The 240,255-nt window shown below is 47.0% G+C and overlaps 6 protein-coding genes and 2 long non-coding RNA genes across 19 annotated transcripts; 4 read left to right on the top strand and 4 right to left on the bottom strand.

Annotated features, from left to right (window-relative positions):
• The first annotated feature begins 9,282 nt into the window (after window positions 1-9,282).
• PRKAR1A (protein kinase cAMP-dependent type I regulatory subunit alpha) lies at window positions 9,283-26,005 on the top strand. 4 transcript variants are annotated; one of them, XM_075111380.1, is made up of 12 exons: window positions 9,283-9,400; window positions 10,501-10,564; window positions 11,472-11,650; window positions 17,009-17,182; window positions 17,815-17,906; window positions 18,120-18,181; window positions 18,725-18,771; window positions 19,393-19,551; window positions 20,207-20,267; window positions 20,550-20,671; window positions 21,058-21,139; window positions 23,521-26,005. In XM_075111380.1, exons 3-12 carry the CDS (start codon window positions 11,474-11,476, stop codon window positions 23,691-23,693), a joined length of 1,149 nt encoding a protein of 382 aa, XP_074967481.1. In that variant the 5' UTR covers window positions 9,283-9,400; window positions 10,501-10,564; window positions 11,472-11,473; the 3' UTR covers window positions 23,694-26,005. The 4 variants fall into 4 exon arrangements, with proteins under 4 accessions (XP_074967481.1, XP_074967482.1, XP_074967483.1 ...); XM_075111381.1 differs by having other exon boundaries at window positions 9,310-9,442; XM_075111382.1 differs by lacking the exon at window positions 9,283-9,400 and adding an exon at window positions 9,524-9,833.
• Window positions 26,006-26,850: 845 nt separating this feature from the next.
• LOC142065359 (uncharacterized) lies at window positions 26,851-32,342 on the top strand. Its single transcript, XR_012663390.1, has 3 exons — window positions 26,851-27,010; window positions 30,850-30,961; window positions 32,155-32,342. It is a non-coding gene; the product is annotated as an uncharacterized LOC142065359 (long non-coding RNA).
• Window positions 28,534-44,382, bottom strand: FAM20A (FAM20A golgi associated secretory pathway pseudokinase). Of its 3 annotated transcripts, XM_075111379.1 has the most exons (12): window positions 39,792-40,053; window positions 39,375-39,712; window positions 37,901-38,085; window positions 37,428-37,478; window positions 36,914-36,992; window positions 35,622-35,714; window positions 33,958-34,073; window positions 33,363-33,543; window positions 32,929-33,038; window positions 32,478-32,559; window positions 32,336-32,395; window positions 28,534-29,212 (listed from the first exon to the last, which is right to left on the bottom strand). In XM_075111379.1, the coding sequence occupies exons 2-12, from the start codon at window positions 39,485-39,487 to the stop codon at window positions 28,948-28,950; spliced, it is 1,335 nt and encodes a 444-aa protein (XP_074967480.1). In that variant the 5' UTR covers window positions 39,488-39,712; window positions 39,792-40,053; the 3' UTR covers window positions 28,534-28,947. The 3 variants fall into 3 exon arrangements, with proteins under 3 accessions (XP_074967480.1, XP_074967478.1, XP_074967479.1); XM_075111377.1 differs by lacking the exons at window positions 39,375-39,712; window positions 39,792-40,053 and adding an exon at window positions 43,899-44,382; XM_075111378.1 differs by lacking the exons at window positions 28,534-29,212; window positions 39,375-39,712; window positions 39,792-40,053 and adding exons at window positions 31,501-32,063; window positions 43,899-44,382.
• Window positions 44,190-78,288, top strand: LOC142065358 (uncharacterized). Of its 3 annotated transcripts, none has more exons than XR_012663388.1 (3): window positions 44,190-44,674; window positions 70,435-74,111; window positions 74,208-78,288. It is a non-coding gene; the product is annotated as an uncharacterized LOC142065358 (long non-coding RNA). The 3 variants fall into 3 exon arrangements; XR_012663389.1 differs by having other exon boundaries at window positions 70,435-74,326; window positions 75,778-78,288; XR_012663387.1 differs by having other exon boundaries at window positions 70,435-78,288.
• An 11,137-nt stretch (window positions 78,289-89,425) lies between these two features.
• LOC142065244 (ATP-binding cassette sub-family A member 10-like) lies at window positions 89,426-113,510 on the bottom strand. Of its 3 annotated transcripts, XM_075111209.1 has the most exons (40): window positions 113,432-113,510; window positions 113,299-113,348; window positions 111,001-111,110; window positions 110,401-110,611; window positions 109,831-109,989; window positions 109,487-109,587; window positions 108,444-108,670; window positions 107,980-108,118; window positions 107,422-107,607; window positions 106,118-106,265; window positions 105,439-105,607; window positions 104,819-104,877; window positions 104,294-104,404; window positions 104,026-104,201; window positions 103,520-103,639; window positions 103,020-103,158; window positions 102,795-102,885; window positions 102,333-102,472; window positions 101,598-101,717; window positions 101,231-101,426; window positions 100,314-100,480; window positions 99,449-99,576; window positions 98,940-99,077; window positions 98,293-98,406; window positions 97,831-98,001; window positions 97,359-97,469; window positions 96,584-96,712; window positions 95,707-95,775; window positions 95,164-95,255; window positions 94,606-94,726; window positions 94,151-94,265; window positions 93,618-93,709; window positions 93,067-93,245; window positions 92,396-92,471; window positions 92,024-92,118; window positions 91,454-91,573; window positions 91,101-91,241; window positions 90,745-90,824; window positions 90,609-90,664; window positions 89,426-90,019 (listed from the first exon to the last, which is right to left on the bottom strand). In XM_075111209.1, the coding sequence occupies exons 3-40, from the start codon at window positions 111,100-111,102 to the stop codon at window positions 89,921-89,923; spliced, it is 4,887 nt and encodes a 1,628-aa protein (XP_074967310.1). In that variant the 5' UTR covers window positions 111,103-111,110; window positions 113,299-113,348; window positions 113,432-113,510; the 3' UTR covers window positions 89,426-89,920. The 3 variants fall into 3 exon arrangements, with proteins under 3 accessions (XP_074967310.1, XP_074967309.1, XP_074967308.1); XM_075111208.1 differs by having other exon boundaries at window positions 113,299-113,432; XM_075111207.1 differs by lacking the exons at window positions 113,299-113,348; window positions 113,432-113,510 and having other exon boundaries at window positions 111,001-111,245.
• Window positions 113,511-115,742: 2,232 nt separating this feature from the next.
• LOC142065225 (ATP-binding cassette sub-family A member 9-like) lies at window positions 115,743-141,959 on the bottom strand. Its single transcript, XM_075111175.1, has 39 exons — window positions 141,503-141,959; window positions 138,520-138,632; window positions 137,779-137,989; window positions 137,398-137,556; window positions 136,747-136,847; window positions 136,144-136,370; window positions 135,338-135,476; window positions 134,628-134,813; window positions 133,921-134,053; window positions 133,099-133,270; window positions 132,277-132,335; window positions 131,200-131,310; window positions 130,544-130,719; window positions 130,097-130,216; window positions 129,609-129,747; window positions 128,974-129,064; window positions 128,251-128,390; window positions 127,670-127,789; window positions 126,962-127,121; window positions 126,496-126,662; window positions 125,949-126,076; window positions 125,378-125,515; window positions 124,707-124,820; window positions 124,110-124,280; window positions 123,836-123,949; window positions 123,556-123,666; window positions 122,536-122,604; window positions 121,891-121,982; window positions 120,759-120,879; window positions 120,297-120,414; window positions 119,919-120,010; window positions 118,996-119,174; window positions 118,441-118,516; window positions 117,689-117,783; window positions 116,960-117,079; window positions 116,538-116,678; window positions 116,282-116,361; window positions 116,134-116,189; window positions 115,743-116,012 (listed from the first exon to the last, which is right to left on the bottom strand). The coding sequence occupies exons 1-39, from the start codon at window positions 141,615-141,617 to the stop codon at window positions 115,923-115,925; spliced, it is 4,944 nt and encodes a 1,647-aa protein (XP_074967276.1). The 5' UTR covers window positions 141,618-141,959; the 3' UTR covers window positions 115,743-115,922.
• Window positions 141,960-143,782: 1,823 nt separating this feature from the next.
• ABCA5 (ATP binding cassette subfamily A member 5) lies at window positions 143,783-177,711 on the bottom strand. 3 transcript variants are annotated; one of them, XM_075111173.1, is made up of 41 exons: window positions 177,596-177,708; window positions 174,581-174,686; window positions 174,457-174,504; window positions 173,815-173,928; window positions 172,881-173,085; window positions 171,626-171,784; window positions 171,319-171,416; window positions 170,419-170,648; window positions 168,782-168,923; window positions 167,850-168,038; window positions 167,347-167,494; window positions 166,399-166,567; window positions 164,747-164,805; window positions 164,081-164,191; window positions 163,672-163,847; window positions 163,112-163,231; window positions 162,181-162,319; window positions 161,921-162,011; window positions 161,576-161,715; window positions 159,946-160,065; window positions 158,736-158,937; window positions 158,327-158,496; window positions 157,427-157,560; window positions 156,343-156,480; window positions 155,593-155,706; window positions 155,063-155,233; window positions 154,005-154,118; window positions 153,617-153,754; window positions 153,043-153,117; window positions 152,400-152,491; window positions 151,737-151,863; window positions 151,524-151,641; window positions 151,327-151,418; window positions 150,995-151,170; window positions 150,350-150,425; window positions 150,172-150,266; window positions 149,658-149,777; window positions 149,301-149,450; window positions 148,274-148,353; window positions 147,985-148,040; window positions 143,783-147,220 (listed from the first exon to the last, which is right to left on the bottom strand). In XM_075111173.1, exons 4-41 carry the CDS (start codon window positions 173,917-173,919, stop codon window positions 147,113-147,115), a joined length of 4,947 nt encoding a protein of 1,648 aa, XP_074967274.1. In that variant the 5' UTR covers window positions 173,920-173,928; window positions 174,457-174,504; window positions 174,581-174,686; window positions 177,596-177,708; the 3' UTR covers window positions 143,783-147,112. The 3 variants fall into 3 exon arrangements, with proteins under 3 accessions (XP_074967274.1, XP_074967273.1, XP_074967275.1); XM_075111172.1 differs by lacking the exon at window positions 174,457-174,504 and having other exon boundaries at window positions 177,596-177,711; XM_075111174.1 differs by lacking the exon at window positions 174,457-174,504 and having other exon boundaries at window positions 151,737-151,860; window positions 177,596-177,711.
• A 13,871-nt stretch (window positions 177,712-191,582) lies between these two features.
• Window positions 191,583-235,263, top strand: MAP2K6 (mitogen-activated protein kinase kinase 6). Its single transcript, XM_075111176.1, has 12 exons — window positions 191,583-192,185; window positions 217,430-217,496; window positions 218,437-218,485; window positions 220,983-221,096; window positions 222,685-222,804; window positions 223,588-223,704; window positions 224,172-224,223; window positions 226,295-226,422; window positions 227,143-227,220; window positions 228,004-228,143; window positions 231,071-231,116; window positions 234,592-235,263. The coding sequence occupies exons 1-12, from the start codon at window positions 192,170-192,172 to the stop codon at window positions 234,667-234,669; spliced, it is 1,005 nt and encodes a 334-aa protein (XP_074967277.1). The 5' UTR covers window positions 191,583-192,169; the 3' UTR covers window positions 234,670-235,263.
• Window positions 235,264-240,255: the final 4,992 nt, after the last annotated feature.

The raw sequence follows: 240,255 nt of genomic DNA, 5'->3' as shown, positions 1-240,255 counted from the left end.
TGTCAGATGAAAAATGGGGTTGTGGAGGACAGAAAAGTTTAAAAACAAAACATAAAACCCCTGACAAACAGAAACAGGGAGTCAGTGCCTTGTATTTCAAAAAAACAGTTTCTGAGCAACTGCTATAGCTGGGTGTCTGCTGCTTGGGTAATCACCATGGCTTTTAAAATGAAGCCTTGATAAAGCAGAGCCACAGAAGCATCTGAGACTTGGGCAACACAGTTGTTTTTATATCTTGGCTGATTCAACCATGTTGGTCAATATTCCTTTCAGCTAGCTGCCTACAATAGCTATTTAATTAACAGAGGTGGGAGAAACAAACAGTTCTTGCCCTCTGCTACAGTGTGAAAACCCTCTGCGGCCTTTGGAGCAGGTGTTGCTGTTGAGTACAGCTGTGCCACAGTGACGGCCGTGGCTGTAAGACCAAGGCCAGCATCAGGGCAAGCTGCTCCTCTGGCTGGAAGAGCTTCTGTGTGTTGGCAAAGGCCAGTCTCACAAGAGAGCCCTTAGAGAGCTCAGGATCTGTCCGCTGGCAGATTGGGGCACTTGGGCTTTGGGCATGAAATGGAATCTGAGGTGCTCTGTGTAGAAATTTCTGGTGCTCTATAGGTCTTTCTGGTAAAGAAATGAGGTGCCCCTGATGTCTAAAAGAAATAGCTAAACTCTGGTTTTCAGGAGCACAGCTTTTGGAAGGAGGTAGTAGTTAGGGCTGAATTCCTTCTTGGGATCTGGGTATATGTCACACCTGGGGAAAATGGTCTGGCAGAGACAGCAGAGAGTCACGCCAGACACCAGAAGGATAGTTCTTGCTCTGATGTGTGCATTTGCTGGGAAGAATATATCAGGAGTTGGCTTCCCTTTCCTGACAATCCTGTGACTGCAGTAACTCTACTTTGTGTGCAGTAACTATTGACAGTAACAACCTCAACTCAGTCATTAACTCTAAAACCAGTCCAGAGTGTGGCCATCTGATTGTGAATATTTTTCAATGCAAACAACTTTGTACAACAGCTGTTGGTTTGTATTCTCCACCCCAGATGTATTTATTCAAGCCTTAAAGAGGAAATGGAGGTGAAGAAGCTGGGAAACCAGCTGCTGTGCCTAGAAGGGCCTCTCCCAGCCATGGAATCCTGTGTGTTGCCATTCAACATGAGAAAGGTTAGGTACCTTCTGATAGCTTTTAGGCTTTTTCCTAGTCCAGTGTTTAAATTCCAGCCAAGCTCTTCCCTCTCAGATAAAAGCCTGCTCCTACCGATATGTCTGGTATTTGAATGAAACCTGCTCAAGGAAAAATAAGGTCTTGGCAGGGGATAAATCTCCTAAATATCCTTCACTGGTACTCATGATAACCAGCAGCCTGTTGAGGGTCTAGAGCCTCGCAGGAGAAAAACAGGCAGGAGGGAACAGGCAAAATGTGAATTTTTAATACGGAAAGCAAGCATTTCTCATAGCAAGGAAACCATCTTTTGCATGTGAAAGGAGTGGGAATAGGTGGCACATACACGTTTGCTTTGCTCTTATCTATTACCTTTAACAAGTGGTATCATGATTATTGAGGTGGAGGAGGAAGAAGGGGCTACAGCCCAACTTTTAAGGGCTTTAGTAGCATGAACTGTCAAGCACTACACTGCCAGTCCTGGCTGCTCTAGGATCTCCAAACAATAAATGCTGCCATCTGGTGCCCCGAGTCCAGCTGCACACATTGTTGATGCTGGTTCAGCGTCAGTACGCAGCAAACTTCCTACACGGTACTTGTTCAATGGAGAGAACAGTCTTTGCTTACTCGTTAGATTATCCAGTGGATTACCTGCACCTCCACTAGCTTTCAGTACTCTTGTAGGAAAACCCACTGACTTCAGAGAGAGTCAAGTAGTCCTGCTAATAGAATGCTATAGAAAGGAATATGGAATTTATACCTTGCATCCTCCTCTTCCTTTGATGAGTTACTTCTTGTTTATGTCAGGACAGATCAGGTTTTTTTTTCTCTTATACAGTGTAAAAGTGAGAAGAACACAGAGAGCTGGACTGTATGTGTCAGAAGCCAATCTGAGTTTGGAAGAACCCTGATCACAAGATCTAGACTCCAGAGAAGTCATCGGCTCAAAGCCTTTTTTTTGGGGTATCATGATTCCTGTCTCAAATATAAATGTGGGAAAGAAAAAACAACGGACAGAACATATTTGTGACAGTCATCAGCAGACTGAGTTGTCCTGCTAAATTGATGGGTCAGATACTAACCTAACGTGGGGAGCGGAAGGGGCACACCGTGGAAGTGTGCATGCCACGTGCATACAACAAGTTTCATTGCACTCTTTAGGTACAGAAATCAGCAAAGATGCATCGAGACCTTGAGAGCCATCTGCTGGCACTTACATCAGCCAGGGTGATGGAAGGACAAGAGCGGTCATGCCTGACTCCACAGACAGTCTAAATGAAACCAAAATTTTGAGAGCTTTTCTTCTAGTAGTTTGTCCTTTTTCAGTTTTAGATGCTGACCCTGAGCCAGATCTTGCCGTTCAACAAGCTGTTGTTTGTGAGCAGCCCTTTCAGGAGTGCTTGCAAAGGTCAGGGAAGAGCTTGCAATCTAATGCCACGTTTCCTTGTAAATTGGATTAATGCTCCTTATCTTGTCCTTGCTGTGGCAAATATCCCATTTCCTTAACTAGGATTAGGACATCACACTTACCCTGGTAATGGATTATCTCGCTGGAGGCTTTAATGGATCGGTTTGACACACTGCTCACGGGAGTGGTGCAGGCTCAGGGTCGCTCATCTTCATGTCTCTTGGGGGTACGCACTGGACTCTTCAAACTCTTGGAGTCTCTTCAGCTGAGAACCATAAGACCTGTACCACAGAGAGCAAAGGGGTTAAAACTGGAAGGTGGAAGGGAGAAACTATTGCCACCCCTTTAACTCTTGGGTACCGCACTATGTGTAATTCCTCTGTAGTTATCTAAAAACCAAAGAATGCTCTGACATGAGAGATCAGAACAGGTAATATTGCAAGAGAAGACTGGGAGCACACAGAGGTCCTGACAGACAGGGGAATGTTGGGTTTCTGCACAGCCTGGCGTGACCAGACCAGAGGAGCAGCTCTGCTTAGTGAGGCTGTGGAGGGGTAACGCTGGGAGACACAGGCTCACTGCCCAAGCTCCTAGCATGTAAGTCTGTCTCATGACCTGGGTGACTTTCTCCTTTCACGCTAGAGGAGACAAGGAGGGGCTTTGAGGAGAAATGGCACAAAACATTGGTATAATAAATACATTCATAGCAGAAACAACTTGGTTCTTGTTGAAACAGAGAGTGCAGGGGGGCATTTACATTGTCCATGGGATTGTGGTGTACGTGGAGCCAAGGTAACCGTAGCCATTGGTAGCCATAGCCTCCAAGTTCATGTGGATGCAGCTTCATGACTTCTTTTGCCAACCATATTGAATCATTTCTCTTGTGACGGGCTTAAACCTTATTCAAGTAATTCAACTACTGGTTCCCGTTACTGGAGCATGCAAATACCTCATGAGCTTGGCTTCATCCTCAGCCCAGAAAGCGCTTTTATCCTCATCCCACTGAGGAAAGCGGAGATGGAGTGAGGCTGAGAGACTTCCACAGGAGAGGCTGCAAATCAGTAGCAGAGCAGGGAACTCGACCTGCATCTCTTAATCTTGCTGCTTCAGTTTTAAGGGTTACAGCTGGAGAATGAAAAAGGCTATATCGTATTCCTGCGGCACACAGCACATGCCAAGCAAGCCTTAGCTGACATTTCAAAGACCTATTGTTTTTAAAGTGGGTTCCTTCCATCTGGGAAAATGTTCTATTATCTTGGGGGGAGGGAGGCAGAAACTTGCATCAGAAATCGTTTGATTCTGTAGCCAGTTTGTTAGATGTCGGTCCAGGCATTGTTCGGATGTCAGTCCAGACCAAGAATAGTGGATCTGACCGACTGCATGATGTGTTTACTTTGCCACCTGCTTTCAGAGACGAGCATATAAGCAAATGGCTGTTTTGAAAGCTTTTATGTATGCATTTAGCTTGCAACAGAACTGTGTCAGAGATGATGCTCCGAGAGGGAGGTCTCCCCGGACTGCTTCTATGTTAAAAGCACTGGAACTGAGGAATTTTTCATTGCGGGTATTTACATTTTATTACAAAAGAAACACTGGTAGTATTTCACATGTGTTCCCGGAAAAGAAGTCAACAGTAGCTGCACACTAGCTCTTTGCTCTTTAATTTGGTTTGCGTCAGAGGGATCTTAAAAGTCAAGAATCACATTTGCAGATGCTTGGCCAGTTCATGAACTGCTGAAGCAGCCCAGAGGTTGTATAAAGTTAACGATGCAAAGCAAAGGCGGTTCGCATCGGAATCGCAGGAGGCAAAGACGTGCTGCTCTCCCATCTCCTTCCCTCTCTCTGGAGGACTGAGCCTCAAAGGGTCTTTTCTGCAGTGCTTTGGATGCTATTTTCTATCTCCCAGCTCTTGTGAGGCAGCTTAGTACCCTGACCTGGATCTGCCTCCCACTGTGCTAATCCCTGTCCTCATTCAGAGTTGAGGAGAGAGTCCCTGAAGTCCTTCAGACTTGTGCATAGACCCCTAAGCAAGGTGTATCCAATAAATATTTTCAGGAAGGTGCTTAGAAACTTCTTGCCCCGCTGCTGAGGTGCAGGCTAATTGCTGATCTAGACACAACTCCTTAGGTCAGAAGAAAGGGAGAATATTGAGTTCAAGTTAAGCACGGTTGGCTAGCAGGCAGTTATCTGTGTTAGAATTTAATCAGGGTATCATGGCTTTTTCAAAGTGTCATTGAGCCGGTCCTTAAGCAAACACAGGGGAGCTATGTGACATACCTCAGATAATGATGGCACCCACTGGCTGCACAGCCTCCCTCACGCTGCTGAGTTGTTTAGCATTTACTCAGGAGGTAAAGTGTTCCCACTTGCCCCTTGGGTGTTGGAAACCTTCCAGCTGGGAACCACACTGAGTGTGTGAAGGGCTGGGTTGCAGCAGGCATGTCTTGCAGATGTAAATGGATTCCCCGACTGGCCTATCTTTAAGATCTGGGCACTTCAGGGCATTTTTTTCTTGGCTCTTGGTTACTGTTTTGAGTCTTACCAGTCATTTTCTTCTTCAAAGTAACATATGGAAATGATTTGAGATCTGCTGCTCAAAGCAAACTTGTTCTGCACTGGGGACCATTTCACACAACTGCCTGCCCAGTTGACGTGCAGCAAAGCCAAAGCCAGCTTCCACACACCATCTTTCAGGGTCAGAGTGTTTTTTAGCCCATGGCTCAGGTCACAATGGGGTTCTGTGCTGCTAAAGCTTCTCCATTCCCCTTTCCCCCCACCCCAAGAGCGTGCACTGATCTTGGATCCTGCTTGTGCACTAAAGGTGATAGATTTGCATGACTTAACAAGTAAAACTGTGTGTGTGACAAACACTGGCTGTTTCAATGCAACACTTGTTTGGCTCATTTGCTTTCAATCCCACTAACTTGTCTGAAACACTCAGAGGCAGAATGTGATACTGTTGGGGTGGCATCTTCAGTAGAAAACCATGCTGTTACAACTCCTGTGCAGCATAGCAGATACTCACAGGCCCTGTTAATTTCACTGCTGCTAAAGTAGCTATTAGGAAGCTTTTTTTTTTGTTCTTTGCACACAGCAGGGGTAGACTTCTTGTATGCTCTTATTTCTCGTCTTGGCTCATATAACTTTCTCTTCCCCAAGCTCCCCAATCACTGCCCCACTGTTATTCCTGGCAGACTGTGATTGCTTATGGAGGTATTTTTTCTGGCCTAGTGATCTATGATTTCTTTTTTATTTATTTATTTTCCTTTCAGATGGATCCAGTGACTCCTCGGCCACTTCAGCTTCAAGCTGCTCTTCACACCCCTTTAACACTGCTCCTCGTGTCCTTTCCCCATGTCATCATTTCTGTACCATACACAGCCTTCTTACCTGGCTACCCTGTCCTGGATCTCCTTCCCCGCAGCTAACCCCCTGTGCCAGTGAGCTCTCATTTACTTCCTCGGTGAATGCCGTAATTCTTTATGCTTGCAGGATAACACTGAGTCAGTCAGAATCTCTGTGGGGTTTATATGATTGCATGGTGGTAAGCGGAATAGAAAGCCTTGACTTCTTTCCTTCCCAGTGACCATTCTTAGCTTCTATTACTGTTGATCGCCATGTTGATAAATAGCACTATAAAAATTAGAGTAATAAATTTAGTCTTTGTAAGAACTTCTGGGAAGCTTTATTAAAAAACAAACAAATTATCTTCCCACTTGGGATATTTCAGATGCTTTTTACAGACAAATTTACTGGTCTTTTATGAGACCAGGAATATGTATCCTACATGACTTAATGCAGAATGGAGATGAGCCAAATACCTAATAAGGATGAGGTGGCATTATCACTCAGTTGATGAAGGAATTGCGATGATCTTGAAGAGGGCTGCTGTTTTTAGTCATGAAACTAATGCTTTTGAGTCCTCCTTTTGAGGCTGAAACAGAAGTGGCTAAATACAGAAACCTAACAGTGGAGTACTTTACAAAAAGGAGTCGACATACTGGTCCAGGTTCTCCAAGGAAGTTAGGTAGTGAATTCCTCTTAACTTACAGGGACCTACATATCTTTGGACATTTTCTTCCAGAATCTGCCTAGAAATATCATACCTCAGGCAGCATTTCTGGGTTTAAAAACAAGAGCAATGAGGCTGCTAAAACTCAGGAAGTCCTATCTGCAGCTTTCTGCAAGTCCATGCTGTGACACATGATGATTCATTGCCCCTGCCTGGGGAGTCATCTCTTCTCGTCCACACTCAAGGCTCTGCCAGTATTTACCAGCGTAGGTAACTTAAGGTCCCACCACTAAGGACATGGGATGGTTACCATCACTGAAATCACTACCATGCTAACCCTTGGCCCTTGCCACTGGGGTTTGAACCAGGACTGACTTCTAGATTTGCCTAAAAAACTAATAGAATTGTGCTTTAGGACAGCCTCAGCTACAGGATAGGAGATGAAACTGAATTAGAAAAATGATTCTATGGAGTTCTTATTAAATGTAAGTAAAAGCAGCTAGTCCAGCTCTGTGAAAGTATAGTCCCCACCTTACCCCTCTTCATGGTGACTGGTGGGCTGGGTCATGCTTTGTCTCTTATGCTTGCGTTGGTATATTCTGCTGGCAGCCCGGCAGCTCCCCTCTCCTCTTCAGCAGCCACAGCCTCAGGCAGCAGATTGCTTCATGAGAAACTCTAGTGCATAAAATTGTTTGAAAAGAAAGTTGTGGGAATAGTGCTGACGGTAATGCAAGTTATTTACTCAGGAATGTTTATTATTTAATTAGGCAGTTAAGATCAGGGTTTGACTGTAATTCAGACCAGACCAAATGTAACAGGGCTTTGTTTGGTTTTAATTTCTCTTATGTCTTTAACAGTGTAGGAATTAACACATGAATATGTACGAACATATGATTATGAGAAGCATTTAACCATCAAAGATAAGTCAGCACTACTCGAAGCGAAGGAGCTGTACACAGTTAACAAGAGGGACCTCAGGCTGGCATCCCAAGGCTCCTTTTGAAGGCCCGTTCCCTTCCCTCTCTTCTGCTCCTGCCTTGCCATCTGAGCTCTCTGGCTCCAGAGCTCAGGAGAGGATTGCATCAAGATCACACTGCGCAACAATATACTTGTTTTCTTAATAAAGAGAATGTTGCAGAACAGGTTTTACGTATGGGTCTGGTCTTTGTTCCAGATGGGATCTATCCCAAAACAGCACCCGGACTTGTCCAAACAAGGAGGAGTGAGATGTGACAATAGCAGAGAGCTTGCAAAAAGAGAAGATAAAAAGCAAACAAACAAAAAAAGTATGTAGGGGGGAACGTACAAAACTTCTTTTCAAGTGTTCAGAAACTTCTGGTAGTCTTCAGTTACAAAAAGAAATATTCTGTTACCAGGTGAGCAGGTAGATTTGATATTTACTAATACTGTACTGAAGTACTGACAATACTTTACAAATATTAATGATTCCTTACAAGTCAGCTTTTGGCTTAATGTCTGAAAATCGTGGACCCTGGCTCCTAATTAACCCGTAACAGACAGAAGCTATCAAACATCTAAGGAATGTGAACTCAGGGGCCAGCTTTGGTCTGTCGTAAATGTAGACCTAAGCTGTTATCCTGTATTTCTTTAATATGAGAACTAGTAAAGAAGAAACACCATGCCATGTAGTTCCTGATGGCGTGTCATGTCATTGCAAAAGCGCCAATAGTTTCTAATCTCAAAACATACATTAATCTCTAGTTACTGGAATAATTTTGATTGTATGTTACATGATTCTCCGAAATGAGTTAAGCACCGGTGAATTTTGGTTTAAACGCTCTTGTAGCAGTCATAACGTTGAGCTGCCAAACAGAGTTATCTGCTCAGCTATGGGGAGACCAGCAGCCGCAGGATTCGGGGTTCATTTTCCCCAAGTCCTTAATGGGGTCTGTGTCTCCCTGCCAGCACAGCTGAGATCATTGGTGACTTCTTACAGGCTTCAATTATGCAAAGTGAAGGGATTCAAAGGGTTCAGCTCAGTTATGAAGACACATGAACTAATTCTTCATGCAGAGTCTAAATCGATTATAGTGAAATCTTAGCCAAACTTTAATTGAGGAGAGACTTTTTTAGATGGGCGACATTATCGCTCTCTACAATTACCTGAAAGGAGGTTGTAGTGAGGTGGGGGTTGGTCTCTTCTCCCAAGCTACTAGCAATAGGATGAGAGGAAATGGCCTCAAGCTGTGTCAGAGGTTTAGACTGGGTATTAGGACAATGCCTTCACTGACAGAGCAGTCGGGCGCTGGCACAGGCTGCCCAGAGAGGTGGGGGAGTCACCGTCCCTGGGGGGGTTCAAAAAAGGTGTAGTCCTGGCACTTCGGGGCACGGTTTAGGAGGCCTGGGGGGGTTGGGGTTGGACTGGATGATCTTAGAGGTCTTTTCCAGGGTCTGTTCTATTCTGTTCCATTCTATACTCATGTTCGCCCCGCGGCAGCCTCTGATCCCTCCGCCCGGCAGCGCCAAGGCCGAAGCTCGCCACCACCCGTAGCTGCATCGCTATTTACCGCCCGGCAGGGCAGGCCGGAGCGCCTTCCCCCGTGCTGCCGCCCAGCCGTAGTTCGGTCCGGGCAGGGCCCCGCTACCGCAGCAGGCGGATCCCTCCTCGCGCAGCCGCGGCGCTGCCCCTTTAAGGTTACCGCGACGACGGCTCCGGGTGAGAGCGAGGCGCATTGACGTCACAGCGGGCGGTGATTGGCCGGGCCGGTCGGTTTCCGGTGGGAGCCGCTTGCTGTCGCCGAGGCCGCGGCCGGGCCGGGAGGGGCGGGGGGCGGTGAGGGCCCGGCGGAGCCGCCCGCGGCAGGTGAGCGGCAGGGCCCGGCCCGGCCCGGCCCGGCGCGGCGGGGTAGGGTAGCCCCAGGGGCGCGGCGGGAGGCGAGGCTGGGCGGGAAGGGCCGGGCAGGGCGCGGAGAGGGAGGCCTGCGGCCTTGGGGGCGGGGGCCGGCCCCGCTGAGGGGAGCGGCCCGGAGCCCTCGAGCCCGCCGGGATCTCCTTTGCTGCCGCGGCCGGAGGCCCCGCGTCCGAGCAGGGAGAGAGGCTGCTCTGCCCAGGGCCCCCGCGGGCTCGTCGGGCCGCGCCGGGCGTCTCCTGCCGGCGCTGGGGATGGAGGCGTTCGGGCGCTGAAGCAGCCCCCGGCGCAGCGTGGGGGCTTTGGGGTAGCCCCCCACCCAGGAACGCCGTGTCGTTGCTTTGGCCGTGGTAGGGAGCGGGGAGCCGGGAGCAGCCCCGGCGCTGCGGTGAGGGGCGGACTCGGCCCGGCGGGGCAGCCCCGGCACGGGCAGGTTGGGCCCGGGCGGTCCGAGTGCGGCTGTACGATGGGGGGCTCTGGAGAACCTGAGGTTTGCTGTATGCGGAAAAACTACCTTATAAACTGCCCAAGTTTTCATTATTTCATTGGTATTTTCCGCACTGTGCTCATGAGCAGCCGTACCCCTGTCTGTCAGCAGCGTGATGCTTTTTCCACAGATTGCAATCAGTCTGTCACGGAGCCACCGAGGTTCTCTGGGGCTGTTAATTAGTACTGACCTTCGCTGTGCGAGTTGTCAAAACAAAAGAAGTAACTGGAGAACTTTAAGGCACTTTTGCAGTCCACGCGAAGTCTGTACTTGGTGTTTATGCAGCACATAATACATCTGTCTGCGTATACTTATGCAGGGATTAACTGTGACAAGAATGAAACCTGTTTGAAGTGTTAGCAATTTCGTATTAACTCTAGTCCTCCTGTAATCTCCAGCAGCATAATTCAAGGGGCACAGTGTTATATTGCCTGTGTGGTCTGTGTTTCTCAATCTGCTGCCTCAGTTGGATAAACTGCATAATATGACTGCACCACTTGGCTTTTCAGTGACTTGTCATTTCTCAAAAATATTTTGTCTGAATCCCATGTTTTTCCCTTTTCAAAAGCTGATCCTGGGATCAACATATCCTGCTGCATATTCATAAGCTGTTGCCACCGTCCCCGTACCAGGTAACTTTCCTTATATTTAATGAAAAGTGCCCTGAGAAATTATTTCTTTAACTGTCTCAGTGTTAATTGCTTTGTGACAAAAATGACATGAAATGCTTATATCTGTAAGTAAAAGTATATTTTAAAATGGTTCTATAACCTGAAGGGGTGTGGAACCTGCTTAAGGATGTTTTTGAAAGTGTTACAGCTGACGCTATAAAGTCTCTTGAAAACCTGGTGTTGTAACAGATGTTTTTAAAGATGCACTCTGGATTACTTACAGTTGAAGAAAATCCCATTTTTTGGGATTGCAGTGTATCCACGGAGATAGTTATGAAGTATGGACCAGATTAAACTGGACAGTAGGTTTTTTTTAGGCGAAACAGCTCTGCTTCCATGATTTCCATTAGTGGACTCAGCATTGGCATTTGGTGAACTGGCTTTGGCTCCAGTCTTAACAAGTTTCCCTTCCTAATACTTTTCATACTTGCCTCTCAGATTTCCCAGCTTCCACCCACCCATCTCCTGATCATCATCCGTGTGACCCCATACAGACCATACAGCTCTGTTTATGAAGCGAGCTTCCAGTCCTACAAAATACTGGGTTTAATCAGCAGAAAGTTCAGATGGAAGCTTCCCTGACTGAGTGCTCACAGGGCTTGAGTTGTTGAAGCTTTTCCAGCTTGATCAAATGCTTTTACTTCTGCACCTGTGGCTATAGGACACACAGATATTTTTATTTCTTTCCAGGTGCTAAATAAGTTCATAGCTTTTTCATTCACGGTTTAGCTTAGTTACTAGTCTTACAGGTAAAGGTAGTTTTGTGCTGTCCTATCAGTAAGATGATAATGCAGCATAATGTGCCTGATTACATTGGACAGCAGCGTCTTTGTTTGCAGTAGTTATTTAACCTTCTCTTTTTCTTCAGCAATGGCAGCTTCTAGCAGCAGCAGCAGCGAGGAGGAGCGTAGTCTTCGGGAATGCGAACTTTACGTCCAAAAACACAACATCCAGCAACTTCTGAAGGATTGCATTGTACAATTATGCACAGTGAGACCTGAAAGACCTATGGGATTCCTCAGAGAATACTTTGAAAGATTGGAGAAGGTAAAAATACATAGCAGGAGGGAAGGAGAGTGGAACAACCTAAATTTACATGATCTCTTTGTGATTTAGAGGCTGAGCTTCAGATTTGACCAGTGTTCACATTGGCCGTGTGAAGTTGGAACTGACGCTTTTGGAAAACAAACCCTATTTTCCAGTAGTTTATGCCAGTTGATCACGGTGTAAAAGCACCTCTGTCTTAAAAAAACACGTAGGGCAGAACATAAGCTGACAAGGAGACTTACCCAGCTGGGATGCAGATGTAATCCCCATGTAATGCTTACTCATAGAAGCTAATAGGTAGCATACATGGTCGTGTCTGTAGCTGATGATAACCGTGGGGTTTGACCTTGGTTAGACACTGGCAATAGGCATTTGGTTTCTTATGTTGAGACAAATGGGTTACAGTAATTTGGGTACAGCACAGAAGTAGGTCAGTGGTAGTTACCCAGGCCTAGCAGAAGTCAAACGAGCATTTACGTTCCAAATATCTAGGAGAGCAAGCCTGCTTCTGCTGTTTCTTGGGAGTTCAGTGTTGGTGTTTTGCTTTGTTGTTCCTCTTGTGTTTGTCCTCAAGGTCTCTTTGGTGTTTTTGTTGTTGGAAGAATTCGGGGATCTTGGGAACGAAAAACACTTTGTCTTCTCAGTGGTCATATGTGAAACAGTGATTTCCTATTCTTTTGAACTGTTCATTTTATATATTGATATCTAAGCAGATAGGAAGAGAAGCTGATATGAAAATGTGAGGTTTTAAAGCCTAATGCAGAGGAAAGATTAGATACAACGGCTCTATTCAGAATACATCGTTAGAAAATAACGTAGCTGTGACCTTCTACAGCAGTCATTTGCAGGTGCTGCTTTCTGTGCTTGTATATATGGGAGGTATGTCTTTTTTTATTTTAGCTAGTTACTAATTGCTGGTGTAAAGAAGAAATTAACACTAGAGATCATAAGTGTGCAGAGTGGAAATTATCTTTTAATGGAGTGTTCAAGGTAGATACTAGAAAATGACTGAATGCTGCCAGCTAACCCCCTATACTCACTGTGTATTTGAGGAACACTTTGCTTATTAAATGAACAAGAGCTCTATATGTCTTTTTTTTGTGTGCGTGGTTGCATCTTGAGTGCATTCTCTTTCAGAGGGAATACTAGCAGCAAGCCACGTAGTCATCAGTTTTTTAAAAATCCACAGTCGCTCCCTGTTACCATACCTCCTTCCCACCTTGGATTCTTATGTTTCAAAGTACTGATAGATAGATAATTTTAAAAATATCACCCCAAGTGTTGATATACAAAACTCTACAAAGTAAACTGTGTCGCTGCACTTAGACTAAGTTGTAAACCAGTCCGTATATAGGGATATAAAATAGGAATATTTGGATGCTTTTGTGTAGTGGACTTAAGGTCAACATGCAGTATTTAAGATTAAAGGAAACTTAATTTGCTTTAGCAAGAGAACAAGTCTAGCTCTGAACTTAATTGCATGTATTCTGGAGTTGAGTAACTCTAGATTTTATTTTGGTGCAAATAGGCTGGCTGTGTACTCTGCCAGCCTATAAGGAAGTTGAAAATAGAACTGCATAGGTAATATTTTTTCCCCTTAAATTTCTCTTGAAATTTTGGTCAGGATCTTCTATGGATTGTGTTGGTGCGGGTTATACGTGCTCACTGGTGCAGCTATAGCTAAAAGTGAAACTGTAGCATTTTTCTTCTTGCCTCCTTGAATGTAAAAATTGCTACAGCTTTCTGTAAGTAATTTCACCATTCAGTCTAATGGATTGGTCTTAGTTTAACCAGGTAATGTGGCACCTTGGTAGCTATCGAGTAACAGAGCAGTGAACATCCTGTGCTATGTTAGAAAACTCCTGACATCTCTGTCTGGAAAGCACAGATGCTAAGTACTATTATTAACCAGCTCTAACCTGGTAGTTAGCTGTGGTAGAGCAAAAGTGTTTGAAGCAGAATCTGCTTCACCTTCCAAAAGCAATGTCTGTTACATCTTTAATAAAGCAGAGCAACTTCTCAATACACTTTCTAAATCTGTTCATTTGTTAGACTGGATGAAATTGAGGTTGAGATACGGTATTTTTTTTTTTTAAGGCTGAATTTTGAAGGAATACCATTTAAAGTTGAAGCGAGGTTACTATTTTCTCTCTCACTATCCTGACAAGTCATCTCTTCCACCGCATGCATGCGCCAAGCTGATTCACTGTCATGTTATTAAAATACATTGAAGAAGTTTAAACACGCTTTTGAATTTATGTTGAGAAACATTAAAATTACTGCATCTGAGATGGTTGTAGCTGCTATAAAAATGTAGATGTCCCCTTCTGAGTTATGAAAGCTGTTATATGAATCTAATTACTACACATTGATTGTATAAATGTTTTTATTTTATCTGTTTGTGGTGTACTGAGGCCTCTGTTCTCTTTGCTGTGCAAACATGTCTGCTAACACCGATGCATACTGAGAACTAATAGCTATCCGGTGCTGTGCTTGGCTTTGTAATGTTGTTTGAGCTATGGAAATTTAATGTAGAGATCATTATTACAGCCTGCCAGATGAACCTTGGATATTGGACATGGCTGTCCACTGGAAAAAGTGCATGTTTGAAATACTGTGTGTAATAGTTATGTGCATATTAGGCTTTATAGAAAGCTGGAATTATGAAGTGTGAGACGTCTAGTTACTGTGTCTGTTCCCCACCGCCTGCCCTGCTTCCAAAGTACCTGAATATTTTCCTATTTCCTAAGTGTTTCTTTTGCAAAATGTGGTAGTTAAGAAGGATGTACTCTGCAGTTGTGAAATATGGCAGAGCTTTTAACACTGCTTTTTTAGCTTCAGAGTGTTTTTTTCTTAAATATATGGAGAGCTGATGTAAATTAAATACAAACCAACCAGAAGAAGTTGAGACTGTTCCTGGTGTGATGGCATTCACCAGATGCTGGACTATATAGTGTAAAACATAATTCTAAAATTGTGAAGGTCGTCTTCAGTAGCTGGTAGTCTTAAAATTCGAGTATGTGAAGTCTCATCTTTTCAGTGTTTCTCACTTGTAATAATTTAAATGGAATCAATAACTATTTCTTCCTTGTCAGGAAAAATAATATTTACAATTAGTGGTCACTGGTGAAAACTCTTTGAACTGCTCCATCAGCTGGAAGACCAGAATCAACACTTGGATGTATTAAATAGGCTAACCTTAGTAATAAACCTTCTTAAATCCCAGGTGTTGGTTATGCTGATCAGTACAGAGTAAAATTAATGCCTTTGTCCGTATGTGTTTAATTTGAAGAGCTTCTAAACCTGAACAAATAGATTTTCTCACTCATAAATGCTGGCTAGATTCTAAGGTAACAGAGAATAACAACTGCCACACTTTCTTCAGGGCCTAGTGTAATTTTTCTCTGATCTGGTGGTATAATATATGTGATTTAGTATCAGAAATTATATAGCATGTATTTTAAAAAGATGAATACATGAAAAGCTACTGCTATGAAAAGAGTGAGATTTTTAGCGTGTCACTTACTCCATGATGCAGTGTCGTCTTGTGATGTGTGATGTGAATATGTAGAGATTTGTCTTATTTGGGGGTAATCTTCCTTGAGATGAGCGTGTATATAGACTGTTTAGAGTAGCCAGTATATTTTAAGTTGATCTTACCTGTCTGTAACTGGTTTCTGTGCCCACCCCCTACCATATCGTACTCCTTTTTAATATAGTGATGTTAAATCTCAGATCAGACAGAAGTTACCAGTTGTACTTTTTCTGTTAGTGCAGTTTCCTTGTTCCCTGAGTGGACCATTACCTTGGGGAGCCTCTTGTTGAACAGTGGTTTAATACTGAGCTCCCTTGCTAAAACCTGCTGGAGTGCTTCTACCTCTGGAAGTTACAGGATCTCAATATTTTGTATTTTATGTGATACTGGAAAAAACACAGCAGCTGGTGCTCACTTATTTAAAAAGTGTCAAGTTTGCGTTTTTTAATGGGCGAAGTATTCTGTATATGAACGAACAGTATGTTTCTGTGCTTGGTGGTGTTGCCCACTTTGTAGAGAGGCAGTTTAAACTGAACACTAACTACTGCTCAAGCTATTTTTAACAACATCTCAGTTGAGACTTGTTTCTCTAAAACCACAAGATAGAAACAAGGTTTTAAATATGTTTTGCCCCCATCATTTTGAAATGTAGCACTATTTTATCAATGAGCAATAGGCAGGAAGTGAAATGTAATTCGACGGATCAGTGTTTGTTCTTTGGCTATCTGAGAGGTGTAAAATGTAAACTCACTGTAATGGTTATCTGATGTCTCTTTCCTCAAAGTGCTGCTGTTATACATAGCCTGTGTGCACCTCCGGAGTGGAGCGTGGCAGCCAAGCAGCAAGCTGCCCAGCTGGGCAGGGGACGGCTTGATCAAGGACACTGGGACAAACCTGGCTTTTAAAAGTGCCAGGAACTCGCAGAAACAGATGACTCCTTGTTCTTTTAAGGCATGTCACAGAACCCTGTTTCCTTAACACTGGGAGGAAGTCATTTGAGCTGTTATGATGCAAACGCTTTGGCTCCAAGGTTGGCTTTTTTGTTTTGTTTTTAATCTGATTTTAGTTGTTTAAAAGGAGAATCTACTGGTACATAGAAGAATCAAATCTCTGTGCGTCAGTTAGACTTCATTTTATTGTAAGTAGTCTTCTACAATATCACTACAATACAGTACAACAGGTAACTGAGGGAAATAAGAAAATGTGTAACGTTGTGCAAAATTGACAAAGCTGTGGCTTGCGTAAAAATCCTACTCTTTGGCCTCTAGCATCCTTCCTCCAGCTCTTTTGTAAGCAGCGTTCATATTTCTTTCTCCTAAAATAACTGTTGGTTATTGAGTATCAAGTTGGTCCATGACTTGACCTTGTTTCAAAAGCGTCTCATGTAACATGGATTTCTGAGGAATCGCTCTTCTGTCTTTCAAATCAAAAAAGGTTTAACACCTCACTGCTGAGGGAGAGAACTGCTGGGTTTACAGCTGGGAAAATGTCTTTAGCATTTGCAGAATTTCTTTATCGCCTGTTGAATACACTAGCGGAAAGTAGAATCAACTTGTTTATATTTCTTGATTTATTAAACTATTAATGTAACTTATTAAAATAAACACCATTGTGATACGAATGTTATGAATGGAAGGCATATCTACCATCTATTTAGAAAGGCCTTTGATCTCGGTTGCTCTAGTCTCCTGTTTGCCTTAATGTGGGAGTGACAGTACACAGGAAGCTCCCGTGCACTGGCAGACTAAACTGGAATATAATATCTAATGGCTTTCTTGCTTTACTGGATTATGTGACATAAACGCGTCTTCCTTCCTGTTTAGGAGGAAACAAAACAGTTGTTGAATCAACAGAAGTCTGGTTCACGCTCAGACTCACGGGAGGATGAAATCTCTCCTCCTCCTCCTATGAACCCTGTGGTTAAGGGTCGAAGAAGGCGTGGGGCCATCAGTGCGGAAGTCTATACAGAAGAGGATGCTGCATCTTATGTTAGAAAGGTGCTCTAACTTTTAAATGTTGCTAAAAATTGCATTTACAATCCAAGAGTTTATCTAAGACTACCTTCTATCCAGTGTATTTAATAACACAGCTCCTGTAGCCTAAGTCTTGTTGTAACTGTAAAAAGCAGACCTGTGTGTAGAGGTGTTTAATTGGAGGTTAGAATAAACTGTCATGCAATTAAATGATTTATGCATAGCATAGACCTGTTCCCTTTAAAGTAATATATATTTACATGTACATATATTTATATATTATATATATAAGAAAGTGCTTCCAGTTATTTGACAGCTGCAACAACATTACGTTTAGCCTAATGGCAGAGCAGACTTGCTGCTATTCATAGGAAAACACAGGTGGAGCAGATACTTGTACTCTTGCAAAAAAAACCCTTACAGACTGCATGGAATGATGCTTTTACAGTTGCATAAAATATTACAAGATTTATTTACCTTCTGCATAAACTGGCTGTGAACATGGACTGTTTTTGGTTTCAGATCTATAGTGCTTGAAAGAAACTAGGAAAACGCAGCCAGTGTTTTACAGCAATTGAGTAATTTATTTACCCAGGGCAATGCAGACATTTTTATTTCAAAAAATTAATCAGTTACTTTTTCTGATTATATCCTAGGTTATTCCAAAAGATTATAAGACTATGGCTGCTTTGGCAAAAGCTATTGAGAAGAATGTGCTGTTTGCCCATCTTGATGATAATGAAAGAAGGTAGGAATACATCTTTGCAGTCTTAAAGTGCAGACTTCAGAGGAGCTAAATGTGTTGTAAGGTACAAAGCTGCACAGCCTCTTTACAACAGTCGGTGTGACCGTACGGAGGCTATAGGAAGAGTGTTGACGGGCTGGAGGTGCAGATGTATGAATACATGCATGCACAGCACCTGTCCAGGCACTTGTCTAATTTTGGTATCCTTTTCTTCAGTGACATCTTTGATGCGATGTTCCCCGTCACTTACATTGCAGGAGAGACTGTCATACAGCAAGGTAAGTGACAATGTTTACACTGATGAATAAGTTGGAGATGGTGAGCAGACTCTGGCCTAGTGCTCTTGTTCGTGTTTGGGTTCTTGTTTTTTTGTTTTTTTTTTTTTTAAACATAAAAACATTGTCTGGGTGCCGTGACCCTTTCTTGTTATGTTACCTGGAGCACAGCTCATACTAAAGTGAGGAGTGGAGCAATCGTAGGAAGATGTGATTTCACTGCGTGTTACCTGTTGGAAAGGTTGTCGTTTGACGGCTCTGTACAACACGTTATGTCAGCTTATGGTGCTGGTGTGTCTTTCCAGTAATCCTGGAAATTCTGCTGGTCTCCTGCACACCAGTAGATGTCCTCCCTCACAGGACTGAGAGGAGTGTGAAATCAGCAAAATGTGAAATTTCCCCCTGTAAGCTGTGCAAAATTTGTCTCTGCCAACCTTATTAGATTCTAAACATCAAAGTTGGCAGAGATCCCAGTTCTGTGAACCATGAAGGCTTGCATAGCTTTACTCTTTTTAGTGTGTGTTCAAATTTTTTTTTCTTCTTTAGGTGATGAAGGCGATAACTTCTATGTGGTTGATCAAGGAGAAATGGATGTAAGCATTATTGGTAGTTAATTAATGACATGTTTGCCTCTAGCAGAGGAAGAGTCTGATATTTGTAGGTGTCTTCTATAGGCCCTTCCCTTAGCAGTTTTTCTCTTAGTGAATTCTTACTTGTAGAAGCTTTTTTGCTTTGGAGCCTCTTTACTCCTCAGCGGCTGAGTCTGGCTGCACAGACCCTGGGTTGTGCTGAGTTTCAAAATGAAGGATTTGGATACCAACACAATACTAATGCTTTACAAGTGCAGGGTGGGGACAGGCCTTAAGAATGACCAGGCTTTTTATTTTCCAGTCCAACTAACCAGTAGCTTTCTCTGACAGAGACTTTGCTGAGATTCTGTTTCCTGTCAAAGGGTCTCAGGAGTCTATGTGCACAGTCACTGTGCATGTGATGTAGATGAGAGTCCCTTTGTTGATGAAAGTGAAAACTGTAGCTTGGACTGGGGTTGGATGTAAAGTGTTGATAAAACCCTGGAATGGTCAACTCTGATTCTACAGACGTCAGAATTTTCCTTTACCATAAAGGAAATATGGGGTGGCAGGCGCTTCATGTTGCCTCTGACCAGCTCACTAGGCACCGTGGGCCTTGGCTCATCACCATGTACTGCCTTTCAGGTTTATGTGAACAACGAGTGGGCAACCAGCGTTGGTGAGGGTGGAAGCTTTGGAGAACTTGCCCTTATATATGGAACTCCCCGTGCTGCAACTGTCAAAGCGAAGACAAACGTGAAGTTGTGGGGCATTGACAGAGATAGCTATAGAAGGATCCTGATGGCAAGTATTTTTCTAGCTGATGTGTGGCTTGTGCCATTGATTCAAGTAGCTGTGTGCCTAACCTGGGATTATGCTTTTGGTTTTATTACTCGCTCAGCTTACACTGGTCATTTCACCTTTTATCTGTGCCTTCTATTTCCTTTGCTGGAGTTATTTTATTCAAAATCCTGCTGTCTCTTGTAAACAGAAAGCTGATCGCTCAGCATACGTTTATCAGGCATGGACCCATGGGGAGTCTTGCATTAGTGAACAAAACGGTGCCAATGCAATATTAAACTGGACTAAAAATGTAATACCTATGGGTTAGCTTGTCAGATGTTTTGATTCTGCACTCTATTTAGCGTGCTATTTGTAAGTAGTATGTATGAACAACAGTTGTAACTAACTTGAGCATATTTGTAAATTTTGGTAAGGTTATAAAGTAAGAATGCATTTAAGAAATATTAAGGCTGCAATAAATGCTAAGTACTTTGTGAAGGTTGCTGAACTCTGAAATATTGAAATAATAAAATTTGAAAACACTTAATATTGTAGGTTTGGGGTCTCTGAGACAGGATGCAGTATGTTTGGTTAAATATATTTTTGTCTTAGTTAATGTAAAACATGAAGTAGAAAGAAAACTTACTTTGGGTTTTTGTTTTGGGGTTTTTTGTAGGGGAGTACTTTGAGAAAGAGAAAGATGTACGAGGAATTCCTTAGTAAAGTATCTATATTGGGTAAGTGAGAAGATTTTTATTCTGAAGTGGAATAAATTGCCTTATTGTAATAAAGTTGTTACCCAGCATTATTATGATTACAAGCTATTGTGACAGTCTCTTAAAACTGGCTGCAAAGCCTGTACTCCTTTTCTGCATCACTCCAAAATAATTCTAATTCAAGCCTGTCTATCTGATGTAGAAATGTAGCCAGAAATAGGTTGACCTCTGTATAGGGACAGAGCAAAAAGTATAAGTTGTGCCTTGAAAAGATAATCTGTTAATGAACTGTTAACTCTGTAGAATCGCTGGACAAGTGGGAGCGTCTCACGGTAGCTGATGCATTGGAACCCGTACAGTTTGAGGATGGGCAAAAGATCGTGGTCCAGGGAGAGCCAGGAGATGAGTTCTTCATTATCTTGGAGGTAAGTAAGGTCAAAATTAAAAGCTCAGGCTCAGAACTTTTTTTTTTTTAACATGGCTTATTCTGCCCCTAGATAGACACTGGGAGAAAAATGAACAGTAAGAATATACTTGTAGAGAATTGCTAAAGAAATATTATATTGCTGGACATGCAGAAGCTTATATTTAGTTTTGTGCTGTGGATACGTAAATACATTTCATGCTTAGAGAGGAGGGGGGACCAGCTGTTTTTATAGAGCAGTCTGGTGAACTATTCAAGGACTGTGAAGTGGTTTTTAAAGACTGAGATGTAACGATTGTTTCTGCCAAGCAGCTGATTCCTTGTGGAATTCAATGTTTCAAGTGATGCTGGAAATTCCAATTGTTCAATTGCTGTGATTTATTAAAGGGCACAGCTGCAGTGTTACAGCGTCGATCAGAAAATGAAGAATTTGTTGAAGTGGGCAGACTGGCACCTTCTGATTATTTTGGTGAGTTACATAGTGACAGCTATGAGGACACTGTCACCCTTTTAGCTGTGCTGTGTTTGATGACTGTGGGTGATAGTGATGGGATGGATTTACTTAATTACTGTTTTGGCTAACTCTTGTGGTCTCACCAATGTCAGGTGAGTATTAGAGACACTTGGCATTCAGGTGTGCATGTATGTCACAGAAGCGTGATGGTTCTAGAGTACTTCAGAAGGGGCTTGGGGGTGATTTGGTCAGACCTCTCTACTCTGAGCAGAACTAACTTTGAAATTGCATCATGTGTCTCAGGGCTGTGTCCAGTCAAGTCACTTCTGTCTCCAGGAATGGAGATCCCACAACCTCTCTAGGCAATTTCTTTCACTGTTTAACCAGCCTTGTTGTGAAGAGTAACTCTTTATGCCTGACAAGGTTTTCCTGTTCTGCGACTTGTTGCTTTCTCTCTGCCTTTCACTGTGCAGAGAGCAGTCTAGTCTTGCCTGTAGAATCGCTCATTATGTAGCTGAAGACAGCAATAAGATTCCTCCTTTAGCTGCCTTTTCTCCAGGTCATATTAACCCAGCTCTTCCAGCAGCTCTTTGTACGTCCTGCGCTGCAGTCCCCTAACCACCTGGGTGGTGCTGCTGGACCTGCTCTGCTTTGTCAGCATCTTGTACTGGGGACCCCAAAACTGTGTGGTACTCTGGACGTAGCCTCCCAAGCGCAGATCAGGGTCTGTTCTCCATTTGTTGAAGGTGTTCTTTCTCAGCTAAAAGTTACGTGGTATATAAGTTGCTTTGGCTTGAAAAAGCTTATGTGTGCTGGCAAATAAAAAGATCCTAGTATAAATACTTCCTTGTGAAGACTCTGAAATAATCTTCACATGGAACCAATGACTTGTCTAGTGCATGTTGATTTATTTTGGATCACAGATAAGGACTGGATACGTATGCTCACAGAGTGTTCTTGGAGTATAATGTAACAGTATATAACAAGATATTCCCAGCAGCCTTATTTTGGGTTCAGAAGAAAAGTGGCTTGCACTTCTGAAACAAAGCAAGCCACCTGTTCAGAGCCTACTATTTAATGTTTAAATATTAAATATTTAATTCTCTCAAAAATATTTAATTCTCTCAAAAAAGAAAAAAAATCCCACACCTAACTCTCTTCTCATGTTTAACGTAGGTACTCTCTTCTTGTTATTCTTTCTGAGCAGTCCTCTTGCCTTCTGCTTGTCTGCTCAGTTTTTCAGCTTTGTAGGTAACGTAATCGACAAATACTGTGTTGCAAGGCCTGAAGTGGGGTGTACTCAAAAGTGCACTCACAGTGCTGGATCTGACCAAAGGTCTGCTTAGCTCAGTATCTAGTACTAGATTTTTGTTCTATGTATGTTGTTTCAGTCTCTTCTAATACTTCTCGTGATGTGTACTCTTGAGTTTCCCACTCTTAAACTAAATGTTATCCCTACCAGCGTGTTCAGGTGCTGCAGACCCATCCCCCAGGGGTTTAACTCTCCCTTAGAACCTACTTGTTCTTTTGCAAGCCTGTGTTTTGGAGGCTAGCGAGTCCAAGAGTTTTAATTGGGCACAGAGGAAAAGTTTTTCTCACTTCCTTTGAACACCCCTTCTGATAATGCAGGCAAATTTATTCTCCGAGGAGCACTGAGTTCTTTCCTTGGTCCTGAACGTGTTGATAACCAGCCCAACTGCTTAAAAACAAACCCAAAAGCTGATGCTGTGGTTTGTTTCATGCTTGTTGCTAGGAATGTTAGGGGTAGCTGTTATCACCAGTGGAAACAGGCTTGTTGAAAACTTCATTTCCAAATGCGTTGTTCAGCAGTTGTAACAGGTGTTTGAAACAAAGCTTTTGGCATCTTTGTGTGTAACTTATGAAATGGGAACCCAATGGGACTTCAAGGCAGTCGCCTTCCACAGCCACATGGCAAAGCCAGATGCTTGATTCTGGCTCGCTATGGGTCAAAGGCTTTTGCCTTGTGCGTTAATGTTTTTACTTCAATATCATGGTCTTGTTGTCCTGAGTTTCCTTGAAACACCAGAATTGAACAGTAGCTACCTTATATATTTAAAAAATAACTACTTGTTGGCTGGGAAAATTATGTGGTTAATTGAAATATGACCTTTTGTCAAATAGAACCAATGTTGAAAATTCTTCAGGCCCTCTTCAGAGAGACTTGAATGTGGACAGTCTTTTTAATAAAAAAAAAAAAAAAACTAGTTTTTTTAAACTGCCTTCACAGTTGTTTCTAAAGTAACTACATAGATACTTGTTCTGATCAACGTTAATCTGTCCAATTCCTGCAGCAGTTTGAAATACAACAGGGTAATTTCTTTTGACTCTTTTGCACATTGATTCTTAATGCTGTTCGCACTTTCCTGTTGCCCTAGGTGAAATAGCTCTGTTGATGAACCGTCCCCGTGCTGCCACAGTTGTTGCTCGTGGCCTGTTGAAATGTGTAAAGCTGGATCGACCCCGATTCGAACGTGTCCTGGGTCCGTGCTCGGATATTCTCAAGCGAAACATCCAGCAGTACAACAGTTTTGTATCGCTGTCTGTCTGAAACCTTCCTCCCTATCCAAAACATGCTTCATGAATGCAGACTGCTTTATTACCCTTGTGCAGAGCCACATTGCCACTGGCATTTGCAGCTTCCTGTCTGTTTAAAAAAAAAAAAAGAAAAAAGAAAAAAAATGCTTATCATGGCACTATTTTTAATTTAGAGCATATTAGTTCTGTGCTCTCTGTCCCATTAAATTAATAGAAAAAGTTCTATGGAGACGTTTGCTGTTACGGCTTCTCTCTGTGCAGGTGTCCAACTCAGGCAAACGCAGCCTTGCTTCAGCGAGGGAGAGATCTCCTGGCGCCGTGCCCATTGCCATAGAGTGAGGAGGTGACAGTAGAGGGTGGGGAGGGGTGGGGGGATTTTTTAAAAGGTATTTCTCAAATTGCTGGACAGATTTTAAGGCTGTGGTCATAATCTGCTGTATTTCTTTTCAAATGAGAGCTGCCCTTGTAATTGAGGTTCTTAGGGCTTGGGGTTTTCTTTTTTTTTTTTAATTTTCTGGGTACTGTAATCCTGGGTTCAATTTTGAGGCATCAGCTGCTAGGAAAGCCACAGTTGGAATTTAACAGTATAATTGTTCCTGTGTCTGCTGGTTTAAGATTGCTTAGTTATGTTTTTGTCAAGTGTAAATCAAAGCTTACAAGGTTAATAGTTCTGGTGAACTACTGCAGATGTTACTTAATTTGCTGACTTGCGCAACTGATTCTTTTTTTCTTGTTCTTTCTTCAGTGATAGATATGCCACCTAAAACTCTTCCTGTTCAAAGTGGCAAGAACCAAATGTTACATTAAATGCCTAACTTTGGTCTCTAGTACATAGATAGGTGTAAGGATGGTGCAGCTGTCCAGCTGTTACTAATGTTCAAGTACTTGGATTGGTGTAGGAAGTGGAAGCAAACATTTTATTTTCCCTGTGACTCTTGCTTGCTTTGTATTCCTCAGTTGACTTTTTAAAAAGGGATCATCAGTTCAGGTGACCCTTTGTTACCAGGGAAAATAAATGTTGGGTATTTCTGGCCAGCATCAGTTGCAGGTGGCAAGATTGCTGGTCTGCAGAGATGCCATTATTCTTGGTAGAGAACTTGAGGCAGGAAAAAGTGAATGTTTTAACTTTCCTCGGTTATTTTAAGCTTTTAAATCAGTCAATTCATAATTTTTAAAATGCTTAATTACAAATCTAGTTTAAATACAAAAGGTGCATTCTCTTTCCTTGCTTATGGAATTCACATGACACGTATTTCATACTCTTTTTTCCAAGCTCGATATGTTGCGGAGTCTTAAATGTATTTCAGTATTTACCAGCTTTGTGTTCCATTATTCTCTGTGCACCAATACTTCCCAGAAGTTTTTACTGAATTCCACGGTTCAATAATGGTAGGCGATTTTTAAGGTTTCCTTTAAACTGTAATTTATATAAAGTAGTGTAGGTTTGTATTTGGGAGTGACAGCAAGCAGTTTTGCATTTGTTGTGCAACTACTTCTAACGATGGAGCCCTCATTTTATTTCCTTTCGGAGGTGATATGGATTCAAATTCCACACTTTTCTTCCAGGCATGTAGATAATCAGAAAGAGTCTGCTAATTGAAGCAAAATAATACTGAGGGCATCAAGCCTTTACAAAGCATTTCGGGGTATTTCCAAACCTGAAATCCCAGTAAGGTGATTTAAATGCTTGTGGTTTGAGTTCTCTATTCAGAAGATGGGTAGAGGATTTCTGCCAGAGCCCTTAAGGAGTAAGCAAATGCTACCTTTTTTTTTTTTTTTGTAAAACTATTTTCTTATGTTTTGACTTTATCCAGGTTTTTTCTTCATATGTGTTCTTTGTGTTACTTTAAAGCACCAAAAACTGTGTAAACTAGTTAGAGCTCCACAAAAAATGCACATTTTTTTTATATAAGGCTTTCTAATCCAGTTTCACTACTGCATCTTTTTAGCTTGCTGTTTACTCCCTTTTGTAGTTTTACCTACAAGATTTTAAGATTAATCAGCTAAGTCGTCTGAGTTAAATATTAATCACAGTTACAGCTTTACCTTTGTGTGCAATTTAAATATGTTTGAAACAACAATTGGCATAGTTTTGCCTTTGCTAACATTCAGGGCTTTAGAAGTAATTTTTTGCTAGTCCACCTTTAGCGAATTTATGACGTCTATTGCCCTAGAAAGCTATAGTCAACCAGAGGACCATTTTTGTATTGTTACCTGACTATATAAGTCTGATTTACTGTATGTGCTAATATATTATATTATATTCCTTTTGTTATAGATTGTCCTAATGGCAGGTAAAGCAATAAAATGATTTAAATTCTTAAATGCAATTAGTGTCTTTTTTCCCCCCCCGCCCCATCCCTATATTGTGTTTTCCTTTGGCCTGAGAGGATACATTATTGATGAGGTGGTAGAAAGTAAGCAGCTTAATGGATTAGCTTTGTGTTAACTCTGGAGGCTTGAGTTCAAGTCCTGTCTTACAGCACAACTGAACCTTCCCCTGAAGCCTGCGGGAGAGCTGGTTCTCCACGACCAACTGTGCCTGTGACCCAGGAGCTCCTCTGGAGTTCAGGCATTGGGTGCATGTGGCAGCCTTTGAAATGAGAAGGTACCCGTGTCTTGCTTGAGTGTTTCTGAGCAGCTCGCACTGCTTCGATCTCTTAAGGCTGTTAATTCCAGCCACTGCTATCGGAGAACATAAGCTTCTGTACATTGCCTGCTCATACCCTTAATGATTAAGTTTTGAACATGCGATGATTAATCGTGAGTGAGTTCTGGTGGACAGACAGCGAGAAATAGAGGGGGATTTTCACACTGTGACGAAGTAGGAAAAAATGTGAAGAGTGATGACCTGAAGTGACGCATACTGGATGTGTTTTGTGCCCAGCTCTGAGAAAGCTGTCACCCAACTTTGAAGATACATTAAAAAGCTACCATGTAAAGGAGAACATAAATAAGAAAGTAACGTTGCTGTCCCTGTTAGTGTACCAGCTATTTAGATATCTGCGGGTTGTTTCCTTTACCCTGCCCTCCCTTTCTGCCGTCCCCTTTGACAAAAACAAACAAACAAAAAAAGGCTGAAAACTATTACCTAAAACGAAACTTTAAAATTTCCACTTCTAACCATATAAATTTACTTTTAATCTTATCTTCTGTTGCCATGTTCTTCCTGTTTAAGCAGCCAACAGTAACCACTCTGTGACACCGACCAAATAAATTTTGGGCTTGTCATGTGTGGCAAGCGCACAACAAGTCACCGGTAGAGGGAGATACAACTTTGGGAATACAGCGCCTTGTACTGAAATAACTGCCGCACTGTGCCTGCCGAGAGTGAGTTAAAGCCTTTTATTTTCATCTATTTGTCCACAAGAGTAAAAAGGTCTGTAAGCCCACCAAGGTTGAGAATCTTGTTTGTTTGACTGAGACTGTTTAAAACCTTGATTTTGTGAAAGCTGGAAATGGAAGGATATGGCTGAACCACAAGAGGGGACTAAAGGGACGTGGTGTGGGTTGGTCGGTTGGGTTCACCTGGGGGATTTTGCTAACCTTTGTGGCTTCAGAATATTGGAGGAATCTCTTTGCTAAGTAGAAACACTCCAAACTTCCCCTTACAAATAAAGAGAATAGGCACCTGCAGGGACATACTCAGATTACCACTACGGTGTCTTCTGTAGTTTTACTGTGTGGAGACAGGTGTGTTGTAGAATTATTGTGGAGTTGAAGTAAATGTCAGCACCGTCCCCTGTGAAAAATGATAGCTGTGGCCAAACAAGCTTTGTTCCTTCCTTGCATGATCCAGGCATCACTGGGTTCCCTTCAGGTTGGGCAAAATGCTAGCCCATGAGAAAATGAGGCAGCGGTAGGTGCAGCAGCTTGCTGAGAACCTGGTAACAACTGCTGCCTGGTGACGCTTGTACTATGGTTTTAGGATTCTCCTCTGAAAGGCCTGCAGTGCTGTAGACGTGTTTTGTTTAACCTAAAGGTTAGTTTAGAGTGAGCTTGTAGTGGATTGGTTGCAGTGGGGTCTTGTTTGTTTTGTGGGTTTGTTTTTTTTCCCCCCCCTTAAGGATGATAAATTATCAACAAAGTTCTCAGCTACTTTCCCTAGGCTGCCAGAACGCTCGGTGCAATCGTTCTTGAACAGTTAAAGGAAAAAGCTATTAAAGAGAGCTTCAGTAATCAAACCATTGTTAGCCTTGTCCTTGAGAGGGAAGGGGAAAACTACAAATTGAAAGATCTCCAAAAACTCCCTCCCCACTCTGTGTGTTTTTTTTTGGTCTCCAGTTCCTACTGCATCTCCTCCAAACGCAGAGATGGGGCAGGGGGGAGTGGCGGGGGGGTGGTGCATACCACTTCTGTTTTCCAGGGTGATTTAAAAGCTATGAGAAGTGAGGTGACCTGAGGTAGATCCACCCACTTTGGCAAAATGTTTTCACCAGAAGTGGGTGACTTTTTGAATTGTAAATACAGTCCTACGCCTCCAAGCAGGTTTGGGTGTTTGTTTTTTTTTTTTTTTTTTTTTTTTAAATCTTTGGTCAGGGTCAAAGGCAACAAATACCTGCCTTTCTCTTCTAACCCAGACTGGCCCTTCCACCCATGAGGCAGGTGAAAGCAGAAGTGGTTTTACTGTCCTGTGAGGCAGTGGGCTTTTGAGATCGAAGTGGAGTTGGGTTGATTGCTTTAGAAGAGACCAAGAGGCAACGGACAGGCTCGATGGTGAACACTGCAGGTGCTCTCCAGTCTGACCATGCTGAACCAATGTGCTGTCTTGTCTCAGTGGCAGGTACTGCCCTTGTGAAGTAGGATTGCTCCTTTCTCAAATACACCGTCTTGATTACAGAACAGAGACTTAATAAGAGGAAAATTCTCCTGGCATCTCTTTATTCAAGCCTCATCCTTGGATCTAGTTTGTGTCCTTCACTAGCAATGCCGAGATGCTGTGCTGGCTGAGCAAACCAAGGGCCATGTGCTCCCCGCCCTCCCAAGGGCATGACCAGCTACAGAACCGGAGATCACTGCTTTCCCACCAGAGAGCTGGCGTTCAGGGTGTAAAGGTCTGCTGCAGTCAGACCACAACCTACCAACACACGGGCCAAGCACAGCAGCTTTGGTTGAGTACCCAGCAGAGAAGCCCAGTGTGATTCCTGAAGACGATTTGAAGAGCTTCCCCTTTCAGTCTCTACAAGTGTTTGTAGATGGAAATTACCAGCTACTAAAACACTTGCCTTGCAGGGGTTTTCCCCACCTCTGAGCATGTTAAGGATAGTTTAAGTGGTCAGCTTCACTCTGTCAGACGCAGGAGCCTCGGGCTGCATGGTGTCATTGGCCACCACCTTGGCTTCTCCGTAGGTGTCTATGCATTTCCTCACAGCTTTCAGGATAAGCTGTAACCGTCTGTCTAAGGCCAAGAGATGGGGTTCGGTGAGGACAGGTGCCAGGCGGTCCTGCAGGAGGGATTCCCTCATCACGTCACTGAGCCGGTATTCGGGCTCGGCCAGGAGCTGCAGTCGTAGTAATGTTGTCCTCTTTATTCTGGAAAAAAAGAAATCAGACATCTTAAATGCAAACTTCCTGCTGCGTCCTAGCAAGAACCAGCTGTCTGAGCCCCTTGGTGGTGGGGGAAGGAGGCAGGGCAGAGATGGGTGAAGAAACTTGGCAAAGCACTTTGGAACAAAAGCTTTCTCTTTCTGAAGGAAATGATGATTTTTGCAGAAACCTCTGCTTCTTCCTGTGTTTCCAGACTGAAGAGTGTTTGTACGGCAGAATTCTGTCATCAGAGAGAAAAACGTGATAGAAGTTCTCAGCAATGAGCATTTTTTCTCTGGGTCAGAGATGACCCAGTTCCCCAGCTTACTGCAGGGTGGTGCCATGTTCCCAAGGATGATATTTGTGGGGTGGGGGCAGAGGGAGGTAAAATGAAGGGGCATGAATGAGGAAAAAAAGAAATCTGTCAAAACTCTAAGCAAAAAGAGGGAATATTTCCTGGAACTGATTTAATTGTGACTTTTCACCTGAAGAGGTACTGAGATTTGAATATTATTTCCCTTTGACAGAAAGCAGGATGAAAAAGTATAATTTTGGAACACTTCTGGGAACAAAACTAAGCATTCTGAAATAATTTGTTTAATCCTCAGCAAAAGTGTTTTGATTTCAGCCTCTCTAACACTGAAATTAATGAGTGGTTTTAATTATTGTCGTTTACATTTTGGAAACAAAGCAGTCCATGTTCGTGGAGCCGTTGCTGTTTAGCTGAGCCAGAATTTTCGGCTGGAAAAAGGTCTAGTGAGAAACGCTTTAACCAGCTCCAGAATTTGCCTTTGTATGCCTGCTATTTACCCAGGGCATCGATCGGGAACAGTGATATGGCTCTCCGCAACTCTAATAGGATACACGCTGCTCAGATGCCAGGGGAAAGGCTTGTTGCTGCTGCTGTGCCTGACTGAGCAGGGGCTGAATTGCACCAGGTGCTCGTAGTGCTCTGGAGCAGCCGAGCGAGGCTGTGTGTCTTTGGTCAGCGATGCCTGTTGCATTGCACAAGGGAGGGAGAAAAGTGCTGTGACCGGCGGCCTCCTGCACAGTGCTGGCACGGGGGCCGGTGACTTAAACTGCTGCTCGTGTCCTGGCTGCCCTCTGCCAGGCTTGCATTAATATCCCTGGGAAAAAAAATATCAGTTGATCAAGTGCTGAGGCTGGCAACGAGGCTTTAAATCACTGCTGGAGCACGGCTGTGAAGTGCTGCTGCTGCCGCCAGAGAAAGCCTAATCCAGAGCAGAAGTGAGCTGCAGCAAACGCGCGTGTGCACTCTCTCCTTCTAGGCAAGGGGTGACTCTGAGGAGCTGCTGTGGGTAAACACCAGCTGTGTTTGCTCTGGTCCGAACAGCGATGGGGCTTGAAGGTGGAGAACGGGATAGTCTGACCCTGTGGGGAATGGCTTATTTAATGCTGTAACAGCATAGGAAACAGGCAGAATATGGAAAGGAGTGTGAGATGAAAATCCTGCCACTGGCCTTACTGCTCTCCCACAGGGCGGCTGCAAGCCCGCTGTTGTACTGAATTGTTAAAGATTTGACCTAGAGCCTGCTAGGGGTTTCATCAGCCAAGAAACTACATGAGCCGGGTTAACTGGGGGCTGTTTTCAGGCTTATCTGTGCCTTGCTTGACTCTTTCAGGAAAAGGACCATCTCTGTATTTGTGCCACTAACTGTACTCAGAGCAATGCTGGGAGAGGAGAGCAGCAGACTTCAACATGTGGGACAAGGACTGGTGTGGGAGCTGTGAAAGGTAGCTAAAAATACCAGAAGACATATCTGCTGGAAGCCAGACTTAGAGAACTCAGCTGGGAAGGAGATGAATGTGTTTAACAGGGAAGGAACAGCCTGTTATTCAGCATCCCCGTGGTTTGAGTGGTCCCTCCTGCCTGGAGGGGCCGGAGGACTTGTTCCTGCTTAGGTGTGCGCGGCTCAGCTTCATGCGGGAACAAGGAGGTGACTTGGTGGGCTGAGTCCAGCTTGTTGGTCAGGGCAGGCTGACACCCGTGGCTTCTATACTTCCTCAAAGAAACCTTTTTATTTCCTTTTTGAGTGTTTTTGGATGCTCCTCCACTCTGAATGGACTGGCTGTTGTGGGAAATGAAGTTTTGTGTGTCTCCCACAGGCAGCAGGGGTTGCTTTCATGCTGTTCTTGGCCTAGCTGGCTTATTACAAGGTGCAACTTGCAGGTGGACTTACCACTGTGTTTTACAAGGAGAACTAAATTAAGAAGAGCTGCTGGGAGGTGGATCCGGACGAACAGGAAGGATCTGATCTGTGGATCTTACTGTATACAGGTCATATTAAGAGGCAGAGTTAATTTAATTTGCACAAAATAGGAGTTTGTGAGAAGGATTCACCGTGAGCCTGCAATTATAAATGAAAAGACTCACTGGGTGCAAATAACAGTTCTTAAAATTAGATCCAGCAATACAAGTGTGGGGGGAGAGAGTGTAGTTAGCACCCCGAGGCTGAGGTGGAGCAGGTACAGCGAGGAAATAGGTTAGGCACCTCCTAAAGAGAAACCACAGGGAAGAGTAGCTTTTTCCTGTCTCTCAAATTTAACTGATTTAGCTGATGATTTATGTGAATTAATAAAGGTAAGATTCAAACAGTAAAATTCCTAAGTTTCTGCTTAATGCTATGGGAAGAAGCCTGATTAAAGTTCTACCAGGCTTTTGGATGGAGATTTCTGAGCTTCGTGTCAGTCGAATGGGGCTGATAGCACCTCATGTCGATGGGCTGGGAAATGCCGGGAGACGCTCTGGAAGGGTTTGATCCCATGGACAGTGTCTCCTGGTCTATCGGCAAAACTTTTACACTTGCAAGGCCTTTTAGCTTCAGTGGGAAAGTATCTAGGAAGGATAGCTGTATGACGCCGCAGCAGGCTGCAGCACAACAGAGCTTATTACTCTGACTGATATAAAAGCTTAATCCCTGTTTCAGGGACAACTCGTGATTCCTGTGCTCCGGTGTCTGGCCTGCCCCCTTGGCTGGGATTAGCAGGAGGTCTTCCCTGCGCTGCTGGATGGAGCCGGGCCTGGGTGACTTCCAGCAGCAAGCACTGCCAGTCCGTTACGGCGGGAACACCAACGTGTCTGGGAAGGAAGATGAAGCTGGCACTTACATGCAGCACTGGGAGAGCGGGGCCAGGATGGAGGTTTCATCGTGGGAATGCCGCCCGAACCTGGGGGGGTAAGGAGAGAGTGCAGAGCTTTAGTGCCTGCCCACCCCCTTCCCTACATCCCCATGTCCTCCCACAGCCTCACCCTCTGGCGTTGTCCAGGTGTAAGAGGAAGCCGTCGTCCCCAAACTTGGTGAACATTTCATAGTGGTGACGGTCCATGTTCCCTGGTGAAGGGCAGACAGAAGAACAGCATTTCCCTTGCATGTGACCAAGTAATTTTCTGAACTATCCTACATTTTATTTCAGATCTGCCTGAAATATTTGTTGCCTTGCTGGAAGTGTCTAAGATGCTCAGAGCTGCTGCTTTCATCTTGCTGGACCCCCAGGGAGTGGGCTGGGGTGGGCCTGGGGCTCCCCTCACCCACACATCAGGAGGGGTTGTGCTGGCTGGCTATGGGGAGGCAGCAGTCTCCCAAAACTGTCCCTGGAGCAGAAGGGATGGCTTTGAGAAAGACCGTGGTGTGGGAGGGTGGACAGGCTGATGCTGAAGGTGCTCAGGGAAGGAGAGAATGTTATTTCCCCCTTCGTCATACCTGTTAGGAAGTCAAATATGGCCATGTCAACGATGTTAAGCAGCCGGTTGCCATTGCTGTAGGGGTAGATCTCCCTCACCGTGTTGCAGTAGAGCGGATTCACTTCCCACCTGCAGGAGATGGAGGAGGAGGGGAAGATGCATCAAGTGGTTGCTGCCATGTCCCAACAGCACCCCAAAACTGGCCTCCCATACAGAGATGGAGGAGAACTTAAATCTCCCTCCTTGTGCATGCAGGAGACTGGAAGTCAAACCCAGTAAATGCCCAGGCATTGAGAGTTCTTAGACTACTTATGGGCAGTCTCTGAACCTTAGCCTTCCTCTGCCTGGATGTACAAATTCTATACGTATGTCTGTGTCTATACCCTGCTCATTCTCCTTCCCGCGCGCTCCCTGCAGTGCAGATATGGGAAGCAGCATCATTTACCCACTTACTCCTCTTTTCCATCAAACGAGTAGGACCGGATCCATGGGTTTGGGATGGAGAGTCGTGGTGCCAGGTTGAGGGATGGCAGGAAGGCAGAGAGGGACCCTTCCAGGAGGTGAGGGTTCCCACACACGGCGTACTCAGTCTTGCACATGTATGGGCACTTGGCAAAGAAGCACACGTTGTTGGCTGGGAGAAGAGAGAGGAGAACTGGGGAAAGGAGCTACGATCTGCAGGAGGCTTTAAGGCAGCCTGGACTGGCCTCTTCCCCGCGTGTGATGGTGACTGCATATACTGTGGTGTATGTAGCCACATTATGGATGTGAAACTGCCATTTGGCAGGCCTGATGGAGGACACCTGGATTTTGGTTGATGGACAGACCTGGTCCCATGCTAGGGGAAAGGCTGGGGAAAACTAGGCAGGAGAGTAGATCTGGCAGATGATTCCAGCTGGAGGCTGAGGGACACCTCTGCTGTACCCTCGCCTTTGCGCATCTGTTTCACCCAAGAACCCAAGCCTGTTCTGCATGCAGACCCTGCCCTTCCACCCACCATGGACCAACGTGTCTAATCCCAGCTCGCGGCAGCCAAGCGCTCGCCTACCTGGTGAGACAAAAAAGACGCTCTGCAGGATCTCGTTCTTGGTGACCTCCAGGATGTCCTTGGTGACATTGATCAACCTCCCAACCGTGGGTGGCACCCTCCGGAAATCCAGGATCCTGCACAAAAGGGACAGCAGCTCAGAGCCTGTGGTGCAAGGAGGCGTTACTGCACGGGACGGCAATGTGGGATGGCCGAAGCTGCCCTTGTCCCTTCCCTTGGTTAACCAGGGGGCTTATGATGACTGCACCCACATGGATTTTTCTTCTCCCAGCTTCTTTCTAGCAAACAGCCAGGATCATTTTACCCTCTGGAACAAAATGCGGCTGAGTTTGGATTTCGATATTTTAATAGCTGCTACCTGGAACAGTCTGGACATTTTCTAGGATTCATGTATTCTTTCCTAACCGGTTTCTCCCATCGCCTTATGTGCAAGCTGGGGCCTTCAGGAACAGCCCTTCAGGCCCTTCTATGATGTGGAGTTTGACATGGAGCAAAGATGTGTTGAACCTGGTATGCCGCAGCTGAGACAGTGGGAGGTGAGGAGGGGTCACCCCACTCAGAGTCACTTATGCCTACCTGATTCATCCCAAATATTCTTAAAAAAATCAGGGCCTGGGGCAGACAGGCATTCGTGTCAGTGAATGGAAAGCTGCTGTTGACTGCTGAGTCAGTAACATGGGGTGAACCGGCTAATGCTCTGCTTTGTTCCTTGGGTAATACCCTCTGCTTTTGAGAATTAGGCACAAAACAGGATTTAGCCTGTTACTTATTGAGCAATGTTTAAAGAAAAAAATATAATTTGCTTTCATCTAGCATCTCTCAGCTCTAAAAACCACAAAGCACTTCAGAAAAGCAGTCCAGCCTCATTTTTCTGGCGGTGGAGCTGGGATACAGAGAGGCAAGCTAATGCTAGCTGAGTCAGGCAGAGTCACTGCGGTGAAGTAGGGGCAGAGCTGGAAAGGGAATTCAGCTCTCTTCATTCCCTCACTCAGAGTTTGAGCTACAAGACTTACACTCTAGCCCTGCTTATCATATAAGTTGGGCTTGGGAACAGGAGACCCCTATCTGAGATTGCCATCAGGGATCACTTCCCCTTGATGTTTGATACTCAGCCCATTAAGGGGAAGAAGGCTGCTGCCCTCCTCGTCTAATAAGGGTATTTTTGATTTTATTAAATACAGAGCCTGCTGGGAAGGGGTGCCAGGTTAATTTCTCATTAGCTGAGGGCTTGAAACTGCATTGCTGTAGTTTATCTCAATCCAAAACATGCCTTGATTGCTGATTGAGCGTGTGACTTCCGCACCGGGAGGGGATCCAGGCTGTGCCCAGAGCTCATCTTTGCACTTCAATGCATGGGAGGGACCAGGTGCATGTGGCCATGTGACAAATAGCTGACCCATTTGCAACCTGGACTTCATCTGCCAGCCTGTTCTTGTGCAGGGGCTGAGGCAAAGCTGAATCCCAGACTTCAGATGAGAGCTAGAGCCGCCCCAACCCCAAATAATGCAGCAACTACCAAAAGGGTGCTACAAAGCAATTGCTTATCGAAGGCCAAGCAGCTCTGCAGGACTCGCGAGGCACGGCTTTTCTCATGCCAAGATCTCTGTGGGCAGAGGACTGGGCGCTGGCAGCTGGAGGAGGCAGGTGCTGTGGCAGGCCCCTACCTGTCCAGGTGGAAGGCGGCGATCTCCGCGTTGTGCCGCTGGAAGTCAATGAAGTAGAAAAAGTCCTCGGGAGTCTCTTCCTCGCGTTTCTGCCTGGGAGAGATCAAGGGGGTTAATGTAACCAGGCACAGCAGGGCAGGCAGGCACCGGTGTGGGCAGCTGGAGGCAGCCTGGACACGGAGTGGTGGCACAAGGACAGTGCAGCCCGGGGTAGCTGTTGCGTGGCCGCACTAGTGCCACCGCCACCAGCAGTGCCTAGTGCCCAGGCCAGGACCCAAAATGCCCAGTGCTGAGCTGTGCCACCGTGCCAGGGAGCAGCACTTGCACGCTGTGCCCGTGCCGGCTGGGTAAGGCAGGCAGAAACGCTGACTCTGGGCTTTAAAACCTTTTGTGCCAGAGTTTAGACCCACTTGCTTAGGGCAGTGTTTTGAGTGGGTATAACATTGGCAGATGCTAGAGGCCATGCTGCACTTGCCACGTCCCCATGGGAGGCAGAGAAGAGCTCAGGTTTGATGCTGTCATATCCCTGAGATGGGACCATCAGCTTATTTAATTTCATGTCCTGGTTGTCATGCAGTGCCCCAATATGTGTAGCATAAGAATTTGCACACCCAACCTCCCAGGTCATTGTGCATTGCAGGAAAGCCCACAGGCATTGCTGAGCCCTTGGATGCTTTCCTTCCCCTCCCAGAACCGCCAGACACTGGGCAGAGGTGGATGGAAACCAACGGGAGAGGAGCTGGCTGCTTTCTGGATGAGCAAACCATCACAGTCAGTGTGCTGCCAGCTGCCCTGCCTGTGCACGGAAAGTAAAGTGAGGGGGAATAAATGTGGAGGGTCCCAAGGGGTTCGAAATAAGTGCAGATGCAATTTAAAACTGTTTGAGGTGACTGGAACTGGAACTGGTGGCTATTTCTTGGAAATGCTCCAGGGAATCCAAGGAGAAACAAGGTAAAGCACAAAGTCAGCTGGGGAAGAGGGAGAAATGGGCAGTCCCTATGAGTGCCCCAAGTTCCTTCGCTGCCTGGCATCTATGAACCGAGAAATTTCTAACGTCAATAAGCAGTGTGGGAACACCGGCGTTCGTCTGTGTGCGACTCTGGGACTACGCAAGCAGCCAATGATAATTAGACCTTTTCAGCTGTCAAGGTAGCTGAGCACAGGAGAGGGAAGATGCAGCTGCGGTGTGCCTGTCCTTGCCAGGGATGCTCACACTCTTGCTGCGGGGCTCCTTGGTTCATGGCTACGCGAGGCAGCGGGGGGCTCGGTGGGGGCTCTGCCGGGTGCCTTACCTCATGGGCTTGAACATGGCTTTCCCAAAATCCTGGAACCTGAGGACCAGCTTCAGGTGCACGCCGCTGGGCTTCACGACTTGGGGAGGAAACAGGATGTTAGCTGCCTGGAAAGCCTCACCCACCGGCGCACGGCTACACACTGCGGCGTGATTTGGCTTTCCACCCCTGTGAGCGCAGCCCATTGCTCCTTCCCTCTGTTTCTGCAGTTATTTTTCCTCTCTCTCCCTCTCCCCTGTGCCACAGAGGAGATTTCCCTGCAGCACTTCTCCCAATATCCATTTGTTACATCCTCCTGGGGACTTTTTCCTTTCCCCAGTAGAAACTAGTGGCGTCCTGGCACCCACATCCCAGCCTCTGCTGGGGTGGTGGTGTTTAATTGGAGGGAGAAGGGCCTGGCATTGCCTGGCTTTACATTTCCCTTGCTGAGGTTAGGATGGAGGAGCTGGGGACTGGGCTCAGCTGACGGGATGGCATGCAGGGGGAGAGCAGGGTCCCGGAGCGTTGCACTCACTCTGACTGCAGTCGCAGGCCCCCAGCAGTGCTTTCTCATCCTGGCTGTAGTCTGCAAGGGCAGGAGGAGTGGTGAGACCCCGCTGGGCTCAGTCTCTTGTTGCTGACCCCCCTACTGGCACAGGGCATGCAGGGAGGGACTGCCTGGCCGTGCTGCCCCAGCCTGGCAGCCCCGGTACCGTCTGTGCACAGCGAGGGCTGCAGCAGAAGCAGCCTGTTGGGATTAAACTGCCATGCAACAGGTCCCCAGCATGGCTGGCATCAAAAAATGCTGCATCAAGGGCTACAGCCAAATCCTTCATCCCAATTCAAGGTAAGGGCATGGCAACTGCACAGCACAAAACCTGCTGGGAAGCCGGCACAGGGCTTTGGGCTTCTTCCAGCGGGCAACAGCCCCTGCCTTGTTTGCAAAAGTGACCCCCCAGCCCCGTGCAGCTGCCAACGGCGCCGTTCCCGCAGCAGGACAGTGCTTACCTGCACTGATAGTGGTGAAGTCTTGCATGTCCCGGAGGAGCCTGTTGATGGTGGGGCTGGAGCGTGGGTAGAGCCCGTCCCGGCTGATGCCCAGGTGGAACTGGAGCCAGCTGGCCTCCGGCTGGAGCAGCAGCGGTGCCGCTGGGGAGGTTAGGTTCAGCTCCTCCCTGTAAAGCTTGTGTCTCCTGGAAGAAAATGGTCATGGGGTGATGAGGATGAGGCCTGGGATGGAAACCCTTACTGCTCTGAGCCCAGAGGCTGCTGGGGAGCGGGGAGGGTGCTGGGGAGCAGAGCTGGGGGCACGGCATGGATAAGCACTCTGGGTGCTACCTGAGGGGAAACTGAGGCAGAGAGCAATGACCGAGATGGTCAAAGGTCTCACAAACTGTGCCGTCTCCTTCCCTCTCCAAAGCCCTGGGAAAGCAGCACCAAGCAGGAACACGAGGCACTCTGTTGTCTTCTCCTCGCCCCATCAGGACCAGGAGAGGTCTTAGGGCATGGCTAGAGCTAAACCACATCTCCAGCAACACAAGAACGGGCCTGTGTGATGGATGAAGTGTTTCCTGGAGGGACTGCAGGCTCCAGGCCAGTTTTGGGGAGGGGATGTGATGTGATAGTGGATAACTTGGGTCTTAACTGCTCAGCGAGGTGTCTGGAGAGCCCAGGAGAACAACAGGGTCTTGTCCGAGTATGCCTCCTCAGAGGACTGTCTTTACAGTCATTACATTCCTGCCAGTATTTTTTCCTGAAGCTGGAGGTCCCAGGCAGGGGAAATAAAAAAATCACCAAGCTGGAGCCACAAATTGCCTTTGTTACCAGATTTACAGCCCTCTGTCCGGCGAGAGGGGATGCGGTGAGGCTGGCCAGCAGCATCCTGCCCATCATCTTTTAAAGTCAAGGTTGAACTCGGCTCTTTCTTGGCAGATGGAGCCAAAGGGGCCTCCTGCGTTCAATAATAACCCCAAACCACCTCCCCACTTGATCAGCATTTTCCTTGACCTTGAGACCTCCACGGCTGGGACCCACGCTTTGCTAAACTGCAACCAAAAGGTCACTCATTCCACTCAGCAGAGGACAGAGTGTTAGTTTCTCATTAACACCAGCAGAGCCATGTAGAGTAGCTGGTCCTGATAAAGGGAAAACGAAGTTCAGTTTGCACTGAAAGAGCCAAGATACCTCCGTGAAAGAAAACAGGAGCTGTGGGCTGATAACGAGTGGGGCATTAACCAAGGCTGGGATGGAGCGGCTGGCAAGAGGGAGGTGCCACGTGCCTCACCAGACCCAATCCAGACCCTTAGCAAAACATGCTCGAGGTAACACAAAAGATGAAAAGAGACTCTTCCCTGCCCACCTTTCATTCTTCCTAATGTTTCCAAATTTTTACATTTTACCCAGTGCAAACAAAACTAAAAGCAGGGAGGAGAGGGAGGCTTTTCAAGCACGGTGGGAGAGGGGAGCACATGCGGGCACCCACAGGCACGGCAGGGTGTCCTCTGGGACGGCAGCGTGGCTCCGCCGGGGTCTGCCGCGCTGCGTGGCTTGCAGCGGTGGCTGCAGCAAGCAGGTGCTGACCATGCACAGAGTCATTCACTGGCCAAGGAGCTGGTGCTGGTGGCTGGAAAGAGCTCATGGGCATTGCTGGTTTTTTTTTGCTTCCCTGCTCAGACCAGCAGGAAAACATTGGGGTTTCAGTAGATTTTTTTTTTCCATCATCCTTCTCTCTCCAGGCAGGCTAACAGTGTGGTTAGTCCGGTCTAACCATGAGCAAGGGATGAACCCTCCTGGTGGTGAGGGACATGTTTCAGCAGTGCCCTGGGAGAAATATAGGAAATGGAGAGACGTGGCATATCTGCAGGTCAGAGCAGCCCGTTCCCCCTCCCAGTTTGTTTACTTTCAGTTGGATCGGGTCAGCTGCAGCACGAAGTCCACGTGCACGTGGTCAGGAATAAGGGTGTTGGAGCGTTTATCCATCGATCTCGTTTAGGAGGAAGCTCAAGTGATTTGCAGCCCAGCACCCGAGGGGAGGAGGGTGTGTTGCTGGCAGGGTCTCACCTGGCCCCACGCCGGCCTCTCTGCAGGACAGGGCTTTTTGGGGATGTCTGTTTGCTCAGTCCATCTGCAAAGGAGGCAGAAGGTCCCCCCGAGTGGGGAGGAGGCGGACACGGGGGGAGCGTGCTAAGACTTGTCAGTGGGTTTGGCTGGCACGCTGCACATGAGGACATGGCCCCGGGATGCTGTCAGCTCCAGTGGACGTGCCTCGACCTTCCAGCGTGCTGCCGTGCACCAGATCTCACACGGGCAAGTCTTTAAGGCACAACCTTAATGCCCCACTGCAGCCAGGGACAATAAGGACCCCAGTGTAATTCAGAAGAATGACTCAGGATTTTTCCCTAGGGAAGCTGCCCAAATATTTTACCATATTTGCTCTCCTGCCTCCCATACACACAGACTGTTCCTCCCCCGGGGTAGCAGTGAGCAATAGATTACTGATGGGGAAAAAAATGCAGCAGTTATGCAAAAGGAGGCAGTTCCCAGCCGGCTGCTGCTTCCCAGCCCAGTGCCCGCACGGTCCCTGCCCCGCGTGAGCGGCTGCAGGGCCAGCAAGCCCCTTTCCAGCCCTTAAACCCAAAATACAGCTCCCTCTGCCTCCCCGTTTTCTTCAGCGTTCCTGAAATATTTCCCTGTAAGAACAGAGCTCTGCAAAAGACATAATGATGTAAAAACCGGGTTCGTTTCTAACTTGCTATAAATAGCCCTGAGGTTGCCCTAGCTCTCCGCTCAGCCAGCTCGCTGCTGGGCTGCGAGAGGCATGGCATGGGTGATGCTGGGCACAAGCCACTGGCTCTGCTCGCCCCCTGTCTCCCCCAGGACAGAGCTGGTTATAGAATTTGGGATTTGAAGCTGCTGCTTCAAGGATAAAAATAAGCTCTGGAGTTTTTAAGGATTTTTTTTTTTGTTTTGAAGAGGTGTGGATGGTTTTTTTTTGCTGTTTCCTTCCTGTATCCCCATCAGTCTCTCCAGCTGGTTCTGCATCCTGCAATCAAACTCATGGTCCTAATTGAAGTGCTGGGGAAAATCATGGTGATGGGCAGCAGCCAGCACAGAGCAAGCACTGTGGAGGTAGGACACGAGCTGCTGTGCTCCCCTGGCAGTGGGTATCCAAAACGGGCTGGATTCTGGGGCCACTCCATGAGCTGGCAGAGTCCCAGCCCAGCTGATGTCCATCTGGCCGCAGAAATGAAGACAGGCACGCTGTGCTGTAGGTACGGGGTTAAGCTACAGCTTGTTCCACTCAAGGGGAGCACCCTGCCACTCTGAAAGCTGCTTTGCCAACAGCCAGACCTACACGTGATGCAGAAACACGCCGTCACCCAGTCAAGGCAAGGAGAGGATGGCCACAGACACTCAGCTCTGACCCTCTTTTCCCTGGTAGTGGATGTGGTCACACCTCGGTGAGAGCTGGCATGGGCCCTGCTCCCACAGCACTATCTTCAGTCCTCAACAATGGCAGCAGCTTCGCTAAACCTATGGGTTAGGAGAGAAAGCCATGGCTTCCCGAGTCCTGCACAGGACACTGCCCTTCGCTCTCGGCAAACCTACGGATGGCTTTTCCACTAACCACCCTGGAGAGGACGTGGGCTCTGTAGCACTTCTGGTGAGGCAGAAATTCCTCCATGACCGCAGCAAATTAACGGTCTTATGAAACACATCAACCCTGGCAAGTGCCGCCTTATTACATATTCAATTTGCAGCGGCAACAGCAGGAGAGGTTGTGTGTCACCTCGGCCTGTGCACGCTCTCTGAAGGCTCTACCTGCTTATGAGTGTCATATATTTTGTTTCAAAGTGACTGAGGAATAATCAATACTCTGCCTCCCTTCTCCTTCCCGGAGGTGCAAAGCGAAGTCGATCAAGGGCAAACGGCATCACAGCTTTCCTCCCGGCCACATCGTAACCAAACCTCAGTGCAGAAGGCAATGTGCAGCCACGGCTTTGCTGTAAATAGCACATCTAAACAAAGCAATAAATAAAGTCGGGGAATGCAGACTTCTTACCGAACAGCCAGGGCTGTCCCATGGGCGAAACTGATGCGGACATAATGCCAGCGCCGCGGCAAGTGCTCGGCACTGGGCGCTCAGGGCTTCTGGTGGTGCTCAAGAAGCCATCAAGTGCCATGCTACGAGTGGCTTTGGTTCAAATCCCCCAACCCCACCGGGCTTTTGTGTGGGGAACGCCCATCTTGCTGCCCAAATCCTGATGCCTTCAGGAGGCATTGCTCAGCTCTGAGAAGATGCACCCAAGGGGGATCCACGGCACTTCAGCACAGCCTGGCCGTGACGCCTGTCACCAGGGATGCCCAAACCCGCGGCCCATGGACTTCAAATGATGCGAAGAAGGATTTGACCTGCTCCAGACTGACTTGTGCAAGGGATGAGCCTCGCGGGGGTGACCCTGGCTGAGCACATGGGGCAGCTCCAGGCCCCGGGCACTGCTCAGGCCACAGAAGTCTTTCTTCATCCCTTCCACTATCACTTCCCATCGCCTCCTCCTGCAAATCGCGCCTGAAACCACGACTGGGTGAGTCCAATAGAAGAGAAATACACATCGAAGTGGAGGAAGTTTGGGCTTGGAAATCATGCCCGTGCTGTTCAGCAGACAGCACCTGTGTGGCAGGAGGAGCAGGGGCTGGGTCTGACACTGGAAACCAAACCTGGGCAGCAGGGAAATGCTGGGAAAGGGAGCGCCGAGGTGGTCCCATGAAGGGTCTGACAAGGCAATGCTGTGAGCTCAGCACGCTGGGAGCCTCCACGTGGAGGCACCACGGCGACCTGCTCCGGCACCACATCACCGTGGCCATCCCTGTTGGATCCCAGTTTGCACACGAGGGAAGGAGCTGGGTTGCAGGGAGGAGCAGACGCCGGGGAGCGCTGGCTGTTTCCAGCTTGGATGCAACCCTCCTGGAAGAGGGGTTAGTGGGGGGTTCAGCAGCCCTGGTGTAGGGAGCCTCGGCAGTCGGGTCATGCACAGGCGGCCGATGCTCAGAGCTGGCGCTGAGGGTCACCGTGCCCTCCAAGGCACTGGCCATGGGGGTTAGTGACAGTCCCACCCCAGGAGCAGGAGGTGGGGGAGTTTTCCTGCAACCATTGCTGGGGCTGCTGGGGCTGGGAGAGACAGCAAGAAGAGGGCTCTGAGCTGGGAGTCCCTTTCTCTCCAAAAGTAAAAGCCTCTGCACTTTTTCTTGCAGAGAATTCAGCAGTGGGAACAGGACAGGGGCTGAACGGGGAGCCAGCACCCCAACACCGCTATCGTGGATCAGAGGACACCCATGTAATTGCTTGGAGGCAGACAGCAAGACGTGCAGGGCTCTGACCTGGGGGACTGTGGCTGCTGGAGACCAGGGGTTCCAGTTGTCACCCACCCTGAGGACTGGTGGATGCAGGGGCTGGCTCCCCTTCTGCCCTCGAGTCGAAAAGGCAATGCAGAGCAAAGGAAGATGCTTACCCGTGGGAGGACCTGGCTCGCAAGGTCTCACCCTGTGTCCCTGCAGCCACCCTTTCCCTCCCCGGGGATCTTACAGCAGACAGGAGGCACCCCAAGAAGCCCCCTCCCAGCAGAGCCCCCTCTACCCCCGGGCCCGGCCCTGCCTGTCCAAGGGGTGCTGGTTGTTGGGGAGGGGGAGGACGGTGGGGCAGAGAGCCAGGAAGCGGGGCACAAGCCGGGCCGGGGGGGCACGCCGGGAGGTACCCCGGGGGTGTGTGCCCAGGCAAGGGGGTACTTAAGCAGGGGTGCCAGGAAGAGCTGCCCGGAAAGGGGGTGCCTGCGGGGTACCTGTGCAGGGGGTACCCGAGAGGGGTGCCCGCGCAGGCGGTGCCCGGGGACGGGATGCCCAGGAGATGGACGCCCGTGGAGGGGGCGGCCGGGGGGCGGCCGGGGAGGGGTCCCCGCGCAGGGGGTGCCCGGTGCGGGCGCGGCGGGGGTGCCGCGGCGGCGGGACGCACCTGTTCCAGCGAGCCGCCTTCCGCCGGTAGTAGCGCAGGGCTTCGCGGGGGCCCAGCAGCGGCTCGGCGGGGCCCCGCGGGGCGGCGGGGCGGTACAGCGGGTGGGCGAAGAGGCGCCGCAGCGCGGAGGGGCCGCGGGCGCGGGGCGGCGGGGCGGCGGGCGCGGGGGGGCGGCGGCGGCGGCAGGGGCAGCCCGGGGCACCGGCCGCCAGCTCCCGCCGCGCCCGCGGCCAGAGGTGGAAGTAGAGGTCGGCCGCCAGCAGCGCCCCGAGCAGCAGCAGGACGGCCGGGCGGTCCCGGCGCGGCCCCGGCATGGCCGGTGCGGGGAGGCGAGAACGGCGGGCAGGGGCAGCGCCGGGAGCCGCCGCCGCCTCCCGGGGCAGGGCGCACGGGGGAGCTCGAGCGGCGGAGCCGGGGGGGTGCGGGCAACCTCGGGGCGGGGACCGGGCAGGGCGGGGGATCGGCGATGGGGGACGGGGTGAAGGGAGCGCGGGGGGTCCCGGCGGGGGCGAGGGGTCCGGCTCCGGGCGGAGGCTGTCCCGGAGGCGGCGTGGGGACCGAGCCGAGCCGCCCCGGGCTCTGCCGCCCGTCCCCCCCGCCCGCAGCTGCCGGGGCGCCCGGAGCAGCCCGGCCCCCCTCCGCCCTGCCCCGGGCAGGCTGCAGCTGCCCCCGCCTGCCCTCGCCCCTCGGCTCCCTCAGCGGGGCTTTGCCCCCTCCCCCGAAGGCGGCCAAAACCTTTGGCAGGCGCTGGAAGCTGGCGAGTGTCGCTGCTGCAGGTGACTCGGGGCGGTGTTTGAGTCGGGGTATGGGGATGAGGTGCCTGAACACCTCCGGCTGCCTGTGGGCAGAGCCCGGGGAGGGGGCTCTGGCTCCGGAGCTGGGCTTGCAGCCGCTCTGCGGTGTTCTTCGGCACATGGTTCAGACTCTGCTTTTATTTTCTTAATTCCTGAAAAAAAAAAAAAAATAGTGGAGGAAACTCCTCCCTGCAGTTTGCTCGGAGAGGCTTGGCAGTGGGGATGTGCTTGGGCTGGGACCCTGGAGCTCACCGAGGGGGGAAGGAGCGAGCCGCTGCGAGCGGCGTGAGGAGCCCAGCAAGGCACAGGTTGAGGAGCGCCAGGCCAAGGGAGGGAAACGGAGGAGAAACGGGCTGTAAACAAAGGGAGCGTGACTAGACTAGCCTGGCTCCGGCACTCCTGAAGGGAGAACAAAAAATAAACTGCAGGGAGAGGGAAAAGTCAATTATGTTTTCAGCTGGCTGGAGCGGAGTTCAGTTTTGCATGCAGCACGGCGAAGGCAGGCTCCGGGAAGTGTGCTGGGATCGGGGTTTTGGGGCTGTGCAAGCAGGCCATCAGTGGAGCTGTTTGGGGAGCATCTGTCCCGGAGCCCGGGATGCTCTCTTTGCAGAGGAGGGACAAGGAGACGGTCCCCTGGGCTGGCCTGGCTTGTGGCTGGAGGGACCTGGAGCACCTATGTCCCCTTGGTCTCTTGGTCTTTGAAAGACAGGGGCTAGATCATACTCTCATTTAGAAATGCAAATTCAAAATTGCTCCATCTTTTGATATTTGATGAGATTGGGTTTCAGGTTTGGGGGTCTTGCTCTAAGCTTTTTTCCTATAATACCTAGTTTTGAGTATTTTCCACAGTATGTCAGAAAAATCATAAGCACAAACTGGTGCTTCTACGGCCGGCCAGGGCTGGCGGGAGCAAATGATGTGCACCCCAGGCTGCTCTGCTTCTGCTTGGGGACACTGGCTGTGCCCGCACTTCTGTGCCCTTTAGGGACAAAATTGGTATAATGATTACACTCGGATTCCTTTGTGCTCAAACCAAGACATGAGGTATCAAGAGGGAAAATTTTAGGGTCCTGCCTGTCCTGGAAAGGCCTGGGGGGCTCTGGGTGGGCAGGGGCTCTACTCAGAGGTGCTGGGTTAGGGTCTGCAGGACAGGAATGGCTCCCACCAGCCTTATAGCTGATCCTCCTGATACCGAAGGAGAGAAGAAGCTTTCAGGACAAAACACTGGATGTAAAGAGGGGAAAAACGATCACCAGCTCTCTGGCCATGTTGCTTAGGAGAGAGCAAAGGGGTGTTGTGCTGCAGCGGCATGGTCTACATGGGGGTGCCCCGCTCTTCATCCCTTCCACAGGCCAGTCAGCTTGGCAGCTTCTCCAAACCAGTGGCATCGTAAGCCCAATAACAAGCAATGGTGTGAGACTAACAACAGGATTCTTTTATTTATTTATTTATTTCATTTTAAAAAAGATGAGATTAACCAGCTGAAGTTAACAAACTCTGGAATTCAACAAACCTGAATGAATCACCAGGAACAAACACTGCTTTGTGGCTGTCAGCTCACTGAAGGGCACTCACTGACTCACTTTAAGCTTAAAGAGCAACTTTTGACAAACACGCCATCACAAAACTGGCTAATACTTGCTTTGCTCTTAATCCTCCCTGAGCTGTTCCCCATTGCTAATCTCTCCCAGAAACCATTATTAATTCTTTTCTGGTCTGCAACGCTAATTCTGAACAAATGCATCAGGAACAAAGCATCATCTGGGCCTGTGTCTTTGTGTTATTTGCTTGCTCCACAGGAAGATCGTTTCATTTTTGAAATGAGGCTAATTAAAAAGAAACACAAAATAATAAATCAATCCCATTAATCTGTAATAAATTGAAGCACTATGGTCCTTCCCAAAGCATTCCCTAGCTCCTAACACGCTGGAATGCAAAATCACTCTTCTCATTAGTATTTAAAACACCTCAGTGGTGCCCCTGTAATGCCAGCGCTACCTGGGCTTTGCCGGAACAGCCACCAGCCCGGCACCGCTGCCCTGCTCAGCCACGGCTTGGAGCCCCGTGGGAGCAGGGGGATCCTGCTGGAGCTCGTCTCCATCCCACGCACATCCCTCAGCATCTCACCATGTTCTGGTTGTTCGGTTCTTTGCTTTTGCAGCCGCTGCGGTCCCTGGGCTGGGAGGTAAGCCCCACTTCCCACCCTGAGCCTCAGCAGGGCTCATCCAGGCAGACCGGAACGGGTAGACGTGTTCCTAAAATTAACCTGCAAAAACTGATTTGATAGGAGACTGACAGCTAAAGCGGAATCAAATTATCATTTGGAATTACCATGAGATAATTGGCCTCATTTACTATTTTAAGATAAAAAAAAAAAGGCGCTCTCTTCTAGACAACTGCAATGGAGAAACATTCAGGCGTAGATGATGTCCCAAAACATATCATTAAAGTTTTAAATAAATGTATGATGACATCTCGTGTTAAAAAATACATCCTTTGTATTTCAGGTAGGAACCAGTCAGGTAATTTTCAGTTTTTAATAAAATTTAAATGAATTTTTTAATAAACACAAGATATTCCTCTTGTTTTTCCAGATGCGCAACTTAAAATATTTGGAGATGTATGTAATTTGAATTCTTTCACACATTATTGATTTAATAATCATCTTCCTTAGACAAGCCTCTTACTTGCCAAAAGGAAAATGCCTCTGTCTGCTGCTTTTTGTCTGTTTTACTGTACTTGAAGTGCTACCGAACTGACCCAGTCCCACCCTGCGGATTATAATGTTCATAAAAGGGAGAAAGAGATGAGAACTATCCCTTTCTCGCTGTCTCATTAATTACGAGGATTAAATGCCAAGGCAGCTACACAACATTACAGAGAAAATAAAAATATGAATTGGGGGAGCCAAGTTCTGCATTTGCTGATTTACTATCAAGATGTGTCTGAGCACATCGCGGCACAGGAATGCCAGAAGCACATCCCGCGGCTCTGGTCCCGTTCTGGGTCCAGCTGGTCCAGGCGGGGCTCAGACCACCAGGTCCAGCTTCTCCCTCTTTTGCACCAGAGCTCCTCCCTGCTGGGGGTGACCCTGGCTTGGGGGAACTGGGATGGGATGGGGGACAGAGAACTATGGTGCGGTGGGGAAAGGGGCTTGGTCCACCCATGGAGCTGCTGAAAAAGGGTGATTCTAGTTTGTATCGCTGGTGAGGAGGGGGAAAAACCCACAAGGAGCCAGGGAGCCTGGGGATGTGTTAGCGCAGGGCTGGAAATACAGGCAAAGCCACAGCTTGGAGCCTCCCAGGGAAAAACCAAGCTGACCTGCGGCTCTTCTGGAACACAAGTTCATGTCTGAGGTCGTTGCTGTTTCCCTGACCCCGTGACGCAAATCTCTTTGGCTGCCTCTGCGGCCGGGGCTTGCGGGGCTGTCCCCGTGTGTCCGGATGCTCTCTCCTGTCCTCCGTGGGACTTCAGCTGTGAGTCCCAGCTGGAGCCCAGCAGGAGCCTGCCCAGAGCTGGCCGCCTCTGCCGCCTTCCTCTCACATGCCCTTTCCACCCTTAACATGATTCAGGAGACAGAGCCGCTGGCTTGGGCTCCCACCCGGCGTCAGATGTTCAGCGGCTGCATCCGACCCGGATGTTTGGCAAGGGAGGGTCCCAGATAGAGCACAGATGTGCTGGCCACTGCGCTCAGGGCTCAGGGAGGTGTCTGAGACCCTCGTGGGCTTTCATCCCCCCTTTCCCCTTTGCTCTCGGGGCCGAGTGCCTGCTCCCAGCCCAGCTGCCAGACCCCAACGCCCCTGGCTGGCAGCACACGGTGTGAGTTCCCTCCCTGCCTTTGGAGCAGCAGGTCCCCCCTTTGCCAGCTGCAAGGCAAGGGCTGCAGGCAGGGGTGGGTCACTGCCAGCCCCTGGGGTGGGGGGAGGAGCCATGGGCTGGGGGAGGAGCCATGGGCTGGGAGCCCCACCCAACAGGCGTGGCCAGGAAGGACCAGTCAGGGAGCAGGGCTGCCTATAAAAGTGCTGCCTGTGAGCGGCTGGGGAGGGCAGAGGGAGTTGTGGTCCCTGTCCCTAAAGTGCATCTCCCAGCTCGCCATTGCTCTGGGCTGTCTTGCACTCTGCCTCAGCTTGTAATGAAAAATGAAATGTTTGGGCTAAGCGCTTAAATTAAGAACACATTTTTGTTAGTTAACAATACAGAGAAAAGCCCTGGAGACACTGACAGGGCAATTAGTGCCTCTCCACTTGCATTGGAGATGAATCTTTTGAGAGAGGAAGCCTCTCACTTCAGGGGATTTTTTGGTACAAAAATGCAATTACAGGGTGTAGAAGGAAGCGTTGAGAAACACGCAAAGTGGGAATGAGGTCTGAAGCCTCCTTTGCTGCAGGACAGGAAAGGCAGAAGGTGAGAGGTGCCCCAGGCACAGCACCCCCTGACGCTTCCCTGTCCAACCTGCCAGGCCCTGGCAGCAGCTCCCATCAGCTCGTGGTTTCTTTTTTAACCTCCCATCTACCTCTCCTGGCTGCTCTCCAAGGGCTCATCCCCTTGGCCTTGGCAAACTCTCAGCCGCTCTGGGCTCGGGAGGCCGGGCGGTTCCTATCCTACTTGGCAATTAGCTTTTGTGCTGCTAAGCACAAACAAGATGAAACTGCCTGCGTGGTCCAAGAGAGCGGCTGTCGTGTGTTGGGGCCATTTCTGGGCTGTCTCCTGCAGCGCAGCTTTGCTTTTTCCCTCTCACTTCTCTCCCCCTAAATGTCCCTGAAGCTGGTGTATGTATTTAGAGCAAAGCCTTGGGTAGCTGTGGCGGGTTCCTATGGTCGAGCCCAACACCAGACCAGCCTGTCCCAGGATGGTGAGCAAGCCGTGAAACCCTTGACCTGTGCTTGGGGTCTGAGAAGGCTCTGGCTGAGCTCCCTGTGCTCTCCTCTGAACTCTGACCAATGGACATCAAACCTTGGAGCCTAAAAAATGGTCTGTAATGAGCAGAGCTCAATGAGAAAGGTGGTAGTGACCTGCCTGCAACCCAGCACGTGGGCAGGGCTGCCTGTTCTTGCCGCTGCCTGTATATCCCCTGCAGAGTGGGTGACACGAGCTGTTTGCCTTGGACATGCCAGGGTGGACTGGAAAACAGCATTGACCTCTTAAGCAACACTGGGTTTTTGGCTGTCCAGCCAGTAGCTCAGCTTGCGTTGAGTTTGTGAGATCTGATTTCCCAGATAGTAAAAACAAACCAGCCGGACTCGCTGCCTGGCGTCGCCTTTGCCAAGGAGGAAAGGAGCAGCGCGTTTGTGTTGCTAAAGGTTAAATAACAGCACATCACATTTCTTGTCTGCAAATGGTGCTGGGCTGTGTGTGCACATTCTTTAATCAGTATTTAGTTTGTTGAATTACTTTTATTGGTAGTTAACTGTGTGATGGTCTCAGTGGAACATCTGGTCTGTGATTTGAAAATCATGAATATTCTTCAACCCTTGCTGAGTGCAATTATTTTTGGATACAAGTGGAGGGTTTAGAGCTATTAAGAAGATAAAATGCAGATTGTTTACATAGGTTTTTTTAATTTTAATGGCTTTCAAAGAAAGGAACTTTTATTATTTTTTTCTATTGTTAGCAGACAGTGCAGTGGAAACCAAGCAGAAGGGCTGGGAAGAGGCACAGATGTTCCCAGCCGTTGGCTGGGCCAGGCACCCAAACCCAGGGCGCAGGGTTTCAGCCTCCCTCTGAAGCTGCTGTAACATTTTGCAAATCTTGCAATAGCTCATCTGCCCACCAGTTTCTTAGTAAAACCACTGAGGGTTGGTGTGGGACTCCCTGTATAATGATTTAAGAGCGTGTCAGTGGATGAGACAAGGATTGTTTACAAAACAGAAAATGAAAGGCTTTGTGCTGTCTTCCATTGATGGGAAAATCACAGATGGATGCAAACCTCCGACTCCCAGCCCAGTACCAGTTCATCCAGACCACAAAAGAAAATAGCCAATCTCTGGTTTTTGGGCATAGTAGGCTGTAATAGCAACTGGGACACCTTTATCTTCAGGAGTATATTTTCTCAAAAAAAGAGAAAAGCATTAATTTATCAGTAGATAATAAGTTATCTCATGAGTTAAATGTAGTTTGTACATTATGCCCCCCATGGAGGAGGCTGGCTGACTCCTCTTCTTCTGCAAGAACAGTGCTTTAAATTATTTAGAGGAAACTATACAATCTTGGCTGCTGTTTGCTATTACGATTGCGCATCTTGTCCCAGCAAAAACCACAGGCAGACAAGCTGTAAAATTGTGGCTTTATTTTTTTTTTTAGTAGGAAGATAAAGTGAAACTGTTAAACCAGGTAAGGACAGTTGTGTTTTGTTTATCCTGGGGACATATTGTTACAGGTGAGACCACAGATTTGAGAAAGACCTTGGGTGGCATTGGAAGAGCCAAGGGATCAGTCATGAGATGAAGGAGAGACTTTGGCTTTGTGTATTTTTGGGTGAAAAGGGCACTGCAGAGGGAGATGGGGGAAAAGGGTGGAGGAGATGGCGGCTCCCCGACCCTTCCCTAAAAGTTTAAGAAGAAAAAGGGTAAAAACCTAAAAACCAGCCACAGCCTCAGGGTTGTATGGGCACTTTGCTTGTGGCTGGTTCATTGGTGGGGGCATCTCTGCCAAGGCAGTGGTTGTGTCAGAGCAGTGTGGGAGTAAGGGACGGGGATCCCGGAGCCCTGGGCTTCCAGAACGCTTCCAGACCTCATTCATGGCTGTATGCAGAGGCAGGCTGGGGAGCAGAGCTGGGTCCCCCAAACTTCAGTCTGAAGGCAACCATGCACTCATTTGGCTTGGGGCTTAGTAACAAGTGTCAAAAAGAAAGCATATGCCTATTATTATTATTAGTATTAGTATTAGTATTAGTATTAGTATTAGTATTAGTATTATTAAATCACCAGCACCCCTGTATACCTTAGTTTTTTGGAAATGCCCTCGTGTTTTAAAACTGCAAGGGAAAGAAAAGGAAAGGGACTGAACTTCTCATCACAAACTGTTTTTCAGTATTGTTTGTTTTACTGATGGGAGGAAGAAAAGCACTTTCAAACCAATTTTAATCTGCAATTAAAATTGATAGTTAATAAGCTGCAATAAATTGGGATGGTCAAAAACAAACTGCAGCAGCAATGTGTTGATTCTCACTAGGTAAGGCTGCTGTAGGTGTGTTTATAAGCACAATGCCAGCTGGTAGGGAAGATCCATCCTCTTCCCAGGCAGCCTTTGTGGCAACGTATCCCTGTTCAGGTTTTCCTGGGCCTTTTTAAAAAAAATTTTTCATGTTTGCATTTTGTTTTTCCCCCTCCAGACTGTATTAATCTCTGCCACTCACTGGGGTCATCTTAACCTTGGCTTGGCGGCTGGCTGCCGGGAACGGGCTGTTTGGCAATAACTCTTCAGGGGGACCTCTCTTTGTGGACATAGTATTCAGTAATAAAAGTAACGATTTTGGAACAGAGCACTTGTGTAGGGAGTTACGCCACAAGAATTTGTTAAATAGCTTATTCTGTGATAAATGCAGCATAAATGAAAAATAAAAATCAGAACAAATGGAGGAGCTGGGAAGGACCTCAAGAGGACAACTGCTCCATTTCTAACGCTGCCAGAATGGAAGTGTCTGCTGGATCTGGCCGATCGACCTCCAGATTGATTGCCTGCCGGCTCCTCCGGCTTTCTTGCCATCAGAACAGCTTGAACTGTTTGGGCTTTAACTGCTTGTCAGCTTTGCTTCCTGTTTTCTCACTTCGTTGGAAGTCAACAGTAATGTTGAGGTTTATTTTCTTTTTTTTTTAGCCAGTAGCATGTAGAATAAGGAGAATCAGTGAATCTCTCGCACTAACAGAAAACTAGCACGCTGCCAAAGAGCCACTGAGCCTGCGTGTGTTCACCCAGGAGGAGGCTGTGTCTGTCTTCAGCACAGTTGTATGTTCAGATCAAATTAAGATGCAATTATGGCATGGGGACTTCTTGTAGGTTCAAATATCTCTGTATAAAATGTTTCTAGTATTTTAAACATGGGTTCTGGAGCCAGAACAATGATCTTTGACTTCATCTGCCCTCTAGTACTGCTTTTGGGGTCAGTCCCAGCTGGTTCATCCCTGCACTGGAGGGATGCAGAAAACTCACTGTCTTGTTGGAGAACCAGCAATATGATATTTTTTTTGAAGCAAGAAAATAATCAGGATAGTTTTAATGAGGCTCAGAAGGAGGAGCCTCTTATCAGCAGAAAATCCAGCTGTTATTCAGCTCAGTGCTTCCTTGACTTCCTTATTAACTCTTAGTTACCACCAACGGGTGAGCACCAGGGCAGGGAATACCGTGTAGAGCAGAAAGCAAGTTGCTGTCTGAAGGGAAAAGGTTGATCTGGTGAACAGGCTGAATACAGAAGTACCTGGACTGCTTACAGCTGCGCTGATTTTTCAGGCACATAGTAAAATTAGCAGGTTTTCCTGGAAGCCCCTGAGAAACGCACTTGAACAAAGCTGCTGCCCGAAGGGGGCTGAATGCACAGAAAAGGAGCAGGATGGGTGTCGGGGCAGCTCAGGAAGAGGAGACATGGGGATAAGCTGGTAACCTCAGCCAGGTGAGCAGGGGTGAGCTGCCATCTCTGCACCTGGCCTGGAGGTTCTGGTGGTTAATCCTTGGTTCCTACGTGGCATATTTTGCTGGGATTTAGGGCAATATTAATCACTTGCAGCTAAGACTATTTCTGCTTCCGTTTCTGCACTGCGTCCCAGCAGCGTGAAGGTTTGGGTGCTGCAACGGAAGCCTGGATAACCAGGATGCAAGCAGGGTCTCTGGACAGGGCCTGAGAAGGTCCCTTTTGCCCTCTCCTAGGACCTCCAAGAGTGGAACATATCTTTGACCTTGTTTCTCTCCATAGTTACAAATCTCTGCGGTCCATGGGATAAGGACGCAGACAGATTCTCCCAAGCAGAGTGCGCTCAGTGGAGAGCGCCTTGGAGACAGGTGATGCCAATTTTAGTACAAGTTCCTGCAACAGAAATAGATCTTCCTGAGCGCACACTTAAATCTTAGTAAATGATATCTCAGGTTAAACTATTTATTAAAGTGCCACAGGGATGTTTCAGGCTAGCTATGTACATCATCACAGGAGATAGGCTGAAAATTACAGTAATTTGGAAGGAACACAGCTTTGAGTCTTAGGGCCGTGGTGCAAGTCAATGCACAATGAATTATTCCACTTACTTCATGTTCACACATGGATTCAGCTGGGGCCAAAGTATTTCTACAGCATCGCATTTCTTCAGTGAGCTACAGGGCATAACACAAGAGCTCTTTCCGGGGGCTTGTGCTCGTTCTGGGGTTTTTCATTTCTGCCTTTGTTGCTCATCCGGAGGTAAATGACTATGAAACGGACTTGTTCATCTGCTGTGTGCAACAACCACAGAGAGGGAGCGTTTCTTCCTGCCCTTGGTAGTTAGTCTTCTGTGATGGTGGGAAACAAAAGGCTGTGGAGCCCTTGTTATTTGTGTCCTGGCTGGTGGAACTGCACAGCCATGCTGATGTGTAGGGATGTCTAATCTTCATATAAAAATTGGTCAGGGAAACTGTTTAACTGGCAGTGAGAGAAGCCCCAGCTGTTCCTGCAAACTGCTTGATTTGTCTCTTTGCTTGCTGATGCTCCAGATGTTCCTCTGGGTCTCTCTGTCACCCCAGGGCAATCTCTGAAGTCCAGAGGGTGACGGGTGGAGCATCGCTGCCGGGAGAGGGACAGTTAGGGCTCAGAGGGGTGAGAGACCTCCCCTCTACATGGGTGCTGGTCTCACAACAAGGTCACCTCCCTGTGCTCTCTCCTGTGCTCCAAATTTGCTCAAGGAAGTGGGATCCTTTGGCTCATCTTTCCCTTACACTGTCTCTCTGCTCCCATAAGAGGTGTTTTAGGTCACCTATGAAAATTGCCTTCAAATTTTGATCCTTTCTCAGTGGAGCCAGCTGGAGTTTAGCATGGTTCCTGTAACACATAGTGGGGTGGAGGTCAGTGAAACCTCATCAGCTCAATGCACGGTTCTCCTGGCCTGAGTGTGACAGCATTTCCTATTGCATCTCTTATTGCACTCCTCCAGCGTGCAGTGCTGAGGTCCTGAGCTCAGCTGATTTTGTCTCTCAGCACCAACAGCTACAGCTCTGGAGGAAGACTTAGCAAAAGATAAAGAAGCCTGCCACACTCAGAAAGATTTTTCTCGTCTCCCCAGTCTTGCATTTAATTTAAAGCAAGTAATTATTAATGCCAGGGACTCTTCAGTCTATGAACAAATGAGATACTGGGAAAGAAGGAGCTATGAGATCACTGAATGACCATTTTGTCCATCTCTGCTGCTAATATGAACACAGAGGCATATGGAAGCACTAAGAGTTTTAAAGAAAGATTTGAACCGTATGTAATTTAATAAACATCATTATAAGCAACAGAATCCTGTGGATTTAGCAGTGGAAAAGCGTGGATTTGGCCTTATCCTTTCTGTTTTGCAGTGGAGCATTCAATCATTGTGCTTAAGTCACATGCTGGGGATGCCATCCTGCGTGGGACGTTTTAGCACAGTCAGGAGGTTTCTGTTGATGTGGCTTTCTTCAGTGGGAATTGCAGTTGAAGGAGGCTTGTGTTTGTGCAACAGCTTTGGCTTTGCTGGTCTTGATCTCTGAGGACATGGAAAAGTTTGTTTTTGGGTATGTTCAGAGGTTGAGCTGTACCTGCCTCATGGGAATTGCAGCTTGGGGCCTCCTGCTGTACAGGTGTGAGTTGATCACATTGGCGTGGGCGAGTTGTGGCTCCTGGGCTGGTGTCATCCTCAGCATCACCTGTGCCCAGGGTTGGTGTCCATCTGGTCTCTCCATGGACCTGCCAGCACTGCCATCTCAGTCCAGTGAAGGTACCAGCTGGCTGTAAGAATTTTGAAGAGCTGACATTGACTGCAGAGCTAACCTAGCTTGTTTCATCAAAAATAAATTGTAGAGGACACCAGCTAATGTGCAAAGATGTGTTGAATAGCTGGAAGTAATAACCTTTTCTAGCAGAGCTGGGAGGTACAAGACGTGTTCATTCTCTTCCTCCACCCTGGCACTGTGTTGCATTGGTTGGACAGGGCCTCTCATGGTTTCCAAATCAAAATATTCAATACTTTTCCACTGTACAAAACATGAACATTTAGTCCATGCACCCAAAGTAACATCAAAATAGCAATTTTCCCCCTTGGCCATGGTGTGGGTGCCCTGTTGGCTCTGACTCTTGCACTCTGAAAGCTTTTAAAAACATCTGTGAACCAAATGGCTCAAAGAACAGCAAGAGAAAAGACTCAGTTTTAGTTGTGGTTAAAGGCTATTTTCCTTTTCCAAATTACCCACCTTTCTTCCCAGCCCTCAGTTTGTAGCGGGCCTGATGGGTGGTTTTGAGGACATGCAGCAGGTAGCTTGGCGAGGAAAGCCTGTGCGTGTCTTTGCTCTATTTGTTGCATGGGGCCTCCACAGGAAAAAATATTAAGGGTCTGTTGATAGAAAAAGGTTGAAAATTACTGAATATTTACATAGCTCTCAATTACTGTCCATCTTCCCCACCATTTTATTTCAACGCAAAGAGCAAATAACTGTGTGCAGTGATTGCAGCTGTTGCTGAATTACGTAGTTATTCATGACATGCAGATTACAGGGCAGTAATTATAGCTGAGGTTGCCGTCATTTTACCAGATTCCTAAGTACCAAGACCTCATAAGTGCTGGGGTTTTTCGCTCATATGGCAATGTTTAGCTTTAGCTGGAGACACAGTTAAGTAGGGAACTTTCAAAATGCATCTTAAGTGCCAGGGAACCACAAGTGCAAAATCTCCTTGAAAATAAGGTGACAACTCAATCTTTCTTTATCTGGACTGAGCTCCTCCCATTATGTTCTGGGTGTTATTCTGAGAGCTGGCACAGGCTCCACGGGGCATTAGCAATGTGATAATAGCACTGGGTTTGGCCACATCCACTTTGTTGGTTAGGAGTCCTTTGGTATTCCGGTGATGGTGGAGAGGAAGGGCTGAAGATAGTTGGAGAGGATGCTGGGGAATTAATTTTTGCTCACCACAGGGTCTCACATCAGCAGGTGATCTTTTCTTTTTAAAGACAGAAAAGCTACAGTGTAGAAAGACACATTAAAAAGATAACTCTATATACTTATCCAAGGGGAATTTGGGCCTGAGGCTTGGCACGGCTGGCCAGGGGACGGCTCCTCGGGCAGCAGGGAAGGGAGCTGGCTGGTTGGGAGGCTTAGCTGTAAAGACTCCGCGGCACAAACCATTTCCTCGCTGGGCACGTGGGAGGTCGTGGGTAAGCCGGGTGTAAGGCTGGCTCCTGCACCTCGTGGGGGACAGCAGCCCACAGTGAGCACGTGGGCCACTCCTTGGAGAGGTGGTCATCATGCGTTTCTCTGCCAGCATCGGTTTAGCACCTGAGCGCGTGTGGGTGTGTATGGATTCTGCCTGAGGGAGCGCTGCTGGCGTGGATTTCTAATTATAGCTAATTGCAGGGTTGATACTCTCTGGATTTGGTCTGATACAAGTCAAATGATTTCCTGTTGTTCAGCACTTTACAGACACGTACCCAGAGGCACTGAGATGGATGTGTTTTCTGAAGGCATCCAGCTGGGCAAACACACGCTCGTCCCTTTCCTTCCTGTGCACGGAGCTCAGTGGAGCAAAACACCCCACTGCAGCTTCGCTCTGTGGTTTGGGCAATGTTAACGTTGTATTTAATTAAATAGTGTAGAGGTCCCTAGACCAGGTGAAAAGGTCTGATTTTGTTAAGCTTCAGGCTCCTGGGAGAGCAGGGTGGCGTGGCCACGCTGAGCCCTGGGTTTCTGCGGTTGGACCTTTTCGGTCCCCAAAAGCACAGCACCTTTCTCTGCACAGCCTTGCAGCTGGTGCTGACAGCACTTTGCACAAACACTTAGGAAAGCTCTGTCACTTTGTGAAAAATGGGAGTCAGAATATCTTAACCGTGATCCCTGTAATGGGACTTTGTGCATTAATTCCTGAAATATTTACACAATGCTTTTAAAGTCAAATACTGGGTATGTTCTAAATTTTATCTTAAGTCATTACATTCATACTTTAAAGCCCATTTTTAGTGTCCCATAATGGGAACATTAAAAGTGTATTTCATGTAGTTGATACAGTTGTAAGGCTGTGCTGTCAAAGATCCCAAGCGACAGAAGGGGAACTTGTTAGCCCAGGTAGTGCGACCACAAAGAGAAGGGCAGAGCTCAAACACAGAACGGATCAGATTTAAACAAAGGTTTAAGACGAAAAGCAGCAGCTTCTTGAAAGGAATAAGGTGAGTTTGATTCCAAATGTATTTTTTTTTTTAACTTTGGCTCTTGCACAAACCAGGATCCAGGATGACAGTTTCAGAGCCTTTAAGGTGTTTCAAACAAGCGGTATTATTCTCTAGGAAAAAAGGTCCCCCTCTCTCCCAGGCACCCTCTGCAAATTGCATCCACAGTCGTGAAAACATGGAACTGATGCCAAGCATTTTAATCTCACCAAAAGTAAACAATAAGCATAAATTTACATAAAAACTGACTTAAAATTATTACAATGTTAACATTGTAAGTGGCACACTAAGTATATTGTGACTTTGGGTCTGCTCAATGTTTTTTCAATGGCTGCTGCTTTTGCAACAGAGGCTGATCATGCTTCTTTTCAGATGTTTGTAGTAAATTACATGGAGAAAAAGCTCTGCTTTAGGAAAAACTCAAAGGAAAATGGAATGAAAAGGAAGAGCGGGTTCTCCAGGCACTGCTGTGTCTGGAGGGCTTCTGGAAGTCTTCCTGGCAGGATGCTTTTCAGCTGGGTTGGAGGGTTGGGAGCCTGGGAGGGTGCTCTCCATGATCACCGGGGCCTCCTGGGGTGAGCACATGGTCCCAGATGGGTGGCATCTGCTGGCATTGATGGTCCCCAATTTTTGCTCACTGACTTTTCTTGATTCTGTTCTCTTCCTCAGCTCATTTTCTACATGCGAGAAAGCTCTGGGAAGGAAAATGGGAGTAAAATTTGTTTGTGAGGGCAGGGACTGAATTAAAGAGCAGCCTTTGTGGGAGGAGGGCCCTGGCAGTGAGAATGGCTGAAGCTAGGCTGGCCGTGCCTGGGGGCCAAGGCTGGTGTGTCACTCATTGCAAATAGCTCTAAATTATCAAACCTCCAGCCCTGTTCAGTTATTGGATGAAACATTTCGGCTTGTGGTGGAGAGCAAGTCATATGAGATGTTTTAATGGCTGCTTCTGATCTTTAAACCAATAAGTCCCTGAATTGCTATCCAAACAGAGAAAAACATCCTTGTAGCTACACTGGCATTTACTGCATAGAGATGTACTGAAGTATAGCTAAGCGCAGAGTCTGCTTTATCAGACCTTTGGAGATTACTTTTATCTTCTTCCCTCTATTAAATATAGCTCAGCTCTGCTGCCTTGCACATGGGTAAAATTTGCTGGCTACTACTTCTAGGAATCATCCATTAAGTATTTTTAAAATGCTTTCAGCCATGTTTGCACCTGTGTTTGCACTAGATGGGATTGCTGTCGTGTAATCCCCAGTGCTCCCTGTGCACGGTGATTATTTTTTGGCTCATTTAAGTAGGAAGGAACCTTCACTGCTTCACCACTTTGCATGTCTTAACAAACCTGAACACACAGCGGATTCTCTTATCTCGAGCTGTGGGGTTTTGCCCTTGGCTGGAAGCATGGAGTGGACAAGGTCAGAGAGAGCATGATGGTCTCACCTGATGATTTCTCTGGCTGGAGATGCTGTTTGATGGCTGTGCAGGGTTGCTTTGCCCAGTTCCCTCTGAAGAACTGTGGCGGGGTGATGCTGATGGGGTTGGGAGATCAACATGGCATAGCTGGATTTCGGCAGAGAAAGGGCAGGGTCAGGGGAGCACAGCTCAGCATCCCACTGGAGCAAGGATGCTCTGCTCATCTCCTCCCGAGAACCCCCAAAGCAAGGAGGAATCACACCTTTCAAGTGCTAAATAGCATATGACTCAAGTGAAAAAAAAATCACACCTCTTTATTACATGGATTTATCTCGCTGTGTCGGGGCCTGACAACTACCACCAGATGCTCATCTTCTCAGTTGCTTTATTGGATTCTGGGACATCCTCGTAATTGCCATAAGTGGGAGATGATTCCCCAGCATCTGGCATGTGTTAATACTGATTCAGAGCACTTATCAATCCACTTAAGGAAAGAGTGTACATGCTCGGTGTGCAGTCAGAGGCAGCCTGGCAAATTCTAAAGGATCATCATTTGATCCTATTTTGTCCTTCAATTGCTGCTGAATGACTGAATCCTTGCCACCGGACCCTGCTGCAGTTTGAACAGTCAAAGGTGGGGAGGCATTGCCCAGACGTCATCCCCGTTTCTGGCGGTGGGTAGGAAAATGCTGCTCCATTTCCCCTAGCCTTGCCCCAGGGTTGTATTTCAGGAGCTGCTGAAATGCTGTCTAAGCACAAGTTGCCCCTCAGCTCTTGAAAAGTACGCTTAGCAGTTAAGGCTCAAAACAAATATTCCAAAAAATTAAAACTACTGCTGTTTTAATTTTTGGTTTAGGTTAAAACATCTCTGCTCTCTTTGAGTCTGGCTGCAGATACCGATGAGCACAGCTGCTTGGACACTTTTCAGCTGGGTGTCTTTTAATGGAGGAGGGACCACTGCTTGGAGGTCTACAGAGGCAGTGAAATCTCAGGGAGGTGGGTTTTCCCAGTCAGCTCAGAGCGAGGAAAAGGGAGGAGTAAAACTAGCTAAAAGCAGATATTTCAAGAATGGCTCCAAAGGTGCTGTTTGCATTCCAGGTAGGAATAAAAACATGGGTTTTTAAAATTTTTGCTCCCTACATCCTTCCTCTGAGGAGCCTGGCAGCATTTGGTCAAATGAGAGTTCATGCTGGCATGGCTGCAGCAATGCTGGCAACCTCCCATTTTCCAGGCAGAGCTTTGGAGGTCGGGGTTTTCATGGGACGCAATGGTGCAAAACGGTCTGTTTGAACAAGGGGATTAAATATTTCCCCACATCGCTCCTGGTTGAGGAATGCTGCTGGGTTTTGAGCAGTACATGAGGGCAGGGAAAAGGCATTCTTCAGGCTTGCAGGGCTCCAGCGCTGTCTAGACTTCATAATGCAACGGTGCACATTGCCCTGCCTTGAACTCCTGCCACGGCATCTCTCAGTGCGTCCTATAAATGGAAGCTGAGATGCCTTGGCCCTGCCAAAGCCTCAGTCATTCTAATGAGACCCTAGTTCCTGTCAAATTTGGCAATTTGTCCCACTAAACCGGTGAACTTACAGCAGGTGGTAGCAAAGCTCATTTCCTAAAACCACATCCCGCTGGAAACAAAAAACCCACACCTGACTTCCCATGGTGGGGTGACCACATCTCCCTCCAGGCTAGCGGAGATGCCTGGGCATGGGGATGGATGCTCCTGCGCAGGGCGCCTGTAGACCACTGCTCTGCAGAGGTGATCCTTGGACCGGCACACCGCTCTCGAGTCAAACCGCTATCAAGTCTTCTTAGCAAAGTGACACCCGCTGCTCGAGCCCATCCTGTTTAACATGGCACTGTCTAGGTGAGGTTGCAGCCACCAAAACCAGTCTGTTCTTTAGATCTTTCTGTTGTATCAAGATATGTTGGCAGAGCGTGGCTGTGCAGGGTTGGTATGGGTTGCGTCTGGCATTAAGATGCATTTCCTCCTCCACCCTCCTTTCTTCTCTTTCTGGGCTCAAGTTTCTCGAAGTTAAGCATACGCTTGTCTTTCTGTATTTCCCACTGAGGCTGAAGCAGGGCTTGGGCACCTCTGTTTTTCTAAACCCAGTCCAAGTAACGAGCATCTGCCAGGAGGCAGAGGTTTTCCCTAAGCCCGTGGCTTGAATAACTTGTTTGCAGCCTTGCTCCTCTCCCAGGCAGACGCTGCCCATGAGGAGTGGGAGGACATCTCTAAGCGCTGGATGCTGTCTCCTGCGAAGCCCACGGCAGCATACGGCCATCAGCACGCAGCATCCTCGCTGGCCTGAGCAGCCCGGGCTGACAGGAGCGCAGCACAGGCCAGGCTCGCTGCCTTCGCTCTAGCATCAAGTCAAAGCCTCCTCATTTCACTGTCTCTGGAGTCTTTGTAGGACCTTTCCCATGGCATGCGGAATGGGGAAATATCCTCCCTGCTTTTATCATGAGAGGAGGCAATGACAGTGCTGAACGAAGCTGGGGTGTGGGGTTGAGGCAGAAAATGAATGAGCTTCTTCCAAATGCAGCACCCTCGGTGCCAATGCCTTCCACCCTGACTTGCGGACACCAAGGCACAGCGCTCCACTAAACTCGCCTGACAGGCTCTCTTACTGCAAGCCCAGAGAAGCGTCCCTGCTCCTATTAGCAGGAAATTAAGATCTTAGTAGTATTTTAAAAGAGACTGAAATTTCCCGGAGTACTTTGTGGTTCGCGTGCTGGCAGTTTGGGTGCCTGGAAAGACACTCCTTGGAGAGCAGGGGTTTCCAGAGGTTAAGTCTCAAGCAATGCAGATCTCTGCTTCTTGGTGTGAAAATGGAGGCAGCTCAGATCTTTTGTCATTTTGGCGCATGCTCCTGTACTCCATCGGAAGACAGTACATTCCTGTGCAAAACTGTTGGCTGTAACTGAACAGGCAGAACTGAAATGAGTGAAATTCTGCCTAGATCCCAGTATTAGGTTCATCTCCAATGTGAATTAGAGTTTTGGATTAACAAGCTTTTCAGACCCTGCTGAAGCTTCTGGTTTGCGGTATTTTTGCTTCTTGGACTGACATGTCATAAGTGGGTTTTGCTCCAGGGATTGACATGTCAGGACCCATAAAGAAATCTTGTTGCCCAAAGGAATGAGCTGGTCTAGCCTCTTATGGTGTTAGGTCTGTCTACCCCAGGAAGGATGGAGGAGATGCCTAGACAGAACAGAAGGATGGTCAGTTAGGGCTTTGCATCTCAGATGAGCAGTCACTTCTTAATTTACATGCAGGGAAATGGGCACAGAGAGCTTCTGTGCTAAACTCTGTAACAAATGCTGAGAAAACCTGCAAAGTCCTACTCCCATTTCCTGCTCTAAATCCTGCACAACAGACCCTGATATCCAGGACTGGGAGCCAAACGCTCTCAAGTCAATGGAAAGATTCCCCTTGACTTTAATGGTCTTTGCACGAGTGCCTAATTCCTTCCTGTTCACAGGCTCTCTTGGACTTGGTTATGGAAACAACTGCAGATATAAAGTGCTGCAGTGAACTGTAAACCCTTCAAAGCAGTGTGATGGCAGATTTTGCTGTCCTTGCAGACAGTTGGAGTGGGTTTTGTTTGACAAAAAGCCTGATATATGTTCTTCCAGCCAGCACCGTGGCTACAGTGTGAATGAGTGTTTTAACAAATATGTTCATGCAGACAGGGTTTGTGGTCAGCCTGCTGGGTTTGGAGCCAAGCTCTTCCCAGCAGGACGGGAAAAGCAGGGAGCCTGTGTCCATGCTAGGCGAAGCTAAACCTCCGCAGTATTGACAGGCAACATCTCTGACAGCTGTGGTCTTGGGTCTTGCAGCTTCTAGGGACTGGTTCAATTCCCTGCCTGCAAAGACCATGTCACTGGCAGAGACTAGATGTTGCCCAATTTTGTCAGCTCTTTGTGAAATGCAAGGTTTTTACCCCAGACTGTACTACTGCTGGCCACTGTCCCACCTTGGGCAGGGCTGGTGTGTAAAGCTGCTGAGAGGACACGAGACCCCAGCTCGGTGATGCACTTGCTTAACTGTAAAGGTGTTATGAAGGTCCAGTCCCATTGCTGCCCTGAGCACTCTCCTGCCTGGACCAGGCATCACACTTGTGCCATCAGCCCACCCCACGCGGTGAATGAAGCTGAAGGCACTATCTCTGCCACCTTTGTGGCTCACTCCACAAGTCTCTCTGTTTGGCAAAACACTTAAAGAGGTGCTTAACTCTAAGGACATAGTTTCACTGACTTCCACAGGGATTAGACAGCGTTTGGCTGGGGAGGGATCTTGGTGCATGTGGCCGTGCACAGGATTTCCTCCCTGACACCTGGGACTATCGATAGCGCCTTGAAGCATGAGATCTACCTGCTCTGATCTAATCATACAAGGAGCAATAACAGCAAACAGGTTATTTAGCCTTTACAAAGCCCACAGACACCACATCTGACTCTGTTAGAGGTATGGTGACTTTCACAGGGATCTGAGTGTTTAAGAGCAGAAACTGTTTTCCGATGTGGAAGGTTGCTCAGCCGGCTCTCGGGGGAGAGGAGGCTGCTGCCGATTGCTGTTTCTTTCTCTACGCCCTAGAAACTTCCTGGATCTAGTTAAGGGTTTAGGTTGTTTTACTTTGCTGTTCAGACTCCGATGGGTTTTGCCATTTCGTTTTCCCATGCACCCAAAGGCAACTGGGTGCCTGCACCCCCCACCTACCCAGCCCTCACTTGTATGCAGAGTGAGTACGAATGTGCCTCTTGATCACAGCGTGGCCTTAATGGCTTGGACACAAATCTGCACTCCTGGAGCCACGTTCTGCATGAGGAACCAAGCCCTCACTTTTGCAGCTGTGCATTCCTGAGATGAAAAGGGCAGCTCAGGCCCAGGCTCTTTCATAGCAGAAAGTCAGAGCTGGGCAATCTATGGAAAAGTCTGGCAGCTGCAGGAGCTGTCTGGCTGCTGGAAAAGTCTGTAGCTAGCTCCTCTGGGGTCCTTTCCTGATGCCCTGTTTTGCAGAGCGGTCCCCCTCAGATTTCTAATATTTTGAATGCTTGCCCATCGGTCTCACTAGAAATGTGGCTGTATGAAGATTCCCAGTTCAGAGATGTAGGAATCGGAAAGTGCTGACCTGGCTCTTCTGGATTATTTGCTTTTTCAAGTCACTGACTGCAGCCTAGACTGATCATTCTGTTGCAGAGGAAAATAGGCAGCAGACTGGGACATGGATGAAGTAATGAGTTAATCTCTCTGCAATTTAGCCAGGTACATATTTTTCCCCTGGAGCTTAATTAAAATGCATACATCTTTCCTCACATTTTTATGATGCTCAATGGCAAATAACGGTCACTCTCTAATTACACCAACATTAACTTGTTTTCATGGCTGAAAAGGACAGACCCAAGGGCAGCATTGTTCCCCTGCATTTGGTTACTCTGGGATCTGCTATCTCCAGCAAGCAGCTAGAAACCCAGGTTTTACAATCTGGGCCAGCACTCCCTTGGGCTGGACTGTGCTGGTGAGAGGAGGATAGACTTGCCCAGTGGAAAATACATGCATTAGTCTGGGCTGGCACATAAATCCTTACCCGGCTGATGCTCTTCCTGTTCTGTTTTGCTGGCATTGGCGCTGACCCCATGGACCTCGTCCTCGCGGGGGTTTGGAGCTCCCCTGGCTGGAGGAGCAGCCCATCGGCCATGGCTTGCTGCCTGCTCGGAGCCCTCCTTGGCCTGGATGACTCCTGGTGTCCCCAGGGCTCGCTGAGGAAAGAGGAAAATAAAAGTGCAAGCAAGTTTGGTTGAATAATGGGTTAAGTTTCTTCACCCAGCCACAAAACTAGTCATATTTAGCAAGAGCAAAATTAAACAGGGGCCCTCCTGGTGCAACAGAATAGTCTCTCTTACAAAGGAAACCACCAGCTCCGTTGTGGGAGGGATGTAAAGTTGTCAATGGAAACAAGCACACCGTGATCCTACGGCCTTCCACTCCACTGTGATTTAGGTTACTCCAGACTATGATCAGCACAACCAGACCAGTCCTCATCCCAGTCCAGTTGGCCACGGGCATCAGTAGTTGCTGGTGAGCCTGGCTGGCTGACGTGCCTCGTAGCAGGCTTCACGGAGGGTTGATGCAGTCCCAGAAACGTCTTTGTGCTCCTTTGTGATGTCCAGCTTGGTTGCATCCTGCAGGGTTATTGCTTGTGAAGTGGCTGGTTTTACAGTGATGTTTTTAAAATTCAGCTCTTCTTAATATGGAATTCATTTTTACTAGTATGAATTTTGCAGTGTTGTGTTCTGCTTGAAATTACTGCTGCTCTAACGGGCTAAAGCTCAGGACATTTTGTTCCATCTTCTCGTCTAAACCCGACCAGTTCCACAAAATCAAAATCTAACCTGAAATAGTCACATTTCTCAAATTGCACTGCATACGTGGGAAATGAACATATTTAGACGCGTTGTCAGGACAGTTGCGCTATGAGAGATCGTGCAAGTCCAACATGACTCCACCGGTGGGTGGTTTGGGTCTCAGCCAAGTCAAGGAGGTTGGAAGGAAACATGCGGCTTCACTTGGGTGCTTTGTGGCTTGACCATCTGCAAAGAGAACGAACAGACACCATCGCTTGCATCCACCCTCTCCAATTTAGTGCATGCTTGGGAAAAGGCAGCGGTAGGTGCTGTGTGTATAATGAATGGCATCTGACTGACAAATGGTGCATCTCTAGGGCTTTCCTTTGCAGACTCAGAAAGTTGTGGCTGGAGTGATGGGAACAACAGAGGAGGTGACTGCAAGACGAGTGGGTTCATTGAGCTTAGCTCGGCTGCCTATTCTGGGATTGAGTTAATCAGCTGTAATATGTGAGGTCTGCAAGGCATGGTGATGAACGGGAACATACGGAGGGGGAGGGCTGTAGAGTTAAAAGAGCATTGGTGATAGCACAAAAGTCCTTCTGGCAATGGGATTTATGAGGCTGTGATAGTGTATTTCACATTAAGTGGCAGATGCCTCATCATACGTGACATTTAATGCAGGATGAGAGTGGTTTCACTGTAGGAAACCGTTCTCTATCTGCAACGGAGGCACTGGGCAGGCCGGACCAAGCTGACGGCTCTGGGTTTGTGACTGCCGCAGCTTGCGTCACGCTCGCAGTCGGAAAGGAAATTGTTATAATCAGATTTTTATTAGGTGCCTAATTGACTCATCATCCCTGCCCCCCCCCCATGCACACACATTTGCTCTGCCCCGAAATATGAGCTAAACAAGGCTGGCGAGAAATGTTTTCTGAATATATCTGGGGGGAGAGAGAGGGCTGAGGAGGGTGAGGAGTGAATTCATGCCGTTTTTTAAAACAGAAGATTGTAAAAGACAAAAAAAAAAAAAAGAACAAAAAACAAAACAAAACAAAAAACCCCATGCAAAAAATAACAACAACAAAAAGAAGTTGTGGTTTCTTAAGCCAGTGTGCATTCCTGGAAGTTGATGACGCCCTGGATTACTGTTGTTTTTTTAGCCTCTTTCAATTTTTTTTTAGGATAGTTTGTCTGTAGTGTGGGTAGAGAACTGGGGAATATGCAGAGGGAAAAAAAAGCTAAAAATAGGCAGGAACAGGCTGACTGCATATGCTTTTTTTTTTTTTCTTCTTAAATAAAAAAAGCTTGAAGTTGTTAAAGGTTTGGGTACGTGGGGGTGCAGCACAGGCACGGCAAAGGAAGTTGATCCGGAAGATCGCATCTAATACAGGATCTTCTGTGCTTCCTCGCCTATGGGAGAGCTGTGTCTCAGTTTGTAAAATAGGCACTCCGAACTTCTGATTTACGTCACTTGGAAGCTGCCTTGCTCTGCAGAGAGAAGGGGCGCAGCCAAGCGGTCCCAGGCCAACACGCTGGGAGGGTGATGGTATGGTGGTCTTGCAGGTCTTGTATCAGTGCCACCAGGAAATTTGTTTCTTTTTGCTGTCCAGCTTTGGTGTCACATCTCATTTTGGCACTTTGGCTGAGAAAACAGTAATCATCTTCAGGAACTATTTCTCTTTTCTCTGTGTTACTCATGCTTACACTGAGCTCAGCCCCACCGGTCTCCACGGGATGCTGCTGGTTTACGGGAAGTCCAAAAAATAGAGAGTTAGCTGAGCTGGTCCCTGAATGGGACAGAGGGAAGGCGGGGACTCAGAGGGCCAAGGTCTCCCCCGATTTACGTGAGCGCGTAGTAACCAGAGCGTGTTCTGATTTCCTGATGGTTGCTCTGGATTTTTTTTGCTTGCACTAGAAGAGGGGTCTGGTCTGTAGTTTGAACATCTAGAGAGAAAAAAATCTAGAGGAAATCTAGAGCATCTAGAGGAAAAAAACCCAGTTGTTGCATCAGTGTCTCTAGGAGAAATAACTTTGCCCACTCTGCAAGGGTGTGTGATGGTTTCCTGGGGAGGATGGCTGTGTGCTGGCAGGGGCTTTGGCTCAGGCACCCGGCGGCTGTGCCCTGCCCAGAGGTGGCAGCTATAAGAAGTGTGGGTGATGTCGCTGCCAGGTGAAAAACACCCTTTAAATTTTCACTCCAAGCCCTTCTCCACCCTGAAGCTCTGTAGACATGCCAAGATCACAGGTTTTGGGGTTGGTTTGTTTGGTTTTTTTTTTCCTGTTGCCAACGCAGAGACTGACGTTCCCAGTAAGTGTATCCAACAGGTCTGTTCTTTGGTTGTTGCTCCTTTCCAATACAATAAGGCCTTACTGGAAATTTTCAGATTAGCTCTCTCTCTTTTCTTCTCAGCTGGAAGCTTCCTTCTAAAACATTAATGTCCACATTATTTTTTTTCCCCCAGCAGGTTAATTAGTACTTGATTAATTACCTAGAAAGCTAATGGATATTTATCCAGATCATGAAGGAAATGAATGCCTTCTATAAATACGTGCAGCAGCGCTCGCTTGTGCTCACTGACAACCCATCTTTATTTATGCTCCTTCTTCTTCAGGAAACAAACGCTACTCTGCTCTAGAGGAGTTAATCCTAACCTTTTCCCAGGGTGGGTGTTGCATTAGCCTGGCTCAAAGTTTTCCTGCTTGAGCTTTACTTTGTAAACATGGTGCCTTTTTCCAAAGGAAAATAGCAGCATTTGTGGAGACAGACCCAGACAGCACGGTGTAATTGCTCTAGCCTGAGCCAGCAAAGGCCATTTGAGATCTTGTGTGATTTCATGGGCTAGGAGGTCTCTGGCACTCTCTGAAACGTTTAGTTTTGGCTATCGGAAAAAATATTGAGGAGCCCTTTCTGAGTTCCCATCTGCTTCATATAAATGGTGTTTGTTGTCTTTGTCTCCAGCTATTGTCACTGGTGACCTTAATTAGGAGCGTATTAAAAAACATGTCCTGTTTGTCACTCACACGTACAGAATTAAGAAGTAATGATTTACTTTTACTGTTAACTTGTGTGTTCCTCCTGGGTGCTGCCCTGCATCCATGAGAGTGTCTGGCTGCTTGCTGGAGAGGAAAGTCCTTTTTGTCCATGTAGACTTCAAGGGCAGAAATAACGGGATGGGTGCCGGGAAGGTGGACAAGGAGACCGAGGGGCACAGAGGTGGCATGAGGGTTGCTGGAGGCCAACCAAAGCATGACCTATTGTAATGTGGTGGCTTGGTCTTTCCCACAACTCTGCCCTTTGCTCGCTACTGCCTGTGGCTGGCTCTACACCAGGTCTCATGTCCTGGATCTCTGTTAGGGGCCTAATGCTGCCGTCATGTCTCCAGAGGGGGTGGTGGCTGCCAAGAGCTCTATGTGCTCGTCCAGACCAAGGCTGAAAAATATTGCTGATGTCATTTCTAGGCTCCTGACTTCACTGCAGTAACACCCGCTGGACAGCTTGCCTTGGGGTCTGCAGGGTGGACTTTTTGTCACTTCAGCAATAGCACTTGTTTTCAGGCAAGAACCAAATGAGCTCACTCCCCCTGTGTTGCTCAGTCTCTTGGTTTTCATCAGAAGTGATGCAAATTGTGAGGCTGCCTCCAGGAAGCACCAGCCTCTGGAGTTACATGGTTGTGTAAAAATCTCAGCTTTTGTTCATTTTCCTATCCCTCATGAAAATGCGAGGCGAAAGCTTCAAGCACAAAGGAGCCACTAGATGTTTTTTATGATTGTTTTAAAAAACTATGCTGCTTAAGATGAACTTTTTTTTTCCCCCAGACACGTTGGCTCATGAATTTTTAATTCTTGAGCTTGGCAACACTGGTTGAATTAGAAACAGAAGAACTGAGCTTAATGAGCGTAAGATTAATGCAGATGAGCTTGGCTGAAACTGCGATCCAGCTGAGGAGAGAGGACTGTCTCACTTCACCTACCAGCTTCCTCCTCGGTGGGCTGTTATGTTGCAAGCATTACCATAGCAGAGCATGTTCTCATCACTGGTCGTTACCTGGGGGAGAGATGCTTATTAAACAGCACGGTTCATACAGCATATTTTACACATTAACCCTTGGCAGCTGCCCTGGACCCTCAACAGTCCTGCAAGGTGGACTGTGGCTCCCGAGCATGCAAGCAGGGAAGGAGAGAGCGGATGGATGTGCACTGGTGGAGGAGAAACCTGCCTTGACTCCGTGTCACTGTCTGCGGCATGGGAAGGAGCCACGGCTGTTGCGTGGAGCCACCACGGCTCCAGGCAAGGTCCTGGTCTACACTTATTGCCTATCCCTTGGTGGAGGGCCGATGTTTTATTTGTTTGATAAAGTGCATATAAATAGCAGTTGCCAATACGAGAGAGCTGCTGCCCCAGAACATCCCTGCACTGGGCAGAGCTCTCCTGCTGCCCCGAGTAACCTGTTAGCTCACTGACTTGCTTTCCTATACACCTGAAATTACATATTTGTATAGTGAGTGATTTTATTACCTGAGAAATAAGGAAAGATGGGGGAGGCTGAGCTGAACTAATTTTATATGATTCTGAGGGCAATTGGCAGTTTTATATCTCTGGTTTATTTTTTTATATGTTTTAATCAGGTAGTGCTTTCAGAGATTGCATCGCTGCAGGTTTCGCCTGCTTGGGCTGTTAAGCAAATGTAGCAGTTCGTGAGTGGAGTGTGACGAGCCATAAATAATGAGCCGTCTCCCAGGAAAGCATCAGGGGACAGCAGAGGAGGAGACTGGCCTGGCAGCTGGTGAGCTCGCCCGGCGAATCGTGTCCAGCTTTACAGGGGCCTCCTCCCTGACCACGGGTGAGCCACAGCATCGTGCTCTGCTTCAGCATCCCACCCTCAGAGTGGAAGGAAGAGCCATGCAAGATGTATTAGCAGGCCCCAGCTCAAGGGCTTCTCGGTGTCTGCATGACCCTTTGCATCCTATGGGGATTAAAGATCAGACAGGCTGCTCCGCAGAATAGTGGGACTGCAGAGGGAGGTGGAGAGGATGTTATTACGAGTCTGTTTTGCAGCCGCAGATTTGCAGATCTCAGGAGTCTAGCAGGGAAATCTGTGAGGGCAAAAGGGTGCATGGGGCAAAAGTGCTGTACCCCAAAATTAGAAGACCCTGAAAGACAGCATCCAAAATAACAGCACAGTCACTGTGCTCTTCCCAGGTGCTGGAGGTCCAAGGAGGCCTCTGTGCCGGGGCTTGGAAACACACAGGCATGGGTCTGCCTGCAGTGGGAGGCATCTCTCTGAATGCTTATCCAGAACTTTTAAAGGATTTTTTGAGCTTCAAACCCTGTATATTATAAAACAAAATTCCTCACGTTGTTAGCATCACTCTCAACCAGCAGCAATCATTAGATCCTGAGCTTGTTGCCAGCAGCAGCGCCGGTGATTTACCTTGTTTGCTGCAAGGCTAAAGGACGAGCCAGTTTCCCCCTTTGCTGAGCTTCCCACATTGCCTCTTTGCTCACGAGGAAGTAAAATCCCTACAAAAATCGGGCTGCCACCACATCAGGAGACTGCCAACATCCACCTCCACGTGCGGCTGCCTTGGAATGCATTTTAAAACCTACCCTGAACCTATTTCTCCTCCTCTGCATTTTTCCCAACACATTTTTCTCCCCCGCCTGAGCTCCTGCCACCGGCTTGCAGGGACAGCCACCCTCTGCTACTGGCTTGGTGGCCGATGGCATGTCCCGTGCCAGAGCAACCTGTCCTCATCCCGCTGATGTGCTTTGTTCGCCGTGCTCAGTTTTGCTTTCCGGCTAAACCCATCAGCTGCTATTTTTAATATCAAGGGATAGACCCGCCTCTTTGCTCCGTCTCGCACGTGTTGCAAGCGGCACAAGGTATTAAGTTGAGCACGTCTGTGTTTAGCACCTGCCAGGCGGGTCCCGGCGAGGAATGCATCAGCTCTTCTGTGTCACCAGCCCCGACATTTCTGCTTCCTCCACATGCCTTCTTTGGCTGAAATGACAGTGCCAAATTCTCCCTACGTGACAGAAGGCTGGGGTTTTGTTTTTTGCTTGCACTGAAAAGCAGCTCCTGGAGTGGAGTTAATTCATCCCGGTGCCAGAAAAGGGGAGGAGGTGAAGGGAATGTTGCTGCATCCCAGCATCTGCCCTGGTTTGGTGCAGGCACGAGGAGCAGCGAGCTGTGGCTTGGGAGACACCCCCCCCCAGGGGTGCTGCTGGGAAAAGTGGGCACCCCTGAAATCTGCAGCACAATTTTTCCCACTTCAGCACAGCAATTCCTTTCATTTTTTCCTGGGCTCAACTTAAAGTTTGTGCTTTGGGTTTTTTTTAAACTTTTGTAGGGATTTTATTGCTGTGACAGATATACCAGGGTGGAATCGCTGGGATAAACACATCCCAAAATAAAGGATTTGCACACCCTGTTTTTAAAGCTGGCCTTGCAAAATGTTCAAAAGCTTTTCTATTTAGCTAGCATTTCAGTGTCCATAAATGGCTTAAACTTTTCCCAGCTATTGTTAGTGGCAGTATCTGTAACTCAGTGGCTGTAATATAGCACATGCAAATGAGGAAGAATAAATAAATACGTAAAGTAAAACAGAATGGCTCAGCTTTCACAGTGTTATGCTGGGAAAAGCTGCTGACTACAAGGCCCAGGAGCTCCTGTACTTATTTCAGGGCAAACAGGTTGCAAACAAGCCAGGAAAACTTGTACTCTAGGACTTTGTCCTCCTGGGACATATCCTGAAATGGATGGGGTGCTGGCCTGGGATGTGAGACTGGGTGAGTTTTGTGTCTTCCCAGCTTCAGTGACGTGCTCTGAACGCCTGGGCCAGGACCACGGTCCCAGTGCTGCGCTGGAGCCAGCGTTCCTGCGGGTCTCCAGGTCAGGATGTTCATGTCATCGTGCTGATGGCAGGATCAGAGCAGCTTTAACAGCCGTACCACGCTCACGGGGCTCCTCGGGGGCACTTCACCGCAGCATCCCTGCTCAGAGCTCACAAGAATTGCTCTGTCTTTTGAGGGGCTCCAGCTGGAGCCGTGCTGGCAAAGAGCAATTTATCCATGTTTTGTCCTGATGTTTCCTAAACAAACAGATAACACACATGCATTTTAAAATGTTTTTATTAGACTCTTTGAGTCGATTTCTAGAGAACCAACCTCAGACTAAATCCACATAGAGCCACAGCCTGGACCAAGACTCAGTTTGCCCCTGGAGGGAGGCATCCTTGTGTCAGCCAGTCTTGAGGTGGTGCAGGCTAGATCATAATGCTGGGTCAGCTCACAAACCTTCATGGTCTCGCTCCTGCAGCGATCAGCCTGTGCTGGGACCCGTCAAGGACCACGCATGTTATCCTTCCCATGCACGTGGCCGATGGAGAGGAGGTTGGCACCCAACTCAATGTCCCACACAGTGATGGTGGAGCTATCAGATCCTGTCCCCACCTACCAGGAAAAAGCAACTTACTGTGAAATGTTCTGCTTTGCAGAGCTTTGCCTTTGGTTAATGAAGAGTGGCCAGAGAAGGGGACTGGCGCCGTGCCATCAGGTATCGGGGAATTGCATCTTCTTTGGCTGGATGATGGGTTCCTTCTGCTTTTGTGAGAGAGGAGGCCTGGGGCAACATGGGCCACATCAGCCACAGCCTGTGGGCTTCTGCATGGGGAGAGTGCTACTTGCTGTCAGGCTGGGGAGGCGAGACATGCTCTGACCACACACTGAGCTGTGGTTGGCATGGCACCCATCCTGCTGCAACCAGGAGGAAGCCCCAGAAGCTAAATGCTAATTTATGCTGCATATGGTCCCTATTAGACCCTGCACTGAGCAGCCAGTAATACAGAGGTCACGTGTGGGTTGTGCTGGGTTTTACTGAGTGTGAAAGTGGGGAATAGTCCAAATATACCCATAAAAGATCAGGGTCGGGTGCTTCATTAGTGCAGTGAGTTAGCATTTGCAAGGGGAGGCAGGTGTTGGGCTGGTAACGAGCTCTCCTTTGGCGCAGGCAGAGTGTTGAACGGGTGTGAAAACTGGAGGCTGAAGGCAGCAGATGCTAGAGAAGAGGAGGATGTTTGCAGCTGGGGGTACCAGTGTGCCTGAGGCAGTGCATGCTGCAAGGGACCGGTGGCAGAAGGGTGCTGCCAGGCTCCGCGCTGGGTGGTGGGTCCCAGCCCACCAAGGGTGGGCAGCAAGCTGGAGGCTATGGATAGCTGCAGGGACAGGAGAGGATGGCAAAACCCTCCTAACCTCATCGAAGAGCTTGAAGTGGACATTGAAGGACCCTAGCAGCAGTTCCCAGGTAATACCTTGCGCAAGACTGACTTAATGCCAGCCAGGGTGGTGGTGGGTTTCAGTGACTGTTTTTCAGCCTCGCTCAAGCTCTTCTCCCTCCCAGATCCCAAATGATGATACTGTGCTGAGGCCAAACATGACATGGCAGGAGCCAAACCATGACATGAACTCAGGGACCTGCAAAGGTGGAGAGTTAAAAGGCACTTGGGACTTGTTTACCAGGTGGGTTTAAGGGATGTTGCTTTAGCCTCACCCTCTCTGTTTACTGCAGGGTGCAAGTGACCTCAAAGTTGGTCCATTCGTTTCTTGTGGCTTCTGATGTCAGTCTGGCAGCAGAAAGACTGGAGCATTGGACTTGTGGCTGTGTTTTTTTCCAATGGATTTAGGGAGGGAGTGACTAATGTCATTGTAAACAAGTGGGGCTGGGTGTGCTGCACTGCTCAGCATCCCACTGCTAGCAGCTTTCATGGTGGGACGGGCTGGTGGCAGCCAGTGGCCTGTCTTGTTTTGGGAACAGATTAAAAGAATGACATGAGGAACAATCTGGGCATTGTTGGTGGGTTTTACTGCATTGCCATCTCCTTATGCTGCAAAAATAATGGAATAGGGATGTGTACCCAGCTCCTTCCTTAGCAACCCCTGAGCCCTGGGACAACCACATCACTGTCCCCTTCTCAGATCCCAGAGGATGCTGCAAACACCTCGCTGCAAGGACTTGTTCCCTGCAAGGTGCAGCACAGAGGAGTTAAAATGCCTCATTACAGAGGAAAATGTGGTTCTGCTTTAGCCTGGCTGCATGTGGAAGAGTCCTCCCTGGCTCTTGCAGAAGGGCTCCTCTCTCCTGGAGTTAGTCATGCAAAAAAGATTTCAGGAGGGTCTGCTGGAGTCTCTCCCACCATGTGCTTTTGCACCAGAGTAATAGTCATTACTGGCTGCCGTTGCAGATTTTTCCATTATTAGGGATGATATGCAGATGCGTTCAGGCCTCCTCCACCTGTGTGCAGATGCCAACTGGCCCTGCCTTTCGGTGGGCGTACGGAGCAGCCCGTGTGCCGGGGGCAGCACAGGAGCAACAAGTCCCTAGGAATCTGTCACAGCTAGCTCGCCAGCTTTCTATGGGAGAAAACATATCTCTGGTGCCTGAAAAAGCCCCCTTGTGACTTTTATGACTTCAGCAGATTTCATCTGAGGAAAGCTTTTTTTTTGAAGGAAGAAATACAGAAAGGCACTGCAGATCTTCTATGTGCAATCTTTTAGACCTGGTTTCTAAAAAAGCAGCAAGCGCTGAGGCGAGCACTGGGCAGCATCAGAGAGAGCAGCCTAGAGATGGATTTTGCTCATTCTTCTTTAACAGGGGTCAAATCCATGTGTGGCGTGTAGACAATTAGCAGGGCTCGAATTCTGCGTTTCTGTTGAAATTGGATGGTTGTCTTGGGAGAAATCCTTCTGGCACTGCTGGTGGGAGTGATGGGGTGGCTGACATGGTGGGTGGAGGGGTTGTAGAGAGCACAGCACTGCGAGGCTACGTGAGTCACTGCTTCTTCATACCTGCTGCTATTGGCAAGCTTTAACATCCCGATGCATGCTGCGAATGAGACTGAGAGGAGGCAGGGAGGCTGTCACATGAGCATGAGGGGAAAATCCCCCTTCTCCAATGTTTGTCCTGGCTGCAGACATGGGAACTTCAGCACAAGAACCTACAGGCAAGTCTCCAAAAAAGCATCCCAGACTTGTGGCACCTGAGGAGGTGAGAAAGACATGGAGAATCTGTGATTTGTTCCTGCTGCCCGTAGCTGGAGGTGGCTGCAGGGACCAGCCCTGTGGTTGTGGGAATATTGAAGTCTGAGCTTTGTGGCTTCATCAGATCCAGACTTGGAACATTCACGCTAATAGCTACATAAGGAGAAGAGAAGAGCAAGCTGATATCTTGATACCTTCATGAAGCTAGCTGGACACCCAGCACCGGCAGACTAAATACGGCCCTGCCTTCCCCCTGCAGTAGGCAACCCGAGCTGCTCATTGCCATTGTCCTACCCAAGAGCATGAGCCTAGGGAGGCAGGAAGCCCCAGCCAGCCGAGCTTCTGCCTGGAGAAGTTTGCTTTGGAGCATTGTTTATTTATTTCTTTTTACACCCGCTTTGAGCAGAATTAAGGGCAGTATTGGGAAGAGCCCTGTAACGCTGCCTGCACAGTCTTAAAATGCTTTGTGCTCACTGCAGTTCTGATCCTTACAGCACCTTTGGGAAGACAGACAACATTCAAATGCCCATTTTACAGCATGCTGCACTCAGCACTGCTGAAAAATAAATCCTTAGTAGTGTTGGCTCTGGAGACAAAATATGAATATATGTGAGTTGCACGTGTCCAATCTCATTGCAGTGAGCTCAAGAAGGTGCAATTATTCTTATTTTTATGCTCATATGTGATTTAGATGACTAATGGCTGAGAATTTCTCCCTTCTCCTAATTGTCTACAAAAGGAGTGATTTCAAAGCACAATAATTGTGGCCACTGCCAAAGGGAATAGGAGATAGGAGCAACGTGTATTACCTCCAAATGGCCCCACATGTGTTCCTTGTCCGTAGCAACAGACACGGTTTGTACTGGAATAATGCATCAACTAGATATTTAATCTTTCACCCAAGGATCTAAAATTGCTCTCTAATGAACCATTAGCTGAAGGAGCTCCACACAGCCCTGATTAGACAGGCAAGAAGACATGGAAGTCGTGAAACAGCCCAGCTTTGTAGTACTGGGAGGCAAGAGAGCCGTACTGTGATTGTGCTCCGTGGGGAAACTACAGCTGAAGGAGCTGAGAAGGGACAAGCAGGTCAAGCCTGCTGTTCTGAAGATGTTTTGGACACATTACAGCGATGCTACAGCTCCTGCTCTGAGCTCGGTGCTATCAGTAGCCAAACAAGGTAGTTCAAAGGCTGCTGGGTGGCTTTCTGTGTGGCTCTGCAGAGAAATGGTCTCTGAAGGGAGGGTTGCAATGCCATGCAGGGACCCAGCAGCTGTGCCAGGACTTCCAGCCCAACAGAATATCAATTGCTAACAAGACCTTTCTGCTGATATCTGGGGTGGCCCAGGAAATGGGGCTGCGAGTAGAAATGTTTGGGAGCCACCACTTTCAAGTTTGCAGGGACCAAGGACATCTTACACCCCATCTGGGTGTGGGCCACCTCCAGGTCTGCAGGAGCAGCAGCATCACGGTGGGGAGCATCCATCACAGAGTGAAGCGGTACCATCTGCAGCTTTTGGAGACGTCATTCCCAAATACCAGCTTCCCTTCTGTGTTCGCAGCTCCTGCCACTGAGCCAAGAGACCCCAGAGATAACCAGTGCTGCGGGGCAGCACCCAGCAGCAGCTGGATATGATGTCTTGGGCTTCACCCATGTCTACCCCAAAAACGCTTGGACAGGAAGAGCAGTGCTTGGCCAGGCTGTCACGTAGCAGCTCCAGGGGTGCATGACCCAATCCCCCTCCAGTGACTGGGAGGTTCAGGGGTCTGCAATCATCAAAGCACTTCACACCCCAAAAAACACAGGCAAAGCCTCCTCAGCCATGTTGTCCGCTGGTGTTCTCAGCCTGGCCGGGGCTGGTGCCGCGCTGCTGACCTGCCCGGGCGGAGGGGTTGAGGGAAGTAATTTTTTTTTTTTTTGGCTTTTTCACATTCTCAGCTTGTGACTCAGTTATCAACCATTGTTACCTTCCCATATCTGGCAGATCAGGAGAGGACCACTGCATTAGTTCGGTGTTGCCAAGTAGAGCTTAAATATTGTGATTAAAAAATTCCAGTCTCGCATAGTCTACTCAGACATGCAGGAAGAAACCTTTGCAATTAGATTCTCTGTGCGCCAGCAGGAGGGCAGAAGTTCCTCCTTTTTTTCCCCTTTTTTTCCATTACTATATTCTTCTGTGAGTTAAGAGCAGCAGGGGAAAAAGCGCCTGTTTGATTTTCTTCATTATGCTAAGCCTGGTTTTACTTTCTGATTGCCAAAGCATGATAAATGGAACAGAGATTACCTAGAGATTTTCAAAGATTTGCTTTCAAATTTTAGTTTTCCTGAGCCTCTTTAAGCTTGCAGGTTTTATCTACACTTTGTTCTTACAGTAGAGCAGCATTGCCATATATTAATAGCCATACATTTTCATTTGAAATTAAAACCAGATAGATGCTTCTCATGCTTTGCTTTCAAATCCTATTTTAAAAATTATTGATCATGTGTGTGTTGTTTTTCTTTTCCTCTGACCCTGCTGTGTCTGTAAAGGACAGTCACTAACGAAATCCTTTCAGTCCTCCATCTCTGTGCATTACTGACTGCAGCTTGTAGATGTAGGGACAGAGTTTAGAAGGTATAATGTAGAGATGAAAGAAAAATGTGGTTTCCAACAGACAAGAAAAATAAGATATAAAAGCAGGACCTCTACAATTAAGAGGTACAGAGCGGCTTACACATGATAAGACAGCCCACGGTGTGCCTAGGTACATCTTTCAGGAGATGAATGCTATTGAAAGACCTTGTCTTCAATGATTTAAGGAGTAATGGCCAAAAATAATCTTGAGGCTGAGAACCCGCAGGCACAGTCTGTGTGCTGCTCTCTAGGAGAGGTTTGGAGGACGGTGACAGGGGCCAGATATAAGGACAACATGGGGGACACACACAAAAGCCACCCTAACATACCTGATGGTGCTTCTTCTGTTGGAACCAAGAGAACTGACCCACCTTCTGGGTTTTCTGGGTGTGCAGCTTCTTCTTTCTGTGCCCATCCATGAGCCCACAGAGGTCTTGGGGCAGCTTGAGGATGTGATGAAAAGGTCTCCTAGTGCCACCTACCTGGTGTGGGGAACAGCTTCCTTATGTGTGTCAGGATGGTGTGACAGTGCAGGAGCTGGCTGTGTCCTCCAAGTTCCTGGGGAAGGTTCCAAGGCAAGTTTCTCTGCTGATGCCCTGCCTTGTTATAGGAATGGGAAACGGGTGCGCAGAGTGGGATGTAGTCAGCCATCCTTAGGGTCCACTGCACCAACCCCAGCCGTGCTGGGAGCACTGCGACACACTGCAAAGGTGAAGCCCTTCATGCTCGGACCAGCCCAGACCTGTCTGGGAGGCTCAAGGTGATCCTAGTGACATTCTCCTCCAGGCGTGACCCCAGGAGCTTTGCTTGAACTCGAAAGCAGCTCGTTTGGAAGGGTTTTCTGTAGTACCTCCAGACCCACTCAACAAGCTCTAATAATAACTAACTGCCTTTCTATTTATAAATGAAGACAGCAGCGAGGAACTTGGCTCACGTGGCTGGGGCCACCGCAGGCCCAGCGCTCCCACACCGCACCACCCTCTCACCCTCTGCCATCGAGCGGTTCGCCTCCGCTGTCCTGCCGGAGCCCCAGCAGCCCTGCCATCGTGCATGGGAAGGGCCATTTCCCAGGGCTCCTGCCTTTGGATAGGAACACTTTGGTTTTTTTTTTTCCTTGTTGACAAGGAAATATTTTATTTTTAAAAATGGGGATTGTTTTTGTAGCAGCTCCTACCCCACTTTGTAAAACAAACATTTCCCAAGTGGTTGGTGTCTCAGATGTTATTGTTACTGGAATGTCAGTGCAAATATCAGAAAATGTATTTCTTACTGGAGCCTGGGGATTTTGTGCTGCCCATCTCCCAGCGGCCAGATGTGACGCAGACGACTGATGGATCCTTTCGGCTGAGCCAGCTGGATATGGCCTGTGTTGGGGCTGAGCTGGAAACACATTTGGGTTTAGATTAACATGCTGTAGCCCAAGGCTAGCTCTCGCCCAGCCTGCATGCAGGAGGGGAGCATCACCTCCACTTTGGCTGGGTCAGCTCAAGCTGAGGCTCGAGTCAGGCTGAAGCTGCCTTTGCTGGCTCTAGTCTCACGGGGACTGGACATCTGCAGCCAGCTCTGCTTCTACCCACAGTTTGCCTCTGATCCCCTTCAAAACAGCATCAAACCCTGTACCTGCACTTCTGGGAGAGGCTGGAGAGAGTTTTTCCACTAATCCATCCTCTCACTATCTCTGCTACATGCAGGATGCCAGATTTGATGAAAACACTCTGATCTTTTCTGACAAATCCTCTGTTCCTAAGTAGATAATAACCAGAAAATCTTCCTAAATAAATCCTGGTTTAGGATCTGTGCCCACACTTGTTATTCCTTTCATACCAATTAACTGCTCCTTCTTGCCCTGAATCAGAGGCATCTTCAGCCCCTTGAAGGAGAAAGGGGGCACAGATTTGTGGCTGCTGAGGTCAACATGGGACGGGGTGGAGTTTTATGACTGTAAAAAACCAAGAGTCTGATTTAGCAGCATTAATGCCCAAGTGACCAGAAACACCATCTTCAGCTGAGCAGAGATTAAAGGTTGCAGATAGGTATAATCCCAAACTGCAGTGGAAAGTGCTGGGGTACCTTTTCATCATATCAGAACCGCAACAATGCTGGCACATGGATCTGGCCTGGAGGAGAGAAGAGGAATGTATTAGAATAATACCCATTTACTTCTCCTGTCTCCTCCTTCAGTAACAAGTTGAAATACCGGATACTGAGACATCCCTCTTGGCAGAGTCCAAAACCTCCATCCCCCCTCAAATTCGGACCAGGTCCGGTGCTGCTAGCGAGCTCTGTGCACGTACTGAACAAACAAAACTTCCTCGGGGAGGTTCACCGCAGACAGGTTGAAGAAGTGACCATCCCTGCTGGTGGTGGCTGCTGCATTCCTGCGGACACCAGCCGCGTCCGCAGCATCTGTGGTCCAGCTTTTTGACCTCCTTCCATCTGCAAATCCTCGGCGTGCATCCAAAGCCACTGGATGTCGAGAGAGCAAAACAAGGCTCTTGCTCATAAGAGAGGCAGCGGTGCCACCTTCAGCACAGAGCGGCCGGGCCTGGGGGCGGCTGAGCCCCTCTCCCAGGGGTAGGGGGCTCTCCCGGACAGGCAGGATTCACCTGGGAGCAGGGGCTTTCCCTCAGATGGATGCCTCGCACAGAAAATTGGAAATATTCTGATGAATGATTCTGCTGTTGTTCTAAGTTTTCCCTAAGAAAGGAGAAACTCTGAGCAGCCTTTTTTTGACTAATACAGCATTACCTGATGCGTTGTCCCCAGATTCATCCCAATCCTTTACAATCCTCTTCACCTCCCATGTTTCTGCCTCTGGAGTCTGTGGTCCCACGCGGTGAGCGCTCCTCCCTTGCTGATGGCCCTGGACGAAGGTATCACCAGCTCCTGGCTGGGAATTAAGGTCTAAGTTGGGCTTGTGCCAGAGTCTTAAATCTCTTCCAGTCTGTGCATGAAGCAGTTCTTCATTGCCCTCATTTCTCATTAACACTGTCTCTCTAATACAGCAATACATGGTGGGAGCCATATTCCCGTTTGAGTGAAAAAGCAATCCTGAAACAGGCAGGCTGGGATGTTGTGACTGCCTGGAGCAGAGTGCTGGGCCAGGGGCGTCCCCTGGCAGGTCACTGGAACAATCTTGAATGTTATTTGCCTTTACGTAGTCCTTTCTCAGGCTGATCCCAGAACGTATTTTGCTCACACAAGGGCTTTGGCTCCAGGACTTTGGCTCACCGCCACCCCGCACACCCCTGTACTCACCTCCTTTTGCGCACAGCAGCACAGGGGGCTCAGTCCCAGCGACACCCTCCCACCCGACCCTACCTCAGCCTGCAAAGTGCCAGCGAAGGGTGACCTCAGTGCCAGAGCTAGACTCACCACGCCCAGGCACAGAGGGCGAGGGATGCCGTGGGGCACCATGCAGCCTGACGGAGAGGGACCGGGGGCACAGCTGCCCCTAGTCCCCCTTGGCTGGTCCGGCACCCTAAGAGATGGGAGCGGGATAACTGGGTGGCAAAAAACTCCTGCAGATGGAAAGCTGCCGCTGCCTGGTTGGGGGGAGGCAGGGGTGTCCCGGCGGTGTGCCGGGGGGGTGTGTTGAGGAGGGAGTCCCCGCCGTGCACCGCGGCGGTGTCACCAGGAGGTGGCACAGCACGAATGGAGATCTGCTCCCGGGGAGCGGCCCCCGGGGCAGGCGGGCTGCGCCCCGCCGAGCTGCCGCCCCCCCAGAAAAGGGGAGCGAAGTGATTCATTAGGGCAGTTCCAGGAAAGGGAAGAAACGTCTCGCATCTTCTTTCTCGGAAACCCATTGTGCAAAATCCTTTCACATGGAAAAAAAAAATTAAAAAAAGCACAAAAAACACATTTGATTTGGAGAGAAGGGAAAAAATGAGCGCACTTCCCCCCCCTTTGAAAATACACAGCTGTCAGGACATCCACTGTCTTGAGTCCCCATGGCCTTTCTGCATGAGCAGAGGCTCCGCTGACTCCTGTTCCTCTGTCTGGTGCCCTCGTTCACTGCCCTGATATCCCATCTGTCAGTACATTCCTTAAGAAAACATCATTTATGGCTTTTATCATATTAATAGTCAGCAGCTTGCAGAGTTTTTTTCTTTGAAAAGCAGACCCAGCAGCAGTGCAACATCTGCAGGTCTCCGTGGCTGAGCACGGGAAAGCTCGTGGCCCCTGAGCCTCCCACCTGCAGGTCTTGATCTGCTGATCCCCAGATGGGATCAAATGCGTTTTCACCACAGGGCGCATTTAGCCCACCTTCACTTGGTGGGAGCACTCTTTAGGCACCTGTGTCTGAGACGATACAGCTGGAAATGGCAAAACAGTTTTTTTTTTTTAAACATTGGCAATTTTCCCATTCTAGCAAAGGCAGAACAGAGTATGTAGAATCAAGAGATGAGACATTATAGATGAGAGGAAAGACTTGCTTTCAATGGCCCACTGACCTACAGTGCTTCTCCTAGGAACATTGCACTTCACAAAAATTATGTCACTTGAACGGGTGATTTTGAAAAACATTGCTATAGTTGGTAAACAATATGCTATACCACTTAGCCCATGCCCAGTTTATAACAAAACCAGGTGATTTCTTCCCAGAAAACTGTTCGTACTCTCCAAATTTTCCATTTTCCCTTCCTGAGTTTACCTGTCAAGAGTTAACTGAAACAGTCAACAGTGGCTTAATGGGGTCCCAAGAGCACAGGACCAAGTAGCTCCTTTGGCCCCTGTTGGGGTCCTTTGAGCATAGGATCACAAGGACAAGGCGAGTGGCCGCTGCCGCTTCCCCAACTGCTCCCTGGCTCAGGGGTCTCCAAGCCTGAGGGAAGCTTTAGCAGCTCCCCATGGGTGACTTTTTCTTGCATGAATTTGTCCAGGTGCTTTTTAAAGCCAGCTCAACCTTTAGCTTTCACAGCATCCTCATGGATGCAGCTAACTTCACGTCATGCAGCCCAGAAGGCCAGCTGTATCCTGGGCTGCGTCCCCAGCGTGGGCAGCAGGGCGAGGGAGGGGACTTTGCCCCTCTGCTCTGGGGAGACCCCCCCGCAGCGCTGCGTCCAGCTCTGGAGCCCTCAGCACAGGACGGACACGGGCCTGTTGGAGCGGGTCCAGAGGAGGCCACAAAAATTACCCAAGGGCTGGAGCACCTCTCCTAGGAGGACAGGCCGGGAGAGTTGGGGTTGTTCAGGCTGGAGAAGAGAAGGCTGCAGGAGACCTTATTGCAGCCTTTCAGTGCATAAAGGGGGACTGTAGGAAGGATGGGGGTGACCTCTTCAGCAAGGCCTGCTGTGACAGGACAAGGGGTGATGGTTTTAAACTAAAGGAGGGGAGATTTAGACTGGATATAAGGAAAAAATTTTTTACAACAAGGGTGGTGAAACACTGGCCCAGGTTGCCCAGAGAGGTGGGAGATGCCCCGTCCCTGGAAACATTCCAGGTCAGGTTGGACGGGGCTCTGAGCAACCTGATCTAGTGGAAGATGTCCCTGCTCACTGCAGGGGGGTTGGGCTAGATGGCCTCTAAAGGTCCCTCCAACCCAAACCATTCTATGGTTGTTTGCACTCCGATCTCAGGCTGGAAGAGGCAGTGCAGGACACCCCATGGAGGGCATATGAGGGGCACATGGAGCTGCTGCTCTCTGTCGCTCCCACTCAGAGTCCCCCCATCTGTTTTCCCCTGTAACTGCTACAGCCAGACTTCCAGGAAAGACTCAGGACAGTAGATAGATGTTCTGCAAATGCCAGAAATCAGATGCAGAAGATGTTGTGCAATCATCTGCTCACTGGAGCCCATTTATCGCTTTTCAGTCCCTTGTGAGACGCAATTACAAATCCTCATGTGAAATGCGGTATAGCCCTGCTACATAATGTTTGCAGGAGTCTCCCACCCTATCCTGAGAGGGGAAAAAACATAGCGGTTTCAAGGCCAGATATTTTTCAAATTAAAGAAAAGAAAATCTTGCTTCTTTTTGCTGTTTTTTTTTAATTCCTCCTTAGCATCCTGAAAACCCTTTGGAGGGTTTGCATTTAGAACATGAAATGAATTCCTCACAGTCAGGCCAAAGAAATACAAGGTGTGTGGGTGGAGGAAGCTGTGGCCCAGGCCAGCAGCCAGTGCCAGCAAGTAGATGTCCTCAGCTGCCTAAGGTGAGGCTCAGCACTGCCTCAAATCCTCCTCACATCCTATGGCACTTGCTCTAAAGTCAGATAATAAATGTTTGCTGGGACTGGGAACATAGGAAATATTTCCAGTGCAGCCCAGTGCAGACCTTGCCTTTTAGTCCACCTGTGGACACAGTACTTAGATAGCTGAAGAAACCTAAAAAAGACCATTTAGAACTCAATCCTGACAGTACTACCTCCCTTCATGGCAGGGAATTGCTGCTATCAGTTACCTCCTTGGAGACCTGCTGAGCCTGGTGCGTGGTTGCTGGAGGCTGGAATGCCACCGGGGTCTGGGACAGGTGATGGTGGGCAAGAATAGCTTCCTTCACATTCCTGGATGGGAAGGAAGAAGTCTTAGGTCATCCTGGCAGGTTTCGCCCTTGGAGGAGCTGATGGCTGGGCTGGGTTCTTGGCTCTCAGGGCTGTGGGACGAGGAGCGAGAAGACCGTTGCAAAGAGGAAAGTTGCTCAAAGTCTGGATGAGGCTGGTGTGGCCACTTGAAAGAGAGCTGATTATTTTTAGGCATTATAGGGTTGATGGTAGTGACAATTCTTCCAGCAAACCCATGATATTTTACTGCCACAGTGACACAGAAGGATGCCCCGAATCCATGGGAAGGATTTGCCTGTGGCATTTGGGCTCCCACTGATATCTATCAACCATCTCTGACCTAACCAAGCCCTCTCCCAGGGCATTAATTACTGGGCTAGATGACTTCTGATATTTTCAAATAGCCAAAATCCATTCAGAAAAGCATAAGACCCTTCAGGAGGGATGTATTTTGTCCCCATGACAGTGGCATGCATCATGACCACAGACACACAGGTGTGTTTCTAGCTTAACCACTGCACAGCCCATGTCCTTCCTTACCTGTCTATAAAACACCATCTGATGCCCATGCCAGGATGAAGATGCCCAGGGACAAACTGGATACCTCCATTTTGCCTAGAACATAAGTTCGTGAACTTCTGTTATCATTCAGGCATGATCTAATCATGCCTTACACAATCATCTCCCTTGCTGTCCCCCAATTCCACTCTTTTAAAAAATGTTTCCTGCTTTTTCCAGCTGGACAGGCTATCCTTCTGCCTGCTTTGAAGTAAATATTTTGTTGGGTTTGGCTGCTGTCACAGCCACACATAGTCTTCTGCCTGATATTTTATCCATCTGCTGCTAAAGAACTAGAGAATATTTTGAGCTGAGAGCCTCAAAAGGATTTTGAGGTGTTGAGTAGAATTAAAGAGTACCAATGCAAGAGAAAAATCTTCTCATCTTTCATGTACATAGTAATTGAAGCTGAAACGCCTTAAAAATTAAATACTCTGAGAGATGCTTGTTACGACATCCTGCTGCTCACGTGCTGCAAACCGGAGAGCATACGCCGGTTCACATTAGCTGAGGACCTGATACACCCTGTTCACCCCCTCCACGGTTCACATGCCAAGATGTAATCCAACACTGATTTCCTCTTCTGTCTCAAATGAATGGAAAAAGAGATTTGGACTCCTACGCCATTGAGGTTGCCAACATCTGCCTTGCCTCATTTCTTCTGCTTGAAGAACATCTGGCTCTGCTCTGGGACAGCTGCCCGTGGCCAGCTGTGTTGCACAGGAATAAGCTGTGCTTGCTGTGATAAAGCCTCTTGTGGGTTTGCCCGGCTGGAGACCCTCGCTGCCCTCAGGGCATGGGACACCACGTGTTCATGCTGTGTTGCCTTCCAGAGCAGACACAAATAACTTCCTGTTTCATGCTGGTCCTGGTCTCCTGTTTTTTCCCCCGCCCAGGTTGTTCTGAAGAAAGGATGTTTTTTGTTCAGGTGAGCTACGAGATCTGTAGGTGCCACCCATGGCTGTGGCACTGCTGCTGTGAAAAGAGGGATGCAGGAGGGGCTGCAAGGAGCTGCACAGGGCTGGGCTACGCTGCCTTTATGCCACAGGGTGTCTGCAGGCAGGACACCATCTTGTTGGCCCATGCAGGCAGCCTTGCTCTGGGCTTCTGCAGGATACCGGTCCTTTGCTTAACATTGCTCGGCTGTACCCTCCTCCTACGCCACAGAAGTTTGTCTCGGCTATTTTGAGCTTGCATCACTGCTTTTTGTGAAGTTCCTTGAAATTCTTAGAAATATCACTTTTTGTTGCTTACTTTCACTTAAGGGAAGTTGCTTAACTAGCATTTGAACTAGACAACGTTCGTATCTCTACCACAGCTGCGAGAGGATGGGGAGACCTCAAAAGCCCTGTCATTCCTGTCCAGACTTTTTTCAAATACCTCTTTGCTCCCCAAAACCTTGCAGCGTGAAACACTGTCCCTGAGCTCCCAAACCTTGAGCACGCATGTGCCTTGGTGCCCCAACACTCAAACACTACTGACTAGCAATGTTTTTCTCACCTAACGTGAAAGCCCTGGGCTGCTCTTTGCTGTTGCTCAGGGATGCCTGCTTGGGGCACAGTGCCTGGGGACCAGTGCCGGAGGCAGCTGCTGGTGAATGGCCCTTTGTGCGCTTTGTCGCTTTGCTGTATAAAGAGGGCATTATTAAATCTAATAAATAAGAATCTGCCTGTCAATAAGACTAAGTTATTGCATGAGTTGCTGCAAGGAATGTGCAGCATCCACAGCAGGGAGCTGCCTCACTCCCTTTGTGCTGGGACGATGATGCACCCTGCAGCATGGCCAACATGCTCTGGTTCAGGCTTATCAGCAAAGACTCCGTGTGCATGGAGGGCTTGTGCTGTCCTGGAAAACCAGGAGAATAGCCAAAATGTTAGGCCAGTTAGGCATGGTCTGCATGCTGGAGCAGGGTGCTTCCCACTGGGCTGCTGTCAGCCCCTGCGCTCAAAGAGCAGGTAGAGCGATTGCAGTGGCTGGGGTATGGTTTTCCCCTGCAGCCCTTCGGCTCAGGGCAGGGGAGAGGAGAGAAGTGGAGGCGACCTGTGAAGGGAATATTTAAGAAGCTGGTTCATTTCCAGGAAATCTCTCTCCTGGCTTTTTTTTTCCCTCTCCAACGGAAGAACTAAGCCCTCATGAACTTTTTGAGAACTTTTGTTCATTCCCTCTTGCCAGCTAATCTCCGCTTTGTGCTGGTGACAGAACCCCTTTCTCCAAACGCTGGCCACAGGCCAGGACCTGGAAATCTCAGCTGTGTGCTGGCAATGCCAGGAGCCCTGTCCCCCTTCCCTCTGGGCTGATGAAAAGCCCCAGCTCCAACCAGTTCACCTTTGGGGGACTCTGCGGGTCTTTTTCCCTCTCCTTCTTGCTCAGGAGATGACAAAGCCAACTCTGCTTGCTTCATCTTCCCTGCAATGGAAAGCCCCAAATATCATGGAGCATAATGTGTCAAACCTGTGGTAATGGAAGGTGAAGTGGGTTGGTAGTAGTTACTTAGGAGAAACAAATGTGCAAGCCATGTTGGAAAGAATAGCTAAGGCAGGAGATGCTCTTCACCCCGGAGAAGGAAATACAATTGCCACAAGATTTCACTCCTCAGTCCTGCTCTCTGCTTTCTTGTCTTCCCTGCATTCCATTGCACTCCTCTTCCAGCTCCCAGAGATGCTCTCTCTGGGACAGGACTTTTTTTGCTGGGGCTTTTATTACTGTTTGCATCTTTACATCATTCAAAGACCTTCAGAGGGAACCACTCCCCTCATGCTGTGTGGTACAAAAGAGATTTCCCAGTTAAAGAAGCAAGGGTTTTTCTTTAAAAGCAGACGTTCAGAGGGCAGAAGAGAGAGAAGCCAGTGCATTTTACAGGTCGCAGCAGAGGGGCACATCTCTCTAGCAGCATCTCCAAAGGTGCCAACCACAAAGTGGTGATGAAAAAAACCCAATAGGAATGGATCACATAAACTGTCATTGTATCAGGAGGCTCATGGCCTGAGTTGTCCACCACCGCCAATATCCCCAGGGCACTAAATAAAACTCTTCCCTTTCACCGAGTTCCCATTCCCCGGAGCTGAGTGTTTGAACAGGTGACCAAAATGTTCGGTGATTTCACTTACCCATTTACCAGGGCTGGGGAGCAGAAACGGAGCTGTTGTGCAACCAGGAGGGAAATAATCATGATCTCTCTAAATATGTGTCCTCCAACTGCCAAAATATGTTTTGAAGCTGAGTAGGGAATGTACAAAAGCACTGATTGCAACACAGCCACCACTGCAGATTATATAAAAGGAATTGGACTTAATATTTTCTGTGAGAGTTTTAACCTTTAGAAAGGCATTATATGTGCCTGAGTTGTCAGGAGGGCATAGAATCATAGAATGGTTTGGGTTGGAAGGGACCTTTAGAGGCCATCTAGCCCAACCCCCCTGCAGTGAGCAGGGACATCTTCAACTAGATCAGGTTGCTCAGAGCCCCGTCCAACCTGACCTGGAATGTTTCCAGGGACGGGGCATCTCCCACCTCTCTGGGCAACCTGGGCCAGTGTTTCACCACCCTTGTTGTAGAAAATTTTTTCCTTATATCTAGTCTAAATCTACCCTCTTGTAATTCAAAAACATTGCCCTTTGTCTCCATCTTTCTTATAGGCCCCCTTTAAGTACTTAAAGGCTGCAATAAGGCCTCCCCAGAACCTTCTCTTCTCCAGGCTGAACAACCCAGGCTGATTTCCAGAGGGAGGAGTGACAACCACTCACCCCAGCGTGGAGGGAGGGCAGGGGTGAGTAAACATGAGGGACTACAACAACCTGGCCAGCAGCCCTGGGCCCTCTGCAGCCAACTCCATCCCCAGGGGAAGGCGTTTCAGCTGCTCAGCTGCTCCTGAAGGCCCACAGCAATGATGACATATGAGGGTGTAACCATGGCTTCTATAGACATTTATTGGAAAGGTATAAAAATAGAGTGCAAGTTTCAGTAAGATGTATTTAAACACTTCATAGGCAAATAGTCCCACACCTTGGTGGGAGAAGAGCCCGGAAGGTTGGCAGTGTGTCCAGATTCCCTGATGCACCCACATCCACTGAGGAAAGCAAAGCCTCAATCCCCAGAGATGGGTTATGACCCTTCTTTCTGCAAAATATTCTGTCCCCCTGCCCCACACTGCTTTGCTTGACAAGAGCTCTCACCAGTGCAGGCACAATTTCATCAACCAGCCCCTGGAAATGCAATTTGGGGTAGGGCTTGGTGCAGACACCTACAGAGTCTTCTGCATCCGAGAGGAGCCCTCAGATGATGCTTGCTGGAAAGGTGGAGCCTGTTGCTCCTCTTCATGTTACGTTGATAATGGTAGTAATTATGTGCAGCGTCACATCAGTTAGATTAATACTGAGTAATGCGTAAATGAGCATCTTAGATCTTTAACTATCCTCCTGCTGAAGCTGTTTCCATTCGAAAGTCCCATCCAAAGTCAGATCGAAATTATCCTTTTCCTGCTCTCGGGAGAGTTCCAAAAACACCTGAAATGGACAAGATAAAGCTCTGATTATTTCTCTGACGTTCACCAGATACTGTGATGGTCCTTTACAGGAGGTACAGCTCTGCAACCCCTATGAGAGGTATGTGAAGTAGCTTTATGTGGGGATCACATATCCTGTGCTCTCTCGTATAACCTGCTGAGAGGCACCGGCTGCCCATAGGCATATCCGTAGAGTAGGTTTTACCTGCCAATGGATTGACATACGCATTCTTCATCTTTGCCACCAGCCTTGTACAAGCAGCAATAACCTGATGCTTTAGGAGCAACCATAGAGGCTGGGCATGGGCATCTACCAAGGGCATCCATCCCTAGGATGTGCTGTGTGCCCGTCTCGGGTGAGTTGAGTCATACATCAACACTTTGCCTAGGTTTGTTCCCACTGTGCTAAATCCCAGCAGTGAAAAATCCCAAACTTTTTCCACCGCTTTCCCAGCGGAGAACCTCTTGCCCACCACCCCCAGGAGGTTTTTTGGTGGAGCAGCCTTCTGCCACTGCACTGGCCAGGGTCTTGCTGTGGCTTTTGTTCCTGCTCACACCTTTACAGCATGTCTAGCCTTGAAATCACGTGCCTGAGCCAAAGTATTCAAAGAGAAGCTGTACTCCTCAAGGTTGAAGTTTCGTTTGGCTGTGGAGAAATAGAAAGAGAGTTGGAAACTATCAGTCTGTGTTCCGCCTTTTCAAAAAGTCATCTTGTTTAGCTCTTACCTTCCTCTAGCTTGGAGAAAGCCTGAGAGAGGGGCAGTGCATCTTCCATTGGGACCTTGTAGACTAGCAAAGAGGGGAATCTTGAAGAAAAAGAAGAAAAGGCTATTCTTGCTCTGTATTGAGGTTCTGGAATCAAAACTTTAGGTCACTAAACTTTAGGCTATGCGCTGGATGTATGGATGTCTTGCAGGAGGGTTGGATGTGGTGACATTGCCGCATCAGATCCCCGAATAGAGACTCTGAGCTGTTTGTCCCTCTCCACCAACTGAGATCCTGTGTCTGGCCATCACACTGGGCACATTTTTTAGGGATGGGGTAGTGTTGGAACCACTGTTCGTCTTTTATTTTATAGTTACCGCTCCTGACGGGCTGCACTTGGGAAAATCCTCAGAATCTCAGCATGGAGAAGATCACTGCGCTCTGGGTCCTTGACCTTAATTTCCAGTAGATAGCCTTTGCCAAACTTGTTCTTCAGGTACTGAATAGAGCCCATGCACCTGCAGGGGAGGAAGGAAAAAAAGAGAGATGTCAGTGTCAAACCACTGATGCCCCACCATCTGCTCCTTCCCAAATTACGCTGCTGGCAAAACCATGGGGAGAATTTCATAAAGCCCATGGTGATGTGCTCAGGTAGGTGAGACCTCAGGAGAAGCCCTGTCACTGCATGGACCAAAGAGGGGCCAGGAGGCATTTCCCAGCTGCCACCCACCGTAGCTGCCCAGACACCACGATGGCCACGCGGTCGCACACTGCCTCTGCCTCCTCCATGTAGTGTGTCGTCAGAATGGCTCCTGTCTCCTTGGATTTCAGGGTGGCACGAATCATTTTCCTGAGGACCAGAGGGGGGGAAAAAGTTAATACTCTTTAGGAATACCAGGCACTTTTTCTTACACCTTTGTCCCTCCAAATGCCTCTGCTCTAAAGGAAGTGTGAAAACTTTACCTACAGCAACTTCAGACTGACGTGCACATGGTAGTACTTTGAAATAGCAGACAAAAAGAAATATTTTTGACTCAGGTCCATTTATGGATTCTTCCAAATCCCATATATGACTGTCCTAAAGTTTGCAACAAGGGTGAAGGTAAAATGGTTTTTCTTTCTCCTTGCTCATCCTTTAGCTAGAGAGAACCAGGAAAATGGAGTTTCTAATAAAACCATTGGCACGTGATGAGCAGCACTAACCGCAGAAGGGGCAAAACACTCTCTACCTAACCTTAGGCATCGGCTCTTGGCTTCCAACCCCTTTACCACTGTGGTGGCACGTGTCTGAGACACTCACCAGACACAGCGCTGCCCGTTGGGGTCCATGCCAGTCGACGGCTCGTCCAGGAGCAGGACTGCAGGGTTGCCCAGCATGCACACTGCGAAGCACAGCTACGACGGGGAAAGGGGTTTGAGTCAAATCTTTTGCAGCCTCTGGCACTCTGTCTACAAAGAGCTGCGGACAGCACCGCTTTGTTTATGGGAATCACGGTTCTGATTTATAGGAAATGTGGTTTTGGAAAAGGCTAATTTCCACACCCTTGAAGGGGGACAACACGGTGCTCTCCTGAGTAGCTCAATGCACAGGTAGGTCCCTCCACTCACAGAGGGGAGTTCTGATTGGTGCTATGAGCATTGCAGTGCTCATTATAGGTAAAACAAAACACACCTTTCTGGTTATCCCAGCAGATAATTTTCTGGGTTTTTTTCTTAAATAGTCTTGAAGCTGCAGAGCATTCACTATTCTGTGGGGAAAGGGAACAAGCAAAAAAATAGCATTTTTGTTATTCCCAACTCAATACGCCCATAAAGGATTCCCAAAATTATAAGGAAAAGGAACTTTCTTCCCCTTGTTCTTGACTCCTGCTTGTTTTCATTAAACATTTATTGTGTTATTAAAATGTAAGTGAATATTTGAAGCAAAGTGTACTGAATAAGCCACAACCTTTTTTCTAAACCTGTCATTAGTGTCAACAGCATTATAAATCCATTCCACCTTGCCAGAGTCAGCTGAGCAGGCAGTGCTTAAGCACCCTTTCTTGCAGTGCCTAACTGTAACATCGGAGATTTTAGAAATGATTCTTAAAGATAACATACTTAAAAGGACATTAGTGGTAAATTTATCCCCATTAAACGCACTTAGGCAAACTGGAGATTTTCTTAACCCACTCACTTAATCACGGCATTTAGCACAAAATCCCTTTCGCAGTTCCATTTCCTGAGTTTCTTTCAAGGTTGCCTCTGGCTCACGGGGAATTTTGACTTTCTGGTCCACTCCCCATGCCCTAGGACTAGGGGATAAAACATTGACCAACCCCTGGAAACACCCTCCGTCCATACCGGTTGACAGCAGCAGCCATATCCTCCTTGCACACCCCTTTCACTGCCGCATAGACACGCAGGTGCTCGTGCACAGTGAGGTCTGGCCAGAGCGGGTCCTCCTGCGGGCAGTACCCCAGGAAAGCAGGCTCGTGGTCCTGGAGGTGGGAGGCTGCTCCATCGCCCCTCTTCATCAGTACCTGCACAACTAGGCTGATCATTTTGCTCTCATGTAGCCTTGCCCAGATGCAAGGGTACGGTTCAGAGGAAGACTATGGCCTTCATTGGGATATAGGTGAGGAAACCAAAAGAGCAAGGAAGCGATTCTGCAACCCTCATTTACATGGTTTCTACATAGAAACATGGCCAATTAGGGTAGGTACAACTGCCTGTCAGAAGTAGCTCACAGTATTTTTTTATTAATACATTATTTAGTTTAATAGCACAGTGCATTCAGTTAAAACCTTGATCCCTAATAATGCTTTGAAAAAAATTATAGCTTAGCCTAAGTACAAGGTTTGCACTTTGCACCTCTATCATGGATCTATCGCTTTTCTCCAGACGCTTCCTACCTGCCCAGCAGTCAGTGTCGTCTCTCCGGCAATCATTCTGATAGCTGTGCTTTTACCAGCTCCATTGGGTCCCAGAAGTCCTAATACTTCTCCTGGAATCAATACATATAATTTCTTAGTAATACTCCCTATTCAACAAATATATCAGGCACAGTCCCATAAAAGACTGCTAATATCAAAGATCATATAAAAATAAACAGTATAAATACATGCTCTGAGAGCCCATAACGTTTCAACTCTGATGCTGCAATTTTGAGCGTTGCTCCCAGGTCACTCATATACCACTGCTGAAGTGGATCTGGGAGAGAGAGGCCTAGTTATATTTTGGATAACAGGGAGTCAAAGGTAACTAACAGGATTCATCCATGTCACGTTGTTCATTAACACATCAGCCACGGACCGAACACACCTTAACCACAAAGCCAATAGATTTACTCTTTGCGTCAGATAACTGAGGATCTGCAGAGAGTTAACTCTCTGGGCATGAGCAGGGGTCCAAAAGAAGGCCTAGGAGACACAGGTCCAGTTCTCACCTTTTTTAACACAGAAGGAAATATTTTTGGTGGCCGTTTTCTTCTTCTTAAAAACGGAGCCAGCTTGCTTTATTTTGTATTCCTTGTAGAGATTGCTGACAATAATGACTGATTTCTGAAAGCAAGGAGAAGAAAGATTAGTCTATTACATTGAATAACATTAATCCTTTGGTAATATTTTCCCATCAAAAAAGGCTGAAAAACTTCTAAAGATCTTTGAATTTGTTTTATAGTTCACTGAGAATATGAGGTGCGACAGGACACTTTATTATCTACGTTCCTCTTATGGCTTTCTTCTCTATCCTGTTGGGACCCGCACTGTGCATTTGGGAGTCTGATTTCCCAGTGAGAATAACACAGCCAGACCTGCACATCTTATACTTGGTGTTTTGGCTTTCACCAGTGGGCTTCTTACTGGTACAAAATAAAACAAGAAGGACAACACTTGGTCGTACCTCCTCCCGACTCGGATCCGCTATGGCATTTCTCACTGCTGCTTTTTCAGCTTTAACATCTTCATCTTCCTCTTCGAGCTCCTCGGGGTACTGGTGGCTGTTTTCTCTTCTCGGGGAAATCCTAAAAACCCACCAGGTTCATCTTAGCATTTTGTTCTTTACCCTTGTACCAATGCATTTTGGATAGACGAAGAGTGAATGTCCCTCTGGTTCAATGTTTCTTGTGGTTTTTTATTACTTTTTTTAATATATATATTTATAATCTTACTGTCTTGTACAAAGAACCAAGCTGGTACATCCCAAGCACAGGCATCCACACAGCACAGGCAACACCGTGTGGAGGTACTAACAAGCTTGAGAGCTGTTTTATATTATTATAGGACAGTAGTATTTAAGGGGCTATTTTAGCTTTAAAAAATCACGAGCATTTAAAAAAAATATTTAGATAGAGGGGCAAAAGGCAATGATATCTGATCAAAATGTTGTCTTGCAAGAAAACCAGTGTGGTAGGAGTTTAAATCTTTCATGTGCCTGTGGTGCATGTGTGTTTATACAAACCTAAATATCGGGTCCTTTCTCAGAACTGCTCTTCCATATTTTATCTCCAAATATCGAAGAAGAAAAATGAAACCCACAGAATGGATATAAGGCTGAAAAAAAGAGGTTGCCACATTAACAGCCTTGCCTTCCATCCTACTATATCTGAAACTGAGAAGATGATGGCAGTGTTATAAAATATGTGGGAGAAAAACACAGCATGAGAAAATACCGTCCATTAACATCTAAACTCAGGATAATCCTCAGGGCTGTGAACTCTACCATCACTTAGCTATACTGCAGAAAATACCAATGGTAGAAGAAAAACACAATTTTTGAAATAACAGGGCAGCGTTAAGTGACCCAGGCTTATTTAATTTTCCCTTCCCCATTTCGAAGGACGAAAGCTGTTTTTGCACAGGGAGGTAGTCTGTCATCCAGACCCACTGAGATCCACCTTCTGCATGAAATGAGCTCAGGGTTCTTGCCTGCTTCCTCATAACTGAGGGTGGGGTTTAGGAGACACATATTCCTAAATGAAAGTAATCTGAAATGTTTTCTTACTGCAAAGACAGCTATTAGTACATCATTCCTTGGAGTCACACCAAATATCTCAGCGTCTTCTATAAAAATCTGTAAGAATATAATAATAGTAAAAAAAAACCACAATGAAGACCTGTAATTCTTTAGCAGAACACTGGCTAATTTTGGAAGGCTTAAAGCAAACAACAAAAGCTTCTGATTTACCCAAAATATTCAACATACAGATGAAAAAATACAGATGTTTGACTTTGGGACTCCCAGTCCTATACCAGAAAACGTCACTGCACTCAGTACACGTATCAGATTCTCCTTTTGGGGGAATTGGCCTATCACAGGAGAACATCTGGTCTCCCTCCTTCAGGGTCCCAGTGGAGAAGAGGTGGAGGTGGGTGGGACAGGACAAAGGAAGCGTCTCTTCTATTTGGACTTCACTCCTAAGTCATTTAATGCTCATAAATAGTCTGGCATGTAGCTGGGGGGGGTTTGTTAAATTCTTAGCTGACTTTCCATGACCACTCTCAGCAGACATGGAGCAAAGAGCCTTGTGACTCTTCTTAATTCTCACTCAGTCTCCATGCAAAGTCAGATGTGTAACTTCAGATTTTCTCTTATGATTATTCAAGCCAAGTTACTTGACTTTGCATGGAAAAAATTAAGAGTGCTTACTTAATCTACAGTCAGCTCAACTACACGAGAAGTAGCCCATAACCATAATGAACAGCTGGAAAAATTAGATCTGATCTGAAACAGTCATCTAACGATGCACTCTGGCCGTTTTGAAAATCCCACCATAGGAGGAAACTAATGACCCTTCCCAGAATGCAGTGTGCCGTCACCACCAGACTTTGCTTGCAAGGACACAGAGTTGTGCCTTTCCTCACCCAGAGCCACTGCTTACTTGCTGGCAGTTGATTATTACACCCAGCAGTGGGTACACGGGAATCAAGAGACACAAAACGCAGAGGGAGACTGTAACATCAGTTGTGAAATCCATGACTCTGCTGATGATATAAGACACAAAGCATACCTAAAAATAAAAGAAGAGGGTAACTTAGCCAATGGGAAGGGTTACGCTCTCCACTGGTCTTAAAAATTGTGTGGGTCTACCTTTTCAATTCCCTGTGGAATGTCTAAAAATGGACAAGAAATATAAAGATGAGAAATGGCTAGGGTTCAGGAGGTCCTCAGCCATTTCTGCTTGATGGCGGGCTGCTGGTTTGAGTCAGCTGGGGAAACTTCCTCCCAGACACAAGGCTGCTTTGGGCAGAGGAGCAAAGCACAGGCTCCCGCGCTGTTCTTTCCCATCCCGTTCATGCCAAATAACCCACCTCCTTCCAGGTCAGGCTTGGGCTGTCTGTGTGTAACGTGATGGCTCATCTCTCACAACACCTTACATGTCTTGAATGTGAGGTATTGAACAGAGTGATAAATAGCCTTTTTTGCTTCCATTCCTGAACCAGCTCAGGGTAGATCCAAGCATTTCCCCATGCCACAGTAGGATAGTGGGAACAGAACATGGTGACATGAATTTAATATAGAATTGACTGCTTTAAAACACATGCCCATATTTGTGTTCTACACATATACTTGGTGTTTTGACCTCTAGTTCATTCTTAGGATCTCAAAATACATTTCTGTAAACCCTACAGCACAATAACTAGCCACATGCTTACCACTATCAGGATAAAAGACCAAAAATCACAGTTCCATCCTTTGCGAAAGATGAAGGAGATCAAGTAGATGAAGAGAACAATAGAAATTCCATAGCCAAAAGTAGCCATGATCTACAGAAAAAAAATGGCTTTCACTGGAGAAAATTAAATGATCTAAACAACCAGAAAACTACAAACAGCAAATTGGTTCAGTTTAAATAATCATACATTAAGATCAGGGCATTGAGAAACTACCATAATTTTACTGCTAAGTGTAAAAGAGTATATTAAGGCAAGTTTTATTGCCTTTTCTTTCCAGCTGGGGAAACACAAACGATAGGAGGTGAAACAAGGAGAAGGTCAGTAAGCATCTCGGGACCCAGAGGTGTGCCAGCACTGTCTGCACCCATGGCGTCTCAGCTACCCCCCACATGCTCAAAATACTACCCCAATCCCTCCCTAGTGAGCCAGCAACCACCAGAATGGGATGTACCAGCAAGAAGAGGCTGTCGATGCTCCCGGAAATCTTGTTGCTCATTGCGAACTGAAGCCCGAACATCGAGAAGAGAAGGAGCCAGCACAGCGGGATGTCCACCAGTGCCTGGCCGCACCAGTACGCCGAGGGAAAGAGCCCTGAGATCCGCAGCTGTGCACGAGCTCCCGCCTGGGAAGGCACAACGCAAAGGGCAGTTTATTGTCAGTGCCTGGCTGGCCAACTGCACCCATAGGAATGGCTCCAGGAAACAAAAAGCTAACAAAAAGCTGTTCCCATTGTGCTACAGGGGTAAAATTCCACCTCTTCTTTTCTTTTAGCATTTTGTGCTGGCTGCAAAGCTGCTCATGGCAATACAGAGAGAAAAGCCTCAAGCTGCCCATCATATTCAAATGTCCTTGTGGCAATGCAGCTTTAATCCATTCCGCGCGCCCCAAATCTGCTCCATTTCAAGGAATTTACCTTATAATCCTGCATGTAGCCCATTGCAAAGTGAGGAGGAAAACCAGGGAATAACAGCAGCATATAAATGAGGTAAAAGGAAACAAAATAATCCCAGAATCGTGGATCATCTGTCTGAAAACAGAAGAACAAAGCATTTGTAGTAAACATCCACAATGTAATGGCTAGATGCCACGATTAATCTTACTGCATTTCTCATGAAGTACAGGGCTGTATAAACACAAAGTGGGAGTTGAAACCAAATATTGGCAGGAGGAAGGTTTTCCCCAAACCAGAGCCCTGCAAAGCGCTTGCCACTGGTGAGGAGAGATGGGTGGTGCGGCTCCCACTCCTCTGTCCCAGAGCTGTGGTGACTTATCTCTTCTGTCAATTGATGGGCCACAGCTTGAACGATGTCACACAGAGAATAAGGAACCTCCCAGCCACCCTCTCTGTTCAGCAGCCCTTGAGACCCACACGGCAAAAATTAGCTTCAGTTTTCCTGAAGTGAAATGTGATGGTTCCAGAGGCACCGCTGAGGAAGGTGGGTCTACAGGTACAGACAGCCCCACATGGCTTCCCATTAAAATCTGATGACTTACTGAGACCTTAAGCAGATTTAAGAACTCTTTTCTGTCACCTTCTGGCTGTCAGGCTCCGACACTTACAGAGAAAAATGGATGACTCCAGATCCGAATGTGCACGGTAGAATTGAAGGCTTTCAGCAGGGCATTGCTAATGATGTTCACAAGCACTGGGAAGCAGTTGACAGCCTCCATGTGGCATAACACAGTAAACCTGTAGCTCTTCAAAGAGCAAGAAAACAAGATGAAAACTCTTGGCTTTTCTCACCTGCAGGGAAGCAGTAGAAAAAAAGCATGCCAGGAGAATCCGGGCCTGAAATAATTCATTTTGCCTATGTTTTGTTTGCTGAAAACCAAATTATTAGGTATTGGAAATCTATATAACTTTGCCACAGCAATGAAAAGTTTGAGGTGGAGGATGAGGGAGATAAGGTCTCCTCTAGCATATAGTTTACTGGTTAAAACACTTCCAAATCTTTGTACCTGTGGGCCTTACTCAGTAAGACCATCCCACAGATAGAGCTGATGGATGCGTTTTGCTCAGTTATTCAATTGTTGGGAAGAAACAGGAGGAAGAGAACAAAAATCCTCACCTGGCCTTCGCGAGACACTTTTATAGCCCCATTGTGTTTTAGCTCCTCTGTGATATTTTCCTCGCTTGTTATTTCCACTGTGAGATCTTGGCTCTCGAGCATGTGGATAAAGTCTTCGATGCCTGTACCTGGTGTGAAAGCCAAAAGCAGAAGAATCATAATACTGAACAACACGGGAGTCTGTGGTGGTTTGGGTTTGTTTTGTTTTTTAAATCCATGACCACCAAACAAAAACAGAGAAAGTCTAACAACCGTGGACGTCAGACAGCACGTATGTGATGGATCATTGCACATTCATTTCTGTGAAGTTAATGGATTTCAGTCTCATTGACTGAACCTTGCAAACTCATTTTTTTCCTGCCTTTGTGGAGTTGCTTCAAAATGTATTTTCCTTGCTGGCCATCCAACAAAGCCAACAATATCACACTTTGGCAAAAATAACATAAAATAGCATCCACTAACAGGAATGTTGAAGATAAAGCTCTGAAAGTAGACTCTTAATTTTGCTCTGTATTAGTGAGCCCTTACTGGACTGTGGTACCTGGCTTGAGGACCCTGCATTCTGAAAGTGCAGAGATTGTTTGGATAGAGATCTGGATTTGGGGCAGGGAAAGGACTGGGTTTCTTCTAATCCCATCTGCTACGATATCCCTTTTCACATCATTACATCAGGATCTCGTCAGCTGCTGAAGCCAACGTAGGCTTCATTCACAACTCCTTAAAAATGACAATTTCCATGCTCTTCCGCCACTAAAACCTTGGATCCCTTCCACCCTACAACTGCCTCCTCTTTCCACTTATTTTCCTTTGCAACAGCAAGACGCCCCAGAATAGGAAAGGACGAGGAAAGGCTTGTTCTTCTCACCCGTGTTGTTGTGGACCAGGAGGCTGGTTGTCTCGGAGTGAGCCCTCTTCTCCAGGGGCAAGAAGTACCGCGCAGGTGAGAGCTCCCAGGCACTCACACTCTGCCAGGCAGCAGCCAGGGTCAGTTGCAAAACCAGAGGAAGCAGAAAAACCACATAGAGCAGCAAACTACATTAAGAAAGAGATGAATAAACACTCTGAATATAGATATTCAGCAGAACACTTTTGCGTATTGGGAATGGTGTACTATATTCACGTTACCCAATGCTTCTTCTGTTAAAATTTTTTGGCAGTTTTATTTTCAGAAATCTCAAAGCTTGATCATTTACAAAAGCCCTCAAAATTTAGCAGGAAGAGTACCTCAGATCTGGAATGCTCAAGTTTTTAAGGCCAGGAAGTGACTTTCAGACTTCCTTAAGATATAAGTTTTTCATAAATCAGCGTCTCCCTTCTGCTTCTCGTGCCCCACCAGGAAATGCCAGCATGCCAGATTACAGCCCACTGGGTACAAATTAATTCAGACACTGGCAATGAAAGAAGTTTTAAGAAAAAATTAAAGAGGAAGCCTGAAAGAAGTATTTTCCCTCCTCTCTCTGTACACACTAGTTTATTTTAAAACTTCCTCCTCCATCTGAAATAAAAGTGTTTCTAAATTATTCTTTTATTCAGAAAAAAAATTTCTCTTGCATAAATAAGTCAGTATAGAAATGAAAATGCACAAAAGGGAGATTTTATATTACTGGCACTGGAAAGGAAGAAGCCTTCCTCTCCTGTGAGTGCAGATTACCAAGACCATTCACTGCCAAAACCCGCTATCAATTAATGCAAACACTCATCAAAATGGGTGTGAAAATTGTCCCCCCTGCTGTAACTGTGTCCAGTTCCAGATCTGCAGGAGAGAATCACTTTGGTACTTACATTGACCGCAGGTTTTTCACTGAACTCTTAAGCTTTAAGAAGTGCACCCATGCCATGGCAGCAACCTGCTGCCTCCAGAGAGCCAAGCCACCAAGTGCCACCTTCCCGGTGTCTGAGAGCAGCAAGGAGCCCGGCTCCGTCTCGTCGGGGCACCGTGGTCCTGCTTCTGCCCACTCCTCCCCAAGGACGCACTCATCTGCAGAGATTTTTCCACATGCACGCTTATGTCTGAGACCAGCTTCTATGTTGTAATGTGTGAAAAATTAATAGCCACCTTGTAATGGGCAGATGGAGGCATGCCCAGGGCTTACTGCAAAGTAGCCATTCTCTCTGGCTACTGATTGCATATCTGCACCTATGATCGTACCTTCTTGATCCACTGTGGCTTCCTCCTCCAGTCTCAGGAAGACATCCTCCAGGGTTGTCATGCTAACTCCGTAATTGATAATGCCCTGGTTGGAGCAGCAGTCAAGGCCACTGAATAGATCTGCAGGACAGAGATAATAAAGGTTTCAAACATAAGCACGACTCTCCAGACCAGACTAGACTTTGCTTCAGCTGAGTCAACCTGCCTGGACCACCTTCAGTCACAGGGGAAATGGTAAAACAGCGAGCTGCCGGGCTGCAAAGGGTCTGGAGGAACACAGAACTGCCAGATCCATAGCTCCTTGAAGACTTGTTTCTACTTAGCACCATCCTTTCAGACTATGCCTCCTCTGAGGCAGTAGGGCTGTGGGGCTGTCAGACTGACTGTGATGGACACGGTGAGGGAGGGTCTGCCTGCTGCCACTGCAGGAGCGGTACTGGCTGTATGGAGTTTTCTCTTGTCACTATCTTCTCTTTTAACAAAAAGAAAAAATAAACTCTCAGAAGCACACGTGGCCCAGTTCAGCCTGCTAGGTTTTTCATTACAAACAGTAGAAAAGCATTGGTTGTACATTTTGATCTTAAATGTATGGACGCTAAAATTGTGGAGGGAAAAAATGCAACTATTCTAAAGTCCTTATGTGACTCCTGTAGAAAATCTCTTCATTTCTCTTTCCCCATATCTGTGATTATTTTTTCTCTGTGGATGATTCTTAATTATTTTAATATACATTACCTGGGAATTTATTCACATTTTCTAGTGGCAGTTTATATCTCAGCTCATATTGACTGTGTCCTGAGAAGATGACATTGGGGATGTACCGCTTAACCAGAGATGTCACGTTCTCTAAGTCACAAGACTCACTGACATGGATCCTGTTCAGTTGAAAAAAAAAAAAAAAGATGCTTAGTTTTGAAAAAAAAACCAACCAACCAAACAAAAAAAAACCCCACAACCCCAACCAACCAACCACCACCATTGTGTTTGCTAGGATGCATAAAAAGAAAACTCCAGCTTACTTCATTCATTCCTTACTCTGGAGTGAAGTGCTGCTTCAGTTAATTTAACTGAATATTAATTCAGTTAATTTTCTTGTTTTGACGACATCTGCTCTATGGTTCCCCCCTTACAGTCATTCTGGTGGCTCTTTGTACATGCATGTTCCCCGATACCCGCTGCTGGGGCTGAAGTAGATACCTTAAATGATAGCCAATCCCCCATTTCTTCTTCAGGAACAGAGAAGAACCGACACACTTCAGCCTCCCATGGGATATAAAAACCTTGCGGTCTAAAGAAACAAAAAGTCAAAGGAATTTGTACTGCAGAGCAGTTGTTCAAAACTTTTTTTGCAGCTGAACCTCGCGTGCACTTTCTGCCCCAGGGTCACTCTGCAGAAATGCTGCAGGCTGAGCCTGTGCTTACCTGCGAGGATATCGGCCTCGTCCATGAACTGGGTACTGAACAGGATCACCCGTCTAGCTCTGTGTTCCTTGAGGAGGCTCCACACCTGGTGCCTGGAAAGAGGATCCAACCCAGCGGTTGGCTCATCCAGCAACAAAACCTGCAGAAAGGATGAAATCAGGCACTCCTCGTTGCTGGAGAGGTTGCATGTCTTTTGGGTTTGGTGCTCCCCTGAAAGCCTCTGGTCCTGAAGGCAAGAGACCCTGGCCACCTTTTATGCAAGGACAGCTATTCTGGCAGCTCTGCAGAGGTCAGGGAATTATCCGCTTTAAAACTAGGCTAGCAAGATGGGTTATGAATTTAATGAAATGAAATTATTAAATTTATTATTTTTAATAATTATTAATTCTTTGAAGAGGTCTGAAATCATGCACGCACTTGTAGCCAAGTACATGCATACGGTTTTAGTTATGTTGGACCTGAATTTTCTCTACATTACAGAGAATTGCCTGCTGCTTTACCTGGGGGTTTCCAAGCATGGCTATTCCAATGGATAACTTCCGTTTTTGCCCACCACTCAGTTTCTCAGCTTGAGTGTCTTGAATGTTACTGATATCCAGCAGTTCCAAAATGTTCTGCACCTAGAACAGCACAAAGATGTCCATTCTCAGCACCAGTTGTCCTTCCATCCTTTATCAGCCGTGCAGGACATCTGGCTGGGACTGAAGACATGGTTTTGAAGAGCATGTACCGAGGTCTACTACCACCAGCAGAAGCAGCCACTACAGGGGCTGCTACATCCCCTCTTCTCCTTGGGTTGAGCAGAGGAATTGCTGTGGTTGCATCAAGCCCACAAGCTTGCCTACCAATCTGGTCGAAGCCTGACATCAGCTTTGATTTTCAGAAGACACAGTCAGGTGGACCCTTTGAGCTTCCCAGCGCAAAAGGAGCCTTTACTGAAACGTGAGGTTTGCCTACAGCCTCGTGTTGCTTTGCAGTGATGCGTTTCAGGGGAACACGGACTTACCTCTCGCTCTACCTCTTTGGACTTGATGCCCTTGATTTCTGCAAAAGTTTTCAAGTTTTCTTTCACCGTTAAGACTTCAAACTGTATGTTGAATTGTGGGCAAATGCCAATCATCTCTCTAATCTCTTCCCTATCTCCTATTTCAGAGAGTTTGTAGTTGTATATGGTTGCAGAGCCTATTTACAGGAATAAACGTGATGAAGTGGAACAAAGTGGTCTTTACAGCTTTTGAATCAAGCCCATCCCATCCCGCCTTTTGCCATCCTACCTTCAGTAGGCAAAGTGAGTCCACTGAGCACATTTAACAGCGTTGTCTTTCCAGCCCCACTGTGGCCGAGTAAGGCAGTGATCTGACCCTCATAAATATTTAAAGACAAACCTAGAATGAAAACAACACCCAGTTTGGGAAGAAATGAGGTTTGACTTGCCTCTACTCATTGTTGAAGGCAACACAAGTCAGAAAATATAAGAACTAAGTAGCAATAATTAGCCAAAAGTGCATTAAGCAATGTGGGGCAAAGTTCTGCAGAACTTTAACTAAAGGCATAAGAAGCTGCTCTGTATTTAGCAGAAAAGACAGAAATACAATAAGAGGGAAAAAATTCTTTCTTCCCTTTAGTCTTACTAAAAATGGAAAATCAGTAAAAACTGAACAAAATAGTAATCGGTTACATTGATTAATATTTTATGTGAGTTTTCGAGCAATGCAAGTGTTGTTTTATTTCTTTAATTGACTGTTAGCACAACTGTTTTTCCTCATCTTTAACAGGAATCAACATCACAACCTTCATACCTCTTAATGCTTCTGTCTTCTTGTCCTTCTTTTTATATGTTTTTTTAATACTGTTGAGTCTAAAAGGAAGGTAAGGAGGATATTATTTCAGGATTCCTGTAAATACATTTCCCTGGTGCCCTTTTTCATTCTTACAGGCCTTAATTTAAAATGACAGAAATGGCATGAAAAGTAAGAGGTACTGGGAAGCAACCCTGAGATTCAGCAGGGTTTGACATGCTCTGTACAGAGACACGAACGTCACTACCTGGCAGCACTACCACAGCACTAAGCCTTGCAAAGACAGGGTCAAACCCACTGCAACAGATGCCTGTGTTACCAGGGGCTGCCCTCCATGTTCTCCTTGTTGTCCCTAATGGACATTTAAAGTCCAAAGCAAAAAACCCTATCTTTTTTAAAATCTGAATTTATCCAAATTTCACCATCAGTGACCAGCTTGAGTTATCTATTTTTCCCTAATATTGCTCTGTGAAACAATGTGTTTTGCAAGAGCTTCATGAACATGAAAATTGCCTGGGTAAGTCAAAACAAAGCTGATGGCAGAAGTGGTGGTCGGTGGGAGCATTAAACCCAAGCTGCCCAACTCAAAAAGCATGAACAGAAACTCCTTCTGTCTTAACCTGATGGCCTCCTTCCCCACGAATTCAGGGGGCACTGGCTCTACGCCATCACCGAGGAGCTCCTCGGGGCTTGCTGCACTGGGCGTCTCGCTCGTGGTGCCTTTCCTGCTCCGCACCCAGTACGAGGGCTTCAGGCAGAAAAAAGGGGGATCCGGGATGCCGTATTTGCCTGACAGGAAAGCAAAGAAGACAACCTGTCATTAACCAAAGCCACAACCAAGACATCACCCTAGACTAAACATTTCAGAGGTTCTAATAAGTGCTTGGCTGCCTCAAAATTGGTACTTTGTCCAGTTCAAAAAGAGGTTTGGAGCTGGGGTAGTGAGACAAGAAGGGTGGCTTCAGGGCTGTATCTAATCAATTCAATATTTTACTTAATGAATTAAAATATTGTCCCACACATTATTTCACTGATCTCTCATAAACAGTTCAACGAGAGTATAATTAGAAAGAAAAGACACTGAACACTTTATTGTCTTTGATTTGGGAATTACTGGTGTGTGCCAGGGGCAGAAAAGTCACTCAGTGATATAATACATTTTTTTTAGTCCAAAAGCTATTTGGGTTGACTCAGAGAATGGAGCAGCCCATCATTTCCTTGAGGCGATATTACAAGCAACCCATATAAATCAGAAGTATAAAAGGCAGAAGTATGATCGTAAGCATAATTCATACCTACCTGGCAGCACTTTGTCGAAATACATAGCTAACAGCATGTACAAGACTGAGTCAAAGACCAGCATAATGTAAGTCGAAAATAAAAAGTAGGATTCCTCCATAAGGCTAGAAAAAGAGAAAGCCATTCCATATTTTTCTAAATGGAAAATCTGAAAATAAAGGACAAAGAAGAATAATTGTCAGGCTGAAAAACTATGCACTTGCCATCAAACCATGGATGCAATTGACCCTGTTAACCCAGAAATCATCTGCAGTGCTGACCAATTTTATTTCCTTTCTTTCTAGGGAGGAAGGGAAATAAATTTACTCCACATAGAGACCTTATGTTTTCATTCAGAAATTTCCAGAACAATCCAGAAGCAGAAGAAAAGATCAGAGTTTTACAGAAAATCATTGAAGAATCATAGAATCATTAAGGTTGGAAAAGACCTCTAGGATCATCAAGTCCAACCAAGAAACATGATATTGGCACCTTTGACATCACAGAGTCACGACAAAGGTGATATAATTTTACATAGTGACTAATTTAACCATACGGTAAATTAACAGTAAACTCAGTTTCTTTTTCTGTTGGTGCAGAAACCTCCTCTCCCAGGCAGATTTTTTTTTTATACATCAGGAAATCAAATATTAAATAACTGGAGCTAGAAATCATCTCTCATAGCTATGGAGATATGACTGATGGAAAACTGTCATAATTATCCAAACTGCACAGAATTATCCAAACCAGGGATGGAGGAAGGACAGCCACAGCAGAAAACTCGAGTTGTATTAGCACAGCCTCTGCTGCCAGGAAGAGTCACTGCAGCGAGAGGGGAATGACCCGGCAGCAAAGAGTTGATGTCCCCAAGTCAACTCCCATCTGCCTGGGGTCCAGCCCCGGAGGATAATGGTGCTGTTGTGTGCGGCAATGGGCTCACTGAGGCTTCCTTGGGTTCATGTGGATGCTACAGAAGCGCACAACAGCAGATCATTTGTGACAAGGGCCATGTTTCCTTTGCATTCATCGGCTTTTTAAATAGGGGAGTGGGATGGGGGCATCTGCTGCCCAACAGAAGCTCAGCTCACATGGAGGTTTCAAAACAGGATGCGGATATGAATGAAAAGTACCTGAAGATTTTACAGATGTGGAAAAGCTGGTATTTTGAAGTGAGGACTGTGACTTCCTATGCCCTTCCCTATCAGCAAAGCACAGCAGGGTCCTTTATTGCCACTGTCTGTGACAAAATGTACTCTGTCCCCACCAAGAGGGCCCAGGACAGCAAGCTCCTGGGAAGGTTCAGCTGCAGAGATGATGCCCCATACCTTTGCAATGCCAGCATTAAATGCAAAAGGACAGAAGAGACCGAGAAACCACTTCAACGGTTCTGGAAGATTTTCTATCAGTACCACAAGGCTCAGGCATCCGAAGAGAAAGGTGATGAGGAACCCCATGGAACCGGCAAGTTTGGAGGTCCTTAAGAGGGAGCAGAGCATGAAAACCAGGTGGATCTGTAAGAACAGAAGCTTCCTTCAGTCACTGAAGGAAATAAATCTCTTTAACAATAGCACTTTCACTTGCCAGGCAAACAGATCTCCGGTGAGCTGAGTCTGTGTAATAAAATACATTAAAGTCCTTCTTAGTGTGTTGATCAGAGTTTCAGATCAGGTCTTTTGTAGCCAGCCTGCTGCCTCTCAGACCTTCAGGCTGCAATGCAAATCACTGCTGCTGAGTCAGAGAATCAACCTAGCTATTCAATTAGCTTGACCAGGCAAAGGATACCGTCCTGAGCACTGTGCAAAAGGCTCTGGAGTAATGCTTAGGTTCATCAGCATAGTAATAGATGATGCGGTGAGAAAATTTGGCTTTAAAACCTGACTTACACATGCTAGGCCATACAGGAAAAACAGCAGTAAGATTGCAGGGAAGCTGCTGAGGTAGAAAGCGTCCTGCACCACGAGAGCTGTCAGCAGGCAGGAGAGGACCATCACGTAAACAGCATACAGCAGACTCCAGGAGAGCCTGAAGATGGAAAGGCAGCGTTATACTTTTGTTTAATTAAAAACTGTTGTTACAACTGCATCTGCATGGCAAAACCATTTTAAATTAAAATATTATTTCCCAGGGTCAACTCATTCACATCCTAGGCAGAACAGATCACATAATCCGCCTTAGGAGGAAATACCCAAGGAAGAATAACACACCGCCTGCCATGCTCAGCCCTTCTGGCTCATCCTTAGAGTACTGAAGAAAACTTATGAACTCATTTAACATACTAACTGGCTGTGCAAGTGCCTGGGAATATACGGATTTTTGGCAAACATACTTTAGTTAAAATAGAACTCACCAAAATGAAATATCCTGCAGCCCCATTGTCTTCATCAACACCTTGAGCTTCTTCTTTTCTCTTACAACATTCATTGATAAGAAATACATGAACGGAGAGAAACACATCACGATAGTAACCATGAAATAACTGTACTCAAGTGTAATCGAGGAGATGACGCTACGGGACTTCATACGGACACCAGAAATTGTTTTCATTTCTTCCCAAACAGAATGATTTGCCACCACCTAAAGGAATTCAAGATCAACATCTCAGTATTTAAGTTATTTTCTACAGTGGGATGTATTTATATAAGGAACCTTCTGATTCATCATCCCTAGATTTACTTTCTAATGCAGCTTTATAAAAAACATCAACAATTAATGCAATAAAGCCCTATGGGAAGGTCTTATCTGGCTCATTTCTGTGTCTGCACCGCAGCTAGACTCCCTCCCTTGTCTATTGAGAGGGATAAATCCTTCAGCTCCTCCAGAGGTAAGGATCCAGGCACAAATGACTCCTGCTCCCCAAGGTCCTGCTTCTCTCCCTGGTGATGAAAGCCGCCTGCACAGCCTGAGGTGCACAGCCAGGTGGAACGATCCCTGCCCTGGTGTATTTTTGAGGAACAATTTGGAAAGAAAGGACCAGAAATGACAGACATGCCTACTCTGAAACCAAGTCATCCAGCAGATATTCATACCACCCCCGTCTCCTGCAAGAGCTGCCTTTTCCTTGGAACCTGAGAAATACTCTAAACCAAACAGTGGGATTACACTTGGTTCCCAGCCTTTAAAAGAAATTGCCATTTTGAAGAGAAACAGAAGTTGGTACATGTCTTCAAAATTAAATAGAAGGCAGTAATTTTCTGCAGGAACTGCCAATTGCATTCAAGTTCTCCCTGTCACTGCCAATAATACTCAGACAGCCGAGTATTTTAAGATATTTGTTTTTCTCCAGAATTTTCTGACAAGCTCATCTCTTGCTATTGTCACAGAACAATTTGGCTTTCCTGGACCAAATTTAAATTAAAAGAACACCTACATCAGTTCACAGATTTCATTTACCTCTATAATAGCAGCATCGATGCTGGACTGCAGGGACAGGAAGCCTTTGTACCAATACCTTGGGCTGTGACAGTACCGCGAAGAGAAATTGTAACAGTTATCTGCAAGGACGAAAGGTTAAGGGCATCACAGGTAAGAGCCATGAAATTTATTTGGTTTTCACTACAAAAGCTGATGATTAACATGCATATCCACTATGGGAAACCCTTCAAATGGAGTGGCCCACTGACAAAAAAAAAAATTATCAGTTTATTAAAGCATTTAACATATATGGATTATTCCAGCCGAGCAATGCCTTCACACACCAGGCCACCACCCGCCCATAAAACCTCATTTTGTATTACCTACGTATCCCAAGTTGTCATTTGGAATAGCCACATTCCCAGTAGGAAACCTGAGGTAATAGGAGAAGTTGTCTTTAAATACAACCCCTATAATTTCATTATTTGAAATCCAGGCTTCCTCCAGGGCTCTCTCATTGTCCAGCGCTTCTAGTTTTATACCTGTAGTTTGTAAGGAAAATATAGCAATCAGCTTCTCTAGGTTTGGAAAAGTGTGCACAGGCACTGGCTATATATCTGCTTTTTTAGCATTGCAACTCCTCTTTTCCAGTTCTCCTCACTGAGCAGGGTGGCACCTTCAAATACTTCTTAATTTACCAGTTGGGAAGAAGTGAACTTCAAAAGAATGAACCAGTGTGTCTTAATAGTATTATTCTGCAAGGCAGAGCTTTACAGCTCGGAAGCCCACACTGACCTCACTGGTAATTTAAACGCTAGAGAAGAACTATTTGTGAGAATGGAGGATTTGGGGTGAATTTTCTCTACTGACTGAAGATACTGGAGAACCCCTAAAACATAACATGCAATAGGTTAAATAATGAAAACGCAAAATGTTTAAAAGGCAAAACGTACCTATCATTACAGAGTTCAGGGCCACTTTATTCATTATCTGCCTTGTGGTCACAGTGACGGGTGTAAAAGCGACGGTGACCCCAGTGGCATTATAGGCAGGATCGTCCAACTGCCCCAGGTTGCTGTAAGGCACTTCAGGGTAGCGGATGTTCATCATGAACGTGCACACTGTGAGCATCAGTGGCAGAAAGAGCAGAGACAGAATCCACTCCTAGGCAAGGGGGAGAGCGGAGGAGAGAATTTAATCATATAACGGTGTAAGGGCGTATTTTCTGTAGGAGTAACATATAAACAAGAGGCACTCAGTCACGCCCTTTTCTTAGATGTCAACTAACAAGGTCTTTGCATTGTGCACATCACCTCAATAAATTACTCTGGTCAAAAAGCCCGTCTGTGCTCTCATACATCACATAAACGACAGAAATAGCAGTTAAAAAAGTAAAGTCTCGTGAAGTGTTCGTTCCCAGGCAGGGCTTTTCAAATGTACTTTAATGCTCATCTTTACAAAACGAAGTAGAGGCGCAGGGGCAGGCAGGGATCGGCCGCTCGTCAGTAGTCAGCTTCTCACTTTTTTTTTTTCCACTTGTTTTTTTAGCTTACCTGAAAGCTCTGCATTTTCATCCTCCACTTAATAAGTACATTTTTCCACAGAAGAATTCTAGTTTGCTGGAATACACTCATATTCCTCTGACGTGTCTTCATCTTTAAACCTACAAACATTTTTTTTTTTTAAATTACTTCCAAATACAACAAAAGGTAGAACAGCAGTGACTGCTTTTATTTGCAGCCTTGCACATGTGCACAGTAATACTTTCTTTCCCTTTTTACTGCAAGGAAGAGAGCTGAAACACCTCAGACCTCCTGAGCTGAGCACAAGCCAACCCTGCAGCACAGCTTCTAGCAGCGAGGGACCAAGAGACCTCATCGTCCTCAACGTACTCCCAGTCCTTGCAGCTCAGCGGTAAGACACCGACTACAACCAGAATTTCACACTTCTGTGCTGCAGCGTGGTAAGGCTGGAAGGAGTGAGTTATGAAATAAAAAAGGGAAGATCAGACCACATGACCTAATTGGCTTGGGTGGCCTCAATATCCAAGAAATAATGACAACAACATGGTCTATTAAAATAATCAAAATCTTTTTGCGTGTATTTTTAATGCGCTATAGGCTTCACACCAAGATGTGTTGAGCAACTCCTGGCTGTGGTGTGAGCTGAGCTCATACGGAAAGCAGCGCTGACTGAAGGCAACTCGGAGCTACGAGAGAACAAGTTCTTGGAAGTGCATTTGGAGAGTTGTCATTGTCGGGGATATTAATGGGAAACAAGAGAGAAACAGCCACGCGCATGCGTTGGTGTGTTACTCCAAAAGATGTGGCAGCATCCTTAGAAAGGTGCGGTAAAAGCAAAAAAGGACTTGTTGCCTGGATTAATGCTGGTGGTGGAAATGGAAAGAAATAGGCATAAAGCAAGCTGTCAGAGTAACTTGCAGGTGAGATATGTCCATATTAACATCAGTAAAATCATAATTAATAATTCCAGTGAGCAAAAGGACTAAGTATCCAAATGCAAAAGGGTTACACTCAGGTAGCCAAACTGCTCTGCTGTCACATATGTAGCTAAAACAGGCTTTCAGACAAGATCTTGATCTTCTCTAAGTGAAGTCTCACGTAGAAATAGCAGAGCACTTACAGACCCAATCCTTTCAAACCTTCCTGTCATACAGAAGGAGGATTTACGCTGTCTTGTTCCCTTTGGGGAATGATGCCTCACAGTGCTGACAGGGAAGATGGCGTTTATCTTCTTCCAAATATTTATATTCAGCCCACAGGAGAGGCACATCTCTGCTGTGACGAGGAGCAGGCACTGAAATGCTGGAAAAGCAGCTGCAACAAATGGTGGTCCCTAGGTACACGCTGCGAACACACGCACTGGTGCGGCACGGCGGGAGGATGGGGCAGGGACATTGGCTCAGTGGCAGAGATCTGCGGTTTTGCCATCACTCTCTGAATAGATTTTCCTCTTACATACAACCTCACTAAATCCAGGCACATAAAAATTTTAATTTAGCCTGTGCTAATGATCTCTAGACTTCCTCGAGGAGACTGTGAAGTCCAACTTCCATCGCTTGGTCACTTTTTCACATAAAGGAAGCAAGGTGTAAGATGGTATGTATCACTCGCATGGATTTCCACAACTGAAATGGGATTTGTGTCACAGCTAAAGCAGGTTTCCAGTCTGTCCTTCATTTTAATGGTCACAGAGTAACCTCAACAAGCTGACACACCACTGGAACTTCAGCTTCACACCCAGGAGTTGCCAGGTGGGATGGAGAGCCAGTGCAGCAGGTACCCATCACAGATATCTCATGTCTAGCCCTGCCCCATCACTCCTCAATGCTTCTTGACACCCAGCTGTGCCTGCTGCAGAGTTGGGGCAGTTGGGGGAAATTCAGCAGAACTGATCTCATCACTTCTTCAGTGTTTCAGGGGAATATTTAAAAGTGTAAGATGGACAGAAGACTTATTAAAGTAAATCTTCAGCTTACACTGCTGAAGGGAAACAAATCTGCTCCTTGTGTGCTGGATTACTTAAAATACTGAGCAGAGCTGAACATACCACATCCTCTTAGCATGGAGAAACACTGGAAATACGCCTCTAGTGTAAAATGAGCTCCATTTGTGTGTTATTTCATGTCAAAGTAAGGTTAAAAAGACTATTGCCTTTAAATAGTCACTAAGCTTAATCACAAGCTTAACTCAGCCTGTTAGGACGATGCCTGGTGTCCCACCTCTGCATTCATACTCTCATCCAGTATTATTAATGGTGCTATTAATTACTGGAGGTTTTCATACCTTTTAAGGAGTAATCTTTATTTAAGAAGAATGTTTAAGCCTTACCTTAACAGGAAGGTTTGAAAGGAATCCAGAGCTCGTCCTTCGCAGAGTGCCTGTAAAAGCAGAGATGCTGAGCCTCCCTGGGATGGACTTACCAGTTGTCCCAGCGTCTCTCAGTGCTCCTTTGTCCACGCACCCATTTTTTCACTCAGGCACTTCTGCCAAAAGGCATTCCTCGCACCACCACTTCACTTTTCCCTGGCTTCCTTTCCTCTTCCTCCTTGGCAGATCTTCAGATTTATTTATGTTATAAGAAGCAAACAGAGCATATTGTTGTTGAGTTGCTGGAGCAGATTCTCTGAAAAGTTACTCAGGAAATTCTTGAGTCTTGGCCAAGAGAAGAAAAAAGAGCCCAGCAACAAACCACACAAAAAAATCCTTCCTCTGGCAAACTCCATTATGTTTCTCAGCGCAGCAAGAGAGGCTGAAGTCAAGAGAAATATTACGGCACGCTACTGAAGGCAGAGGAGCAGACAGGGACTCTCGCTCACCTCCAGACGGCAAAGGTTGTGTTTGCGAACTGCTTTAGTGCCACCAGCCCTGGTGTATGAAGAGCAGTGAAGCACTGCCTCCTAGACAGGAACAGCTCTTCTGATTACAAAACATATTGTGAACATTGAAATAAACTTCTCTTGACTAACTCTGTGCTTCTAAAGGGAATGGATTTGATTTCACCCCGAGGCTGAGAGCGTGGCCGTGAAGCACGCCTATCCTTCCGTCATTCACTGCAGCATCCTTTGCCCCAGCAAGGATGAGAAACCAAGGGTGGAAGGGAGAAGCAACCAGCTGGGACAGAGGCTGGGCTTGCAAATGCAGAGGAGCTGGATCTGCTTCCCTTTGCTCTGCTTAGCTAGAGCAGAAAAAACCCACCCCTAACATTTAAATAATATTCAGATGTTTTAGACCTAGGCAGACTCCAGAGGCACAATAAGTCAGGACACAGAATCAAGTTAAGACCTGTCCTAGTACATCTCCTAGGTACACAAACCTTCTCCCCTTTCAGCCCCTCCTCACAAAGAGAAAAAAGCTAAGCAGAGAAGTGGATATGCCAGGTCGTGGTCAGTGCATCTCAAGCAAGGACACCTTCCTGCCTGTTTCCTTGACAGAGGCACTGATGTTTCAAGATCCATATTGAAAGCAGCTCTCTGGGTGTGCGGGGTGGCTGCTTTTGGGGCTTTTCTCGGCAGGACCAGCCGATCACTGAGCCACGGCAGCCACCTGCTGGTACCTGCTCGCCCGCATCCCTGCCTGCATCGCTACACACGCATCTGTGCCTGCGTGACGCACCCGCATCGCCCATACCATACCTGCATCACCCGGACCTGCATCTCCAGCATCACCCACATGAGCCAGGGGAGCTCATGGCGTGGGTGAGGGTCTTGTTGCTGTGTCTGTCCCGTAGGATGGCACCGTGCCTGTCCTCCAGTGGAACCCCAGCCCACCCTTTCCCAGAGGCTGGGGGTGCTGGGCAACAGGGTGGCAGGGCACCAGGGGAAACACCTGGATGCCTGAATGTAGGGAGTTTCTGTTTTATTTCTTGTTTATTATTTAAAGCCAGCCTTTAGAGAGAGAGATATATCTATATAGAGATACACAGATACCTACATTAGAGCTATATTATATGCATATAGCTATATACTTATATATTTATATAACTTATATAAATATATACTTCTTATATAACTATATACTTATAGATATATTAGTTATATACCTATCTAACTTATATAGATATATAGCTGCCTTTAGATGGCAGGCAGATGTCCAGGAAAAGATGCTGATCTGCTCAGACAGGGTCAGGGTGCTGGTGCTTGACCCCCCCCCCCCCCAAGCACCCACAGACATGGGGGCTAGCGAGGAGCCCACCCTGCCTTCCCAACCACCAAAGCAAATCAGACACGTGCTGTGGCCAGAAGACCTGTTCAACCTACTGTCCTGCTCCAGCTTTACTTTGGGTCAAAGCACAACTTATTTTGACTCCAGACAATAATTATATTTTTGGAAGATGGTGATCTAAGAGATGCCAGTTTTCATTAAACTTTTCCAGGGATCACGGAGTCCTTTCCTCTCTCTGCATCCCCAGTGGTGGCGACCAGAGGTGGGACAAGGCGGCTGAGCTGGAACACACAGCAACAACTGGTTTTTGGGTCAAAACACAGCCCCGCGCCCCTCGGCCAGAAAGCACCACCCTCGTTATCTGCGTGACACCAGCCGAAGGATGCTTCTCAGGGCTGAGCGAGCCAAAGCTCTGGTGTCCTCCTGCCATGGATGACAGGGTTTCAGAGCCACCTTTGAGTTTGCACATGATTCTCGCCGACACCTGAGCCCCCCGCGCACAGCTGTGGTGCCTGCCTTGCTGCCTGGGGACCAGCAATTCAGCCCAGCAGCGTTATTCCTCAGCACAGCAAATCTCCATGAGTCAGTCTGAGCAGGGGTACAGATGAATGGCAGGTGTAAAAAGGCTTTATTTATCAAAATAATAATTCCTTTTTTCTTTGTGAGGCAGAAAACCTACATGGCTGTATGTGATGTGACACAGGCAACTAAGTCCTAGGGCTGCATCCAATCACAGAGATCAGTAACACCAATGAAATACGCTGAATATTTTCCTTTGTGGTTCCAAGGGCTCAGGGGTGAAGTGGTCTCCTTTCCACAGCCCCATCGGACGCTGCATCCAGGTCGTGCTCCTCCAGGTCCCGGGAGAGGTCTAGAAACACCTGCCACGCACCGCAGCGGAAACAACCCCGTTATTGCCAAGGATTGTATTTAAGCTGGTCTGAGGCTATTTCTTCTTTTTATACAGGCAGTTTCTAACCCGTAACTTCTCCATCGACATACCTGTTGCAAAGTGTGCAATGATAAGCTGTACTCCTCAAGCCTGAAATTTTGTTTAGCTGCAGAGGGATGGAAAAAGCATCCTTAATAAACAAATCCATATAAGCCACTTGAAAGCAATCTTCATACTTGATTGATATTTTCCTTTTACCTGCTTCTAACTTGGAGAAAGACTGGGACAGAGGTAGTGCATCTTGCATCGGTATGTTGTAGATGAGGAAAGAAGAAGTCCTGAAAAAGTAATTTAAAAATTAATCCATAATTTTGTGACTCAGCATCAAGGTTTAGGGGTGCTTGTAGGGTTACTGTACTCCCAGGAAACTACTCAGCAAGGTCAGTAGGAGCAACAGAGCATCCCAGCACAAGTCTGGGCTGGGCGTGCAGCCCACGGGGTAGGGGGTAGTGACCTTTCTTGCCGAGCTGCGTGCGGGAAGAGGCGCAGAATTTCAGCGTGGAGAGCATCGCTTTGCCCCGCGTCCGTCATTTTGACTTCCAGGTGGTAATTTGTGCCAAACTTACTTTTCAGATCCTCAGGGGAACCGATGTACCTGCAGAGGACGGAAAACAGTGCTCAGAACATCACAAGCAGCAAATAAAGCAATCGTTGGACATGAGCAGCAGGCGTATGTCCTTTTATTCATCAGCTGTTTATACTGTGCTGCTGAAACAAGCTACCTCCTCGCAGAACTATGTTTGTTACACACTTGGGACAAACGAAACTAACATTATCTGTTTTTTCTTCTAATAAACAAACAAGAGCAAAACAAAAAAAAACCCCAGACTAAAAATCAGGCGGCATCCTGGTGAGCGATGCAACCCTGCTGCCCACCGTAGCTGCCCCGACACCAGGATGGCCACCCGGTCGCACATCGCCGCTGCCTCCTCCAGGTACTGCGTGCTGAGGATGGCTGCCCGCTCCTTGCCTTTCACGGCGGCCTGGATCACTTTCCTGGGAACAGAGGGATGGCAGTTACTTCCCAGAAATAGCCAAAGAAAATCTCCTGGTTTATGTCTCCTTCCCAAAAAACAAATGAAACGATAAAATTATAAAAAAGTGGATGACTTCAAAAGACTTCAGTTAGACTGCTTAAAGATGGCACGTGGATGGCAATGCTATGTTGCAATTTGTCACGTCAGCATCCCTCCAGATTTTACACTTTCAGCATAAACTGTTGATGAAAAGCTAGAGCAAGCACGAGGGCTGAGCGATGAAAAGAACGAACTACCTATACTTTTTTTCTCATGCTCTGAGGAAAACAGGAAATTTTGTCTTTTGTACCAAACGCATGGGCTCAGCGGAGCCGGCTCAGATTTTTTGGGTGCACTGCCATTAAGATTAAATCTGATGGTTAGCAAGGATTTACCGCCTGCTGAGTAAGGAGTTTAGCAAGCGGCACCCGATCCCCTCTGCATTAGGAAAAAGGGAAGATACAGGTGTACTCTGACACGGAGGCACAACCTCTTTGCTTGCCCAACGGTTACTACAATTGTGAAGGTAAGACCTCCCCTCTTAAATCTGTAACACACTTCTCAGTTCTGCTAAAACGAGGCTGCTCACCACATACGGCGCTGCCCTGTCAGGTCCATGCCCACTGATGGCTCATCCCAAAGCATTACCGTCGGATCTCCCAGGACGCTCAGTGCAAAACACACCTGAAATGGGAAAGGCACTGAGCTCAGGTCAGGTCTGCTTTTCCCTGACTTGATTCCAAAAAGCAGGAGGAACAAGGATTAAAAGAAAAAACAAACAACCCACCTGAAGTGTTCTTAATTAACATTTTAATCTCCAAAAATCAGCTCTCCCCAAAACTCCCAAGCCTGCCAAGGATCTGAAAATGGTTTTCCATCCCATTTACTCACAGATACATGCGATGGGGCATAAAGAGACCCTTTAAATCCAACCTGCTGTTAGTGTATATTAAACACAAAATGTGGGAGAATGGGGAAAGAGGAGAGGGAGGAGCCTACTGGGCTGGATTCAAAAGCTATAGATGAAAACAAATCATGTCAGGAACCCACTCTGCTCTATATGCTGCTTTGTTCGAAAGCGTAGGATCTTTAAATAAGCCCACCGAATTTCCAGAATTTTTGATTCAACTAAAATTTTAGGCTTCACTCCAAGAAGGAAACTTCTACTTTGTGAAACAAAAAATTAAAACTTTTGCAACATCAAGGACTATATTCTGCTCCCACTGACACCAGGACATGGAATCCAAGACATCCTTGAGCCTGAACAAAGGTTTTCTGTGCACCGAGTTCACGGAAGGAAGAGCCGGATTTGCTCCAGTGGCAAACACATCTAACACATACCTTTCTGGCTTCTCCAGCAGCTAACCTCCTCGCTCGGGTTTTTAAATGCTTCTGGAGATCCAAGGCCTTTGCTATGCTGTGGGGAATGGAAAGGAAAAATGCTGAGATGACCACCTCTGCTAACACAGCGGTCGGGGTGCTGAGGAACTAGAGACTAACATACTTTTTTGGCCAATATGCATCACTTCGGGTTACTTGGTGATTTTTATTCTGAACTCAGATGGTAAACTAAGGACTTTTTGCAGAAACTCAAGACAGTAAGCACAGCTAACGAGAGAAGCGAGTTACTAATGAAACTAGCCATGCAGTGGAGCAAGTTTCAATGTTTTCTGAAGTTTTCCAGATAAACTAGGGTGAAAATCTTCATACACAAGGGATTGAGAACAGTATAAAGTAGCAGATCTCATCAGGAGATCCTGCTTCTCCAAAGTAAAGACGCACCGAAGGTGCTGTCTCTTCTTCGCACTAGCCAGGTTTGTTAGCAGGAAAACCATTCCCTGCCCTACACCTCTGGAGAGAGGAAGAACCGAAAGCTAAAATCACTGGGCTTTGTACCGGCTGACGATAGCAGGTGCATCTTCTTTCCTCACGCCTCTCACGGCAGCGTACACCTCCAGATGCTGGCGCACCGTGAGGTCTGGCCAGAGCGGGTCCCGCTGCGGGCAGCAGCCCAGGCGCCCCAGGCCGCCCTGCCCCGGGGAGGGGGCGGCTGCGTCGCGGCCCCTCAGCAGCACCTGCACAAACACACACGCCTCCGTGGTTGTAGCGTCTTACTCTGGGGTGAACCAAGGAACCTCTTGGAAACGCGGCAATGTTTTCTCCTGCGTTGCGAGGAACCTCATTATCACAGGGGAAAGGCGGTCCAGCATCACTGGAGTGATCATCTCCACCTACCACGGCTTCTGCTCGCCTGAATCCAGGACAGCGTTTTCACAAAACCAAACAGTATTTACTACCATAAAATTTTGGGTAATAGTACCACCATGAGACTATCTTTTCCTAGTAATACTTCCCTATTTCAAACGTTCAGTCCCAAATCTGTAACAGCAATGGTATTTTCCCTCCCCCAACACATGTCATTAATCGTCCTGCACATAATTAAGTGATGGCTTGTTACTAGCCCAACCCTGTTCACATTCGTTTTCAATTTCCTGGTTTTGCAACGCTGTTTATGAAGAGTGGCTTTTTTTTAAATATGTCAATATTTCGTACAAGGCTTGTGAAATTTCATGATGGGATTCAAATGCACACTGCAGAATTTTTGTAGCTCAAACCATTAAATCTGAAACATTGATCTTGATGAACACTAGAATGTACTTTGGGTAAATCAACACTTTCTTCTTACTTCTATAAATATCCAGGGTTGCATGCACATAAATTCCCTGACTTAAGGGCTGCATTGCCAGCTTGCCTTATCACATCCTTCATTTATAAAGGCATCAAGATCAACGCCCAAATGCTCCAAAGGAATCACCTACCTCCCCGGCAGTCACTGTTAGGTCTCCAGAAATCATGTTTATAGTTGTGCTTTTTCCAGCTCCGTTGGGTCCTAACAGACCTAACACTTCCCCTGGAACAAATATGCAAGAACTGTTAATAACAATTGTTGTTAATATTGCAAATTTTATACATTGTATACAGTTTACAAAGGAAGATGATGTTCCCTGTGTGCTAGGCAATATCTAAAAGTACAGTAGGAGAAAGGGTTGTTCATTAACTTATCCCATTAAATGCAGAAGCACAGGTGTGTTGGGTCTGGTTGCGCACAAGAAAGTTCTAACAAAAATATGGCCTCCAAATATGACCTTCACGTTAGATTTCAGTCATTTATAGGGGGTGCAGCAAAATACTCGAACCTTTTTTAACACTAAAAGAGAGGTTTTTGACAGCAACTTTCTTCTTTTTCTTAAAGATGGAACGGGCTTTCTTGTCTTCATACTCCTTGCGCAAACCGTTGACAATGATAACCAATTCCTGTGGAGAGATGACGTGGGAAATAAAAACTCTCCTGTTGTCCCATGAGACAGCTCATCTGTTCTTACCATTAAGTATGACTCTTTACAGAGAAAATTTCTAAATTAAAAATCCAGGAAACAGAGCAACAGGGAGAAACAAAAAAGGAAAAAAAAACCAGAATTGGAATAAAAATATAGTGCCAGCTAAACTCGCTTTGCTGCCAGGGGGAGCGTGGGCTGGATGGGGAGATGTGCACTTGGACATCGGGAGATCAGCAGATAATAAGTGCATGGGCTAAGAATGCAGAGACAGACCTGAAGATGGAGAATGAAAAATAAAACAAGCTGGAAGGCTGGTTTCACCTCCTCCTGCTGCACAGAGGTCATCGCAGTCCTCACCCTCTCCCTCTCTGCCTGGACTTCTGGGGTCTCCTCCCCAGGCTGGTCCCTGTTCTGGCGGGCGACTGGCCTCCTCTGCTGGATCCTGCGAGTGGAGGAGGAGAGATGGTGTCACCAGGAATCACTTCCAAAAAGGCTTGGTTTAATAAGTTTGTTCCCAGGGCAGCGCCAGTGCAGCACCCTGCAAAATTTATTTGAATTTTGTGATCTGTTCCACAGACGCTGTTTGCTCAAATATTTATTCATGGGGGGGGGGGGGGGGCGGGAAAGAAAACCCACTGGCATGCATGAGAAAATAATGGCCAGCCTTAGCTTTTCTTTCACCACTAAGTATGGACTGGTCCCCTGCTTGCCACATGCCAATGATCTGTTCAAGGAGAATTAAAATACATGGGGCAGGTTTTCAATCTATTTGGGCATCTAACTCCTAACTGAGCGACGTTTGTTAATGTTTGACAATTTAATATTTTTTACAAAACTTCTCCCACATGACTTGGGTGGTCAGTCGCATGCTGTTGGCGGCAGCTGAGCAGAGAGCAGGTAGCAGAAGACCCCATCCTGATGAAGCTTTAGGGTAAGTCTCCATCCTGCAGAGACTTACCAGCAGTCAGCAATAATGACACATTTGAAAAGGAGTTAAAACATTGGATTTAAATTGGTAACTATTAATTGAGCCAGCTGCAGTGAAACGTCCTGAAACCTCAGCTGTGAAGCTTGATTTATACAATGCGAAAAATCACATTTTTTATTTTCTCTAGGACGTTGTAGTTCAACTGACCTATTGCAACACACTGGGTGGGAATTTGCCTCCAGACACAATTAGGGAAACTCCAGTAAGTAAAGTCGGAAACTGTAATGACCCAAAGGAATAAAAAAATTCCCTCCCTTCATTCTCAATTTCCTCCCCTCCAGATAAACCGGTTAAAACTGAAAATATGAGCTTTATCCACATTTTGCAAAATGTTTTTAAGTTCACTCCTGCTGCCAGGAGTGAGCCAGGAGGGCCCTGCCCGGCTGTGCAGCACTGAGCCCACCCTGCAGACCGGGATAACCGTGGCTCACAAGGCACCCCGGCACCCGGCTGCCTGGGACGCACCTGAAGACGGGATCAAGTCTCGTAACTGCTCCTCCATATCTCATCTCCAGACAGCGCAGGAGAAAAGCAAAAATCACACAATGGATGTAGGGCTGAAAAGCAATAATGAATTAGGTTTGTATGGAGACAAGGTAACAACACACTTGATTGATTTTAATTATAAGGGGAGACGGGGACCTATGTAATTTACTTCAGCTATTGAAAAGGTTCAAAAGGGGAAGAAGCTAAACTGATGCTTCGCATACATTTCCATTTCATATGCAGATCATTAGCAGAAACCTTGACTTCGTACCGCAGTTTTAGCTCAGATAATCTTCACCCCAACAGACTTCCTACAGGACCAGGGATCACACCTTTCCTTTGTAGAAGCAGCATTAGGCTGATTAGTTGAATAGTAATGTCTCTGCCTTATACACTTAAATCCCCCCCCCCCCCATTTTCCCACATATGGTACAGCATCCGGGGGCTGCATGAGTCACAAGCCTGTGATTGCTTGGATGTACCGCCCCTGCCAACATTTAATGTGAAACTTTGACCGTGTAACCCACGCTTTATCTATGGGGAGAGTTATACAAGCCCAGCGCCAGTCCATCACATTAGAACAGTCACCCTTTCCAAAACAACCATCATGAAATTGTTCCTTACTGCAAAGACAGCTACGAAGATGTGATTCCATGACTCGAGAAGACCAATATTGTAAAACAATGAGAAACGCTACAAGAAAAAAATATCAGTCAGTTAGAAAAATTCCTTAGCACGGTGTGCCTCAGTGCAGGGTCAGAGCAAGTGCGGGGTGTAGGGACGCTTAGCTTTGCTGCAGGGTGGGATTAAGGAGCTTTGATCTGTACTTTTTTTTTGGGTTCATACTGCCTCAAAGAGCTGCGGCTCACTTCTTCCCTGCAGGTCTTCCCACTCTACCACCTTCTCCTCCCATGCTACCCCGGCTGCCAAAATACAGTCATTGTAGCAGCTTTTTGTAACTAAACAAACCAAAAATATCCCAATCAAACAAAGAAGTAACAGGTCAAATCTTAGAATCACAGAATAATTTAGGTTGGAAAGGACCTTTAAGAGCATTGACTCCAACTGTAAACCTAACTCTGCCAAACCTACCGCTAAACCATGACCCTAAGTGCCACACCTATAGGTCTTTTAAATACCCCGAGGGATGGTGACTCAACCACTTCCCTGGGCAGCCTGTTCCAATATCTGATAACACTTCCAGTGAAAGAATTTTTCCTAATATCCAATCTAAGCTTCCCCTGGCACAGCTTGAGGCCATTTCCTCTTGTCCTATCACTTGTTACTTGGGAAAAGAGACCGACCCCCCCCCCCCCCACTCCAGCCCCTCTCAGGCAGCTGCAGAGAGCGAGAAGGGCTCCCCTCAGCCTGCTTTTCTCCAGGCTAAACCCCCCCAGCTCCCTCAGCCGCTCCTCGTAAGACTTGTGCTCTAGACCCTTCACCAGCTTCATTGCTCTTTGGACACGCTCCAGAACCTTGGTCCCTTCTCTCACTCCCCAGTCTGGACCTTTTCTTCTGCTGTTGTATTTGCTCATTCTTTGTCTTGGTTAGCACTTTGAGATGGGGAATTTGGAAAATGCCTCTTGCTTTTCCAGTTTGCACCATTAGGACCATTACTGAATTTAGTACAGCATGTTTACTTACCGGTGTAGAGAAGATCAACCAGCCCAGCAGTGGAAACACAGGAATCAAAGAAGAGAAGGTGAAGTAAAGTGCCTCATGTTGGTCACTGAGCATATAGAGAGTGATATTCACCTGGAATAAAGCAGAAAAAGTATTTCCAATATAAATGTATTGTTGCTAAAAATAGGCTATTTGTCACTGACTTGAGTTACTCCGCTGAATATCAGTATAGTTGAAATCAAAGCTCAAGCGGCAAGATGTGTAAATCAAACAGCTTAGAGTGAAGATTCACTTCACTTACCAGAATGAAGATGAAAGACCAAATGTAACGATTGCTTCGTCCCGTGCGAAATTTAAAGGCAATTAAATAGATGAGAAGGACAAGAGATACTCCGTAACCAATGACGCAAATGATCTAGAGAGAAACTGATGTCAGTGACTAGGAGATGGATGTGGGTATATGAAAACCTGCCTACAGCAGCCTGTTTAAATTAAAATATTTAATGTAAAAGCTCACTGCAAGATGACGGAGGGGGATTTGTGTCTGCCCACTTCCCCGCACGCAAAGAGCTCACCAGGGGCAGCACGGTGCTGGACTGCAAGGGGCAGATACGGCTGAAGAGTAGCACTACCCCAAACATGAGGCACATCAGGGTCCAGAAAAGTGGCACGTCCACCAGCGCCTGCCCACACCAGTACGCCGAGGGGAAGAGCCCCGCCAGCCGCAGCTGGGCATGAGCCTGGAGCTGCGAAAGCAAATGGGAAAAGGGAAGTGATACAGCAGAGCCCAAAACATAATTTCTGATCCTCCTCCTCCTCCTTCTCGATTACCCTGGCTCCTCCCTTCCCTGGCTGAGCCTTCCTCTCTCTTCCAAGCACTTTCAATTCTTTCTTAGCTTTACTGTGGTTTAAAAACACATCATTCCTAAAGAGGAAAAAAAAAATCCTTCTGACCCCAAAATCTTTATGAACACCCAAATTGTTCTGAGCCCAAGCCGATTCCCTGATATGGAGGGTAACCCGTTTTGGTACAACATACTTGTGTGGCTGTGTTTCTTCCAGCATCCAAACTAGAAATGCTGGCCAGCCCACTGGCACACAAACTGCTATCCAGAGACATCGCATTTGCATTCACTTCTTGTGTAAGACCACTTTCACTGCATGCTTTCTACCTTGTAATCCTCCATGCTGCTCGCTGCAAAATGAGGTGGCAAACCAGCAGCCAATATCATCATGTAGCTGAGACAGATGAAAAAAAAATCGATCTTTATTTCTGGGCTTTGTGTCTGCGGAAGAGAAATTCAGAAGTCATCAATGACCAACAGCTGCCCAGAGAAAATCTGGCTAGCTCAACGCTCATAGGATGGTTAAACACACAAGTCAGCAATAACACTAATGGCAAGTCATCTGTGTTTGAGAGCACAAAGCAAGGCAATTAAAAAAAAAAAAGCACTTAGCATCTTAAAAGTTGTGAAAAAGTATTGGAATTACTCTAAATTGTAGAGGATGGAGACCAATTTTTTGATGCTGATTCTTGCCAAACAGATGCTGAAGGAAGATGGGGTTTGCAGGTATTGCTGTTGTATTCCTACCATATTGCCACATAGCACAAGCTTAAATGTCTTACGGCACTAAACCCTATAGAGCTCCTAAACACTGCAGACATTCTCATTAAACAGCCCCAGCACTGACTGCTGAGCAATCCCCCCAGGAACTGGCCAGCACTTGGACCACTGACCCCAGCCCTTGGGGGTTGCTCATCCAACCGGGTTTCCACCCCATCCAGTCTTTATCACTTCAGCATGGTTATTTCAGTTATCACCAAGAAAGGCAGGAGACTCACGCTGTAAAAGGGCTCACTCCAGATGCGGATGCGTGCAGTGGAATTGAAGAGCCTTAGGAAGGTGTTGCTGAGGATATTCACAAGCATGGGGAAGCAGTTGATGGGTTCTGCACTGCACATGACCGTGAATCGGTAGCTCTGAAGACATAAGAGCAGAAGACGTTACCTTCGTGCCCGTGAAAGGTGCGAGGAGGAGCCGAGAGCAGTGGGGGGTTTAGAGAAAAGCAATGACAAAGGCAGTCAGACAGTTTTATCGGTGGGACCACGGGGGCCTGGAAGTGTGCTAACAGGTACCACGAGTGCAATGATCGATAAAGACAACAATTTCTGGAGAAAAGCACGAAAGACTTGCATTAAAGCTTTTCTCGAAAGATCACTGTAAAGAAGCATACAGTGGGAAGAACCAAATATCCTGGTTTCCCACAGACAGGACTACTGATATTATTTAAAATATGTCAATCAAATATTCTTCCTTTTGCTGGTGTGTGTATTTTGCTGTGCCTTATTTAAACATATTTCAGAAAATCCTGTTGACATACAGGATGAAAGAAGAAAAAAAAATATCACTTACCTTGCCTTCCAGGGATATTTTTATAGCTCCATTATGTAGTGGAATGCTTGTGATGTTTTTCTCAAGAGTTATTTCTGGCGTTATGTTTTGAGCCTTCAAAGCAGAAATGAAATTTTCAATTTCTAATCCTGAAATCAGGTCAAGAACAGAAATTAGAATATTTTTTTTCTTTAAATATAAGCTGTTTCTTATAGACAACTTTGAACTTGCAAAGCAGAGGTTTATTTAAAAAAAATCATTCAGAATCTAAGCAAACTTATGTTTTCTGTATTTTTTTCTAATTAAAAGTGATTAAACACACTATATGTTTCCACGCTTAGTTTATTGCTTTTTTAAAAAAGAAATTTTCCTGGTTCATTATTCTTTTAAATAGCAGCTACTCTGTTATCACCACTAAAATTGGATTTGCTTTTGCTCAAAAGAAAACACTTCCCAAAGCCACAAATGTATAAAGGAACATACAAGAGCCAGGCAAGGTTGGTCTATCAACTCTAAGAGGGCTCAGAGTGGTGCAGAAAGTGAACGAACATCACATGTCCTTCTTCACCTGTGTCATTGAAGATGAGAAGATTTGTCGACTTATTTTTAATTTTCTCTTCGGTGGGAAAGAAATATGAGCTAGCCACGATTTCCCAGTTGCCGGAGCTGTTCCACAGTTGAAATCCGATTAAAATCATAAGAATTGGAAGGATAAATATTCCAAAGAACATCAATCTAGATGGAGAAACAGACCATAAGTGGGTCCAGGGGAACTCCACCTTTATCTAATTGTGTGATTTAGGTTGAGAAAGACAAGGGGAAATTTAAGACTTAAGCAATTCACAGCCCTACCCGTAAATTCTAACCATCCTCATTACTGTAGCTTTTAGACATTTTCCACCTAATCCTTAGCTTCCAAACATCTCCACCGGTATTTAAGCCTTCCCTCAGTCCCTCAAGGGAACGATCAAATCCTTTGGAAAACACCAAGACAGCGCGAGGGCTGCGGAGTAGGTGAGAGCTCCCGTACTTACATGGACCCGAGCAACTTTCCTTCATGCTTCAGTTTTAAGAAGCGAACTCTCATCACGGCACACACTTGCTGCCTCCAGAGCGCCATCCCACTCACTGCTGCGCTCCCCTGGTCGGAAAACACCAGGAGGCTTTGGTCCTTCTCCTCGAGATCGCCGTCTTCTGCATGTTCACCACGAGAAATACCATTATCCACAAAGGACATATTTTAATCACAATCAACCAACAAGGATCTTCTGTTCTGAGTAAAGGAACATTTTCATTTTTAGCCAGAAAAGAAATAAGGGCAGAGAAGAGGGGCCATAATTTACCCAGGACAAAATTTATATTGGTGAATTCAGACTGGCCGAACCTGGGCTCATATGGCAACACATTCAACATCTTTACTGGCCTTATGAAATGCCTTCTGGCTAGTTTATCTCTTCCCACCCCCTGGTCTGGGCAGTTTATCCTTCAAAAGCAAATGCCCTTCCAACATGAGATGTAACTTGTGCTTAAAAGCCTGTGGGAAGTTGAGACTGAATCATCTAGACTTCTTCAAGAAGGTATCCTTCATTAAAGGATAAAAGCTGAATACAACTGCAACTCTTGACCTACCAAAACCTACCAAAATTCACATTTAACAGAAACTCATTAGATATTCAATTAAAACATATATATATATGGAACCTTCATTGTGCCACACTTGCAAATGGAAGTCAATGTTTTACCTTCTTGACCAATGGCTTCCTCACCCTCCAGCTTCAGGAAAACATCTTCCAGGGTTGTCCTGCTAACCTCATAATTAACAACCCCCTGCAAAAGATTGCTCTCGAGATGGCTGAACAGATCTGTACGATAGAAACAACCAGGCTCAGCCCAGCAACCAAGGCTAGTGTTGAGCAAAAATTCAGACTGGCATGATTAACGTTGTACTTTCTAGCATTCACATTGTTAACTTTCCATAACTTAAAAGCCACAGAAAAATTATTGTGCCCCTTAGAGGTAAGTAGAAAAATTACTATGGGTCTTCCTGGTGGGAGAAATCTCATCCTGAAACCAGAGGACACTCCATGGATTTTAGTTTGTAGAGTAGTTGGTGGATTTTCTTTTGTTCTTCTGCAGTATTGATATTAGCAGGTCTGTTAGAGGCTTTCTTGAAGGCTGATGTTTAAGCAGCTCTTGGCCTCCTTCACCCCACGCAGTATGGACAAGGCAATATAGCTGTTCTCTTCACACCAGCTTTGCTTTCTGCTTTTCCCACCACTTGATTTCCCTTTACAACCCTGGTGCAACGACAGGCTTTTCTTACCTGGGAAGCTGTCAGTGTTTTCCAGAGGTAGCGTATAGCACAGCTCGCCCCCCTTCTGTCCTCTGAGCACGGCGTCGGGGATGTACTGTCTGACCAGGGATGATGTAAGCTCAGGGTCACACAGGTCATTTATGCGCACCCTGTTTGCATTAGAAAGCGACTGCTGTAATATTAAATGAGAACAAAAATGCATGCATCATCCATTTAAAACACAAAACCAGCAGTGATTCTTCAAGCCATAGGGAAACCTCCAAATCTGGGCAGCATTTCAGTAGGAATTTTTATAGGTGTCTGCAGTACCCCTGGTTCTGCCATGCAGGCGAGAAATAGTTGAGGTTAAGAACAATGATCCTGGCCAGTACTACTAAACCAAGAACACAGAAATTAAAATCCAAAGAAAAACAACTTTACATTAAAGCCATTGTACGTCACTCTGGCACCACAGAGTACGTGGAAACTGCAGTTCATCTTACTCTGGTCCCCTTCTATCTGTGAAGGAGGTTGCAAAGTCGTGTTAGCTACATGCGCAGAGCTTTCAGGATTGGGTTCCAAAGAAAAGCAGCTTGCTATCCAAAGCAAGGTCCCCAAAACTTTTCTAAAATGACTTGTCAAGATTTCCATTACTGTATATAAAAACCCTATAGAGAGACAAACTCTACAAGAAAACACATCAACAGGAAGCTTTTCATAAAAAGAGCGATGACCAAAAAGAAAAGGATTTACCTTAAGTGATAGCCAGTTCCCCATTTTCTCTTCAAGTACAGAGATGAGCCAACACACTGTAAACTCCCATTTGAGAGAAAAGCTTTCCGATCTAAGAAGGTATGAATAGAAAGGATTTAGGGGGGATTTACAAGAGTGCAGCAGACTGACCTCGCTCTGCTCCTTCTGAGCTCAACAAACATTTTTATAATGAAGTTGAGAGGAGTAAAACCAGGCCAGTGCTGAAGGTTTTTTTTTTTCCTTTTCAACTGCTGCCTTTCTCCTAAGCACCAAGGTTAATCTTTTAATTATCTATGCTTACAGGCTTGTGGAAAATTTCCTATGCAGCCCAGGAGCAAAGCAGAAATAAGAAAGATATTAATTCAAACAGTATCACCCATTTGTGTGGGTGCTGCTAGTGGTACATCCAGATAATCTGCAATTGCCTCATCCTGAAGCAGAGCACAAGTGAGGTCTTGGAAAGGCATGTCAATCCAGGTTTAGCCTTTGCTCAGCCCAGGTCGAGTGGTTGCTATCAGACAAAACGTGTCCAGCGAGCACAGACTGCGTTGCGACAGGACCCATACGTGGGCTCTACAACAGAAAACCGTCGTTTTCAAACCGCAGTCAACCCCAGTGTGAAGACCTGGGCTCACCAGCATGAGCGTCGGCCTCCTCCATGGACTGGGTCGTGAAGAGCGTCACGCGCCCAGCCTGGCGTTCCTTCAGAAGGCTCCACACATGGTGCCTGGAGCAGGGATCCAACCCAGCTGTCGGCTCATCTAAAAGCAACACCTGCGAAAGTGAACAAGACCAGACCTCCGTGACTCCAAATGGGCGTTTCCATGTTTACATCATTTAATTTCATGCTTCTGATGATCTCACTCTAAGAATAAAATGCACCCTCAAATATCAGCCATATGAATTGCTCTTTCCCTTGTTACAATATTATTACCCTTTTCATTTAAAATACGATTCTTATTGACCTAGATTCCTTGATCCTTCCAGCAGCCAAGTGAATTAGCAGGTCAGCAGACTTGGAGTGCCAGGGGAAAAGTACAAATGTCTGCATGCCAAATCAAGATGCAAAGCTACGTGCTAAAGCATCACGCGCTGTGTGTGTGTAAATATGACCAGTCCCTACCTGGGGATTCCCTAAAATTGCAATTCCAAGAGACAGTTTTCTTTTGTGTCCCCCACTCAGAGCATCAGCGCGGATGTCCTGAAGGTCGGTGAGGTCCAGCGTCACAAGAACTTTCTGCACCTTGGCAATATACAAAGACAAGAGCCAGATTTCCAAAGCACTGGTCGCATTTTAATTCATACATGGCTACACAGAGTACGGGCGAGTATGGCTTGGAGATTTTAAAGTTATCTACTTTAAATGGCTTTGCTTAGAGATAAGTACTGCACATCTGAGTTAAAACTCTTATGACATGAGGATCAGAAAATTGAAAAAACAATTCTCCCTTAAATTAGGGTTGTTCTTTTTTCCACAGAACAAGATGCTGGTGATAATCTTTTATAAAGGAAGCTCAAAGTGTCCAAGATGCTGTAAAACAGAGGAAGTGACTGGTAAGCACATACCAACCTCTTGCTCTACTTCCTGTCGCTGAATCCCCTTGATGTGAGCAAAAGTTCTCAGGTTTTCCTTCACAGTTAAGGCTTCAAAATGCAAGTTAAACTGGGGGCAAATCCCAACCATTGCCTGAATTCCTTCCATATCCTGTACTTCAGACACTTTGTAGTTGTATATCATTGCAGAACCTGCACACGGGAATGAATGAAACTAATTTCATACTGGACAGCATTTCCCAGTGATAAGGGGAAAGCAGGCCACTGTGTGTTCATCCCTTTGACATTAATTCCAGCATTGTGGGGGTTTCTAAAATGTATTAAAAAAGGCAAAATAATTTTGTGTTGTCCAAAGCTTTATAAACCTTTCAAAAATATTTCAGACCACGAAATCTCTCCCTTAAGAATTCAAACATGTTTCCTACAGGTATGCAGCTCAGGGAAAACATCGAGCCATCCAGATGGAGAAATAACCACCTGTGTGTGCTTGCACACATGAGCGTATCCACAAGGGCTGCATTAGCCCTGAAGCTCGTGTTGGAGGAGCAATCTGCACTGACGATGAGCCAGGCTGAATAACTGAGGGAAAACTTGCGGTTTTGCATCTTTACCCCCTTACACTTGAAAAAACAAACAGCTTCTCCTCTTCAGCATTCAGGTCCATCATCTTACCTGCTGAAGGCTTGGTAAATCCGCTGAGCACATTTAAGAGAGCGGTTTTTCCAGATCCACTGTGACCAAGTAATGCAGTGATCTGTCCTTCGTATATATTTAGGGACAAACCTAGAATAGAAATAGGATAACATTAGGATGGAAGGTTGTGAGAAATAGACTTATAACTGTAGGTTGCTGCCAAATATGGCAGAGGAGTGACATTTCCTTTGAAGCCAAGAGGCAAAAACAGACCCCGAAACATGGGTTGCATCTTCAGAAGTTAGGAATAAAGTTAGTAAAGAACTCGCAGTCATGTCTTGATTGAACTGAGGGAATGAGTGTATTAACTTCAATATTTAAGGAATTTTGTTTTCTGTAAGGTCATAACTTTTTAATGTAGCTCAAGAGAGAGCCCACAGAAAGAGAAGAGCCCATAGCCTTTCCAGCACATGAGGTTTCAAGAGTTATTTCAAAGCATCCAGACTTTGCTACCTCATTTCCTTTAAAAAAAAAAAAGACAACTTATTTGTATTTTGTGGGTTGTTTGGTTTTTTTTTTCTTTACTCAGTATAAACCTTTGAGACCACATTGATACTTTCACCATCACTTGGAGTTCTTGTTAAACAAAGGCATTTAACAAATATCCCACGACTATGCTATGACCGTGCCAGCTATCTGCATACCTGCGGCTGGCAGATGGGCGAGTGCTCGGACAACGCCGGTCAGCCTGTGACAGCAGACTTGGCTCTCGCCAGCGACCAAAAAAAAATAAGTTTTGTTTACCCAGAAGAGTTTACATTTTGAAAGGGAGGTTTGAGAGGTGTTTTTTACGGTGGTTCATGCCTGCAAACCCCACACCTTTTAAGGAGATTTCTGCTGTTGCAAAAAATAATAAATAACCATTTTCCTGGAGTGAACAGGAAGATAACAACCTGGTAGAAATCTGCCAGTAATTTATCCCAGCAGAAATAACCATTGCATAATGCATTTTAACAGTGCTGGAGGCAGAACTAAGTACACCCAGTACCTTTCAAAACAGTTTGGGTTCATATCTAATGAAAAATGAAACTAAAAGAATTTGAAAACTTCTCTTACCCCTTAAAGCTTCGGTTCTCTTGTCCTTCTTCTTGTATATTTTTTTAATATTGTTTAGTCTAAAGGAAAGGTAAGCAAGCCATTACTATTGAATCCCACAAAATTGGCATGTTTCCTCTGCCTCAGAGTAACCTTTGAAAACTATTGGAAGAATATTTCTCAACCTTCTCCTCAAATTAGTCCTGCTTGTCACCGTCAGGGGTTAGCATAATTCCATCTGAAGGAATTGCTTTATATAATTAATTTCTTGTACTCTTAAAAGCAGTATTAACTAATGTACTTTTCTGAAAGATGCTTAAAAGGTTTCAAAGTCAAACTCAATGACCTGTTGGTGAACAAAGTAGGAGCCCTCGGGAATGAGAAAACACATGGTTATGTAATTAAAAGTGATAACCTAGCTATTTTTTTAGCAGATTTGTATTTGCTTTCTAGTAATAAGCAACGGGCAGCAGCAGCAATGGGCCAAACTAACCCTGTAAGGATGTAAATAACAGTATCTTATGCAGCACGCTCCAGCAGCAGTGTTCTTAAAGATGATGGTGAAAAGGAACAGACCCACCGCCGCTGTTCTGCAGAGAGGAAATTGCTGTGCAGCAAGTAAGTCCCTGGCACAGAAGATGCACCATGTCCAATAAAGTTCAAATCCAGCTCTGAAGCAGAATGAAACACTGAACAAATGCTCCCTTTCATGTATTTGCCATTAACCTTATCTGTATATGTTAGACAGCTCTGTCTAACATTCACCCATGTACTACAGCTCTGCTCTCGACAGTCATATATAACATGTAGCATCATATTTTTCATGCCTACAGGAGTCTTTACCTGATTGCTTCCTTCCCATCGAAGCCTGGAGGCATCGGCTCAGTATTATTGCTGAGGATAGGATCGTGGCTGCTCTCGCCACCAGCTCGCACCCCCACGTACCCACTCCTGGGCTTGAACCAGTATGACGGTCTCAGGAAGAACGTAGGCGGATATGGTGCCCCGTACTTGCCTAATTCAGAAAAAAAAGGTGAAATATCAATCCAAAACTGCTTTGTGTCAACCGAAGTATGACAAATGCCATGTCTAGCAGGGTCTTCCTCGACAGCTGCAGAATACAGCCTTTTGGCAGCGTAAAAGGATTGCCAAGTTCTGCAAAGTTATCCATTCGTCCATATCGGCAAATGCAGGTGGGGAACAATCACAGCAAAGACCTCATTGACCACCTCTTTGGCCCAGAACTTATAGGAAAATCAGGTCAAGTCCTACAACACCCTTTTAAACCCAGTGGTTAGGGCTGCTGGCATAGATGTAAAGGATATGCAAGATTTAACATTCCTTTTGGAGCCTGTTCTTGAGGCAGGGCCAAATGAAGTACGTACATTCAGTCAGCTTTGGGGAAAACAGGATTTTTCCCGAGCAATGCAGCAAATGCATTTTTCAGTCCATCACATAATGTGACTTGGCTTATTGCTACTAAGATGCCATTCTACAACCTGACCAGCTCACTACCTGGGACACCTTTTTTGTCGCTCCATGTAGATTACAGCTTTCTCATCTCTATCTCACCGCTTCTTTGACACCTTTCCCCCTATGAGGGGAGAGGATTATAGAAGAAAAATGCAAGGAAATTTGTATTCTTTCCCTCACATTTCTACTTACCCGGCAAAACCTTATCAAAATAGATGGCCAACAGCAAATACAAGACACTGTCAAGGGTCAGTATGATGTATAGGTTAAAGAAAGGGTACAGTTCTGGTGTAAAGGCTGGTCCATATTTTTCTGATTTTACCATCTAGAGGGGGGAAAAAAGCGCAAGTCAGATTCTTTAGCCAGAAATACTACATGCAAGCTACTGCTTTGTCATCATGACCATTTTCACCAAAAACCCATGCCCGCTCGTGATCAAGACACTGTTTCCAAGCAGGGCAATGCTTTATTATGACAACAAGTATCAGAAGTGCTTCAGTAAGCTGAATTCAAAATTGTGCAGAAGTTACCACACCAGGAGAGCGATGCACAGAGTATACGCTGAGGCAGCACTTCAGGAACTCACAGTTCTTGCAGACCTTGTTACCCACCAGACACATCCCACCGCTGCAATAATTTTCCAGAGATCGAAATTTACTGTATATACAGAGCTAGTAAAATTCGTGATGCAGTTGAGAGTCTAACTATGTTTGTTACGAATAAGCGTGTACTTTTGGAGTCAGGTTTTCTTTTTACAAAGCATATTAGGGCAGAGGGGCATGACCGGGTTGGTACAGCAATGCAAATTATGTACGGCAGCTACCGTTATCTGCCAAAGTCTGCAGCACGTTTGCTGTGGGCTGAACTTTTATGATGTACTGGCTTTATTTTGAACGTACCTTTGAGAAGCCAGCTGTAAAGGCAAAAGGACTGAAGAGATTAAAGATCCATTCCAAAGATGGCGGTAGTTTTTCAAACAATGTCAAAAAGCCCAGCAATCCAAAGATGACGTAAAGGACAAATCCCACGAAACTGGCAATATTTGGCTGCTTTAACAACGAGCTGAGCATGAAAGAGAAGTGAATCTGCAGCAAAGAAAAACACTACTTAGCAGAATGTGTTTCTGCTGGTGATGAAGGAAAATAAACAACGTGAAAATCCAACAAGCAACATTAGAAACCCAGCTGAGTTTCAGTTGTCCCCTACAGATGCCCGTGGCACATCACAAGGCTTGCGTCATTTAGCAGACAGCTCTGATATTCAGGGCAGGTCTATAGGGGCAGACAGATCAGACCCCTCTTGGCCTCCCAAGGAGGCTGGGTGCAAGGAGGAAGCCCCGGCCCCAGGGGCACACAGCACCAGCCTTCCCATTAATGTTGGCGTTAGCACCTCTCTTTACTCTGATTTCAAGTCAAAATCTCCCAAAATGTAATAGGAGTGATATATTAGCCTACAAATTATAACAAGAAATCCCAGTAGTTGAGAAGTTTTTGTTACTTTCTCATAGAGTGCCCAGCCCTAGACTACTCTGTAGTCTTTGAGCTTTAGGTGTTTTGATTAGGAAATGGAAAAAATCGTGCATCATTTAAGAACACAGAAGCAGACTTACAGATGCTATGCCGTAAAAGAAATAAAAAAAAAATATTTCAAAGAAGTTGTAATCATGGATGACGCCTCTAATCGTGATCAGTGTCAGCAGACTTGCCGTTACTGCAACGTAAACAGAGTACAGCAAGCTCCAGGATAACCTACAAATGAAGGCACAATTATTTTTTCCTCTGTACATGACAGCACTTGCCATTACAAGACATGCACTTCTTTATTCCCAAATACAGTCCCATTTCAGTTTCTAGATTGGAAAGCCAGGAACACTTATTCTTATGCTTTTCCTAATGATGTGAACTACTCATGCTCAGAGGCTTTGGAAGCCTGTTTTGATAGACCCTCCGTCCCCCGTCCTTCACCATTTGCAGTTTTCTCCAAAATTTGTTGTTTCTTCACTTTTTGCGTTCGCTGCATATATCCGCCCATTTCCTGGAGGCAACACCTCAACACCAAGAACCTCGCTGCACACATCTCTGCTACATGGAGAGTGCTCTTTCTCTTGTTTTGGGGGAGGAGAGCAAACAAAAGAAACCCTGTGTCAGAGCAATGTGCTTGGAAACCGAGGTCCTCCAGCAAATGGTACTTTGCAGATAAAAGCAGCAAAGGTTTTGCTTCAATCACATACAAAACTTGGCTTCAGAGAGCCCAGACGTACGGTTAGGCAATTGCAAATGACTGCTGCTGGGGTCTGGGGCATTACTGCTTCTCAGCTGAGCAGCGGTACCAGGCCCACAGCCATCCTGCAAGCCACTGTACATCCTATATACATAAATAATTCCTATAATTACAGTTTATTTCTATGAGACTTACCAGAATGCAATATCTTGCAAACCCATTGCTCTCATTAATACCTTGAGCTTCTTTTTCTCTCTCATAACTTTCACTGTTAAAAAGTACATATATGGGGAGAAGCACAATATAATGTAAATAATGAACCAAATATAATCCAGTTTATAGACAGGCTTGATCAAGGGTGATGTCAGACGAACGCCGCTAATTGACTTCATCTCTTCCCAGACAGAATGGTTTGTTTTCGTCTAAAGAAAAGAAATCAGCCATTAATTTGATTTTCTGTAATGAAACAGCCAACATCAGAACAAACAGGTTTTCATAAACATTAAAATTATTGGTTTGTCAATAACAATGTTAAATTTATAAGTGGCAAATAACCTCAATATTTAGTATCCTTTTCTATTGCCTTGTCATAAACACTGCCTTCAGCCATCGGAATGATCTATCCTCCTTTTAACTTTTGAATCACATTATGTACTTAAAAAACTTAATGATCACAGAAAATGAACTGGGTTTGGGTTTTGGTTTGCCATTTTTTTCTTTTTTTTGGGTTGGTTGTTTTTTTAAGTTTACGCATAACTCTGGAAAGAACAGAAAACGTATTTTCCATCATGATCGTACTTCTATGACCGCTGCATCAATGCTGGACTGCACGGATAGGAAACCCGCATACCAGTACAGAGGGACTTTGCAGTTACTTGATGAAAAATTGGGACAGGTATCTGTGGGAAAGAAAAAAATAATGAAGAATTTGATCTATGTATTTCCATATATGTGTGTATACATGCTTACGCACACGTGAGGGATTGAAAATGTGCTTGAGTTAAGAGAGGAAACCAAGGTTTAGTTTTACTCAGCCTTTTTCTCGGAGCAGCCACTTTTCTCCAAGAATAACGTGGCATTGGGAGTTGGTGGCTTCGGCTCCATGGGCCACCTGATGTGGCACCAACCCTGTCACCACAGTGCAGAAGGGCTGGCCCTTAATTAGTGCACACACACAACGCTCATTTTCAGGGTATGATTTGACATGGTGAGACACAGACGGGAGAGGGACAACAAGGACTGTGGATAACCTGTATGTGTCCTTAAAATTTTTTTCCCTGACATTTGTTTCCTTCTGAGTGAACAAAACCTAAAATTCTAATTAATATATTTCCTGAAGCTTTTAGCACAAAAACCCTTGATCCCTTCTTAGTGGCATGGCACTACAGAGATCCAACTAAGCATTTTTTAATGTAAAATCAAGTTCTTTTGCATGATTTATTTTGTTACCAATGTGCTCAAAGTCATCATTTGGGGATATCACACTGTAGCTTCGAAATCTGAGGCGGTAGGAGAAGTCATCCTTAAAAACAACACCAATAACGTCTTCCTCCAAAATTCCTCGTGTTTCCAGTCTTGTCTCATTTTCTACCTCTTCTATTATTACACCTGCCATTAAAAAAAAGAAGAAAAAAAAGAATAAAACCATGACAGCTGAAACTTTGATTAGTTATGGAACAACATGATGATGTGCACCAGCCACAATTTGTATCCTCAAAAAATTGTGTTATCCAAATCCTTTTCTCCCCCCCACCACAATGAAGACCGAGGTGCCACCGCACTGGGGTGCGTCCAGGCACTGCAGCTCCGAGGATTTAAGAACAGCCTTACCCGTCATTGCAGAACGCGAAGCCACTTTGCTCATTATTCGCCTGGTGGTGTTGGTTACAGGTGTGTATGCGAGTGTAACTCCTGTAGCGTTAAAGGCAGGGTCGTCTAATCGTCCGAGGAACTCGTAAGGGATTTCTTGCCGTGGATAGTGGAATATCATAGTTGATGACATTTGTATTATTAAGAGAAAGACCACCAGTGTAATCCATTCCTAGATGAAAGGAAGGAAGGGTAAAGGTGAGTGGCAGCAGAGTGGCTTGGAGGCTGGGTGGTATTGAAAGCGTCTTCAAGGACCTTGCTCATCCAGATCTCTGATCTGGCGCTACGGTCCGGCTCCTCCGGCCCTGAATGCCTTCTTTCTGTAAATGAGGAAGAGCTATTTCACAGGTGTAATAATTTGAAAACATGAGGAATGTTCCAAGTGAAAAAGATGTTTTCTTAGTACCAGAGCCAACGAGGTCCGCTGATAATTTTACAGCGGTAACCATGAATTGGACATTGTGTTCTTCTGGACGGTGCAGAAATGGGATCAACAACCAAAGGCAACAAACCAGCTTTGTAACAAGCCCTTATTAGGCCGGGACATTGTAGTGTGACGGGAAGAAGTGGAACTGCTGACATTTTCCAGAGAACCACATTACCAGCTGAGGCTTCTCATATATCACCTAGTATAAAACAATGCAATGTAAAAATATTTTGTAGTGGAAATCCTAACTTCCCTTCGGGAGAACCAATACTTGCCTGAAAGCTCTCTGTCTTCATCCTCCACACCAGAAGAATGTTTTTCCATAGGAGAGCACGGGTTTGCTGAAATATTTTTGAGGCTGTCTTGAATATCCCCTGCATTTTCCCAGCTAGGATGAGAAAGAAAGTGATATCCGTTAGAATATAATAAATCATTGGGAATTAATATATTTACTCAGGCAAATGCGACTTCAGAGGAAGCCGATAACATGCCAAAGGCTAAGAGCTTTTCTCCATTTTACAATTTGGACAACCAAGGAGAGGTTCAAAGGAGATAGTCTAAGACCACGCAAGGGAACAGAGAGTTGGGTTCGACTCAACTGCCTCTTCCGCATGCACAGATTCATCACTCTTCATCCCAGAGAGGCATTCAGATGGCTGTAGTTTGATTCTTCATCTAAATAAAACTAACAAAGGAAAAGCCAGTCTGTCCTCTACCAGAAACGTGAGACTACTGAATGGCATATAGAAGAAAGAAGATATAAATTCTAATTTTATTTTTTATGCAGCTATTCAAAATACTTAAAACAAACATGATCTGCAGCAGCTCCTGAGTGCAGTAGCTCTGGTTTACGTTGCACATACAGCTGAGCCTTGGATTCTGCATTCCTTGCAATGAATTTATCTCTCAACTTAGACACGCAGTTTGCTGGTAAACACTGCTCGTCGGCTCTAGACCCTACAACATCCACACAGCATACATGCCTTTTCCCTGCATCTACGGGGGCAAGGCAGCTGCCGCCCAGGAAGTGGTTAGATGCTAGAAGTAGCCTAAAAGAGATGCTGCCAATGTCTCCCTTAAGCAGACTGGTAAGAGACCAATTTCTCATGTTTTCACCCAAATGCTAATATAATGAGCTGTAACTCCAGTATAGCTAGAGCAGGGCAGCATTAGAACACCAAGGCGCTTCTTGATATCCTCCTAAGTACTGAGCGGGGGGTATTCATTAGGGAATATTTTTATGAGGAATATTTATTTCAGCTCCAACTTCGATCATATGGCCAAGCAGCAAATATCCCACGCAAGAACAACAGCAATTTCAGAATGACTGGTGTCATGACCTTCCCGGAAGGAGAGCAGAGGAGGAAACCTCAGAACATGTTTTTGTATTTTAATCCTTTAAAATGGCTGAAACAAAGAAATCAAAGCAACCTCAAATGCATTGTGCTCTTTTCCCCTTGGACGTCGTTTCCTGATTTCACAGATTGGGCAGCTGGAGTTAATAAATGGTTCTACTACTCTGTTCCCTTCATTGTTGGTTTTTGGAAGAACTAAATATTTGCGTACTCCAGAGGTGATGGATCCAGAATTCCCGTTTACCCTCTGACTGTTAGCACAAGGCTTATCTCCTCGGTGCTCCGCTCTCCCTACCTGGGGCTTTCTCCTGTGGTTCCCCATCGCAGCCTACAACAAGGCAATTAGGATGGGATTTCTAGGAATTGCTGCTTTTTTTGACCAGGCCTGGATTTCAGTCGTTGTGAACTGAAAGTATCAGCTCAGCCCAGGAAGTTGGGGCAGTGAACGAAGGTTCACACTGGAGTATTTGGATAACATGGAAAACACAACGGTCTTGCAAAAGTGGCACTGAATCTCTACAGGCGTAAAATTGCTTCATTAAAAAAAGAGACAAAGCAAATCTAAAACTTTTCTAAAAATCTCAACTGATTTTCTACAAGTTTGGATCTCATTTTTCCCTTCGGAGCAAGAAGCACATACCCCTGGAAGCTGAAATACAAACACAGAACATTAAACAAACGATGCTGCCTACAAATGCTGCATGAACTTCATCAGGAAGAATTTCAATTTGAATTAGATACCAATTGACACAAAATGTGACCAGGAAAGATGCCTCTACAAGAACTGAGAGTCAAACCTGCAGACTCAGAAGACAAAAATAAACATCAGGAATGTATTTGGAGGCAACAGTGTTTGAGAAGCCTTAAACCAGTAAGAGCATCACTTGTAAAACTGGGTGTCTCTGGGAGCATTTCCCTTCAGGGCACTCAGTAAGGGCACCCAAACTTCTTGCTCTCCAGGAACACACGCCTCAGGCATTGCAATAACTTTTACCGGATTCCTGTGCTACACCGAAGGTTGTCTCAGGAAGGCATGTCCCATATAACCATTTATTTACTGTCTCAGGGATTTTCCGTTTGGCACCTCCTCAGACTTTTTTTCCCCTCTAATAAAAATTTAACAAAGCATATCGTGACTAACTCCAAAAAGCAAGTTGCTCTTCAGGAGCACTGGCAGGAACCTCTAGATGCTGGCTATAAAAGCCATGAGCGACGCATCTTGAGCTCCCCAGAGGAGCCGCTGGCTTTCCGAGAGCCAATGATTAATCCCTGCACGCGGGGAGCGCAAAGGTGAACGTGCCCTTTCCATACCCTCCTGTTTGCCAGTTATTGCAAACACAGAAAACTGCATCTGGCCCCTATGTACCCGCCTCTACCTCCTCAGAAACATGAGACAGATTTGTACTGACTCTACTCTTAACACATGCTTTTTGAAACAGGTTTTTTTCCCTACTCTCAGTTGAGTAAAACAGCTCTCAGCCTGCCCTGTGTCAAAGTTCAGCATTTTAATCCATACAGAGAAGTGAAATCGGGGGGGGGTCCCGTGTTTTTAGAAGCATTTATTGGTGACAGCAAGGCTGGAGAAGGGGGAGTGAAGGGAGGGATCGTTAGCTGGGAGGACCCAGCGCTCAACCTGTGGCTGGCTCTTTGCCTAGACCCAAAGTACATCAGCAGCAACAGTCAAAATCCACGTGCATGCAGAAAAGCAGAATATTTTTGCTCCTTTACCTCTTAAACATTTTGATGCAAAGCTTAAGCTTTGTCAGAGGACAGAGCTCTTATGCATTGAGCATAACACTATTAAAATAATAAGGAATAAATTAATCACCAAACACAACTCCTGCATGAAAATGCCCTAGGTATAATTTTTCCCTTAACAAAAGAGACACATGAAGCTCCTTACCTGATAATGTGTTTTCCATTAGAAATATGTCTCCTTCAGCTCTGAGATGTCTGGGCTCTTCGTCTCTTTGCAGTCCTGGAGAGGGTTCAACGCTGTAGCACAGCCCGATGGCCATGCCCCTCTCCAGCCTGACGTCAGAGTCTGGTCCCAGTGGTGCAAACGCTCTCAGCACTTCTGGAGCAACAGCCGAACTAGGGAGCAATACCTACAACTGCCTGGCCTAGAGCTTGCAGATATTAACAACGCATTTTGCAGTATTTAATAGGACACGTGCACTATGTGCAATATAACAGCAGGTTTCTACCGGGGTTACAAGTCTGGGGGAGAGCAGCAGCGGGAGAGCTGCGTGCCCAGAGACGGGGAGAACGTGAGCTCCTGACCGGTGGCAAAGCAACCTCATCCCTGCCTGCACTTCTCCGAGGGGAAAACTTCACCAACCTCTCCGCCCCTTGCTCACAGCCCGAGTCAGCAAGCACTCCTTCCTCTGCAGAGGCGAACCCTGCATCCGAGGACCAACAGGATTTTTATTTCTTGTTTCTCTTTTCCCCTGTGTTTTTAATATTTTTTTTTTTAGTTTCCACCCTTTTAATTGCTTTTCCGGCAGCTGTCACACAGCTAGAATGAGAATAGAGTTTGATAGGTTTTGTTTTTTTTTAAAAAAATAAGTTTCTAATGGATCTGCATTCAAAACAGGGAGGTGAGGAAATCAGATAAGCCAGGAAATCCAAATGAGCTGGAAGGGTGTGCAGCCACACCATAATTCAAGTAGTTAAAGGAATCTGACTGCCCTGGAACTTCAACAGCTTGAGGACTCTGCATCTGATTTGCAGAGCTGATTAAACACAAAAGCTCTCTGGTTGTTGCTTAACAAAAGGCCGTAGCTCTTCTGCAGCTGCCTATTCACTCATTTTCAAGGAATGAGCTCATTCAGGAGAGGAGCAGAATTTTCCTGCATCACTTCCTATTGGGCAACTAGCGAGAAATGGGGAAGGCTACTCGTAACTGCAAAAAAGCACAGCTGAGATGCACTTCACTAAAAAAATAAGTTCCTGATACATACCCTCTGCCATACATAGTGTGCTGGTAGTACGTGGCGCAGCACGGAGCCCTGCCGTGCCTGTACGTTACCTACAGAAAATGCATTTTAACATAAAAATGACACCTGCTCCGAGCGCTCCTCGGGGTCCCCCACCCAGTGCACTGGGCGCTGCTCCTGGCTCTGCCGCTGGAGTGGGACCCCTGTGCAAGGCAACCTGGTGGGCCTTCCCTGAAAAGCAGCTGGACAGTGCAAAGCATCTCAAAATATCATTCATTAAATGCCCAAGCAGTTGCTCCACAGGATTTCTGAGGGGGGGACTCAAGACCAGCCTCAGATCAGCCCTTGCGACTACCAGGAGAAGGAGAGGGGCTGAGGATGGAGCCGGCATCCTCCGGGGGGGACACTCAAAGCAATGCATTTCAGGAAAAAGGAGAACTGACAGCTCCGGGCCACTCTCAACAAGGAGCAATTCAGCATGCTAAATTAGGGACTTTATGAAGATCTGTTAAAGGAAGCATTACAAGGGAATGGATTAATTTTACAACTTTAAAAAAAAGGCATGCTGCCCTTAATGCACCGTTGAAGAAAAACCAGCATGAAAACCTTGGAACTTTCACCAAATTCAGATTAAATTTCTTTGGGGATATCTTCCTCCCCTCTGAGGGGTCCGGGGAGGAGGTGGGCCTCCTCCTCCTCCTCGGCAGCAGGTCACGCTGGGAGCGGGCAGCGCACTTCATCCCTGTAGACCATGGTTTCCTGTTCCAGCTTCAGCCAAACCTCTCACCAGCAGCATTTTGCCACCTCTCGCGCCGGAGCGAGCACCCATCCAGCCACCCAGCGAGTTCGTCTTGGGCACGGGTCCAACCAGAAAAATATTAAGTGGATGAACATGATTCATCCCTGCAGATGCACGATGCAGCGTGCCAGGAGCGCACAGCTGCCGCGGGGTCACTTCTAGCCCCAAGTTGGGCTAATTAATCTGGCTGCAAAATGTGGCACGGCTGCAGGTGGCCGAATCCCAAGCATTGCAATACTGCAAGTCCCTGGATTCAATTAAAAATACGCAATTACTGCAGCCTGACACCCCCAGGCACGCCAAGAGCCGGGGCCCCCCATGCTCTGCTCAAGTCCCCCAAGCCCGCTCACCTGCACGCCCCGCTGCGCTCCAGGGAACAGCAAAGGCCTTTGAGAACAGTCCCCTTATTTCTAACACAGCAAAACACACGCATGATAGCGACACAGGCATTTAACAATCCAATCCATCTTTATTTTGGTAGTACTTCCTGCTGGAAAAGGAAAAACCTTGACCGTATTCGTAAAGTGGTAAAAGACACGACAGGTGTATAAAATCAACTGCAAATGATGCAAAGTGCCTGAAGGCACTGTCAGGAAGAGCGTTACAAACGTGTCACCTTTAGACCCGACACCTTCTGTTTCTGCTAACAGAGTACTGGATGTTGGCTACATAATAGACTTCACTTGCTATACAGAGATATTTTTAAATAAGGGCTTTTCTTGATAATGTAAACAAAATCAGGCACATTAAATTCCTCCATAGAAAAATAAAACCTTATAATAACACCACAAAGTAAATGCATCGTCCAGGTTTTGGATATATTAACTATTTCTCACAACAACCCTGGAAGGTAACTCAAACTATTATACTTAGGAACAGTGACACAAACTGAACTCGATTTGCCCCAAGCTGGATTTGTCAGCCCAAATGCAGCTGCCTCGACTCTGTTTTATCTCCTGCAGCACAAACGGGGTGTCTGTATTGTATGGCTGGAATTTGGCATGTCACTGCTAACAGCTGAACAAAGGGACTTAAGATGGCAGGAAAAAAGCTCTCACATTTCCAGGGGATTCTCTCGTGTAATTTTGCATGTGCTTTTCCCTATTCTGGCAATTACAGGCATGGTATGACACTTTGAAAGACTTCTGGTTACAACACATTCTGATTACAGTGATGTTTTGGGGTGGCATCTTACGCCACGTTGACACATGATGTCACCACGCCAAAAAGATCCTACCCAAATATGCAGTTAATGAGCCAAAGTCTTTGTACATGTAGCTGCATAAACAGTGTGCCACCACCAACCGCGTTTCTCCAGGATAAAGAAGAAAAGCATCAAGCTGAGCAAATCTAGGTGCTAATGAACGTTTTCATACGATCCATTTGAAACATTAGAAAATAAGAAACTATTTGAAATCGGGTGATGTTGTCCAGACAGTATCAAACTACTTTACAGACTACTAACTCTGTCTATGAGTTAAAGAATAAAATGAAGACACCAAGGCCAAGAGGTCACAACTGTACTTCCACAAGGTCACGTGGAAAGAGCGTGCTGTACACTGCTGGAGAGACGTGCAGGTGACACTCGGCTGAAAAAACCATTTACAAAAAGAGATGGAAGTAAGAAGCGTGGGATTTGGAGAAGACGCGCTTAGCTCATACGTACAGACATGGGAAAGCATCGCGAGACAGAATTCTGGGTCCCACCTTTGCTCCAAATAGAGGAAAACGCACAGAGATACCGGCCAGCAGCAGAGATGCAGCTGGGGGCAACGGGCTGGGGGTTCTCAGGGGCTAAATAAAAGGCTGCATAAACAAAAGAGCTCAATTTGCATAATTTTTCTTTTCTTCCAGGGAAACTTCAGCTTCCTGAAAGGTTGCTACCGGAGCTGCAGTTTAGAGGCTGGTGCTGCAATCCTGTTCTTTACCTCTGTTTCATTTCCAGCGCAAGAGTTGGGCATATGCAAGTACCACGGCTCAGGGCTCATCGAAACGGGCAGGTTCGCAGTCTGCGCTCCTGACTGCAGCTCTTGGGCTCAAATTTTAACTACAAAACAAAATTTGTATCTTTATTTGCAATCTACAAGTACAAAAGAGGAAATAAAAGTTGTACATAAAGAGTTCACATCTCCCCATAGTAGAGTAAGAAACTAATGAAACCAGATTTTGGCTCAATGCGATGATAAACTATCATCACGCATATAACATATATTATTGCCTGATAATTACGGTTAGGACACAGAACTCCACCTTAACCCACAGTTTTTTGAGTTTTCACAGCAAAACAAAGGTCTTTTCTAACTTTAACGTGAAGATATATAATGGATATGACTTATGAAGCCCGTGTTTTGACATAAATGCATCTCTATCTCTATATTTGTTCATTGCACAACACAATGAACTGATAGCGATCTTTAATTTCACCTTATAAAACTAAAAAAGTGATGATAGTTTAGTGTAGAAAAAACAAAAAAAATATATTTTCAACATACATCTGTCATACCTTGGGATAAAGGATCACATATTCTGCTCCTCTCAGTGCTTCTACGCAAGCCAAAGGCACCGTTCCTACTGATGAGGCTGTGAATGTGGATCTTTCTTTTTTTTGATTTACAAAGGCAAATGAAAAATTGCCAGGCCAGGACAAAGCGATCGTTCCTGTGCTGAGCACGCTACTGCATTACTGCTCTCACAACAAAGACGGATTAGGAAACGCTGTTGTGTGTAAATATGATTTAGCTGTCAAGAAAAATGAAAATAGCTAAAAAGGACTGTGTCTATAAACAGCTGGCAGGATATACGTTGTTACACCCAGCCAAAGAATTAGACTGTTTTTAACGAAGGTGAGAAATACTTACATCTCTGCAAATGCTGTAACTACAGTTATGTCTTTGTACTTTTACCCAAGCGGGGGAAAGAAAGCATCCACTTCTGTACACCCCCTTTAACTTTACAGGGCATGCATTACGAACACCAGCGCCACCCAGAGCGGCACCGGGAGTGAGCACATCTGCCAGCTTGCAGTAGGAAGGAATGTGTCAACAAGTGCCATATTACGTCTGTAAATGAACATTTTCACATCGGTTGGATACCAAGCTAAGCTCGCAGTGTAATTCAAGACCCTTTTTGCAGTGAATACAGTTACTTTGGCGTGGTTTTTTCCCCTCTTCTAAGCGGGTGCATCTTCTACGCATAAGCAGGGACGGATCAGCCGGTGGGGGAGCAGGACCTTGCAGGGACACGTGTCTGCGCAGCACCTCATCAGGCAGGCAGCAACGCCCAACCGAGGGCACGGGGCAAGGCGAGGCCCTGCGAACCAGCGAGTGGGTCCCACGGGGCAGGATGCTCCAGGGGCAACTGGTTTTGCTCCCGTGCACGATTCCCAGTAAGCACAGGCCAACCTCAGGCAGCCAGCCCTGATGCCGGCACAGCACGGCCGGGGGAGGAGGTCAGGCAGGTGCCCCTGCACAAGCAACCAACACCAGGGTGACCAACTGTCGTGGCAGTATCTTCTCGCTCAACGCAAACCAGGAAAAGTGAGGGGAGAAGGAATTTCAGAGCAGCCAGAGTAACGGTGGGGATGCTCACTGCTTCCACTGCTATTGCGGCGCTATTCCTAAGGCCAGGACGGTGGAACAGGCTCAGTGCTTCCAAATACGACTTTCCTCGTCCATCCCAGCTCCGATGTTTTCCACACACACGCCCCGACGTGTGCGCGGAGGATCATCGCTTGCTCAGACCACGAGGTGCCGAGCAGACCCGGACCACGAGGAGCTCAGAAAACGACTCTGTCCTCCTGCGTCCTCTCCCACCACAGGGTGCTGTTCAGGGTGCCAAAGCTGCTGTCCTCCTCCTCCTGCTCTTTGGCAAGCTCCACAAAAACCTGGAACAGACAAGGAAGGATGTGAACACACCACGCTCTCCTTGCAGGAACTTTCTCAGTCACAAATACAATTCTTGGTAAAAATCTCAGATATGGAATCATAGAATTGTTTTGGTTGGAGAAGACCGTTAAGGTGTATTGCTTCACCTCCGAGTAGGAAGTTTTTAGTATTTTTGGTTTTTTCTCCTTGCTTCTCTTTTCTCCTGCCTCATTTCAAGAGCACAATGAAGAGGAAGTTGAACCAAATACCCACTGAAGGACATTTATTGTCAGCAATAACTAATCCAGAATAAGCAATAATAAGCCTCAGCTTCACCCTCCTTGCAGGAATGAACAGCAATGCCCACTTCTGAATAAATCACGAGTGGCATTTCCATTAACATCACAAATTTATTTTGCTCCAGTGACTGCACTTGGTGTGTCTTGTTTTAAAAAGAAAGAAAAACATGGGGACGACGAGAGCAAGGGAACGGACACCCTCAAGTCACTTCGGAAAAGGGGACTTGACTTCCCCAGAAACGCCTGGTCAGGCAACAGCAGAGCGGCCCCGGCTGCCTGAAAGCCGGGCTTGGGGGACAGCGTGCCTGTGCAGGGCTCATCTGCCCCTCCACCCACTACAGCTTGTCCAGACTGGATGCACGTCGCTGATACGGCAGGGGGAAAGCGAGCCCACCCCGGACGCCTGCGGAAAGCCCGTTAAAACACACGCAACACCTTGGACTGACAGGGTTTACTTCCATGAAACATAATTTGCTTTAACATACCTGCTCCAGTGTTGCCTGAGAAAAGCTGTACTCCTCGATGTTAAAGGCGTGTTTTACTGTTGGAAGAATTAATGAGAGAGCATATTTAGGGATACTTCACTATCTGACACAACTGGATTTAAAGCAGTTTAAGCTGGTACAAGTGCTTACTCTTGATTTCATAAGAAACAGAGCTGGGGAATGAAATAAATTTGGCACAGAAATGCTAACGTGCCACTGCATGGCAAACGTGTCAGTTATGGGAGACAAAATTATTTCTGTATGTGATGCGAGGCAAGTGCATGATTACCTTCCTCCAGCTTGGAAAAAGAATGTGAAAGTGACTGTACATCTTCTTTAGGAATTTTATATGCCAAAATAGAAGCAAAACTGGAACAAAGAAACAAAGCAAATTTAGCTTCAGGTAAAGTTATTCAAAGCAAAAACATTAATATCCAAGTGAATGGATTTAAACTCAATTCCTGAAGGTTACTCCAGGCAGTTTGACTAGCCATCATCATGTAAGACAACAGGAACAGTGCAGTTCCAGGAGGTCAGCTGGTGATGCTGGTGCATCAGCTGAGACCCACCTGAGACTGCTCTATGATTTATACGCTCTTCAGCTATGATTCAACCATTTATATTCTGCCTATAAACTCATGAAAGAAAAACTGCTGCCAGGACTCCCAAAGTTATCAGGCTTTGCCTTCCAAACGAACTCAGAGGGAGGTCACAGGATCCCTTGGGATTCTGCATGATCCAGCGGTTCCTGCAAGCCAGACTCCACGACAGGGAACTGCTCTACCCCACACGTTTGCTTCTGAAAAATAAACTGTCCTCCAAATCCTCCGCACCGAGGAATGCTCCTTACACAACGCCTGTAGCGCCTGTTTTGGAGAGTCTCAGCCGTGGCCACCAAGCCAGGCCCTCAAGTTCATATGGCGCAAACTCAAAGCTGTGGGGGAAAACCAACCAACCCACGCTCAAACTTTGCGGGACTCCCCAAAAATGTTCAAGCATTTCTAGATAAGCGCCAGTGACTCATATTTTAACCCCCACTTCCTGGGGGGGTGGGGGCTGACCGAGGAGGAAGCCTCCAAGCAACAGCTATGCAGAAATTGTGTTTTGCTTCCTCTGTGCCAAACATCTGCACGCAGGGCTCACGGCCACCACCCTGGCAGCTTTTGCTGCCCTGCAGAATGCTTCCTCTTTTATTTTTTAAGCTACATGTAAATATTTTTTGGAAATTTTAGTATCGTGGCACTGCTTACTCAGTGCCAAGGAGCTGCTGAGAAATCAGGGGCTTGTATTAATATCAGTATTTTCTTAAAGTTTACCTTTCCTGACGATTCGCGTTGGGGAAGATGTACAAAATCTGGCTCTGCAGATACTCCACCTGCTGTACATCTGCTGTTTCTTTTAATTTCATTTCCAGGAAGTATCCTCTGCCAAACTTACTCTTCAGGTGTTGGACAGTACCTATACATCTAACAATTGCAGAGAGAAAATAGTTGCACATGTTACACTGCACTTAAGCAGCCACTTAACTCCCAACAGACCCTTTTTGCATTTTAGGTTTAATTTTTCTCCAAGTTTAAGGTGCAAAAAATTGTCTACCTATATTTTCAAAGAAATACGTTCTAGTTGGCAGGCGTCCGACCCTCCCTGCCCGCAGGGGAGGGCTCCGGTGGTACCTGAGCTGCCCGGACACCAAGATGGCCACGCGGTCACAGACAGCGTCCGCCTCCTCCATGTAGTGGGTGGTCAAGATAGCTGCTCTCTCCTTATTCTTAAATGCTGCTCGAATTGCCCGCCTGCAAAACATAACCAGAAAACCCCCCAAATAAAACGTCTGGCACGTCACAGTAAATCTGGGGTTAGTAGGTGAAGATGACTATGATGGTCAGACACAAAACCTTTATTCTATGGACCAATACTACTCCCACAGCAACAATTAACACCTGATTTTTTTCACAAAGATGACTTAAATTTCATACTCCTTACATTTCAAGATGTCTTTTGACTTTCAATCTTTTAACCTCCTGTTCTGGGAGAGGACACAGACGAAGTGCACCTGGCACTAAGGCAGCGTTGATTCCCCGCGTCTATGTCTCTCCCTAGTGTTAACAGGGATAATGCACACATAAAATCGGACAAATCCCCCAAGAGAAACGAGCCTGTGGCAAACGTAGCGCCGGCGGCACTCACCACATGTGCTGCTTGGCTTTTGGATCCATCCCGGTCGACGGTTCATCCAAAAGCGTGACCCGTGGGTTGCCCAGCATACTCAGCGCAAAGCACAGCTGGGAGGAAGGCAAAGGAAAAGGGTAAGGACACAACGGCTGCTGGAGGCACCCAACACGGCAGCTCGAAAAGCTCCCCATACCTTGCGTTTCAGCCCTACGCCCAGCTTCTTCGTTGTCTTCTGCATGTGGTCTTTTAAATCCAGGGCACTTGCGATGCTGCGGAAGGGGGAGGACCACATGTGAAAAGCTGAGAGGGTGATGGTTTGGCTTCCCCCTCATCACACAGTAAGCAGTCTCATTTGAAGAACTCGGTTACAAATATCTGTATATATTTGTATATGAAGTATAAGACAAGCAGAGCAACAAGCAGAATTGGAGCTGGGCACTTCCATACAAAAGCACCTGCCTCGTGCCCTAGAGGAGCCCAGGGTGACAACTTAGAAACAGCTCCAAGCCCTGGACACCCTGTCCTTGAAGCATCTGCAAAGTTCATCGTTCGCACTTTGTATCTTTAGAACAAAACAAAAAAAAACCCCCAAAACAAAACAAAAACCAAAGCAAACCAACAAAAAGCACACCAAAAACCAAACCAAATATCAAAATATTAGTTTAATTTTGTGTGGCTGAATCTATCTCCTAACCTACAAATTAAAATTTGCTGAATTTGTTGAAAAGATCCAATCAAACTTAAATCAAAAAAAAAAGACTGTGTTAAGGAAAGTGGGGAAAAAATGCTAAGAAAAATATAGCTAAACCTTAAAATATCTCTGTAATAAACTACTTACCGTTTTACGACTTCCTTAACATCAGACTGACTCATCCCTTTGATAGCGCCATAAATTTCGAAGTGTTCCTGCAATGTAATATCTGGCCAAAGCGGATTCGTTTGAGGGCAGTACCCCACAAATTTCACCGACTCATCTTCGCTGTTCAGGCCGAAAGAATAATCTCCCATCAGAACCTGCGAGGAAAATGTATAGCCCTTACTCAGTAATATTAAAGTTACAGACCTGTTTTTGTAAAGTTTTATCAAAAAACACTTGGGATTGCTTGCAATAATAATAATAAAAATTTAACACAGACTCGTTTTCTATTTAGTTTGTAGCATGTAACGTACCTGCCCGCTGGTTGGCTCAACCTCTCCAACGAGCATATTAATTAACGTGCTTTTCCCAGCTCCGTTGGGTCCTAACAAACCCAGTATTTCTCCTAAAGAAAGGACGACACAAAACATTGCCCATGAGGTCAGATGAATGGATTCAAGAGTTGGTTTCGTAAATAAAACAGCTCAACAGCGAGTAATTGAACTCCAACCTTTTTTTACACAGAGGGAAACATGTTTTGTTGCCACTTTCTTTATTTTTCTCCCAAGAAGAAATTCCTTTCTTTCATCAAACTCTTTGTGCAAGCTGCTGACCAGGATTGCTGGCATCTAGCAGAGAAGAGAGAAGTGGCTGCAGATCCCAGCAGTTCTGGGAAACATCTGAACTTGGGTTCTGGGTAGTGCCCATGAGTGGATGGCGTTACCTCCTCGCTTTTGGGGCCGCTCAGTATCTCTTGGACTCGCAGCCTCTCCGCCTTCACGTCTTCATCTTCGTTCTCATCACGCGGGACGTCTGGGAGCTTCCAGGTTTTGGCTTTTGTAAAACATCTTCTAAGGGGAAGAAAACAACATGATGCCTCTGCTCGGCTTTCAGTCGGGATTTGCTCACTGCTCTGATGCGGGAAGCGATTTGTGTTTGCTGAACCCAGGAGTAATCATTTATGTAGCACATCTGAGAAGCCCCGAAAGAGCAGAAAGAACTGTCAAGATTAGAACTACGTCATCTTTATGCTGAGCTCTTTGTTGGGGTACGGCATCTCCAGCCACGCAATGGGAGAGGAAGTGCTCTTGTTTTTATATAGGGGACATCCTTACAAAATGCCTCATGTTGCACTGATATAACTTAAAAGGAAGTGTAAAAAAAAAAAACCCAACTATTTCTGCACTTTATTAACCTAATTTCAGACAACTGAAGTTAGGAGAACAAATTCTTGAGACACCTGGGATGGGATATAACCACAGGTATTTTATTTTCTGCAATATCCCCCCTAGCTATACACTGCACACTCCAGTTTAATTACCAGCATTGTTTCTGAAAATGGCTTCTTTAGACTATTACTTTTGGAAAGTCTACTGAACAGACACACCTGAAAAATGGATCCTCTCTAACTGTCCTCCCTCCATTCTTCAGCTCGAAACATCGCAGTAAGAACAGCCACACCACGCACTGCAAATAGGGCTAAAACAAATACAGTTCTGGTTACTCAGAGCGCTGCCAGCCCTCCAAGGCTGGTGATCCTGCAGGTGAGCCTACACATGATCCCACCAGTGCAATGAGTGACAAGAAGCACCAGCTCTTCACCACCCCAGAAATGCTGATGTTTCCGAGAAGATGAAATACATCATTAGATGCTGCTCGGTGGGTCGATGTTGAGGACACACGGCCAAAGTCTGCTTAGAGCTAATGGCAATTATTTGGTTTTTGGAGAGAGAAGAGACTGTCCCTTGCTCTGGAGTTCTTGCTCCATCAGCACAGACTCCCATAATCATCAGGATTAATATCGGCACTGTTAGTAAGACTACTGAAGCAGCAGATGTTGAGCTGGTGGGCACAGCAGCTTTTACTGATGCCGTTCACGCTGCAACAGGTTGCAAAGCTGCAGGCTCCAGCGAGGCTGAACATTAGATCCAATCCTCATTAACAGAGATGCCTGAACAGAAGGGGCCTCCCAGCAGGAGTCAGCAATTCTCTACAGCAAATATGGTAAATAATCAAATAACCATGCTTACAGCTATAACTGCTACCAGGAGCCGGTCCCAGGGGTCGTAGTACCCTCCATCCTTTCGCTTGCCTTTCCACGAGACCTGACAATGCAAAAAAATACATTCAGGTAAATAATCACCTCCCAGAAACTGCATATTCTGTATCGCACTTTAGTCTCAAATCAGCCATTTAAACTGCGTGGCTCAAGCCCTTTCTGGGCTCTGCAGAGACCCTGCTTGCATGAGCCTGACACCAATAAACCTCCATCAGAGTCCCTGGGGCTGCTCCCAGTTTAAAGCCACCGACTCCCAAGTAACCCATCTCCCATCACTGAGTTTGCCCAGTCCACACGCTGAGAAACACATGGTTTTCCTCTAGATATTTAATGGACGACTTGTTTCTTCACTCATTTTAGAACTGCAACACTTTCCTTACAGGAAAAAGGTGATCCTTCACCAGCAGTTGCTACTCTTCAGGTGTTAAATGGCTATGGATATTCCAGCACTAGGCAGCCAACTGCTGTCTCGTTCTCATTAAAGACGCCCACCCAACGCCAGCCATCTACAAAAGCTCTGGAGAGGATCTTCTGTGCCCTCTTACCTTTATAAAACAAATCAGACAGCCAATAAGGGGATAAATAGGAATGAAGATGGAGAAGACGTAATGCAGGATGGTGGTTACCAGGTAATAGTCCAGAAAAAAGGCCACTTCAGTGACAACCGTACAGAGCAAGGCTGTCTGCACAAAAGAAAAGGGAGAAAAAAGTCCATTTTTATTCAGTTCAGGCTCTCTAAGCGTAAGTTATCTAATCTGAGGCACTTTTTTTAAAGCTTTTGGGATTTAGGATATGACAGTAATACATCAGCAAATGTTTCAAGTTTCTTGTGCATTAAGGACACACAGTTAAATAAAATAACTGGGAAGCCTGTTGTGGCTTTGGAGATAACCAATCTTCCCAGCTAACCGAACTCAAGGTAAAGTTACTCACCACTGAAAATATAAATGACCAAAATTCTTTTGTGTTCTGGACTTTTTTAAACGTGAAGGAGACCACGTAAGTGAAGAGCACGACTGACGGGACATAACCAATCAGGCAGAATATCTGCAAAGGCAGGAAAGGTTTCTCAGGAAATCTATGGCAAGGACCCAGGGGGGAATTTTTTTGTATAAGGATCAACTGGCATTACTTTAGTGTGCTACATAACTCTGGGTTCATTTTTGTCACTTAATTTGACATGTTTTGCTCCCTTGGTACATACAGCATATAAAGACACAAATAAAGGAGTTCATGGGTAGGCAGGAACCTCACTCTCTCCGTTTCCTTTAAACTATTTCCCATTTTTTTGTAACACTGGCTCTCATAAAAGTTGACCTGAAGATTCTGGCAAATATTAGGAATTCCATCCTTCAGCCTTAGCATTTTTGCAGAAATTAGAACAAGGGTAGATGCCCTGGTAGATAAGTAGCCCTGCAGCGCAACGGTCACATCCCAAGCCTGATTAACCCAGAGCTTCTCCGAAAGCAGCTAGGGAAATCTGATTCTTTTCAATTACAGCCAATATCTCAGGAAAGCCCGCTCTGAATATAAAAGACATGAAGATTTGTAGTCTCTTCAATTCAATCATACGCTACAACTCACTGCAGAGCTGGTCTGCGTTCAAAGTCACCGTAACCTTGTCATTAGCAGCACGCCGATCAAAGGGAGCAGTTACCAATCGGCTGCAAAGAGCACAAAGCAGACTGAGCAAGTGGGGAAAAGAAGGACGGAGCATTTCCTTGGAAGATCCTGGTATTTTAAAGCTCCATTTTATTCCAGTTCTGAATGAAATTCCAAAATCTGAGCATTTTTCCCCATGAAAAGCAGTACTGTTTTGCCGTCGGTGCAGCCTGACTGGTGCCTCTGCACCAGCAGCCTTAATTAGGCATCGTCCCTGTATCTCAGTTGGAAAAATATGCTGAACCATCTAATAAAAATAAACGCTGGTGGAAAATAACATAACCATGCTCTCACATCCCCGTCTGTGCTCCGGTCCCCACCGCACTCACCACAGCGAGGAACTTGCCAACGTAGAAATAAACGCCGTAGTGAAAGGCAAAGAGGCTGCCTATCATCAGGACAAGGATGGAGAAAAACAGCGGGAGGTCGATGACAGCTTGCCCAGTCCAGTAAGCAGAGGGATAAAGCCCCGCTATCTTCAGCTGTGTGTATGCTTTGATCTGCAACAGGAAAAGGAAATGCACTGTTAATTAAATGTTAATTAAAATTAACACCATGTTAATCTGCCTCGTGTGTGAGCAGGATCTTGTTTTTCCCTCCAATACGCTGCTTTTAGGTTGACGTGGTATCGCTGCGTCACCCAGTTACTGCTGATTTTAGCTGCCAAAGCAGCAAAAAGCATTTCCACAGAAAGCAAAGCTTCTCCCAGATCTGCTCTACCCCAGGCAGCAAACAGCAGTCACATCCATACTGCCCCTCACGGCAAAAGACCCTATTTAAAACACCCCTTAAGGTTTTCCCAAAATCCCAAGGTTTTCTAGTTCTTGTGCGGTCTATGAGCCCACATCTGGGAGTTTACCTTATGGTTTTCTGCATTGTCCATGGCAAAATAGGGTGGCATTCCAGTAATAATGATTCCCAGTAACACAGCTTCAAAATAAATCTCTAGTCTGAAAATTGTGTCTGGAAGATTCTGAAATATAAATCACATTTCAATACCAGAATGTGGGTGACCAAAACCACGCATTTAGAACTGGAACATGACCGTAAGTGCTAAAACATATATTCTGTCTATCTCAAGATCGTCTGAGCCACAGCATGAAGTAAAACACCCATGGAAGTTTTTGGAGAACTTATAGGAGCATCTAATAAGCTCCTAGAGCATTTACCTCCTGCGGCAGCTCCTCTCGTCTCCTCACCGGAGGCCGCAGACCTGCAGCATCCCCATGCTTCGCCTCCAAGAACTGCAGGTAACCCGTAACAGACCCGTAACAAATTCCCAGCAGCACATCCCCTTTCCAAACCACATTTTTCTCCACTTCCACAAGCTGCAGAACAAAATCCCAGCACCTTTCAAGCCCTCTTCAACTCTGCAAAGGTCCATACTGCCAAGGACTTAACAGGCTTTGGCTACTGGGTCCAGTCCTTCCCGATGGTGCTCTGCAGAGCACAGCCCCTGGTGCTGCAGACACTCCCAAACAGCTTCTCCCTTCCCCTGGAGCACGTTCCTACGCTCCCCCTCCGACCCCAGGGATGCTTTGCCACCCGCCCTGTGTTTAAGGGTGATTTTTGCCGCGCAGCCCCCGCTGCAGCCGCGGGTGCTGCTCACCTGAATGAAGGGGTTGCTCCAGATTTCAATGCTCTCCGTCACGTTTAAATTGTGCAGAAGTAGATTGCTGACGATATTCATCAAAACCGGCACGGAATGCACCATGGTACTGTTGAATATGATCGTGAAAACATAGTTCTGGAAAGGAAAGTGTTTGCTGTATTAATTCTTCTGCACGAAGGGTAATATCCTGAGAGGGCTCTCCTATGGGCTTAATTAAACCTGAATATTGGGAAAAGCCTTTGCATAACAAAGTATGCTTTGCAGGAAGCTCTGGGCTGCTCAGGGTGCTTAAAACACGTAACCTAATTCAGGAAAACAGTCATGCTCATAGAGAACAAATTATTTGGAAGAAATTCCCAGTATGTTTTGTGCAACTGTGACGCTATGACAAATGATGCTCCAGACAATTAGTGTCTCAAAAAACAAAACACACAATGACCTGTACTCGTATGTTCTTGCTAACGCATTTAAAAATCAGACAGGCAAAAATCTGCATTAGCTAAGGGCTGCACTGCCACACTAATATTAACAGTTTGCAATGAATAAAAACAGGAACAAGAGACAGAGCTGGCGTATTGCAAAGCATTTCCTTTGTTGGAGATTAAATATGACCCCGATGTTCAAATCTTTCTGACATTCCTTCAGTGACCGTACTGAAATGAATAGCTACAATCCAAGAAACTCCTTTTTCTTTACACATGAGAGCACCACGGAATTATACTTCTGTCAAATGGTATAATTCAGCCAGTATAAGTTTAAAAAAAAATAAATTTTTATGCCAGATCCCTTGTGAAGTAAAATATTTCTCTTGGCTTTTTGTATCCTTGTGGGGAAGAAAGGGGGATGGAAGATTAATTAGCCTCCCATAATTATAATTATGGAAGAACATTTATTTTGATAGTACTTCCACTCTGTTAATACAAGTCCTCTTTGCAGGCCTCTTGTATAAACAATATTATATGGTATTATTTGATTATATGACTCAATACTCGCCTTTCAGGCAAGAGTACAACAAAACCAGCCCCCAACCAGCTGCTTGTCTGCTCTCTGGGATACGGCCGAGCCCGTCTCTCCGTCTTACCTGTCTGGATTCGAGGTCAAACACGTTTAAGGCTGCGCTGTGAGGTGCAGCTGAGACGTAATCACTGTCATTGAACATCTCCAAGAGTATGTTCATGCTTCCAAGAGAGCGGACAATGTCATTGATATCCGATTCTGGGGTAAGACACAGAAAACATCGACTACTCAGCACCATCTTGGAGTATTTAACACGAAATTATTGATGCATTTTCCCACTGATATAATCCTACGACGAAAGATCACTATTTCCTTCCACATCACCACCAAAGAGAGTCCTCCACTATTTTGAGCAACATGAGTGTTATTTCGGCTTCCCGCTCAGCAGCCTTCAAAGCAGACAAGAAAATTATTTGGTTGTATTCTCCAGTTAATTTGTGAAAGTCAAATGCAGCAGCGAGGCTGCGGAGGTGCCAACAAGCATCATCAGGATACTCAGAGTTTCAGCTGAACAGAGAGAAATGAACTGGTATTAAGCACAAATTCCCAATAGCTCAAATGGACGCTCACTTCTAGTGCCCAGATCACTGCTCGCGCTTTTAAAACTTCTTAAGTTGAAACAAAAAGGAGTTTTCCAAAATGCTTTGTAGCAGGATTTTAACGTTGATGTATCTAAATGTCTCTCTGGCCAGTTCCTTCACATGGGTCATCTTACGCGTAGCAAGCACAAGGCTACCAGGCACAGGAGGAGGAGGATCTCTGAAGCAAGCTCTACGGCACAAAGGGTACTCACTCCCTACCATCTCTAGGTACTTGGAAACTCTTCGCTTGGGTTAATTTTGAAGAAAAATTTTGTTCCAAACCCCCAAAGTAGCACACACCATCTCGCCCCACCATGTGAAATGCTACATTTAAAGAGAGAGGTGGAGACAGGAGCTACCCCTGCGGAGCGCTGCTCTCCTACCTGTGGAGTTCTGCAGCAGGAGACGACTCCTGTACTTGTGAGAGTCCTCTCCGGGCTTCAGCAAGTACAAATCTGGGGAAAGTCTGATTGCAGCTACAGAATTTTTGATTATGTGGTGGATGAAAAACAATAAAATCTGAACTACAAGAAAAATCAGAAAAAGCAACAACCTGAAAGAAATAAAAGTTTCAGTTTTATTAAAATTCAGCAAAAGCCAACCCAGTTCATGTGCATGTTATTAAAACAGTGTCTCCCTTGCTCCCCAAAAAGCATGTATTCAACAGTAATACTCGTTATTGTTGAAATGTAACTATGGGGAAAAAAATGACTCACATCCTGCCGTTTCTCTGGTATCATTCAAACAGGTTTTGAGAACTCAGTATACAAGGGAGGAAGCCCCAATACTTACATAACTCTCACGCATTTATTTTCCCGCTTGAGACTAAGGAAGTGGACTTTTGCTATGGTGGAAACCTGCTTCTTCCAGAGGGCTGTATTGCTCATTGCCGGCGCCTTCGTCTCCGAGAGCATCAGGAGGCTCTGCTCCATATCGTCAAGGGATTTTGTATCCATTTCGTCCTGTACTTGCTGGGAACTGAACACGCTATAATCTGAAGAAGAATAGAGTAAAACACTACAAATTTGATGCTCTGTCAAAGCTATGTGGTTTGAAATGGTAGGGCTGGAGAAAGCTGGGTGGCCATCAGTTCCTTCCCCTTGCTATTGGAGAAGCCATCTCATGTCATTGCCATTTCTCAAATTAACCCCAAGCTCAACGACACCAATTTACCCCAAAGCCCTGAATCACCCACACAGCAGATGATACAAATTTCTGCTACTCAAAAGGTGCGACTTGCCCCAATTTCATACCATTAGCCTATGTATGCACCCGTATTATTCAGTACCAGCATATTCAGCTGTTAAACCTTCTTACAGCCACACAAAAGCTTTGCAGAGCAGGATAGTTTACTGGTCTGTATCACGAAAAAAAGCTCTAGAAAGATTAAGATAGCTTAAATGATTCAAAGTTGACATCAGAAGAACTGATTAACTCTGGAGTAATATTAAGTGGTCCCAACCTTTCATTTGAATTGGAAGTTAATTTAAAGGATGGGATGAAAGACAAGTTCAGCTATTTCTGCCTTAAGTGCAGGCTACTAATATTACTGTTCACAGAGAAGGCTGGAAATAAATTTTATATGTTGCATTTACAATTTATTGACAGCCAGCTCCATTAGGAAAATAAAGTACATTTTAAAAAAACAGCCATAAAATGTGCAACTGTAAAGCAAAGAAGTTTGATGTAAGTACACTGGATGAAACATTAATTACTGCAGAGACAGCCAGTAAAAAGCTTTTCCCCTGGATCCTCCTAGAATCACCCCCCACCCAACTCGCTGCTTTTGCGTGCTTTTCACGTTAAATATTTCAAAAGCCTGGAGTGCCGTGAGACTGAAGGAGCCCCATACTGCGGGGTGTAGCACTCCGCAACAGGATTTTTTATTCTTACCTCCATAGCAAAACTCCTTCTGGCAGTGACATGGCACGGACAATTCTACACTACTTAAGACTAAATCAAATATGAGGGAAAACAGGAAAACAGCCGCGGTCCATCCCACCTGCTTGATCTATCTCTGCCTCAACTTCCAGCTTCAAATAGACATCCTCCAGTGTCGTCATGGAAACGCCATAGGTGATAACGCCCAAATGGGAATGAGTGTCGAGGTCAGAAAACAAGCCTAGAGACAGAAGTGAAACATACTGGTTGCTCTGAAACAGGATTACATTGACTTCCCAAGAGGTCTTCAAGCCCATCAGAGGCATCCCTAAAGCCTTCTGCACGGTACTCTAAACAGCAGGTAACGTGTAAATAAGGTTGCTTAATTACAAAGACATGGGTTATGGCTTGAGAATCCAGGTTGAGATAAGCTCCTTTTAGCACAGAACTGCCACCTCTGTGGTCAGGTATGGGAAATGTGGCCTGTCTTCCCAAAGCTGTAGTGTTTACGAAAACCACCTCAGCATTCGAAAGCTCCTGGGCTCAGAGCTGGCTCCTGGCTGGCTGCGAGCTCCCCTCTCCTGGAAACCACGCACGGGGACTGCAGGACAGCTCATCCTACCTAGATCCCTGCCCAGGCACGAAGAGATTTTACAAATAAAACCACTGAGTAATTTTTAATGTATATCTAAATACCCAGATCTGTAAAGCCAGCTTCAATGGGCAGGAGAATCTGGATGGCATGAATAGCTTGAAGACCAAAATGATGTTCGGAGTGAGAGCACTTATTAGCACCTTGGGATAAAAAAGCACTATTGGGCTCTTGCCAGTCCTATGAAGTGAAGGACTTGACAAAATGAGGAGCTTCAGAGTCAAGGTCACATTGAAGGGAAATGCAGATGTCTAAAATGGGAAGAGCAGTCAGATACCGAGCGGTGCTCGTGAGATCTCCATGATTTCTTCTGCCCCAGTGGCTGAGGCATATTCCTAACCGCAGCTTTGCCTTAGAACAGTTCAGGGGCATTGATTCAATCTTGCATAAAGATGCCTGTTTTTCAAAAGTACATGCAGCGGCTGCTAAAGGTAAAGCTAATAAATTATTAACTGCTTAAATGCAACGGGTACAAAAGCATTTATGAAATATGAGCGCATTCACATCAGTATTGATTCTCCCTTAGCTTTCCACGTAGCGCAAAAGACACACTGTTTCTTCCATTTTCTCCCGGGAGATGAACAAGGAGTCCCGTGTCGGACTGATCAGATAATTGCTGCCATCTAGTGAAACCAACACATCTGTTCCACGCTCCCTCGCACCAGTGAATTTTAGGGCTGTGACACAATGCCCTTTGCGGCTCGCAACAAGAGGGTTTGATTACTGTAGGCCTTGGGGATTTCTGGCTTCCCACTGGAGGCCAGCCCTGCTCACTAAAACTCTCTGCAATAAGATGATGCTTCTTCAGGACAAGGGGATTCTTGGACAAAAGGGTCTCTTCACCCTTCTGCTAAAGGTGTCTCCCCAGCACTTGCCGTCGGGTACCCACATCCCCCATAACATACCACACCCCCTCGGAGGAGGCCACGCGGTCCTCACTCACGTGAGAAAGACCTCACTGACTGAGTATTAGCCAAAAAATGAGTATGTATCAAAACACATAAATGCAGCAGTAACAAGAACTGCAGGCTACAGCTGCACTCGATGGATTCCTCTTCTGCAGCCATTCAACCCTGCAGCGCAACAAAACCACCGTTACCTGTGAACTTGTCCATGTCCTTGAGCGGCAGGGTGTACACGAGCTGCTCGTCGTTCTCTTGGATCAGGCTGGCTGCAGGTACGTGCTGTCTTATCAGCGAGGTTGTAGCTTCCGTGTTGCAATAGGCGTCGATGTGCATGCTATGAAAATGCACAAGAAATTGGGTTTTTAAAGCTTGCTTTTCTCCTTACGCCTGCATCAGAACTGGCAGGCAGCAGAGCACCAAACGTTCAGTATGAAGATGATAAAAGGATCTTTTTTTGCTGCCATACAGATTTCAACAGAAAACAATAAAAAAAAAAAGATACATGGTGTCACGTAACAGGTATCACACAAAAAGAATACCTCAAGCGGTAGCCAATTCCCCATTTGCTTTTGAGAAAGAGAGAAGATCCAAGACATTTTAACATCCCTTGGGAAATCACAGCTTTACGATCTAGAAACAAACAAGCAAACACAGAAAAAAATAGCAGAGGACTGCCAATTTACTCCAAAAAGCAGCTATATATGTCAAATAAAGGCATAACCATGGTTAGAGAAGCATCACTCTGATAGATGACTGTCACTCGGGGACCGGGTTCCCAGGGGGCTGCGGCAGGACTCACCAGCGAGGATATCTGCCTCGTCCATGAAGTGGGTACTGAAAACGGTCACACGATTCGCTTTTCTGTTTTTCAGGAGGTTCCAGACGATGTGCCGCGAACACGGATCCATCCCCGCAGTCGGCTCATCCAGCAGTAAAACCTTTGTGCAAAACCAAGAAGCGTTTGCAAAGCCATACCCACGTGCAAGGTACTGACCTCAGGAAATCCCGCCTAAGCAACGGATACGGGGCTTTTTTTTTGAAGCCTGCTAGTTAGTCCTCTAGAACATATAGGAAACAGCCTAGAGTAAGCAAGGCAGCTGTCTTCACTATGCTTTGAAAAAAATTCATCTCCTGTTGTGACAAATGGAAAAATCATATAGTAAGTTATTGTCTGATTTATTCCATTTCTAACATAATTACGTTTAGCTATGGATTCACTCCTTCTATTAAGGGATGGTTAAATATGCACACATGCTTTTAAAATCCCAGTGAACTGTCACATGCATCACTTTTAAATACAGATCTAAAAGCAGTTCCCATTCTTATAGGCTAGAAATAATAGATCTGTAGCACAAAGGAGCTCTCTGGCTCCATCCCTGCTCCCAGTGCCTGGATGGCTTTGCAAGGGAAGTCTCCAACAGTGTCACTGTTGGGGGCTAAATGTTACCCGCCAGAAACTACATAAAACTTGTCACGCTGTTTATTTCAAAGAAATCAAATCCAGAGCTACTGCTATTACCTACGCCATTAACATCCTCAAGTACAGAAGTTGAGCTATTGAAGCAATTTTAATTGTTTAAACTACAAACGAGGGGCAGAAAAAGTGACGGTTGCTCATAGCACTAATTTCTGCATCTTACATATCATATGCATTAGTTGGTTTTGACAGGAGACATCAGCCCGTAGGTGTATTAGTGACACGAAGCTGGGAACGCCTCCATCACACTCACCTTTGGGTTCCCAAGAACAGCAACTCCCACCGACAGCCGCCTTTTCTGCCCCCCGCTTAATTTTTTAGCTTGGTTGTCTCTGATAGGCTGCATATCCAAATCCAGCAACACCTTCTGCACCTTTAAAACAAAAGAAACACATTTATTGTTAAAAGCGCTGTATTTTTTTTCTAAACCAGATAATTAACAGTTAACATTCCAATTCACTGACGCTAATTCACAGTGTATTCGGTTTCTGAGCTGCGCGCCCTGCTAACAAACCTGTACGTCCACAGCAGGGCCTTAAGCTCCAGCAAACCTGAAGAAGTTAAAAGGTGTCTATGCTTGAACACAATTGCTAGGGTTTGAAGTGTTTCATGGACATTTTAGTTTCCTAGGAAAATTTAGCAGATCATCTACGTAAAAACATCTGTCTCTACTTTGCCCCCTTGTCTGTTACACTGTAAAGTAATATTCCCCTGCAAACTGGCCTTAAGGAAATGTCTGTACAATGTAAAGCTATCTTGCCCTGCAGGTTGAAAATGAACATACAAGACAACATCTGTGCCCAGCTGACTTACCTCTTGTATCAAATCATTCTGCGGGATTCCTTTAATTGCAGCAAATATGGAGAGATTCTCCTCCACAGTTAATATATCAAAGTGTATGTCGGACTGGGGGCACACACCTGCTATTTGTCGCACTTCAAGCATTTCATCGATTTCAGAGACTTTGTGCCCATAGACAGAGACGAACCCTAAAAAAAAAAAAAAAAAGAAAAGCCAGAAGCAATCAACCAAGGGGTTTCGTTTTGGTTTGGGTTTTTTTTTTCAGCTGGAAAGCAGGATAACAGGAACATGAATCTAAAGTCGACTCTTCCAGACATTACCCAGACAAAAAATTGGTGCAACCTCTATGGTTATTTCAGGTTAACAGCTTGGGTTTTCAAAACCAGGGTACTCAAAACCTCCTAACACCGGAGAAGCTCACCGTCCGTGGGTGGACACAGCCCACAAAGGATGTTCATCAGCGTCGTCTTCCCGGTCCCGCTGTGCCCGAGCAGAGCTGTGATCTGACCTTCATAGATGTCGAAGGATAAATCTGGTCCCCGAGGCAGGTGCAAGAGAAAGAGGAGACGTTAGCGATGTGCTCGTGGCACCTGGAGCTGGCTCCTACCGCAGAGGTAAATTCAAATACTGTCATATGGGGTATGCATTTACTCTCTGTTCGAAGGGCCGCCTTTCCTCCACAGCCCACCACGGCACGGGACCGCTGGGGCTGGGACAGTCCCCGCGCTGGCTGCGGGGCGGCCGCGTTTAAACGCCACGTGGGGAAATGAGATGAAAACATCAGGGAGATGGGGCACGGAAAAATCACACCACTAACGACACAGGCAGAGGAGGAATAACAGGGATGATGTCAGCAGGCTTTCTTTAGTGTCGGAAGGGCTCTTCTTTTTGGGATGCCATTTTAAACAAGATTACTGCCAAAGCGGTGAGAGAAGACACACACAGGCACATCTGGCATTCACGCTCCAACATCCCACCCCGCTAAAGGAAACCAAAAAGCCCGAACTGAAACACAAAAGACCACTCAACAATTCAGCTATTGCTCCTCCACATCTGGCAAGCAGCTAAAAAGCTAAAATGTTCTTACTTCTGAGAGCCTCCACAGTTTCCCCCTTTTTCCTGAATGTTTTCTGAACACAGCTGATTCTGAAAGAAGACATGTCATTTTATAAACTATTTTAGGATCTTCATGCGTCATTTTAAACGATCAATACTTGGCACAGTCACAACAAGACAGCCATGCCAAAGTGGCACTAGACACGTTAAAGACCCATAGAGGCACGTCAAGAGACGGGGCATCTTATCGCAGAACTTAGTCCTCCTCCACCCTGGTATCAGAAAGCTTTTTCTCATCACCTTCGAAGGTATTTCCTATGATGACAGGCTGAATTATTTCAAATCTGTGTTTCTTTCACATGGTAGAACGATGCACTAGAAGTTTCCCAGGCTAGAAAAGGGCGCAGCAACTCCCCAACGATTTCACAATACAACAGAAGGCTCAACAGACAGGGTATGGAAAATAGGTATTAGTCCACCAGACTCCAAAGATGTGATTACTGACAGCTCTTGATCAAAGTTAGGCTTATGAAAGCAGGTATCTTTCTCTCCAAGAAAGGGAAAAACCTTCCTTCCAGCCCCACTGTTTTTCAAAATCAAAAAAACAACCAGTTTATCTGAAGGCACCACGTGAAGGGTGGGTTTTGGAAGCCTGGCCACCCTGAAAATGGGGATGGGGAGTGGGTTACAGGTGTGAATAGTGGAGAGGAAAACCGGGTATGAACGAAAGCAAAACCTGTATATGTAAAGATGACAAGATACTGCAAAACCCTGGAGAGCTGGTCAAGGGATGCTATGGAAAGAGTCCAGTGTGGATGAATGATGCAAAAACTGCCACAGTGTTCTCATGTGAACATCAGGATTAAAACTGGAGCCTTCAACCTATGGCAGATGCCCAAAGAGACATGGATATTGTGGACAACACAAGACTCATTCTGGTCATTAAGCTCAAATATTTATTTGAGACTGGTGGAGCCAACCAGAAGGAGTGAAGACACAGAGTTCCTCAACTCACACCTGGTGATGACATTGGAAAATGATGGAAACAAGGGTTAAAAGGAAGGTACTGAAAATAACTTCTGAGACACACTAAAAATACATGACAGTCCTGATGCAAGACGACAGGTGACAAAATGCAAGGTGAAAGATGAGAGCATGGACTTCTACTTTTCAGGGTTTTTTTCACCCTCTTAGATACGGCAGCCGGGTAAAACCACCACAAAGTTCTCTGGTCTAGGGAGAACACAACAGCCTTCACACAAACCTAGAATTCATTTTTTTTCTCCTCAAACGCGTGTTACCAGAAACTAAACCCTCCCAGAGAGTAGGCGTTTCAACATCTGCAACCGCTTACGCCTCTCACGGCCTCAGCGAAACTGAGGGAATGGAAAACTGTCCAGTTTTGAGAGGACTCCAACTGAAGGAATACAATCCACAAACAAACCCTTTCTTCAAGCCCAGCGACTTATCCTTGGAGAGCATCCACATCGCTGATGACGGGGCTTCACTGAAAATGGAAACTAGCCGTGCCGCCTGTGTGTGGGGGGGCTCTCTGCAATGCATACCATATGCTATTTGAATCCAAAGATTGGAGAAACGAGATTGATTTTCAAATTACACACTAAACGTCAGGGACTCAGGTTTGCTAAACCGCATGTGGGACAGGGCATGTGGGAATCGTACCTGATGGCTTCTTTCCCCTGAAATTCGGAAGGCACGGGTTCAACTATCTCGCTGAAGCTGAAACTGCCGTTGATGCTGCTCTCGTACAACTCCTTGTAATTTTTTCTGTGCTTTGACCAAAACGACGGCTTCATAAAGAAAAACGGCGTGCGGCGCAGTCCAAACTCCCCTGGATAGTAAAGAGGAAAAAAGACAATTTCTTTAACAGTAACTGCAAATATTCCTCAACTTTTGGGTGTTAGCTATAAAAAGCCATAAGCTATCCTGCTAAAAGTTTAGGAGCCAGCTCACACCTCCATTCTGGAGGGATTTCATCATCCAAGTTTACATTATCTGCATTTAAGCCACGGTTCGCAGCAAAACAGGAACCTGCTAGCAGTTTTGATAAGTATTCAAATATATGTGCAAATCTCTTTCTACGCGCGAGAGACCCCCAGTGCTGAAAGAACAGTGACTTAAACACAGGCAATATAAAGCCAGAGAGACAGAGGCAAAGGGAGCTGAAGGGCTTAACCAGGCATTAGTCGCAAGATGAACAACTTTATTCTGCCTTTCGTGTTAAACTACTGCCGTCGCAAGGAAGGACCTGGAACAGGCTAGTCTTCAATTTTCAACCTGTAAGAGCAAATTGCAAAGGCTGAGGCACAAGTTAACCCATTCAGGAAGCTCTTCCTTTGGAAAGAGGGAAACGAAGTTAAGCTGGAAGGTAAAGGCCATCAATTCTAAACATGCCAGCAACCCTCCTCACATCTCCCAGCTTTAACAGAATGGAAATTATTTCATCTAAAAGTATTCCGAGTCACAGCGTAAAATGTATTTGTAAACGGCAGAACCTCCTTTCTCCACAGCTGAAACCGTCGGAAATGCCACCAGCCACATCAACGTCCTCAGGACTTGAGGAATTGGTGATGCTAGCACAGTTCAGTTCAGTTTTTCTCATGAACATACCTGGGATAACCTGATCAAGGTAGACAGCTACAAGCAGATAAAATATGCTATCCAGCACCAATAAAATAAGAGAGATAAAGAGTGGGTAAGGACCCTGATTGAGATTTGAAAATGTTGCACCATCTTCATAATCTTCTAGATGCATGACCTGCCAACAAACACAGACAAATGGAGATGTTACACACTGGCGCTGTACCAGCCTGGAAAGACACGGCAGCACAGCGCAAAACTCAGCAACAGAATAAAAAAAAATTTAAAAAAAAAGAAAACATGGCAGATCACAGCAAGAAACACAAAGAATAACAGTTGCTTGATGGTGCACTGTATTTTACTTGATATTAAATTACCATGGGAAGCCATTAAAACAGGCACTTTTCCCCACTATCATCAGTTTATGAAAAAAAAAAAAAATTTAAGAATATCTACATCACTACCTATTTGAAAATGATGCCAGACAAACGAGCACGATGAGGTTGCAACAGGAGGAGGAGAAGGTTACTCACCTGCGCGATCCCAATCAAGAAGCTGCACTGACATAAGGGGCTGAGAATCCACACGAAAGACTTGGGGAAATCTTCCAGCAGGACAATATTAAGGCCCAGAAAACCAAAAGCCAGCGTCGCCAAGAACTCCACTATACCCACGTGCTTTGACTTTTTAAATAGAGGTGTCAGCATAAGTGCAAAGAAAACCTAAGGACAGATTAAAAAAAATACAAGAAGGTACTATATTAAAAAAATAATACAGGGTATAGAAAAACTGAAGCAAAAAGACAGCTGCTTCATTTTGCCTCTGACAGGCATATCATTTTCCTGGTATAGTCTCTACAGCCTTCACCCAAATCCCGCACTTCCCTGACAAACAGACCATCGGGAAGGACAGATTTCCCAGAGGTGCCAGGGGACAGAGCACAGAAAAACATTATAAAAGAAAACTAAGGAGCCGTATGGCCGAGCGTGCATTTACACCCTGGTCAGTACACCTGGAAATGATAGACAGTAAATAGCTATCTCTGCATTGGTTGCTTGTGACCTCAGACAAGCGATTTGCTGCATAAATTAATTCTCTGACCTTTAATTAGGGGATTAACATTACACTACATAGTAATAGCAAGTGTTTAGAAGAGGGCATGGTTTTGGACTTCAAAACGGTGCTATACAGACAGTGTTTTCAGTTCAAAGACAGATGATTATAAACTGAGATATTTCAGTAAGGAAAGCTATCTCTCATGGTGGTGGTCGAGACCTGTACAACACCCCAAACCAGAGGGGACCCAGGGAAGGGGCTGGGGCCAGGTAAGACACCCACCGCCTTTTGGTCCTATAGAAGCTACATTAGCTCCAAATGCTTTAGTAGAGAGGACAAGATCGGATGGGAAGGGAAAAAAACCCACAGGGATGGAATGCCCACCTTCAACAAGCCCAGGAATACTTACTGAAGAGATTCCATACAGGAAAAAAAGAAGAAATATCACAAAGGCACTGCTCTGGGGAAAGAGGGAGGAGGCCGTCGCAATCACTGCCATAAGAATGGACATGACAAAAATCAGGCTCATGTAGAGCAGCACCCAAGAAAGCCTAGAAACAAAAGAAAAGGGAAAAAAAGAAAAGAAACAAGTCAATGAATTCCCAGCCTGAACTATTCACACACAGAAATAGCTAAAACTACCATTCTTTAATACTCCAGACAGCTGCACCAAAGGACAAGCCTGCAACAAAACAAGAGCCCCCAGATGAAAAGAGCTCTTGTGAACATCCCTGTAATTGTTCTCAGCATTAGAGCACACACATCGATACCCACGGCATCAAACGATACACAATTAGATGACTCGTCTTTTTTTTTTTTTTTAAAAGTTGCATAATTAATTCCCTGGAACGACCAAAAGAGGGTAACTGAGTAGTAGGTTTTAATAATTAAAGAAATTCTATTTAAAATTTAATACACTAGCCATTCCAGTAGCTGGGCAGGGTAATAAAATCCTTTTCTTTTAAGAACAGAGCTTCAAGTCTGTGAGCAACTCTGACCTCAGGAACAAGGGCAGGTTCTGTACAGGTAGTAAAAAATGACCCATCTTCCTCAGAAGCAAGTCTCTGAGTCATACCCAGCGGCCGATCGAGGCCGCGTTACCAGCGCACCTTTGCAGATCACTCCCATTTCGCACTGGGAAAAGCAAAACGATCTTCTCCAGAGCAGAGATGCTCAATGCTGATGCGCGACGGGGGACAGCAGCCCAACACCGTGCGGGAAGGACGAAACTAAGATGTGCCACCAAGGGCGTACCGCAGGCAAAGAGAACTGACTGCCAGAAAAGAGCCTGGGTGCAGAAATAAAACAAAAGCAACCAGGGAAAAAAAAAAAAATAAAAAAAACCACAAAAAACCCAACCCAGAGAAGCCCAGCTGGCTGCTACAGCGCAGCAGGCAACGATACTAAAATGCTGTCGGCCGCTGCAGCGAAGGGCAAAGCTAAACCCGGTTTTATCTCTGCAACTAACAATGATTTCAAATTAGCACGTCTTCTCACCTGGAAGAAAAACCCATTAGATTGCATAGGATAATTTCCATCATGGTAAGGAAACAAACTAAAACCTGTTGCTTAGGCTGCTCTGTCACGTTAAAATTATAGAGTGAGATTCATTTAATTATGTGTCATGGAAACGCTGCTGGTAAACTCTGAAGAAAGACTGCAGGTTACCTGCCGAGTCTCCAGAAAAGGAGGTACTGAGCCAAAAATATTTAAAAACAATAAAAAACAAACTACATAAAAATTTCACACATCATCACACTTAATCCCTTTAAGTCTGGTGTAACTTTATGTGCATAAATGCAACAGCATAACTCTGGTATTTACTTACTAAAATATTCCTATTTTCATGATACTCCATTTATCTCTATGTTCGATTTCACAGAGTATCTTACTTTCAGGCTGTTTGCAGTTAATCAGACTGGAAACAATTAAAACAACTGGAGGACAGGATAGAGGACTTTTCCTTGAAAGTGTTATTTTTAGAATATTTTTAAATATATTTTATATTCCTTTATAAAGAATGGGTTATACCAAACATTCACATACCAAAAGGCAGTGTCATGAAGTCCCAATATTTTTAAGAATTCCTTCAACTTCCTCTCCTTCTCTGCCACAATATGAATTGCCAAATAATACCCAAACGGTGAGAAAGCGATCACTAGGTAAATTAAAATGATCGCACGAGGAAAATTATCAATTTCCACCACCGCAGCCTCTCCCATGACCATTGCTCTCGTCAACTCAAGTTGCTCCCAAACCGACTGATTAGTCTTCAGCTGGAAGGAAGAGAAGGAAGAGTTATTTTTGCATCACTCCGCATTTTACAGCCCCATCCCACGCGGCGGCAGCGACCCCAGCTCCGCCCCCACGCGCCAGCGCGCCGCGCCGTGCTCTCCATCCCCGCCGAGACGGGGGGGGCCGAGACCCCGAAGCCCGACTGTCCCCAAATCCCAGTCCAAAAGTGCGGGGATCGGAGAACATCTGAGCACCGGGAGACAAAACGAACAATTCTGCAATTCCAAGCACCCAAAAGGATGAGACTCGCTCTCACTGCCAGCAGCATGATGGGAGAGAGGCAGCGAAAGGGGCATTGCTGGCGAATACTGACAATGAAATAGTAAGGCAAATTCTGCAGCCCCTTCTGGTACAGCATCTTAAAGAGCATTTTGGGGTCAGCCTTTGCGTTTTGATGACTGCTGTGATGTATGGTTCAGGCTCATTCGGACACAGATGGAGACAAATGTCCGCATCATGCAACTGGGCGAGAACACTCCTGTACAAAATACGGCAAAACACACGTGGCATGTCCTGCCTGCTCATCGGATTCAAGGTAATTTCTGATATGGCATTTTACACAATTAACAGACACCACCGCAACAACACGCAGAGCCAAGGCAGCCCGTGGATTTGAATCTCCTTGGTCTTAAGTTACTTGTTCTGAGTTACCTGTATAATAGCGGCATCGATGCAGGCTTGCAGAGCTGTAAATCCCGAGCTCCAGTACGTTACCGATTCACACCCTTTCCGCAGGTTGGAGCAACTGGCTGCAGAATAAAGCAGGGCTTTTTGAAATGCAAAATGCCAGAGCTACAGCTGCCCTATCCCCAGTGTAAAGATGGTGCTGCTAGAGTCGATCCCTCATAAATGGTGGGAAAAAGACCCAATATATGCAACATCAGGCCTAAAATGAAAGAGGGGCCTGCTTTTTCAGTTTATCCCCTTACAGAGCGCGTAGAAGAGTGTGCACATTTACCTCTCGATTCCATGTAAATGGAAGACATAGCGACCGAATCGGGAAACCTCAGCTGGTAGGACATGGCGTCGTTGAACACTACACCCACAAAGTTTGAGGGTTTAAAAGCACTAGCTTCTTGCAGCTCCTCTTCGCTTAAGTACTCCTCTGTGATGATGCCTGTGAGATAGAAGAAATTATCATGTTGATCTAGGTACCAGCACAGCAGGAAGAAAAACCGTGCAACACTGCTTTAAAGAAGTGCCATGCTAACAATTAATGATTTATTTGGGTTTGGATATATAAAGGGTTGTAATTTTGTCCTAATAAAGGAAGTATTTTCCTGAACAGAAGCCTGCAGGAGCGTCACTCAGTAGCAGGGTGGGTAATTCAAGTTTACCCCTGAGGCCTCCCCTTTTTCTCCCATTTTTCACTGCTCCAAGAGTGTCTGCGCCCCAATCCTCTGCCGGCTACCCAAGAGTATTCTCCAGCACCAGTGCTTTTCAAGAAGGGCAGATTAAATCAGTGCAGAGGGCTAAATATATGAAAACATGGCATTTTGCCACTGACTTCAGCAGAGGACAGGAGGAAGATGGGCTGCGAAGGCGGAAAGTGGAACCATTTGCTCAAAGCAGCTGAGGGCACCTAAGGAAAATGCAGATCTTGGGCTGGGCTGTTTCTCCACGGTACCTTTGAAGCACGCATACCACATGGAAGAGAATGAAAGATACCAAGCTAAAAATACATCAGAGCGGTTTTGGAGAGATAGGCTCCCACTAGATATGTCAGATGTGCAGGCAAAGCACTTTATAAAAGAAGAAAAATTGCTTTCGAAAGGTGACAGTGTGTTAATGGGAATTGTCATTTAAAAAAAATTGAAATGTTGTTTTGATTGTAACAACAGCATAGAAAATGTGACATAATACATCTGCACGACAGTGTCATCTCCTGAATCTGCCCCAGGATGTCACTAATTAGCCCTAGAGCTGATTAGGGGCTTTTTGTACTTTGCATTTGGAGTTGTCCTCCGAAAACCCTTCCGGCAGCCACATAACACTTGTTGGCTGCAACAGGAGAACACAAACCACTTTGAGATGGCAGTGCCAGAACATTTGCCAACCAAGCAAAAAAAAACCCGCCTTCGCAGTCTGTTCTCTATCTGCAATGGAAAAGAAATGCTTTTGTTTCTATCACCAGCAACAATGAGCTCCCTCTTCAAACACAAGCCACGGCATGAGATGTACTGAGAAAAATAAAATGCTTAGGTTCTGAATACCATCTTCAAAATGATCAAAAGCCACTTTTTTCATGATTTCTCGTGCCATTCGGGTTGGCGGCGTGTATCCGATGACAAAATTCACCAGCATGGAGGTATCCAGAGTGCCGAGGTTGGTGTTGGCGACCTCGCCGTACCTCCTGTGTGGGTGCATCATGCTCATCAGAATGAGCCAAAACAAGAAAAAGAGTGGGAAAAGGACCTCCTGTAGAAAAAATATAAAGAAATATGAAATATGAAAACGTCAAAGAGCAGTCATAGAAACAACGATTTCCACAAGTTTATCTTGGATACATGAAGCTTAAAGGAGGGGCTGTGAGTTTAACTACTTGACTGTAAAGCTCCCCCTGCATCTTCAATGCAAGTAATTTTTATGCCAAATCCTTCTCTGGCACTGAAGCAGGATTTTAATCGCACGTATTAGTAGCCTAAGAAGCCATTTTAAAGTACAAAGGGATAATTCTGCATGCTGTAAATATCAGCAAACTTATGCTATTTGGAAAGCAGCAAAACACAAACCATAAAACAGTCTAGCCAAGCATTGTACTGTCTCTTCTTCACCTCAAAAATTCACGTTAAAGTATCATACACATCACCTACACACACAGGGCTAAACTGTTAGAAAAGATAAAAACCATTTGGAGAGGTCTAACCCACTGTACTGCTCAGCTGTGGGTGCAAGTGTTTTTAAAAGTGCACTAAGATTGCAACATTAATCCAAGGGTATTTTCTGGATAATGTCTACACATGAGGATACACTTTCAACCAATGGATCACAGAATACCTTCTGAAACAGCCTATTTCAACCCAAAATTCAGAGCAGACCTAGAAGCTTCAGAAACAATAAAACTGAGCATTGCCTCCAACTCAGGAGCCACTTATATGCAGAATAACTGCGGACATGAAGGCAGCAGTAAACAAGCCTTCCACTTACCTGAACGCTGCTTTTTTTAGTCCTACACTTAATAAGACAGTTCTTGAATAAGAGAGCTCTGGTTTGCCTCCACACTCCTGCTTCTCTTGGAGTAGCTGGTGCCATTTTTCAAGACTAATTTAAGAAAAAAAAAAACAACAAAACCGAAATCTATGTTAAACGACAAAATAATTTAAAAAGCAAAAGCCAGGCAGTTACGGCATTCAGTAGCTCATCTATTTTCATATAGATTTTTCATTTTCAATTTTTCGTATTTTAAACGCCTTCCAATATACACGCTAGATGCCCGTTCCCGGAGGAAACTGGCGGTACTCACTGGCAATGAGAAAGCTGGGCAAACCGGCTGGGAGAGGCCTCAGGATGCCACCTGAGCGCCCACCCCAAGGCACGTCAGCTCTCTGCAAGCTCACAAGACTCGAGCTAACTTGGGCTTATTTTTAGTTTGCTACATATAAATTACAAACCAAAGCGTTTCTCTCAGAGCACAATTCCAGTGCCCAGCACGTGAGCTCAGGGCAGCCGACAAGACCAACGCCTCCGAAAGCAGGAGCCACTCGCGCCAGGCAAACTGTGCGATTTACTGTGAGCAAGTCCTTTTCCTTTGGAGCAGATCCAACATTACTTGTTTTCATTACGTTTTACCTTTTCATTAGGCCAGCTGCACAGCACAGTAGTGCTGAAGATAATCTTCTGGGGAAAAAAAAAAATCAGAATAAAATTGAAGATGCTTTTCCAGGAGACGGCATCGTGTTCCACCAGGACGTACCTGGCGAGGGACGGCACCACCAGGTGTCTATCCCCAGTTTTGCCACCACCTTGCTGTTTGAGGTTTGGAGTCACTGGTCACTCTACATGTCTCTCCGCTTCCTCACCTGTGAGGATGAAATATAATCGTGAGCTGCTCAGCAGAGACAGCCCGAGAACAGCACAGGTCTACACGCCACCCCCTCCGGCTCCGGCCGTAAGTCCCACCTGCAGCAACGCTCATGTGCCACCAGTGAACAGCTGAGTTAATTTCTCAACATTTCAGCCAAAACACAGTACAGATTTTAAGAATTTATCCACATTCCAGGTTTTACAGCTCCCGACACTTATTCAAAAAGCAGACTGATATTTTTGGTGACTGCACATTCAGAGCAGCTCTGTGGCAGGACCTGGGTTCTCCTGTATCTGTTAGGCAACACATGGCTCAAGCTTCCTTCCCCAGCTGTATTTTAATAAGGAAATCTATTTTTGGAGTACAGACATCGCCTCACTGACGAAACAAATGAGGCTGCTCAGATGTCAGCGCTTCTGCGATGAGCTGAGCTCGACGAACTTCAAATACACAAACTGCTTATAGTCAGACAGCTCTGTCAGAGCCTGCATTTCTCTGGGCATCGGAGGGAAGGGAGGAGGGGAAAGGCGTCCACAAGCAACCGAACCCCCAGCTCACGGCTCCCTTCGCTGGTGCCGGGGTCCTCCGCGGGGCAGCGACCCCCAGCAGGCACACGCAGCTGGGGACCTGCGGCAGACAGGGCTGCGCATCACTGAAGGCAACGCCTTGGGAAGGGATCCCACCTAAAGCCTGGAGTGCTTCCGATAAAAGCCCACTGAACCTACTCCAAAATTGAAACAATTTTTTTTCCTTTGATTAAAAAAAATAAAAACCACAAAATGCTTAAACATCAACCTATGCTAATAACTAATTCTTGCAGGAAAAATACATACAAATGCTCTGCATATTTTGCATGCTTCAAAATGACAGCAGAGCATTTTAAAAATAATCAAAAGCAGCAGCTATTGCTTACAGGTCATAAAAAATAACGCACGTCTCCCCTCTGCTCACAGCGTGTCCTGATAAGTGCCTGGACTTCCACTGTTTGCTTTCAGGAGCAGATTTCAAGAGCACTTCCAAGAGGAGAGCCCCACCGAGGTCCTTGCTGAACCGAGCACCACGCAGCCGCTCGCTCGCTGCGCCCACCCCGGCGACGGGGGAGAGTGGAAGGGCCAAAGTAAGAAAACTCATGGGTTGAGGTAAGAACAGTTTAATAATTAAAACGGTAATAATAATAAATAATAATAATATAGTGAGAAGGAAAATAATGAGAGAGAGAGGTAAAACCTCAGAAGGAGGGAAAAAACCCAAACAACAAGTGATGCAACTGCTCACCACCCACTGACCGACACTGCTGGTCCCCAAGCCGCTATCGCTGCCTCCCCCCAGGTAACATACTGGGCATGACAGCATATGATATGGAATATCCCTTCAGCCAGTTTGGATCAGCTCTCTTGGCTGTGCCCCCTCCCCTCCCGGCTTCTTGTGCACCCGGCAGGGCACGGGCAAGTCCCTGCCTAGTACCAGCTCTACCTAGCAACAACTAAAACATCAGTGTGTTATCCATACTAGTCTCATACTAAGTCCAAAGCACAGCACTATGTCAGCTACAGTGAAGAAAATTAACCCTATCGCAGCTAAAACCATGACACCGCATTAAAGTGGCAACCCCTTCCCTCAGTCACACTCCTCTATTTTATTAAAATCCAGAAAATTGGCAAAGCTGATTTAATCAGATTCAATCATTAACGCCAGTTACTATTTCTTTAATTATTTTCTATCCAGTTATAAAGAAACCAAACCAGTAATACTTCCACACCTCCACTGGAACACTCCCATGCTTTAATTTACATCACCTAGGGTGGAGGAAGGGTCGTTTTAAGAACGTTAATTAATTTCTTGATATTACACCTGCCATCTCCACATAAGCTGATGAAGCGACACAACATGCAATTACGAATACTGAACTATCACTTTGAACAGTGAAAAACCATATCTGGGGAAAAAAAAAACAAACCCTCCTAGAAACTCCAGATGAGGCAAACGAACACGTAGGATGAAGAGAAAAAGAAGCTGCCAAGGCATTTATTTGAATAATACTGGACAAAATGAATATACTCTTAACCTGCAAAAGTCCCCCCAATTTAGCCACTTCCTTAAGATTTTGTACTGACAGAAGTAGCTGAAACTCACGGGCACCTTGAACAAAGCAACGTCAAGGAAATGACTGGTTTTGTACTTTAATTCTCCACTGGAGATGCCAGTGCTTCTTACGGGGGGGGGGGGGAATAACGATCAGGTGATGCTTAGGAAGAGTATCCTTCCCCCTCCTCACCATCTGAACTCGCTTCCCCAGATATCAACCGGGCAGTGGTCTTTAGGAGTCAGATTATGTGATTTACTGCCGCACGTCACGTTTCCCTTGTTTTTTCAGCTAAAAAAAATCCTCAACCCAACAAGGGCGGGGGGGTTAAGCCTCAGCTAAATGAGCTGCGGCTTGAGGAAAAAAAACACCTGCAGAAAAATAAGAAAATATTATCGATCCTGCTGCGAGAGGGCAACAGCCTAAATGATACTTCAGAAAAACTGATGTGCTTTCTGCCGTCTTAAATTATTTAAGCTAAATGCTTTATTTATGCGTTTTACAAAACGGGCTGTATTTTCTTCCTTATCTGGTCCCAAAGGAGCCAAACGCCCGGGGCTGACGGGCCCCACGAAGCTCCGGGCACGAACCCCCAGATGAGCCTCACCGAGCTGCGGGATCCCGGAGCGACCCCCAGCAGAGCCAGGCTGGGCCCCGCACGGCCCCCCCTCCCGGGGACCCCCCCCTCCCGGGGACCCCCCCGCCCCGCGGGACCCCGCGGGCACCGCGGGCGCGGACGGACGGACCGACACCCCTACGCCTGTCTGTCCGTCCGTCCCTCCCCTTCCGCCCCCCAACCCCCCCAAATGCCCATTCCTCACCTTTTCGCACCCAGCCACGAAACCTTAATAAACGCATAAATAAATAACCCAAAGCCTTTACTCCAGAGTAATGACGCGCCCCGCCAGGTACAGCAAAACTCCTCCTCTTCCTCTCCTTGTCTTCCCCTTCCCGTTCTACACACCTCGGTGGGGGCCGCTTCCCCCGCTCCAGCGGCCGCCCCCCGCCCCCGCCTCCGTCCGCAGCGGCGGGCGGGCGGGAGAGGCCCCGCCCCGGCCCCGCCCTTCCCCGGCCCCGCCCCGCGCCCCGCCCAGCGCAGGGCCCGGGGCCGGGCTGCACCCCCACCGCCGCCGCCACCACCTCCACCACCACCGCCACCATCACCACCATCGCCCCCGGCCCCGCATCCCCGCAGCACCGGGGACACCCCCCTCCCGGGACACCCCCCACCCCCCCCCAAGTGCAGCCTCGCCACGGAGAGAAGGAAAAAGCTTGGAAATACGGTTTATGGTTGGGTGGGAGCCGCCTCGGCACACCCGGTGCTGCGGGTCCCCACCTGCATCCAGCAGGTCACCAGTATTTTATTGCATCACTCAAGATAAAATTAAAGCGTTGAAAATGCTGCCGTGAACACAAATCCCGAATTCCCGTTTTTACGTGTGTTGATTCCTTACCTCAACAGCTTGCTGATGCGCGATATTCCCCACCGAGTGCTCTCGTCACCCTCCGGCCAGGCCCTTCGCCTTGGTCCACGACCGGCCTTTTGCTGACCAGCGGGATGTGATGAAAACCTCTGAGATCCCAGCGATCCCGCTCCTGGCCCTGCGAGCGCAATCCGACGTGCTTGTTTTCCTAAATGCCTCCTGCAAATCGCTGGGAAAGGCTGAGCTGAAAAAGGAACCCAGAGGTGTCGCTGAGCATCTGGAGTCCTGCAGCAGGGATGCTGTGTGCGTGCTCAGGAAAAAACTCGGCAGCTTCTTGTGCTCCACCGAGGACTGTCGGCTCGGCTTCCTGCAGAGCAGCACAGCGGTTTGATGGAGCGGTGGGTGAAATCCCTTGTCTGAGCTGTGTTTGTGCACCTGAGGAGCTGCACAAGCACCGTACACACCTGTGCTGAAGCGCAGCTCTGTAACGACGATACGGACGTAATGTTTTTACTTGGAAAACTGAGATCTGGAGACTGTGTCCTCATCCAGAAAAAAAAAACAACGGTCTCAAAGCACAGTATTAAATGGAAAGCACGGTTTGTACGAGTAGGTATCACGGCTGTGCAGAAGCCTTTGCATTCACACCTTCACCTGCAGCGATGATTGGAAATATCGAGGATTCAAGCTCCTGCCCCGGTCCCAGGGCCCTCGTTAGGCACAGGCACCCTTTGCTGCAGCCCCAGAGCAGCACAAATCCCATGGGCTGGCTCAGCGAGGTTTGGGGGGGAGGTTTTGGAGGGGAGGTTCTGGGGAGGAGGCTACTTCCACCAGGTGTCCCCCGAGAGCGGTGTGGTCCAGCAGCATTGGGTCCAGGCTTCCCCAGATACCCCACATACAGAAAATGGTCAAATCCCATCTGATCTTTACGCTAGCACTTCCTTTAGGGGAAAAAAAAAGCCATCAGAAAGGCTTGCTTTAACTGGAAACTTTCTTTCTTTCATTAGTTTCCACCTTAACAAAGAGCATTAGATAAAAGTACTCTCATTAAAGAATGCCCTTTAGTTTTATCTAATGAATACTGAGTAAACACAATGGAGTAACTTGAGCTTCAATAAAAAACCACCAAACTTCTTATCTTCATCAATCTAGCATTAAATAGACGAGAAGCCCGTCTGGGGCTGAATTCTGGTCATTCTGACGTTTGTTGTGATCTCTGTTTATACTTACAGAGTGTAACGACTCATATTCATGTTCTACCCGCAAAGTTTTGAACTCCCTGCAGTTCAGGGTATTCTAGCACAACAGCCCCTCCTTCACAGGTTCACACCTCAGCCCACCTCAAGCCCTGTCCTTCCAGGGAGGAGCTCAGAGCTTGGGGTCTACAGCAATAACCCTCCTCGGCACAGTCCGTGGCAAGGCAAAGCAAATGGCTTGCAGGAAGCACGGGAGCGGTTTCACGTGCGGGTGCTCCAAAACACTGGGCTATGTATGTCACCTGGGAAGGGAACATCACCTAAAATGCATTTTACTGTCAGACAGGCGAGACGCCCATGGTACGGGGTGCTGCTGCAGCTGGAGAGCCACCGAGCACACACGCGGCAGCATCGGCCTGACAGAGTCAAAACCAACCTGCACAACAGGGAGAGGGCCTCCAGAGAGTAATTATCACCTTAAGCGCTGCAATGCTTTTCATCTTCAAAGAACATTACCTAATTAATTTTTACAACAGCGCTGTATGCTTAGGTGCATTACACACAATCTCCATTTATAGATACAAAAAGCCAAGGGTGATGTAATTTGTTGAAGGCCAAAAGGAGCCTGCATCTGAGGCGGGGTGGGTACTGCTTATTGCAAGCAGCAGGCACCAGACTCCTCTCCAACTTACACTTGCGAGCAAAAAACTTGAAAGACAAAAGAAAGCAATTTCATCTCTTTAACTGGAATAAAGATCTGAGCAACTACACCCGGGCAGTGGCACCAAAGGCAACACAGCTGCGTGAACGGTCGCACAAAGGTTCGGTGGGTACAGACGATCTGGTTTTCTTTATGGAAACTGGTTTCTAGTTATAATAGTGAGGCTTCCACATCTGCAGCGGGGGTCTCTCCATCAGCATCAAAGCCAATAACAAACAAACCTGGCAGCACAACTCAGCCCAGGGAGCGGGCTGTAACGTTTACACTTTTATTTGAAAGTTTGGGGTGTTTCTTCCTGCTGCTCAGGAGTTCAGTGTAAACACGCTGCAGTTGGAAGAGTTGTTGCTTAAACTCAGTTACGTGAGTTTGATGACAAAAGGTAAAACAACAAAGCATTCAGGAAAACTGAGTTGAAACTCTCTTAAAAGCAGGGGGAATTAATGAGGGGGTGCTTGGAGATCAGCTGGGTGATGTGACATCCCAGCCCGACAAAGCCCAAGCGGCTGCTGGCGGCGCGGGCCTTTCAGAGCAGGCGGCAGAAGTTGTCCTTCAGCTGTAGGGCAGCCCCACCAGCGCGCCTTTGCGCCAGCGGCCAGTCTGTCTTCAGTTTCCAGGTACCCAACAGCTACGGAGACGACGCTAGTGCCAGTGTTGTCCTCGCTCCTCAGCTCCTCCTTTGCGCGCCGTTTCTGCTCCGCGTATGCAGCTACGCAGAGCTTGAGTTTGGAATACAGAATTCAAAACTTTAAAGAAATCTTGAACATTTGAACTCCGTATTTTGCTGGAGGTTATGCTAGCAAGTCCGTTTGTTTTCTGTACCCAAATGACTGACAGCTCATGCTGAAGCAGTGGGAATTTTTCCCAGTTCTCATCACTTTGGGCTGATGGACTCTGCATCACGCTGGGAGCTCTGAAGCCACAGTGGCACACGCAGAACGGCACTTGTTCCCTCCCAGACTGTGGACAGCCATTTCTTCCACTTTTTTTTTGAAGGATCTCCTTACAGAAGTATTTCTTTGAAAAAGAAAGTCATGCACAGGCACTCACCTAAGGAATTCAGCGAACAGCATATTATGGAAATGGCCGTTCATGCGCTAATCTATCACGTTTCAGAAAGGAAACATGAAGTAACTGAATTTCCTTTCTTTAAGTAGGTACCGACTCACCTTTTAATGTAAAAAGGGAAAAAAAAATGTGAGCATTAAAATCGCAAAGGACCATTTCCCAATTCTTCGGTAGCATCCCTGCTCATCGTGCCGGTGAAAGGACTGTGCAATGCCTGCTAGAGCTGGGCGCGCGACAGAGCAAGAGGGAGATGCCTACAGCAGAGCAGTCAGATATGGGAGATTCTGCCCGTCCTTTCTTGTGGAGGGTTGAGAGGGGAGAACAAGTTCAGTATCGGGATAACAAATAAATGGCCAGAGCCGGAACATTATTCTTGAGTTTCACTGTGGTGGATGTGGCCCCTCTGCCCCCCACAGCTTTTATGCTGCAGCTGGAAAGAGCGTGCCCGCTCCGAGTGCTCTTCACGCTCAGCAGAGGGTTTGCAAAAAGCCCAGGAATGCTGAAAGGATTTTGTCCAGTGATGCAGAAGCTTCAGGTGAGCAGCTGCTCTTTCACTGTTTCTCTTTTTATCAAAGCTTTGCAGAGCCCTCTGAGAACCAGAGGCCTGCCACAGAAATTGCTCAGATTCAAATACAAATAAAACTAAATCATTTTTCATTTTCCTTTGGATTTACTGACTCCAGTCCTACTCCTGGCCCATTTCTTGTTACTGTTTAGATCCACTTTTCTCCTGCAAACAGCTGGCTCGGGCACTGGCCGTGCCTTTTCTCTGCTGCAGATACTCTCCTGACCTCGGGCACGTCGCTGTTGCAGGGGAGACCGAGCGACCACAACCTAAGGGCTACTTACGCTGTGAGTCCTTGGCATGCTCTTCCTTCTGCATCTAAGAGTATTGTTGCCTTCCAGAAAGCAGAAATAAAAAAAGAAACAGCATTTATACTGTCAATCATAGATGTTCTTGTCACACAGTCGGAGGGCACAGATGTTCGCACCCAACACAGGGCTCCTCCTGCATCCAAACCAGTGCCTGCAAGTCCTCCGAGGTCGCGGTTATCTTGAAGCCGAGCACCAGCGCCAGGTTTTCTGCCTCATGCCAGCAGCCTGCCTTCTTGCTGCTGAGGGTCTGCGTTGAAGGACTGCTCTTTTCTTTCTTTGAGGGATCATTATTAGAGACTGTGCCGGGCAGAACCAAATTACAGGCAAAAAAAACGAGTTCCCCATTGTGTCCTGCTTCTATCTGGAGACAGCATTTCCCGAGAGCCCAGCACTTCAGCAGAGCACAGGCAGGGAGAACAAAACCACAGTAACGTGCTTGTGCCTTTTTTCATTACGGTGAGTGTTGTTCGGCTGCGAGGCAGCATGTGGCACGGTCCATCATTAGGAGCATCGGGGGTGCCCAGCGCAGCACAAACTGAGCAGGAACCGCTGCTGCTTCCCAGCTCGCTCCGCCTGCTGCGGATTCATCTGGATCAAAACAAAATAAAGCTTTTAAAAAAAACAGGGTGTCTGGGAATTTTTTAGGTTTAATTAATCAGACAAGTTGCCACCAACAGTTAAACTCATTCTCAGAAAACAGGTAGCTTTGTTTGTATGCATTTATTCCACCCTCCAGAGCAGAGACAATGGCTTGTAAGAAGGCAGAACAGGCTTTGAAGAGGAGATATACTCCACGTTTACTGGAAATGGTAAGTTTGCATCAGTGAACCTGCACACAGAGGATGCATTTGCATCATCTAACACTACAGCCCAGATTCTCTGCCAGAGAAGCCCTTCGACAGTAATTCAGAGCACCTAATTTAGAGGCCTGTCTCTTCTGTGAGCTAAAAGGAGACTAAAATAAACTCTGCAAAAGCCAAGTTCCTTCAGCATCAACTGCTCAAGTCTGCAGCTGCACCCAGCAGAGAAGGGTGCCCTGCCACTGCCAGAGGCACGAGCTCTTTGCCACCAAAAACTTCCCTGATATTCAAAAGCAGGGCACGATTATCAAGTACAGACCAACACCAACAGCAATTTATACCTGTGTAGAAAGAAAAGGGGTTAAAACCGCTGTTGAGAACAGCAGCATTTCGCACCCCTGTAAAGGGTTATGCAAAATGCAAGTCCTTCAGAAGTCAGATTTGCTCATAGCATGCGAGAGACAAATTTTACTCTGTCCCCTTATCCACTTTCTACAACATCCAAACTGGCTCAAAATAAAAATTCATAAAAGAAATTTCAATCTTGGCCTAAGAGTTGGCACAGCGAGTTTCAGCCCAGAATAGACTTTTATGGGAAGTTAGAAACCTCCAGAAAAAAAAACAAGTTTTCTAACTGCAGCATTAAGAGACACTCAACAACAGCAGTGCCAGAGGTACAAAGATAATATACACATTGTATGCAATGCGTATAATACTGTAATTACAGCCACATCGGTACAAACATACATTCATCCTGGCCCTGAACACCTCGTTTCATAGAAAAAAAAGAACCAAAATGCCTATTTTGGAACAGCACAGTTCAGAGGGGGTCAATGCACCCTGTTTCTGATGGGGACGCGGCAGAAAACAAGTATTTTTTGTCAGCGCTACCGTCATGCGTGGCAGCATCCCCCAATACAGCGGCTGTGAAACGCTTGCCCACCACCAGCTGTGCTCCCTTCCCAGTGAATTTTGCTGTACAGGTTATGAAATGTAATTTCCCGTTTTAAAAAAGCACCGCACTGGCTGACTCTGTACTACAGCATACTCTAGATATACATGTCATTTAAAGAAAATTATGCTTCCTGCTGCTGGCCCAATAAAAATATCTCTTCAGACAGAGGCCGCTACCTGTCCTTATTTAGCACTGCTTTTCTCAGAATCTCACTTTTGGAGCTGCTCAACCTCATTCAACCATGTTTGAGAACATTTTTGCAGTGGATTCCTCCTCCTCCTTCCTCTCCCTGGCTGCCGCTAAGGTGTCAGCTCCTAGCCCTGAATATTTGGGCTTTTCCTTGCCTTGCACCCTCTGTACCGTGGGTTTCCAGGTGGCTGGGACACCGTGTAGCATTGCATCCATACCCAAAAAACCATGGGGTGCCCATGTCCGAGGCAGGGCTTTGCCAACAGAGCCGCCGTGCCGAGGCGAAGCCCCCCGCAAAGCAACGCAGGGCTCTCCTTCACCTCCAGCACCTTTCCAAGCCTCCCTGACGCCGATGTTTACACCAAGCCATCCAAATTTGTATCACGTTAAACAGGAGCGCAAAAGACTACCGCAGGCTTTTGACAAAATCTTCAGATGTATTCACAAAGAAAACCGGCTCCAGTAATTAACTCCAGATCATATTACCCTGGGAGCTACATAAATATAATAAAGGTTTAATAAACCACCTCGACAAAAACACTCACGTGGTGGTGGTTGCACACACCGAGCGATAAAGACCATCCCTACCCCGGAGAGCTTACAGGCAGCGCCAGTCTGGCAGCGAGGAGCCTGCCTGCGGGAAGCCCTCGGACCCCCCGACGCTCAGCCCCCGCGCGGGACCCGGGACCCCGCAGGAAGCCCCCATGCAGGAGCATCTGCAGACACGGGCCTGCATCTGGGGGGAATCCAGAGCAATGAGACATTTATGATTGAACCCTTGGTTGTGTTGTTGAATGAGCCTGCAACTCATTTTGCTGGGGGAAAAAAAATAAATTGGTGGAATAAAATAGGCAGGGAAAAACAGTGAGAAACAAAGTCCAAAGTACAGAGCAGTGACACAAGGCAAAAAAAAACCAAACCCCAAATGCCTACGTAAGCCAGGGAGCGAGGGATGCGGGGCAGGTGACTCACAGGGACTGCCACCCGCCGGGCCAAAGGTTGTGCCTACACCTACAGCCAGCCAGCAGCAACCCCGCCGCTGTCACCGAGCGGGGCCCCGGGGCTGGTGGCTCCGGCTCCTGGCTCGTCACAGCCCTGCCCTCGCCTCTGCCTGCCTGGGAAGGAGGGAGAATCACTCCCCAAACAGAGGCCAGCTGGCTGGTGTTTATTTCAAGCAGCTCAAAGGTGCCATGAGGAACCCTGAACGGGCCATTCTATGATCTTAAAGGTCTTTTCCAACCTAAATGATTCTATGGTTCTATGATTTAAAATGCTCTCTCAGCTCTCGGTGCGGTGGCTGCGCTGCTTTGCTCAGCCTTATGAAAAGGCTCGGATATTGGTAGATGGGCAGAATTTAAAGGAATCTGAATTTGCTTTATTGCTCCTGTCCTCAGGACGAAGACAACCTGCATTGCTGGGCATTCAAATGATGACCACTGCAGAGGCTAAAGGGGGTGGATATGACCCCAAAAAGCATTCAACCATCCAACTCCCCCTGGCAGAGATGAGCGGTCGCAAGGCTGCAAGCAGAGCCTGCAGCACGGCATCAGGCTGGGGATGTAGGTGGAGGGGAAAGGACGCAGAGCCAGCACTGCAAATCCAGCAAAGCATAAAAGGTCTGGGACTGAAGACTGAACTAAGTGCTCACAACATGCCTGAAGGATGCATTTTGGTCTATTACTTCACCAAAGTAAACAGGGAGCCTATTACAGACATATATATGCATGGAGTACAGATAGGAGGAAATCCAAACAGTAAAAAAGCAAGCAATATTTGTAGCATCAAAACCCACAGCAGCAGCCAAGGGAAAAGCAGCCACAGCGCTTAGCTCTGCTTCCACCATGCCAACCCTTACATGTGTGACAGAGGGGTGGGACCTCTGATGGGGGCTTTCTGCACGCAGGGCATGTCTCAAGCACGGACACCTCTGTACAGCAACACAGCAAAAAGGTGACCACATAAAATGTATCAGGTAAAATTTCAGACTTTTTTGGAAGAGACAAAAACATCACCAAAAGCATGGCTGCAAGTCTCAGAAGGAGGGACACGCAATGTAAGATATGCCATATAAAGACACCTTTTCCTCCAGCCCCCAGGTAAATGGCTTCCAGAGGTATGGGGCTGCTTCAGTTCATCTGTGCATTAGCCTCATTATTTTTAAAGAAAATTTAAAAATCCTATCTGGCTCTTACATGCCATGGCTCCCCACCTCCATCTCTGTCCCTCTTCTTCAGGTTAACAGACACCAGCATCACCCTCGCCCCTGCCGGAAGAGCGTGCTCAACCCATTATTATTAACTAGCTGGGTTTACGGCTCTAAGACTTTATTATTACTGAGGTTACTAAGTTGTAACAAGGTTTTGTTTATTGGCCTCTGCCACTTTTATGAGCTGCACGTACTTCTTGGGTCATTTTATCCTTTCTGAATTCCCCAGCTATCTGGATAAAGCCACAAAGAGCCAACCATCGCACCTTGTGTGCATCGGGGCAGCACCGTTTGTTTAACTTCTGCCAACTGCAACGTCCTCCTGGGCTTTTCATCCACCTACTCGAGGTGGGAAAACAGGCTACGAACTAACGGCTGCAAGAGAAAAGCTTGAGGAGGAGACAGGGGAAATTCAGACAAAAGGTAAAATATGGCTGAACTCTTGGGGACTGTGTTTGGCTTTAAATTCTCGCAGCCGGCAGTTCCCTTTAAACCGGGGAACAAAGGAATGCAGGATATCCCTCGGCACCACCATTCAGGCCGGTGAAGAGCAGATGGTCTCTGCTCCCGCAAGCGGCTCCTGCTCAGGATGGCTCATTGTTTCTCACCTCCTCTCTCCTCAAGCCGTATTCTCCTCCTCAGCATCTGCACCCACTGTTTGCTTTGGCTTTTCCTCAACCTGCTTCCCCAGACAACCCCTCAGGGGCATCCCTTTTCCAGCTGGTCCCTCTTGTCTTGGAGAACTTCCTACAGTTTCTTCATCTTCTGTAGCAAAGAGCTCTGCCTTCTCTGCCTGCCCCATATCAGGCAGAGCCCTTGCTGTGCTTATTCCTCCTATTTTTCATTTTCAGCTTGGTAGTGTGAGACCACTGCACCCCGGGGGCATTGGGGAAATGTCTGGAATTCACCCGTCCACATGCAATCACCTCTGCTTCCCTACGGGGGCTGACTACTACCTCGGCTAAAAAATGATGGGAAATTTCACAGGATACTGTCCAAGGGATAGGATCACACTTGAAAAGATCATTGTCCTGCCTGTTGTCTCTAAAATCCATCATTACACTCTCACAGGACAGACCAAGCCAAACCCTCACTATACTTGTCCCACAACATCCTTCCTTCTCCACAGCTCCCATTCCATGAAGGGAGGTGATGGCTGGAAGCAGCGTAATCCAACAAAAACGCGAGCCGGAACCAAAGGAAACCGAAATAGCCACTGGGTCCTTCTGCAGAGGTCCTGCTGGAGCCCGTCCCACCTCCTGCTCCATGGAAGTTGGCTGACCAAGCTCCACTGCTCTGCTTGATTTCATCTGCAAAGTGTATTGTTTTTGGAAGATCCCACTTCCCAGGCACCGTGACTTCTGTCTGTCCCTGCACAGGGTTGTCATCCAAAATACACAACAGCTTCAGAGTAATAGCTACGGCACCTTCATGCTGCGTGACACCCGGTCTCAGTGTTCAGGGTCGTACATGGAGGTACCAGAGGTGTTTTGGACACCAGTTTTGCTCCTGTTTCACACCCTCTATGCTTACAACTGTTATAAGCCACACATGACCAGCCTCTGAATTTTCTGAACAATTCCTAGTGAAGGGATATGAACCAGGGGCAAACATATCCCTCCCCATCAGGATGTAAGAAATTGAAATATATGAAGAAACTTTGACAATGTTCATGCAAGAATAAAGCAGGACGACTTTGCGAAGCTGCACCCCTCCAGCTCGCCGTTGTTTGTGGCCAGAGAGCTGGGATTAATATTTGGCCTCTAAATTATCCACAAGCGATCGTTCACGCAAACACTGAAACCAAAGCCTCTAATTGTATTTTTACTGGACAAAACCGCCACATGACATGGCTCGCCTTCCCAGCACCCCGATCAAAGGGAACGCTGGAAACTAAGCAGTGTCTAAAACGAATACATATTTCAGCGCAAATCTCCTATTTACAAATGCAGAGTGGAGATTTTTCAGTAGTGCCCTGAAACCGCAGCATGTTTGTCCAATTTCTCTGCAGCAAATTCGTTTCTTAGCAATGACGGAGCAAGCTGGAAGGAGGAATAAACAAACCATAACCTGTATGAAATTCAAGAAACTTATATACAGACAGCAAGTACTAGAGAAAAAGTTATGGCCAGACCCAGATGTAGAAATCAGATCCCTCCGTTCAGCCCTGTGGATTGCCCCTTCCCTCTGAGCTGCTCTCTCCCCAGGCACTTTGCAATACTGCTGTATTTCACCGCCACTCATAATTGACAATTTAGCTCCTAAAAAGTCACTGCACAGGGATGCACACACATGGCACTACTTATTGACACGCGATGATTAGGGTAATGTTCCAGAGCGTTTACTGATATGCGCAGGGAGACACGGGCTCACACCAGGCACCTCGCTGGTTCCTCTGCGCATCTCCCTGCAGCCTTTTCGGACGTAACTGCTGAAGAGGTTTTGCTATTCTGCTTCAGCATCTGCTCTCATGAACTAATTGCTGCATGGCAAATCAGTGTGTTTTACTGCAAACAAAACCAGCAACTCAAGTTTAAAAAACTACTTAACAAGCCCTCAGAAGACAAACGGCCTTTTCTGCAGCTTGGAAGCGCTGCTGACCAGAGAAGGCGGTTCGAACAGCAGAGACGGTGAGCTGGGCCTGTCACTGGGCGGGAGGCTGAACCCTGCCTCGGACAAGGGAGATCTGGTCATGTTGTCTGCAGAAGTTAGGCTTTATAAGCAGGAAGATCTGCCAAGGGGAAACTAAACATCGAGCTTGACGGCTGGGCACTGTGCTGAGCCATTGTGAACAATAAAGATAACCAAGTCTTTTGGTACCACTGGACTCAAAGCTGATGGTAACCTGTTCATGGCACCGGGATGCGCTGTCCGTGGAAGCCCATTCATGCTCATGTTGGGTCACCCACCGACATTCCCACCGGGCTCTGGGGCAGGGTAGGGCATCCCGCAGGCGCCGGGGAAGGCTGCAGCCCTCACCCGCCCCGGGGCAGCCCCCCAGCCTGGGCGTAGCACCGCCGCACGCCCCCACCTCCCCGGCCGCACCGCCTGGTCCCGCCGCAGCCTGCTGAGATCCGCCCGCCAGCTGAACTTCACACGCCCTCCCACCCTCCGCACACGAACCGCTGTGCAGCATGTGATGGGTGGACAAGCCTTTGCAGGTCCCAGGCTCAGCCTAAACTCATTAAAGCCAAGTGAAAATTTCCCTCCGTGTTAGCAGGGTGCTGCACAAGGGCACCCTAATTCTGAGGAGGGCTGCGTTGCAGCCGGATCCCCGATCCCTGCACGCCTTTGGGGAGGGGGAACAGGGAAAGCATCAAAAAACAATTAAAGCTGATGTTATGCTGTATGCTGGGCGCCAGCAGCACGACACAGCTGTGCTGCCCCAGCTCATGCATGTGACAGGGACATCCTGGAGCACCCGACAGCACCAGGGACACCGCAAGGGACGTGGCCGGCACGCCGGTAAACTGCGGAGAACAAGGACTCCATCCTCTATAGGAGAAAAATGTCTTAAAACAACCGGGCCCTTGTTCTCACCCAATGGATGTTCTTCCAACAGTCATCCAAAAACTTCACGATAAACCAAAGGAGCATCCCTCATTTTGCACCTGCACGCAAGTTAGACCAACAAAAGTTTGTTAGATTAAAAGCAATTAAAGGCCATTGCCTCGCTGCACATCTTTATCGAGACAAGGCCTCCGGGCCGTGGCTGGCTCACCACAGCAATCCTCGAAGGCTGCCCGCGCCACCACTCATTCAGCTTATAGCTACTGAATTGTAACACTGCAATTTGTAATGCGTTAGTTAAGGGTTTGTCAGCATTTCCATCGTAAACCTTTCATTTTGGGGATTTATTGCTTGCCTATAAGGATTTGCTCTATCTGCAAGTTTGGCAGGAAGGACTACGTACAGCAGCATATTTCCCTCACCCCAAACAATCACCCCGAACATTAGAAAGTTACACCAACAGATCCCTAATTGAGGGTTACAGCCTCCTTCAGACTTTGGCCCTTGCAGCTAAAAATGGCAAAATCCTGAGCCACACCAGCGAGGCGTGAGCTCGGCCGCACGGGGCCGGCCGGGGGCCGGAGCGGCGCCGTGACAAAATCAGCTGAAATATGTATTTTCCAGCCCAAGGAAAAAGGACACTAGAAGCGGCAGTGCTGCTTACGATCCTGGACGTGCTCCCCATGCAACATTTACACCGGATTTTATACCTTTGCCGTCAATATTTCTCTGGGGTGCAAACAAACATCCTCGGCACTAACTCAGCTGTGAATGTTTTTAAAGTGCACGTTTCTTAGCCCTTAGTTATTTTATTTTTATTCTTCCGGTGTTCCTATAATGAAACATATATTTAATGTAAGTGCCGCTTTAGGAAGGCCTATCTTTTCCATAGGGGCTTCTCCCACTGCAGGGCTCCTGCGTGCAGAAGGGGGTACCCATCTACCACCCCCCAGCGTACAGCTGCGTTTCTGACCCTGGCAGCATCCTCACCCTAGGGGGATGTCACCCCACCGTGTCCCCCCCCCGTGACCTCCGTGAGCACGCAGGGGCCGAGCTGGCCACCTCGGGAAACACTCCGTTTCAGGCTTGGGATAAACTCGCTTTATTTGCTCTGCCCACGAGTGGGGAAGAAAAAAAGATGAAGAAATTGTTAATGTTCTATAAGGTGGCCAAGAGCCGTGGTTAAGCCAGGGCACCACCGTGCTACGCAGAAAGCACAGTGCCCCCGGCATCGTACGAGCACAAAAGCAAGCGGCTCTTCTCCAGCAGATCCTTAAAATCGAAAGCCAAGGGAGACAAACCGGAGCAGGTCTTTTCTCCTCCTTCCGCTGTATTTTTCCACCCTGATCTCTCTCGTTTTCACCGCGGTGCACCAGGACGCTGCGATGGGCTGCCCCGCGCCCGGTGCGGGGTGATGGGCGGTAGAGGCTGTGCGTGCACCTGCGGGTCGCCAGCACCGGCCGGCCCCAAGCGCGTGGAGGGGGCGATGGGGCCGACTGCGCGAAGACCCCCATGGGCAACGCTCCCACGCTCCCGCATCGCCCCGGACGCGGCCATCCCGCCGCGTTCACCTCCAGCCGCAGAGACCCGGCGCGTTTCCCTGGTCACGGGGAGCCTCGGGATGCCGCCGGGGAAGTGTCCGCGTTGGGCGGGTACCGCTTTTACCCCCCCGCACCCGGTAGCACAAAAGCGACATCCAGCACCCACCGCATCCGCCTCCCGCACCGCGCCGGGAGCACCGAGGAGCTGCACCGCAGGCAGGCAGGGGCGCAGGCAGGGGCGCAGGCAGGGGCGCAGGCAGGGGCGCAGGCAGGGGCGCAGGCAGGGGCCCGCTCCCGCGCAGCCACAGCAGTTTTGGGGGCGGGAAAAAAAAAAAAAAAATCCCCGAAAGGCGACCCGCCGCGCAGGCGGTGCGGAGCCGGCGCCGACCCAGGGCACCCCCGCGCAGCGCCGCGGAACCGCAGCGCCGGGAAAAGGCGCCCCCGCGGCTTGCGCGCCGTTTGCGCGCTATTTGCGCGCCCGCCCCGCCCCGCGCAGCCTCCGCGGGCGCGCAGCACCGCGCCGCCCCCTGCAGGACGCGGCGGGACTACAGCACCCAGGCGGCCGCGCGGCGGCCGTCGGCAGCGCGCCTGCGCACTGCGCCCCCAGCTCCAAGTTTGGAGCTTTTAGCTGCCAGCCCTGGCCCATCATGTAGGTGCAGCAGAGCCTTCCCTACCATTGCAAGCAGGGGGGGAGGAAACCCCCCGCTCTGCAAGCTGCCCTGCAAAGTGTGCAATTGCACGGCCCCCCCCACCCCCCCCGCTGCAAGGAGAGCTGCTGCAGCAAGTCAGGAAAACTCCAGTTGCATGAAGATTGAGCGCTTGCAGTTTGCATCTTTGTTGCAAAACTAGCTCCAGAAGAGAGGCAAGGCAAAGTCTTTTGTGCTCCCCTCCCCCATCAAAGCAAAGGGGAAAATGTCTCAGTCGAGAGGTAAGGCTCCTACTTCTGTTCGTTGCAAATATGCAAAAAGTCGTGCATGCATTTTTAAGTGCATGCATGCATTTTTCGGGATGCAATTGCATTTTGAAGTTTGAGGCTTTCAATGGCTCAGTTGCATTTCCTGTTTAGTATGTGCCTTTTTGCAGACACACACACACTCACACACACAGTTCCTGTAAGGCAGGGCTTGCAGTTCAGCTGTGCATTGACGTTATTTGAATTCTTCTGCGGGGATTACTGAGCCCTTTTTGCCTTTTGCACAGTCAGGACAGATAAAGGGTGTTGAAGAGCAGATGCATTCGCTACTGTATATATGCGTGCAAAATGGGCACAATGCATGCGAATTGCAGCTAATTTCAAGTGCAAATTTAAATGAAACTTTGAAAGAAGTCCGTGGAGGAGATGAAAGGTGAAACTTGAGTGGAGTTACCAGGAATTAAATATATACCTATGTTTCCATGGGGAAGTATTGTTCTTGTGCCAGGACTGAGATCATTTTCCACCGATTTATTCCCCCCTCCCCCTTAATATTTGGTAACTTTTGGTCAGAGGCAGCAGTGTGGTTTGTAACACCAGATCGCTCAGAGCATGCAGAAGGGCTGCTTTATTTAGCATTTAGGAGCAGGGGCTCAGCACTTCGGATGGAGCGGGAGGGGCGCGTTTGGGTAGGGGACAACAGTGATTTTTTAGAATTTTTCTCTTTTTTTTTCGTGCCGGCGCGGTGGGGAAGGCTTAGTCTTTGCTTTTTAACTTGATGATTTTTCCGGCGTGGCTCTGCCTTGTGTCCTGCAAGGGGGAGGCGGAGGGTGGGGGGCGGGGGTGGAGAATTTAATATTGCAAAAAATGCTGTGGGAAAGCAATAGTCCCTGCAAGACCAGGCTGAGATGTTTAAGGAGGAGTTGCTCTGGCCATTCATTGTGAAAATAGATGCACATATGTCAGCGACTGGCCACACAGATGCGGCTTTTGGAGCTTGTTTTAAATGTTTGGATTTGATATTGCAGCTTGCCTCTCCTTCAATTTTGCAGCCCTCACGCGTATTGGGGAGTGGGGGGGTGACAGACAGTGCACGGCTGGTGGGAGAGCAGCTCCCAAACTGGGGCGGGGGCTTCGTGTTGTTGTTGTTGTTGTTGTTGTTGTTGGGTTTTGGCGTTTGTTTTTTTTTAAAAAGACATCTGGGAAGTCAGTGGCCTTCTACTACAAGCCTTGCTGGGAGGACATCAGAAGGAGGTGCTTTCACAGCTCTTGCCACACAGTTTTCCTTTGTAAGAAAAATGTAAAGTTGTTGTATAATTTATTCCTAATTTGGGTTTGCTGCAGTCATCTTTTCCAGCCAAGCAGAGAATTGTAAAAGTTTCCAACAGAAAGAGCCAAGGAAGTTTGATAATGCAGAATTGAATCAAACGATACCCAGGGCACGCTGCCGCTCACAGGAGGGTCCCTGCGAGACCCGTGGAGGGGCAGGGGCTGGGCAGGGGCTGGGCAGGGGAGCAGCCGCTCCCCGGGGCTCCCCGGAAAGCCTGACCACCGGAGCCGGTGACGGGCAGGGACCTGTGCTGGTGGCCCTGCCGCCCACCCTCCCGGGGCGCCGCTCAGCCCCCACGCTCGCCAGCTCTGGCCTTGTCTATCCCTCTCAGTACCAGGAAAATGGGAAAATACAAGTAGCCAACCCACAAAACATGACCTCAATGAATGGCATCATTCTTGAATCCATTTTCCGTCCATCTCACGCTCTGCAATACGAGTGTCTAAGTTTGAATTCCTTACACAGATAACTTTTCCGCGTTCAGCTGTTCAGGCTGAGGTTTTGCTTGGGAAGGGGTTTGCACCAGAGGTATCGTTCTTCAGGATGAATTAAGGGAGGCATAATCTGCATTTCAGGATCAGCTTTCATGTGTTGCACAGGAGGTTCCTCGTCAGCTTTCTAAAATACTGCACAGAGCTTCAGCCAGCTGCTGAGCTCTGGAGCCCTCTCCCTACTTTGAATCGTTTCCAAAGTTGTTCTGAGAATTTGCCAGAGATTAATTTTTTTAATGCTGCTTGTCGGGGGGCAGTAATCAGGAGGGTTATTCTCTGATAAAACACGTTCCCGGCAAGGAATCTCACCTAGTTAAAGAGGGTAGAACCGCTCCTCGGACCCTGCCTGCGCCACGCGAGGAAGCGGAGGTGATCCGCTTTCTGCACAGCCATAGCATGGGCTGTAGGAGATAAAACTCTCCCTGGAGTTTGGAAGCAACGGTTTCAGTCTGGCCGCTTCCACAGCAGAAACCAGCAGATGCCTCCAGCATCGCGCTTGCAGTATTCAGCCGCGTTACCTGTGCCCCGACGGACTCCTTAAGACTTTGCAGTTGACAAAATACAGATCAAGTCAGAAAGACACCACCGGCGCCGAACTCCTGCATTTCACCCCGTGCTCATCTCTACCTTCATTCCCTCCTTCAAGTTGCAAAATGGTATTTTTAGTTGGACGGAGCAATCCATAGAAAACACCATTTCCCCAAGCACCACAGGTCCCTGCAGTCTGTTTCTCACCTTCAGAGAGGAGTCGGCTCCGGACAAGTGGGACTCAATGTTGATGGTAGTTCAGAAGAAGTTGAATTGTTGCCCAAATGTGGCACATTTGGCTGTCATGACTAATAGGATATTATTCTGGAAGAGAAAAAAATGCGGAAGCCCATACTAATTACAAGCTAAACACAGTTTGAGGCTATAAATCTGAACTCTCGTGACAGCAGATACATTCAAGAGTCTTCCAAATTCATTGTAATGGGGGAATTATTCACTCACGAAGCCCACATCAGAGAAGCAACCTGCAAATATGCAAATTTCTCCATTGAAATAAGAAGAGGGAAGGGGGAGCAGCTCCATTAGAGCATTAATTCATAAACAGTATATTGAAACGAGCTACATTTAACTAAATATTGCTGTCCATTGATCTCATTCCTCATTCTTAGACTTTGTTGTTTTAAATACGATTTTTTGTGCTCTAGCTGAAAAAGGATGCTGAGATTATGAGAACCACATTCCGCGTGATGCTGCCTGAACATGTACCCTATGGACTCTGACCAAAGGCCCTGCACCTATTCAAAATACTACATTTTATGTAAAATGCTCTTTTTTTTTTTCCAGCTAGAAGTCTCAGTGGAACAGATGTAAAGCATAAATGGTAGCTTGCTTTTTTTTTTTTTTTAAAATCCTAGGTAGGTGGCAGGTTTTTGCTAGTATAAAATTAACCCGTAAGCAGCGTGAGGCTCCCGTTGGTTGTGCAATGTGCAGCTTGCCTCGTCAGCACCACCTCAGCTTCTCGCCATTAACACACTCCCATGACATAGGCACTTGGCAAGGGCACGCTTTGCAAGAGCACGGTGAGCAAAGCTGTGGCACAGGCAGTGAGGTGCAAGCCTAGCAAAGCCTAGTCTAGCAGCAAACACAGCCAATTTCAGTTCGAGTTGTTGATTTATTTTAATTTTTTTTTTTGAGGATGCCATGTTGAACTACCGTTTCACCCTGTTGCATGTGCTGCTTGCTCTGCTATACCGCTTTCATGATGGAGGTGCCTGCGTACTTGCTTTGGGTTAAGAGGGGTCAAATGTTTATAAAGAGGCTTAAAAGTTTCATGCAATGCAATGCTGGAGGAATTAACCAGCATGGGGAAAAAGAAAACCAGCTAGTTGTGGTAGAAAGTATTAGGCTAGAAATGATGTCTGACACAAGCCAAATCACTGCTCTGCACCGCTGAGCAAGCGGGAACCGAGACGCCCAGTGGAGCCCCTCCAGCTGCTGTCCTTTGCTGCCTGCTCCCCTTGCGTTGCACTAAGGAGGCATCTGCTTGCCAAGCTGCTGGGCTGCGCAGGGAAGGAGCTCTCGCCCCCTCCGCTCCATGTGGCAACACGCAAAAACCAGAGTGCATTTGCAGGGTGCCCTGTCCCCATGGCCCGACACGGCCCGACAGCCGGCAACGCGCTGGTCAGGGCAGCAGCTCCCCCGTCCTGAGCGGGCAGCTCGGTAGGGACAGGAAGACACAAGCATTTAAAAGCTCAAACTATAGAAGTAATTACAGCAATAAAAGTGCTAAGTTTCAGGGAAAAAGGAGCAAAGATCTGTTTTTTCCTCCCAGATGAAAAATAATTATTTTTGTTACTACCACAGTAAGCGTTGCTTATTTGTTACTTTAGTCACCAAAAAAAAAAAATGGAGCTTCTTTCGGGGTGAATTCCCTCCCATGACACATCCATAAGCTGCTAAGGTGAGGCAAATGATACTCAATTAAAACCGCAGGAGTAATTTAGAGAGATGAGACACTTCATTCCTCCAAAAGTATTGGCATTAATGGAACACAATTACCTTCAAAGTCACATGGCAGATTTGCACATTCTGTGTACTGTGGTTGCAAATACACAAGATGACTAAAAAGTTCCCTTTTTTCCCCTGCAAACAATACATGCGTTTGATATCACTTGTCCATTTTCTCTTGCTGAAAAGAGCCATAACAACATCTAGAGAAGCCTCTCAAAAAAGGATTTGAAAACACCACATCCGAAACAAGCTCCGGGCCCTTTTTTAAGTTGGAAAAAGAAGAAATAGCTTTGATAGCACAGGAGTGGGAACACACTTGCAGTCCTCCTCTGTGAATGCACTTGGAGGACTGCAGTCTCTGTTATCCCGATCACTGGGCACGGCCGTGATTCCCAGCCCTTTCCCACGGCGTTCCCTGCCTTCACCCATGAACCTGCATTTCCAATGCTCGGCCTGCCCACAGGTCCCCTCCAGCTCTGAAGGCAAAGCTCTGCCTCTCTGCTCCTGTCTCACAGGGAGATAAAGCACCCGCGGGCAGCGCTTGCTGGGCAGGTCCCAGCTTCCCGACGGCAGAGGGTGGGACGAGTAATTCTGCGTAAGGGAAAGGGGTAGAAACCAGAGCACACAGGCATCCCTTACTGCGGTCACTCACGTTTTGGGGTACGATCAGGGCATTGTACGAGTTTGGCAGCGTGGCCACCAACAGCATCATTACATGAAGTGTCGAGTCAGTCTCCGGGGGCCGGCTAAATTGCAGGACTGTTCTTTTAATTTTAGACATGGCCAGAGCTATAATTAAAAAAAAAAGTTTCATTACCTGTAGAGTTACTTGGCTCCCTTCCTTAGGGCCTGTCTGGGAATAGTTCAAGAGATTATCAGCTAGAGCAACATTAGCAGGAAAGCAGATCTGGGGACCCTGGAGCCGTGCCGCATTAGATATCGCACTCCGTGGGGGCAGAGTGGTGAAGGCCATTTGGTGCAATTTCCATATCTACTCATTGTGCAAAAAGGTTTTTTGTTTGTACTTTTGTCTTCCAAATCCACAATATTCTGCACGTTGACAAGTGTGAATGGAAGTGTCTTCTGCTCAGTAATCCTGGCTCAGTAAAAAGGAATTTGGAGAGGGGAAGCCTGAGAGTCTCACTTGTAGGGCTTTCTTTTGTCTCAAAGCCAAAATTAAAGCTATCCTTACATTTAAGCTAGAAATTCCAAACACCCAGTTGATGTTTCAGAGGGTTCATCCCACCATGAAAGTCTCTGGGGTGCTAAAGCACTTTTGAGTCATCTTTACTTTGGACGTGTTGCAAAGAGAGGCTGAACATCCTTCGTGGAAGCTCCGCTTGTGCTGGTGCTAGCAAAGCCACAGCTGAACATCACTCTGGCTTTGCACCCCATAGTCAAATAAGGGCCTGAATTTGTACGAGCACAGTAAAAGCAGCATCCAGCCGCATCAGGAGAACAGTTGGGGGTAGGAGCTACTCAGGCTACTTTCCCCCATAGTTGCTGTAGGAGCAGTGGCCATGGCATATAAGGCTGCTGCAAAAAGCTGAGTGCAGTGAAGCCCAGGGAGCGCTGTGCAAGCAGCCGGAGGGAGCAGCCTCTGCAGCTGAGATAGAGTTTCATATGTGTAAGAAAGATTGCAGAGAAAAAGCATCCCCCCCCCCCCCCCCCCGTTTGAACAGCAAAACTTCACTGAGCAGAGCTGATCCAGTTTCTTGCTGTATCTGTTTTGTTAGCCTAGTTAGCTTGCAATTTTATAATCAAGGCTAGATTTTCCTCACCTGCACCCCAGCAGATCAAAAATCATTAGAAGAACTGAAGCCCAAGCAGCATCCACTTTTACTGTACTCACATGAAACCAGGGGAAAAAAAAAACCCCACAAACCAGCAGAAGTTGCAGATGAGATGCCAAAGATAAAGCAGCAATAGAAAATAAGGACAGGAGTCAACACTTCACTGTGTCTGCAGTAAGAGGCCTTTAATGAAGGCTGAATCAGCATAGACTTGGTAGCTGCTTTTGAAGGAGAATCTTTTTTCTAAACAAAAATATGTAATTGCACTCAATGAAACAATGCCTATCAGTGCCAAATGGCCTCAGAGCATCATCTGGCTGTTCCTCTGTGGAAGTCCCAGGCAACATGCTTTTGTGCTTGTTTTCATCCTGCAGTGGGGTCTGGTCCTGAAGTTCCTCGTTCATGTGTTTTCAGCCTGGCTTATTTGGCACTTAAGCAACGAGTTATAATACAAAAATTTCAGCTCCACTCCATGTTATCATTACTCTTAAGGATGTTTAGTGTTTTTCCAGTAGTTCAAGGTCAGATATAGAAAATGACTCAAAGTCTTTTGTTGTTCTGACAGCGCTAAAGTAATGGAAGTCCCCATCTGGCAAAGGCAAACCTTGCCAGAGTATCAACATCAAAAAGGGAGATAAAAAAATTTGGAAGGGAAACCCAGCATTGATTACTGGGTTTCTTTCCCTGGACTTGCTCCATTATATCTGCTCTCATCAACTCTCAGCATCTCCCATCTCTCGTACACAGGAGCCCCAGTAAGAGCCCGCTGGACTTGCATGCTCACACAAGTACCTGCGTGTAGGAGGTGAAGCGTTCACTTAAACAGGGCTCTGAGATGAGAAGGTCCTTTTGGCACCAGCTCTGCGTGGAGGGTTTGCACAGCGCCTAGCACTGCCCCGGGCGCCAGCTCCTTGTTCCTGCGGCACTTCTCCAGTGCTGGCAACAGGCACCCATTTAGAGGCACTTTCCAGCTTTGATTTCAACACAGCCTTTTCTTCCTAGAGCTGCTTTCATTGCCTACAATTAGGGTCTCCAATGCTGCAAAAGTATGAAGAAATAAAACCAAATTTGGCTTTGAAAAGACTGAAATTGATTTACTCTTTCCAACAGCTGATGCTGCGGCCTTTTAAAAAGGAACTGTCAGCCTGTGATCATAGCATTTATGCCTGCTACTGCCCAGGGATTAAAGCACAGATATGTGACATTTATTGCAGTTTTATTCAATGAGCGAAACACCTGTAGGAGCTTAGAACAGCTGTCTCCCTTCTTCCCGTTAGATGTATCATGAAGACAGGGACTTTACACGCTATCATCAAAATGCCAAAACCCCTTTGGGCAAAGCTACTTATTAAGTAGATTTGTTTAAGCACTGAACCTCAGCACTAAGCAAAAATGCCTCTGCAGAAGCACAAGCCACAGCACAGGGCTTTTGGCAGCCCTGATGGGTCCCTGAAGCGCAAAGGGTCACCCGAGCCGCTGCACAAGGCAGCCAGCATCTGGCCAGCTGGGACTCTGTTGTTAGTGATGCAGAGATCCGAGCTTGATTTCCAAACCCCGTGCAGGTTTTGGAGCTGGCAACAGGACAGGGGAGCTGCAACAGTTTTTGTCCTAAACTTGACCACCACTGAAGTTTTGGTCATGGAGATGTAGACTTAACTTGCAGTCCCCTCTTGCAGGTTTGCTTCTCTGAGTTGAAAGATGCCGACGGTTAACGCAGAAGCTCACTTCCAAGCAGACCTCAGTACTTAACTGTACTAATTAAATGTTTTCAAAAACCACAAGATTGACCTTCACTGCATGCCCACAGATTTTTCTCTCATTTAACAAGCACAGGGCTGACAGAGTAGCCTATTAAACGAGAAGAAAGGCATTGCTTTAGATGCTGTTGTTTGTCAACCTGTTCCAAAGTGTTTTCTGCTTTTTAACTGTAAGAGATGTAAACTATAATCCCCTAATAACCTACCAGGAGAAACTGGGCTGGAAATGAAAAATGCTTGGCTCAAATAAAGCACAAAGTCTGATAAAATAGTGAACACACTTAAAACTGAAGTTCACACCAATATCTATGCAACAAGCCACAACAGCCATTATATATACAGGTCCTTATATAAGCAGAGAGCCATTCTATGTGGCATAGAGTTGCCTTTGGGGGATACCCTCTACAAAAAAATTAAAGGCAATTAACATAGACTCGGACTTCCTTACCTTTCCCAAGGACACCAGTAATTTGCTCATTGCTAATAAAACTTGGAACATCTCTACAGAGAACTTGAATTCCTGCCAAGGAATCAGTTTTACAAATTAACTAAAAGACCAGATCGGTGCGGTGCACTGCGTGAAAGGACATCGCAAGCCAGCCCCCCGACAGAGCAGCATCTGAACTGGAGGCAGAGCCCAAAATAGTCCCTGGCAGCTGGGGAGGGTGACACAGACACTGCATTCAAGGATGATTAGTAGTAAGTTGCTTTCTGGAGACAAGGAGGACTGAATTTGCACCTTTTTGGCAGAGGGAAGGACCTCCAGGCTTGCACCTCTCCAGGTCCTTGCAGGGTGACAGTATGGGAACACACTCTTGCTTGTAGCCACCTGAGCTAGGCAGCACAGCAAGCTTGCTTCCACGTAGCATGACTTCAGTTTCATTCATGTCATTAGGCAGCTTCCTTTATAGCTAAGCATGTGATTTTTTTTTTCTTCCCCTCAAAAACATTTGGTACTTCCCCCGCAAGAAATCAGAAGCTTTATGTCTGATAAGAGGCTGGAACAGCTTCCTGCAATAGGAGAGCATTCCTCCTCTCGCTCTTCCTGCGCAGACCTCAGAACAATGCCAGCACTTCCAGCATCAACAAGCATTTACTTTACCTTGTAGCACACTCATTTAGGGCCCATCCTGTGCAAGCATCTCCCCAGCCAGCACCTCCTGCTAAAGAGAGGGGGCCCTTCTTCCAGGAGCTTGCTTTAAAAAGGCATTGCTGCAGCTGAAAAGCAAGGAACAATCTGGGAGATTGAATCAGAGCCGATTCAGAGCAGCTGTAGCCAAGCAGGGCCCTCATTTGAACGAGTGGGGTCTGAAGAATCTTCTTTCCCCTTAAAAAAGAAGCTAAATAGGATTTTTTTTTATACTCTGATCTTGAAACTACTTGTGCATGTGCTAAACTTGGAGCATATGAGTCCTTTTGCAGGAGTCAGTGGGACTGAATGTGCTTGGAGTTGAGCACACGCATAAGAATTTACAAGGTTGCGGATATATTTTGTCCTGGTTGCTAAGTAGGATGGACGTTATGGATCTGCGTCGATGATTTATACTGCCCTGCTTTCTCTGGGTTTCTTTTTTCCCATTTCTGCTTATCTGTTCTTGCAACTTAGAAAGCAGTATCGTGTTTGCGAGTGTGTATGCATACAGCTGAAACTAGTCTTGAATCTCGCACAGGGAGTTCTACAGAGGCTTTGACAGAAAGGCTTATAAAGGCTGTTTTGTAATTTCAGCTCCTGATTTAGAAGGCTGGATAGAGGGATGTAACCTGATGGGGTCTGATCCATGTGGACATATGTGGACAGGAAAAAATCTCCCCAGTTGTGTCAGGGACGCTATTGGGGGAAAAAAAGGAGAAGACTTGCTGTCTTCTGCCAAGGTACTATGTGATAATCCATTTCCTCAACACGCTTTCCAAACTGAGATAAAATTGCATGATAAAACCCAGGGAAAGGCTTTGTTCTTTACATACTGCTTGATTTACTTTACTATATGACATACAAGCAAGCGTATGCTCTTAGCAGGTGTCTGGGAGGGGAGCTGGAAGTTCATGCTCTCTGACCTCTGGCTAAAATCCGTTAGAACTTGAAGGAGCTTCCCTGGGAGCCCCCGAGAGCTGCGCTGCATCCTGCAGACCTTCAGGTGCATCGCCTTGACCTTCTGAGACTTCTTGCGTGGCCAAAGATATATTGCTGAAGCGGTTGCAGGACCGAGACTTGTGTTTGTGGTTGGACAGACTCGCTGTTGCCGTCGTGGTGGTAGAGCAGCTCCGGTTCTCGCCCGTCTCTGCTGCCAGCAGTTTCTTGGAGCAGCTGCTGTTATTGCTGACAGTGCAAACTGGGTGCAGATATTCTCTTAGTGCCTCCTGTCCTGCTCTGGTGGTGGGGGAGTGCCCAAAGTTGCAATGCTGGAGACCTGGGTGGGTGCCGGGGCTCTGAGGGGCCGTGGGTTTGCCTTTCCTGCAGTTGCCCTTGGCTTCTCACTGTGAATAGGGCTCGTGTGTGGTTTTAAAGTAGGACCCACACGTTTGCTGGGAGGCATTGCCAGCAGAGGGAGCAGGAGTTAGTTCCTCCCACCTGCACTGTCCAGAGCTGTCAAATACCATCTCTAATAATTTAGGTACAAAAAAAGGCAAATAAAATCATAAATTGAAAAAAGAATAGCAAAAGAGATCTGTCTAACACTGTCGCACAAAGGCAGATTGGCCAACGTCCTGACTGTGTTGAAAACTTAATATTTGGCTGAGCCTTTAAAAAATTCCCCATGATGAAATGTTAAGCAAGGAAGCAGATCGCCTCCTTCCATGTCAGTGCTGCGGGAGCTGCGGTGTTGGGCTCATGCAAGAAAACCTCCAGGCAAGATTGCCACCGGATTTCTAATCAATTTATCTGTTTGGACCGAGCCGCAAGTAAAGGCCAGAGCGTGAGCAGCATATCCCTGGGAAGAAAATTAGGCGTTGATGTGAAATTCTTCTGAGTGTTATTTGCACCACAGAAGAGGAAAGTGATCCTAAAATTATCTTCAATTCAACACTTTTAGTTGAAACAAACAGTTGCCAGCTGCCAAACAGAACAGCACAACTTGGGAACTGAAGAGAAGTAATTCAGTCTAGAGGTGTCTTGTACAAATTTGGCACTATTTATTAAATCTTTTCAACCCAGAGGTGCTATTTTCCCCTGAGGAGCAGAGTGGATGCAAGACCATGTGGATTAAGTAGCCCTCCTGTTCATCAGGGACCTTCTGTAGAGGGTGAGGGTACTCACTAAAGAAATGGCTTGTGGTGCATTCCTCTATTTCCATGGATATTCCCATTTCACTATAAAACTTATTGAGACTCTTTAATTCGCAGAATGACAAAATCAGTGGACAGCTTTCCCTCTGTGGAACATAAATTGCCCATCTTGTCCTAAGGTGCCTTTACTTATGAGCAGAAAGTTATAAACCTGAGTTTTATATGCAGCATATCAGCTGTAGAAGACAGCTGATAGCGATGTAGTTTAAATGTCCAAAATTTACAATATGCTGAACAAATTAAATCTGTGCTTGGTAGAATGAGACTGCTGTGGCTGCCCAGAGCACCCGGCAAGAGAAATAAAGCCATAGCTCAGGTTTGCGCTGTGGTATTGATTAGGTTTTGTTCTGTCCTGCTGCGAGGGTGATGACACCAAGACCAGTGTCCCACAGATAAGGTGTGATCGTGCTCAGCGAGCAAAGGAATCTGCAGAGAAATGGGGCTGCATTAACACGTGGGGAGCAGCCATTCAGAGCTGAAGGACAAATAACTGTGTATGCTTTCCTGGGGATGGTGACACCCCAAAGGGCCAGTTAGCTGAGCTCCCCAGGGGAGTCCTTCCTGGCCCATCACACCCTCCTGATTTAGCAATGTCCTGCTTTTCCCATGTTAAGCCTCTTGGCTCATTTTTGGCTGAAAAGCCTCAGTGCTTGCCCACGTAGCTTTGCCAGTGGATGCTATGGGGCAGCATCTCGGGCACAGGGAAGCAATGATGAGGAACCTGCAACCTGGCTGGCACCACTGCTTGCAGAGGAACTTCTGCCAGTGCCTGTGTGCGGGGTGTCCCTTCTGGTGGGTATGGCTGAAAAATGGGCTGAAGCCTGCAGCCGGGTACCCAGGGGACAGACAATTGCTGCAGCTATTGCAAGGGCTAAGAAAGACAAGTCTGGCATAGCCTTTATGTACATATTCCTGCTCAGCCTGTCACTTAATGCAGCCTTAATAGAAATGCATGCTTACAGTAAGCACGTGCTTAAATGCAAGCACCATCAAGACATAAGAACCTCCATAGCTGGAGCCACAAGCCTGAATCAGGCTTCTGAGTCTGCAGCACAGCAGAAATCAGCAAGCGGGTGGAAATGTCACCTTCGTTTTCCAAAGCAATTTGCATTTCCCTGGGCTGGCAGCACATCTGACAGCTCCAAGAGGCCCTGGCTCGGAAAGCGTGGTGCTGGTGCCGGCACTGCCGGGGCGGCTGCCCCTCACCCGCTCTGCCGGGTGCATGGACTCGTCGCCGCTCGGCATCCAGGCAGATGGGGCAGATGCAGAAGCTGGTCTGGTTTTTTCATGGGAAATGAAGCTCTGCTGCGGGGCCCTTGCTCCACCAGCGATGCTTCCTTAAAAACACCTTGCAGGTCCCGCTGGGAGCAAATCCTGGCTGCACCAAGAGCATTTAAAAAACCTGAAAACCAAAACTGAAATTGGAGGGAGACGTCTAGCAATAAAGTGTGTCTGATGGGGAGGGCATCCTTATCACCTCCCTGCAGCCAGACCTGGGAAAGTTGTTTTTGAGGCTCTGTAGAGCAATGGGGAAAGGAGGTGGATGCCCCTTTACTGGGCCAAGTTTTCCAGGGAGCGGTAGGTTTGGGAAGTGTAGAATTGTTCATAGCTGGGCTGGTGCTGGTGGATTTAAGGCACATCCTGCTCCCACCCTGGCTGAGGCAGACAGGGCACCTGCTTTTATGCTGCATATAGGGGACTTGCTGCTGCCTGCTAGATATTCGTGTAGGAAGTTGGTCAGAGCCCTGTTGCTGCATGTGGTCACTTACTGTTGCGTTTTGAGGTGAAATCTCAGTGGAAAAAAGGAAGTAAAAAAACCGAAGCAGAGTCCCGCGCATGATGCTCAGCTTGTGGGTGAACCTACAGCATCCCCACTCACACATTGGCTGTGGGAGCTTCAGCCCCTCATCCACAGAGCTGCATTGCGTGGGAGCACCCACCGGCACGGCAGAGCCTGCCTGTCCCTTGGGAGAGTTTTTAGGATGCTGGTGCTGCACTGAGGAGCGGAGCCCACCCTCCTTCTGTGCAAGGGGCAGAGCCAGGGCAGGGCGCAGGAAGCTTGGCCGAAAGGCTTGGGTAAGGCTTGCACACCGCGATGCGTGCAAGTTTGGAAAGCACTTCATCCTCATGCCTGCAGCGCTCTGCTTCCGCTGCCTGTGGGCACGGGAGGCATCCGCCCTCCTGCCCGCGCGGGCACGGGCACGGGCAGCAGCCCACCTCCTCCGGCGCCGCTGGCAGGTGCGATTTGGCAGGGAGAAAATAGAAATGAAGGTAGCGGCAATGAAAACAGCCGCGTCCTCCAAATCCTCCTGCACAAAAGCCCTTTTGTTCCCCGGGTGAATTCCAAGAGCTTTTCTCCAGTTTTGATTCCAGCAAACTCCCACTGCAAGCAGACAGCCGAGGGTTCGAAAACAAAGCAGCAACTAAACCAAAAGTCCCTCATAAAAAATGCCCACGAGGGCTGGAGGCTCTTGACAAACAGCTTCCCCGGCCTGCAATTCCTGTGGATTTCCTAATTTGAGATAAGCAGCAAAGAAAACAGGCTCTGGGATGGGGACGCAGCGAAGCCAGCAGACCTTGGCGGGGGAAAATATGGGCTTGATTTATGGTGTACTGGTGACCGGAGGGAGTGACTGCCCCTGCCGCTTGCCTCCTCGGAGCTCCACTGCTGTGATTTCTCATGATATTGGGGGCCAGAGGAGAGGCCACGAGGCTCCTGGTGACTTCTGTTGCTCTGTGAGGTCTCTGCCAGCATCGCGTCTTTCCCAGAGCAACGGGAGGATATAGCTGCCCGAATGCTGGAGGCACAGGAGCCCCGTGAGGGATGCGACCTGCTCCAGTGACTATGAGGAGCAGAAAAGAAAGTCCCTTGTGGCATCGTTTCGACCCCAGTAAGATCGCCCAAGCTTTTGTCTCTCACAGCCTCATGTCGAGCAGCCGTGAGTGATTTGCAGGATTTGAGGGCATTTGAAACGGCCTGATGGGAGAAGAGGAGTGGCAGTGCTTTTTGTCTGTGCGTGATGAGGAAGGCTTGGCTGCACCCATGAAATTAAATTGATGGGTGGAAAATTAGTTAGGCAAAGCAAGGTGAGAAGAAGGAGTAGGCTTTGGTCCTTACAGGATTTCTATCAGATTATTGGAGATGGGGTGTGGGTAGACAAGCTGTTGAATTTTGCATTTTGTGTTTTTATGCATGGGCCTCCACAACCATCTCTGGAGGGTCCAGCATGTCCGGAGCATCAAGACGCAGATGGCTCCAGCCTTGGCAACCTCCAGCCAAAGGGCGTCACAGAAGGCTCACAAGCCTGGTGGGGATTCATGCTGCTCTCCCATCCTTGGCTTGAACCACCTCAGTGGGTTTGGGCTAATACTCTCAGGTGCCAAGGAGAACAGGACGGTGGTGTGAACCTGTGCTGCCTTGTGCCCCCATGCAATGTGGGCAGCATCCTTTGGCAGCTGCCAAGGTCCTCATCCATGGAAGTTCTTTGCTTTGGTGGATGTGAGTCAGAGCCCAAAGCAACAGAGGTGTTTTTGTCTTAATTCATTATTGCAGCACACCTGTGTGCTAGGCAGAGAGGGGACACGCACACAAACAAGGCTTGTGCAGCTTTGGGAGTTGGACTCGATGATCCTTATGGGTCTCTTCCAAGTTGAGATATTCTGTGATTAACTTTCCTGTGGTCATGGACAGGGTTGTTAGAGCTGAAACTGGAGCGTGCACATCCCGGTGCCCAGTTGCTTCTGTCCATCGCCTCCTCCCCTCTTTATCCGATGGGTCACAAGGCAGCGTCTGTCCCTGACAGAGCATCTCACAGCTGGGGTGAATCAGCAGAGAACCGAACGTTTCCACTTTGTGCCTGCCTGGGAGATCCCAGCACCGAGGAGGAAGGTGCTGATCCCTGGAGAGGTATGCAGGGAGAAAGCTGGTGCTGGGGGTCAGCTCAGGGCAACCAAGCCCCAACGGGGCTGGAATTTCCATGACAGCAGGCGCTCCCAGCTCTGCTGCATCGAGTGCCTTTCCTGCGAGGTGATGTTGCCACTGTTTGCACAGAGGTGCTGCTGTTTGGGAGGAGCTGTGCCCTTTCCCCCAGGGCCATCGAAGTTCAAGCAGCTGGATGCACATGCCAGATGAGTTCAGCCAAAGTGTTGTAACAGGGTTTTTAATATTAAAGTCTCTTGTGCCCTAAGCTGAAAGCTGTATGCAGGTAAACCTCTCGTATCTACCATCTCCCACTTACATTAGCACCTAAAGTGCGATGAATTTAGGGCTGGTTTGCATTGCATCTGTTCTCTGAAGAAAAACTGGCTAATCTAGAGGTTGCCTCAGCAGTGCAGGATGTCAGGGGAGGACTCTGTCTCGCCTTGCCACATCTGCAGATACCACAGTGGTCCTGGCACCAGCTCAACAGGGACATGATAGGTGGCCCCACGCTGGGCCTGCCGTTCCCTCGCTGAGTTTGGGAGTGGTTCTGTACCTGGGCTGGAAGGGGCATCATATGGAAAAGCTGTTTGTTGTCACCTCCCTGTTTCTGCTGAACTGTTAGCATCAGAAGGAAGCACGTTGCTGCTCTTCATTGGTCTTTGAGTATGAAAATGGGTGCTGAAGGCCCTGTTCCTCTCTCATGGTGGTATTCCTGCAAGCAAACACTGGAGCAGGGTGCAGGGAACACATCGGGGCGGAGTCCAGCTGGGAGGTGAAGTGTAAGGTCCTGGCAGTGGAAGGTCCAAGGCAGTGTTGGAGCCCATGAAACAGCTCCGTGAGGTGGCAGCAACTTCTGTGGGACACAGAAGATCATCCTAAACCATGATACCCTCTCCCATGCAGTTGCATTTTACTACCCCTCCATCCGACAGCCATTCTTCATCTCCAGCCTGGCGTTGGGTGTTGGTGTCCACAAAACCTGCTGGAAGGTTGCTCCAGCACATGATCATCCCAGTGCTCCTACGGACTAGAGCTGCAGAGGGGCTCAGTTTGTTTAGTGGGGGATTACAGGAGGGTACAGAATGGGCTCCCTGCCCCCTTCCCAGAGTCCCTGCAGCCCTGCGTTCAGTGCATATCTTAGCACAGGATCTCGTGTCTAATCTCTATCAAAGTGTCTCTTCCGCTTCACACTCTGGTCTTAACTCCTGTAAAATTTAGAGGTGCACTCTTATCAGAGTGACAAACAGGCTCTTGTAACCAAAATGTGCAGATAGATAAGAAGAAATTGCATCCCTCTGGTTTCTATATTGACACGAATAAACACAGCAGCCTGCAGCCCTTTTGCAGGATGTGTTAAGAGGAAAATGGCCAGAGTAAGAGAGATTAGCCTGAATCAGGAAATTACCTTCAAAATTGAATTACTGAAATACAGAGCTTATTGAAAGGCAGGCAAATAGGTTCTGATATTTGCACAGTTTGGTGACATTTCTGTATGTTTCTGCACCGCAGGATCCAGAGATTAGTCTGCTGGAGTCCTTATTGCAAAGCTTTCTGCTTGCCTTCTTCCAGCGTTTTGTTCTTGTGCTGTTCAGAGCTTCGCCACCAAACTGACTCCTGCTGGAGGCCAATCTCGAGGCAGGCACGAAGGACTGACCTTGTGATTTTACCTTGCAGTAAAGCTGAAGATCTTTGTCTCCATTGTGTTTGTGCCTCAGCAGAGCTGACCTACGTCAGCGGCCGCAAGTTGAAAACGCAGCTCGCTCTTGCAGCGGAGACAGGCCCTGAGACACAAATAACCCTGGCGTGATCCGAGCAGACGTTGCACAACCTCTGCCATGCGGTTCATTCGGTGCACCTCTGTCGCTCCTTGCAAAAGCCCTGCTATTTTGGTTTGGGGCCTCTTCTGCACTAGGTTTATTACAGGTTGCAGGATTGAGTCAGAGGAGCGAGCTGAGCCCTGTGACGGAGAAACCCCGGAGCAGCTGGGTGCTGCGGCATGGCTGCCAACGGGGCAGGACAGCAACTTACATGTGCAGCATTGTAATGTGGGTGCTACGGTATCGGCAAGCAGTTTGGGATCGGCCGGTATACAGGTACTGGGTGACCTGTGCCCAGGCTGTGGCATGCCATGCTCTTCTTATCTTCTCGGGAATTAAAATGGAAGATGAATGCAGCATCATCTGCTCGGGCTTTGTGCCAGCGGTTCAGGGTTTCCTATTGTACAGGTTTCCAGATGTTGGTTTTCCAGATGGAGATGCTGGGTTTTTCTGTCTCCATGTTTTCATTGCTCAAACTGACTTTGAGAAGAGAAAGTATCTGCCTCTGGGTTGTGGCTCTGAGGTCATCTCCTCTTTGCCAAAGCAAATTTGGTCACACCTGGGGCAGTGTGTTGGCTGGTTAAGTCTCTGGGAGGAGCAGGTTGCCCCCACTCGGTGTGGTGTGTCTCAGCTGTCAGAGCCAGAAAGGAGAGGCAGAGCAAGGAGAAGTGACTCAAGTGCTCCCTTTAGCCTGCTGGCATTTCCAGGTTTGGTATGAAATGAGATTTACTTATTTATTTATTTTTGGAAAAAAGCACCCAAGAGGAGCAGTGGAGGACTAGGACTTCAGAGGAAGTTAGGGCTGTCCGTGGCACCTCTTCATCGGGCAGTGTTTCAGGCATATCCTGCTTCCCATGCATGTTGGCAAAAACCATCACAGTCATAAAAGCGCTTTTGCCTTTCCTGCTGCCCGTCCTGAAATGCAGTTCCTGTCGGGGGGGCTTAAATTCTTGAGATATAAAGGTGTGATTTGCAGGGTGGACACGGGGGGCAGCGACAGGGCTGGCAGCAGCAGTGGCGTGCTCAGACCCAGATGTGCCAACGGCCACCAAATGAGCCGACATCTCTGCGGCACCAGAACAGGAGGAAGCAAGCCCAGAGCTGGGAGACGTCTCAGCCCCCGACCGCGGCAGGCTCGGCTCCCTTCTCCTGAGCAGCCCTGAAATGAGTTGTTAAGGAAACAGATTTCAGGTTTGCTGTTTCCAAGGAGTTACTGCAGACAACCGCGAGGGAAGACACAGATAAAGGACATGCAGGAAATGTCCCTGTCCTATGCAGAGGACATACCATGTTCCTAGATGGAGCATCTCCATTTGCCTCCAACTTGACCCAGTTGCTCATGGCAGTGCTGGAGGGGCAGCCAGTGTTGCTTGGGCACCCTTACTTATTGACAGGGCTATGGAGAGAGCAGCTGAATTATATTTCAAGGAGGCAAATAAAGCACAATATCCACTTCATCTCTTCCCTTGGCCTTTGGTTGAAACTTCAACAGGTTTTAAGAATCTCTTGCACATTAAATACTTTTTCTGTGGCTTAATGGGGTGTTGGAAAACAGATTTTCAGGCCCACTTCCACAATATTGGTGCTTACATGAACATCTAGCTTTTGGTTTTCTCCAGAAACTAGGGCTTGACTAAAGCTCTGCATTTACAAACTGGGTGGTGAGCACAGCTCAGGCACTCACCCACCCTGCCCCTGTCACCCTGTTTTAAGCATCGTGCAATGTGGTTTTATGTAGCTTTACCAAAGGGTTACCGAGATACGCAACATAGCCATGGAGGCAGAGGTGGTGAGGGAGCTTCCTTTGCACCTGCCCACCCCAGCCACCAAACCACTGTCACCGACACCAGCCTTTTTATCTGTCCCAAAAATATTTAAATCAAAAAGGCACGGTCTGATCCCGTGCTTTGACTGCCATTATGGCAAAATTCAGAGGCTTTCATGCAGCCAAAGCGCATGGAGGAAAGCAGTGGTGATGCAGGAAGCGCTGTGGTCATGGCTGTGGAGATACCACAACAACCCATGGGAAGGCAATTGGGGCTGCCTCTGGCAAGTAGCTGCCCAGGAAGATGCATTTGTACTACTACACCTCTGTACATCAGAAGTGGCTGGTTCATTAATTTACACCCATTTCTGTTTGCTCTTTTTGACTGAGGACTTGATTTTCATTTCAGCTGGAACAGAGCCAGCTTGTAAAAATAAGTCCAGGTACAGCCCTGGCAGCACGGCTTCTCCCTCAGACCCACGCATTTAAAATACACTTTGTTATCTACGTGTATTTTAATTTTTAAGCTCAACGATTTGGCAGGGAATGTCAAGTGTCTTTGCTCGATGACTGTTATTTAGTCTAGAGGTGGTGAGTGTTTGACTGCGGGGACACCAGGAACGCACCCAGCCTTCCCGCTCCTCTTGCAGTTGGCTGGGGTGTCCCCACTTGTGGGATTCCTTGGTGGAGAGACTTGGGCAGAATTAAAGGCTTTTCACCTCAAGAACTGATGAGCGGTGATGAGCGGTTGCTGGGGCAGATGACTGGGGACCGAAGGAGAAGGGCAAGTCCATCACCTGCCCTCAAGCTCTCGTGTGTGCCAGGATGGGTTTGTATCAGCTCTAACCATTATGTGTGTCTTAACCTCTACTAAATTGCAAGCAATAATAAACCTGTGGGATGACCTTTAATACTTGTTTAAAAAATAATTTTTCCCCCTCTTCGGTCATCCTGTGTGAGACTGATGTTAAACATGGGGTTACTACGTCTTCTACAGCAGCAGTTGCTCCAGGTGACCCTGCTCTGCCCTGGGTACCATGAGCAGCTTTAAGATATCTTAGTATTTATCTGCCTGGGTCCAGGCATGTTAATGGGCAAAGTCCTCAGAGGTTTGGGTATTTCCACCTGGCCTGTAAGGCTTGAACTTCTTTCTGGCAGTATCAAATCTACCATTGCTTCCTGAAATACGGGCTGGAACTGGGCTGTGGGTAAGAGATGCCCTTTGCAGTTGAAGGCCAAGTCTTTGCATAAAGAGCTGTCTCCGTCTGGCCATTTCCAGGGCATCTGGGACAAAAAAAAAAGTTAATTTCCTGCTTTTGCAAGAACCATCTCAGTTTGGGGTTTTGCACCTAAGGCATGGCCACGGGTCCTTTCCCAGCTCAAAGTGGGCGCAGTGGCACGTCGGTGTCAGGTGGAGCGTTGGTTGTGCGGCTGTGTGGTACAGGGCTCAGTCGTGCGGAGCCCATGAGATGCCCGTCCACTCCTGTTCCATGGAAACACATCCAGCACTTCCATTTTGCCCTTATTCTAGGGGTGGGGGTTTTGCTTATGCAGTTGAGTACAGCTGATAAGGGAAAAGCAGATCATTTGGCTTTCAAACCCTTTCAAGAAATCAGACAAAAAGTCCTGAGGAAAGGCAGGAATAGTAAATGAGCCACTTCTATCTCTTAAAAAAGTGGCAGAAAGAAGCATTTCTCACCTGTGAAATTTTACCAGCAAATTACATGCTAAAGAGTGTTATTTGAAAGAAAGTGTTGCTACATGGCTATTGAACACAGCATTAATAATAAATTGTGGTGAAGACAGAACCGGTTAATATCCTTTGAAGGAAATAGGAGCTTTTTGTGGCAAGGTACCATTTACTTTGGATTATATCATAAGAAGTTTTTGACTGCAGTGAGAAGCCTGGAGACTGGGGAATGGGGTTTTCCTTCAGAAGTAAAAGTTTATTTTCTGTTACAGCGTATGTGGGCAGTGAATTCCTCTGTCTTCCCTTTCTTTATTATTCTCTGTTATGCTTCCTACCCTTTTGCTGTGAAACTTTGAAGTTTCGTTTTTCAATATTGATATTTGACGCTGCCCTAACTGGAAGGGGCTAGCAACATTAATCTCTCTGTACGCGCTGTCAGTGCTGGTGGGAAGAGGTTAACAAGCCCATTGGAAGTTGTATTTTTCTCCCCTCCCTCAGGATCTGGGTTTAAGACCTTCACAGGGAAGTATTTAATGTGTTTTCATTAAGTCAGGTTTTCATTTTCCTATTACAATTTTGCTTTCGGGCCTCACTTGGTTCTCAGCATTGACTTTCCTGGGCTGGCCTAGCCAATGCCCGTGGGGGAGGCAGGCGTGGGTAGCTGGGCACAGAAGGTTGCAGTAATGTTGCAGCGCAGTGCTTGCACCGCTGCTCTCCTGCTCAGTGCACTTGCCCAGAAAGCACTGAGTTTTTTTTAAAGGTGGCAACTTCTCTAGCACTGGTTGGTTCAGTATTTACTGTGGGTGATTGCTTTGCTAAAACCAAGTAGGTTTAAGCTTGTGCTTAACGTTATGGATACCCTGCATGTTTTGCTGAATCAAAATTTGGTTCTGGAGATGTCTCTCAGCATCGCTCCAAACCAGTCTGTTTTTTTCCCTCAATTATTCTTAAAACTTGGCTTTTGAGTCAAGTGCTTGTGGAAATCTCCGTGTGGAAAATTGCAGGGAGAGCTCTCAAATGTGCTTTAGCTTGAAGGCTCAGAGACCAGAAAGCCACCAGTAGTTGTTTACACAGAAAACTCATGACTTTTTGGATGCCGGGGAGCAGATGCATGATCCCATCTGTTGATCAACAAGGACTGTGAACCTTTCTGCAGAAGGAGCCACGTTTAGACTTCATGCTTTGTATGGTGGCTCGCTGGGACTTTCCCTGTTGCAAATCCCAAGGAGTTGCTGTGAACCCCCTGCACTGATGCTCAAGCCCCGGCTGGTTTGTGCCTCAGGATTGAGCCTCGTGCTGTTGTTTTGGTGTCTGAGACACCAGGGACTTCTGCGCAGCTCAAACGTGGATGTCTGGTGTCTGCCATGGGTTGCTTTTGCGCTTCAGCCTGCCTCTGAGTTGGGGACTTCTTTATTTAGTCACCTGTTTTTATCAGATTTGCAGTCTCCAAAAGCTCAATTTCTCTGTCAGATGGGGCTGAAACTGGCCAGTGGATTTACACTTACCACAAGGGATGCAGACTGTCAAATACACACATGCGGTGATTTTCTTCAGGAAACAAAGCTAAAAATAATAATGATTCATAAAAACACTATGAAAATACTGGTTTTCTGGTGGATGGAACAGGTAACATCCAATTTTGTATGTTATTAAGCTGCCTCCACATTTTGAGCTCCTGTACAGATGACTTTCTCTGCAAACTGCAATTTAATACAGCGTCATCTTTCAAAGCCAATGTCTGCTATGGTAAACTGGGGGATTTTATTTTGACAGCAAGATACTTGCTTGACAGTTGTTATTGAAGAGAACTGATCTTGGGGCTTCCAATTATTTTTTTTTTCTAAAAAAAGAGCCCTCTAAGTATCAGTGTTTGCCTTTGAGGAGAAACTCCTTCAAGCACGTGTGACCTGGACCCTTGTTCGGAGCAGCTGCAGAGCCTCAGCTGAGCTCCCCGCAACATGCGGCAGGGAGCCGGGGAGCTGCGTCGCAGGGCTGGGGGGGGACCCTGGTTCCTGCACCCCGCTGCAGCCTGCCGGGGTGGCAGCCATGGCTCTGCAGAGCGGTGCTGACTGCTGCTCCGTGCTTCTGGTTTTGAGGCAGTGTCATGTTCAGGATTGCTAACGCTTCCTGCAAGACACTTGCAGACACCGGCCCCAGAAGGCTTGGAGAGACAAGCATTTTGCATGTTGTAACAAAAGGAGCTCAGAAACTTTGCCTGATCCAGTTGAGAGGCATGAAATTGCCTGATTGCAGCCCAAGACTTTCATTAAATAACCATGTGGTGAGCCACGGCGCAGAGGTAACTGCTTTCCCCCTCCGCACTGCGAGCTAATCCCGCAGGAGCTGTTGGTGCTGCAGGTGCGAGTCCCAGCTGTGGCAATTCCTGTTTGCAATCCCTTCTCCTAGTGCCATCGTGAAATCCGTGTTTTATTCTTGCTACTGCTGTTGCGTTCTTCTTTCTTGAAAAGAAAACCCCAAAGAACGTTAAACTGTGTCTGTGTCTTGGCAACTCGAATACGCGAACAGATTGTGCTTCAAAAAAATGGCAAAGTTTCAAAATATTGTATTCTGTGAAGAAGAGACAAGGAAAATAAACTCCCCAAAGTGCAGATTTTATTTCACCAGAAGGCGGAAGGCTTTTAATATTTATTTGGGTTTGGCATTTTGCTACCTACTGCTTCTGCTGACACCACTTGTGAACCATGATAAGATTAAATGCTGTTTAACCTGTTTTGGTTCACGTTCAAATTAGGTTAATTTCTAGTAGGTTCATTTTCACCCTCCCAGAGCTGCCTGAGAGCAGGTTCCTGAGGTTCAGGTACAGCACATGGGGTTGTACGAGCAAATCCACAAAGGAAAGAAAGAAAAAAGGAAAGAACAGAGCAAATTTGTGCTTGTTTCTCTTTTGACTTTGGTGGTTGTGTGAATGTCATTGGAGCAGTGCAGATAGGTGGTCAATGTGTAGAAGTATGCCAAGAGACGGCTGGTGAGCATTAATAGGAAGAGTTCAGCTCTAGATCTGAAGAGGCAGTTCCTGCCTCTGTGGGCAAATGAACAAATTTCTGTGTCTTGAATCCCACATGCAAAATAAGGATGAAGATACTGCTTTTCTTGTGCCTGTGGTTGCCTTGTTTGCTTGAACTGCAAGAGGATGCAGGAAGGGTTTTGGAGGCAGAGAGGTCACGGGGATGGCAGCCTTAGAAATTGCCAGAGAAACGGGTTTTGTTTGCCTGCGTTGCAAGACCTGTATTTTTGAGATTCCTTTTTTAGCTAAAGCATGACAGCATCAAGAACACTGTTACCCATTTAGCATCCTGTTGGATCCGATGTGCACTTGGCGCAGCTTGAGCAAGAAATGCTATCTAGAACATCTTGCACATCAGGACTTCCTTCTCACTTGTGCCTTCTAGAGACCTATGTAGTACAACTAAGAAAACTAGAAGGAAAAGGGTCAAAGAACAGCTCTGCTAACTGTAGAAATTCCTCCACTTGTTTTTACAATGTTTTTACTTCCTTACAGAGCAGTTTTTACCTCTTGGGAAAATTGAGAGCTATTCTTCATGCTTCTGAGTGACCTTGCTTCTTTTATTTTGCCTTTTCTGTGCTAGACTGGAAGTTCCTTGGGGCTTTTCCCCCCCTTTTGTAAATATGCAGCGCTGTAGATTTCTAATAACAACAGTGAGTGTGCACAGTAGTTTCCAATAAATGCTTTTCCCACGAGGTGTCGGCTGGGTTGTCACAGCCTGTCCCATCCTGGAATGACTCTTTGCCAAAAGGAGTGAGTGTGATCCTGTCTTTTGGAGCAGACAAGGGGAAAAAAAAAAGTTTGGCAATCTGAATTGTCTAATTGCTTCAAAAAGGTCATTTTCAGTTCTGGGTGCCTGCACTTTGATCTACCACCCCTCTGGCACTGGGGTGCACAGACATCTATTGACATGAGTTTGTGTCAAGAGAAAGAACAAACTCAAACATGTATAGGTAAAGTTTGAAAGAGAGTGTTGGGAATAGAGAGTAAACTCATGCTTAAAAGAAAGACAGTAATTGATATAAACTGTTAGATTAAAAATGCTTAACGCCTAAATTAGATGCTTGTGCCATTTTGGGGACCAGGGATTTTATTTCACAGCCAAACAGCCAGATATTTACCTTGGGGTTTTGGTGACATGACTTATGTTTTCAGGTTATTTTATCCATGAATGCAAAACCCCGTGCTGAAATGTGGCTGTATATGTTTAGTCATAAAAAGGTTCTTGTATTTCTCTAGTCTGCCTGGCTCTTGTGTCTGCCGGCTTGGACCCCCTTTACAGGAGAGCCTGCATTTGAACTACTTCAGAGCTTGAGCTTCATCCAGCTCAGAAAAGCTTGGCTGGTCAGTGTGAACAGAAACAAATGGCTTTGAAGCCTGCAAACTTAATTTTTGCTTTATTTTTGCTGGGTTTGCACAACTTTAATGACCAAGAGGTGAAACATTCATTTAAACAGAACCAGAATCTGGTTCTGGACTTTCAGATTCAATTTTAAAAAGATTTTTAATTGTGACAGGCTTCGCAGTTATGTATCTGGAATGGTTTAAAATCTAAGAAGCATTTTAAGGGATCCTATGTGGGCAGGGCTGATGAAGGAGAAATACCTTTCTCTCTGCATTTTCACATGGCCTGCCTTTGCCAGAGCTCTTGCCTGTTTTCTGTACCAAGTTGGCAGCCAGACCTTGCAGGTCTAAATGAAGCGTTACTGAACAAAGGCACTTTATGTTTTGAACTCTGTGCCCTGAGTCTACACCAGCCTGGCCAGGCATTTATGTTAAATAAGGTCAACAAATATGGACAAGCTGTGTTTTGCAAATTAAAACAAAACAAAACAACAACAAAAAAAGCGCCTTTCTTTAATTCTGCCTCTTTCTTGTTTCACAGGCAAGAAGAGAAACCCTGGGCTGAAAATTCCTAAAGAAGCATTTGAGCAACCACAGACAAGCTCCACGTAAGTCTGCAAACACTAAGGCAGAATAAAAAGAAAACCACGAACCCCAGCTGCCTTCCAGCCTTTGCTAGCGCCTGCGCTGCCATGGCCAGGGGCTGGCAGCTGGTCGTGGCCAGCACCCAGGGCTCATGCTTGCTTGTCTGGGATAACGGGGACCCTTCACGAGGAACAGGGGCAAAACACCTAGTTTAATTTTGGCACCATTAGGGAGGATAATAACAACCCTTGTCTTTCTCTTGTAGCCCCAGGTGCAACCAGGGGGGCTCAGCCCATCACTGTCTACCCATCGCTGCCTGTGCTACCTCTCATGTGCTGCTTAATGATGTGCCCAGGAAAAGGAAAAAACAGAATGGGCTCCCAGTTTAAACCGATGTGGCACTTTTGCCACCCAGTTTGATGGTCAAGCCGTGAAAATGCATCCCCTTCCCTAAATACTCAACCTTGCAAAAGAAAACGTGTGTTTTTTAGGCAATTTGTGCAACTCCAGCCTGCTTGGCTTTCTTTGCTTCCTTGAGGATTGACTTTTATTAGCCTGTTAACCCATGCTGTTTGACTCAGGTAATAATTTACAGTGGTTTTAGACCTTTATGCCCATTTAATCCATTTTTCATACAGGCTGGCAGAGATTTGGTGCTTGCCACCTGGCTTGCCTTTTGCAATGAATCTCTCTGGGTTCCTGCATGAGGAAGTTGGATGCAAGAAATGCCAACTCCAGCACCTTCCTTCCTGCCCTGTTTTTGGGGTGACTTTGTGAATATTGGCTGTACCTGTTGACCCTGCAAAGCTAGGAAATGGGTTAGGCTGCTCAGGGCTGCGAGGGCTGCTGGCCTGAAGGTCCAAGGGTATGGCCTGGGGGACCATGGGGGTTATATTTACTTATTGAGGGAAATTTGATCTTTGTAAGGAACATTTCACATATTTTCCTTTTTCTCTCCTGCAGGCCACCCAGAGATCTAGACTCCAAAGCCTGCATCTCTATTGGCGAGGAGGTAAGACTAGGAGTTATGGTAGAAGATGACCTCTGGGGACAGGTGACCATCCTGGGCTGACTGCTGTGGTTCTGGCCGCTTGTCCAGGCAGGCGGCTCATGGGATTGCTTAACTTCAGCCCGTAGAAAAGGGCAGATTAATAAACACCAGCTATTAGAAAAAAATGTAGCCCATTTTGCTTGAAATAGAAAGCAGTTGCTGGATGAATAAAAGCTAAGAAGAGCCAGCCAGGGAGCTTGTGTGAGCCGTTACAGCCACCTCTATCCACAGAGAGCCGACTAGTGTCTGGTGTTTATGCTTCTCCAACAAGGGCTGTCTGTGTGGGACCGATGGCCCCAATGCCAGCTGCGGTGTGACCTACTGCTTGTCACCGCTCTGATGAACATGTCCCAAGATGCTCACCCTCTGCATCCCATGACACCTGGGTCCCCTGCAAGTTTTCCACCTTGCAAATTCCTTCCTTGGAATCCCCTGGAAATAACAATTACAAAACAAGGGGATTGCTAACAGCAGATTTTACTCTCCTTTGCAGTTGCTTTGCTGATTTAAAGCCTTCATCTAAAGTATTTCCTTTTGCTAATATTGAAGGCCATCTCATCAGGAGTCTAACTCACAGTAGATCTTCCTGTCCTGGAAGCAAATCCTTCTGACAGCATGGAAACCAGTCCACCTGCTATTATAGCAGGGAAAAAACAAAACGGAGGACAGCATTTTTGATAGGAGAAAATGGCACAGAAGCCTTCATAAAAGCACTTTAAAGCTGGGCAATAAATTTATTAGGTGCAAAAGACGGGCCTTGGTGTCAGCAAGTTAATTTATGAAGTGAAATGTTAATCCGATAGTGTTTTATAATGTCTATCTTTGGATGCTTTTTCTTTCATTTTGGATTTTTTATTTTCCCTGGCATGGAGCAGGGGCTGGAAGGTGGAAAGAGTGTGAGATGCCTCTGGAGCAAAATGGTGCAGCACCAAGGCAGAGAAAATGCCTGCTGCTAGAGCAGGCACCCGCTCCAAGAAAATCATTTCTCCCCTGCAGTCCCAGGGATGAGGAAAAGCTCAAGCGCTCCAAAAAGGCTCCATGCATCGAGGCAGAGAGCCCATGTTGGACGGTGCAAAGAGAAAGGCACTTGTAAAACCCAGAGCTCAGTCTTTTTTACAGACATAGATATGTGGCTATCTCGGAGGGACTGACATGCCATGGCTTCCATTTTCCATAGATCTGTTACCTGCTTGTCTAGCCAAGTTCCTTTAGGATGTGCTCCCTCTTCCACCAGCCTTTCTACACTCACCCCTGATCCCTAGGGAAAGCCATTTTCCCTCCTCTCCCTTTAAACTTTGCTGCTAAATTTAAAAGGGTCCTTGAGAGAGTCAAAGTGCTTCTTTGGAGAGGGTCCTGATGAACAGTAGGAGCAGTGTCTGGTAGCCAGAGATGCTTAAATCTCTGCCATAACACAAAAATGTTAGTCAGGGCTCCTTTTGCAGGTGACGTAGCTACGAGTGAGTGACCGGGAGCCCGAGCGCACAGTAACGCAGTGTATGGGCCCTGCACGCCGTGGCATCCCCAGCCAGCACATTTCAGGCTGCAGGTTTTTTTTTGCTGTGCCGTCAAAAAGCGGTGTGGGATTATGCACCGTGAATCAGTTCATTATAACCAGCTTCTTTCTGTAGGATGATTGACTGATGTGGTTGTGCGTTCAGCAAACAGAATGGCTGGTTTTAGTAGCAAAGACATATTTTAAACTTCCAAAAATAATAATAAGCAAAAAACAGAGCTGCTGCACAATATCGCGGCAGAAAGGAGAAGGGCAGGTTAGAATGCAGGGCTCCAAACAAAGTCATCCTTTGTGTAAGGCCAGGAGAAGGAGATCTCAAATGCTTGACAAAATAAGTCCTCTGTGGTTTAAAAATGGGGCACATTCAGCTGGTATTTTGGCCCATCTACAGATCTGGTGAAATAAGCTTTTACAGGCCTTAAAAAAACCTGGAGACATTTCCACGATTGTTTGTGGGAGGAGGAGGATGGAAGGGGAAAAAAAAAAAGAGACTGAAGGTGATTCTTAGGGGAGAAGCTGCACGTGGCATTTTCCATCCCAGCCCGTTGAGGATGGAGAAGCTGAAAGTGCTGGCCGCTAAAGGTGGCTGGGAGAGGCTCTTGGGTGTGGGTGGCCGGGGGACAGCCCGCCACCGAGGGAGCGGTCCTTCCTGTGCCCACCCTGCTCAGGATGCTCATCGACACAGGCTCCCTGCCCATGCATTACGAGTCCTACGAAGAGATGTACATGTCCTCTTCAGAACTCTGCTAATGACCGCATAGCAGTTAATCCCTCTGACAGACCCTGAGGACCATGTTTCCAGCCTCATGAACACAGGCAAGGAGGGGAGCGCACAGGGGTGAATTTATGTGCCAAGCAGGGCTAGATTTTAGGATGGCAATTCACTCCTTCCATAGCACATACTCGCAGCGGCCACCTTCGCCCTGATGGTTTTTTCCCCTGCAGAACTTTGAGGTGAAAGCTGATGACCTGGAGCCCATCTCCGAGCTGGGACGAGGTGCGTACGGGGTGGTGGAGAAGATGCGGCACATGCCTAGCGGGCAGATCATGGCAGTGAAGGTAGAGTGAGCCTCCGAGGTGCTTTCTGTCTGTGTCGTTGTGTGTGGCCACCCTCTGCGCTCTCGGTTGTGCACATTCCTAGTCTCGCTTGTTCTGACACATGCCTTTACTGAGATTTACTTCTTTCCTTATGAAATCCTCTTTCTACACAGGGCAAAGGGTGCTGAGGTAGATTTGGGCCATTTAACCAAGAAAAGGGGTGTGTTTTTAAAAGTGTGATGCTCAACGTGTTTCCACCATTGCAGTGCATGCAAACATATTGTTAACCTTTGTCTACAATATTCCTGTTTTTGTTAGGACTTTACAAGCTATTTGCCATCATTTTTTATATATGCATTTTTTTTCTAATGTAGGTATACCCTTGGGTTCAGGGCTCTGCAGACTAATTGTATGAAAAGAAGAGCGTACTGTAAATTTAATTGCCTAAGATAATTTTTTCAGCTGGGACATTTTTTTAGGCTTTTTGGAACAGAAAATTTGTGTTGGGATTTTCGCATTTTGTCTGCTACAGTGGGATCTTGATTCATGACAGGCTTGTAGATACTATTATGAAAAATTTTTCTAACAACAGTTTAGACTCATAAGCTTGCAGCTTAGGGAAATAGTCATGGGAAAATTTGTATTTTGGGAAGGACCAATTTTTATTTGGCTGAATTTTAACTAAAGTTTCCTTTCAAAATAAGAAAAAATTAAAAAAGAGGCAGAGCTGGAAGCTATGAGCAAACTGAAGGAAAATTCTTAGCTCCTCAGCTGTGGACAGACTTTGCTGTGGATGCTGAGATGTGTCTCAGGGCCTCTGTGCTCTGCATTTGGTCTTCTTGTTTGCTTTGGGGTTTACCAAACTGCAAAAGACCTCTCTGAGTATGATGGAAGATCTGGAGAGGGTATGGCAGGAACATTCAGGCTATTACTTGCATCTGCGATGCTGAACGGTTTAATTCTATCACATTACTGACCTCGAGTGACTTTGGCCAAGGAGCCTGGAATATGTATGTGACCTGTGTTGGATGGTGCCATGGCTCTTTGTGGTGCTTCCCAGCTGAGGGGCTCCGGGTATTTCACATAAATGACATCTCTTCCCTGGGAGACTGGGAAATGTCAATTTTCCAAAGCCATGGGGAGCACATGGGCTCTGGCTGCAGGGCTGGAGCCCTCTCTTGTGACCAAAGTCTGCTGATGTAAACAGGTGTCCACTGCAGCTCCAAAAATCACAGGCTTCCACCAGCCTAGAATTTTATTTCCTGCTCCTTCCTCCTCTCCCATGCCACAGAGGCTTTTGGCTGTTGCAAAGAGTGGCATTTGCAGGGAGGAGCAAAATCACCTGCAGTTTGGGCTGAGGTGAGAAGACCCCTTCAGCCACTGTTACCTTCTGTTGCACCGGGGTGCTCCTACTGTGGGTGCTGTGCTTGTGATGTGCCTATGACAAAGAGATGATAAAAGGATGACACACAGAGGTGTGATAAAATGGTAAAGGCATGATGTCAGGGCACTGTGGCCAGCATGGGTATGGCTGTGGTGAGTCCCCTGCAGCAGCAGCAGCGTGGTACGGAGGTGCTGACAGCCAACGCTAAAATGCTTTGTCTTCCAGCGGATCCGAGCCACAGTGAACAGTCAGGAGCAGAAGAGGTTATTGATGGATCTGGATATCTCCATGAGGACGGTAGATTGCCCCTTCACTGTCACCTTTTACGGGGCACTTTTCCGAGAGGTATGGCATCCTGGAGATCAGCTGCGCTGCCCCCAGGAGACTGGATCATCTACCATGCCTAGACTGAATTCCCATGCCTAGACTCCCTCCAAGCGCCAGGGGTTTAATCTCCATCTAGACATGGAGACTTGGTACCATATGGATTTGCTCAATCCCAGCCTAAGGATCTGTCACATACAGTTACTTCTTGGTGAGCGGGGAGGGATGTGGTCCCATGCGAGGAGGAGCCAAGGGCAGCCAAGTCCCAGTGCCAGGAATGTGCGAGGCCCCTGTGCTGAGACACTGGGACTTGGTGGTGGGTTTGAGAGATGGGGACAACCGACTCACAGCCTGATCTGTTAGTGTTAATGTTGTCCTGACTTGCAATGAGAAAGCCACATGGAGGAAAAATGTGAAAAGCTCTGAAGAGCAAGATTTATTGAACAGTTTTAAGCATAGCTCTGCAGAGCTGAACTTTTCCTGGCTGAGCATTTGCAATGACCTGAGCATGTAGGGAACCTCAGTCCTGATGACTTTCAGGACTCCTAAATCACTGGGACTCTGCTTTGGGAAAAGACAGCAGAAAATACACCCTAAATGGTAGTGGACAGCACTTCATTCCAGCTGGGGAGGAGGGAAAAAGAAAGCCCGGTACAGTTTTGTTGGATGACTTTTAAAAGACAGGGAAGAGGCAGACAGGCCAGCAAAAGGCAAGTGCCAATGACAACCTTTGTGCATGAAAGGAAAGGAAAGGAAAGGATGCTTCGTTCCAGTGGGCAGATATTTGCTTTCTTTGTCCTCCAGGGAGACGTGTGGATTTGCATGGAGCTGATGGATACCTCACTGGACAAGTTCTACAAACACGTCATTGACAAAGGCCTGACGATTCCTGAGGACATCTTAGGAAAAATAGCCGTATCTGTGAGTATTAACAGGGTGAGGAGGGAAGGGAAAGGGTGTTTCTCTTCTAAACCGAGTCCTACATGACCCGGTCTCCCTGCTGTGTTTGCACCAGGAAGAGCATGGTCCCCTGGCCAGCCCACATGAACTTTCCTTAGCTGCCTTCCAGTATCTCGTCTGAGGTGATTTTATTCATAAGGCATAAATACCCCAAAAGGTGCCTGTAAATGTAATTGAGAGGCGGCACAGCATTAGATGTGGGGAGGGCCCTGCAGCTCCTTTGCCTTCTCATTAGGGTCTTGGTGCCCCTGGGAGATCCCTGGATAACCACCGTCACCTCGGGCTGCTGTGAGGGTGCAGGACTTGTGGGAGGTGCAGTTCCTTCCCTCCAAGGAGGTCTGGTGAGGATGGGGCAGGTGAAGCCAGACAGCATTTCCTCCTCATTGTGGTGCTGCCTGTTGGGATTCACTCTAGATTTGTTGTTTCAGATTGTAAAAGCACTAGAACATCTACACAGTAAGCTCTCCGTGATCCACAGAGGTAAGTGCCAGGCACACAGCCACGACCTGTCTGTCTGCCCTGTGCCGCACGCTCTCAGCTTTGCAAGGGCCTTGCGGCCAGGCACAGGGCTCCCAAAATACCTGAGATAAAATGAGCCTTTGACAGCAAAAAAATTCCCCACATCTCATGACTAGCAAAACCTTGTCAGAGGAAATGTCTGCTGGTTTGCTCTTTAAAACCTGCATGCTGGTCCCAGTGTTCCCTCGAGGTGGAGGAGAAGCGAGCACCAGCCTGACTGTGCTGGCAAGAGAAAGGGCTGTTTCCCCATGGGTTGCATTTCTAATGCATGGTCTAAAACCATGGTCTGCTTCAGCACCTCTGCAAAATTAAAACAGACTTTTCCTTCTGACCTTGGTGGGCTTCAGATCAGGCTTTGCGAAGGCTTCTCCCTTAGCTCGATGGCTCCATGTTGAAGGCAGTGAGAGGCGTCCCCATGCCAGTGTGATGCCTCATGCAGTGATCTGACCAGCCTCATCTTCTTCTTTGAGCTTCCCTGAGCACTGGTGGGGCAGAAAAGTTTGATACCTGAAATAGCCTCAAGTGAAGTCATAAATACCCTCCTTAAACTCTTCTGACATTTTCCCCTCTAGACCATCTCAAAGATGTCGTGAACACTCTTAGAAAGAAACAAATTTGCAGTGTTGCTGCTTGACACCTTCATTTTTAAAGGGTCATTTTCATTTTATCATGAGGAGGAAAAAGCCCTCTCTGGAATGTGTGACTGCCAGGGAAAGGAGCATCTGAAGCAAACAGAGTTCAGCTCTAGCAGGCAGTCACATTTTGTACATTCTGCATGTGGCTGGGGGTTGAGTTTCTGCCTTCTGTATCATTTACAGTAGGTGGAAAATGGCTTGGCTTCTGGATCTCTGTTTACTTGTTTGATTTCCACGGAAAATTGTCTTATTTCAGCATAGTAACAGATGGGTGAGGATCGGAGATACCTGAAGCTTTTGATTGCAAAATGCTGATTAGAGAGCAGATGTTAACGAACTGTAAACCACCCAGTTCTAATAAGCAGGACTCAAAAAGCAGCTTCTGGCCTCCTTCAGATGGCGTTTCAGCTCTTCTATTTAATATTTATCACATGTAGACACAGGACCTTCTTGCAGAAGAGACCTCTTATTTCTGGGTGGCAACAGGGGAAGGACTGCTCCCTTCTGAGGGGCAGCGCTGGGACAAGAGAAAACAGGGCAGCTTCTGTTACCTGCGCTATGTTGAGATTTCATCTGGGATTAGCCTCACAGGGAGTGACTGCCTGCTGTGCAGGAAAGCACCTCTCGTGGATATCACTTACCAGCTTCTTTCTGTGCGTTAATTTCCCTTTCTGATAGTGATTATAACTACCTTCATGAGTGTGATGCAAGTGTGAATGCACCAAGGATTATAAGGCCGTGATGGGAAGCAGATAAATCTGGCAGTAATAGATGAGACACTGGCCCGATTTCCATAAGGTGTGCAGCACCCACACGCCTGCTGCTGTTCACATTGCCTTCAAGCTTCGTATCCTTAAAAGTAGAGGCCATTTCTGAAACCTTGATCCTTCTTAGTTTACTGCTCCCTCCTTCCCCTGCCACCCCTGCTCCTCTTCACCCTTTCCTGTCCACCCCTCATCCTTTCCCCATGGGTTTTTCCTTTTGCTGGCATGAGACCAGATCCAGCTGGGGACTTGCCAGGGTTCCAGCCATTTGCAGACATCCTCTGGCGATGCTTCCAGCCCTGCTGAGCTGTTCCCCTTTGAGCGCTCTGATGTTCGTGGCTATCCCCTGTGCGGTGGGATACGATGGCTACACGCAGGGTTACCGCCCACCCTTCCAAATCAGAGAGGGGAGTCGGCAAGTGAAGGGACACTTGCAGGACATATGACAGGCCCATGAGGCAGTCACCTGAACTTGCAGGAACTGCAGCCAGCGGGCTTCTGGCGCGCACAAAGTGCAGGGGTTTGCACAGGCACCTTTGGTGCCCTCTGCTGATGGGAAGCTCTTTGGCTTTTTTTGGCTTGGCACAGCCACCCATGCGTGACAGTGACTGTGGTATGTGTTCCTTCTTGCAGATGTAAAGCCCTCTAACGTGTTGATCAATACGCAGGGGCAGGTGAAAATGTGCGATTTTGGAATTAGCGGTTACCTCGTTGATTCAGTTGCTAAAACCATGGATGCAGGATGCAAACCCTACATGGCTGTAAGTTGAGCCGCGGAGAAGCTGTGTGTGAAAGCTGCTGTGGGATCAGCCAGAGGAACATGAGCCTGGGCATCAGGTCATCCTAAAGGGGGAAGGATCAGCCTCCGGCATGTGTCCTGGGGACTCGTTTTGGAAGACGTATCCCTGAAGTTACTTGTAAAGGGGCAGAGAGGGGAGACAGATCTCATGGGTCAGATCAGATCTCCTGGGCACAGCTTCCTGCTGCCTTATCACCTCCCTGTGACCTTGAGGAAGTCTCTAGCTACTCTGTGTTGCACTTTTGCTTTTTGCCCTGTGGGGACAATAGTACGTTCCATCTGAGAGAAAGAAAAGTCCCCAGGGATTGGGTCCCTCAGATTCCTCGTGGGAGCTGCTGTTCAGGATTCACTCTCTGTGGAGCACTTGCACGGAGTGAAAATGGTCCTGGAGAACTGGGCCTTGTCACCCCCCTGAGCCAGATGTGCGGGGTCGGGTCCACCACCCCAATCCCCGGTGCAGGTACCATCTGCTTCTGGTGACCCATTTCACTGCCTGCCCTTACTGGCAAGGATGTGGGACCACATCTGGCCCCATGACAACCAAAGGAGCAAGCTGGTGGCATGGGCTAAGTGGTCCTGGCCTGCCACCATGAAAAGACCCATTTGAGGTCGGTGAGCCCTGGGTGCGGGCATTGCACTGGGACCATCCCTGTTCCTCAACCACCTTTGTCTCTGTTCACAGCCTGAAAGAATTAACCCGGAGCTGAACCAGAAGGGGTACAGCGTCAAATCTGATATCTGGAGCCTGGGGATCACAATGGTAGGGTGACCTGGGGGCTTGCAGCGATGCCAGGAGGGATGAGTGTTGCTCGTGGATTCATTTTCCTCCCCACAGCCCCTCTGACACTGGTGGCATTGGTTCCCTGGGAAGGTGGTGGGGTGGGAATGGGAATACAGCTCTAGGGGTACCAAGGAGCATGCCGCAGGGATGAAGGGAAGGAGGATGGAGCTGCTTTGTCAACTCCTTGCTGTCTTTGGACGTGTTGGTGGGGTGCCACCCTGGCAGGGACAACCCCACTGTGGTGGCCGTGGGCTGCCGGGAGATGGCAGCATGGGCTAAGGCGAGGGCGCCTGGTGCTGTACGTCTGTCGCCTTGGAGCAGGTTGGATTTCAAGCACAAAAAAAATACTCCCAGCACTTAGCGATTAGCAAAGTCCCCCTCAGAAGAGGAGGGATGGGTAGCGTCTCCCACGCAGCGTTTAGGGGGAATCCATCTGCTTGCAGAGTCATTTTATAGCACAGTTACCCTTTGCAACATGGTGTTGTTTTTTAACTTCTAATCTTTCCCAAGTGATGTCTAACACGAGGGTAACACAGGAGTGAATGTGGAGGCTACTGAGTCTCCTCAGGCCTTTCTCTTTTGCTGGGGGAGGTTAAGGAAGGTGTTGGGGCCACGTGGGGTGAGGAAATGCTGTGTATTTGTGCAGAGCTTAAAAAAACACACCCCTGGTTGGTCACACAGGGATCTGAAATCCGTGGGGCGGGAGGGCAAGCCGTGGGGTGTCTGCACCCGACGCCTGAGGCGTGGGCTCTGTCTCCCCAGATCGAGCTGGCCATCCTGCGCTTTCCCTACGACTCCTGGGGGACACCTTTCCAACAGCTCAAGCAGGTGGTGGAGGAGCCATCGCCGCAGCTCCCAGCAGAGAAGTTCTCGGCGGAGTTTGTCGATTTTACCTCGCAATGGTAAAATACCCCCTTGGCCCTAGTTGCCCTAGTCCCACTCACCCTGGCCCTGCTCGCTTCCACCATGCTGCGGGGAGGCTGAGGAGGGCAGGCGCGGCTGCCTCCCATGTCCTGGTCCCTACAGGTGTCTCTCTGGGGTACAACCCAAATTTTTTGAACAAAACATTCCCCCGGGTGAAGGGATGGGCCTTCATGCCCTCACTGAGCCATGAGGGCCGGGCTGGGCCCTGGCGCTGTGCAGGCAACACGCACCCTTTGCCAGAGTGCCGGTAATGGTGGCTGTGGGGGTCTTCCCGGCCTGAGGTGGTGAGGAACAGGCTTGGTCACTTTGGGGGGGCATGCAAGAGGAAGGGATTTAGCAGGCTTTCTCATCCATTTCCCCCCATATCAACAGCACCGGGTGTCTGTGGCTGGGCTGGCAGGACGGGCAGGTGTGGGCAGGCAGGTCCGCCGGGCCCCTCGCGTCCCTGGGCCTGGCATGGGGCGGCGAAGGGGAGCAGGGCGCAGAATGGCTGCGTCCTCCTGCTGCTCCCGCTCCCGGGGGACACGGCTCTGAGGGCAGGGATGGTGCAGAGTCTGCCCCGGGGTGGCCCCCGTCGGCAGCTGTCCCGCTACCGGGGCCCTCGTGCTGCTGCGCTGCTTTCCATGGGACTCGGAGCTGGAAGCAGCGGGAGAGTTTGGCTGTGGTGTAGGAAAAGGGTTGGAGCAGATGCGCGCTGTCTGGAGGTTGTGAGAGCTGCATAAAAGCACAGGCTCTCCCAGCACCCGAGGAGACTCACAGCTGCCCTCATCGTATGGTTCAAAGAGAGCTGGCGGCGGCCCCGCAGCTCCTGACTGCTTCTCCCTCCAGCTTCCCTGGAAACCGCCTGGGAGGCGTTTTTATTTTCCAGGCGCTGCAGTGCCATCCGCAGCTTGCCAAGTTGGCAGGTGGATGGTGGGTTTGCGTGGTAGCCAAGAAAGGACGGCAGATCGACAAATACAGAAATGTGAGACTGTTCCTGAGCTGCCAGCGTCAGGGCCTGGAGCCTGGCCACTCTGCTGTGACCCAGGAAGGGGATTATCAGCCACTCCTGCCCAGGGACTTTAAGTACCGACACTCAGATTCTTCAGAGTCTTGCACAGACATGTTGTTGAGGTCCCCATGATTCAGCTGCACGCCTCTCTACCAACCTGCGCTGGGGAATACCTGCCCATGCCCACACTGCTCTGTGTCTATCTTGGAAAAACCCTCCCACAAAATGCCCACCATTTTTGCAAGGCCCACGCTGAGATTTTGGACCAGCTGCCTTTCTCCCATGCTGCTGGCTTGCTAATTGTTATTGCGAAGTTGCCTGTTTGTGCCAGGCAGGCTGTTGTTCCCCACTGAATATTTTGCTTTTGCAAGCATGGTGTCTTGTGGCTATAGCTGTGGGCTGGTTTAGGAGTAAGGTATCCACAGCCATTCATGATGACTGCAGAGGGAAGAATGACCCCACTGAGCAGCACTCATGTTTTGAAAGCTCATGCTTTGGGGAGCACGTGGAGGTTCCTCCCTTTGCAAATCCCATCCTCCAGGATGCTGAAGATCCCTCAATGCCATGGGGTGGCACGGACTCGGAAAATCGTGCTTTGGCTGCAGGTCGCGCTAGTTTTGTGTTGTTAGAGCATGAGAGTTCCTTCTGACACCGAACCAGGTCACATCAACTCAGTGTATCAAGATTGGCCTGGCTTAGGCGTATCTTAAATTCAAGAGGTTGCAGAGTGAATCACACCATCTGCTGCCTGGGGCAGCAAAAGTCTGATTACCTGTAGCCACTGCAGGGAAGTTCCTGGGATGTCTGAGTTAAGATTAGATCCAAACATGGCTTTTAATTCCTGAAGATTTACATTGATTTCAGTAACTTGTTACCAGATTTCCTGGTATTAGTAACCTGTGAACAAGGGGTTTGTTTGTAGAGAGTCTGAATTAGGAGGATTATACCCAAATCCTGCTTCTGGACACACCTAACCTTCAAATTCACCTTAGCATCTCAGCTTGGGCTGCTTTTGAGCTCAGAGGATATGACACATCCCATACCTTCAGTTCGGCAATATTGGCACGTATCGTTGCTAGGTTCCTCTGTTCATTCACAACATGACACTGAACTGAGCCCGCTACACACAGCAAGCAGGAAATATCTATTCAGTGTGTGTCCTCCACTTCCTCTGGGCTCCGGCAAATCCCAGCAGAGGAGCGACTTATCATTGCTGAGGTTCTCACTTTTGTTTTGCTCAGTGTGACACCTTTTCCCCGCCACCAACGTGTACGTGTGTGAAGATCTTTTCAAGTTGCTCCAAGTGTCTTTCCCCTAAATACACTGTCAGGAAGTGAGTAGAGATTACGTCCTGTCTTTTAAAAGCTATTTTCTGCTGGAGGGAAACCAAAATAACCTCCAGCTACAACCCTCCAGAGCCATCTGTTGTAGGAGAGGAGGAAAAAAGGATGTCCCTTGTAACCGTCCCCGCTGATAACAGCATGGTGATAAACAAATAGTTGTACACGTGCTTCAGATCCACTCGGTCACCACTCCCAATCAGAGGTTGGAGGCTGTATCCATTCCCTTAGTCGCTGGCCTACTGGACAGTACCCAGAAAACCAATTGTATCTGGCCCCCAGCAACGGGCAGTGTCTTGACTGGTGTATATGGTGTCTCCAGATCTCTTGTTTGACCTTGACTGAGCTCACTGCACTTGTGCGTACTCAGCACTGTGTACCATGCGGGGCCTGTGTGCAGGCTGTGTTGGCTGTAGATGTCCTCAAGGCCTAAGCTTAATATATGGATGAGTAGTTGAACTTATTCTACAGGGGCTTCAAACCTTGCTTTTGTCATGGTGTAGATGTATGGCCTTGCTTAAACTGCATACAGAATGTAACTTGTAAAATTTTTCTTCTTTTTTTTTCATTAAAGCTTGAAGAAGAATTCCAAAGAACGGCCAACATACCCAGAGCTTATGGTGAGTGTGTTGCATTAAGCAGTGTATTAGTTCAGAGCTGAGATGGATTACAATGAGGTGCTGGGGGCTGGGTTTCCAGTAGTGACTGATCATTTGGGATACTCAGCGTCTCTCTTTCCGTAACAGATGTGAGAATCATGGCACTTCAGGATCTTGGGAGGGTGACTACAAATCAGAGATACTCTTTGAAATGTTGTTCAGGTGCTCTTCCAATCAGATTAAGGGAGGAAACTATGTAAACAAATGAGAACAAATTTGCTAAGGAACAAGAATCAGGCTGTGAAGAACCGGTCAGTCTCTTCTTGGGTTTGTGTGATGGCTTCAGACACCTAAGTGAAAGGGATGCCCCACGGATGCTGTACACGGGCTGCAGGAGCTGAGTGGCCTGCTAGGCTTGACTGTCATGGTGCCTTGGAGAGGAGACTTTTTGGACAGAGTAATTCCCGGACGTTAGGGACAGGGACAAGTCTGTGACTAATAATTCCAGTTATTGAATTTCATCTGCTGCTTAGAGACTGCTTGCTGTGAGCACGTCTAGCACAGAGGAGTAACTAAGGAAGAAAATGCTGATAAAGGCTTATGATAGTGGAAATGCAAGGCAGTGCAGGGCTTTGAGGTCAGATGCACTTAACTGCTGATGAACTCTGAGCAGTGCAGACACTGATGTATACTCAGCCAGAGCTCTGGGCTGGAGCTGGCAAGAACAGGTTCTGTGGTGAGATTTTTCTGATAGGGTTCCACAACTTCATAGCCTCTCTCTCTCCTGACTTTCTGGTATTGATCCTCGTGCTCCTAATAGCTGGCAAAAAAGCAGGAGAGCTTAAGAAGTCCGTGTTTCACTCCCATAAGAATCTAGCCCCTTTTTTATTCTCACCTGATTCACAGCTTGCTAAAGTCAGGAAGGTGCCTAACTTCGTTATTTCTGACAATCCTGACCCAAATGCTTGCTTGTCCCAACATGCCCGCCCCTGTCCAGTGCCACTGGCAAGAGCTTCTGGGTTAAGGGTGAAAACTGCTGCAGAATTTCCTCAGGCATTAGTGTCTCCTGCCCCATAACTTGTAGGATGTGCGTTACACTATCCAGGGGGTCAGCCTCATCGCTACCTCACACTGCTTGGAGGTGTTGGGACCTCTGTGGTGTGAAGGAGCCAGGGGCTTAAGGTGCTCTCTAGCTGCAAGACATGCTGGAAATCCATGTACCTTTTGAACGTGAGTTGTAAGCAATGAATAATTCCTGTGGCATTTCTTGCTGGGCCCTATAATGCAATCAGACTATATATAGATCTGATTTACTCACAGTTTGCCCAAATGCTGGTTTCAGACAAAGGGAGGCCTGAGGATTATGGCTTTTTTTTTCCTTTTTCTTTTTTTATTTATTATTGAATAAATACATATATATTTTAAGCAAATTTCTGAAGTTTGCCAAATGGCCTTTTATCAAAAAGGTTCACTGGAGCAGCTCCGTCTGCTGCAGCATTAATACCCATTGGCAAGAGAGCACATTTCTATTGAATTAGGTTCTTGGATCACCTCTCCAGAGTATCTCAATGCTGTGGTATTTTATGGCTGACATGAATGTTGTGAGGTCCTGTGGTTGAGTGTTGCTGTTTTGTTGGGGTTTTTTTTCTCCCTCCTCTCTCTCTTATGGCATTAAGTTGCGGTACTGGATTGGGCTTGTCATTTAGACCAAGACTTCTCCCTTGCTTTCCTGTGGAATTGAGGTTTCTCATGGAAAATATGACTCTGTGCTATCTTGAGCATCAGGAAAACTGATACGGGTGCTTAATTTAATTTTAAAACCCACTTCCCCAGGTGAAGTGGAGCATGAAACTACTGCAGGACTCCTCCACGGTGGTCTGCATGTTGCGTGGAGCACATCCCACCTGGCACAGGGTGTTTTGTGCTATAGCCAGACTCAGTTGTTGCAAAGGCCCGGGGTTCACTGGGAGATGGGGCTGGAGGCCACCACTGGCACCCATGTCACGTTTGCAGGTGCTTCCAGGCTGTGGTAGCTCTGCTTTGGGTGTGACTTAGTTGGGATGTGAAAGCAGTGGCATCCCACTGGGATAAAAACAGAGCAGGCCATTTGGGCCATCTCTCTGAGAGTTACTCAGGACACTTCGATTCCCGTGACTGTCTGACCCAGGGAGACCTTAAATTATGTCTGGATCCTTGCCTCAGCCCATTTCAGCTCTGTTTCCCACATAATTGTGCTTCCTCTTCCGTGCTGGTGTGTCTTTGGGTTGCTTCCCGGCTGCTCAGAGCTGCCTCTTTTTCTTCACTTTTTAACTTTTCACTCAAGCTCACCTTGGAAAGTCTCTTTTCTTTGCTCTTCTCTCTCCACCGACCACTGCCGTAAATGATCACTGAAATAGCCGATATTCAGGGACTGATGTGAGGGGCAGCTCTGAAAAACCCCGGAAACCTCAAATTGTCTTTAAAAATCTGGCTTGAAACGAGAGGGTCAGGAATCAAACCAAGCTCCTCCAGCCTGTGTATGGGAAGCGCAACAGCATTTTGCACAGAGCAGAGGTCACCTGTGAGCCCCGCAGGGCCCCAGCTGCCTTTTGGTTCTCTCGGACACCCTCCATATAAATAAATAGAATTAACTGCCAGGACAGTGGGTGTCAGACAGTGTTTGGTGATTTCAGGTGGTAGTTGGCTGATCTCAGCTGATGTGTTGCAGCCCCTGGTAGCAAACTGAATCGCTGGTGCTAGTGGAGAGGGGCTTTGCTGTTGCTGTCAGGGGGCATTTGGTTGTTTTTTTTCTCCTTACACATATTTTTCCATTTGTGCTGAAATGTAGGCAAGATTTTCTGGCAGGATGTCTTCCCATGTTGGTTGCGATTAAGTAGTTAAACATACAGCTGTGGATGGCTTTCCAGCCAGGATGGCTTTCCTCTTTGCGGTGGTTAGGGGTAAAGTAGCCATCTCCTGCTGCGAGTATGAGCAATTGCAGGGAAGAAATGAGACTCAAAAGTCACCAGAGGGTAAATACACAGATAAAGCAGGAAGCTGAGGGAAAACCCACTGCAGTCAGCCTTCCTGCAAGGTTTTCCTTGCTCTGGTTGGAGCTGGTGTGTGGTGGGGTGGGTAACCACCATCTCAGGAGGAGCGCATCTCCGGGGCACCGCAGAGCTTCAGCCACTGTGTGCCGAAGGACACGATCTGCTAGAGATGGAGGCAGTGTTTTCTTAATACTTTCCCTTGCTTTGAGAGCAGCCCAGCTCAGCTGACCCAGAGAGGGCAGGGTTTAGGGGGAATCTGAGAGGATAGCACAGATCTGCAGCTTTCGTGAAGTGGTCCCTCAGGCTCCCCGACTTGCCACAGCTGCAAAACACGTAAAGCCCAATAGTATGATACTAGTGTCAAAATATTTTTCACTGGCTTGAAGATTGTCTGAAAAGATTTTAGGTTTGGTTCTCAGCATCGTGAATAATAAACTTTCCTATTTGTTCTCTCTTTTCTTTCCCAGCAACATCCTTTCTTCACCCTGCACGAATCCAAAGAGACAGACGTCGCCTCTTTTGTCAAACTCATCCTGGGAGACTGAGAACTGGACTTGTAAATGAATTGCCCTTCTGTGGACTGGTGGGTGCAGGGGAGGGGCGCGTGGCAGGACTTGCCATGAAAGCACCAACAGAAAGTCGCCGTGTTTTGTTTTGTTTTGTTTTTATTCTGAGAAACCCCCGCCTCACCGAAGTTTTTAAAAGGGTTCTTTGGTATCCATAGTGACATAGAACGAGCTGGTTAGTGAAATGAATTTTAATAAGGTTGGTAACCTTAAAACAAAAACAAAACAAAAAAAAATTTAAGAGTGATTTACATATTTAATGACAGTCAAAGTCCCTCTTCCTAAATTTCTCCTCCTCCCCCTTCCCTTCCCCCTGAACCAGAATTTGCTTTGTCATGGTAATAGGTGCTATGGTAGTCATGAAGTTGTATGTAGATTTATATTTTGTCCCTTCCATTATTTTAATATTTATGTTAAGTGCTTGATGGAATAGATTTCTGTTTTATGAGGATGAATGCGTGGTGACGATGCTGATGCTAAATGAGGGCACAGCAAGCAATAGTTGTAGGGCTTTGCTGGGGAAAAGGTGTCAAAGGAAAAGAGAAAGAAGAGAAGTAAGTGTCTGTGTTGTGGAAAATATTTAATGTGCATCATAAAAAGAATTTATAAACAAGGTTCTCAGCTCAGCTACTTGGGCTGCTTTTGCAGGCAGGGTGCGAGGCAGTGACTCTGTAAGGGAGGGAGGCCCCAGTGTCCCGCGAGGTCACCTCTTCTCCGGACACCGCGCTCCGAGTCCGGCTGGTGCGTCCCGGCCAGCCTGCCACCTGCGGTGCACTGCCAGCCTCCTGCCCAGGGAAAGCCCCTGCCCTATGTCCCACTGACTTACCCTGCTGTATCGGGTGGGTGATGAGGTCTGGAGCGGGAAGACATTGCTGGGATAGTGTCTGGGACAAAAGCCCAGAGGGAAATAGATTGTCGGATAAGTTGCACAAAGACCAGGAGGAGGCTGCAGTGGTCAGTCCCCACCCGCCTGTGAGCCCAGCAGTGCTGCAGTGTCTGGGGCTCCCTTGGGCTGGGGATGAGCTGCTTTGGGCCTAAAAGGGAGTTCCTCTCTCCCTCTCCCCATGGGAAAGGATAACAGTCTGCATAGCATGACATCTGTGAAAAATGGGATATCTCAGTGCAAGTTTACAGGGCTCTCGGCACTGCATCGCAGCAATCCCTCTGTGCTTGCCCACAGACTTTGGGAGTGCTAGCGAGCTCCCCTGGAGCCTGTGCCGGCATGCGGTTTGGGCCATATCCAGCTCTGGTTGGGATGCTGAAGGCAGCCAGGAGCACTGGGCTCCGGCACGGGCTGCAGGTGTCCCCGACAAGAGATGCAGCCTGGGAAACCACGCAGGGAAACCACAGCCCACCCGTACCAGGAGCTCGTTGCTGTTGGCCGGGTCCTCAGAGAAAAGCTGCTAGCCAAGGGCAGGAGCATGGGGACTGCTGGGGTGGGAGGGGAAGACAGCAGGTCATGCTGCTTTTAGGTAACACGGTTACTGTCTAGAGGAACGGGGGACTGTGCGCTGCAAGGTGTTGCTGTGAGTCTGGAGCAAGGCCACTGGCTCCAGATTGACTCTGGTTTGACTGAGCCAAACCTGCATAGCTGCCTCACTTGGCTATGAGGTCCTTTGCCTTTGCCTGCGCCTCCTTCCCCTGGCCCTGCGAAGGAGAGTGCCTCTGCGTGCGGCTGCACCGGAGTGTGCACACATGCCTTGTGCTCCCCCCCATCCTTCCCTTCCCCATCCAACACTTCAGTGCAGACTCTCAGAGTCAAATCCCACTAGAAGCATGCCTTGCTCTCCAGTATTTAAGTTGTGCAGGATTTAATTCAGTCTGGGATCCAGACTTTTCTCTCCTCAGTGTCTCTAGTCTCTGCTGGTGCAGGTTGAGCTTCTGGACTAGCCTGGGCATCTGTTTGGGAAGTGATCCCTTGGAAGGGCTGATGGGGAGGGCAGTATTTAGAGCAGGGGTTCCCACACGGTGGTACCTTTTGTGCTAGGGACGTGCCAACCACTTTGAAGAGGTGCATGTAGACACTGCCAGTGCCTGGGCTGCCACTGTCACCGCCGCGGCCATGGCTGGCAGTGCCCACAGTGGTGGCCGTGAACCCTAAAATGGTGCAGCTCTGCTGTGGGGCTAACCTCAAAGGAGATAGGGGAGCATTGCTCATGGGTATTAATCGATCCTTGTGCCCCTCAGCTGCAAAGCAGGGTAGCTTAAGGAAGGCTTGCAGGAGCTGGGGTGCGGGGTTTTCCTTGCTGCAAAAAGCTGATGAGTCGTGCGGACTCTGGGGAGGAGGTTCCCCTTCCTCAGCTGTGTTTCATGAGCCTGCCGGGCCCTCAGTAACGATAAGCTCTATATTCCGCCTTGTGATGAGGGGAACCTTTCAGGTTACATTTTGTTGCGGATGAAACACAAGGATGTTGTACTTTGCAGTGTAATTTTAAGAGGCCTCACATGGCTCATAATCTGCCCTCTCATATTCCATGGTGTGTGTGTGTGTTTTCTCTCTCTCACTTTCTCAGAGTTGCAGAGCTGTTTTGATTGATTGTCCTCAGCTGCAGCTAAAAGTCCAGCCAGCCAGTTTATAGAGCTGGTTCCAGCATCGATTCTCTCTTTGAAAAACATGACATTTAAAACCACCCTTTGGTTTTCCTACATATGGATCTGATGCTTTTGTTAAAGATTGTTTTTGCCGCTTTTCTCCTGGAATATAAGTCTCATTTGGACACCACATCTCCTTGACCTCAGAGCACCTTTATTTCAGTGCCACTGTAATTGACAGGTTGAATTTATGAGATACTGTCAAAGTTCAGTATTAACAGCAGATATTAATGTCACCAGTGTTTTCCAATAGAAAATTAATGTCAGTGTTGTCTGCAGCTAGTAACCCTCTGAAATGATTCCTACATGCCTTGACACTACAGGCTGAGTGCTTTCTTTTATGCTTTTTGCTCTTGCAGTGCTTGGGCCGCCTAACCCCTTTGTTTTAATGACATTACAATAGGGCATACAACAAATCACTTCACTTCCCTCCTGATTCTCCACGACTTTGTTCCTTTAAAAGTCATTTGCATCACCCCAGAGTAAGTGTGAATTCACATGACCAGTGTGAATGAAAACAGTGATCGGAGTGATCACCGCTGTGGAAGGTAGTTATGGCAGGAGAGAAATGCAGAGACTGGCTGGCTGTCTCTGCATCCCTTGTGGCATGTGTGGACACAAAGCTTGGCCTGACTCAGGATTTTCTTAGAGAGAAGCCTGAGCTGGTGGCCTTGGCACAGGGAGGAGAGCCAGGGACTCCTCTGTGCTTAAAAGCTCTGAAAACATGCTGGGCTACAAGATGAAAATCAGATTTTTTTTCTCTTTCATTCGATTGTAACCTCTGTGAAGATGAAAAGCCTTTGGTCAGCGCTCAGAACTTTGCTTGGCTATAACATGAGCACAGGGTTGCGTGGGACAGGCACGGTTTCTGGGACTTTAAGCCTTTCCCAACAACTGTGCCCCTGAATGGCCAAGGTGTTAAAGCTTAAAGCTGTTCTTCAAAAAGCTCTTTTGTTTTCAGACTGCACAGGACTGTGGGAAGCATGTTGGAGTGTCCTGAGCTTGGATTTTTAAACTGCAAAAGTAGCAGGTCTTGTGCCATAGACCTGAAACAAACCAAAAACACACCAGGGGGTGGAGAGGAGAAAAAAGCTGCTCAGAGCTCAGCACTGAGCTGTGACCTGGATAGGCTGCGTGAATTAATTCCCCCACAGTTAGCCACTTGCAAGGCAGGGAGGGCCTCTCCACTCTGGCACAGGCAATGGTTATCGGGCTGCATGAAAGATGCACAGCCCACTCCTGTGGCAGGCAGCGGGGGACCACCAGGGCACGATGTTCATCCTCTTTTTCCCTCCACCATACAGCTCCTGATGCTCCTACAACCTCCTGGACGCTTGAGGCCTTGCCACCGCTAGAGCTCTTGAAGTGTCACTGGCAGGAAAGCTATTTTCTAGATCCCCAAGAGCCCACTGGTCCCTTAAACTTGAAAGGGGAGCTGGAGGGCATTTGCTGGTCACTGTTTTTAAACGCCAGGTTTGTGCTGCTGCAGTGGGTGAAATACCCATCTTTTCTGGAGTTTTTCCAGGTGTACAAGACTTTACACAGATATCTATGTACTGTATTTCTGCATTTTTCCTGACTTTTGTTGGGTTTACTGGTGAGGAAGGAGGCATTTCTGACTAGTTAAAGAGGTGGGAACACCATTTCTGGAGGCAGCTGACATCCGCTGTGTGACAGAGGAGGCAGTCGGGTCACTACTCAGAAAAAGCTCTAAAAAAAGATATGCAGTTGAGCTTCCAGTTCTTCAGCAGGTGCAGAGGGAGGCGGCTGTGTGCCTGTTGCGTCAGTGCTAGCTGCACCTTGTCTTGGGGGGAAGGGGCTGCCAGGACCTTCGCCCATGCAGCAGAGCAGTGTGGGGTGCTGAGGGCAGAGACACCGGCGTGCACACCTTAGCTGGGATTTCTCCGTGCTTGCTGCAAGCTAAGTATGTACCTACACATTTCCCTTCTTTCCTAGACATTTTAGAAGAGGAAATCCTGCTCGGTCAGTGCAGCATTGCTTTAGTGGCTGGTCTGATGTAGTTCAGACAAGGTTCCCACCAGCTCCCTTGTTTAATAGACTTCTTTTTTATTAAAAACAAAACCCAAACTCCTCTCTCAGAAAAGCCAGCCAAGATGCTCTTTTTTTTTCTCTCTTCCATCTTGTTTCTCTTAGAGGGACTCTGGGAGCCCGTCTTGGTGCTTTCACTCTTTCACATGCCAAAGATTGCTACATCCCTCTTAGTTACGCTCCTGCCAAACCAGATCTTATAGTCTTGCCTCAAAAAATCATCCACTTCCCTGCTCCTTGGGGTTCCTTTTGTTGCTGTTGCTTTTTCATTGAATTTCCTCATGTTTATTGACATGTCTATTGTTGAGTTTCCTGGACACATGCAGCTCTCTTTTTCGGATACAGAGAAAGACAAATAGTTGCCTTCACTGGTCTGCCCCTGCTGTTGGGGAAATACTGTTAGTGATATGATTCCTGCATATGGGGATGGGTCTCATTTAGAGCTAGGGTCATGGAGGGTGTAAACTGGCATTGCTCCATTGGCTTGGCTGGAATAAGGCCAGTTTTGTCCAGCTGAGAATCTGTCCTTAATGTCTAAACAGTTATTACACACTAATAAAGATTAATGATTGTAAATCCCCACGGATTATACATAAAATGGCAAGTTTTACTCATTAATCTTTATTGCAATATTATAGCTGTTTACGTTAGAGGAGTCGTCTCTCTCTGTTCTGAACATGCACTTAGGAGGTGGGGGTTGAGCATGGGGGCGATGAAGGGTGGACAGAACAGACCAGATGTCCACGTGTTTTACAGTCTGTGTCCTCCCCCCAAGTTGGTTGTTTCCTTGAAAGCCGTTAACCAGCAGCAAAGGATGTATCACAGAGCTTTGTCTGCTTCGCTGGCCTCTGGCTGAGCTATAAAATCCAGATTGTTTCTGGTGAGAAGGGATCAGATCTCCTAATTAATATTTCAGCTCAGCCT

This window comes from Phalacrocorax aristotelis, chromosome 16 (genome assembly GCF_949628215.1).
Source record: "Phalacrocorax aristotelis chromosome 16, bGulAri2.1, whole genome shotgun sequence".
Classification (NCBI taxonomy): domain Eukaryota; kingdom Metazoa; phylum Chordata; class Aves; order Suliformes; family Phalacrocoracidae; genus Phalacrocorax; species Phalacrocorax aristotelis.
Note: the sequence above shows the minus strand (reverse complement) of the source record. Positions and strands in the feature narration are given on the sequence as shown.

Coding starts and splice junctions, on each gene's coding strand:
- PRKAR1A (XM_075111380.1), top strand. CDS start 11,474: ATGGCAGCTTCTAGCAGCAGCAGCAGCGAGGAGGAGCGTAGTCTTCGG. Junction 18,772..19,392: donor TTGATCAAGGAGAAATGGAT/GTAAGCATTATT, acceptor ACTGCCTTTCAG/GTTTATGTGAACAACGAGTG. Junction 21,140..23,520: donor GGCACCTTCTGATTATTTTG/GTGAGTTACATA, acceptor CTGTTGCCCTAG/GTGAAATAGCTCTGTTGATG.
- FAM20A (XM_075111377.1), bottom strand. CDS start 44,212: ATGCCGGGGCCGCGCCGGGACCGCCCGGCCGTCCTGCTGCTGCTCGGG. Junction 33,544..33,957: donor CGTCTTTTTTGTCTCACCAG/GTAGGCGAGCGC, acceptor CTCTTCTCCCAG/CCAACAACGTGTGCTTCTTT. Junction 33,039..33,362: donor TCGTTTGATGGAAAAGAGGA/GTAAGTGGGTAA, acceptor CATCTCCTGCAG/GTGGGAAGTGAATCCGCTCT.
- LOC142065244 (XM_075111207.1), bottom strand. CDS start 111,120: ATGTTTGTAGGTTTAAAGATGAAGACACGTCAGAGGAATATGAGTGTA. Junction 92,472..93,066: donor ATGGCTGCTGCTGTCAACCG/GTATGGACGGAG, acceptor CTTTCCCCACAG/AATAGTGAATGCTCTGCAGC. Junction 90,825..91,100: donor AGTGCAGCCCGTCAGGAGCG/GTAACTATAAAA, acceptor TTTTTCTTCAAG/ATTCCCCTCTTTGCTAGTCT.
- LOC142065225 (XM_075111175.1), bottom strand. CDS start 141,617: ATGGCCATCGGGCTGTGCTACAGCGTTGAACCCTCTCCAGGACTGCAA. Junction 133,271..133,920: donor TTTTGATAAGGTTTTGCCGG/GTAAGTAGAAAT, acceptor TTTCTGAATTAG/GCAAGTACGGGGCACCATAT. Junction 120,880..121,890: donor AGACTTGATCCCGTCTTCAG/GTGCGTCCCAGG, acceptor CTCCACTCGCAG/GATCCAGCAGAGGAGGCCAG.
- ABCA5 (XM_075111172.1), bottom strand. CDS start 173,919: ATGGCACCAGCTACTCCAAGAGAAGCAGGAGTGTGGAGGCAAACCAGA. Junction 158,938..159,945: donor GGCAGAGATAGATCAAGCAG/GTGGGATGGACC, acceptor ATTCTTCTTCAG/ATTATAGCGTGTTCAGTTCC. Junction 155,234..155,592: donor ACAATGCAGAAAACCATAAG/GTAAACTCCCAG, acceptor TTCCTGTTGCAG/ATCAAAGCATACACACAGCT.
- MAP2K6 (XM_075111176.1), top strand. Junction 223,705..224,171: donor TAGGAAAAATAGCCGTATCT/GTGAGTATTAAC, acceptor TTGTTGTTTCAG/ATTGTAAAAGCACTAGAACA. Junction 224,224..226,294: donor GCTCTCCGTGATCCACAGAG/GTAAGTGCCAGG, acceptor TCCTTCTTGCAG/ATGTAAAGCCCTCTAACGTG.